This window comes from Bos indicus, chromosome 11 (assembly GCF_029378745.1).
Source record: "Bos indicus isolate NIAB-ARS_2022 breed Sahiwal x Tharparkar chromosome 11, NIAB-ARS_B.indTharparkar_mat_pri_1.0, whole genome shotgun sequence".
NCBI lineage: Eukaryota > Metazoa > Chordata > Mammalia > Artiodactyla > Bovidae > Bos > Bos indicus.
Genome location: NC_091770.1, coordinates 15,908,934 through 16,197,291, shown reverse-complemented (window position 1 = coordinate 16,197,291; position 288,358 = coordinate 15,908,934). Strand labels below are relative to the sequence as shown.

The 288,358-nt window shown below is 39.5% G+C and overlaps 2 protein-coding genes across 8 annotated transcripts; one reads left to right on the top strand and one right to left on the bottom strand.

Annotated features, from left to right (window-relative positions):
* Nucleotides 1-116,053: 116,053 nt before the first annotated feature.
* Nucleotides 116,054-131,952, top strand: FAM98A (family with sequence similarity 98 member A). The gene is made up of 8 exons (XM_019969980.2): nucleotides 116,054-116,209; nucleotides 119,493-119,641; nucleotides 121,771-121,905; nucleotides 125,414-125,598; nucleotides 126,626-126,706; nucleotides 127,242-127,358; nucleotides 129,893-130,060; nucleotides 130,151-131,952. Exons 1-8 carry the CDS (start codon nucleotides 116,157-116,159, stop codon nucleotides 130,814-130,816), a joined length of 1,554 nt encoding a protein of 517 aa, XP_019825539.1. The 5' UTR covers nucleotides 116,054-116,156; the 3' UTR covers nucleotides 130,817-131,952.
* Nucleotides 131,953-153,847: 21,895 nt separating this feature from the next.
* Nucleotides 153,848-271,414, bottom strand: RASGRP3 (RAS guanyl releasing protein 3). 7 transcript variants are annotated; one of them, XM_070798492.1, is made up of 18 exons: nucleotides 271,149-271,414; nucleotides 202,370-202,502; nucleotides 197,419-197,609; nucleotides 196,069-196,171; nucleotides 194,164-194,226; nucleotides 193,281-193,412; nucleotides 191,725-191,872; nucleotides 190,059-190,232; nucleotides 189,537-189,653; nucleotides 185,779-186,054; nucleotides 177,728-177,804; nucleotides 173,535-173,652; nucleotides 169,296-169,411; nucleotides 165,745-165,892; nucleotides 160,369-160,405; nucleotides 158,055-158,180; nucleotides 157,352-157,716; nucleotides 153,848-155,801 (listed from the first exon to the last, which is right to left on the bottom strand). In XM_070798492.1, exons 3-18 carry the CDS (start codon nucleotides 197,486-197,488, stop codon nucleotides 155,793-155,795), a joined length of 2,079 nt encoding a protein of 692 aa, XP_070654593.1. In that variant the 5' UTR covers nucleotides 197,489-197,609; nucleotides 202,370-202,502; nucleotides 271,149-271,414; the 3' UTR covers nucleotides 153,848-155,792. The 7 variants fall into 7 exon arrangements, with proteins under 7 accessions (XP_070654593.1, XP_070654595.1, XP_070654594.1 ...); XM_070798494.1 differs by lacking the exon at nucleotides 271,149-271,414 and adding an exon at nucleotides 247,308-247,326; XM_070798493.1 differs by lacking the exon at nucleotides 271,149-271,414 and adding an exon at nucleotides 236,728-238,868.
* Nucleotides 271,415-288,358: the final 16,944 nt, after the last annotated feature.

Below are 288,358 nucleotides of genomic sequence, written 5' to 3'. Positions count from 1 at the left end.
AGACTAAATTTATTGTTCATTTCTTTCTATTTTTGTTCATGCTTGCTTTTATTGTTGCTAAAATTTGTTCTAATAGTTGCATTGTCATTTCTTCTCATACTATTCCCATTCAGTCTGAGCTGATTTGTCCCAGTAATTTTTCTCTGATACAGTGTGGGTTACAGTTTGCTTTGTCCCCTCAGCTATAATTTGAGAGCTCATTTTGATCATAGACTGAGTCATAGCAGGCAGGCAGTGGGGTGAGTAAAAGACAAGAAAGAGCTCATCTGAAGCTACGAACAGTCTCTTGAAGAATACATGAGCTCAGCAGTGGGATTGCTGGATCATAAGGCAGTTCTATTTCCAGTTTTTTAAGGAATCTCCACACTGTTCTCCATAGTGGCTGTACTAGTTTGCATTCCCACCAACAGTGTAAGAGGGTTCCCTTTTCTCCACACCCTCTCCAGCATTTATTATTTGTAGACTTTTGGATCGCAGCCATTCTGACTGGTGTGAAATGGTACCTCATAGTGGTTTTGATTTGCATTTCTCTGATAATGAGTGATGTTGAGCATCTTTTCATGTGTTTGTTAGCCATCTGTATGTCTTTTTTGGAGAAATGTCTATTTAGTTCTTTGGCCCATTTTTTGATTGGGTCGTTTATTTTTCTGGAGTTGAGCTGTACGAGTTGCTTGTATATTTTTGAGATTAGTTGTTTGTCGGTTGCTTCATTTGCTATTATTTTCTCCCATTCTGAAGGCTGTCTTTTCACCTTGCTAATAGTTTCCTTTGATGTGCAGAAGCTTTTAAGGTTAATTAGGTCCCATTTGTTTATTTTTGCTTTTATTTCCAATACTGCTGGGCATACACACTGAGGAAACCAGAAGGGAAAGAGACACGTGTACCCCAATGTTCATCGCAGCACTGTTTATAATAGCCAAGACATGGAAGCAACCTAGATGTCCATCAGCGGATGAATGGATAGGAAAGCTGTGGTACATATACACAATGGAGTATTACTCAGCCATTAAAAAGAATACATTTGAATCAGTTCTAATGAGGTGGATGAAACTGGAGCCTATTGTACAGAGTGAAGTAAGCCAGAAGGAAAAACATAAATACAGTATACTAACGCATATATATGGAATTTAGAAAGATGGTAACAATAACCTGGTGTACGAGACAGCTAAAGAGACACTGATGTATAGAACAGTCTTATGGACTCTGTGGGAGAGGGAGAGGGTGGGAAGATTTGGGAGAATGGCAATGAAACATATAAAATATCATGTAGGAAACGAGTTGCCAGTCCAGGTTCGATGCATGATGCTGGATGCTTGGGGCTGGTGCACTGGGACGGCCCAGAGGGATGGTATGGGGAGGGAGGAGGGAGGAGGGTTCGGGATGGGGAGCGCATGTATACCTGTGGCGGATTCATTTTGATATTTGGCAAAACTAATACAATTATGTAAAGTTTAAAAATAAAATAAAATTGGAAGAAAAAAAAAAAAAAAAAAGAAAAGAAAAAAAAAAAAAAAGAGAAAGCAAAAAATTTTGTTATCCAGTACATACCTCATTAATATGGCAGTGATTTTTATATTCTATTAGCATGATTTTAAGCTAGTTGCTACCCACTGTACTAATTTGCAGTTAAGTGACCATGAAGAACCCTTTGAAGATCACTCCCCCCAAAAAAAAAAAAAAAAGAATACATGAGCTCTACTCTCTTGTCTTCACTCCAACTATTTGGAGAAGATTGAAGGCCATGAGCTATCCCCACTCAGCGGTAGTGAGAAGTCCTCCCATCTTAGCTGTCAACAGAGGTTGAGAGAAGTTGAAATTCTATCCACATCTGGCAGTAATGAGATGGTGTCCCCCATGAGCAGTGTTAGAGAAGTTAACTACGATAAAAGATTTTTTTAAACAAAATAAAAATGACTTAAATAGGATCTAGAGTCTTACACAATATTATCCAAAATATCTAGGTTTCAGTCAAAAATCATGCATCATACCAAGAACCAGAAAAACATCAAACAATTTAAAAGCACAATCATCAGATGCCAATCCCAAAGTGACAGAGGACTTTAAATTATCTGACAAATATTTTAAAGCAGTTGTCTTTAAAATGCCTCAACAAGCAGCTACAAAACACAGTTGAAAAGTGGGTACAAAAAAAAAAGTCTCAGCAAAGAACAGGAGATATAAAAAAGAAACAAACAAAAATTTTAAACTAAAAAAATCAATAACCAAAATAAAAAATTCAGTGAGTAGGCTCAACAGCAGACCAGAGAAGAGAAAGTAAAGAATCAGTGAACTTAAAGCCAGACAACAGAAATTACCCAATCTGAAAAACAGAGAAAATATGGGCTGAAATAAAAAAAAATGAGCAGAGGCTCAGGGATCTCTGGGACTAAAATAAAATCCAATATTTTGGTCAACAGAAGGAAAAGAGACAGAGGATCAAACTGAAAAGTATTTAAAGACAGTCTGGATGAAAAATTCCAAAATTTGACACTAAGTATATAAACCTAAATATTCAAGAGCAGCTCAGTGACTCACAAATAGGATACATCCAAAGAAATTCACAATAAGACACATGGTAGTCAAGCTTTTGAAAATTTTTTTAAAAAAGAAAAAGTTTTGGAAACAGAAAAAAATAACACCTTACCTATCAGGGAAAAACAATTCAGAGGACAGTGGATATCTTATCATGGAACTAGAAGGAAAGACAGTTTTCAAGTGCTGGAAAAAAAAAAAAAAAGAATTGCTAGAATTTATAATCTGATATCTAGCAAAAATGCATTTTAGAAATGATGGGGAAATCAAGGTATTCTCAGATAAAGGAAAACTAAGAGAATCTGTTGGGAGCAGATCTACCATAAAAGAATAGTTAAAGTTTTCTAAATAGAAAGGAAACAACTGATCAAGGAAACGAAATGTCAGGAAAGAAGAGAGAGCAAAAAAAAAAATGGTTAAAACAACTCCCTGACTCCTGAGTTTTCTAAATTATGTGCAGTGAGTGAGGCAAAAATTATAGCCCTGGCATGGTTCTAAAAGTATGTAGAAGAAATATTCCAGACAATTAATATAATAAATGGAGGAGAGTATATGGACATAAAGAGAAGTAGGTTATTTATGCTTCACTCAAGCTGATAATATGTTGACACCAGTAACCTGGATAAATTACAAACACACATATATATAAAGCAACACTTATAGTAACTACTTAAAAAGCTACACAAATAGACACAATCAAAACACTGCAGATAAATCAAGATGTAATTCTAAAAATGTTCAAGTAATCCATAGGAATGAAGGAAAAAGAAAGCACAGAAACAAAAAACAGAACAAACAAAAAATTTAAAGTAACATAGATTTAACATATGAATAATTACATTTAAGTTACCTAAATACACCAACTAAAAAAGATTGGAAAAGTGGATTTAAAACTATGAACCACTTGTATGCTGTCTAGAAGGAGTTCATATGAAATACAACGACCTAGGCAAATTGAAAATAAATGAATGGAAAAATAAAACATGCAAACATTAATCAAAAGGAAACAGAAGTAGCTGTATTAACATCAGATAATGCAGACTTCAGAACAAAGAAAATTACCAAAGACAGAGGGGTACATAATTATATGATAATAAATTGTTCAGTACTTTAAGAAAACAGCACAAAATATGTATGTACGAAACTACAGAGGTGAAAAATATTTGCAGCAAAACAGATAAAATGAACAGAGAAATCGACAATTACACACTTATAGTTGCAGTCTTCATCCTATCTCTCATAAATTGGTAGAATAACTATACAGAGATTCAGTAAAGATATAGAAGAACTCAAACACAGCATCAGCCAACATTGATAGACCACTCCACCTAACAAAAACAGAATACACATTCTTTTCAAGGAACATATACCAAGATAGATAATATTCTCATCCATAATCTCATCTCTTCCTCCAACATTCCTCCAACTCGCAGAAAGGCAACCTACCTTCTCAACCAAACTCTCTTCATTCAAACTTAGAGAGAGAGGCGATATAATGCCACAGACGTAAGAGATGCAGGTTGGATCCCTGGTTTGGGAAGATCACCTGGAGGAGGGCACCACAACTCACTCCAGTATTCTTGCTTGGAGAATCCCATGGACAGAGAAGCCTGGCAGGCTACAGTCCATAGGGTCACACAGACTCAGACATAACTGAAGCGACTTAGCATAGAAATATTCATGCATGCTAAGTCACTAACCCATGTCTCTTATGCCTCCTGCATTGGTATGTGGGTTCTTTACCACTAGTACCACCTGGGAAGCCCATAATTATAAGTGCATGCGTGTGTGTGTGTGTGTGTGTATACATATATCACACATATATGTGATATATCACACATGTATCAGCTTTAAAGACCTTCTAGTCATCAGATCCCACAGAGAGGGAGAAAGAAAAAATAAAAGAAACTCAAATATCCCCAAAAGATACAACTCCATTAACTCTAGAATTCCATGGCTTGTTCACAAGTGAAAGTCAAAGTTGCTCAGTCATGTCCGACTCTTTGCAACCCTATGGACTATATAGTCCATGGAATTCACCAGACCTTGTTCACAAAAGTAGGCTTAAAGGGAAAGTTGAATGCAAACTTTGCAAATGGCATAGACCACAGCCATCAGGATATTGCACACCCTGCAGAGGAAGGCCTCCTTAGGGTATCTTCCAAGGCTGGTACTGACCAAGCATTAAAAAAAGATCAAGTGACTAGTGTGACTTGTGTTTTTATCAGTAATTAGATTTAGTCATTTAATTTCATTGTAAGGCCTGAACCTTCCATTAAGGAAAGGGTAAATGATTCTCTTTCAAATGTGCATTAATTTTAGGACACAATTTAGAAAATTACCTCATTCAATGTACTCAAATGGCACTCAAATTGCCCAAAAGAGTTATTATATTTCCCCAAAGTGAGAGATTTATTATTTTCTAACCAGTTGTATCAAGTCCAATTAGAAGTGTAATATAACTTCTAGATAGTTACAGCAGGACAGACAAGTATTATAAAGGCCAATTGAGTAATTTATATGAAATTTTTAATATATTGGTAATACTCCATCAAGACAAGTTAAACTGCCATTTTGAAGAGTAATTTTCATTATAGAAATACAAGATATACAAGCTATACTTTTTCTTCTTTGTCACTCCCCAAAGGCTGTGTTTATGCCTGTGTATGTGTGTGTGTATGCATGTGGTATGAATGTGTATAATTGTTGGTGTCTGATGAACAGAAATTTATTAGTCAAATCCAAACTGTTCTGATGAATTATTCTTTTTTCTTATTTTTCCTCTTTCAATGCTTGTTTTCTCCATATCATCCATATGCTATGACATCAGATAGCAAATACATCAATAGACTCCTCTTCATATAAATTACTGCATAGTAAAAACATATACACAGCTGTCTTGCAAGACAAATCTAAATTGTAAAATCAAGTTTCCTCCATGATTTTACCTAAAGTATAATATGAATTTATGGGGGGTGGGTGGCGGTGGGGAACATATCCCACTGGGAGTTGGACAACAAAAATGTAAATAGCTAAGTTTAACCACGAAGGTCCCCAGTATGTGGCTATAGAATGTGAATGTTAAGAACTGCCTTCTTTCTGCCTCATGAGGGAACTGTGTAATTTAAATAGACTCATATGCATGAAGCACATCGGGTCCCTGGCGGTCAGGAGATGACATGGTTATATTATTTACAGTAACAATTACATTGTGTTTCACCCAAGAAGTTCTTTATAAATGTTAATTAGTTTTCTTAAACCCTTGTGGATAAGTCTCTTTTGCTCATTTCACAAGTTAGAATTTAGACACTAGGAAGGTAAGTGATTTTCTCGAACCATAGAGCCCCCTGGAATTACAGCAAAGAGTACCTGGCACCCATTGCTATGAGGAAGCAAACTGAAGTATCCATGGGTCATGTGAGTAGAATCACTACACAGGAACTTTAACGTATGGTTGACTCATATGCCTCTATTGGAAAAACATTCTTTTAAAATTTTATTTTTGACAGGTTGAGGATTTTACATTTTGAAAAAAGAAAGAGAACACTGATCAGTGGGATCGAAATCACAATCCCGGTTTTTAGTGAGAATGTGAACTCAGGATTTTACCTTTGTTTGTCCCTGGTTCAAGTCATGACCCAAAGGAAAGCTGCCTCCCTTCTAACCAGCCGGCACAGTGAGCTTTGTTTTAAACAGTTGGGCTCAAACATTATCTCCCTAACAAAGCATTTTGTAAAAGAAACAGACATGAAGCATGCATGTTTCTTAGCAGAATGGTTAAATATTGGCTAGCTGAAACTGTAAGAAGAAAAAAAAAGTACAGTATTTGCCCTCTGAATTTTGGGATTGTTTACAGTCAGTCGAATTCCTCAAGTTGCCACCAAGAAGTAAACTGGATGCTGTCTTTGGTTTGTTTGCTACTCTGCCTACACACTGCCTCTTACTTGTACGAGCTGTAGGCCATTGCACGGGGGGATAGGGTAGAAAGACAAAAACTGACAAAAGCAATAAAACAACAGCGGCCCTCAAACCACTTCTCTCTTGCTTTATGGTTGGTTCTTTTGTTGGTTGGTTTTTTGCACTGATTCTCTGATTTTATTTTCAGTTCCTTAGCAACACAAACTTTGTAGAACTTCAGAAGAAACTACAAAATATTATCTTAGATAACTTTTTTAAAAATGCCAAGCACTGATAAGTAGAGGATTTGGAATTAAGACAAAGAACAGGGAAATGTAGAGAGGTTTCCCCTCACATTCCTTCTTTGAGCTGCAGTATGGAAATATGGCGCTAGTGGTAAAGAATCTGCCTGCCAGTGCAGTAGATGACAGAGACGTGGGTTCGGATCCTTGGGTCAGAAAGATCCCATAGAGGAGGAAAGGGCAACCTGCTCTAGTATTCTTGCCTGGGAAATTCCATGGACAGAGGAGACTGGCGGGTTACAGTCCATGGGGTCACAAAGAGTCAGGCAAGACTGAGCATGACATACTCATTATGAACATGGGAATATGTAACATGTTGCATTCCAGGTGGTAATGGGTGTTGTTAGGGCAAAATTCTGTTAGCAGAGGACCATTTAACTGGTTATACCTACTCTGGGTCTCATCAGAAAGCACCCAACAAGTTAATTCAGATCCAAGAAGTTGCATAAAAACATGATACTTCATGAAGGTTGGATTTGTGAGAAGGACAAAAAGTAATATGAAAAAGTTGTTACAAATTCAGACTCTAAATCATCTTAGATCTTTATCATCTTGGATCTTCACATATTAGATCTTTTATCTCTTTATTGTACAACATCGAGCAAATTACCCTATGAAACCACTATCTTCATAGAAGGACTATTCATAACAGTGTTCATACATACAAATGTTCACAAACTGATGAACAGATAAGCAAAATGTGCTGTATCCATGCAATGGAAGACTACTCATCCAATAAAAAGAATGCAACAATGATACATGCTACAAAGTGGATGAGTCTTGAAGATACTATGCTAAGTGAAAGACGCCAGTCACTTCCATTTTTATACATGATTCCATTTACATGAAAAGTCCATAATAAGTAAATCCACAGAGATACAAAGCAGATTAATGGTTCCCAGGAGCCAATGAAAGAGGAGAAATGAGAGTGACTGCTTTGGAAGTAATAAAAATATTCTGAAATTAGACTGTGCACAGTCTTGTGAATACATCAAAAATCACTGAATTATACACTTTTAACAGGTGAATTTTATGGTATGTAGATTATACTACAGTTTGGGGGGGAGCCCTCTGTTTCTCATACGTTAAAAAAAGATTAATAATAGTTTCTCTTTCATAAGACTGTTGTAACAATCAAGTAAAATAATGAAAATAATGTACATTAACACAGTGACCAAATTAACAAGTGCCAAATGGTGGCTCACTGGTAAAGAACCTGCCTGCCAATGCAGGAGACACACGAGACACAGGAGACAGAATCTGCCTACAGGAGATGTGGGTTTGATCCCTGGATTGGGAAGATGCCATGAAGGAGGAAATGGCAAACCAATCCAGTATTCTTGCCTGGAAAATTCCATGAACAGCGGAGACTGGCAGGCTGCAGTCCAAGGGGTTGCAAACAGTTGGACATGACTGTTGAACTGTGGTGCTGGAGAAGACTCTTGCAAGTCCCTTGGACTGCAAGGAGATCCAACCAGTCCATTCTAAAGGAGATCAGCCCTGGCTGTTCCTTGGAGGGACTGATGCTGAAGCTGAAACTCCAGTACTTTGGTCACCTCATGTGAAGAGTTGACTCGTTGGAAAAGACCCTGATGCTGGATGGGACTGGGGACAGAAGGAGAAGGGGAAGACAGAGGATGAGATGGCTGGATGGCATTACCGACTCGATGGACATGAGTTTGAGTGAACTCTGGGAGTTGGTCATGGATAGGGAGGCCTGGCATGCTGTGATTCATGGGGTCAAAAAGAGTTGGACACGACTGAGCGAATGAACTGAACTGAACTGAGCAAATAAGTATGTATGCATGATCAAGTTAATGCTACTTATTATAAGAATTTGCTTCAACTCACCATTCATAGTCAAAATATGCTAAACTATGTAAGAAATAGGCAGTGGGTTCTCATCTAACCTCAAGATTTTCCCAACAACCTGGCAACTGACCCAAAACAGTATGGCTAGAGGAACAGTTCTGAACCAGTCTGCATCCTCTTCTGAGAATCCCAAGATTATCTTGTCCCAAAGTAGAATGATCAGATTTAATATCTAAAAATATATGAAACCCAATTAAATTTTAATTTCAGACAAACAACTAATGATATTTTTTTTAGTATAAGTATATCCCAAATGTTTTTATAGGTCATACTTACACTTTAAAATTATGTAACATTTGGGACATACTTATACTAAAAAAATTATTTGCTCTTTATCAAAAATTCAAATTTAACTGGGCATCTGACAACCTATGAGGTCTAGAATAGGTTGGAAATTCTCTTTCTGGTGTCACAGAAAGCCCTTATTTATGACACCTTAGTAAATGCCCATGTTTAAAGCCACTCACAGGGTGTTGTTCAGTCACTAAGTCATGTTCAACTCTTTGCTAGCTCATGGACTGCATCACGCCAGGCCTCCCTGTCCTTCACCATCTCCCGGAGTTTGCTCAAACTCATATCCATTGAGTCAGTGATGCCATCTATCCATGTCACCCTTTGTCGTTGCCTTCACCTCCTGCCTTCAATCTTTCCCAGGATCAGGGTCTTTTCCAATGATTTGGCTCTCCTCATCAACCACAGTACTTCGTATTTACTAACAGGTTTATACCATAACTCCAGTCCAATATGCCCTACAAAACAATGACCTAATGCCTTTAGTCCTGCAGCTCTTCCATCTCTGGGTTGTGCGTATCTGTGTGTTTGTTTTCTAAAGAGATGCAGTTTCCCAAGGAATCAGTATTGTGCGGTGGCAATAGATGAGACAGATTAAATTCTTTTAGTTGGAAAAGTTATTTCTGTTGGAAGTAGAACAACCCCATTTGTATAGATCCTTTCTGGATAATATCTACCTCCCTTCCCCAGCAACAACTGAGGAGAATTTAACACTAATATCTGTGATTTTTATAAAAACTACAAACACATACAAAATTGATGTGTGAGTGCAAAAAAATATATTTCAAGTGACCATTGTTTTCCCACCACCATTTATGAAGAGATTGTCCTTTTCCCATTGTATTAATATAGACTTGGTTCCTCTGTCATAAATTAATTGACTATATATGCATGGGTTAATGTCTGGGCCCTCTGTTCTCTTCTGTAGATCCTTATGTCTGTTTTTAGTCTATTACCATACTGTTTTAATTACTATAGCTATGTAATACATTTTGAAATCAGGGAGCATGATGCCTCCAGCTTTGTTCTTTCTCAGGATTGGATTGGCTATTCAGAGTTCTTTGTGGTTTCATTATTAACATTTTTAATAAAAAGACTGCAATATAATACAAAGTTCCTTCCACAAGGGGGGAGAAAAACTAATTCATAGAGTGTGGAAGCTGGCAAAACATTAATACATCATCTAATCCAATGCTTCTCAATCCTGGGCACACACAGCAAAATCACCGAGAGAGGCTGTTACATACTGTTAGTAAAAATGCCAGGTCCCACTCCACTATCTCTAATTTACTTAATCTGTGACAGGACCTGGGAAACAGTCTGTCTAGTCAAGGCTATGGTTTTTCCAGTAGTCATGTGTGGATGTGAGAGTTGGACTATAAAGAAAGCCAAGCGCCAAAGAATTGATGCTTTTGAACTGTGGTGTTGGAGAAGACTCTTGTGAATCCCTTGGACTGCAAGGAGATCCAAACAGTCCATCCTAAAGGAGATCAGTCCTGAGTGTTCATTGGAAGGACTGATGTTGAAGCTGAAACTCCAATACTTTGGCCACCTGATGCAAAGAGCTGACTCATTTGAAAAGACCCTGATGCTGGCAAAGATTGCGGGCAGGAGGAGAAGGGGACGACACAGGATGAGATGAATGGGTTAATGTCTGGGGCCTCTGTTCACCGACTCAATAACCTCATGCCTTAAGTCGGTGAATGTTCACCCATTCACCGACTCAATGAACATGAGTTTGAGTAAACTCCAGGAGTTGGTGATAGACGGGGAGGCTTGGTGTGCTGCGCCAGGGGGTCGCAAAGAGTCAGACACGACTGAGTGACTGAACTAAACTGAAGTGATAATAGTCTGAATAGTTTGTTTCCAAAATTCATCTGAATAAAACTTTACTATTCTTTAAAAAAAATAATAAAAAAATAAAAACTTTCTAGAGAATTCTTCTAGGGAATCCTAGGGAAGAGGATTCTTCTAGGGAATCCTAGGGAAGAGGATTCTTCTAGAAATACCCTGGTGGCTCAAATGGTAAAGAATCTGCTTGCAATGCAGAAGACCCAGGTTTGATCCCTGGGTCAGGAAAATCCTCTAGACAACAGAATGACAACTTACCCCAGTATTCTTGCCTGGAGACATCCATGGACAGAGGAGCCTGAGGGACTACAGTCCACAGATTTGCAAAAAGTTGGACATGACTGAGTCACTAACACTTTCACTTTCAGAGGATTCTTCAGCCATGATGAAGAAGCACTGATTTAAGCCAGCTCCTTATTACCTGTAAAAAGGCTTGCCTGAGACCATTTAAGATGGGCAGGACCACGAAATATCTTTCTAGTCTCCCTTGAATCTGCACTGAACCAGAACTATGGCTTCTTTTCAAAAATACTCAAAAAATTATCTTAGAAAAAATGCTATCTGTAAAGCTAAAAGAAAATAAAAAATCAAACATGAATACAAAAATGTACCCTAATAGGTAATACACTGTATCACAATAGCTATCTTTCAAATATACTCAAAGTGAGGCCAAACAATACAGAAACACAAAACATCAGTGTGGAGCAGAGAAAGGTTTATTATACAACCATGCAAGAAGACTAGAGGCTAATGCCTTAAAAACTCCCAAACTCCACCAAAGGCTTTCAGCAAGCCCTTTTAAGGGTGAGGTGGGGGAGAGGTGTGGTTAGTTGTTGCAAACTTCTTGATGTAGGATCCTTTGTTCTTGCAGTCATCCACATAGGTCAGGTCACGGTTTAGTCATGATATTCCAGTCCACAGCATCTTCAACTGGCCTTTCATGCCGGCAGAGCGGCTGCCAAATTCACAATCAGACAGAGCGTTCCCATCTCCACCTGACTGCCAGTGTACCTGTCAGTGTGCCTGCCCAAAGCAAGAAGCTGCAGGGAGGAGAGGCTGCTCCTGGTACTGCTGCAGCCTTCCCCTTCAGTCCCCCTCCTGCCCACAGTGCTCCACCAGGTTTAGCTCACCAGGGTTGGTTCAGGACTGCTTCAGTGAAGGCAGTGGGGTGGGGTGGGGTGGGGAAGGCGGCACCCTTCTCTGTGACCCAGAGAGAATGCCACTGCAGGGACCACTGCAATGCTAACGGTTGGCAGGGCTGTACCACTAAGGGAAACACACAAACAGCCACACTTCTGTCCCACCTCTACGAACTACAGAGTCAGTATGTTAATTGTAATTGCTCATTAGAGGTGTTCTATTTTTCTTGCTTCCACCATAGAGTGTGAAAATTTTCAAAGAAACCAAATGAAAAGGTGATTGCCCTGATGCAGGCTAATGTGCAATGCCTTTCACCACACAGGGATACATGCCCTGTATGATGCACTAAAAACCATTCAGCTAATGAGCTGATCCTAATTGTACTCATTTCCCAGCAACCACAATGGGCTTGTATCCTGGGAGACAAAATGCGTTTCTGGTCACTTGTTCTAATCCCAGAAATCAAGGGAAATAAGAGATTGCCACAGAGGCAGATCAGCCAGGTAATACTGTGACCAAAGAAGCATTTTCTGTAAATGGCAGGGAGGATCAAAGAGAAATAAAAGAGCTTGATCATTCTTTGCCTGCAAATACCATATTTGTAAACCCCAAAACCTGAGACTGTAAGTGTATGTTTCAGGCTACTAAATTATTTTAACCCACAGGGTATAGAAGATAAAATGTCAATAGCTAGATCCTACATTAGCTAACATCTTTAGTCAGACATAGGAAGAGATCAGTTTTATGGAAATGATGTTTCAAATAAATCAACACTGTTAAAGACAGCAGTGTTAAAGATAATGTTTAATTTTACTTTTGAGCACACAAAATTTTAAGCCTGTTAGCTCAACCATCTATGCAAATTACTCATTTAAAAAGTTATCTATATGTTTTTAAAAGGCTTTCTCATTTCCTGCATAATGTTAAAATCCAATACATTCAGCAAACATGGATTTATTGAGAACGTGATACAGCGGGGTGATGATCTGGGAAATTAATGTATGCTTTGTTTCCTTCTGTTGTAGAATCATCTGAAAGGAAAGAATCAAGCATCTGCATTCCTCAAGTCAGGCCCTTCCCACTCTTAGGAAAGGACAATAGGTTCATCTGTGGTGGATCTGAGGCCTGATGCTGTGGGCTATCTCTTACTCCCTCAAGCTCTATTGTTGAAAAAGGAGGTGGAATGAACCTTTTCTGTGTTAGAAAGATTGAAAGTGGAGAGGAAGACATTCCTCCAATGGATAACACAGAACTGGGAATAAGAACAAGGCTTGCAGATTCTGTAGTAACTTCAGGGAAGGGCCTTGGATATGTCAGGTCCATAAATGATACAGGACTGGACACAGTGAGACCAACCTGGCATGTGAAATCTCTGGCGAACTGGGCAGAGACCTGGATCTGGAGACATAAAATGGCAATGCTGGGGCCACAAATGGAACCAGCAGCCCCTTAACCATGGAAAAATGTGACCATAAGGAATAATCACCGCAGCACAACCCTGACCTGGGACCAGGATTTGCCCTAGGCAAGAATTGGGAGGCTGCAGGACCTCTTTTCAGAATGACAGAAGCCCAGAGTATGATAATATAACACAAGGTCAGAGACCTCTAAAAATGATTAACACTGGACTTTGCAGCAGTTTGGACATGTAGGGGCTAATACAAGTTCCAATAAAATCCCTCTCAAAAATAATAAAACTATTGAGTATTATGAAGAAAATTGGCATCTATTACATATGTGTAAGAAAATTTATTACCAAATAATGTGTCACTAAATTCACTTGTATGTAATACAGTTATATTTTTCAGCCATAATCTAATTCAGATTGTTCTGTGACAATTCAAGGAGAAAAATGGATGTCTCCATGGATATCATTAAAGACTCCCTTCCACATAAATCCTTACCTCTCATTGAATTAAAAAAGGATTTCCTGGGATCTTGCTAGAGACATAGAAAAGGTACTTAATTTTAATTTGAACATCCTCTCTCACTCAAAAATCTCATTTATTTATTTTTTGGATAAATGTACATGTTAAATTTCCATTGCATGCCAGACAAGTGTGTATTAAACTCTCACTGGATAGCTGGCTATACCAGATGCTGCAGATACACTGGAGAAAAAGAGAAATGTGCTTCTGTCCTTATAAAGCTTTTAGTTCAGTGAAAAACCAAGAAAACTCATCAAAAATAAAAAACAAAATTCTGTAGGTAACATAATGAGAGAAGGGCATGCTCCACAGTAGCAAACAGCAGAACATAATAAACTAGGCAGGGATGGAGATCTGGAGGAAGTGAAAAACTGAGAGCCTAAAGGTAGGAAGAATCAGCCAGGTGACCAATGCATGTGTTACAACTCCTCACCATCTTTTCAGCCACCAAAATGAAAACACTGTCTGTTTCAACATAATAAAATCCTTCAAGTCCAGATAAGCTCCTAAATCTACAGCATATTTGAACCTAGAGAATTACTCAATAGACTAAATGGGGGAGAAGTCGTCTGTGCCTCATGCAGAGCCCAAACTCTTCATTATCTACATTGCTCTCCATTTCACTTCCCTCATGAAAAACTCTCCACTTGAGCTGTGAGTCCATCCTCTCTGGCCATCCCATGGCTTCACTTCTGGAAGTATCTTATCTCCCACAGCCTTAACAATATATCCTAGTCTCTATTGGGTCATTCCATTTGACAGAACACATATCTTAATATCATACCCATCAGAGAAAAGAATAGAGAAAACCACCCTCCTTGTCCATGTACACACAACCAGCTACCATCCTACTTTACTGCTGTCTTTCACAGCAAAGCTTCTCAGGAAAGTTCTATATACTTGTCATCCCCACCCCTCACTCCCATCTCTCCTCCACCCACTCCAACCAGGCTTTCCTCCCCACCACCCTCACAGAAATAGCTCTGACCGAGATCAGCAATTACCTCCTTTTTTCCAAAACCCACTGACAACTCTCAGTTTCATCTTATTCATCCTCTCAGCCTTATTTGGTAGGGCTGTCCATATTCTCTTTGAATTTTGTTCTGCACTGGACTATACACTTTCCTTTCCTTGGTTTTCTATCTGCAATACCAGACACTCCTTCTCAGACTTGTGTTGGTTCTGCCTCCTCTACAAATCTCTGAATGTTGCCCTATCCTCAGGACTCATCTCTCAATCTTAGCTTTCTTCCTAAAATATCACATGCATTTTTGTGATCGCAAATACCATCCACACACTGGTAATTCTCACATTTCTATGTCAGATTCAGTTCTCTGTCTGTAAGTTCCAGTTTTTTAAAGTGTCCTGCCTACTTGACAGCTCCTCTGTAATGTTTGGTCAAACAAAACTCTTGATCACCAATATCCTGTAAATTTACCACCATTTCAACCAACAAGCCTTTCTCATACCAATAATGACATCATCATTCATGCAACTGACAAAGTCAAAAAAAAAATATGTATGTGTCTTCTTGACTCCTTCTCCTTCCCTCATATTGCATAACCAATTCATTGGACACTTCTAACTTTGGTTAAACATATCTCAAAAATATTTATTTTTTACTTAATAATCACTTAATAGCACTTATCCTGTGCAAGTTACTTTTAAGCACTTTACAAATACTAACTCATCCAATCTTCATGACTGTCCTATAAGGTTTGTACTCTTTTTAACCCCCCTCCAAAGATGGATATGTGTGTATGCACACTCTGTAACTGAGTCATGTCTGACTCTCTGAAACCCCATAAACATAGCCTGCCAGGCTCCTCTGTCCATGGAATTCTCCAGGCAAGAATATTAGAGTGGGTAGCCTTTCCCTTCTCCAGGGGATCTTCCCAACCCAGCTATCAAACCCAGGTCTCAGGCATTGTAGGCAGATTCTTCACTGTCTGAGCCACCAGTGAAGCTTTCCTGATGGGCTTCCCCTGTGGGCTTCCCCCGTGGGTTTCCCTGGTGGCTCAGACAGTAAAGAATCTGCCTGCAATGAAGGAAACCTGGGTTAAAACCCTGGGTCAGGAAGATCCCCTGGAAAAGAGAATGGCTACCCACTCCAGTATTCTTTTCTGGAGAATTCCATGAACAGAGGAGCCTGGCGGGCTACAGTCCATGGGGTCGCAAAGAGTTGGACATGACTGAGTGATTAACACATCTCTGTATTTATGTGCTTGTTGTCTACATACCGCAGTACTTGAATGGCATCTCCCTGAAGGCAAGGTCTATCTTATTACTTTATTTCAAGGACCTAAAAGCCTGCTCTTCCATATTATTTGTTGAGTGAATAAATCAACTAAATCTGACTGATACTCCTAGGACCCAACCATATAAGTCTACATCAAAGAAGACAGCAGATCTCAATTTCACAACATAAATCACTTCCCAGGATCATTCCAATACTGTCCCTCGTATACAAGCGGGCAGGTGGACTGGGGATCAGTCAGGGGAATGGTGGCTATTTTGTAGAAAATATAGAAATGCTATAATTTAACAAGCTAATAAGCTTATTGAGAAGTAAATACAACAATAGGTGGAACATTAATAAACAATATATAACAGTATATAATTAAGTGCTTGTGTGTGTGTGTGTGTGTGTGTGTATGTGTGTGTGAGAGAGAGCAGGAGTTCAAAGGAAAGATCAATGAGGGAAAGATCAATGAGGAAAAAAGTAGCTCTTTGGCTTATGAGTTCAAATAGCAAGTTTATAAATCAGAGAAGTCTTTCAGTGAGATGAATGAGACATTAGCGGGCTTTAAAGGATGGGAAGAACCTACATATTCAGGTGAATAAAGAAAAAAACACCAGGCTGATACAAAGGAGGAAATGAATTTAGGATCATTGTGAGTCCAGGAGAGCAGCTTGCTACTTGGGGTACAAAAGGAGTGGGAGCCTCCATGGGGACAGTGCGTTTTAGGCCTGAAGCAATAGGAAAAAGGGAAGAGATAATCATGATTAAATTGATGTTTAAAGAAAGATTAGAGTGGTAGCAACAACAGCTAAAAGCAACACATAAGTATCTGTAAGGTATATAACTCTTTACACAGAGGACTGGAGAGACAGATGATGGAGTGATAAGGATGCGATAGAGTTGGTCATGATATCTCAAAAGAGGGAACTTTTGAACCAAGCCTTAAAAGAAAAAAAATGAGAGTAGGGTGAGCCATTTCCAGTGAAAGGAATGAAATACATGTTACTTATTTCCTGGGAAATAACAGTCAGGTTAGGTCAGGATAGGAAAAGATAGGCCAAGGGGTTCTCCTGGAATAGTCAGGCTCTGTTGGCAGAAAAAGAGAGAAGGCTGAAGGTTGAAAGAAAGTTGATGGTATCTCAAAGCATATCCAGGAAGATGAGTACAAGGCAGAGAGGTCTTACAAGGGGTGAAGTGGCTGCCCATGAGTAGAAAGTGGTAAACCAAAAAGTCACTCTGCTGGTGCGATGTAAGCTCTGATTGGATGAGTAACCAGTCTCTAAGCTCAACACGTGGCATAGTAGAAGTTTAGGTAATTATTGAAAGTCAAGCAGAAGATTTTAAATTGTGTCCATGTCTTAATCCAGGGGAACCAGAGAACAGAATGTATGAAATAGTAACTGGAAAAGTAAATAGCTTTCGGGCCTAGAGTCTGCACCAATGTGTAAGCCGAGTCCAATGCATAGGAAGCTAAGAAAGGACTAGCGATGAAGTTTAGACATGAGCAATTTGAATATGTGAAGTAAGCACACATTGGGATGCTGGTTACAGCTGGAAAAAATTTCATACTGCTCCATCTTATATGACTTCAAAAGAGCCCTCTTTCAAATTCTGCTTCCCTGGTAGCTCAGTGGTAAAGACTCTGTCTGCCAGTGCAGGAGACTCAGGGATGATCCCTAGGTCAGGAAGATCCCCTGGAGAAGGAAATGGCAACCCACTCCAGTGTTCTTGCCTGGAGAATCCCATAGACGGAGGAGCCTGGTGTGCTACACTCCATGGGGTCGCAAAAGAGTTGGACATGACTTAGCAACTAAACAACAACAACAAGCTTACAGTAAGCCTCCTACATACTCCTGATCTCCTTTACCGTGCTCTACCTTTTATTTTTCCGTAACACTTATCACCTTCTAACACACTATATTATTTCATTTATTTAACTTATGATTTTTTGTGTATCTGAAATAAAATTAAGTTCTACAAGGGCAGGGATCTAAATGCCTAGAACAGTGTCTTGCATATAGTAGACTCTTAAATAAACATTAGTTGGATAAACTAATAAGAGATAAGTGGCTGGCCTAAAACAGCATGTACTACTTTAATTATAAGAGTATGTCCAGGAATTTCTCTCATGAAGATGTACACCATCACAAATTCAGCATTATTAGGTCCTAGAGAAAGGTGGAGCTAAAGAAAGGCCACCCCTATCTGCTGACCGCACTGCTCTTATATGAATAAAAAATAAAGCTCTATTTGGATAAGCCTCTGACATTTTGGAGTTTGTTATAGAAACTAGCTAATACACATTTGAACATGAAATTTTGCAGCATGAAATGAATTCATGTGCTTTAAGGAAATTTGCATTATTCATTTGACAAACATGCTGAGCTCTTACTGTGGGCCAGGAACTCTGATGGGCATAAGCAGTTCAAAGATGAGTAATGGAAAATAATCTCCCTCCAGGAAACCAAAAATTTACAATATCATGTTGGAAGTTCTGTTTTAGATGAAAGGAGAAGGGGCTATTTGAGTCCAGAGGAGAAAGCCTAATTCTGCCATGCAGAGAGGAAAAAAGGAATTGGCACATGGGATGTGATATTTGGGCTCGGTTTTGAATTATGAGTCTGATGAAGAATGAAAATATATGTATTATTTTTGTAAAATATTACTTGACAAATTTGGCTCCAAATTATTTGGCCGTACAATTTCTCCTAAAGTTTCATTAGATACAATGCATATTTACTCCAGAGGTGTGAATTCTCAAGGGGCAGAAAGGGGGTAATTTTGGTTCTGGGTATTGTTTGCAGTAAAAATTGTCTCTGCCGAGTGTGCTTCAGTTGCATGACTTGCAGTTTTGTTCTGCTGTCCCTGAAAAGCAACTCAGTAACTTGTTGGAAACAGAATAGAGCCAGTTTGGGGCTGATTCTGTTGTTACCTGTGCATATATAACTTCAATAAAAATAAAGACTGAATATGTACCATAGCTTTCTTATCCATTCTGCTGATGGACATCTAGGTTGCTTCCATGTCCTGGCTATTATAAACAGTGCTGTGATGAACATTGGGGTACACGTGTCTCTTTCCCTTCTGGTTACCTCAGTGTGTATGCCCAGCAGTGGGATTGCTGGATCATAAGGCAGTTCTATTTCCATGGTACATATACACATTGGAGTATTACTCAGCCATTAAAAAGAACTCATTTGAATCAGTTCTAATGAGATGGATGAAACTGGAGCCTATTATACAGAGTGAAGTAAGCCAGAAAGAAAAACATCAATACAGTATACTAACACATATATATGAAATTTAGAAAGATGGTTAACAACAACCCTGTATACGAGACAGCAAAAGAGACACTGATGTATAGAACAGTTTTATGGACTCTGTGGGAGAGGGAGAGGGTGGGAAGATTTGGGAGAATGGCATTGAAACATGTATACTATCATGTATGAAATGAGTCGCCAGTCCAGGTTCGATGCATGATACTGGATGCTTGGGGCTGGTGCACTGGGATGACCCAGAGGGATGGTATGGGGAGGGAGGAGGGAAGAGGGTTCAGGATGGGGAACACATGTATACCTGTGGCAGATTCATATCGATATTTGGCAAAACTAATACAATATTGTAAAGTTTAAAAATAAAATAAAATTTTAAAAAATTAATAAATAAAAGATTCAAGCATTAAAAAAAAAAAAAAAAGACTGAATAAAAACACTATTTTTAACTTAAAAACCCAGCAGGCTGAAGATGAAGGAATGATGGGTACGAGAAACAGAGAGAGAGAGATCTGTATTTATTTAGACTCGGATTTTCACATTTAAGTGACTGGGAAGATGCAGAAGTCAAAAGGAACACTTGGATTCAAAAAGAATAGCACTTATTTTTTTTTAAAAAAAAGCATATAGGCTTTCTATTTTATTCCATTGATCAATATTTCTGTCTTTGTGCCAGTACCATACTGTCTTGATAACTGTGGCTTTGTAGTAGAGCCTGAAGTCAGGTAGGTTGATTCCTCCAGTTCCATTCTTCTTTCTCAAGATCGCTTTGGCTATTCGAGGTTTTTTGTATTTCCATACAAATTGTGAAATTATTTTTTCTAGCTCTGTGAAGAATACTGTTGGTAGCTTGATAGGGATTGCGTTGAATCTATAAATTGCTTTGGGTAGTATACTCATTTTCACTATATTGATTCTTCCAATCCATGAACATGGTATATTTCTCCATCTATTAGTGTCCTCTTTGATTTCTTTCACCAGTGTTTTATAGTTTTCTATATATAGGTCTTTAGTTTCTTTAGGTAGATATATTCCTAAGTATTTTATTCTTTCCGTTGCAATGGTGAATGGAATTGTTTCCTTAATTTCTCTTTCTGTTTTCTCATTATTAGTGTATAGGAATGCAAGGGATTTCTGTGTGTTGATTTTATATCCTGCAACTTTACTGTAGTCATTGATTATTTCTAGTAATTTTCTGGTGGACTCTTTAGGGTTTTCTATGTAGAGGATCATGTCATCTGCAAATAGTGAGAGTTTTACTTCTTCTTTTCCAATTTGGATTCCTTTGATTTCTTTTTCTGCTCTGATTGCTGTGGCCAAAACTTCCAAAACTATGTTGAATAGTAATGGTGAAAGTGGGCACCCTTGTCTTGTTCCTGACTTTAGAGGAAATGCTTTCAATTTTTCACCATTGAGGATAATGTTTGCAGTGGGTTTGTCATATATAGCTTTTATTATGTTGAGGTATGTTCCTTCTATTCCTGCTTTCTGGAGAGTTTTTATCATAAATGGATGTTGAATTTTGTCAAAGGCTTTCTCTGCATCTATTGAGATAATCATATGGTTTTTATTTTTCAATTTGTTAATGTGGTGTATTACATTGACTGATTTGCGGATATTGAAGAATCCTTGCATCCCTGGGATAAAGCCCACTTGATCATGGTGTATGATCTTTTTAATGTGTTGTTGGATTCTGATTGCTAGAATTTTGTTAAGGATTTTTGCATCTATGTTCATCAGTGATATTGGCCTGTAGTTTTCTTTTTTTGTGGGATCTTTGTCAGGTTTTGGTATTAGGGTGATGGTGGCCTCATAGAATGAGTTTGGAAGTTTACCTTCCTCTGCAATTTTCTGGAAGAGTTTAAATCCACGCACATATGGACACCTTATCTTCGACAAAGGAGGCAAGAATATACAATGGATTAAAGACAATCTCTTTAACAAGTGGTGCTGGGAAATCTGGTCAACCACTTGTAAAAGAATGAAACTGGACCACTTTCTAACACCATACACAAAAATAAACTCAAAATGGATTAAAGATCTAAACGTAAGACCAGAAACTATAAAACTCCTAGAGGAGAACATAGGCAAAACACTCTCCGACATACATCACAGCAGGATCCTCTATGACCCACCTCCCAGAATATTGGAAATAAAAACAAAAATAAACAAATGGGACCTAATTAACCTTAAAAGCTTCTGCACATCAAAGGAAACTATTAGCAAGGTGAAAAGACAGCCTTCAGAATGGGAGAAAATAATAGCAAATGAAGCAACCGACAAACAACTAATCTCAAAAATATACAAGCAACTCCTACAGCTCAACTCCAGAAAAATAAACGACCCAATCAAAAAATGGGCCAAAGAACTAAATAGACATTTCTCCAAAAAAGACATACAGATGGCTAACAAACACATGAAAAGATGCTCAACATCACTCATTATCAGAGAAATGCAAATCAAAACCACTATGAGGTACCATTTCACACCAGTCAGAATGGCTGCGATCCAAAAGTCTACAAATAATAAATGCTGGAGAGGGTGTGGAGAAAAGGGAACCCTCTTACACTGTTGGTGGGAATGCAAACTAGTACAGCCACTATGGAGAAGAGTGTGGAGATTCCTTAAAAAACTGGAAATAGAACTGCCTTATGATCCAGCAACCCCACTGCTGGGCATACACACTGAGGAAACCAGAAGGGAAAGAGACACGTGTACCCCAATGTTCATCGCAGCACTGTTTATAATAGCCAAGACATGGAAGCAACCTAGATGTCCATCAGCAGATGAATGGATAAGAAAGCTGTGGTACATATACACAATGGAGTATTACTCAGCCATTAAAAAGAATACATTTGAATCAGTTCTAATGAGGTGGATGAAACTGGAGCCTATTATACAGAGTGAAGTAAGCCAGAAGGAAAAACATAAATACAGTATTCTAACGCATATATATGGAATTTAGAAAGATGGTAACAATAACCCTGTGTACGAGACAGCAAAAGAGACACTGATGTATAGAACAGTCTTATGGACTCGGTGGGAGAGGGAGAGGGTGGGAAGATTTGGGAGAATGACATTGTAACATGTAAAATATCATGCAAGAAACGAGTTGCCAGTCCAGGTTCGATCCACGATACTGGATGCTTGGGGCTGGTGCACTGGGACGACCCAGAGGGATGGTATGGGGAGGGAGGAGGGAGGAGGGTTCAGGATGGGGAACACATGTATACCTGTGGTGGATTCATTTTGATATTTGTCAAAACTAATACAATTATGTAAAGTTTAAAAATAAAATAAAATTAAAAAAAAAAAAAAAGAAGCAAAAAAAAAAAAAAAAAAAAAGCATATAGGGTTTATGGCAACAAACTACCTAGTGACAAAAATATCATAAAAAGTCACTCTCTTTGGGATAGACCTTTAAGGCTACAATATCACCTTCCTTCTGTTTCTTGAATTCCTTTAGGAATCTCTTTTTGCAAAAGCTATCCATGGTCTCTCTGAACACCTATAAGACTGAGCATTCACCGCATTCTGGGGCATTCCACTTTTATCTTGCACTTCTCTAATTGTTGACAGGAAACTCCTTTAATAAGGTCAAATCTGCATATATACACATTGGCCCCACTTCTACCCTGTGATTTTTTACTCTCTTTCCTATTGTTTGAAGATACTGCAGATCTGCCCTAAGTATACTCAGTGCCTTTGATAATGACCCAAATGCTTTCCTGTCTCTTCTCTGGACTGTTAGTTGAATCAGAAGACCAAACATTTTAGCAAAGAATCTAAATATTTAAATATAACTAAGAGTGAATTTTTATTATTGATGTCCATTTACTCCTGGCTAGTGACAAAGACTTAAATAAATGACTTCCAAAGATTCCTTCCACTCTTCTCCAACAAACACAATAAGTGCTTCCAAACACAATAAGTGCACCTTATAAGGAGTTACAAGGATGAAGCAGGCAGACAAAGTCAAAAGTGAAAAGAAGGCTCTTCCCTCTATCCCTTGCCCTCCACAGGCCCTTCTGAAGTCAGCAGTTGTCTCGGGCTAGATGTTAAACCTATTTCTAAGAGCTGAAGTTCAAATTAAAGCCAAGTATAGCAGTGTTGTTTCCATAATAATTTGAATCTTCAAGCTGGGCTAAGTGCCTTTTTGCCTCTACACTTGAAAATTACTACATTTTTCAGTTTGTTTCTGTTTGAAAGAAAATGGCTTAGGTGATTATAGAGAAGTAGCAGCTTGTCAATTCTGCACAAATTCCACATGTGATTTTTATGCTAAAATTCCAAAAGTCTCTTTAATAGATAATTTATGTTCCCCTAAGATAGTTTCATTTTTGAATAATAAAAGCCCTCAAACATCCCAGAGGCCAGAGGAAAAAAAAAAAAAATGATACCCAATGTGAGATCTAAGAGCTAATCTCTTGCCAGAGGCCTATCCATCTTACATGATCAAGAGATATTCTCCAGTAGTTCTCTGTGGGTGACTGAAAACTGTAGAAAGGGTTTATGAGACATAAACCCTTTTCCTGGACTTGAGTTCTGCCAATGTCAAAAGCAAAAGATAAGAATTCCTCAGGATCCCTCATTTGGAAAATTCCGCCTCTCTTAATATCCATTCTCTTAAATTTAATTTTCATTTATTCATTTGGCAAAGATTGATTGAGCATCTACTGTTCTGGGTGCAGGGGATACAACAGTGAACAAGGCAAAAAAGTTTACTGGAGATCACATTCTAGGGGTGGGGAGACAGCAAGGTTTGTATTCATCTTGTTCTGCTATAAAGAAAACAGGGTGGTGTCCTAGGCAGTGACTGTTGGGCTTGGGGACGATTACAGAGGGTGATCAAAAGAGCCTTTTTGGTGGAGATATTACAAGTAAAAATCCAGTGACAAGAAAATCCAGCCACACAAAAGGCCTTGGGAGAGAATAATACATGCAGAGGAAGAGCAAGTGCAAAGGCCTGGGAGAGCTGTTTTGAGCCTGATTACTCTACAAGGATGTTCTCAGGAGAATTTTTACACCTTTAGCTATAGTGGATGCAGTGCTTCATTTGAACACTTGTTCCCCCAGCAGCCAGACTGTTGCAACTGATGGTTCTTAGATGAATCTCAGGAATTGCCCACAGCATACAAGTCTCCCTCATCCCTGCGGACAGTCTATATCCAATGACTGGCCACAGAGGTATAAAGATCTGGCTCCCTCACCTTTAAGCACCAACCATCTCCTAAAGAGCATCCCATGCATTGGCTCTTTGTGATTTCATTACCTCTCAACTCTTCCCTCTGCCACTCCTGCATTCTTTACTCCCCTACAGGCATTGATGCTGAGGGCACTTGCCAATGTACCTTCCATATGCAGATCTCCACCTCACTGCTCTTTCCCTGGGAAATCCAGCTAAAGCTCTAAGTTGGTCATTTAAGGCAATTATAAATATTAAAACACTATAGCAGCCCCACAACCAAATTTAGGAATTAATTAAGATTGCCAGGGCTTCTTTAATCTGTTTATCCTTAAAGATTACACGACGTGAGATCCTAACTCCTAACTGGTCTCATGCTTTTGATATTGTTGCTCTGAAATCTGTCCCTACACTGCTGATTGATGCTTCCCAACCACAACTGTGATCATGGTGATCTGCTGAAGCCCTTCAGTGGCTCTCAGTGGTCTTCATATGTCTGAGCCCCACGATCCACAAGTCTTTTCATTACCTGCCACAAGTCTCTCCTGCCATATTGTAAAAACCTTTCAACCCACCTACTCTTACCCTGGACCCATGGCACTTTCGCTATTCCATATCCTCTTGCTTGTCTTTGAACCTGAAATTTCCTCTGCTTAGCAAATCATTATTTATGCTTTAAAGGCACCTTCTTTTACCCAGAGTTCCTAAAACCCACCTTATAGCTCTATTCTATATTATGTGCTTTTTTATTATTGCATCTATCACTGTAACATCTGCCTATTTTTGCTATCCAACTGTTCTATCATTTCCTATAGAGGTACAACTAAAGACTATGTCCTATTCAGTGCTGATCCCTCCCTGAGCATCCAACACACTGCCAGGCACTTTGTAGACACTCACAAAGGCTATCTCTTTCTAATTTAGTTTTTTTTTTTTTTTAAGGCAAAAATCACAAAACATACCTGTTACATAAATAAATGCCTTGTTAGCATCCATTCTGCAGTAATAGAATCCATCTTAGTTGAAAGGTTACCTTTCGCTGAGTCCTGAGACAGAATAGGGCAGGACTAACAAGTTACAGCGCTGAAGAATTGATGCTTTTGAACTGTGGTGTTGGAGAAGACTCTTGAGAGTCCCTTGGACTGCAAGGAGATCCAACCAGTCCATTCTAAAGGAGATCAGCCCTGGGTGTTCTGTGGAAGGACTGATGCTAAAGATGAAACTCCAGTACTTTGGCCACCTCATGCGAAGAGTTGACTCATTGGAAAAGACTCTGATGCTGGGAGGGATTGGGGGCAGGAGGAGAAGGGGACGACAGAGGATGAGACGGCTGGATGGCATCACCGACTCGATGGACGTGAGTTTGAGTGAACTCCGGGAGTTGGTGATGGACAGGGAGGCCTGGCATGCTGCGATTCATGGGGTCGCAAAGAGTCGGACACGACTGAGCGACTGAACTGAACTGAACTGAACAAGCTACAGACATGTATGATGCTGTTTGTATCACAAATGTAACCACCAGGCCCCAATCCCTGCAAGTCTCAGGCATTTAAAATCTTAAGGATCCCACAGAGCATGACATTTCCATACCTACTCAATTCAGTTATGATCTCAAGTGCTTCATTCCATGAAGGGAATTAAAACTAAAATTTTCTCAGTCTGGCAATCGACAGAGAGAAGGCTATTCTTCCAAAAACGTTGCTGGGGACAATGCATTTAAACACTGACCATTGAAAATGGTAATGATGAGCCCAAAAGAGATACAATCTTCCCCTACTGACAACTCCATTGTGCAGAAGAGAAGGAGATGAGACAGAAAAACCAGGAGGCTTCAAGATAGGACAGATGTGTTTGAATTCCAGACCTGCCTCTTAGCAGCCTATGATCTTGAGCAAGATATTTAATTTCTTGTAACTTGACTTTCTTCATCTACAAATAAAGATTACCCTCAACTCACATTATCCTTGTGCAAATTAAATACACATAAGTGTATTTAATCTCATAAGTGAGAAGATGGCTAGTCCAGGCTCTGTCTTAGCCCTGAGCCTAGCTAGTCCAGGATGGCTAGCTAGGCCAGGATGGCTAGCTAGGCTCTGACATCATTAAGGCCACAAGAACCCTTCATTGAAAACAATAACACATGTTTTCACCGAAAGCATTTCTCTTATGTCCTAAAACCCAAGCAGAGAAGATGAGAAGAAATGGATTCTTATGGATTAATAGCATCACTCTACCCTACATGAGTTTGACTTTCACTGATTTTTAATTTCTCATTTCAATCTTGTATCTATATGAACAGAAAATCAGTTTAAGAAGCTATATCAAACTACCAACCATATATACTGGGCTCTAGTACATTTGATTTCTTTTCCTAAATAAGCTGTCTGAAGAACGACAGCTTGATAGTCAAAAAGCAAATCAAACCCCCTGGAAAGTTGGTAGCTTTATAGACTTTTATATTATAGAAAATACCTAGACATATTAAAACCTTTCTGCAATTTCTTAAAAACACATTTTGATCTGACCCCCCAGCATGTTGAATTGTACAATAATGGAATTTAAAAGGGTTAGGATAGTAAACCTCTCCAATCAGCATTTTATAAAAACCAATACTACCAAAAACCTTACCTTTCCAGAACAGTATTAAAAGACAATAAATTCGATCTGATGTATGTAAAATGTCACGCTTAATTAAAAAAAAAAAATGTTATTCATTCGTTGAAAGGTATAATGCTTGAACTGGGGAAAAAATAATTGACCACCTTTTGTGTCTTTTGATATGCTAAATGATAAATCCTGTCAAGTGGACTAGAGGCTAGAGTAAATTTTTACTTAAAAAAAAAAAAAAAAAAAACACTATTAATCACTTCTTGGTGTGGCTCTGCTTGATGCAAATTATACTACTTGTCAAGACTTTTGTTTAGTCACAAATAAAAGGCTTAGTGGATAAAGGTTTGGCCTTTCACCACAGGTTTTCTGCCAAACTGTGACCTGAAATGAATGAATTGGTACCGAGTGGGGCCTCCTGACTCTGTAATTTAACGCTGACAGTACTTAGCTAAGAAGGAGGTGTTAGAATGAAAGCCCAGGGTATGGTGTTTATGTGATTTTACACAGCTGCAATAGATGGCACCTCCTTTTCCAGTCTTCTTCATTTACTACCTCTGAAAAAGGAGAAGGTGCAAGTCATAAAAAGATACTGGCTGCTTGACTCTCTGATAAATCTCTGGACAGTGAAGACCTTGGGTTTAAATTAGCTGTCAGACTTCAGCCGTCTCACTCACCAGCTTACTCCTAAGTTAGCCACAGTGCAAAGACATTATAAATGGATTTATATGTCTTGATTAATGCCTTTTTTTGTAAACAGACTTTCTGCATAGAGCCGTGCCATAGCAGATGCCCTGTTTTAAAGGTTAATCTTTACATCAATAGCATATTCAAGACATTCTGCTTTTATACAGTTGTTCTTCTTTTGTTTTGAATTTCAAATTCTCTTAGAATAAATGAGAAATAGGAACCCTAATAGCAAAATCAGAATCTATTGTTAGAAAGTCCCTGTGTAAATAAAGGATCATTCCTGCACATCCAATTATTTCAGAGAACAAAGGAAATCCTCTGCATGATTCCACACTGAAGCCTTTCCTTGTTGGCTCTTAAAAAAAGAGAAGGAAAGAAAAAAAAAAGAAATCTTGCTTTAAAAGGTAAGGCTCACACCTAAGTGACCCGTCTGTGTCTCTAGCTTTGGATAACTTGCCTGATAGACTGGTGAGTTTGTAAAAAGTAGTCTGATGTTAGATGCTGGCAAGTATCCAACTGTATAACCAAACACTAGAGGCCTATCCTTTCCCAACTGCTACCAATCTTTGTGGTGCCTGAATGTCAATTTGCTTCTACAGGAAAAAACTAGTGAGACAGGGATGCAAGAAGATAGTGCGCTAATACATTTTCCTTAATCCAAAGCTTAGTTCAGGAAGGAACTGTTGATATATTTGTCACCTCAATTATTCACAATGAATTGGAAGCAAACCTTCCTTTCAAGCGTTTATTGACATTGTCATTTAGTCAGCTTCAAAAAGTGTTTTGTTGATATAAATTAGACCTTTGTTTACTCTATTTAAGATAGGGGCAAAAATAAAACCTATGATAAAAACAACTATCCAAACACTTTTCACTATCCTAGGAAATCAGCAATCAATTTTACCTAAGATTAGTCAGTTAAATGAGTCCATTTCAGATGGGAACATAGTAAGAAAATAAGAATTAAGGGCAGGAAATAGGTTATTAATTCTAGTTTGTTTTTCAGGGTCTTTTTAAATCTATATACAGCCTATGTTTGCATAATTTGTATTTCTAGAACATCTGTTCTCTCCATGAGAATTCTCTCTTTCTCAAATGAAGACAATACAGTTCCCCAAAACTGAGAGATTGTTTGGCATTTACCACTCTTCATCTCCTGGGGTTCCCAAGTGGCTCAGTAGTAAAGAATCTACCTGCCAAGGCAGGAGATGTGGGAGACCCCAGTTCAATCCCTGGGTCAGGAAGATCCTTTGGAGGAGGAAATGGCAACCCCTCCAGTATTCTTTCCTGGAAAATCTCAAGGACAGAGGAGACTGGAGGGCTACACACAGTCCATAGGGTTGCAAAGAATCAGACATGACTGAGCATAGAGCACAGCACTCTTCAGTGACTCCAATTACTGCATATTCTTTTTCTTTTTTTGCCACTCCGCTCAGCCTATGGTATCTTAGTGCCTCAACCAGGGATTGAACCCAGGCCCTTGGCAGTGAAAAAGCAGAGTCCTACTCACTGAATCATCAGGGATTCCCATATTGCATATTCTTACTCTGCCATCTTTCTTCTTCTGTAACAGACTCCTGCTGTAATAAAGAATTTTCTCATGTAATCTGAGTGAAATCAATGGTCAGTTGATAGAAAGGTTCTCAGACATCCATCTACTACTCTCCTGTCTTTATGACTGAGGCCTCAGAAAACAAACCCTCATCCTCAATAGAAGAACCATAAGAACTAAAGCTGGCAGGAAAGAAGTGCACTAGGAGTGCTTCTTTAGGAAAACTGGGGCCAAGTGATTAAGCAAGATCCAAGAATGTGGAACAGAGGGAATACGTTTTAACTCCTGAGGAACAAAATGCCCAGCATAGGTCCCAGTCCTTTCACCAAGCTCCAACTACAATACAACTCCAGACCATGCCTGAGAAACAAAAAGAAATTCATGACACCACTAAATGAGATTTGTGAACCAAGAATCAACCAGAAGAAAAAACAGAACATTTAACAGAAAATAGCTAATACTTTTTTTGGAGAAAAATTAGGATATGACATTTGAAATAATTAATGGTTCTTTTTAATGCATCCACTTCCCCAGAGCCTTCTGTACCTGGAAAGTTGAAGTACCTGGCATCACATAAACAAGGATCACCACAGAAAGAACAATATATGCCAGAGTATCCTTTCTGTAAAATCCCAGATCCAGAGTTACAGTGATGGGATAAGCCTTGTAACTTATATGCTGGACAGGAAACTATAGGCACAAAATAGGAATAAAGGTAAGTGTCTTTAAAAGGAAAAACACATATATTTTTTAAATGCTATAGCAGGCTGAACAATGGCTCCCAAAGAAATCTAGATCCTAATCCCTGGAGACTGTGAATGCTTCTTTTTATGGCAGAAGAAACCTTAGAGGTATGATTAAGATTCTTGTGATGCAGAGATTATCCTGAATTTTCTAAGTGGGCCCTAAATATAATCACAAGTGTTCTTATGGGAGTGGAGCAGAGAGAGATTTGATGACAAAAGAGAAGGAAATGTGATGATGGAAACAAGATACTAAAGTTAAGTTATTCAAGGAAGGAATCAAGTAAAGGAATGCAGGCAGCCTCCAGAAGCTAAAACGACTGGGAAGCTCGTTCTCCCACATAGCTTACTGAGGAAACCAGCCCCGCTGACACTGACTTTTGACTGATTTCAGACTTTATGCCTCTAGAATGGTAAGAGAACAAACTTGTGCTGTTTGAAGCCACCAGGTTTGTGGCAATTGATACAGCAGAAAGGACACACTAAGACATATATGTTCTGGATTTAGCTTAATGTTAGGTAGCCAGAGACATAGGAAAATAATAATAATAAGCAAAAAAAGCAGTATAAATTCCCTAGCATTTTAAAGAACAAAGGTAAACTGCTAAACTTAAAGTATCATTTGCCCAAAGTTCATTTTGACAAATGCTTTGATTTCTGAAGGCATGTTATACTGGCTATACCTCAGTAACATTCCACCACTTTGGTACATATTCTGTTGGTGCTGCAGGGGTTAGAAACTTGGGAACTACATTTCTCAGAACCTCTTGCCACTAAGATTCCAACTGAGATGCCATGAAAAAGAAGCACTTGTGTGTGACTTGGAAGGCAGAAAGGAAGCAGAATCTACTCTTCCTCACACAGAAGTTCAGACTTCTGCAGCAATGGCATCAATAACAGTTTGCTTCTTGGGCTTACGGTCTACTGTCAGGCTTCAGATGGAATGTAGGCAGCAGCTGTCTACAATTTTCTTATTTCTGGGAAGAGCCCCACTTCCTCTTGCTCTTCTTCTGGCCTTTTGTGCAACTTAAAAAAAATTTTATTGGACTATAGTTGATTTCTCTGATTAGTTGGATCATAGAAAAAGCAAGAGAATTCTAGAAAAACATCTACTTCTGCTTCATTTGACTACCCTAAAGCCTTTGACTGTGTGGATTACAACAAACTGTGGAAAATTCTGAAAGATATGGGAATACCAGATCACCTGACCTCCCTCCTCCAAAACCTGTATGCAGGTCAAGAAACAACAGTTAGAACCAGACACGGAATAATGGACTGGTTCCAAATTCGGAAAGGAGTGTATCAAGGCTGTATACTGTCACCCTGCTTATTTAACTTATATACAGAGTACATCATGCAAAATGCCAGGCTGGATGAAGCACAAACTGGAATCAAGATTGCAAGATCAGATAAGATCAGTCACTCAGTCATGTCCAACTCTTTGCGACCCCATGAATTGCAGCACATCAGGCCTCCCTGTCCATCACCAACTCCCGGAGTTCACTCAGACTCACATCCATCGAGTCAGTGATGCCATCCAGCCATCTCATCCTCTGTCGTCCCCTTCTCCTCTTGCCCCCAATCCCTCCCAGCATCAGAGTCTTTTCCAATGAGTCAACTCTTCTCATGAGGTGGCCAAAGTACTGGAGTTTCAGCTTTAGCATCAGTCCTTCCAAAGAACACCCAGGGCTGATCTCCTTCAGAATGGACCGGTTGGATCTCCTTGCAGTCCAAGGGACTCTCAAGAGTCTTCTCCAATTCCACAATTCAAAAGCATCAATTCTTTGGCACTCAGCCTTCTTCACAGTCCAACTCTCACATCCATACATGACCACTGGAAAAACCATAGCCTTGACTAGACGAACCTTTCTTTGGCAAAGTAATGTCTCTGCTTTAGAATATGTTATCTAGGTTGGTCATAACTTTCCTTCCAAGGAGTAAGCATCTTTTAATTTCATGGCTGCAGTCACCATCTGTAGTGATTTTGGAGCCCAGAAAAATAAAGTCTGACACTGTTTCCCCTGTTTCCCCATGCTATTCTTTGGAACTCTGCATTCAGATGTTTATATCTTTCCTTTTCTCCTTTGCTTTCCAGTTCTCTTCTTTTCACAGCTATTTGTAAGGCCTCCCCAGACAGCCATTTTGCTTTTTTGCATTTCTTTTCCATGGGGATGGTCTTGATCCCTGTCTCCTATACAATGTCACAAACCTCATTCCATAGTTCATCAGGCACTCTATCTCAGATCTAGGCCCTTAAATCTATTTCTCACTTCCATTGCATAATCATAAGGGATTTGATTTAGGTCATACCTGAATGGTCTAGTGGTTTTCCTACTTTCTTCAAATTCAGTCTGAATTGGCAATAAGGAATTCATGGTCTGAACCACAGTCAGCTCCTGGTCTTATTTTTGCTGACTGTATAGAGCTCCTCCATCTTTGGCTGCAAAGAATATAATCAATCTGATTTCGGTGTTGACCACCTGGTGATGTCCATGTATAGAGTCTTCTCTTGTCTAACTCAATGAAACTAAGCCATGCCCGTGGGGCAACCCAAGATGGGCGGGTCATGGTGGAGAGATCTGACAGAATGTGGTCCACTGGAGAAGGGAATGGCAAACCACTTCATTATTCTTGCCTTGAGAACCCTATGAACAGTATGAAAAGGCAAAATGATAGGATACTGAAAGAGAAACTCCACAGGTCAGTAGGTGCCCAATATGCTACTGGAGATCAGTGGAAAAATAACTCCAGAAAGAACGAAGGGATGAAGCCACAGCAAAAAGAATACCCAGCTGTGGATGTGACTGGTGATAGAAGCAAGGTCCGATGCGGTAAAGAGCAATATTGCATAGGAACCTGGAATGTCAGGTCCATGAATCAAGGCAAATTGGAAGTGGTCAAACAAGAGATGGCAAGAGTGAATGTCGACATTCTAGGACTCGGCGAACTGAAATGGACTGGAATGGGTGAATTTAACTCAGATGACCATTATATCTACTACTGCGGGCAGGACACCCTCAGAAGAAATTGAGTAGCCATCATGGTCAACAAAAGAGTCTGAAATGCAGTACTTGGAGGCAATCTCAAAAACGACTGAATGATTTCTTCGTTTCCAAGGCAAACCATTCAATATCACAGTAATCCAAGTCTATACCCCAACCAGTAACGCTGAAGAAGCTGAAGTTGAACGGTTCCATGAAGACCTACAAGACCTTTTAGAACTAACACCCAAAAAAGATGTCCTTTTCATTATAGGGAACTGGAATGCAAAAGTAGGAAGTCAAGAAACACCTGGAGTAACAGGCAAATTTGGCCTTGGAATACGAAATGAAGCAGGGCAAAGACTAATAGTGTTTTGCCAAGAAAATGCACTGGTCATAACAAAATTGCCAGGAGAAATATCAATAACCTCAGATATGCAGATGACACCACCCCATGCCAGAAAGGGAAGAGGAACTAAAGAGCCTCTTGATGAAAGTGAAAGAGGAGAGTGAAAATTTGGCTTAAAACTCAACACTCAAAAAACTAAGATCATGGCATCCAGTCCCATCACTTCATGGCAAATACATAGGGAAACAATGGAAAGAGTGAAAGACTTTAGTTTCTTGAGCTCCAAAATCACTGAAGATGGTAACTGCAGCCATGAAATTAAAAGACACTTGCTCCTTGGAAGAAAAGTTATGACCAACCTAGCCAGAATATTAAAAATCACAGACATTACTTTGCCAACAAATGTCCGTCTAGTCAAAGCTATGGTTTTTCCAGCAGTCATGTATGAATGTGAGAGTTGGACTAAAGAAAGCTGAGTGCCGAAGAATTGATGCTTTTGAACTGTGGTGTTGGAGAAGACCCTTGAGAGTCCCTTGGAGTGCAACGAGATCCAACCTGTCAATCCTAAAGGAAATCAGTGCTGAATATTCACTGGAAGGACTGATGCACACTGAGACTCCAATACTTTGGCCAGCCGATGCGAAGAACCTGGGAAAGATTGAAGGCGGGAAGAGAAAGGGATGACAGAGGATGAGATGGTTGGATGGTATCACTAACTCAATGGACATGAGTTTGGGTAAACTCTGGGAGTCGGTGATGGACAGAGAGGCCTGGCATGCTACAGTCCATGGGGTCACAGAGTTGGACACGACTAAGCAACTGAACTCAACTCAACTCATTTATTTATTCATTATTAAGATACAAAGTGTGCTTTAAATATTTCTTTGGGGGAGGAGACACCACACTTCTACCAAATTAAGGGAAATATACCCAGAAACCTTTTATTTTTTTAAGATCTATTACGCCATGAATGGGCTTCCCTTATGGCTCAGCTGGTAAAGAATCTGCCTGCAATGTGGGAGACCTGGGTTCGATCCCTGGGTTGGGAAGATTTCCTGGAGAAGGGAAAGACTACCCACTCCAGTATTCTAGCCTGGAGAATTTCATGGACTGTATGGTCTATAGGGTCACAAAGAGTTGGACATGACTGGGCGACTTTCACTTCACTTCATGCCATGAATTCATAGGAAATGTGTTTCAGCAGTGCAGGTCTGTTCCCTTAGCCTCTCCACTGGTTCTTACAAAGTGTGCTTCCTAGGGAATTCCCTGGTGGGCCAGCGGTTAGCACTCAGAACTTTCACTGCTGAGGACCCAGGTTCAATCCCTGGTCAGAGAACTAAGATCTCACAAGCTGCACAATGTCTGCTTCTCCAGGTGGAGCAGGCTGGTGCTTCAGTTGAACCCAAGTAACTTTATCTTTCATTTCTTCTTCTGATCATTTTCCTTCACATATTTCAGGAATTCATCTCACCTCTTAAAAGTGCTTAATATGCACAATATGTACATTAATTCTCTTAACAAGAATCTTGCCCTTAATTTGTTTGTTTAGAACAATTCTGGGGACATTGTTGATTCTTCTGGTTTTGCCATGATAACATCTGTGGGGGCATTTCTTTTTAAACAGTGCCCATCCCCTTGATAATATCACCTTTCTTATGGAGTAACATGTACATGGCCAAAGGATCAACACTACGCTTTCTGAAAAACCTAGAGTAGGTCCTCTCCTCTTTGCCCTCTGTGTTGGTTATTTCAGCAAATTACTAGATGGCAGTTCTGACCAAAAGGCTAGGTGTCTTTTATTTCTTTTTCTTGCTTAATTACCCTGCCTAGAACTTCCAATCCAATGCCAAACTGAAGTGGAAGAGCAGACATTCTTGTCCTGCTTACCTTAATGAGACATTAGTCAGCATTTTGTCATTACATATGAAGTTAGCTGTGAGCTCTTCATAGCTGTCCTTTATCTGGCTAAGGAAAAACTCACCTTTAATCCTATTTTTCTAAGAGTTTTTATCATTAAAGAGTACTGGATTTTGTCAAATGGTTTTTCCCCATCTAGTGAGATGGTTAGTGGGTTTTGTTCTTTATCTATACTATAATTCATTGATTTCAGATATTAAACCAACTTTGCATTCCTGAAATAACCCCTCTTGGGCATGTTGTATAATTGGTTTTTAATACTGCTGAATTCAATTTGCTAGTATTTTGCTGAGTATTTGGGTATCTATATTCACACATGGTATCAGTCTTTGTTTTCTCTTTTTTCCTGGGTCTTTGTCCAGTTTTAGCATCAGAATAATACCAGTTTCACAAAGTGAGTTGGTAAGTATACTGGTTTCCTATAGCTTCTATTAAAAATTACCAAACCACAGGTGGCTTAAAACAACAAAAATTTATTCTCTTAAACTTCTGGAGGCCCAAAGTCCAAATACAGCTTTACTGAGGTATAATCAAGATGTTGGCAGGGCTATGCTCAGTCTGGCAACTCTCAGGGAGAATCCATTCCCCACTTCCTTCAGCTTCAAGTGGTTACCAGCATTCTTTGACTTGCGGTTGCACCATCCGAACCTCTGCCTCTATTGTCACACTGAGTCTTCTTCTCTTTAAAATTTCCCTCCCTCTTCCTCTCTTTTAGGAAGACATTTATGACTATATCTAGGGATGACCTAAATAATCTAGAATAGTCCCTCCCTTGGTGTCAGGATTCCTAACTTAATCATATTTGTAAAGAATTTTCTATAAGGTAACATTTGTAGGTTCCAGGGATCAGGACATAATTATCTGAGGACAGGGGAAGGTGGGGACCTATTTAGCCTGCCTCAGAAAAGTGTTTCTCTACTTGTACACTTTAATTTGTAAGGGAGTGCTATTCATTCCTTCTAAACATTTGGTAGAATTCACCAGAGAAGCCATATGGGCCTGAACTTTTCTCTGTGAAAAGTTTTTAAATTAAATGTATAATCTATTTGTTACAACTGTTTTCCAACTTTATACTTCTTCTTGAGTCAGTTATGTATTTTTTGTCCTTTTAGGAATCTGTCCATTTCATCTAAGTTATCTAATTTGTTGGGATATAGTCATTTATGCATTCCCTTATAATCATTTCATTTCCTTAAGGTCAGTAATGACTTCTCTTTTATTTCTGGCTTCAGTAATTCAAGTCTAATTTTTTTTTCTTGGTCAGTCTAGCTAAAGGTTGTCAATTTTCTTGATATTTATTTTTTAAAAATTCAGTTTCATTGATTTCTCTATTATGCTTCTATTCTCTACCTCATTTATTTCTAAATCTCTCATCTTTATTATAATTTCCCTTTCCAGTGCTCTTTACTTCTTCATATGGATTCCAGTTAGATTCCAAGGTCCTTTATTTGACCTAAGTGATCCCCTTAGTATTTTTGGTATGAGAGGCCTGCCGGCATCAAATTCTCTCAGTATTTATTTCATCACTTTGTATATGTCACACCACTGCCTCCAGACCTCCTTGGTTTCTTCCAAGAAATAAGCTGTTATTCATATTGAACATCTCTTGTATGTGATGAGTTGCTTCTCTACTACTTTCAGAAATCTCTCTGTGTTTGACTTTCTACACTTTGATTAGGATGTGTCTAGATGTGGATCTTGAATTTACTCCACCTGGACCTTGTTGAGCTTCTTGGATATGGAGATTAATGACTTTTATCAGTCTGGGAGGTTTTTGGACATTATTTATTTCCTCAAACATTCTTTCAGCACCTTTTTACTTCTCCTTTCCTTCTGGTACTCCCATTATGCCTTTATTGATATACTTCAGGGCCTCCCCATATCTCTGAGGCTCTATTTTTTTTTCTGTTTGTCAGACTATAAAATCTCAGTTGACCTATTAATATTTCAAAATTCTCTGATTCTTTCTTTTGCCAAGTCTAATATTGAGTTCCTCAAGCGATCTTTTTATTCCAATTATTGTACTTTTCCACTCCACATATTCTATTTAATGTTTATAATCTCTCTTTATTGATATTCTCTATTTGACAAGGCGTTACTCCCATAGTTTTATTTAATTCTATAGACAAAGTTTCCTTTAGTGCTTTAAACATATGTATAACAACTGATTTAAGGGCTGTCTAGAAATTTATTCTAATAATATCTGAGTTTCCCCAGGGTCAGCTACTGTTGAAACCTTTGTTTTACCCCTGTGTGTGGACCATACTTTCCTTTTCTTTGCATGCTTTGAAATAATATATTATAGCAAAAGCTAAATATTTTAAATAATACAGCAAGACTAAAAATCAGATCTTCTCCCCAAGGTTTTTTGTTTTTGCTGTTTGTTTAATAGGTTTCCTGGACTAATTGTATGAAATCTGTCTTGTTTGTCATGTGTGGACACTGATTAGCTTTGGATCAACTAATAATTGGACAGAGATTTTCTTAAATGTCTAGAACCAGTAAGTATCCAACATTTGCTAAGGGGCCCTATGTCAGTTATGTCTTCAATGCCAGGCAGGTAGTTTACTATACACTACCTTAGTCTTCACTTCCTGCTAGTGCAGAACTTCAGGTCAACCAGAAGTGAGAGGTAAGAGCTTTCTGAGGTTATTTCTAGACATCATGCACACAGCTTTGCATGTGAATGGCCTTCTAGATTCCCAGGAATGTCAGAGCTTTTTAAAGATCCCTGGTGACACAGACGGTAAAGAATCTGCCTGCAATGCAGGAGACCTGGGATCAATCTCTAGAGCAAGAAGATCCCCTGGAGAAGGGAATGGCTACCCACTCCAGTATTCTTGCCTGGAGAATTCCATGGATAGAGGAGTCTGGTGGCCCATGGGGTCACAAAGAGTCAGACATGACTGAAAGACTTTCACTTTTCATCTTAATAAACATCTCATTACCCAGCTTTTCCTTTTAGGTCTTTGGCCAGCTTCCTGTGTGGCCCAGATATTATCACCATATCAGGCAACTGCAATCCTAAATAATTGTCATTGATTATTTTTGATAAATCCTTCAGGAGAAAAGGCTGTAAGCATTGAGACAGTCAGACCAAATAAGACAAGCTCTGCCAAGGAAGTTTCCAGGGAATTGACAGACAAGCCAAATGATGGCAATTATCTGGGAATGGGGTTTTTAAGAATCTTCAAACCTGTTCTGTCCCTCCCAGTAACTAGTGGGCTGTTGATTTTCTTGGCTATAATGATTTCAAGGTCAGTAAAAGGGGGATAGAATAGGGCAAACCAAATACCACAAAACTCACTGCTCTTACCAAGATTTAAACATTTTCCTTGAATAAAAGGTAGTCAAATAACAGAAAGCTTTTGATTAATTTATGGAGTTCTGGAAATGTTGATTTTGATAATTGTTGTCAATGGTCTCACCTTTTTTATAGAGAAGTGGATTTTCACGGGTTCCTACTCCACTAATGTGGAAGTGATCTCCTCAGATCAGATTAGATCAGTTGCTCAGTCATGTCTGACTCTTTGCGACCCCATGAATCGCAGCACGCCAGGCCTCCCTGTCCATCACCAACTCCCAGAGTTCACTGAGACTCATGTCAATAAAATCTGGCTCTAATTTTATAGATCCAATCAGATCAGATCAGATCAGTCGCTCAGTCGTGTCTGACTCTTTGTGACCCCATGAATCGCAGCACGCCAGGCCTCCCTGTCCATCACCAACTTCCAGAGTTCACCCAGACTCACGTCCATCAAGTCAGTGATGCCATCCAGCCATCTCATCCTCTGTCGTCCCCTTCTCCTCTTGCCCCCAATCCCTCCCAGCATCATAGTCTTTTCCAATAAGTCAACTTTTTGCATAAGGTGGTCGAAGTATTGGAGTTTCAGCTTTAGCATCATTCCTTCCAAAGAAATCCCAGGGCTGATCTCCTTCAGAATGGACTGGTTGGATCTCCTTGCAGTCCAAGGGACTCTCAAGAGTCTTCTCCAACACCACAGTTCAAAAGCATCAATTCTTCGGCACTCAGCCTTCTTCACAGTCACCTAGATCATGTTATAATAAAAGACCATCTCTCACTCCTTCCTGACCTTAAGCTACTTCACTAGGCCCTCTCCTATTCTCTTTGGCTTAGGAGATACCAAGCCCTGTCATCCCTTTGTGATCTTTGGGTTTTGATTTTATTAAAGCAGGTAGGGAAAAAGCAATTCAAACAACACTTTTCTCTCTCTCTCTCTCTCTCACTTATCAGCAGTGAAAAAGTAAACACAGAGAGGAAGAGGAAAAGGAAAAGCTTAATTCAAATAGCCTTTCCTTAGCTATAGCTTTGGGACTTACTTTTAATGAAAACTTGCCCAAAAGACAGTTTCATTTACATCGCTGATTTTCTCTCATCAGCCCCAAAGTATAATTGGATCAAACTTTGCCTCTATAATTCTATATAATATACCTGACATAAAAAGTAAGCATATGCAGGGTTAAACTGGAACATACCCAAGGACCTGATGAAATTGAGGTGGGGAGTTAGAGTAGAATCCAATGACATGAAAATTGAGTACTTTATATTTTGCACTAGTTCAAAAAAAAGCTACAACAGTAAGCCTAACAGTTTGATGTTGCCTACCTTTTATCACATCCATGTCAGCACTGCTTAATTTACTGCATAATTGTATAACATTATTTTTGTAAGGCTGTATTTTACATAGTATTCTCTTAAACTTGTAAAGTATAAAGCACTGTGTCTGTGTGTGTCAGCACCACCAAGAGCTAGAAAAGAGAGCCTGTTCTGACTTCATATTATTCACTAAGACTAATTTGCCATAAGATATAGACAAACAAAGGCAGGCTGAGTTCATTTCATATCACCTTTCAAGACAGAACAAAGAAACTGGTTTTTGTTATTCAGCTGAGGAAAAATAGTATGATCATCACTAGGGAATATGAATGAAGCAAAATGATGCTATCTTAGCATCATGAATTTTTACCTAGATGAATGCACGAATATAGCTTCCAAAAGAAAACAGGTATACCACTCATAGTTAAACCTAAATACATATTAAAAAATAAAGATATTTTGGCTATACAATGTAAAACATTTCTAATGACTGCTTATGATGATGATTCATGCAGCTTTAAAATGTCCATAGACTTCTGTCTACTAAATGCATGACTCATTTGTCTTATTATGTCTTTTGCTTACTCACAATTCTATTGCAGCTGATTCTTTTTTCAAATTTCAAATCATGAACTTGTATTGAACACTGTGAAGTGCATAATACTGTGCTAGACACTCCATGGAGGAAAATACAAGGTAGACCTTTTTCATCAAGGAAACTAAATTTCAGTGTGGAGATTAGATGGTAGCAATGGGGCAAGATTATTTATCCTATGTATTAACACTTAACAATGAAATCTTAGCATGTGGACCCAAGACATTTTTAACCAAAAAAAAAAAAAAACAACTCAAACCACTATTGGCATTTTCCTGTCCTGTCTCTAAGAGTGACCTTCTGACTATAAATTATATTCATCAGAAGTTAACCCTTTCGGAGGCTACAGCTCAGGAAACCTTTATTAAAATACATAGCACCTCATTTCTGAACATAATGCTCACTCAAGCATTCTCAGTTAATACTGGAAAAGCCACTGAAGAAGAGACCCCAGACCCAAGGAGGGCGTTACCATATACATTCCTGCATATGTGCTCAGTCATGTCTGACTTTTGCAACCCCAGGGACTGGCCTGCCAGGCTCCTCTGTCCATGAGATTTTCAGGCGGAGCAGATTGCCATTTCCTTCTCCAAGGGATCTTCCAGACCCAGGGAGTGAACCCAAGTCTCCTGCATTGAGTCACCTGGGAAGCCTGCCATGTATTAATACATTACCAAGTGTAAAACAGATACCTAGTGGGAAGTTGCTGTATATCTCAGGGATGTCACCCTGTTACTGTGTGACAACCTAGAAAGATGGGATGGGGGTGGGAGGGGAGGTTCAAGAGGGAGAGGATACACATACCCTTCTAGCTGATACACACTGTTGTAAGGAAGAAACCAACACAACATTGCAAAGCTTTTATCTTCCAATTAAAAAAAAAATTTTTTTAAACCAAAGGTGAAAAAATATCCTTTGTAAAATGTTACTTGAAGGATAAACTGTTACTTATAAAATGGACTTTTTTCTTAACATCTAGGAAAGCAGAGGAAGAAAATATTTATATACAGAGAGGTAAGATCTTTAGGACAGGCCATTATTTGAATAAAGTGCATTCATATGTGAAATACAAAGCATTATATTTGCTTATTGACGTACTAGGTGAAACAATGTATGAAACAGTGTATGAATCCTGGAAAAAATGAAGGTGGAAAAGGAATGAAAAGCATCAACAAAGATTTACAGTTGAAAGGACTTTATATAGAAGTATTTAGGAGGGTACAAAAGCAGAAAGAGTGAAGGGCATTACAAAACATCCCATTTCATCCCATCTGCAGCCTCCTTTCTTCTTTGGCTTTGCTCAGGAGTAAATAGAAGCCAGACTTTCTAATCTAATCACATGCTTGGTTAAAGTCCCAATTCTTTGGAGTCACCTACTCAAATTTTAATATACACACAAATCACCTGGATATTATGTGAAAATGCATATCTTGACTCAATAGCACTGGGTTAGGGCCCCCAGGTTCTGTTGATATGCAGACGCTCACTTCAAGTAGGCAGGTGTAGGAGATTTCCTCAGTAAAGGAAGTTTTAATTATCAGCCTAGTTACTGTTGAGAATTTCCCTATTTCCCAATATCAAAATAAGAATAGCACTACATCACAAAATCATGATTTTTACCTCAATCAAAAGATGATAAAAAATATGATTTTAAAAGATGATAAAATAAATCATGTGGTATTACAGATTCATTGGTTTATTCATTCCACAAATAATTATTGAGCACCTTACTCTGTGCAACACACAGTTCTATACTCTAAGGATAAATCTAAACCAAATCAAAGTCCTATCCTCAGAATGATACTTACACTTTAGTGGGAGGAACAGGTTAAAAGCAAATAAATATACAACACAAAGCTAGATAGGGAAAATAAAATCAAGGAAAAGGAGTGGTGATAGAAGGGTAGGTGGCTTTACTTTGCCAAGAAACACCTCTTCAGTTTTTCACCCTATGAGTCTAATCAAACTTTCCTTTCTCTTTTAGAAGTACCAGTCAAACCATATCACTCTTTCCCAAATCACTGCTACTAACCTTACAATGGGCTTCCCTGGTGGCTCAGATGGCAAAGAATCTGCCTGCAATGCGGGAGACCTGGATTCGATCCCTGGGTTGGGAAGATCTCCTGGAGGAAGGCACAGCAACCCACTCCAATATTCTTGCCTGGAGAATCCCCATGGACAGAGGAGCCTGGTAGGCTATAGTCCATGAAATCACAAAGAGTCAGACAGAACTGGGCGACTAAGCACAGAACACAAACCTTCAGTTCAGTTCACAGGCTCAGTCATGTCCAACTATTTGCAACCCCATGGATCGCAGCACGCCAGGCTTCCCTGTCCATCACCATCTCCCGGAGTTTACTCAAACTCCTGTCCATCGAGTTGGTGATGCCATCTAACCATCTCATCCTCTGTCGTCCCCTTCTCTCTCACCTTCAATCTTTCCCAGCATTAGGGTCTTATCCAATGACTTAGTTCTTCACATCAGGTGGCCAAAGTATTGGAGTTTCAGCTTCAGCATCAATCCTTCCAATGAATATTCAGCACTGATTTCCTTTAGGATGGACTGGTTGGATCTCCTTGCAGTCCAAGGGACTCTCAAGAGTCTTCTCCAACTCCACAGTTCAAAAGCATCAATTTTTTTGTGCTCACCTTTCTTTATAATCCAACTCTCACATCCATACATGACTGCTAGAAAAACTAGCTTTGACTAGATGGACCTTTGTTGGCAAAGTGATGTCTCTGATTTTTAATATGCTATCTAGGTTGGTCATAGCTTTTCTTCCAAGGGGCAAGCTTCTTTTAATTTCATGGCTGCAGTCACCATCTAAAGTGATTTTGGAGCCCCCCAAAATAAAGTCAGCCTCTGTTTCCCCATCTATTTGCCAAGAAGTGATGGGACCGAATGCCATGATCTTAAGTTTTCTGAATGTTGAGTTTTAAGCCAAATTTTTCACTCTCCTCTTTCACTTTCATCAAGAGGCTCTTTACTTCTTCATTTTCTGCCATAAGAGTTGTGTCATCGGCATATCTGAAGTTATTGATATTTCTCCCAACAATCTTGATTCCAGTTTGTGCTACATCCAGCCCAGCATTTCGCATGATGTACTCTGCATATAAGTTAAACAAGCAGGGTGACAATATAAAGCCTTGACATCCTCCTTTCCCAATGTAGAACCAGTCCATTGTTCCATGTCTGGTTCTAACTGTTGCTTCTTGACCTGCATACAGATTTCTCAAGAGGCAAGTCAGGTGGTCTGGTATTGCCATCACTTGAAGAATTTTCCACAGTTTGTTGTGATCCATACAGTCAAAGGCTTTAGTGTAGTCAATAAAGCAGATGTTTTTCTGGAACTCTCTTATTTTTTCCATGATCCAACAGATGTTGGCAATTTGATCTCTGGTTCTTCTGCCTTTTCTAAATCCAGCTTGATTATATGGAAGTTCACAGTTCATGTACTGCTGAAGCCTGGCTTGGAGAATTTTGAGCATTACTTTGCTAGCGTGTGAGATGAGTGCAATTGTGTGGTAGTTTGAGCATTCTTTGGCATTGCCTTTCTTTGGGATAGGAATGAAAACTAACCTTTTCCAGTCCTGTGGCCACTGCTGAGTTTTCCAAATTTGCTGACATATTGAGTGCAACACTTTCACACCATCATCTTTTAGGATTTGAAATAGCTCAACTGGAATTCCATCATCTCCACTAGCTTTGTTCATAGTGATGCTTCCTAAGGCCCACTTGACTTCATATTCCAGGATGTCTGGCTCTAGGTGAGTGATCACACCATCGTGATTGTCTGGGTCATGAAGATTTTTTTTGTATAGTTCTTCTGTGTATTATTGCCACCTCTTAATATCTTCTGCTTCTGTTAAGTCCATACCATGTCTGTCTTTTATTGTGCCCATCTTTGCATGAAACGCTCCCTTGGTATCTCTAATTTTCTTGAAGAGAAAGACATCCCACAATATACTTTAATTCATGCTTTCTTGATATGAAAACAATATATAGAAAAATAATTCAATAACTTTCCCTGGGAGTGTTGCCCTGGGAAAAATACCAGAATCTGAGAGCTGTAAAGCTTATATCTCTATTTGTCAGAGCTAATCAAAAACTGCAAAAACGTCCATACTCTTTCCTTGCTATCTCTTAACATAGATGAGAATCCAAAATGTGACATATATCTGCAACCAAAGAACAAATAATCCTAAGGGCAAGAAGCCTTTTGTTTTATTTGCATCTGTCTAATTTGACTTATGCAGAATTGCGCACCCTCCCACAACATTTTAATAAGTATTTACACATTACCATTCCCCAAAGACTTACCTGATAAAATTCTTCCTTGGAACTAATTATATACTTCAAGATAATCTTACTCTCCATGGATACACTCTGAGACAGAAACTGCAAATCTCGATGCTTAAATGAGCTCAGAGCTCCTCCTTGTGGATTCTATCTGTGAATGCTCCTCCTTCCTAAATATTGATCAATCTCTGTGCATGTGTGCTAAGTTGCTTTGGTCATGCCCAGCTCTTTGCGACCCAATGGACCATAGCCTGCCAGGCTCCTTTGTCCATGGGATTCTCCAGGCAAGAATACTGGAGTGGGTTGCCATGCCCTCCTCCAGGGGATTTTCCTGACCCAGGGATGGAACCCACATCTTACATACAGGTGGATTCTTTACCACTGGTGTCACCTGGGAAGCCTCTCTGAACCCCACAGTATCCCCTCAATTAGCATATGTGAAAAGGTTATTAGTTAAACATACATCAAGACAGTGAACCAACAACTAGATATAATCCATTTAGTGGTATAATTTATAATACTTTAAACAGACATTTCAATTTTACACATATATGTTCCCGCGTTGGACACTCTCTTTACAAAGGTATGCCTTAGATTATTTTTCCTAGGGCTTCCTAGGTTGCTTTAGTGGTAAAGAACCTGCCTACCAATGCAGGAAATGACATGTGGGTCCAATCTCTGGGTCAGGAAAATCCCCTGGAGGAAGGTATGGCAACTCACTCCAGTAGTCTTGCCTGGAGAACCCCATGGACAGAGGAACCTGGAGGGCTATAGTCCATGGGGTCACATAGAGTTGGACACGACGGAAGTGACTGAGCACACCAGACAATGAATATGCCACATACCCTTTCCCAAGGAGGGATACAATGTTATGCTATCCTTTCAATTCTTAGAGGATTTACTAGCTTGATCTTATATGTTACACTCTGAACCAGTCAAGCCTCACCAATTGCGTGCAAAGCTGCCTCTATGTGTGTATGACCAGTACAGTAGCACAGAGACTCACACTCAGAAGGGTCCCCTGGTTGCAGCTAAGGCACTGCAATCTTTGCCTTAAAATTCTTAATAATTTCATCTTTGAATTTGTGTTTTGTAAGTGAAGTCCAATAGGACAATGGAGCATGTGCCAGGAGGCGCTGGAGACTTGGCTCACGTGTAATCCTGACTCCTGTTGCCTCCCTGGGATGTGTTCTCAGCTGCCCAACTCCTGACTTCAGTGGTGGTCTGCACCCTCCCACACAACCTTCCAGTGGGCTGGGGTATGGGTGTGGCAGGCTTTAGGGTGATGTGTAAAAGAAAGTACATACCCCCTGTCTCAGGGAGGAATATGGTGTTGGCCATCCCCTTTTTGGACTGGCAGCACCACAGTAAGCTTATTAGCAGGAGACAAGGAGAGTAAGCTTCTCACTTACTCCTTATCCAGTGATCCAGCACACCCTAGTGTGGCAGCTGCAATCACTTGGGGATCACCTATCCACTGCTGGTTAAGGTAGCAATCCCATGGGAATGGGAGACTGACTTTCCATGGAGGTCTCAGTTCAGTTCAGTTCAGTTCAGTCACTTGGTCGTGTCTGACTCTGCGACCCCATGAACCGCAGCACACCAGGCCTCCCTGTCCATCACTAACTCCCGGAGTTTACCCAAACTCATGTCCATTGAGTCGGTGATGCCATCCAACCATCTCATCCTCTGTCGTCCCCTTCTTCTCCTGCCCCCAATCCCTCCCAGCATCAGAGTCTTTTCAAATGAGTCAGCTCTTCACATCAGGTGGCCAGAATATTGTATTATATTTTATCACAAAAACTTTCAATTCTATTCCTAGTAGAAATTTTCTACCTGTTTCTTAAATGTTTCTTAATTTATTGAGGTTACCAGGATATGTGTGTTAATTGAAAAGTTAATAATTGGTCTGGTCCTTCAAACCCTGAATTGCTGAGGAGAAGTGAGTACTAAGAAACTAGGTTCCTGCCTATTTAGTTCAATTCTCAATTCTGTTCATGACACAGTTGAGAATCTACTGCTCTTCATTTTAAAAGTTTCATTTTCTGACAAATTTTTAAATCCCGAGTATTTTCTCACTTGAAACAGTTACCTTCTTAGTTCCTATAGATAAATGGAAAGGTAATCACTGATTCTAATTCTATCCAAGGTCATCCACCCTCTAGGTTATTCATTCTCTTAAACTGTACAGTCTAAAGGATGCTATGTTTTTAAGGAAGAAAAACAATGTGAAGCTTTTCCAGAATGTCCTATCTCAAGGCACAATTTAGAGTAGAATTTCTGAACATTTTTGTATTATAGACCCCTTTGGCGGCCTGGTGTAAAACTTACAAACCCTTTGTCAGATAATATTTCTAAATACATAAGGTAAAACATATAGGATTATAAAGAAAATAATTATACTAAAATATGGTAATAAAAATATTTCCAAACTATTATAGTTTATTAACATCTTAAGATCCATCAATCTAATGATCACCATACCTTTAGTGATGAACAAGAAAAAAATTTCAAGATACTAAAACTGTAATGTGATATGAAGATAACTGTTATTTCTTTTGATGTATAAAGCACAGTTTCTGACAATACTTCCATAATTTGTTATTTACACTTGTAATTAGAGAAAATGCTGACTTTTAGTTAACTGTAATTTTTCCACTCAAAATTCCTAGACCTCTATTTTCTATCCATGAACACTCAATTGGTCCATGGACCAGGTAAAGAACCTCCAAATTAGAAGAATCTAACAGCTTAAATTAAAAAAAAAAAAAAAAAGGAATATTATGTTACTTGCTGTATTTTAAGTCACTGAAAGTACATATGGGCTTCCCTGCTGGCTCCGTGGTAAAGAATCTGCCTGCCAATGCAGGAGACGTGCGGTTGATCCCTGGGTTGGGAAGATCCCCTGGAGAAGGAAATGGCAACCCACTCCAGTTTTCTTGCATGGGAAATCCCATGGACAGAGGAGCCTGGGGGTTTACAGTCTATTAGGTCACAGAGTCGAACATGACTTAGTGACTGTACAACAACAACAAAAGTACATATCCCATATTTAAATAATTGTAATGACTTTATTCAGGTATGATCTGAATGACTATCCAGGTATGACCCAAATCAAATTCCTTACAATTATACAGTGGAAGTGACAAGTAGATTCAAGGGATTAGATTTGATAGACAGATGGCCTGAAGAACTATGGATGAAGGTTCATGACACTGTACAGGAGGCAGTGATCAAAACAATCCCCAAGAAAAAGAAATGCAAAAAGGCAAAATGGTTGTCTGAGGAAGCCTTACAAATAGCTATGAAAAGAGAAGCAAAAGGCAAAGGAGAAAAGGAAAGATATACCCATTTGAATGCAGATTTCCAAAGAATAGCAAGGAGAGATAAAAAAAAGTCTTCCTCAGTGATCAATGCAAAGAAATAGAGGAAAACAATAGACTGGGAAAGACTAGAGATCTCTTCAAGAGAATTAGACACACCAAGGGGAAATTTTCATGCAAAGATGGGCACAATAAAAAACAGAAATGATATAAACCTAACAGAAGTAGAAGGTATTAAGAAGAGGTGGCAACAATACACAGAACTATACAAAAAAGATCTTCACAACCCAGATAATCACGATGGTGTGATCACTCACCTAAAGCCAGACATCCTGGAATGGGAAGTCAAGTAGGCCTTAGGAAGCATCACTATGAACAAAGCTAGTGGAGGTGATGGAATTCCAGTTGAGCTATTTCAAATCCTAAAAGATGACGCTGTGAAAGTGTTGCACTCAATATGTCAGTAAATTTGGAAAACCCAGCAGTGGCCACAGGACTGGAAAAGGTCAGTTTTCATTCCAATCCCAAAGAAAGGTAATGCCAAAGAATGTTCAAACTACCACACAATTGCACTCATCTCACACGCTAGCAAAGTAATGCTCAAAATTCTCCAAGCCAGGCTTCAACAGTACACGAACTGTGAACTTCCAGATGTTCAAGCTGGATTTAGGAAAGGCAGAGGAACCAGAGATCAAATTGCCAACAGCTGTTGGATCATCAAAAAAGCAAGAGAGTTCCAGAAAAACATCTACTTCTGCTTTATTGACTATGTCAAAGCCTTTGACTGTATGGATCACAACAAACTGGAAAATTCTTAAAGAGATGGGAATACCAGACCACCTGACCTTCCTCCTGAGAAATCTGTATGCAGGTCAAGAAGCAACAGTTAGAATTGAAGATGGAACAACAGACTGGTTCCAAATTGGGAGAGGAGTATGTCAAGGCTGTATATTGTCACCTGCTTATTTAACTTATATGCAGAGTAGATCAAGAGAAATGCTGGGCTAGAGGAAGCACAGCTGGAATCAAGACTGCTGGGAGAAATATCAATAACCTCAGATATGAAGATGATACCACCTTTATGGCAGAAAGTGAAGAAGAAGTAAAGAGACTCTTGATGAAAGTGAAAGAGGAGAGTGAAAAAGTTGGCTTAAAGCTCAACATTCAGAAAACTAAGATCATGGCATCTGGTCCCATCACTTCATGGGAAATAGATGGGGAAACAGTGGAAACAGTATCAGACTTTAGTTTTTTAGGCTCCAAAATCACTTTAGATGGTGACTGCAGCCATGAAATTAAAAGATGCTTGCCGCTTGGAAGAAAAGCTATGACCAACCTAGACAGCATATTAAAAAGCAGAGACATTACTTTGCCAACAAAGGTCCATCTAGTCAAAGCTATGGTTTTTCCAGTAGTCATGTATGGATGTGAGAGTTGGGCTATAAAGAAAGCTGAGTGCCAAAGAATTGATGCTTTTGTGTGTTTTTTTGTTTTTGTTTTTGTTTTTTTTGGCTTAAGAAAAAAGAAACAAGGCAAACCTGCAGATCTCCCTGGTCACTCCTAGCTTCTCCTCTCTCTTTCTCAGCTGCTTTCTATTTTTTTTTTTAATTTTTTATTCCTTTATTTCTCATGTGTTCCCCATCCTGAACCCTCCTCCCTCCTCCCTCCCCATACCATCCCTCTGGGTCATCCCAGTGCACCAGCCCCAAGCATCCAGCATCGTGCATTGAACCTGGACTGGCATCTCGTTTCATACATGACATTTCACGTGTTTCAATGCCATTCTCCCAAATCTTCCCACCCTCTCCCTCTCCCACAGAGTCCATAAGCCTGTTCTATACATCAGTGTCTCTTTTGCTGTCTCGTATACAGGGTTATCGTTACCATCTTTCTAAATTCCATATATATGTGTTAGTATACTGTATTGGTGTTTTTCCTTCTGGCTTACTTCACTCTGTATAATAGGCTCCAGTTTCATCCACCTCATTAGAACTGATTCAAATGTATTCTTTTTAATGGCTGAGTAATACTCCATTGTGTATATGTACCACAGCTTTCTTATCCATTCATCTGCAGATGGACATCTAGGTTGCTTCCATGTCCTGGCTATTATAAACAGTGCTGCGATGAACATAAATCAATAAAATTAGAAACGAAAATGGAGAGATCACAACAGACAACACAGAAATACAAAGGATCATAAGAGACTATTATCAACAATTATACGCCAATAAAATGGACAACGAGGAAGAAATGGACAAATTCTTAGAAAAGTACAACTTTCCAAAACTCGACCAGGAAGAAATAGAAAACCTTAACAGACCCATCACAAGCACGGAAATTGAAACTGTAATCAAAAATCTTCCAGCAAACAAAAGCCCAGGTCCAGACGGCTTCACAGCTGAATTCTACCAAAAATTTAGAGAAGAGCTAACACCTATCCTGCTCAAACTCTTCCAGAAAATTGCAGAGGAAGGTAAACTTCCAAAATCATTCTATGAGGCCACCATCACCCTAATTCCAAAACCTGACAAAGATCCCACAAAAAAAGAAAACTACAGGCCAATATCACTGATGAATATAGATGCAAAAATCCTAAACAAAATTCTAGCAATCAGAATTCAACAACACATTAAAAAGATCATACACCATGACCAAGTGGGCTTTATCCCAGGGATGCAAGGATTCTTCAATATCCGCAAATCAATCAATGTAATACACCATATTAACAAATTGAAAAACAAAAACCATATGATTATCTCAATAGATGCAGAGAAAGCCTTTGACAAAATTCAACACCCATTTATGATAAAAACTCTCCAGAAAGCAGGAATAGAAGGAACATACCTCAACATAATAAAAGCTATATATGACAAACCCACAGCAAACATTATCCTCAATGGTGAAAAATTGAAAGCATTTCCTCTAAAGGCAGGAACAAGACAAGGGTGCCCACTTTCACCATTACTATTCAACATAGTTTTGGAAGTTTTGGGCACAGCAATCAGAGCAGAAAAAGAAATAAAAGGAATCCAAATTGGAAAAGAAGAAGTAAAACTCTCACTATTTGCAGATGACATGATCCTCTACATAGAATTGATGCTTTTGAACTGTGGAGTTGGAGAAGACTCTTGAGAGTCACTTGGACTGCAAGGAGATCCAAACAGTCCATCCTAAAGAAAATCAGTCTTGAATATTCATTGGAAGGACTGATGCTGAAGCTGAAACTCCAATACTTTGGCCACCTGCTGCGAAGAGTTGACTCACTGGAAAAGACCCTGATGCTGGGAAAGATTGAGGGCAGGAGGAGAAGGGGACGACAGAAGATGAGATGGTTGGATGGCATCACTAACTCAATGGACATGAGCTTGAGTAAACTCCGGGAGTTGGTGATGGACAGGGAAGCTTGGCATGCTGTAGTCCATGGGGTTGCAGAGTCAGACACAAATGAGCAACTGAACTGAACTGAATGACTTTATTGCCAATATATTTAATTGCCAACTTTAATACAAATATAGAATTATCTTTTCCGTTCAAAGCTTTGAATTCTCCACATGTAAGTCATACTTTCATGATTTGGATAGTCAGTGTGCTATAATGATACTATAAACTCTATATGAATCAGGTTCATCTTGGATTACTTCCAAGGATACTTAGGTATCAAAACGGCTTGCTTTCAAATGGCCCAACTCCAAGGTAGATTCCAGAGCATGAACTCCAGGAAATATTACAAGGAGGCTTCCAGGTAGCTACTCCATTGCACAGTATGTAAGGTTTCTAATTGCATAATGTGTAAGGTTTAGACATTCCCCAATTAGTGGTGGATTTCCTGGCAAAACTTTGTAAACAACTAAGAGTCAATAAATTGTCATGTACAAATCAAGAAATTTTAAATACATACCAAATGCAATTTCCTTCTCATAAGAATCAAAATATTCTTCTGAAAGGAGTTCAGTTTTCAAATACAAAATACAGGATGTTGTGGTTCACAAATTTCCATGCATACACACTGCCAAAAGACTACTAAACTGATTACCTTACTCATTTACTTGCAAGGATTTACCATAAATCTTAATCGTGACAATTTACTTCCTCACTCTAGACCAAGATACACTATTAATCAAGTTGGTACAGTTTGAGTTGAAAAACAAAATATTTCAATGAAGAAAATTTCAATGTACTGTTCCAAGTATGATCACTTATGTAACACTACCATCTAGTGGTTCTCTTCTACAACACAGGAAACTAACAAATTCTGTGCTTTGATTCAGGGAAAGTTTCTTTTTAAAAAGGTATTGTTGTATGTATATTTGGTAGACTTCTTACATCCTCAACAAAAGAACCTAAGCAGACATTAATAATAAAAGTTCTATTTATTAGACCTGGGACAGCTAGTCAGTACTGGTCATTTACTCTTGCTGTTGTTCACTCTCTCAGTCAAGTCTGACTCTTTGAGAGCCTATGGACTGCAGCACACCAGGTTTCCCCGTCCTTCACTATCTCCCGGAGTTTCCCCAAGTTCACTGGTGATGCTATCCAACCATCTCATCCTCTGCTGCCCTCTTCTCCTTTTACCTTCAGTCTTTCCTAGAATCAGGGTGTTTTCCAGTGAGTCAGCTGTTCACATCAGATGGCTAAAGTACTGGACCTTCAGCTTCAGCATCAATTCTTCCAATGAGTACTCAGGGTTGATTTCCTTTAGCAATGACTAGCTTGACCTCCTTGCTGTCTAAGGGACTCTCAAGAATCTTCTCCAGTACCACAGTTCAAAAGCATCAATTCTTCAGCACTCAGCCTTCTTTTTGGTCCAACTCTCACATCTGTACATAACTACTGGAAAGACCACAGCTTTGACTATATGGACCTTTGTTGGCAAAGTGATGTCTTTGTTTGTAATATGCTGCCCAGGTTTGTCATAGCTTTCCTTCCAAGAAGCAAGTGTCTTCTAATTTCATGACTACAGTCACCATCCACAGTGATTTTAAAGCCCAAGAAGAGAAAATCTGTCACTGCTTCCACTTTTCCCCTTCTGTTTGCCATGAAGTGATGGGACTGGAAGCCATGATCTTAGTTTTCTGAATGTTGGTTTTAAGCCAGCTTTTTCACTCTCCTCTTTCATCTTCAAGAGGCTCTTTAGTTTGCTTTCTTCCATTAGAGTGGTATCATCCACATATCTGAGGTTGTTGACATTTCTCCCAGGAATCTTGATTCCAGTTTGCAACATATCCAGCCCTGCATTTTATTTACTCTAGGTTATAATTATTTGATATGACATCAGTTATAATAATTTTAAACATTTTAGCAAATAACTCATATCTCTTTCTTCAAAAATATTCACCACAGAATACAGAATAAAAATGACTCTGGTATAGGTACTACACTGAATCCATTCTAATTTGTCATTCATTTTAAAGCGAATCATTTACAAGTATATTAATAGAAAATTAATTTCTTGTGAGACACTTCACAGCTAATTGTGATATCTCTGTCAACACTGCAGTGAAGAACCACTTGTATCGTTGCATGAAAGAGTGGGGCCAGAGAAGACGGTCATGTCCCAGATCTCAGGCAAGTTCTTGGGACAGCCTCTGAATATGGGTTCTTGGCTTCACGTAGGAAAGAATTCAAGAGTGAGCCACAGTAAAGTGAAAGGAAGTTTATTTGGGGAGATTCACCCTCCATAGACAATGTGTGCCATCTTACAAGGCAGAGGTACGGAAATATCAGTTTTTATACAGGTGGGTAATTTTATAGGTTAATGAGTGGGAGGATTACTTCAACTATTTTGGGAAAGGGGTAGGGATTTCCAGGAATTGGGCCACCACTTTTTGGCCTCTTAGGGAACAGCCTCAAAACAGTCTTGGCGCCTGGGGGCGTGTCATTTAGCTTGCTGATATAATACAATGATGTAATACTGAGGCTAAAGGTCTAGTGGAAGTCAACTGTCTTCTATTTTGGAGTATGTTGGTTCTGATCAGTTTATGCAACGTCCTCACTGGCTGTCTTTCTTTCAAAGGTTGTACCCTGCCCCCTTCCCGTCTCAGTGTGGCATACAGTAGATACTGTAGATACTGTATCTACTGTGGCATACAGTAGATACTCTGATGAAAGTTATCATTTTACTTAATGTGAATCTTCAAGAATATGAGAGAGGGTGAGAGGGATGGAAGGAGTAAACAAATGACTCTGTAATCTAGTCAAATGGCTCAACATCTCCAGGAACTAGGAACCTGCTAATTTCTGAAGCAGGGCCCATTATAATTTTTTTTTATATTTTACTTACAATATTGTTAGTTTCAGGTGTACAACAAAGTGATTTGGATTGGGTTTTTTTCATTATAGGTTATTACAAGATATTAGATACAATTTCCTGTGTGTTTGTGTTGCTCAGTCATGTCTGACTCTTTGGACCCCATGGGACATAGCTCAGCAGGCTCCTCTGTCCATGGAATTCTCCAGGCAAGAAAACCAGAGTGGGTTGTCATTTCCTTCTCCAGGGAATCTTCCCAACCCCGAGATCAAACCCAGGTCTCCCACACTGCAGGCAGATTCTTTACCATCTTAGTCACCAGGAACTTATAATTTCCTGTACCATACAGTAAATCCCTGTTACTTATCTATTTTATGTACAGTAGTTAGTATCTGTTAATCCCACACTCCTAATCTGTCCCTCTCTCCCTTTCTGTCTCTACTTTGGTAACCATAAATTTTTTTTTCTATATCTGTGAGTCTATTTCTAAGAAACTTATTTCTTAAGTTGAACCAAATTTAATTTTTCCTTGAAGCTTCTTCCCACCCAATGGTGCATATTCTACTCTCTGCAGCTATACAGGACTGCTTCATTCCTGATTACATATCACAATCCTAAAAATATTTGAAGAGTTAGCACATTTTTCTCTTTAAACTAAAAACTGCCAGTTCTTTCAACTATATCTCCCATAGTATAATTTTTCAGTCTTCACACTATCTGGCTACTCTCCTCTTGCATTTATTTCCTTTCTTTGATGCCTCTTCTATACCTAGCATTCCCACTGAGCATGTTGGACTCTGTAGCCTTGACTACATTAACCTAAATAAAGAGGTAAACTGAGGCAAAATCTAATTACCAGAACTTCAGTTTATTCCAGAATAGCAGAGGAAATGCAAATCAGGAAATGTATGCTGTAGCAAGCTACAGGCAATCCCATTGAGGGTTTGGGATAGGTTGCATTTATGAGCATGGAGTGCAAAGAGGGAAAAGTCCAGAGGCCAAGGAGTAAATTCATTGATTTGTGGATGGAAAGAGATTCTTAGCAGATGTTGACTGGTTAAAACGTAAGTCTTGGGTCTTTGGGAAATCAGGTATTTATATGAAATCAGTCTCTCAGTTCTTAAAATTCCATCCTTCTGCAGGTACATGCATGAGATTATCCATTATATATCCTTCAATTCCATTTTAGATTGGGATCCTTTCACAACTACTCAATGAAAGTGGCCTTGTTTTTCTATAGGCCAAACAATTCAAGTCACTCTGTCTAATGTTATTTTCTGCTCTTTGGTCCTCTATATTGCTGCTATCACCCTAAAGTACTGATTTTCAATTTGTGTTCCTGGAAACCCTAGGGTTAGCAGAAGTATCTCAGGGCAGTTCAGTCGGAGCCAACAGCCAAGAGTGAAAAGTTCCCATATCCTCACCTTAGCTAGAGCAACTACACTTTACATTCAGCTTCTGTATGAAATTTCATTTGAAAATATGGTTTGAGGGGGGATGACTTTTAAAGTTTGAATAGTATCACCCTAGAACAGAGGAATTTAGACAAGGATGTCCACAAAATAAAAGAAATTCTGGGGGCCAAAGATCTATTCAGACAAGAACACCTTGCCCTTTGAGCTGAGCTTCTAAGCAACGTATCAACCTGAGATCAATATAACAATTGCATTCAGAGGGTGTTTCTTCTGTTGTTTTGTTTTCCCCCAGTTTAAATTGGTATATGCAAATTGCACTTCCTCAGATTCAGAATATGTGATGTTGTATTTTCATTCCTGAAGGTCAAAAGCCAGTTTCCTCTGGTCAAGAACACTTATAACTAGTGTGTGTGTGTGGGTGTGTGGGGGTGTGTGGGTATGGCTCTGTGTGCGTGTGTGTGTGTGCTCAGTTGTGTCCGCATCTTTGCCACCCCATGGACTGTAACCCACCAGGCTCTGTCCATGCAATTTTCCTGGCAAGAATACTGGAGTGGATTGCCATTTCCTACTCCAGAGGATCTTTTCTACCCAAGGATGGAACCCACGTCTCTTGCCTCTCCTGCATTGGCAGGCGTATTTTTTATGACTAGTGACACCTGGAAAGCCATCATCATTCTTCTGCCTCCCTTAATTGCTTTTCTCCCATGCATATCTTATTGAAACAACATGGTCCTCAGTTATCTAAGTTGTAAAGTGGGAGGAGTCATTTACAGCTGTTACTCTTTCCCACCAGCCCTCATATCAGTCAATGAATCAAACCAGAAAAAAAAAGAAAGAAAGAAAAATTCTTGATTTACTCTTTAAATGGCATTTGTTTTCTTGAACAATATGGGCACAATGTCATTTCATATCCTTTAGGTCGGAATTCTGTTGGCTGAGATAGCATTACAGAATCCTGGTTTTAAGAGTTATTAACAAAACATGCATTATATAACTATGCAATTGAATATGTAAATCAAATAAAGATACATATGTTTTATATCTTTTTTAGAATCACAGAACTATCAGATGCTTTACTTAAGACAGCACATGATTCTCTCCATTTCTCCTGCATCTGATATAAAGATGAGCATTCTTTATAATCAGTACCACTGGCAGAAATCTAACAAGGAAGCAGAGGAGAAGTGTATTTAGAGTTTATTTATTAAAATATAATAAGAACAAGAGCTATACATAGACCAGCTGCATATAGCAGACTATGGATCACCAGCCAAACAAAATTAAAACAATATTACAAATCTCCCATCTCTCAAAAAACATGCATAACTCAAAGCAAAACTTTGTCAATTCCTTTTCTTCTTCTTGCAAATTCTTTCATCTTCCCACTCTAACAAACTGTCTCTCCAACCAACTACCTTGGTATGGCAGGCACACATACACCTTCATTCTCTTACTCTCATCCAGTTCTTCTGAGCCTCTCTTCCTAAGATTTTTTTCCTTTTCCTCTATCTTTCTGGTCTTATCCTGCTCTACCACTTATCTCAATTCTAGATAATTTTAAAAGCCTGGATTCAGGCTGACAAAGATAAAAATCTCCTAGAGACTAAAGGGAGGGGAGAATCTGTGTGAGGGAAGACAAAATTACCTCTAGTAAGGGTTGGAGAAGACAAAGAACACTCAATAAATCTTGTTCCCACACATTCACTTATAGTCTGCAGCTGAACTGTAACATCCATACCATCTGCCCAATGACGTCTAAGTCTGGAAAGAGGCATAGGAACTAAGGCTCAGAGATGTATGTCTTCTCCATAAAAATAAACTGCCTGTATCGTATCTCTTCCACAACATGCGTAGAGCTGTAGATGCTCTAAAGAAGTCCCTCCAACATTTCCACCAACTGCCAAAATAAAGAGCAATTCCCAGACCAGGAACATGAGGAGCTTAGCAGACTTGCTACTGCTGCTGCTGCTGCTAAGTCGCTTCAGTCGTGTCCGATTCTGTGTGACCCCATAGACGGCAGCCCACCAGGCTCCCCCGTCCCTGGGATTCTCCAGGCAAGAACACTGGAGTGGGTTGCCATTTCCTTCTCCAATGCATGAAAGTGAAAAGTGAAAGTGAAGTCGCTCAGTCGTGTCTGACTCTTAGCGATCCCATGGACTGCAGCCTACGAGGCTCCTCTGTCCATGGGATTTTCCAGGCAAGAGTACTAGAGTGGGGTGCCATTGCCTTCTCCTTAGTACACCTACTCCCCAGCAAAACAAACATAAATGGTGAAAAGCATAAAAACACAACCATTTTAAAATCTGAAGTTGCTCTAGGGAAATACTGCAAATGAAGAAACATTTATTCAAAAATCTACTATATCTTGACAAGAACAGTGAGAATCTGTGGCACTTGAGCCATGACCTGCTCTCCTCCTTCATCCCCAAAGAGCATGAGGCAAGTTCCACTCTGGATAGGTGTGCCGGGCACACACAGGTCCATGTGCCCCTGGTTTCTTCACAGTCAGAGGCCATGGTACCTCCTTAAGAGGAGGATGCTGCCAGCACTCTTGGGTCCCTGCAGTAGAGGCTTACTTCTAGGTGACTACACCTGAGAGCCGAGGGCTCCCTTCCTCCAACAAACAAGGTGAAGGGGCCACTCCAAGCACAGTAGACCAGGAATACTGAGCTTCTAAGACTCCTCACCTACTCATAGAGCAGCAGTTCAATGCCAGTAGAAGCAAACCAAAAAGATCAAGCTATTGACTCACCTAGAGCACAGCTCATAAAGCAGGGGCTTCACTATGAACGATGTGGACAACTACCCTTACTCCTATCTTTGGAGCAGTGACTCGGTGATTTTTCCCAGAGGTAGAAACCACAGAGAGGTTAAAAGCTGAAAGTCAGTGTCTAAAAGTCTTTTCTCAAGGGCTCATAATTTCTTCAGAGAAGAATCCTTCACGTCCTTTCTGGGGTATATCCCCCTGGTTCTAGTATTTTTGGGTCATGAAGGGAGAAGGAGGGATGGGTGTCCCATGTTTCAGAATGCAGGTATCACATGCTCTCCATGCCATCTCAAAGAATGTCTCCAGAGACTAAACTATTCTGTGTGTGTAGGAGGTATTTGGAGCAATCTTGACAGTTTACTCACTATATGTATTTTCAACAATGCTGACTGTCTTCAGCTTTCTCCCACATCCCCACCCCGCACCTTACAGAGCCTAAATTCTCTAAATTCTGAAACTTCAAACCTTCTGTATATAGGAATTCTCCATATTCAACAGTGATGATCCTCCCAGAGAGTACGTAGACTACTAAGTCAGTTGTCACGCATTTATTAACTTTCCTAATGGTTTTCTGTTCCATTTTCTGATAGATGGAATAAACTGGCTACCCAAAAGACATTAGCATCCTGCTTCTCTACTGCTATGCTCTGTAATATGCTTAGTTGCTCAGTCGTGTCCAACTCTTTGTAACCCATGGACTATAGCTCACCAGGCTCCTCTGTCCATGGGGAGTCTCCAGGCAAGAATAGTGGAGTGGGTTGCCATGCCCTACTCCAGGGGATCTTCCCTGGAGTATCCCTGTCTTCTAGGGATAGAATCCAGGTCTCCTGCATTGCAGGCAGATTCTTTACCATCTGAGCCACCAGAGAAGCCCAAGAATACTGTAGTGGGTAGCCTATCCCTTCTCAAGGGGAACTTCCCAACCCAGGATTCAAACTGGGGTCTCCTGCATTGCAGGCGGATTCTTTACCATCTGAGCTACCAGGGAAGCCCACTTCTCTACTAGATCCTCTACCAAAGAGGTAGGACAGCTAAAATAATTACTTTCTCATATCACTTTAAGCTCAGGCTGGCTGAGGGGATCCTGTTCTCACCCATGAGACAGAAACAAAAGACACTAAACGGGGCTGCAGCAGAGTTTTCTAAGAGAAGCAGATGTAGTCCTCATCCCACTCTCCTTTCTTCCTGGGGCTGCAAGACACATCCAAAACTGCAGACAGATGCCTCATGTTAATGTATAATAGGACTTAAGAAATTATGGTGCAAACCAACAACAACAACAAAATGTAATTACTAAGAAGCCACTGGAATCAGTAAAGTTCCCAGAAATAGATACGAGTCATGAAACAGTACCAAAAATGTTCATTCACAGAAATTTTCAGGTTTCCTAGAGCAGCTCAATGAAATATGCAAGCATTTGCTTGGGGGATTTTTACTGCATTGCCCCTTCCCTCTTGGTCTTCATACTCCTCCCTTCTGGCTCTATTTTAGTGAATAATTTCCATTTAAGGCAGAAATACATATTCACAATCTCTCAGTATGTCTTTTCTTTTTCTCCAAATTTTCCTTCAGAAGCGGGAAAGGTATACCACTGTGACCCCTGAGACTGGCTCCCTGGGGACAATCCCTCTTCCTGCTCCTACATCTATTTTTGTAAAAAGACTCACTGTTCCAAAAATAGATCAACCCCTCTACCTAGCATACTGAGAAATGGATGTTTATTAAGTATTACTTGGAGAAGGCTGGAAGGTTTGTTTTACACTGAACACCTATGGGTAAAAAAAAAAAAAAAATTCACTAAAATAAAAATCATCTTTAATGATCTCTGTTTTAATCCCATCAGTCACCAACAACATGATATCCCCTCTACCCTTCCACACCATCCTCCAGTCTCCCTGCCTGCCCAGCCTTCCTATTTTATGCAGAGTAATTTATTTCCTGCCTGCTTCTCATCTTCAAATGCATCAGCTAACCTCCTAAAACAAAAATCCATTTTTAGGATACATCCTTCTTAGAAAAGACTCTGAAAGGGCTGTAAATAATAATTTTTCTCCTGCCATACTTAGGCCATAGATTTTTGTTACTGTTGTTGAATCTATTTTACTCATCCTCCCTCTGTGGTATGGTGACATTTCTCTTCTCTCTTGCACTTCCTCAACTCTTCAAAGCTCGTTTTCTTCACCACAGTTTTACTTCTTTTTCTTTTATTATTTCTATCTCTTTCACACTTTTATAACTTGCTTCTCCCCTTCTCTTGACAGAGGAGGGTGGAGAGCTGGTAAGGGAAAATGGGGTGATGGTGAAGGGAGGGTTGCTGGATGAGGGGCACGCGGGTGGTGGGCAAGGGCACTGTCTTGGGCAGGCTCCTGAGGGGCAGAATCCAAGACTGGATTTGTAGTATACAAGACATGTTGAAGGAATGTGCTCAGAAAAAACATACAAGTCTGGGAGTAAAGCTGGAAAGGAAACAGCAAGCAAGTATGGGGTCTCAGGCAAAGACTGACTTTCCCTTGATCCATGGGGAGAGAGTTCTAGAGCAGAAATCACACCCAAGAACCTTTTGTGTGAGGATCAATCATTGGCTGTGTGCTCTGGGGGTGGATGAGCTATGCAGGGCTATAGTCTGCCCGGGCAATGCTTTGGAGAAAGGAGGCCACCAGTTGTAAGAAGCCAATCTTCACAGAGCCGGGGGATGGGTAGGCACAGTAAAGGGAGTCTAGATGGGCACTGCACAGTCTACAACAGGAATTAGCATCTATTTATCAAGGAAGAACTGCCTTTCATTGATTATGTGCCAGATATTGTGCTCAAAAATATTCTTGCAAAAAAAAAAAATTCTTGTAGTGTCTCATTTAACCTTCACAATAGTATGGAGAGATAGATAACCTTTTCCTCCTTTTACAGATGAAGAAAGTAAAACTAAGAAATATCAAATAATATATGATATAAATAAATTAAAGAAAATTGGGAAAATCACTAGACCATTTAGGTATGACCTAAATCAAATCCCTTATGATTATACAATGGAAGTGACAAATAGATTCAAGGGGTTAGATCTGATACAGTGTCTGAAGAACTAGGGACGGAGATTCATGACATTGTACAGGATGCAGCGATCAAGACCATCCCCAAGAAAAAGAAATGCAAAAAGGCAAAATGGTTTTCTAAGGAGGCTTTACAAATAACTGAAAAAAGAAGAGAAGCAACAGGCAAAGAAGAAAAGGAAAGATATACTCATCTGAATGCAAAGTTCCAAAGAATAGCAAGGAGAGATAAGAAAGCCTTCCTCAGTGATCAATGCAAAGAAATAGAAGAAAAAAATTGAATGGGAAAGACTAGAGATCTCTTCAAGAAAACTACAGACACCAAGGGAAAATTTCATGCAAAGAAGGGCACAATAAAGGACAGAAACAGTATTGACCTAACAGAAGCAGAAGATATTAAGAAGAGGTGGCAAGAATACACAGAACTATACAAAAAAGATCTTAATGACGCAGATAACTACAATGGTGTGATCACTCACCGAGAGCCAGAAATCCTGGAATGCGAAGTCAAGTGGGCCTTAGGAAGCATCACTATGAACAAAGCTGCTGGAGGTGATGGAATTCCAGTTGAGCTATTTCAAATCCTAAAAGATGATGCTGTGAAAGTGCTGCACTCAATATGCCAGCACATTTGGAAAACTCAGCAGTGGCCACAGGACTGGAAAAGATCAGTTTTCATTCCAATCCCAAAGAAAGGCAATGCTAAAGAGCATTGGAAGAATGCTAAAGAATGTTCAAACTACCACACAATTGCACTCATCTCATACACTAGCAAAATAATGCTTAAAATTCTCCAAGCAAGACTTCAGCAATATGTGAACCGTGAACTTCCAGCTGTTCAAGCTGGATTTAGAAAAGACAGAAGAACCAGAGATCAAATTGCCAACATCTGTTGGATCACAGAAAAAGCAAGAGTTCCAGAAAAACATCTGCATTACTGACTATGCCAAAGCCTTTGACTGTGTGGATCACAATAAACTGTGGAAAATTCTGAAAGAGATGGGAATACCAGACCACCTGACCTGCCTCCTGAGAAATCTGTATGAAGGTCAGGAAGCAACAGTTAGAACTGGACATGGAACAATAGACCAGTTCCAAATTGGGAAAGGAGTAGGTTAAGGCTGTATATTGTCACCCCGCTTATTTATCTTATATGCAGAATACATCATGCGTAATGCCAGGCTGCATGAAGCACAAGCTAGAATAAAGATTGCTGGGAGAAATATCAATAACCTCAGATATGCAGATGACACCACCCTTATGGCAGAAAGCAAAGAAGAAGTAAATAGCCTCTTGATGAAGGTTAAAGAGGAGAGTGAAAAAGCTGACCTAAAACTCAACATTCAAAAAATGAAGATCATGGCATCCAGTTCCATCACTTCACAGCAAATATATGCGGAAACAATGGAAATAGTAACAGATTTTATTTTCTTGGGCTCCAAAATCACTGCAGATACTGACTGCAGCCATGAAATTAAAAGACGCTTGCTGCTTAGAAGAAAAGCTATGGCCAACCTAGACAGCATATTGAAAAGCAGAGACATGGGGCTCCAATTAGGCATTCGGGAATGGACATTCTCCTGTATGGGCTGTGACTCAGTTTGGACGGCAGAAGCTCCTCCCAGGAGTGCTTTGCACCTGTCGTACCCAATGGGGTCTGGGAGGGGCATCGTCTCCAAGCTATTGAGATGCAAAATTTTCCCCAGATGTCCTTACCTCTTTATAGAATTTCTGCTACTCAGCGTCAAATTGGTTGACAGAAACGCACAGTCATCTCATTTTCTTCAGAATCTGCCCACTTTGACTGGCTTACAAAGTTTTCAAGAAAACGTTTTCTTCCCAAGGAGGCAGGCAGGTGTGAGCTCAGCTGGCAGTGACTGCTTTGAATATGGCTTCCTCAGATGGCAATTGGGCAAATAATTTTTCAGAATAGTAAGTAAGACGTAAAGGATGCGGAAGTTGCCTCTGTCCAAAATGACTTTACCTGACATTGCTGATTAAAGGTGAAGTAGTTTCCAAAAAAAAAAATGAAGCAAAGAGACTGAGGGAGAAAAATCTGGAGAACAGTCAAGCCTACAGAAATCAACCCCTGAGCCTTTGGAGTGGGAGCACTGACTCCAAGACCCTAGACTATCAGAGAACTAACCCTAGGGAGTATCAAATAGTGAGAACTCACACAAAGGAAACCACTTGAATACATGCATCAACCAACAACCCTGTGCAGGATGCCTCATCTAAACAACAAACAAAACAAAACTATAAAACCAATCATCAGCAGACAGGATTACCACCTCACTCAGCCTTGCCCATCAGAGGAAAAACAAACAAACAAAAACTCAGCACAAATCTCACCCTATAAGAAGCTCACACAAACCACTGGACCAACCTTAGAAGGGCAGAAACCAAAGGGAAGAAAGAATTCAATCTTCTTCAAGGAAAGAATTCAACTTGCCTTGGAGCCTGGGAAAAGGAGACCTCAAACACAATAACTTAAAATAATAATGAAAAGGCAGAGAAACACTGTGCAAATGAAGGAACAAACTAGAAACACAGAAGTCCAAATAAATGAAAAGGAAATAGGCAAACTACCTGAAAAGGAATTCAGAATAATGATTGTAAAGATGATCAAAAACCTCGAAAACAAAATGGAGAAAATGCAAGAATCAATTAACAAAGACCTAGAAGAATTAAAGAATAAACATACAGAGACAAACAACACAATTACTGAAATTAAAAATACTCTAGAAGGAATCAGTAGCAGAATATCTGAAGCAGAATGAATCAGTGAGCTGGAAGATAAAATGGTAGAAATAACTTCTGAAGAGCAGAATAAAGTAAAAAGAATGAAAAGAACTGAGGATAGTCTCAGAGACCACTGGGACAATATCAAACACACCAACATTCGAATTATAGGGGTCCTAGAAGAAGAAGAGAAAAAGAAAGGGTATGAGAAAAATTTGGAAGAGATTGTAGTTGAAAATTTCCCCAACATGGAAAAGGAAATAGTCAATCAACTTTAAGAAGTACAAAGAGTCCCGTACAGGATAAACCCAAGGAGAAACACACCAAGATACATACTAATCAAACTAAAAAAGACTAACCACAAAGAATATTAAAAGCAGCAAGGGAGAAGCAACAAGTAACATACAAGGGAAACCCCATACACTTAACAGCTAATCTTTCAGTAGAAACTCTGCAGGCCAAAAGGGAATGGCAGGATATATTTAAAGTACTGAAAGGGAAAAATCTACAACCAAGATTACTGTACCCAGCAAGGATCTTATTCAGAATTGATGGAGAAATAAAAAGCTTCTCAGACAAGAAAAAGTTAAGAGAATTCAGTACCACCAAATCAGCTTTACAACAAATGTTAAAGGGACTATCATAGTCAAGAAATACAATAGGAGAAAAAAAGATCTACAAAATCAACACCAAACAATTAAGAAAATGGCAAGAAGAACATATATATCAATAATTACTTTAAATGGAAATGGATTAAATGCTACAACCAAAAGACACAGACTGGCTGAATGGATACAAAAACAAGACCCATATATATGCTGTCTACAAGAAACCTACTTCAGACCTCAAGACACATGTAGACTGAAAGTGAGAGGATGGAAAAATATATTCCATGCAAATAGGAAGCAAAAGAAAGCTGGAGTAGCAATCCTCATATAAGACAAAATAGACCTTAAAATAAAGAAGAGTACAAGAGATAAGGAAGGACACTACATAATGATCAAGGGATCAATCCAAGAGGAAGACATAACAATTGTAAATATCTACACATCCAACATAGGAGCACCTCAATACATAAGACAAACCCTAACAGACATAAAAGGAGAAATTGACAGTAACACAATAATAGTAGGAGACTTTAACACCCCACTCACACCAATGGACAGATCATCAAAACAGAAAATTAATAAGGAAACACAAGTCTTAAATGATACATTAGATGAGATGGATCTCATTGATATCTTCAGGACATTCCATCCAAATGCAGAGGAATACACCTTCTTCTCAAGTGCACATTGGAACATTCTCCAGGACAGACCACATCTTAGGTCACAAAACAAACCTCAGTAAATTTAAGAAAACTGAAATCATATCAAGCATCTTCTCTTACCACAATGCTATGAGACTAGATATCCATTACAAGGAAAAAAGTGTAAGAAACACAAACACATGGAGTTTAAACAACACGTTTCTAAATAACCAACAAGTTACTGAAAAAAATCAAAAGGGAAATAAAAAAATTTCTAGAAACAAATGACAATGAGAACATGACAACTCAAAACCTATGGGATGCAGCAAAAGCAGTTCTAAGAGGGAAGTTAATAGCAATACCATCCTACTTCAAGAAATAAGAAAAACATTGAATAGACAACCTAACTTTACACCTAAAACAACTGGAAAAAGAAGAACAAAAATAATTGCCAAAATTAGTAGAAGGAAAGAAATCATAAAGATCTGAGCAAAAATAAAGGAAAAAGAAATGAAAAAAACAATAGTAAAGATTAATAAAACTAAAAGCTGGTTCTTTGAGAAGATAAACAAAACTGATAAACCTTTAGCCAGACTCATCAAAAAGAGAGAGAGAGAGAGAGAGGATTCAAATCAACAAAATTTAAAATGAAAAAGGAGAGGTTACAACAGACAATGAAGAAATACAAAGGATTATAAAAGACTATTATGAACAACTATATGGCAATAAAATAGACAATCCGGAAGAAATGGACAGATTCTCAGAAAAGTTCAATCTTCCAAGACTGAACCAGGAAGAAATAGAAATTATGAACAACCCAATTACAAGCACTGAAATTAAAGCTGTGATCAAAAATCTCCCCAAAAACAAAAGCCAGGGACCAGATGGCTTCACAGGAATATTCTATCAAACATTTAGAGAAGAGCTAATGCCTATCCTTCTAAAACTCTTTCAAAAAATTGCAGAGGAAGGAACACTTCCAAACTCATTCTACAAGGCCACCATCACCCTGATACCAAAACCAGACAAAGACAACACAAAAAAAGAAAACTATAGGCCAATATCACTGTTGAACATAGATGCAAAAATCCTCAACAAAACTTTAGCAAACAGAATTCAGTAACACATCAAAAAGCTCACACAGCATGATCAAGTTGGGTTTATTCCAGGGATGCATGGATTCTTCAATATATCCAAATCAATCAATACGATATACCATATTAACAAATTGAAAGATAAAAACCATACGATCATCTCAATAGATGCAGAAAAAGCCTTTGACAAAATTTAGCACCCATTTATGATTAAATGGACAAAAAAAGGACATAGAAAGAACCTACCTCAACACAGTAAAGGCAATATATGATAAGCCTATAGCAAACATTATTCTCAATGGTGAAAAACTGAAAGCAGTCCCCCTAGATCAGGAACAAGACAAGGGTGTACACTTTTGCCACTATTATTCAAAATAGTTCTAGAAGTCCTAGCTACAGCAATCAGAGAAGAAAAAGAAATAAAAGGAATCCAGATTGGAAAATAAGAAGTAAAATTCTCACTGTTTCCAGATGAAATGATTAGTACATAGAAGACCCTAAAGACAGTATCAGAAAATTACTAGAGCTAATCAGTGAATTTAGCAAAGTTACAGGATGAAAAATCAATACATAGAAATCACTTGCATTTCTATATACTAATTAAAGGTTGTTGCTGAACCACGAAAGACGCCGGGATTCTTGGCCTCCAGAGAAGAATTCAATCTGGGGCCAGAGACGAGGCTTGATCACTCGGAGCTTTTGTGTAATAAAGTTTTATTAACGTATAAAAGAGATAGAGAAAGTTTCTGACTTAGACATCAGAAGGGGGCAGAAAGAGTACCCCCCTGCTAGTCTTTAGCTGGATGTTAAATAGCTACTAGCAGTCTGCTCAGAGAAGGCAATGGCACCCCACTTCAGTACTCTTGCCTGGAAAATCCCATGGATGGAGGAGCCTGGTAGGCTGCAGTCCATGAGGTCGTTAAGAGTCGGATACTACTGAGCAACTTCACTTTCACTTTGCACTTTCATGCATTGGAGGAGGAAATGGCAACCCACTCCAGTGTTCTTGCCTGGAGAATCCCAGGGACGGGGGAGCCTGGTGGGCTGCCGTCTATGGGGTCACACAGTCGGACACGACTGAAGTGACTTAGCAGCAGCAGCAGCAGCAGCAGCAGTCTGCTAATTAAAGAAAGGAAATGTCTCAAAACTCAGAGAATGGCACCAGGCTCCTAACCCACAGGATGCATTCTGAGATAATCTTGGCACCAGGTGAGTCATCCCAGGCCATAAAATGATTGACATCAATCTTGAAGAAAGGCAGATTTCCATATAAATATAAAGTTTCATTAACACAGATTAAGAGAACAATGTATGAGTATAACATACAGGTTTGTCAAGTTGGTTCTGAGCCTTTAGAGGGAACCAATTTGAAGACAGAGTGTGGGGTAAATGCATTGTACATTAACATAGCCTAAGACAAAAATTTCCGTAAGAAAAATGCATTGGTTAGCTCAAGGTTTGAGAAAAGTTAAGTTCAGGTGGAACCAGGTGTCATGGCAACATAGAATTTTAAAAGAAACCTCTTTTTAAATTTTTATAGAGAAGGAGAAAAAATGTAACACTAGTTTGTTTCCTCCTGCTGCTTAAGAGAGATAAAAAATGTCTGACAATTGCAGCCTATTTCCTCCATTTGGAGACCCCTGGCCTTCCTGCCTGTTACCCTTTCACTAACAATGAAAAATCAGAAAGAGAAATTAAGGAATCAATCCCATTCACCACTGAAACAAAAAGAATTCAATATCTAGGAATAAACTTACCTAACGAGACATGTATGGATGTGAGAGTTGGACTGTGAAGAAGGCTGAGCACCGAAGAATCAATGCTTTTGAACTGTGGTTTTGGAGAAGACTCTTGAGAGTCCCTTGGACTGCAAGGAGATCCAACCAGTCCATTCTGAAGGAGATCAACCCTGGGATTTCTTCGGAAGGAATGATGCTAAAGCTGAAGCTCCAGTACTTTGGCCACCTCATGCAAAGAGTTGACTCAATGGAAAAGACTCATGCTGGGAGGGATTGGGGGCAGGAGGAGAAGGGGACGACAGAGGATGAGATGGCTGGATGGCATCACTGACTCGATGGACGTGAGTCTGAGTGAACTCCAGGAGTTGGTGAGGGACAGGGAGGCCTGGCGTGCTGCGATTCATGGGGTCACAAAGAGTTGGACATGACTGAGTGACTGAACTGAACTGAAGGAGACAAAAGAACTGTACACAGAAAATTATAAGACACTAATGAAAGAAATCAAAAGACAACATAAACAGATGGAGAGACATTCCATGTTCCTGGGTAGGAAGGATCAATATTGTGGAAATGACTATACTACCAAACACAATCTACAGATTTAATGTGATCCCTATCAAATTACCAATGGCATTTTTCACAGAACTTGATCAAAAAAATTTCACAGTTCATATGGAAACACAAAAGACCCCAAATAGCCAAAGCAGTCTTGAGAAAGATGAATGGAGCTGGAGGAATCAACCTTCCTGACTTTAGATTATACTACAAAGCTACAATCATCAAGACAGTATGGCACTGGCACAAAAACAGAAGTATAGACCAATGGAACAAGATAGAAAGCCCAGAAATACACCCACACACCTATTGGTACCTTATTTTTGACAAAGGAGGCAAGAATATACAATGGGACAAAGACAGCCTCTTCAGTAAATGTTGCTGGGAAAACTGGACAGGTACATGTAAAAGAATGAAATGAGAACATTTCCTAACACCATACACAAAGATAAACTCAAAATGGATTAAAGGCCTAAATGTAAGACCAGAAACTATAAAACTCTTAGAGGAAAACACAGGCAGAACACTTGATGACATAAATCAAAGCAAGATCCTCTATGACCCACCCCCTAGATTAACGGAAATAAAAACAAAAGTAAACAAGGGGGACCTGATTAAACTTAAAAGCTTTTGCACAGCAAAGGAAACCATAAGCAAGGTGAAAAGACAATCTTCAGAATGGGAGAAAATAACAGCAAATGAAACAACTGACAAAGGATTAATTTCCAAAATATACAAGCAGCTCATACAACTCAATGCCAGAAAAACAAACAACCCAATCAAAAACTGGGGAAAGGACCTAAACAGACATTTCTCCAAAGAAGACATACAGATGGCTAACAAACACATGAAAACATGCTCAACATCACTTATTATTAGAGAAATGCAAATTAAAACTACAATGAGATATCACCTCACACAGGTCAGAATGGCCCTTATCAAAAAGTCTACAAACAATAAATGCTGGAGAGGGTGTGGAGAAAAGGGAATGCTCTTGCACTGTTGGTGGGAATGTAAAGTGATACAGCCACTAAGAAATACAGTATGCAGATTCCTGAAAAAACTAGGAATAAGACCAACATATGACCAGGTAATCCCACTCCGAGGCATATACCTTAAGGAAACCAAAAGGAAAGAGACACATGTATCCCATTTTTCATCGCAGTCCTACTTACAGTAGCTAGAACATGGAAGCAACCTAGATGTCCATCGAAAGATGAATGGATAAAGAAGTAGTGGTACATATACACAATGGAACGTTACTCAGCCATAAAAAAGAATGCATTTGAGTCAGTTCTAATGAGGTGGATGAACCTAGAACCTATTACACAAAGTGAAGTAAGGCAGAAAGAGAAAGATAAATAACTTATTCTAATGCATACATATGGAATCTAGAAAAATGGTACTGAAGAATTTATTTACAGGGCAACAATGAAGAAACAGACATAGAGAATAGACTTATGGACTTGGGGAAGCAGAGGAGAGGATAGTTGTATGGAAAGAGTAACATGGAAACTTACATTACCATATATAAAATAGATAGCCAATGGGAATTTGCTGTAGGGCTCAGGAAATTCAAACAGGGGCTCTGTATCAACCTAGAGGAGTGGGATGGGGAGAGAGATAGGAGGGATTTTCCAAAGGGAGGGGATATATGTATACCTATGACTGATTTGTGTTGAGGTTTGACAGAAAACAGCAAAATTCTGTAAAGCAATTATCCTTCAATAAAAAATAAATTAATTTTTTTTAAAAAAAGCAGAGACATAGACAAAGGTTGGTTTTTTTTTCAAAGCTATGGTTTTTCCAGTAGTCGTGTATGAATGTAAGAGTTGTACCATAAAGAAAGCTGAATGCCAAAGAGCTGATGATTTTGAACTGTGGTGTTGGAGAAGACTCTTGAGAGTCCCTTGGACTTCAAGGAGATCCAACCAGTCCATCCTAAAGGAGATCAGTCCTGGGTGTTCATTGGAAGGACTGATGCTGAAGCTGAAACTCCAACACTTTGGCCAGCTGGTGCAAAGAACTGACCCATTGGAAAAGACCTTGATCCTGGGAAAGATTGAAGCCAAAAGGAGAGGGGCCAACAGAGGATGAGATGGTTGGATGGTATCACTGACTCAATGGACATGAGTTTGAGTAAAACTCCAGGAGTTGGTGATGGACAGGGAAGCCTGGCATGCTGCAGTCCAGGGGGTCACAAAGAGTTGGATATGACTGAGTGAATGAACCAAACTGAAACATGATAAAAAAGCAGAATGTTATGTCCCAGATGAAGGGACAAGATTAAACCCCAGAAAAACAACTAAATAAAGCAGAGATAGGCAACCTTCCAGAAAAAGAATTCAGAGTAACGATAGAGAAGATGATTCAGGATCTCAGAAAAAGAATGGAGGCAAAGATTGAGAAGATCCAAGAAATATTTATCAAAGACCTAGAAGAACTAAAGAACAACAAACAGAGACGAATATAATACATTAGAAGGAATCAATAGCAGAGTAACTGAGGCAGAATAGATAAATGACCTGGAGAACTCCTGTGCCATGTGCTCTCTTAGTCACTCAGTCGTGTCCAACTCTTTGTGACCCCATGGTCTGTAGCCCATCAGGCTCCTCTGTCCATAGATATTCTCCAGAAAAGAATACTTGAGTGGGTTGCCATGCCCTCCTCCAGGGTTTATTTATAACCCAGGGATTGAACCCAGATATCCTGCATTACAGGCAGATTCTTTACAGTCTGAGCCACTGAGAAAGCCCAACCTGGAAGACAGAATGGTGGAAATCACTGCTGCAGAACAGAATGTAGAAAAAAGAGTGAAAAAAAATGAAGACAGGCTAAGAGACCTCTGGGACAAGATTAAACGCACCAACATTTGCATTATAGGGGTCCCAGAAGAAGAAGAGAGCAAGAAAGGACCTGAGAAAATATTGAAGAGATAATAGCTGAAAACTTCCCTAACATAGGACAGGAAATAGTCAACCAAGTCCAGGAAGCACAGCCTAGGATGGATAAACCCAGGAGGAATACACCGAAACACATAGTAATCAAACTGATAAAAATTAAAGACAGATAAAATATTGAAAACAACAACAAGGGGAAAATGACAAATAACATTTAAGGGAATGTTACCCATCAGGCTATCAGTTGATTTCTCAATAGAAACTCTATAAGCCAGAAGAGAATAGCATGATATATTTAAAGTGATGAAAAGGAAGAACCTACAACCAAGAATACTCTACCCACCATGACTCTCATTCAGATTTGAGGGAGAAATCAAAAGCTTTCCAGATAAGCAAAAGTTAAGAGAATTCAGCACCACTAAACCAATTTTACAACAAATGCTAAAGGAACTTCTCTAGGCAGGAAACAGAAGAGACAGAAAAGATCTACAGAAAATAAACTCAGAACAATTAAAAAATGGTAATAGGATCATACATATTGATAATTATCTTAAATGTAAATGGATTAAATGCACCAACCAAAAGACATAGACTGACTGGATGGATGAAAACGTGTATGTGTGCACTTCCACTTATTACATCACTCTGCTTGAGCCCCCCGAAAATTGTATGTAAGTATTTTATACAGTTAAGTTAATCATGTATGGCTTGCAATTGTAATTATCTTTTATTTTTTGTCTGGCTATTGATTGCAAAAACTGATAAACATCTTTTATTATTGTGGTTATATAACTATTACTCACTTAACACCACTGTATCATGATTGATCAACAGAAAAATAACAGAACTCCAAAACTAGGATTTAACTCCAAAACTAGGATTACAGAAAAACCTGTAATCACTTTTAAAATCCAGATGCATATCAGAATTAGAATTTTTTTAAAAAATACAAATGCTTAGGTATTGCTTTTTTTCTCCAGAGCTCCAGATATGTTTCTAATGAGCAGTCATGTTTAAAAACAAAGGGACTATATTATGATCTTTTACCTAGTTTGTTTCACTTTTTCAATTTCATATTCAGTACTCCCATTTCATTTAGTTTATATTTTCCAATTTCTCTTTTTTTTTTTTGATGTTCTTTGTCAAGCTTTTATCAAGTGTAGTAGAAAAGCTTGTGTATACATATATATAAACACATTATATATATATTATAAAAAATATGAATTTTTTGTGCAAAAACATTATGACATTTTGATTCCACTTGTTTGAAACTTAGTATGAATAGAATGCTAGATTTCTAACTAAAAAAATAGACATGCAACAAGCAACAAGGGCTTACTGTATAGCATAAGATACTATAGTCAATACCTTATAATAATCTATGATAGAAAATAATTTTAGAAAACAATATATGTGTATTTGTATAATTGAATCACCTTGCTGTGCACCTGAAACATTGTAAGTCAACTATACATCAATAACATATATATATATATATATTTTTTTTTTTTTAAGTGTTGGTTAGGATGTAGATAAAATTAGAATTCTCACACATAGCTAGAAGGATTGTAAAATGGTACAGCCACTTTGGAAAAGAGATCAGCAGTTCCTCAAAATATTAAACATAAAATTATATATGACCCAGCAATTTTATTCCTAGTCATACATCCAAGAGAAATGAAAACACATGTCCACACAAAAATCTGTTCACAAATGTGCTTAACAGCATTACCATAATATCCAAGGGAGTTCCCTGGTGGCCTAGTGGTTAGAATGCTGGATTTTCACTGCCACGGCCCAGGTTCAATACCTGGTCAGGGAACTGAGATCCTGCAAGCTGTGAAGGACAAAACGGGGGGGGGGGGGGGGGGGGGGGAAATAGCCAAAAAGTGGAAACAACTCAAATGTCCATCCTTATAAATGACTTAAAAAAATGTAGTAAATGAAGAACTAGTACATGCTACATCATGGATGATAGAAAAATACACGAGGTTCTAAAACAAGTATAGATGAGGGGCACGGTGGGTGTAAGTAAGGATGATTTCAGCTGCAAATGAGAGAATATCCAACTTGAGCTGGATTCAAAAACAAAGGGATTTATTGTCTTATACATCAAGGAGTCAGGAAGGAGGATAGTTCCAGGGTAGTTAAGTCAGAAACTCAGTGGCATCTTTAGGATTCCAATTATTTCCATCTTTCTGTCCCTCCATTCTCTTACTGGCCTTTGCCCTCAGGCCTGTCCCTTTATGATCACAAAGTGGCTACCACAGCTCCACACGTTATTTCCTCACCAGCAACATTCACATACTAGAAGAGAGAATATCCCTTTTGGATTCCTTCTGAAGAGTTAGATACACTTTCCCAGAAGTTTCCATCAGACCTTCCCTCATGTGCTGGTAATCAGAATTACATCACTTGGTAATTCCCAAAACAACCACTGGTAAGAACAGATTTATTACTATTGGCTTAAAGCAGTCAAGATTCAACCCCTAGATAGATCCAGGGAGAGGTCTAGCCACCCGTGATGCTAAAAAATCAGAGTGTTGTCTGGCGGGAAGAAGATAAGATATGTGGAAGCAACCAACATCTGCCATAGTGAGAAAAAAGGAAGTGATCCAGAAAAGGCAATCCCTGAGCTAAATTTTAACATGCTAGCAGAGATATGATAGATTGGGTGGACCCAGGAAGGAGTAGCTTGAAGAGCAGGCAGGGAGAGAAGGCATTCTAGGAGAAGGTGACAGAATGAACAAAAGCATAAAGACTAGCAAGAGAGTGAAAAACTATGAGCTATTCATCGAAGTATAAAATAATAAAAGATGGGGTCACGAGTCAGCAAGGAAACTAGGTTTGTCTGTCTATGAGCAAAAGTTTATGAACCTAGAAGAAACAGGTCATACTTGCCTTGAATATCTCCATTCAGTAAATGACTAAAGCTTCCTTACGAAATCAAAATAAAGAATGAAAAAAGGAAAAACTTACAAATGTAAATAGTATCTTTAAACCAATATTCCTATTTTTCCAAACCATATCTCCTGCCCTGCCTCCCTCCTTACCTCTTTTCCTTTCTTTCTCTCTCCCTCACGTCAAACACTGCCCCCTCTTTCTTCTAAGAAGCTGGGGCCACACCTTTCAGTAGCCTGTGTTCACAGGACTGCCCACTTCATGGTGTGGTTTAGGATGAAGTAGTGGCTCCTGCCATAAGATATTGCATTGTATATAACCCTATTTCCCTCTAAAACATTTTTGCTATAAAGTTTCCCAGCATGGTTCTATATTCTACTTTGACTGAGTGTTTTTGACCTGGAAAGTAGAGATGGCTTAGAAAAATTCAGAAGGGAGAAATGAGGCTGCTAAGCTAAGTTGCTTCAGTCGTGTCCGACTCTGCACAACCCCATAGACAGCAGCCCACCAGGCTCCCCCGTCCCTGGGATTCTTCAGGCAAGAACAATGGAGTGGGTTGCCAGTTCCTTCTCCAATGCATGAAAGTGAAAAGTGAAAGTGAAGTCGCTCAGTAGTGTCCAACTCTTAGTGACCCCCATGGACTGCAGCCCAACAGGCTCCTCCGTCCATGGGATTTTCCAGGCAAGAGTACTGGAGTGGGGTGCCATTGCCTTCTCCGAGAAATGAGGCTACCTGTCAGTAAAACTGAAGTCCATTCCTAATGGGTACATTTGGATTCATGGTGTTCCTATGAAAGGTAACCTGCCTGAAAATTCAATAAAATCCAACTCCCTTCCCTCTACTCTTTTGTAATGTAATAATGTGAGCCATGACTGGGATCCCACTCCTGAATCTGGGAAGGCATCTCTAACCACTGTTTCATATTCAGTCTAGGTGCGGCCTCACCATCTTCTAGGCTCAAGGCTCCATAAAGCCAAAAACATTTTCAGACTTGGTGTGAAAAGTAAAATCAATTTTCTGTCTTATATTACTCACAGTTGTGCTTAGTCACTCAGTCATGTCCAACTCTTTTTGATCCCATGGACTGTAGCCCACCAGGCTCCTCTGTCCATGGAGATTCTCCAGGCAAGAATACTGGAGTGAGTGACCATGCCCTCCTCCAGGGGGTCTTCCCAACCCAGGGATCTAACCCAGTTAGACAGTCCCATATGCAGGAATAGAAGGGATAAGGAGAGTGAAAATTAGTTATGTTGTTATATAGGCCTCCCAAGTAAAGGAATATTATTTACTAAGTGCAGACAAGAAGTGAAAGGGATTAGGACAAAGATGGCTCTTTTCTGGTTGCTATTATCAGGAATCACTGTTTTAACAATGGTGAAGATGGCTAATCTTTATGTTCAAGCCAAAAAAGTTGTTTATACCAACAGCAGGGATAAACTGAAACTAATCAACACCAGTATCCCGGGTCATTCCAGGTAACATTGCAACTGCATCGGACAAATAGGAAAGATAGATACAAAAAAATTATTTGCAAATTCCCCACAAGAGAGGTAAAAACCTATAATCATTAAAAATTTCTCATTTAATAAGGAGAGAAAGCAGATAAAAACATGTTTATAGCCCATATCTGCCAAAGAGAATTAACAACTATGCACTTTAAAACTCTCCTTTCAGTGGGGAATTAGGTGCAATAAAAGCCCAGCACATCTTGTCTCAACCATGAAATAAAATGATCATCTGCTTATCTATCATTTATTTCATACAGAGGGCTCATACCAATAAAGCTCTGATTTTATATACCTATGAAGGAAGATAAAACCCATAAAACATACTACACACTTTTATAGCTTAAAGATCTGTCTCTCAGAAAGGTGAACAAAATATTTACAAACAAGACTACCTCATTAACTTTTTTATACTGATTTTTTTCACAATACAGCAATTCCCTGGGTTTCTATAGGTCAGAGTCCAGCAATGCTTTAAGGTATCTGAGCTAGATTACTGTAGTCCGAATTTCCTTATTAGGAGGAAAATGTTCTTCACACTGTTGTCTAACACCTGCTAAGTGGAGGCAGCCCTGAGCTTACAGTACAAAAAACCTGTCAGCCCCTACCCCTACTCACTGAAGCAGGAGGAAAGAATGGGACCTGAGATCACAACTCAGGGTAGCAAACGTTTGGCAGATTCTTTTGCTGAATCTTTGAATTCTTTCAATTTGACAGAAACTTCCATAACAACACTATAATCCAGGCACTGGAGAAATATTGAGGTCTCTCAATGAGCTTACTGTCTGGGAGGGGAAAAGATGATCCTAATACAATCTGTTACAAGTAAAACAGAAGTGGGCACAAGTTGTGGTAAAGGATGTGGGCAAGGTCAACCATGCTGCAGATAGGTGGGGCTGAGGAAATTCCATGGAAGGGGTCTCAGAGGATGCTTCAGCATCATTAAAGTGATGTATTATGCTGTATTATGTTATTAAATAACATTTCATATCTGTTAATGAGGTTGTAAAATTTTTTAAATAATTAACAATGATTATGTTTTCTCATAAAAGCGTATAGGAGAGTATTATCTATAAGAAACCACACACACCTTGACCCTACTGTCATCATAGACAGGTTTCTAATTCCTTCTCCTATCCCTTCACAAGATTCCTACCCTGGATGGGGATGCAGATTAGGAAATGTTATTAGAATGATGGGGGTGGGGAGGATGCAAAGGAATAAAAGTGCCAGATTTAAAGGAGGAAAGAAGTAACTATAGCCTCCCTTTCCTGACTTCAAATTTCCCATCTGCAGCAGCCTAAGTTGGAGAAAGAAACAAGACTTAACTTTAAATCAAGATTAAACGTTTAACTATGACATGGGACTAGAAAGCATCTTTGGTTATCTGAAAATGATGAGAAAAGTTATGGGAATAGCCTTAAATTTCATCCAAGGGCAAAGAAACCACTAGACCCACAGAATAATAAAAGGAGAGTAGTAGACAAAAATAAAATTGCTTCATGATTCAACTCCAAAGCAGCACTTGTTCAATAGAAGATATATAGCTGAAGTACAAGAAAGAGATGGAGGGAAGTAAGAAGGAAAAGAAAACTAGAGGGAGAGAAGAGTGGCTTAAACCACAGAACAGAAAACTTTCCAAAAACAGAATAAAAAGGAAAATCATTTATAACACGGAAGAACCTTGATGATATTATGCTAAGTAAAATAAAACAAAAAGATAAATATTGTATGATTCTACTTATACAGTTTTAAATGTTATTTTTAAATGTAATTTTATATGTCAACTTTACTAGGCCACAGTACCCAGATATTTAAGTCAAAAAGTCTGGATGTTGCTGTGAAGGCATTTTTCAACAAGATTAAATGCATCATAATGTGAGTAGGCCTCAACTAATTCAATGAAGACTTTAAGAGGACAAGGACTGACTTCCTCCAAGGAAGAAGAAATTCTGCCTCCAGACAGACTTCAGAATCAAACTGCAACATCAGTTCTTCACTGAACCTCCCACCAGCTGACCCTACCAACCCCTACAATCATGTGAACCAGTTACTTAAAATAATCTCTCTCAATCTCACTCTCTCTTACACACACACACACACACACACAGCCCTACCGGTTATGTTTCTCTGGAAAACACTAACACAATGAGGTGCCTAGAACAGTCAAATTCATAGAGACAGAAAATATAAGTGTAGGTGCCAGGGGCTGAAGGGAGAGATGGATGAGGAGGCACTGCTTAAAGAGTACAGTGCTTCCATTTGCAAGATGAAAACAGTTCTGTGGATACAAGGTGGTGATGATGGCACAGCAATGTGATTGTACTGAACAGTACCAAACACTACATTGAAAAATGGTAAACAATTTAATATTTATTTACTTGGCTGCACCAGGTCTTAGTCGTAGCATACCAGATCATAGAGCTTCATTGTATCATACAGAATCTTTTAGTTCCAGCATGCAAAGCCTTAGTGGCAACATGTGGGATCTAGTTTCATGACCAGGGGTGGAACCCTGGGCCCCCTGCACTGGGAGCACAGAATCTTAGGCACTGGACAACCAGGGAAGTCCCAAGATGATAAATTTTATGCTATGTATATTTTACTAAGATCATGGCATCCAGTTCCATCAGTTCAGTTCAGTCTCTTAGTCGTGTCCGACTCTTTGCAAACCCATGAACCACAGCACGCCAGGCCTCCCTGTCCATCACCAACGGCCAGAGTCTAACCAAACCCATGTCCGTTGAGTCGGTGATGCCATCCAACCATCTCATCTTCTGTCGTCCCCTTCTCCTCCTGCCATCAATCTTTCCCAGCATCAGGGTCTTTTCCAATTAGTCAGTTCTTCGCATCACCTGGCCAAAGTACTGGAGTTCCAGCTTCAACATCAGTCCTTCCAATGAACACCCAGGACTGATCTGCTTTAGGACGGACTGGTTGGAACTCCTTGCAGTCCAAGGGACTCTAAAGAGTCTTCTCCAACACCACGGTTCAAAAGCATCAATTCTTTGGCACTCAGCTTTCTTTATAGTCCAACTCTCACATCCATACATGACTACTGGAAAAACCATAGCCTTGACTAGATGGACCTTTGTGGACAAAGTAATGTTTATGCTTTTTAATATGCTGTCTAGGTTGGTCATAACTTTCCTTCTAAGGAGTAAGAACTTTCCGGTTCCATCATTTCATGGCAAATAGATGGGAAAACAATGGAAAAAGTGGCAGACATTATTTTCTTTGGCTCCAAAATCACTGTGGACAGTGACTACAGCCTTGAAATTAAGACATTTGTTCCTTGGAAGAAAAACTGTGACAAACCTAGACAGTATATTAAAAAGCAGAGGCATTACTTTGCTTACAAAGGTCCATCTAGTCAAAACTATGGTTTTTCACATGCTATGCACTGATATGAGAGCTGGACCATAAAAAAGGCTTAGCACCAAAGAATTGATGCTTTTGAACTGTAGTGTTGGAGAAAACTCTTCAAAGTCCCTTGGACTATAAAGAGATCAAACCAATCAATCTTAAAAAAAATCAACCCTGAATATTCAATGGAAGGACTGATGCTAAAGTTGAAGCTTCAGTACTTTGGCCACCTGATGCAAAGAGCCAATTCATTAGAAAAGACCCTGATGCTGGCAAAGATTGAAGGCAGGAGGAGAAGGGGACGACAAGGACAAGATGGTTGGATGGCATCACTGACTCAGTGGACATGAGTTTCAGCAAACTCCAAGAGACGGTGAAGGACAGAGAAGGACCCCATGCAGTCCATGGGGTCACAAAGAGTCGGACACAACTGAACAACAACAAAAACACAATTTAAGGAAAAAACACAGATGAGAGGATGCTCATTCATGAAGAACATTAATCCAAAGACTGGAAAAGCCTACCAAGAGTCAGACTAGAGAATGAGAAAAGAGCCACAATAGAGTTATGTCACTATGAAATTCCTGAACATCAAGGTTTAAAAAAATTATAAAAGCTTTCAGGACAAAAATATTATATAAAATGTCAGTTATAAAGGCTTGGAATATAGAATGATTAAATTAGACTTCTCAAAAACAATGATGGAATCTGGAAGCAATATTTTTCAATTCTGAGGAAAACTGCCTTCAACCTTGATTATTATACTTAGCTGAAGTATTAATCAAGTACAAGAGTACATTTAAGATATTTAAGACAGGTTGAAGAATGTCCTTTACCAAAGTAAGTAAAATGAGAAAACAAACTTAGTATCCAATGAAACAGGAATTTAAAAGGGTGACAGAGAATATTATTAGAGGATGGTTGTACAACAGGCCTAGAGATAGGGACAGGAAATGAGTGGGCGCAAGGAAGGTCTCCAGAGAAAAAGAGGATCTGATGAATCATCTGATGAGCTTGTCCATATACAAAATTTTATTAAGAGAAGTTACACATATTTGTTGAAAAGATCTCTCTCTTACTCCTCCTCCTGAAACCAAGCAAGACCCTGCAGAGCCCACCAGGTACAAGAACCCCGCCATGTCCCCCATTTCTTTTTTGTAGAAAAAACCTTTAGTCTCATAGGCCTTCCCTGAGGTCCAACAAGCAGATTCAATCAGTTACTAATTAGGGAGGTGAGAGAATGTGAAATTAAAGAAAAAACAGTCAAGAAACAATAGTTCAGAGTCCTAATTCCTCCTCAGGGGATATATGTAACAATGAGTTGTTCTGCAGGCACTAAGACCCCACTCAGGTGGAAGCTGTTGACAACATACTGAGCACAAGCACAGAGACCCCAGACTGGTTGGAACCAACAGGCTGATAATTAAGATACTTGGGTACTTAAACCACTACCCTATTACCTCATCATTAACCAATCAGAAGAAAGTCAGGCACCCTGAAGCCCTCACCCCAAATTTTGCCTTTATTTTTAATTTTTTTTAATTTTATTTTATTTTTAAACTTCACAATATTGTATTGGTTTTGCCAAATATCGAAATGAATCTGCCACAGGTACACATGTGTTCCTTATCCTGAACCCTCCTCCCTCCTCCCTCCCCATACCATCCCTCTGGGTCGTCCCAGTGCACCAGCCCCAAGCATCCAGTATCGTGCATCAAACCTGGACTGGTGACTCGTTTCATATATGATATTATATGTATTTCAATGCCATTCTCCCAAATCATCCCACCCTCTCCCTCTCCCACAGAGTCCAAAAGACTGTTCTATACATCAGTGTCTCTTTTGCTGTCTCATATACAGGGTTATTGTTACCATCTTTCTAAATTCCATATATACGCGTTAGTATACTGTATTGGTGTTTTTCTTTCTGGCTTACTTCACTCTGTATAATAGCCTCCAGTTTCATCCACCTCATTAGAACTGATTCAAATGTATTCTTTTTAATGGCTGAGTAATACTCCATTGTGTATATGTACCATAGCTTTCTTATCCATTCATCTGCTGATGGACATCTAGGTTGCTTCCATGTCCTGGCTATTATAAACAGTGCTGCGATGAACATTGGGGTACACGTGTCTCTTTCAATTCTGGTTTCCTCAGTGTGTATGCCCAGCAGTGGGATTGCTGGATCATAAGGCAGTTCTATTTCCAGTTTTTTAAGGAATCTCCAAATTTTGCCTTTAAAAACCCTTCCTTGAAAGCTATCAGGGAGTTCATGACTTTTTCATCATCCGCTGCCTATTCCCCTTGATGGGTCCTACAATAAGCACTTCACAAACTGGTGTCAGTAAATTGGCTTTGCTGACAGGCAGGCAAATGGACACAATTTCAGTTCAGTAACACCTTCATCACTCTCTCTCTTCCTCTCTTTTTCCTATGTAAGTTTGTGTGTGTATATCATATACAAATGTACATAAATATATCTGTGTAAGTACTTTTATATATTTTCACGTACATTAAGAATCAAGCAAATGAGAAAGCAACAATTATTAACTTTAGGATAAACAAAAAAAGAAAAAAAAGTACAGAAAACAGAAAATAAACACAAATAGGGAAAGTGAACCATGAAATCAGGCTGAGGGAGAACAATGCTTCAAAGAGTTAAATCCTCATCTCTCATAATAGGAAATGAATAGATAATGGTCAGAAAGAATATATTAAGACACTGGCGTATTATTTTAAACCTTGAAGAAAGATACCAAAAGAAATAGGCAAAAGAGTTAAAAGTGCTTACCTCTGGGAAACTGGACTGGGGATTAGGAAGGATTAATCCAACAGGCTGATTTTTTTTTTTTTCTTAAAGTCTTTTGCTTTATTTAAATGTTAAATTCCAGTTAGAAATGCAAAATAAAATTTTTAAATTATATAAGGACCATACATCTATTAGAATGGCCAAAATCCATAATTTTCTTTCTCTACCAAGAAGGACAGAAGGTAATCATCAGATAAAACAATAAACAGCACCAGAGAAATCTGTGTAACAAACCTTGCTAAAACTAGTCTGTGTCTTCCATTAATTTCCCCATATATTTGCCTTCCCACAATTTGCCACCCTAGAAGCACAGTCATTTTCCTTTGTCTTGTCACTTCTCTAAAAATTTACTGGTCTATTGTTAAGATGCTATATACGCCCAAATTCTAACCACCCCTTAGAGTTTCTCATTTCTGAGGGCTCCCATGTGCATGCACAGTGCATATGCTAATAAACTTATTTTTCTCTTCCTAATTTATCTTCTGTCAGTTTAATTTACAGCCCCCAGCTAGAGAACCCAGGAGGGCAGAGGGGAAAAAGTTAAGTTTTTCCTCTCCTACAGCTACAAACTATATAATTCAACCAAATAACATTCTGGAAATGAATGTTATTTCTCCACAAAACTGTGGAGACTATAAAAAAGATCAGTGGTTGCCAGAGGTTAGTGGAAAGAAAAAGATGAACAGAAGGACTACAGAGGATTTTTAGGGCAGTAAAACTATTCCGTATGATACTATAATGGTGGATTTGTGTCATTATACATTTGTCCAAAACCAGAGAATGTACAATATCAAGAGTGAAGCCTAATATAAACAATGGACTTTGGGTGATAATGATGTGTTAAGACAGGCTCATCTATTGTAACAAATGTACCACTCTGGTGGGGGATGTTGATAATGAAAGAGGTTATGCATGTGTGGGGGTAGGGGGTATATGGGAAATCTCTGTACCTTCTGTTCAATTTTGCTATGAACTTAAAGCTGCTCTAAAAAATTGTGATTTTTTAAAAATGTGTATTGTAAAAAGCACGGCATGAAAAAATTATATAGGATCTAACTCTAATAGTGTCTTTACATAGGAGCACATAACCAGGTAAAGCCAATGGGGAGTCAGAACAGAGACTAGGGAGTTTGGTCCAGCCTTGAGTCAGCACTTCACCATCTGGGTACATCTTGGATACATCAATTCCCTCTCATGGGTACATATTCTTCCACTGAGGCCCTAAGAAGTCATACTAGACCCACATGTGTTTGATTAATCAGGAGTCCCACAAAAGGATACATTGGAAAAAAATAATTTGTGATCAAATAACTTTGGGAAGCACAATATAACTAAACTGTCTCTTGGAAACACTGATACACACTAACATCTTAAAGGGGGTGTGAAATCTTATTATAAAGAAAACTTTCCATTTTTTTAACCTTCTTCATAAATCTCTTGGATCATGTGTCTTCCTCACCATGTTTCCCCTTTGAACCTCTTGACAGGTCTCTAAACTATTGTTCTGTAAGAAACATAAGGAAGCACCACCTCTTCTTGTCAATTCAAGCTGCTATGGCAAAATACCATAAATTGGGTAGCTATAGACAACAGATCAGAGAAGGCAATGGCACCCCACTCCTGTACTCTTGCCTGAAAAATCCCACAGACAGAGGAGCCTGGTGGGCTGCAGTCCATGGGGTCGCGAAGAGTCGGACACGACTGAGCGACTTCCCTTTCACTTTTCACTTTCATGCATTGGAGAAGGAAATGGCAACCCACTCCAGTATTCTTGCCTGGAGAATCCCAGGGATGGGGGAGCCTGGAGGGCTGCCGTCTGTGGGGTCACACAGAGTCAGACATGACTGAAGCGACTTAGCAGCAGCAGCACACAACAGATAATTATTTCTCACAGTGTGGAGGCTAGAGACCTGAAATTAGGGTGCTGGGTTAGTCAGGTTTTAGTGAGATCCCTCTTTCAAATTGCAGACTACTATTCTCTTATTATGGTCCTCTCATGGAAGAAAGAGGGCAAGAGAGCTCTCTGGAATTCCTTTCATGAGGCCACTAATCCCATTCATAAGAGCTCTACCCCTCATGACCTAGTAACCTCTCAAAGGCTCCACGTAATAGTACCATCATGCTGCTGCTGCTGCTAAGTCACTTTAGTCGTGTCTGACTCTGTGTGACCCCATAGACGGCGGCCTACCAGGCTCCCCCGTCCCTGGGATTTTCCAGGCAAGAACACTGGAGTGGGTTGCCATTTCCGTCTCCAATGCATGAAAGTGAAAAGTGAAGGTGAAGTTGCTCAGCCATGTCTGATTTTTAGCGACCCCATGGACTGCAGCCTATAGCGGGGGTTAAAATTTCAACATATGAATTTGAAGGGGACACATTCAGTCTATTAACACTACCCTAAGATAATTTCCAAGATGAATATTCTTACATTCCTTCGTTACATAAGATTCCACAGCAATACTCATACAATGGCTCTTGGATAGATTTAAGAAAAGGTACTAATACTTAAATTATTTCTTGCCCTGACTTATTTCTTCAGTGCTGTGAAATAACTTTAAAAGAAGTCATTTAATATAAGATTATGAGTGTCATTTCAGAAATAAAATTCCCATAAAATGAATGATCATTTCAAAGCACAGCTTGGATCTACAGAATCATATTATATAAAACTTTTTTTATGTAGCATAAGTTATGTAACAGATGAAAGTCTTCTTCTCTGAAAAAATGAATAAAACACACACACAGAGGCACTGCCAAAGTGTCAGTGTTTTAACAAAGAATGGAACCAATTCAGTCATTCCTAGGCAAATAACAAATCTTCCTCTTCTGATAAAAACAAATCTTAATAAAGAAAATACAATGTATTATTCCATAGCTGTAAACTAATTGGCTTACCAATTTCTGAACAGAGTTGAAGGGAACTTTTATCTGTCAATGCCACAATGTAGAAAACACTGCTACCTAGATGCAGAGAGAGAGAGAACCTGATTAAAATGCAGTCAATAAGAAGTGTCCGTCATAGATCATAGAGTGCTGAGAGGCGCTCTTGCTTTAATGCCCTGCAAACTGTGGGAGCAGATGCTGTTATTGACTCAGGAGAGCCATCAAGGAAACATAAATATGAAATAGCAGTTATGCAAGAATGTTTAGGGGCCTTGTGGAAGCAAAGGGAGAAGGGGCTTCAAAGCATATCTACCAGGATAAGGCTTGAGAGAGAAGTCTGAATTTATAACAGTCATCAGCTATAGAAGATGCTGGAGACCTTGACATCATTAGCAACAACTCTGAGTAGATCTTTCCCCTGTGGGAAGTATTTATTGGTCAGTTTATAGTCATTATTCCCAATTCTTCCAATTAGGGTTACATGAAAAATCCAACCTGCCAGAATTAAGATTCCATAGAGCTCTGTCTCCCCCAAATCATCACCAGAATCAAGCAGGAAAAAAATATCCCTGTCCAGGTCGATTTAAAAATAAATTGCCATCTGCCACTGGCAGGAAAACTTCTTTGGCCAGAGAACAAAGAGACTATTCCAAAGCCATTGCTGAGTACCTGCTACAGCAAAGAATAAAAACCAAGTGTTCACACAGGCTCTGAGGCTTACAGTTATTAGTACAAAATACGCATATTTTCCACTTCGTTAGCGTTTGGTCAACTCATCTTTTGTTTTCTCTGGATCCACAAGCACACACTTAACTTGAAAATGATATTTTCTCTAAATTAGTTATCAGTAGAAATTAGAGTAAACCAATCTGGTAAGACATCAAGTTGATAAAAATTATCAAGCAGAAAAAAATATCATTAGATGTTGGTGACGACAAACTAAAATCCAACAAGTAGAAAAATTCAAAGCAAGAAATCACGTTTTTATCATGTGAGGCAACTGCATTTTACACTTTCAGTGCACCATGTGGGCCACCAGCCCCCTCTTCACTCCTATACTGTGAGGCACCATGGAACTGGCCAGTAAGAGAACTCAGCCAAGGTCCGCTGATAGAAGACTTTATTCCTGCTAATATGGCTGAGGTTTCATAGTAAAGGAAATCCTAAGATCACAAAGCTCCTTTGTCCAAGATCCATTGTGATTGCCTTATCAGCAAACAAACAAACAAACAAAATGTTGTCTGTCTTATCAGCAAACAAAAGATGTGGCCAACAAACCACCAACCACTGTAGCGGCCCCCCCACCCCCTCTCCTAACCCCTGGGAGGAAAGATGCGTAAGCCTCACATGACCCAAGCAGATCAGAGCGGCTTAGAGGGTAGTTCACTGGTGAGAAAAGATATTGAAACCATGTAACTCAGGCTGGGACTTGAACCCACAGTCTTTTAACTGAGATCATACACTTAGTTTAAGGACTTAATGAAGTTCAGTTTCTTGGTATTGCAGAAAGAATTCAGTGAGAGACAAAGTGATAGGTAAGAAATGGATTTATTTAGAGAGAAACACACTCCACAAACAGACTGTAGGCTATCTCAGAAGGTGAGAGTGGCCTTGAAATATGTTGTAGTTAGTTTTTATGGGTTGAGTGATTTCATAGACTAATGAGTGAGGGGATCATTCCAACTATATCAGGGAGGGGGCAGGGATTTCCAGGAATTAGGCCACCATCCACTTTTTGATCTTTGCTCATCAACTTGGGAACTGTCATGGCGCCTGCAGGTGTGTCATTTAGCTTGCGGATGTGTTACACTGAGCATGTACTAAGGCTCAAGGTCGAGTGGAAGTCTACTTATCTGCCATCCTGGACCTATTTGGTTCTAATCAGTTTATGCCCTGTCTTCAGCTATGCCATTCTTTCAAAACTTGTGCCCTTCCCGCTTCTATCCTGTTTCAATATCAAGAGCCCCAAAGTGGGATCATTGTATGGAAAACGAGTATGGGCAAATCTAGTGTGGACAAAGAATGTTGCCTGCCATTCTAGTAAACAATGAATGCTGCTTACCACCAAGCCATCAGCCACTGCAGCCACTCTGCTGGTACACCCTTAGGGAAATTTAAGATGGAGGAAAACAGGATACTGACCTTAGAAAGTTAAGATGCATATCAGAGGAATAATTTCAACTACCCCAGACTCTCGTATCTTCCCATACATAGAAAAGCACAAAAACATTAACTTGAGATGCCTGGCTTTTGTGATTTGCAGTAATCTTTTTATGTTTGATCACACGGGCTTTTATTTTGTTTTCAGCAAAAATTCCTATGTATCTTGGTTCTTCCCTTACCTCTTTGGAACAGTTCCTCAGAGTTATCTGGCAGGCTGTACCCTGGGTTATAGTCCTTAGTAAGGTCCCCCCAAGAAACACAACCCTCAAATTTTAAGTTGTGCGTTTTTGTTTTTGTTTTCAGCCAACATAGGGAACTGATTCTAGCACAGAGAAGGAATGACTGTGCAGCCCATCCATATCCACTGAGCCCCAGTGTTAGTCTGTGGAGAAAATAGCTGATAACGTCAACATAAGCCTGAAGCCTGAGCTAGGTTCCAAGCCTCAGCCTTTATAAGGATCTGGGCAAAAACAAACGGTATCAGTGAAGAAATAGACAAGAGTCCATCAGGCTATCCAAGATACTTAGCAGCAAAACTCAGTGACAGCATCTGAACAGGCAGATAATGGACTGTCAGGACTTCCCACCATGCTCTCTGCCTGACGTTAAGGAAAGACTGAAACTTTGGTCAAAGGGTCCTCGGACAATTGGGAAGGGCAAAAAAAAAAACCACAGTGGGAAATACTTGATTTCTTGACAAATAAGGCATGTGAGGATGAACAGCATGAAGTGATGTTTTTCCTGAAGCAGGTGAAACAGGTCAGATTCATTTAAGACAGATCATGAATTAATAAATTATGCATATCTAATAACATAAATTAAATAAAACTGTTCATTTCTTAACTTTATTTTTATTTGGCTGTGCCGAGTCTTAGTTGTGGCAGGCCAGATCTTCAGTCTGTAGTTGCACCATGCAAACTCTTCAGTTGCAGCATGTGGAATCTAGTTCCCTGACCAGCAATTGAACCGAGGCCCCCTGCACCGGGAGCACAGAGTCTTAGCCACTAGGGCACCCAGGTCTCTTGCATTGCAGGCGGATTCTTTACTATCTGAGCCACCAGGGAAGCCCACTAGGGCACCAGGGAAGTTTTAAACTGTATTTTTAAACAATGAAAACTAGTAGTCATACCCATTCTCCACCACATGAGGGAGGAGAAAGGGATACCAATTTGAGAAAAACATCTAATTATTTTTCCTTTTTGGAAATATAAAGATGTCAATTTCAACATTCTAACCAGGGCAAAAAAAAAAAAAAAATTAAAACAATGAATAAGAAAACTATCTGAATTTCATGTTTCTCTTTGAAGGTTATTTTCAAAGGACATGACACTGTTTTCTAAAGTCTTTGGAATCTTACAAATTCCCTTTGTTTCAATTTTGCTTGCAAGGGCAGATTTATATTAGCAGGAAACAAGTTAGCAACAATTATTATTATTCACAGAAATCTCTTTACTGAACAGAAAAGCGAGATTATGAGTCTAATGAATGTTTCCAGTGCTTTATCAAATTCGGTTATTTGACCCCTTTCAATGACACATGAAGCTCTCTCTCCCCCAGAAGCTGCAGGAAAGAAAAAACCTTTCATTCTCCTCTTTTTGGGCCTTCTTCATTAAACAGAAAGACTTGCACTCACTGGAACTGTAAGCAAAAAGCAGGCTGTAGATATTAATTTTATTCGTAGAAATGGGGTGAGAAACAAATAGTCTTAGATATAGATGAAAATGGATGGAATAAGTACGAATAGTGGATTAAAGAGAATAAAGCACTAATCTTTCATTTTACTAGGTTAGGCATTTTAAGATTATTTCTCTCTCCTAACTTCAGGCACCCCGGCCATGCTACACCAAAGGAGCCCTCTGCACATCCTTTACACCACTGTCTCTATGGCCAAATGGCTCAGTCTTTGTTCTTCAATTTTCCAATTGCAAATTCACAAAGGAGAAAAATGCTTGGCCCAACTCATCTTTTAACAGGAGGCTACAGATCTTGGGGACATTATTCTTAGGTCACGTATTCTCCCCTCACACAGTCAACTACCACTGTGACTGTAGGAAGATACAAAGTCCCATTGTTGGATTAGCAACAGCAGAGAAAATTTCAATAAAAAAGAAGGTGGAAGGACTTCCCATGCGGTCCAGTGGTTAAGACTCCATGCTTCCAATTCAGGGGCCATAGGTTCCATCCCTGGTTGGGGAACTAAGATCCTACATGTTAGGTGTCGGGGGAAAAAAAAATTCCAAAAAACGGGGAGGAAGTGAAAGGGGCAGGCAATGATCAATAACTCTTGGTTAACGATAAACTATTTTAAAGCTTCGATTAAAATATCTTAGAACTGCACTTACATACATGTTTCTTGGGCTTCTTTATGACTTTTCAAAATTAAACAAATTCTGAAGTATCGTTTTTGGTAAGAGTGAAATAAAAAAATGAAGTTTCATAAAATTCAAATGCAGAAGGAAAAGTCAAATCAATTCAAACAAATTTTGAGAACTTTATTCACTTTAGAATATGACAGTCTAAGATCTGATAGATAATATGATGATGAAACAAACCACCAAGACATTTATTGGGACAGATTTTGCTCTCAGTCTCAAGCACCAAATATCACCCAGTAATCTGTGAATAACTAGTGGTCTTTTCTAGAAGAGAGATAGGGAGGGAGGGGAGCACGAGAATAGCTCGAGCTCTAGATCAGTATGTCACATACTGGATGACAAGTAAACGTTTATCAAATGTATTAATGAACCAAAGCTTTGGTTTTCTATTACTTTAGCAAAGTGAAAGCAATTAGGTAGTTTTAATTAAGACGCTAATGCAAAGTATTTTTCTAAAGATGGGTTATAATGTAAACAGAAGAGGTGGTTTTAACTAGGCAAAGACAGGCCAAAGTACATGTTGAGCAAAGATAGGAAGTGTGGCCTTACTTGGATTTTTCTTAGTGTGAATGAATTTACCAAAGAATATTACTTCCAAGTATTTAGAAAGCATAGGCCTCAGTTCCTTAGTAGTTTCTGGGAACCCAGAGTCCACTCTCAGGACACCTCTGCATAACCAGCAAAGACAACCAGACCATCTGGGGAGCTATCTGCTCTCAAGGACAGGATCTAGGGGTCTAAGCATGTACTGTATCTCCACGCTCCTGTCTTTTTCTGTTCCTTTTGCTGTAGCTACTCCTTCTTCCCCTCTCTCCCAACTCTGTCCTCTCCCACCTTTTAACTAATGGAGAGCAAGGCAGTGAAGTGTACTTTTGGAGTCATTTGGCCACGGATCTTACTCTGACTTTCAATGCCTGTTGAGAGGTTACTCACCCTCACTATGTATTGATGTTCTCACTGGTAAAATAGGATAATTATTGTACCAATCTCAAGGCATGAGTGAGATGATATTTGTGAGGCTCTAAGAACAGTACCTGGAACATCGTGAGTCTTCAATACATTCAATAATAGTATTCTGACATTTGGAATAAAGGTCTAACATTGGTTACATAGAAAAGGTGTTTGAGCATCACATGTTCATCTTCTTGTCCTCTCAAACTGGACCCAACTTAAAAAGGCTTCAGAGGACAAAAGCCCAAACTCAATTTTACCATCTCAATTCACCTAGTGGATACTGAAAGACTGGAAGGCAAGCTTGAACTCTGCCTCTGAGAACAGGAGGCTATATGTATATCCCACCCATAAAAACACACTGCCATCTTGAAAGCCAAGTACGTATATTCTACTACCTCTTTCCGCACTGCTGCTATTTTTTCTGACTTCTCTTCACGTAGCATTTTTATAGATAAAATGTGATCCAACAAGACGCCTTATCAGTGAACACTTTTACTGATAAGTTTATTTGCTAAGAAAGTTGGCCAGGTGAGTTCTCTGTTATTCAAGAGAAACTCTTACTATAAGTGCTTAGTGATGGCACACTGTATAAATTTACAACAGTATCTCTTTAAGCTTCAGTTTCTTATTTAAAAAAAAAAGAGACCATTTTTCTTATTCAATTGCACTATTCAACAGTTTATATTAGAAAAGAGCTACAAGCTTTGTTTTACATTTCTTCAAAATAATAATAAAAACATTTACCGATGGCTTACTATATGCCAGGCTATGTGTTCTAAACACACTGCATAGAATGTGTCATTGAAGCCTCAAAACAGCACCATGAGATAGATTATATTACAGTATCCATTGTACAGATGAGAAAGCTGAGGCCCAAACCTTTCATGTAACTTTCCTAAAATCATACATTTAATAAAGGATAGAGCCAAGGAGTCTATTACTAAAACCTAGACTTTTAACTACTCTATCATAGATATAAAGAGGACAGTTAAGACCATCTTGCTTTCAGGAACTTCACATATAAGAAGGAAGAAAAGCCATATGTTGCACTGTGCTATTAATTGTGGCTTAAGAGACAGAAATATATTTAATAAAAAGCATAAAGTTGCACTTTATGATATCTAATTCCTTTATGCATTAAAGAAATATTTATTTAATGTTCACATTGTGCCAGACCCAGTTTTAAATATCCACAATGGTAGACAAGTGCTTGATACCATTAGCCAAGAAGGAAATAAAAATTAAATCACAATGAGATAAACCAAGGCCAGTTAGCAGAATGGCTAAAGTGAAAAAGACAAAAAATTACAAGGGTTGAAAATAACAAGGAAGTGAAGAAACCAGAAGTCTCACTTATTCCTGATAAGAATGTAAAAAGCTACAATCTCTTTGGAAAACTTGGTAGTTAATAACATTAAAACAACTATTCTATGATTCTGTAATACTACTCCTAAGTATGTATCCTAAAGAAATAAACTCATAGCAATAGATCTACCCACAAAGATTTGTGTAATATTTATAGCATGCTAAGTCGCTTCAGTCATGTCCGACTCTGTGCGACCCCAGAGACGGCAGCCCACCAGGCTCCCCCGTCCCTGGGATTCTCTAGGCAAGAACACTGGAGTGGGTTGCCATTTCCTTCTCTATTTATAGCACAGCAAACACAAAATATGACTTTGTGTGGATCGCAACAAACTGTGAAAAATTCTTAAAGAGATGGGAATACCAGACCACCTGATCTGCCTCCTGAGAAATCTGTATGCAGGTCAAGAAGCAACAGTTAGAACTGGACATGGAACAACAGACTGGTTCCAGATAGGAAAAGGAGTACATCAAGGCTGTATATTGTCACCCTGCTTATTTAACTTATATGCAGAGAATATCATGCAAAATGCTGGACTGGATGAAGCACAAGCTGGAATCAAGATTGCTGGGAGAAATATCAATAACCTCAGATATGCAGATGACACCACCCTTATGGCAGAAAGCGAAGAAGAACTAAAAAGCCTCATGATGCAAGTGAAAGAGGAGAGTGAAAATGTTGGCTTAAACTCAACACTCAGAAAACTATGATGGCATCTAGTCCCATCACTTCATGACAAATAGATGCGGAAACAGTGGAAACAGTGACAGACTTTATTTTTTGGGGCTCCAAAATCACTTTAGATGGTGACTGCAGTCATGAAATTAAAAGATGTTTGCTCCTTGGAAGAAAAGCTATGACCAACCTAAACATCATATTAAAAAGCAGAGACATTACTTTGCCAACAAAGGTCCATCTAGCCAAAACTATGGTTTTTCAGTAGTCATGTATGGATGTGAGAGTTGGACTATAAAGAAAGCTGAGTGCTGAAGAATTGATGCTTTTGAACTGTGGTGTTGGAGAAGACTCTTGAGAGTTCCTTGTACTACAAGGAGATCCAACCAGTCAATCCTAAAGGAAATCAGTGCTGAATATTCATTGGGAGGACAGATGCTGAAGCTGAAACTCCAATACTTTGGTCACCTGATGTGAAAAACTGACACTCTAAAAGACGTTGATTCTGGGAAAGACTGAAGGCAGGAGGAGAAGGGAATGACAGAGGATGAGGTGGTTGGATGGCATCACAGACTCTATGGACATGAGTTTGAGTGAGCTCTAGGAGTTGGTGATGGACAGGGAAGCCTGGCGTGTTGCAGTCCATGGGGTCGCAAAGAGTCAGACACAATGGAGCAACTGAACTGAAACACAAATTAAGTTATGATGTACAGATTAATGAATCTTTACAAACATCTAATAAGATCATGTTTTTTTCCCTTCTCAGTCTCTAACCCCTCAAAGTTTACTACTATCTTGACATCAAAGATGACAAATTAGTTTTGCCTGGTTTTGATCTTTCTATAAATAGACTCACACTCTACTGTACTCTTTCTTTGTCTTACTTCTGTTTTTCAATGTTTGGGATTCATCAATACTGTGAGTTAAAAAAAAAATACTGTGAGTAATCATGCTTTGCACATTCTTGCTTCTGTATAATATTCCCAAGTATGTGCTGTGCTTAGTCTCTCAGTCATGTCTGACTCTTTGAGACTCCATGGACTGTAGCTCACCAGGCTCCTCTGTCCATGGGGATTGTCCAGGCAGGAATACTGGAGTGGGTTGCCATGCCCTCTTCCAGGAGATCTTCTCGATCCAGGGATTGAACCCAGGTCTCCCACATTGCAGGAGGACTTTTTTACTGTCTGAGCCACCAGGGAAGCATTCCAATGTATAGCATTTTAGAATAACTTTACTCAGAATAAAGGGAATACCCAGATTTGTAATATACAGAGCACTGGCTGACAACAAAATGAAGGAAACCAAAATGCTGTCATGCCCGTTGATCTTCAGGGTGGTAGCACATGGAGTCATAGTTCAAATCTACCTCCCATTTGCCAAATAGACCCACCTTCTACTCATTTCCCTGGCCTCTGAGTGTAGAACAGTGATGAATATAATCACCAGCTGAAAGAATCACAAGCCTCTCTGAACTGCAGAATAAGAGTCACTATGGTGGGAAAGATACAGAAGAAATCCCTGAAAGTGCCTCCATGACCTTTATTTCCACCCTCTGGGGAGACTCTTCCTATTCATCATCTTTAGCCACACCTGACATAGGATTGGATCGAAGTCCCTCCATGAGCACTGAGCAGCTTTCCTGGGTGGTTCTTGCCCATGAAAGGTTCAGGACCTCAAATCATAGTTAAGTCTAAATCAATCACAGCTTCTTTGACCAAGTTTGCGCTTCCTTTGCCAAATTAACTCCTTTAAACAGGTCTCCCATTTTGTGATTCCTGTCAGCTCTATAGCTCTGATTTTTCTTTTTCAGGCAGAGTTCTCAGAATAGCTACATTCCTTTGCTTTCTAGCCCTCAAGACTCTCTCATGTGAATTAACTGCATGTACCTTGGTTCTAACGTTTCAGGGGGAACATCTTACATTTAATCTCTTTTTCTTGAATCACTGGAGGGATTTACTGGGCAAGCAAATTTAGGTGGATGCTTACTCTGAAATATCTTAGTTCATTCCATTGTTTTAATATGGAAAGTTTAACACTTGACACAAGATCGAATTTTAATCAGCTTTGAATGCACAGAAGCCTTTTCAGTACTGTTTTTTTCTTGTGAAGACTAAGAAGCAACTGTTTCTTCTAAGAGTAAGTCCTTGAATTTGAGGACTTTCTCTGCTCCTGATTGGCCACACAGAAATTCTTTCCTGAGTTCATCTCTTTCAAATAATACCTTACAAATGCAGCCAATAAAAACCTAAATAAGCTTCTAACATTCTGTTTTCCAATCTTATTCCATACATTTAAACTTTTTTATTTATACATCTCCAAAGTTATCGCAGGAAATAGTTTTATCAACTGATTCACTACTGCATAACATGGAGTTATGTTATCATCATCATTCTCCCTGCTTGCAAAGCTCCTCCACACCTTAGTACTGCTAAAGAAAATATACTTTGTGACACCTGTCACAATGGTAAGGTAGATTTTATCCAGGCGAACTAGTACAATCGGGGTGCTGGGGAAAAATTTACTACCCCAATGTCTCTTTGGGCTGTGGATTATTTCCGGCTGAAAACAATCAAAGGCCCAAACTACTCAGGAAGAAACTGAGACCTCCCCTCTGAACGCCTAAGAGAATGTAAACAGCAGGCCTATTTCTGCTGCTAAGCTATCACCAGAGATCTCTGCATTCTGTCACATACTGTTACGCTTTCCAAAAAATCTATTATTATATTAACAGAGTGTCTTACAATAAATTATAGCTCACAATCAAAGAAGTATTTCTACCTACGGAAAACACCCTGGATTAACAACACAAGGATTGTCAGGCAGGCTCCTGATCCCCACATGGGGCCTGCCGGTAACTCTCCTTCAAACTTCCCCATCCACGGCGCACTGAGGGCCTGGCGGGCAAGGGCAGGCCCTGTGCAGCCGCCAGGAGGGCCCGGGCCTGAGGCAGGTGATCCCACGCGAGGTGCACGTCAGGGGCTGCGGGACTCGGCGTTCAGGCTATCCCGGGATGGTCCCCGGGCCCAGGCCTCGTAGGAATAGAGTTGGCCACGAGCAGGGGCTTATGCAGGACACAAGGCGATGTCAAGGTCCACACAGCTTCAAAACAAGAGTTACCTGTTTCCCTGCAGCCTGAAGCCACGTCTCACCGGAACGCCCGAAAGTCTGCCATGCCCCCCGCAAGGCCTGATAGTCCGCTGAGGAGAAACATTCGGGAACTTGACTCCCACAAACGTTCTGTGTGTCCTCCAACAGGTCGGGCTCCAACAACCTTCTCTACTCCGTATCATGAGTACCCTGCAGCTGATGCGCAGCTCAACAAAGGCTGCTGGCAGAGCTGAGGTAGCCTGGGTTCTCACAGACCTAGAGGTTCCGGGTGCCCTGGGCAGGTGGGCGTTGACGGAACTGCGCAGGCGTGTGCCGCTCCCACACAGCTTCCAGGCTCTCTGGGTTCAGTACGAGTTCGGAAACGCAGAGGGGTAGACTTGGCCACAGTCAGGGACTTCCGGGGGAAACAAGCTGCGTTGGTGCGGTCCATCCTGCCCAAAAGGTAAACAAACAAATAACAACAAAAATGCATATACAGAAAGTTGAGGATCAGAGGAAATGGGTTCAGGTATCAATTGCTCATTACTCACGGTCTGAAGCAGGTCAGTTCACACAAACTAAAAACCCTCTTTCCTAAATAAATATTCTGCCCAGGGCACATTAGCCTAGGGAACAAGCTCAGGTTCTGAATCTCCCTTTGAAAACTCCTCAATCTAAAAGCACTCCTCGTTAGTGGAGTCGGGGAAGCAATCTGTTCCTCTCTCAGCATAACTCCTAAGCTCATTTCTGTTGGAGACGTTATTTCCATACTACCGATACTGTCACCCGTGGTTTTCCCATGTCCAAGTTCACAGTAATAAAGTGAGCAAATAGAAGAACAAATACCTTTCCTCTTCCCCAACCCTATCGTGTCTTCAGATCATTTAAAAAAAGCTTCCTTGTAGTCTAAATGTCTGTCATACCCCTATAATAGATTTTTTAATTCCTTAGAGTTCTCCTTTATCTCTCTTTTCCTACTCTAAGCTTAGGCCCACTTTTCCTTTGACCCAAATCAAAAGTCCACTTAAGTGTTATTGCCCTGTAACACGCTCAGAACCATTCTTCCCGGACAAACCCTGGTCAGTGTCTCAGATTAAATGTGTACAGAGCCATGCCCTCTGTTTAGGCTGAGATCTTTATTAAGTTTGGCTGAATTCGTGGATGTTGGTTTTTCACTGCTAAAGGATGTTGAAGGCAAGACTTCCGCTTCAGGTATTTGCTCACTGGGTCACAAACATCTTTCCATTAGGCTCACCAGACATGTCTGAATCCTTAATGAGTAACCATCTCTTAGGCTCTTGTGTTTGGACTCTCTTGTTTGTTCTTTAGTCCCAACTCTTTGTGACCCCATAAACTGTAGCACGCCAGGCTCCTCTGTCCTCCACTGTCTCTGGGAATTTGCCCAACCTCATGTCCATTAAGTCAATGATGCCATCCAACCATCTCATCCTCTGTTGTCCTCTTCTCCTTTGGCTTTCAGTCTTTCCCAGTATCAGGGTCTTTTTCCAATGAGTCAGCTTTGTGCATCAGGTGGCCAAAGTACTGGAGCTTCAGCTCCAATGAATATTCAGGACTGATTTCATTTAGAACTGACTAGTTTGATCTTCTTGCAGTCCAAAGGACTCTCAAGAGTCTTCTCCAGCACATTCTTTGGGGCTTGGCCTAACCCTCTCATCCATACATGACTACTGGAAAAACCATAGCTTTGACTATACGGATATTTGTCAGCAAACTAATGTCTCTGCTTTTTAATATTTAATATTGATATTTCTGATATCTGATAATTATTGCTATTTCTCCCAGCAATCTTAATTCCAGCTCCTGATTCATCCAGTCTGACATTTTGCAAAATGTACCCTACAGAGAAGTTAAATAAGCAGGGCAAAAAGACAATATACAGCTTTTATGTATTCCTTTCCCAATTTTGAGCCAGTCCATTGTTCATGTCCCATTCTAACTGTTGGTTTTTGACCCTCATAGAGGTTTCTCAGGAGGCAGGTAAGGTGGCCTGGTACTCCCAACCCTGTAAGAATTTTCCAGTTTCTTGTGATCCACACAAAGACTTTAGGGAAATCAATGAAGCAGATGTTTTTCTGGAATTTCCTTGCTTTCTTCATGAGCCAACAAATGCTGGCAATTTAATCTCTGGCTCCTGCCTCTTCAAAACCAGCTTATACATATGGAGGTTCTCGGTTCACATACTGCTGAAGCCTAGCTTGAAGAGTGTTAAGCATAACCTTGCTAGCATATGATAAGACCACAGTCAATCCCTGGGTTGGGAGGATCCTCTGGAGGAGGGCATGGCAATCCACTCCAGTATTCTCGCCTGGAGAATCCCCATGGACAGAGGAGCCTGGAGGGCTACAGTCCATGAGGTCGAAAAGAGTTGGACATGACTGAGCAACTACGCACAGCACAACACAGTAAGGTAGTTTGAACATTCTTTGATATTGTCCTTCTTTGGGATTGGAATGAAAACTGACCTTTTCCAGTCTTGTGGCCACTGTTGAGTTTTCCAAATTTCCTGGAAATATTGAGTGCAAACTTTAACAGCATCATCTTTTAGGATTTGAAATAGCTTAACTGGAATTCCATCACCTCCACTAGCTTTGTTGGTAGCAATGCTTCCTAAGGCTCATGTGACTTGACACTCCAGGATGTCTGGCTCTAGGTGACTGACCACATCATTGTGATTATCCAGGTCATTAAGATCTTTTTTGTATAGTTCTTTTGTGTAATCGTGTCACCCCTTCTTAATCTCTTCTACTTCTATTAGGTATTTACTGCTTCTGTCCTTTATCATGCCCATCCTTGCATGAAACATTCCCTTGATAACTGCAATTTTCTTGACAGGATATCTAGTCTTTCCCATTCTATTGTTTTCCTCTGTTTCTTTGCATTGTTCACTTAAGAAGGCCTTTTTTTTTTTAATCTCTCCTTGCTATTTTCTGGAACTCTGCATTTAGTTGAGTATATCTTTCCCTTTATCCCTTGCCTTTTGTTTCTCTTCTTTCCTCAGCGCTTTGTAAAAGTTCCTCAGACAACCACTTTGCCTTCCTGCATTTTTGTCTTTGGAATGGTTTTGGCCACTGCCTCCTATATGGTGTTATAAACTTCCATCCATAATTCTTCAGGCTCTCTGTCTACCAGATCTAATCCACTGAATCTCTTTGTCACCTCCACTGTATAGGCATAAGGGATTTGATGTAGGTCATACTTGAATGACCTAGAGGTTTTCCCTACTCTCTTCAATTTAAGCCTGAATTTTGCAACAGGGATTCATGATCTGAGTCACAGTCAGCTCCGGGTCTTCTTTTGCTGACAGAAAATTATAGAGCTTTTCCATCTTTGGGTGCAAAGAACATAATCAATCTGATTTCAGTATTGACCATCTGGTGATGTCCATGTGTAGAGTCATCGCTTGTGTTATTGGAAAAGGGTGTTTGGTATGTTCTCTTGACAAAACTCTATTAGCCTTTGCCCTGCTTCATTTTCTACTCCAAGGCCAAACTTGACTGTTATTCCAGGTATCTCTTGACTTCCTACTTTATGGATCAACCTTGTTGTGGCAGAGGGGATTGTGTAACTCAATGAAGCTATGATCCATGTCATGCAGAGCCACTCAAGACAGACAGGTCATGGTGAAGAGTTCTGACAAATCATGGTCCACTGGAGGAGGAAATGACAACCCAGTCCTGTATTCTTGCCTCAAGAACACCATGAGCTGTACGAAAAGGCAAAAAGATATGACACTGGCAGATGAACACCCCCAGGTCAGAAAGTATCCAATATGCTACTGGGGAAGAATGGAGGGCAATTACTAATAGCTCTAGAAAGAATGAAATGGCTGGGCCAAAGTGGAAATGACACTCAGTTGTGGATGTATCTGGTGGTGAAAGTCCAGTTCCAAAAAGAACAATGTTCCATAGGAATCTGGAATGTTAGTTAGGTCCATGAATCAAGGTAAATTGAACATGGTCAAACATAAGATGGCAAGAGTGAACATAGGCATAAGAATCAGTGAATTAAAGTAGACAGGACTAGGTGAATTTAATTCAGATGACCATTATATCTACTACTGTGTGAAAGAATCCCTTAGAAGAAATGGAGTAGCCCTCGTAGTCAACAAGAGAATCCAACATGCAGTACTTGGTTCAACCTCAAAAATGACAGAAAGATCTGGGTTCATTTCCAAGACAAACCATTCAACATCACAGTAATCCAATCTATGCCCCAACCACTAAAGCTGAAGAAGCTGAAGTTGACTGAAGTTCTCTGAAGACTTATGAGACCTTTCTGAACAAATACCAAAAAAATTTTCATCATAGGGGATTATAATGCGCTCAGAGGTTCTTGTACTTAGGCATAAAATGAGGGTGATCAAGCCATAAAGTGAGATACTAAACCTGGAAAAGACAGATTTCCTCATCCATTTTTTTTCAGGCTGCTTATCAGTGACGTGAAAGATCAATTTAGTGGCTCCCAACCAGCATTTTCAAGTAAAGGAAATAACCTTAAAAAAAAAATGGAAAGAAAAGAAAAAACAAACAGGGCTAGCAAAGGGTATGATTTGTTTCACTAAACTGTTTCAGCTGTATATGTGCAGCTTTCTTACTGAGAGACATCAGTCTTTTTAAACAATGTGAAAGTTGTTCTAGATCTATAATTCTTAAATTGTGGTCTCTATACCGGCAGTGTCAGCCATTACCTGGAGATTCATTAGAAATGCAAATTTTTGCACCTCATCCAAGACCTACTTTATTAGAACCTTTAGTGGTGAGGCATAACAATCTATGTTTTAAAAGACCTCCAGGTAGTTCTGATAGACACGAAAAATTGAAAACCACGTGGATCTAGATAATTTAGCCTTTCTTAATCAAAGGACTTTATTTTGGGGGGCTCCAAAATCACTGCAGATGGTGACTGCAGCCATGAAATTAAAAGACGCTTAGTCCTTGGAAGAAAAGTTATGACCAACCTAGATAGCATATTCAAAAGCAGAGAAATGACTTTGCCAACAAAGGTCCGTCTAGTCAAGGCTATGGTTTTTCCAGTGGTCGTGTATGGATGTGAGAGTTGGACTGTGAAGAAGGCTAAGCACTGAAGAATTGATGTTTTTGAACCGTGGTGTTGGAGAAGACTCTTGAGAGTCCCTTGGACTGCAAGGAGATCCAACCAGTCCATTCTGAAGGAGATCAGCCCTGGGATTTCTTTGGAAGGAATGATGCTAAAGCTGAAACTCCAGTACTTTGGCCACCTCATGCGAAGAGTTGACTCATTGGAAAAGACTCTGATGCTGGGAGGGATTGGGGGCAGGAGGAGAAGGGGACGACAGAGGATAAGATGGCTGGATGGCATCACTGACTCGATGGACGTGAGTCTGGGTGAACTCTGGGAGTTGGTGATGGACAGGAAGGCCTGGCGTGCTGCGATTCATGGGGTCGCAAAGAGTCAGACACGACTGAGCGACTGAACTGAACTGACTGAATCAAAAGAGAGATATGAGCCTTAGAGAAAATGTGACTCTTTTCTCCCAGTATGGTTATATAGATAGCTGTAATTGTAGACACAGAGGAGAGAAGCAAATTATCACAAACAATGGATGCCTTAAGGCTTTAGTGCTTAATTCTGTCTTGCAGGTGGTTGAGAAATACTGGTCTAATATCCCAAATATCTCTTGACTCAAATTTATGTGACTTTATACCTAAATTCTCCAAAACATAAAGTAATCCAACACAAAGATTTGAATATAACTGTTTCTGCTCAAAATAGAGTTTCTTCTTATCTCTATTGTTTTCTAAACAATGATCCTATTGTGATAATAAAGAAATTAAGTATGTAACTGTTATCGAGAACAGGAAAATAAGATTTGCTGCTGACACATAATGCCATATTGACAAGTTCTCCCTAGGACAGTGATTTATAGCCTTAATCCTCCTTTCACCCTGTTTTGCTCACAGCACACTCCCAATCAGTATCATTTTTAATCACAATGTTGCTATTCTCATGGGAACTCTTTTGCAGGGAGGGGAGAGCTTGAAAAGTCTCCTTGAGGATTTTAGCCTCCCCATACAATAATGGATCACAACACTAGGGACGAAAGACAAAGTTGCTAATAACAATCTAAGTCGGTAGAGAACATATCGTCCTACCAGAATAGCCTAGTTTTAAATAGGCATTGACTGAGTTCCAGGATGATCCAAGAGCTCAGAGCATAATTCATTGTTGTATATTTATTTATTCCCTGCAAAGAATCACTTTATTCTGTCAGAAGAAAGCAAAATCCAATCATGAGAAAGGGAAAATTTTCTTGTCAATCAACTAATCAACATTTTTCATGTCTATTGTGTATGCATCAGTGTGCTAAGAACTATGTAGGACGTGCATGTGCAGGACGTGAAGTTTATAGCAACTGCATAGAAATGATCAGAACATATGAAATAAGCAACATAAAAATATAACATTAATATTAACTTGTGAAGGATGAAATATGAAGCCATTTGATATGTCTTTTAAGAAAAATGGATTCTTATACCCAATCCTAGAAATGTTGATATAAAACTTATCAGAGGCAGGGCCCAGAATGACACCCAGAGCCCATTTAAGTCTTCCTGATGTTTATGATAGTTAAGCTAGGTACTTGCACCTTCCAAATCCAGAAGAGGAAAATTAATCTCAACTACTACAATCAGGGAACACCTCTGTGGCACAGTTAAGCTGAGCTCAGTTTTGAAGACAGGGTAGAATGTAAAGAAAGCAAGAGAGAAACCAGAGAACATCTTGGCACCTGCCTGAAGCAGGAATGTTAGCTGGAACAAAGTGAGGGATGCTTTGAAAAGGAGAGAATGAGAGCCTAAGGCAGTCAGAGAAGGCTTTGCCAAAACTGAGCCTAAAAGATTGGCAGGAAGAATCTGTCAAACAGAGGGGAAGGGTATTACAGGCAGAGGAATCAATTTATACAAAGTATAGAGATGTAGAAAGGCAAGGTGTGTTAAGTGAATAACAGAAGTTTCATATGACTAATGAAGGGGATCAGAATTTTGCTACTAGCTTGGCAAGTAGACAAAGGATGCCACCTGCCATAGTATCAGCAAAGGAAGGATGTTGTGGTCATCAATCACTGTGGCTGCCCCCCAGTGGTATGCCCTGAGGGGATTCGGGATGAAAAAGAACAGGATACTGTCCCTAGATAGTTAAGGAGTATATCAGAGGAATAATTTCATCAGGTCTAGACTCTTGCATCTTCCCACACATAGAAAAACACTAAATTCATTAACTGGAGATGTTTATTTTTTTCTTTAATTAACAGTGATATTTTGATGTTCTGACTACGTACCTGCTTTTTGTTGCAAAAACTCCTATGTGTCCTGGCTTCTCCCTTTCTTCTTCAGAGCAGTCCCTCAGAGCTATCTGAAAGGCTGTCTCCAGAGCAGAAGTCCTCAGCAAGTTTGCCAAATAAAACATAATTCTCAACTTCTAGGTTGTGCATTTTTTTTTTTCAGTTGACAGGCATATAGATTATTTGGAGCTGAAGTCAATTGAGAATCAACAGATGCAGAAAGAAATCTTCTTGGAGTTTGCATTAAATGACTATAAGCAGAAACTTCTAAGAAACTAGGAGTGTCATAAATCTCCACTCTGAGGGAGTTTTATGGCCATGAAGAAGAAAGTTGGCACTGAAATGAATCTACACACAAAAAACACCTTACAAAAATAATGCTGATCTTTTGTTAGTGTCCACATACATCTACCTTCCCACAATTTACCACCCCTAGAAACTCAACAAAGAGTTGCAAAGAGTCAGACACAACTTAGCAATTAAACAACAACAAGAAACTCAACTTCCCTTCCCTTTGTTTAGTTACTTCTTCACAGTGTATCAGTTCGGTTCAGTTGCTCAGTCCTGTCTGACTCTGTGACCCCATACAATGAAGCACACCAGGCTTCCCTGTCCATCACCAACTCCCGGAGCTTACTCATATTAATGTCCATCGAGTCAGTGATTCCATCCAACCATCTCATACTCTGTCTCCCCCTTCTCCTCCTGCCTTCAATCTTTCCAAACATCAGGATCTTTTCAAATGAGTCAGTTCTTCGTATCCGGAGCTTCAGCTATAGCATCAGTCCTTCCAATGAATATTCAGGACTGATTTCCTTTAGGATTGGATCTCCTTGTAGTCCAAGGAACTCTCATCTGACAAAACATGGTCCACTGGAAAAGGGAATGGCAAACCACTTCAGTATTCTTGCCTTGAGAACCCCATGAACAGTATGAAAAGGCAGAAAGATAGGAAACTGAAAGATGAACTCCCCAGGATGGTAGGTGCCCAATATGCTACTGGAGAACAGTGGAGAAATAACTCCAGAAAGAATGAAGAGATGGAGCCAAAGCAAAAACAACACCCAGTTGTGGATGTGACTGGTGATGGAACTAAAGTCCAGTGCTGTAAAGAACAATATTGCATAGGAACCTGGAATGTTAGTTCCATGAATCAAGGTAAATTGCAAGTAATTGATCAGGAGATGGAAGAGTGAACATTGACATTTTAGGGATCAGTGAATTAAAATGGACTGGAGTGGGTGAATTTAACTCAAATGACCATTATATCTACTACTGTGGGCAAGAATCCATTAGAAGAAATGGAGTAGCCCTCTTAGTCAACAAAACAGTCCAAAATGCAGTAATTGGATGCAATCTCAAAAATGACAGAATGAACTCTATTCATTTCCAAGGCAAACCATTCAATATCAAAGTAGTCACAAGGTATCACTCTTCATTAAAGTGGTATACAAACTCTGTGGGGCTTCCCTGGTGGCTCAGTGGTAAAGAATCTGCCTGCCAATGCAGGAGACTTGGGTTTGATCCCTAGTCCAGGAAGATCCCACATGCCATGGTGCAACTAAGTCCATGAACCACAAATACTTAGCCAATGCACTAGAGCCCTCAAACTGCAACTCCTGAGCCCATGAGCCACAACTACTGAAGCCTGTGTGCCCTAGAGCCCAAGCTCTGCACAAGAAAAGCCACCACAATGTGAAACTCTCGCATCACAACTAGAGAGTAACCACTGCTTGCTGAAACCAGAGAAAAGCCTGCAAAGCAATGAAGACCCAGCACAGCCAAAAATAAATAAATAAAAATTCAAAAATATTTGCCTTAGATATTAAGAAAAGAAATGTGATATATACCTGGAAGAAATGGACAGATTCTCAGAAAAGTTCAATCTTCCAAGACTGAACCAGGAAGAAATAGAAATTATGAACAACCCAATTACAAGCACTGAAATTGAAGCTGTGATCAAAAATCTCCCAAAATACAAAAGCCAAGGACCAGATGGCTTCACAGGAGAATTCTATCAAACATTTAGAGAAGAGCTAATGCCTATCATTCTAAAACTCTTTCAAAAAATTGCAGAGGAAGGAACACTTCCAAACTTCCAAACTCATTCTACAAGGCCACCATCACCCTGATACCAAAACTAGACAAAGACAACACCAAAAAAAGAAAACTACAGGTCAATATCACTGATGAAACATAGATGCAAAAATCCTCAACAAAACTTTAGCAAACAGAATTCAGCAACACATCAAAAAGCTCATACAGCATGATCAAGTTGGGTTTATTCCAGGGATGCAAGGATTCTTCAACATATGCAAATCAATCAATGTGATACACCATATTAACAAATTGAAAGGAAAAATCCATATGATCATCTCAATAGATGCAGAAAAGGCCTTTGACAAAATTTAGCACCCATTTATGATTAAAAGTCTTCAAAAAATGGACATAGAAGGAACCTACCTCAACATAGTAAAGGCCATATATGATAAGCCTACAACAAACATTATTCTCAATGATGAAAACCTGAAAGCATTCCTCCTAAGATCAGGAACAAGACAAGGGTGTCCACTTTCACCACTATTATTCAACACAGTTCTGGAAGTCCTAGCTACAGCAATCAGAGAAGAAAAAGAAATCAAAGGAATCCAGATTGGAAAAGAAGAAGTAAAGCTCTCGTTGTTGGCAGATGACATGATACTGTACATAATTACTAGAGCTAATCAGTGAATTTAGCAAAGTTGCAGTATACAAAATCAATACACATAAATCACTTGCATTTCATCAATCCCATTCACCACTGCAACAAAAAGAATTCAATATCTAGGAATAAACTTACCTAAGGAGACAAAAGAACTGTACACAGAAAATTATAAGACACTAATGAAAGAAATCAGAAGACAACATAAACAGATGGAGAGATATTCCATGTTCCTGGGTAGGAAGGATCAATATTGTGAGAATGACTATACTACCAAATGCAATCTACAGATTCAGTGTGATCCCTATCAAATTACGAGTGACATTTTTCACAGAACTAGAACAATAAATTTCATAATTCATATGGAAACACAAAAGACCCTGAATTGCCAAAGCAATCTTGAGAAAGAAGAATAGAACTGGAGGAATCAACCTTCCTGACTTGAGATTATACTATGAAGCTATAGTCATCAAGACAGTATGCTACTGGCACAAAAACAGAAATATAGACCAATGGAACAAGATAGAAAGCCCAGAAATAAACCCATATGCCTATGGGTACCTTATTTTTTACAAAGGAGGCAAGAATATACAATGGGGCAAAAACAGCCTCTTCAATAAGTGGTGCTGGGAAAACTGGACAGCTACACATAAAAGAATGAAATTAGAACACTTCCTAACACCATACACAAAGATAAACTCAAAATGGATTAAAGGCCTAAGTGTAAGACCAGAAACTATAAAACTCTTAGAGGAAAACATAGGCAGAACACTCTGTGACATAAATCACAGCAAGATCCTCTATGACCCACCTCCTAGAGTAACGAAAATAAAAACAAAAGTAAACAAGGGGGACCTGATTAAACTTAAAAACTTTTGCACAGCAAAGGAAACTATAAGCAAGGTGAAAAGACAATCTTCAGAACGGGAGAAAATAATAGCAAATGAAACAACTGACAAAGGACTAATTTCCAAAATATACAAGCAGCTCATACAACTCAATGCCAGAAAAAAAAAAAAAAAACAGCCCAATCAAAAAGTAGGAAATGGACCTAAACAGACATTTCTCCAAAGAAGACATACAGATGGCTAACAAATACATGAAATGATGCTCAACATCACTCATTATTTGAGAAATGCAAATCAAAAACACAATGAGATATCACCTCACACAGGTCAGAATGGCTCTCATCAAAAAGTCTACAAACAATAAATGCTGGAGAGGGTGTGGAGAAAAGGGAACACTCTTGCACTGTTGGCAGGAATGTAAATTGATATAGCCACTATGGAAGATGGTACAGAGATTCCTTTAAAAAACTAGGAATAAGACCACCATATAAAAAAAAAAAAAGACCACCATATAACCCAGCAATCCCACTCCTAGGTATATACCTTGAAGAAACCAAAACTGAAAAAGACACATGTATCCCATTGTTCATTGCAGCTCTATTTACAGTAGCTAGAACATGGAAGCAACCTAGATGTCCATCAACAGATAAATGGATAAAGGAGTAGGGGTATATATACACCATGGAATATTACTCAGCCATAAAAAGGAACACATTTGAGTCAGTTCTAATAAGGTGGATGAACCTAGAACCTATTATACAAAGTGAAGTAAGTCAAAAAGAGAAAGATAAATATCATATTCTAACGCATATATACGGAATCTAGAAAAATGGTACTGAAGAATTTATTTACAGGGCAACAATGGAGAAACAGACATAGAGAATAGACTTATGGACATGGGGAGGGGGAGGAGAGGGTGAGATGTATGGAAAGAGTAACATGGAAATTTACATTACTATATGTAAAGTAGATACCCAATGTGAATTTGCTGTATGGCTCTGGAAACTCAAACAGGGCCTCTGTATCAACCTAGAGGGGTGGGATGGGGAGGGAGATGGGAGGGAGGTTCAAAAGGGAAGGGATATATGTATACCTATGGCTGATTCATGTTGAGGTTTGACAGAAAACAACAAAATTCTGTAAAGCAATTGTCCTTCAGGGGTTCAGGATGGGGGACACATGTATACCCATGGCTGATTCGTGTTGATGTATGGCGAAAGCCACTACAATATTGTAAAGTAATTAGTCTCCAATTAAAATAAATTAATTAATTTAAAAATAAATAATTTTTTAAAATGTGGTATATAAACTCTGAAGTCCAACCATCTTCTTGGAGTTTTCACTTTATTTCTGTGAAGCATCATGAGCATTAATAATATCAATAAAAATTTGGATGCCTTTTCTCCTGTTAACTGTCTTGTGAGTTTAATTTGTAGGCCCCATTCATAAACCTAAGAGGGTAGAGGAGAAAATTTTCTTCCCCTATACTAGAATGGGAAGAGGAAGAAGGAGAGGCCTATCTGAGAGGGAGGGTAGGAAAAGTGGTCGACATGATTAAGAAGTAAAAGAATAAAACTGAACTTCTCAAACCCTCAGGGGAAAAAGTAAATTGCTGGATACACATGCATATGATATACTGTGTGAGTGATAGGACCCACAAAGAACAGGTAGGTTCATGTCACATATAGAAGGGGCAGCCTCTTCAACCCAAGCCAGTTGCTGCCTTGTTGGGCATGAAGGGCCTGGTGTTGCCAAGTCATCTGATTTATGTTTTCAAGAAAACCCAGAAACCCAAATTTTTAGATAGTATCCCCAAACTTTAAATAATGACTCAAAATTCTTCAAGTTATTTTTCAGGCCAAAATGCCCTACAACTATGGGGCTGATATGGATGCTAGTTTATCATTACCGAGCTAGAGTCTAATAAACTCTTACTACATCCAAATTAGACCAGTGTCTATCTGATTCACCATGTGCCTAATTCATGGGTTGGCAAAACATGGCAGCTAGGCTGAAGAGTTGTTGGGAAAGAAAAAAAAAAATCATGTTTGGAGATTTTATTCTGGAAAGACCTGTTGCACTCTCTCTCTATATATATATATATACACACATCCATATATATATATCAATATGATTTATATCTATATGTATATCTATATCTTTCTCAGTTTAATTATAAGCAAGATATTATTCTCAAACTCTATAATATTCTTCAAAAATTGCCAGGGTTTAGAAAATATACTAACATAGCCAGGGGCATGATTTTGAAAAAAAGTGTTCTTAATTAATGAACAGGCCTACTTCATTCTGTTGTGCTTCACTTTATTGCACTTCACCATTTTACAGCTTGAAGGTTTGTGGCAATCCTGCCTCGAGTAAGTCTGTGCTGTGCTGTGCTCAGTTGCTTCAGTTGCATCTGACTCTTGGCAACCCTATGGACTGTAGCCTGCCAGGCTCCTCTGTCCATGGGATTCTCCAGACAAGAGTACTGGAGTGAGTTGCTGTGCCCTCCTCCAGGGGATCTTCCCAACCCAGGAATCGAACCCATATCTCTGGGTTTTTCTGCATTGCAGACAGGTTCTTTACACACTGAGCTACTTGGGAAGCCCCTTGACCAAGTCTACCAGCCCCATTTTTCCAACAGCATTTGTTCACTTGGTGTCTCTGTGTCACACTTTGGTAATTCCTGCAGATAACAATTTTTTCATTATTATTTGTTAAGATGATCTGTGATCAGTGATCTTTGATGTTACTAGTTGTTTTGAGGCTCTAGAAACTATGCTCATATACTATGCTGCTGCTAAGTCCCTGCAGTCGTGTCCAACTCTGTGCGACCCCATAGACGGCAGCCCACCAGGCTCCCCCGTCCCTGGGATTCTCCAGGCAAGAACACTGGAGTGGGTTGCCATTTCCTTCTCCAATGCATGAAAGTGAAAAGTTAAAGTGAAGTCGCTCAGTCATGTCCGACTCAGCGATCCCATGGACTGCAGCCTTCCAGGCTCCTCCATCCATGGGATTTTCCAGGCAAGAGTACTGGAGTGGGGTGCCATCGCTAACAGTAAATGCTGTGTGTGTTCTGACTGTCCCCACTGACCAGCTGTTCCCTGTCTCTCTCCCTCCTCCAGCCTCCCTATTCTCTGAAACACAACACTAATTAAATTAGGCCAGTTAATAATCCTTCTGTTGATAATCCTTCCTTTATTATGTGGGCCTCTAAGTGTTATAATGCGGTCTCTAAATGTTCAAATGAAAGAGTCACGTATCTCCCACTTTAATCAAAAGCTTGAAATGATTAAGCTTAGTGAGGAAGGCACATCTAAAGTCACAAGAGTTCAAAATTTAGGCCATTTGTGTCAAACAGTTTGCCAAGATGTGAATGCAAAGGGAAAGTTCTTGAAGGAAATTAAAATGCTACTTTAGTGACACACTAATGATAACAAAGTGAGACGGCCTTATTGTTGATATGGAGAAAGTTTTAGTGATCTGGGTAGGTCAAATCAGCCACATTTCCTTCAATTAAAACCTGATCCAGAGCAAGGCCCTAACTTTCTTCAATTCTATGAGGAAGGTAATAAGAAAGATCGAAGTGAACTGAGGTTGGTTCGTAAGTTTAAAGGAAAAAAGTCATCTCCATGATGTTAAAGTGCAAGGTGAAGTATCAAATGCTGATGTAGAAGCTGCAGCAAGTTATCCAGGAGACCTAGGTAAGATAATTTATGAAGGTGGCTAGCAAAAGCCACAGATTTCAGTATAGAGGGAACAGTCTTCTACTGGAAGAAGATGCCATCTAAGACTTTTGCAGCTAGAGAGAATTCAATGCCTGGCTTTAAAAGTTCAGAGGTCAGGCTGACTGTCTTGTTAGTGATTAAGGAAGCTGGTGACTTTATGAAGCTAATACTTATTTATCATTCTAAAAATCTTAGGGCACTTAAGTATTTTACTAAATCTACTTTCCCTGTGCTCTATCAAAGGAATAACAAAGCCTGGATGTCAGTACGTTTGTTTACAACATGGTTTACTAAATATTTTTAGCCCATTATCAAGGTCTACAGCTCAGAAAAAAAAAAGATTCCTTTCAAAATATTACTTCTCATTGAAAATGAATTTGGTCACCCAAGAAATCTGAAGGAGATGTACAATAAGATGAATGTTGTTTTCATATCTGGAAACATGACACCCATGCTGCAGCCCGTAGATTAAGGAGTAATTTCAACTTTCAAGTCTTACTGTTGAAGAAATACATTTTGTAAGGCTGTGGTTGACTTAGCAATTCCTCTGCAGGATCTGGGCAAAGTACAGTGAAAACCTTCTGAAAAGGATTCACGCTTCTAGATGCCATGAAGAACATTTGTGATTCATGCAAGAGGTCAAAATATCAACATGCATAAGGGTTTGGAAGAAGTTTATTTCAACCCTCATGGATGACTTCAAGGTGTTCAAGACTTCTGCAGCAGAAGTACTTTCAGATGTGGTGGGAAAAGCAAGAGAACTAGAATTAGAAGTGAAGCCCAAAGATGTGACTGAATTGTTGCAATCCCATGATTAAACTATAACAGATGAGGAGTTGCTCTTTATGGATAAGCAAAGTGTTTTCTTAAAATGGAATCTACTCCTGGAAAAAACTGTGAAGATTGCTGAAATGACAACAAAGGATTTAGAATATTACATCAACTTAGTTGATAAAGCAATGACAGGGCTTGAAAGAATTGGCTTTGGTTTTGAAACAAGTTTACTGTGGGTAAAATGCTATCAAACAATTTTGCATGCTACAGAGAAATCATTTGTGAAAGATTTAATTGATATGGCAAACTTTTTTATTGTCTTATTTAAAGAAATTGCCACATGTACCCCAAACTTCAGCAACCACAACCCTGATTAGTCAACAGCCATAAACATCAAGGTAGGACTTGCCACCAGCAAAAAGGTTATGACTCACTGAATGCTCAATAATGGTTAGCATATTTTAGCAGTAAAGTATCTTTTTAAATTAAGGTATGTACATCTGCTGGATCATGGAAAAAGCAAGAGAGTTCCAGAAAAGCATCTATTTCTGCTTTATTGACTATGCCAAAGCCTTTGACTGTGTGGATCACAATCAACTGTGGAAAATTCTGAAAGAGATGGGAATACCAGACCACCTGATCTGCCTCTTGAGAAATTTGTATGCAGGTCAGGAAGCAACAGTTAGAACTGGACATGGAACAACAGACTGGTTCCAAATAGAAAAAGGAGTTCGTCGAGGCTGTATATTGTCACCCTGCTTATTTAACTTACATGCAGAGTACATCATGAGAAACGCTGGAGTGGAAGAAACACAAGCTGGAATCAAGATTGCCGGGAGAAATATCAATAACCTCAGATATGCAGATGATACCACCCTTATGGCAGAAAGTGAAGAGGAACTAAAAAGCCTCTTGATGAAAGTGAAAGAGGAGAGTGAAAAAGTTGGCTTAAAGCTCAACATTCAGAAAACGAAGATCATGGCATCCGGTCCCATCACTACATGGGAAATAGATGGGGAAACAGTGGAAACAGTGTCAGACTTTATTTTTCTGGGCTCCAAAATCACTGCAGATGGTGACTGCAGCCATGAAATTAAAAGACGCTTACTCCTTGGAAAGAAAGTTATGACCAACCTAGATAGCATATTCAAAAGCAGAGACATGACTTTGCCAACAAAGGTCCGTCTAGTCAAGGCTATGGTTTTTCCAGTGGTCATGTATGGATGTGAGAGTTGGACTGTGAAGAAGGCTGAGTGCCGAAGAATTGATGCTTTTGAACTGTGGTGTTGGAGAAGACTCTTGAGAGTCCCTTGGACTGCCAGGAGATCCAACCAGTCCATTCTGAAGGAGATCAGCCCTGGGATTTCTTTGGAAGGAATGATGCTAAAGCTGAAACTCCAGTACTTTGGCCACCTCATGCAAAGAGTTGACTCATTGGAAAAGACTCTGATGCTGGGAGGGATTGGGAGCAAGAGGAGAAGGGGACGACAGAGAATGAGATGGCTGGATGGCATCACTGACTCGATGGACTTGAGTCTGGGTGAACTCTGGGAGTTGGTGATGGACAGGGAGGCCTGGCATGCTGCGATTCATGGGGTCACAAAGAGTCGTCGGACACGACTGAGCGACTGATCTGATCTGATGTACATTTTTAAAGGCATAATGTGCACACTTAATAGACTATGGTATGGTATAAATGTAACTTTTATATGCACTGGGAAACCAAAAAATTCATGAGACTCCCTTTATTGTAATATCCACTTTATTGCTGTTGTTGGAAACCAAACCTGCAACCTCTCCAAGGCATACTTATAAGAGTATTTGAGACTCTACAAGATTAATTCTACATGCTAATATTTAGGGAAGGGGAGTACTGTTTTCAGTATGCATTCTGAAAAGGACTTTATTTATTAAATACCATATGCAAACTTTAATTTCATGAGCAACATAAGCAAATCTAGGGTTTTTCTTATTTTCTCCTGTTGGAGAGTCATTCTAAGGGCAAATTCATCAAAAATGGAAAATGCTGTAATTTTTCAACTTCTTTTAACTGAGGGGAAACAATTTTAATTTTAGGTGCCTGTTTAACCAGCTTTGAGAAACTATTCTATGACAAATCTTATATTCTAATTAGTAGCAATTTATTTGTCATTATAAAAACTACCCTTGTATGGATTTTAAAAGTAACTCTTACAAATCTCAGCCACAAATAATTTAACTACTACATAAGTCAGAACTTCACCTATAATCATCTTTAAGGTAGTGACATAAAAAGATGTTCCTCTGAAAACTAAATTCAATTTTCATTTCCATTTTCCCTGTTACATTTTTTTCCCCACAAGTATAGAATATATTTACTCTTTACAAGGATAGTTGGAAAGTTTGGACTTCAAACTACGATTATTCATCATTTCTAGTTGAACACCTTCTAAACAGAAAACTTATCTCTTAAAGATAATCTGATGGACTTTAGAAAAATCTAAAGAAAACTCTTAAATTGAACTGAGGCAAAAACCAGGGTTCCCTCCTCCCAGATCAGTTTTTTCATGTAATTCAGCTCAAATGACATCCTTAGATATCCAGGTTACAATACAAATATAAAATTTTCAAAATAAAATGCAAAAGAGTCCTGTTAGATCCTACCAAAATTACAGCAATATTTACTCTTAAAAGTATTGCAGTAAAGTCCCTTATAGATTTATTTTATGTAATATTAAAAAAAAAAAAACTTAATGTTGGCTACCCTTCATTTACTCTAACAGTTTGCATTAGATAGAGAGAAATAATATATGTAGAGGAGTCATCACTTGTTCACTCACTAATAGTATTTGTTACAACTTACACTGAAAAGTCAGTCAAGGGCTTCCCTGGTGGCTCAGTGGTAAAGAATATGCCTGCCGATGCAGGAGACACAGGCTCAATCCCTGATCCAGGAAGTCTTCATATGCTGCAAAGCAACTAAGCCCCTACACCACAACTATTGAGCCTGTGCTGGGAGCTACAACTACTGAAGCCCTGAGGGGCCCAGGAGCTACAACTACTGGAGCCCGCATACCCTAGAGCCTGTGATCTTCGAGAAGCCACAGCAATGAGAAGCCCACATACCTCTACTAAAGAGTAGCCCCTGATAACCGAAACTAGAGAAACAAGCCCACATGGCAATGAAGGCTACAGCCAAACAAACAAATAAATAAAATAATAATTATAAAAAGAAGAAAAGTGAGTCAAGAATGAAACCTTTTTCCCCTTAAACTGATTTTGCACTGAGAATTACTTTTTTTTTTAGCACCTTCAACAACCCAATGAGAATAATCATTCCATTTTTATTGTTAAGGTAATTACATATAAGATACACTATCATACATAATCTGTTTATTCAACTAGCTAGATATTCCTCCTTTCATATCCTGCTTGTAAATCCTTATTGGACTACTCAGGTAAGAACTATGGATTTAGAGATAACTCCATTTGAAAAGCCAGTTCCTTATTGGTGGTACCATTTTTGACAGACCATTAAGTTCACCTAGCCCTTAGTATCCTCATCTGTAAAATGGGAGTAATACTCATATAGACTTACTGTGCTTGCATTAATACTACGTCAAGAACACAGTGGGTACATAATAAATGTTAATTCCTTCCCTCCACTCCAGATGGTGCAAAATAAAGAATTTTAAAAATTACTGTTAAGGGTGGGAAGCATTTATCCATCAGACACGAAAACGTTTAAGAATTGCAAAATTAAATCTACTAGTACCAGTGTGAATGCCAATTTATAGTTAAATATAATTTTCCAAATATATCATCACTTTGAATACAATTTTTCTCATGTTTTTCAATAATTTCTAAGCACATACCCAACCAGTACATGCCAAGAAACAACCAACTGTGAACCGTGTCACATTCTGCCAAGTCAATAATAGTACAACAAAAAATGTGTTTACTTTTAAAACTGCGTGGATTTAAAGATATATTAGTCTACTTGAGATTGATATGGAATGAAGACCTCCTTTTACCTCCCTCCCCGCTTTAAAAGAAGATGCTTAGTGTCTGGGAAGGGCTTAAGAAGTCAAGAATGCAAAGGGAGGCAATGAAACAATTTTCTTAATCCGTGTCAAGGGAAAGTCGACCCCTCCGTAACGCTGAAATACAACTACTGCAGCCACAAGGAAATCCAGTCTTCTTCCATTCTCTCGGCACTTGGCCCGTCTACCCCTAAGCTAAGGAACTCTCTCGGAGCGCACGATGACCCACAGCTAAAGCTACAAAATGCCAGCTGGCTGCAGACATCCACTCTGGTGACTCTTTGAGACCCAGAGACTCATTCTCAGCCAGCACTCACCCAAATTTTGGGACCCCCACCCCCGACGATCCTCCCCCACCTGCCTCGCCCCATGACTCGCACATGCGTACACCAATTAGAAAAAGTTAGCGCGCTCCCCGCCTCGCCTAAGTCCCCACGCCCAGCTGCCACGCAGCCAGACTTCCTGCCCTTCTTGGGGCCGCTGGCTTCACTATTCAGCAATACGCATGTGCAAAAGGTGTCGCCTGGCCATCCTTTAGCCTGCCGGGGCAGGGCGACAGGCGGAACCAAGTTTCTTGCGCACGCTCCAGGCATGCGCAGTGCAGCGGCTGAGGCGCCAGCTGTTGACTTGGAAGTTCCGGAGAAGCAGCGCATGCGCGAGTGTACGCGTTGCCGGCGAAGAGGGGAGCCTGACGACTCGGAAATTTGAATACCACAGTAGCATGGAGTGTGACCTCATGGAGACTGACATCTTGGAGTCGTTGGAAGATCTCGGGTAAGACTGCCAGTGCACCGGTCTCCCAAACCCCACATTACAGACCTCCCAGGAACTCCTTCTCCGCCTCAGTCAGAGACACCTGCCTCTCCGCGCCGCATCCCGTGGCTCCTGGCTGTCGCCTCCTTGTAGCTCCGGGACCCCAATGCTACGTCCACTGCCTGCCCTGTCGGGTCGGGGTCCTCCAGCTACGACGCCCCTAGGCCTGCCCTGTGCGCCCTGCAGCCGAGTTACCCGCAGCGTTTGTCAGTCATGCGTGTCATTGTCTGGGTTCTGGCTCTCGCCACCACCCTCCCTGAGCTCCTTTCCTTGCTCCCTATCCTCCTGCCCTACCCCCTCACTCTGGAGGTTGCCAAAGTTGATCTTCTGTTTTCCTATTTGTCCTCCAAACTTTCTGCTCCTGTTTTGAGCCCCTAGTCCTACACCACCCCAGTTCTCTCAAAAAAAAAAAAAAAATCTCCTTTGCCCAGTCATGTCTGCATGCACCCAGGCTTCCCTCAGCCACAAGTCTGTGCGCTGTGTCCGTTCCTCCTGCCAGCTCACTTGTGCACTTAACCTTATGTCGCCACCTTCTTGGGAATCATGGGGAGTTTCCCTTGATTCTGACCCTGCTTCATTGAGCCCCATTAGCCCTTTCCCTTCGGGGCATCTTCACCCACCAAGTCTCTGTATTTGTTGTGCATTTTGTCTCTCCCCATGACGGTTACCGAACCGTAATTCATTAGTATCTAGAAGCTGGAAATAGGGCTTCTTATCTCACTGGGTCACCCAGTTCAGGGTGCTCAATTAAAACTTGAGAACTTAGAATTTCTTGGGCTAAATGTGGTTCCAGAAACAAACTGTATGATTAAATACTTGCTTAAAGATATGGTATCCCCCCAAAAAAAGGAAAGAAAGAAAAGAAAAACAGATTTAGGTAACTATATTTATAAAGTAACGTTACCAAAACCTTCCCCTAGGTTTTACCTTGCTGTGGAAAACCTTTCTTATTTAGGAATGGATACCATGAGGTTTTCCAGCATCAGCCTGTTTAAGTAACTTGTCCTGGCACGGATTTTTAGGAAAGGAAATGGTAGTGCTTATCATCTTTTTTTTTTTTTTTTTTTTGTCGACGTGAATTGTCATTGTACTTTTCCCCGGAACTTGCTCTGAATTTTCATGAATATTCTAGGCTTTAGGTGGCTTATTTCTTTGATGAGGGCCTATGGAAAAGTCACACTCGGTGAAATGGTGTCTTTTTGGTGGATCTCTCAAACTTTAAACTGCTAGATGTAAGACATGAAACCATTCAGTAAACATTTTTGAGGAACACTTCTGTTGACAGTGTTGGTCTGAGCACTTAAGGGTAGAGAGTGAGGTAGAAGAGAAGTTCACACTGAGAAAATAACGCTGTGGAGAGAACTGAGGAGAACCAGAAAAAGGAGAGGAAGTGGGGAAGGAAAACTGGAAAAGGAAACAAAGTCCTAAGCTTCCTGGAAGAACACTTAAGGAGGAGAGAGGATGGAGGTGAACCTTATTTAAATATAGTCACTCTGCATGGATAGAGGTCCCTTAACAATTAAGCGATGCCTCTTCTTCCCATTATTGTTCTTTTATTCTCTGTTAACTATGTTTTTCTTCTCTTGGGTAGTATAAAAGTCATTGTCACTATAATAACTCTAGTTAAATAAATCATGGAGATGGGTTGTAATGTAAACCGTGGGATACTCTGAAAATTTTACTATAAATTTTAACATATAACTGCCTAGTTTGGTGGCATTCAGCCATTAAAATTTAGCCTCAATTAAATGACATGTACTTTTCAAGGATTTGCTGTGAAAGATTGAGGGCAGGGGAAGTAGGTGATGGAGGATGAGATGGTTGGATGGCATCCATGGACATGAGTTTGAGCAAACACTGGGAGATAGTGAAGGACAGGGAAGCCTGGTGTGCTGTACTCCATGGGTCACAAAAAGTTGGACATGACTGAGTGAGTGAAAAACAACAACAATTAGAAATAAATGACAATCATTTATTTTTACCCTGGTACACAGTAGGAATTCAGTAATTACTTGCAGGGAAAAACTAATAAAAGTTTAAATGTGTAACAGGAAGAGAAGTTTCTAGGCCCAGTTTTTTTTATTTCACTGTCTATTAATAATTTGATTTTAAATCTAGATGCCAAACTGTACTATATATAACCTCATTTTTTTTGTGTAAGGTTTCTTTTGTCCCATTAAATATGTAAGCATATAGTTATATTTTAAAAAGAACTGAATGTTATTTCTCTGGCATTTCTGTACCTCTAAATATCGAATTACCTTGAACATATTTAATAAGTATTTATCAATATTACATTTAAAAGATAAAATAACCTTCTGAAAAATGTATATTTTAAAATGACTTTGAGAATGACAAAATACTTAATTCTAGCTATTTTCTAGATTGAGGTTCGTTGTTACTATTGTCTTTTATGAATATTTAAACATTTAATAATTTTTTAAAATTATATTTGAATCCCTTACAAAGGATTGGGATTCATTTGCACCAGTTCACCCAAACATCAACTTGCCAGCAATTATTAAATTAATCTTGGCATTTCTCTGCTACTAGTACGTCTTACTAATTTTAACTATCATTAAATATAGAAGGAGATAATAATTGGCAAGTTTTTGCTTTTAAAGACAGTCATTAAAACCTCTAATTAATTTCTGGAATATCTTCTAGAAAAGATAAGCTAAGTTTTATTTCTCAAATAGTAAACTATAGCGTGCACGTGTGCCTGTTCAATTGCTTCAGTTGTGTCGGACTCTTTGCAGCCTTATGGACTTTAGCCCACCAGGCCCCTCTGTCCATGGGTTTCTCCAGGCAAGAATATTGGAGTAGCTTGCCATGCCCTTCTCCAGGGGATCTTTCCAACCCAGGGATCAAACCCGTGTCTTCTGCACTGCAGGTGGATTCTTTACCACTGAGCACCAGGGAAGCCCAAACTATAGTATAATTTATCACTTATAATCTAGTTTTAATGCTAATTCAATTAAAGTGAGAAAGCAAACTTTTGTACAGTGACTAAATGTACAGAGGTTGACATAATTTACTAGTATATGTGAGTCTATTCAGTATTCACATATTTTGAAGGGATTAGCTTGTTTTTTTAATGGTTTATTTATATATGCAAGTTTAGAGATTGGTCATTGTAGCTTTATTAAATCATTGCTTAATTAAATAAAATGTGAATATATTACATTTATAACATATTAGATGTGGTTTTTGTTCTTCTGAAGTGTAATTTCTTACTCACCAGTTACAAGGGTCCATTGTTAGAAGATGGAGCTCTGTCTCAGGCCGTCACTGCTGGAGCCAGTTCCCCTGAGTTTACCAAACTCTGTGCTTGGTTGGTGTCTGAATTAAGAGTGCTCTGTAAACTAGAGGAAAATGTGCAAGCAACTAACAGTAAGTAAACATTTCAGTTTTAGGTGCAAATATAAAAATGAAGTTTGTATTTTGAGTGAACATTATCAGTATTACAGCTGAAATTTCAAATTCTTTATAAATGTAAAAAAAAAAAATTCATAAGGAAACACAATGCTTTTTTCCTCCCTCCATTGTTTTTATAGATAAGGTGATTCTGAGTTGAAAACCAGAATGTAGTCATACAGCTGTTTGTGGAAATTGAAAAGACCCTTTTACTGAGATACAAAAAAAATGGAGACAGAGTATATAAGAACTTTTCATTCTTTGTAAAAATTATAAGATCTTAAATTGGTGGCCAAAACTAGAAATTGGGGTATTTTTCTCTGAGGACTACCAAATTCCAGAAGTATATATAACATGTAAATACATTATAATTCTGTTATACATGAGGAGAAAAAAACACTTTATTAAGGATCTTTCTGTGTCATAGGAATGTATCAGTAGGTGCATCACAATCAGATCCATCATCGTCAGATTTATGGTGTGGAGAGCTGTTTGATATTTGCCAATTTTGTTACTGCTTTAGCACTAATTTTGATGCTGTGAAAGAATCAAAAGCTTGGGACCTGACACGCCACAACCTGGTTCCCTCCTATCATAGGTAAACCCATAATAGGAAACAAAGAAAAATGCTCACTTGCTACTCCACCCTTGTGGAAAACTATACACATAATCCCCTCCTACAGAATCCCATTTCGAAGAGCTTTACTCTTATGTATTTAGTATATTTAATGTGTATAGTTAGTTGCATTCAACTGTAATTGTTAAGGAGAGTATAGTGTAAAAGTAGTAGCAACAGCTTACACTTACTGAGCACTAGCCATATTCTAAGCACTTTACAAGTGTTAACTCTTTTAAGCCCCAGGGCAACCCTACCAGGCCGCTTTTATTCCTCCTGTTATATATCAAACAAGGAAGCACAAAGGTTAAGTCCCTTGCCTGAGGTCACACAACCAGTAAGGGATGCAGGCAGGCTGCAGCCCCCAGCAGTCAGGTTTGGGAGCCAGTGTTCTTTACATTGCCTGTTTCCCTGACATTTCAGAGACTGTGGGTGCCTTTGAAAACACTTAATACTAGATGGTAACTGTTTATAACCAGGAGCCCTGTTCAGATGAAAACATACAGAAGTCAATACAAAACAGGTAAATTATAGTGTTTTAGTTGAAGTTGAGAGGGAGTGCTTTGAGATCTCTCTTCTCCAGCTGCCTCTAACAGAGTTCTTTGAAACTCTAGAATTCACAGAACACAGCTTGCAAAACACTGATAGTGCATTCTTCCCATTTTATAGGTAAGAAAATGGAGTCAAATCAAGTGACTCTCTCAAAGTGTATATAGTTAAATTTTACCCCTTTGCAATACTGGATAGAGTACTATCAAAACAGTAAGGAAGAAGAGCATTGCTTTTTCTTGGTTCACCAAGTAAATGCTATATCTGACATGTTATGAGAATACAGAAATCCAAATCATGTTCACCGTCTTCAAATGGGAATTTTAGACACAACGGAAACAAATGGAGATTAGAACAGTAGTTAAATGGTTCACTTTGTGGTTCACAGGGAAAGAAACTCGGTGAGTGCAGCAGGCTTTGGGGAAGGTTTCATCAAGGAGCAAGACCGTTGGATTTTGATGGATATGTGGGATTTAATTGAGGAGGAGAGGATAGAGGGCCTATCATTCACAGGGAGTCACTTAAGTTAGGACATGTAGGTAGAAATGAGACTGACCATTTCCAGGATGGTGAGGAGACCAGCCTGGCACAGCTAGAAGGAAAATTTCTGGAGGTTGTAGTTAACTACTATATACAAGTAATAGGAATTACTCCTACCAATATACCAGAAAGGGCAAGCAGAGAGGCTATGAAGAATCTTTAAAGGCAAACAGAAAAAATTAGATTGGATGAGGTGGAACTTAGGAATCCATTAAAGGTAGTAACCTGATGAAAACTGTTTAAGAAAGCAAACAGGCAGTTGTGTGAGAAAGGATGGATTAGAATAGAAAGGAACTTTTGTTAGGAAAATACTATTAAATTTTTCAATTTATAGATAATTACTTTGCCAATGGGGAAAACAGTAATTTTTGTTAAATAAGATTATTTTCATTCTTAAAAGGCCCAAGTGAAGCTGAAGAATTCCAGCTTGAGGTGAGTGGGCTACTAGGGGAGATGAACTGTCCATATCTTTCACTGACATCTGGGGATGTGACCAAGCGCCTTCTCATTCAGAAGAACTGCCTCCTTTTGCTCAGTAAGTTCATGGCTACTAGAATGTAGCTATTATTTTCTGTTTATGTTTTCCATGACTAATAAAACAGTTGAAAGAAAACTTTGTTTAAAATTTCTAACCAAGAAGCTAATGGTGGGTTCATGCACTGGTAGCAGTGTCCTTTTGTAATCGCTACTCTTACAGTTTAAGTGCAGTGTGGTGCTCAGCCTGCTGTTCTTCACCTAACATGACCAAAAGTAGTGCTAAAGGGTTATCCAAGTGTGGCATCATCCAAACATCAGTGTTCTAGACCAGAAGCACACTAAAATCAACTAGGAAGATACTATGGAAATAATGAAGGTTTTTTTTTTTTTTAATTTGTGGACAGTAACCATTCTAGGCACAGTAAATGGAAAATGTAATTATTTAAAGTATTTTGTGTTGTTATTTCTTTGTGGCTGGGTAATTATTTGTGGATTTTGATTTTGTTTGTAAAGATGTCAAATTACAATGTAAGCATTTCTAGAATACTATTTGGATTGTTCCTGTACTTACTGATCAGTTGGGAAGTAAATTTTTATGAAAAGTTATTTCCTTCTATGTTATTTTTTTAAATATACTAACTACTATTTTTCTTTTCACCCTGAGAAACAGTAAGTAGACTCACAAAGTTTATTGCTTTATGTAAACTCTCCAATAAATAACCACCAGTCACTTAAACTCAGAATTTTTGTAGCATTCTGAGACACATTTAGATTAAGCTTTGGTTAAGTGAATATTATAGTTCTTATTATGACAAACACAGTTCAGAGCATCTTTCAAATGTTTGTCTTTACAACTTAACTTTGGCTTCTGAAAAATGATTCAACTCCAATTTTGAATGTTTAGTTTTTTAAAAAGCGTATGTTCATAGCCATTATATTTAGGAACTAAGGTATTCTAAAATCACTTTAACGTCCCCTTTGTCAAATGATTGTTACTAGGTGGGTATAGGGGTGGTGGATGGGTGCATATTGTTAGATATTGCTTCAGATACTGATATTGCTGGCATGTAGTTCTTATACATGCATTCATTATCCTTCAAATTGTATAATTTCAGTAACTGGCTCAGCCACAGTATACTCACTGAATCTTCCTTTGTAGCACTGCTTATCCTTACCAATACCTGATATTTGGCACTTAGAATATGTTATCTTACATAGGAAGACAACAGCTGTGTGGAAAGCTCAGTAAGGACCCTGAATTAGCTAATTCTTCCAGAGAGCTCAGAGTTTGGTCTTTCTGTTCCTGATACTTATAAAAAACCACTTGGAATATAAATATTTTATAAAAATGCCTTTAACTCTTTCCTGTTTCTTAAGCAGACTGTTCTGAACATTATTATTTTGGACTCAGGGTCATCATTATATTTTAATGTGCTGTTACCTCAAAAGCTCTTCAAGAATATACAACTGTTTGCTCCTCAACTAAATGACTAAATCAACTAAAGCTTACTCTGCTTTTGGAATTCTTCATACATACATACACACTGCTCCCTTCCTTCTCTTTATCTTTGCTTCTGCTCTTTCCTCTTTCTGAATATTCCCCGGTTTGTATCCTCTCTCATGCTAGTACGCATTTATGTACATGTACTCATTCTCTTTTCAGTCTGTATAAATATTTCTCATCTTTCCAAGTATCAGTTGTCACATCTCAGTGCTATAATTTTACTTGCTTCTTGCAGCACCCTACCTTATTGAATTGAATCTTTTAATACATTGTGTCCTAATCCTCGTTAGAATTATTAGTAAAACAGAATAGTGTATTCTCTAATAGTCTATAGTGGCTGAAAAACTCTCATGTGTCAGGTTAAGAACTGTTGTGGCTGTTCATTGGCCTTTGTGGTTGTCAGGATATTAATATTTCCCTTAGGTATAATAAGTCTGGTATCTTTGTATGCATATATTCTTTATTTCTAATTAGATTGTCAGTAGAGATAATCTTTTTTTGTTGTGTTTTATATCTTTCGTGCCTTTTCTGATATTATGAACCCACCAGTTACAGTTAATGCTTTTTGATGATAATTGTGTTGGTAAACTAATTTTGTGAATGCCTGAGCTATGTTGTCCCAAATTTAGAGACCAATTTATTAAATAATATATATGATTTTCTAGAGCAAGGGTTGGCAAGCTTTTTCTTAAAGGGCCACATAGTATATATTTTCTGCTTTGTGGGCCATAAGGTCTCTGGCAACTACTTAACTCCACTGTTGTAGCATGTAAGTGGCCATAGATGACATGTAAACGAATTTTAGAGTGTGGCAACGTTGCAGTAAAACCTTATTTACAAAAACAGTTGATTATTTTCATGGCAGTGGGGTTTTACTGTTTTGATCTTTTAACTCATGCAGTTTGCTATACAGAACATGTTAAGATTCTATCAAACCCATTTAGGATGACCTTTCCAGAAACTTAGTTATGTTTATTCTAGAATAGGATTTGGCAGCTTTTCAGAAATGGTCTGCTAAAATTATGACCCCTGTACTTCTCACATTACACCTTGGGTGTAGGAAATGAGATATTCAAGCTGATCATTCTTTTATACTTACTGTAGGGCTTAAGAGCCCAGAAAATGTCTTTTTCCAGCTCTCTTCCTAATATTGTCAGAAGGTTCTCACTTTGTCACATAACCTGAAATCCTACGATCCAAATGATTATTAAACATAAGGAATAAGATTGAATATTTTTACCTTCAACTGATTTACCTGAAGCAGATTGCAGCCCTCATTATACCTGGCTGAAGTCAACAAACAAGGGAATGATACTGATATGAAAGGACTCCGCCCAGAAATGATTAGAAAGTTTGGGGTTTTTTCTTTTCCCCCAGGGGAGGGGGTGAGAATGAGGAATGTAGGAGGAAAGGGAATGTTAAGAAGAATATAGATGAAAGAAGGTATTGTGTGACCTCCAGAAGGTTACATTAGGCTACTGGAGACCATGCATAAAAAAGGTGTTTGTAAATTTAGTACCTTCCCCCTTCTCTTGAAAGTGAAGCTTTGACTACTTAAAAATACTCTTTCACTCCAGTCTTAAACAGACTACTTGAGTGTTGGAAGGTAAGAGGGCAAGATAGTTATATCACTGGTGTGTATCAGTTGTGAGAAGTAAAATATAGATATATGTATATATATAACTTTTTTAACTGTTGCTGAAAATTAGCCACCTGCCATCTTTGCCAATTTGTTAACAGATGCCAACCCATGTTCTGGAGGTTCCTTAATAGTGAAATACAAGAATCAGATTTTAAGATGTGATCTACCTTGATCTTTTGGTTTCCAAAAAGAATTGTTTGCTTTTAAATCAGGCTTTAAACATATATTGGTTAAATACTGAATTACAGAACCAGTTTATGTGTTACATAATTTTCAGGTAAAAAATGGTTTTTCTTTCTTGTTTTTATCCATTCTTGCAGCTTTATTACATATCATTAGGTCTATAGAGTTGTGACTCCAGACTTATGACTATTAATTGTAGCTGTATCTCATTTTGAAATCTTATTTTGTTTACTTCAGCATACCTCATCTCAGAACTAGAAGCTGCCAGAATGCTCTGTGTGAATACTCTTCCAAAAAAAGCTCAAGAAGGAGGCGGTAGTGAGGTCTTTCAAGAGTTGAAAGGCATATGTATTGCTCTAGGAATGTCCAAACCTCCAGCCAATATAACTATGTTCCAATTCTTCAGCGGGATTGAAAAAAAAGTAAGACCTTTAGTACCAGATTGTAGTGTATTAAAGGCATAGTCCTACAGTTGTTTGAAATGAAGCAAGTTAATTTCTCTTAATGGGAACCTAATGTACATATTTTTAAGTGATTGTTACTAAATGAGTTTTGCATTTTAAATCCTAGATACCGTCAAGAAAAATTGGTATTTTACTATTTTTTTAAACATATTAGCATGTTTCTTTTTCAAAAAGGAACCTTTGCACCTTGATTTATAAATGAAATAAACTAGAAATAATGTAAAGAAAATTAGGACTTAAGTCCATTTAAAACTTATTTTATCATTGAACTTCGATACAATTAATTTTAAGGTCTTTATCATTAAATTTTACCACCATTCTCCCCATTGACTGGACAGAAAACAATGTAAATGTTTTGGGATTTTAATCCAGTCACTTTAAGTCTTACATGTTTCATTTGACAAATTAGTTATGGTAACTGCTAATATAATCTAGTACATGAAAATAAGTCAGAATTGTTTTTATACCACATATTTTCAACAGTTAAGAGTCTTTATATAATTGATTAGGAACAAGCAATTTCAATTAAAAAATTAATGAACAGAAGAGAATGATAATTATTATAGCAGAGTTATTCTCTATATGCATATCTGCTGGACTCTTAAGAATTGGTGTATTTGCCTTGTGGGGTAAATGGACACCATGATGCACAAATTTAGCTGAACTCTACCGGGGAGCAGCAGTGTATCCATAGTCCATATTTTTCTGTGTGTTCATTCATTCATTCAGCAAATTCATATTGAGTGCCCACTGTTGTCAGGCACTGTTCCAGGTGCAGTGAAGGACTCATACTTCCATAGACACCTGAGGAGTGGGTCAAGTGAGTGTCTTTATCGTGTGGGTCTTGTACATTTCAAAACATCTCCACCTTTGCCTCTGTCAGGAATCTTCTTTTGATGGCAGGATATGATGGGAGTTGGGAAGATGAGGAGGATGTGTTTTACTTTTAGATTTGTTTATTCATTCATTTATGTTTTTGTGTCAGTTAAAGGAAACATTAGCAAAAGTTCCACCTAATCATGTGGGAAAGCCTTTATTGAAGAAGCCAATGGGACCGGCCCACTGGGTGAGTAGTGAGCATCCTGAGTAGACTTTGTAAGGAGCCATCTACCTATCTCAGGATATTTATGTTTGTGCTTTGAAGTTATATTCTCTAATATGGTGGACATCCTTAGAATCATTTTTGTAAGTCTTAAGATTTATCCAAAATAATTTTATGTAACGTTAGAAGTACTTCTTTCATAATTTGTAAAAAATTTCACACAGCTGATTAAATTGAAGTTCAGTATGATGCATGTTTCTAATTGCCAAATGGGTTGCCTTCAAGCCAAAAGCTTCACTGGGCTGAGCTCCACACAGTGTGTTATAGGAAAACTAAATGAGAATTTTGTACTTACATATTCTTTGTTCTATTTTGAGATGACATTATTATGCCTGTCATTTCATTAGTTTATTATAACTTATTATTCTGTTTAGTATATAACCTAAATCATTTTGTGCTGATGCTGGGCATTCAGTTGTGAATGAAGCAGTTTCTCCCCTTTTGGAATAGGGGGTCAAGCAGATTTAAATTCTAACTGGTCTTTTTAATTTTGTTTCAGGAAAAGATAGAAGCAATTAACCAAGCTGTGGCCAATGAATATGAAGTTCGGAGAAAGCTGCTAATAAAACGTTTGGACGTCACCGTCCAGTCTTTTGGCTGGTCTGACAGAGCTAAGGTACACATTAAATCACTGAAAAGAGCAGAGTATTTCTGGACATGATCTTTAAACATACTTAACACAGCTTAGAGAAGGCAATGGCACCCCACTCCAGTACTCTTGCCTGGAAAATCCCATGGACAGAGGAGCCTGGTAGGCTGCAGTCCATAGGGTCGCTATGAGTCGGACACGACTGAGCGACTTCACTTTCATGCATTGGAGAAGGAAATGGCAACCCACTCCAGTGTTCTTGCCTGGAGAATCCCATGGACAGAGGAGCCTGGTGGGCTGCTGTCTATGGGGTCGCACAGAGTCGGACACGACTGAAGTGACTTAGCAGCAGCAGCAACACAGCTTAGACATAGTGCAGACTATAAGAGAAATACGTAGGAGATACACTTAGGGGTTTTTCTTTAGGGAATTACTGAGGAGCCATTCAGCAATAGTGAAAACATTTATTTTTCAATTTTTTAATATTTTTCAGCAAAGCTATATGTTGTAAACCCTACTGGAAGTATCCATTTATAAGAGAAAAGTAGAGTAGCTAAAAATTACTAAAAATAATAAAATTTTAAATTACTTGTTTATTGTACTTTAAGCTAACAGTTTAACTTGCTAATCAAATTAATTAAATTTAAAATACTGATTTTGGAGGACCAGATATTGTGACCCATTTATAGAGAATTGGAGAATCCAGTAAAACTTCATTTTCTTACAGCTTAAATAAGATAATCCAGGTAAAGGTCTTGGTCATTCCAACCAATATTTATTAAATTATCTAGTATTTTATCAGTAAGTGGTAATTAATTGGCACAATTGGTTAATCTGACCTTCTTAGAACCCTGAAATAGAACTAATTCTTGAATTTATGTGGAGATTGATCCAAAATGTTAGAAGTTCCCTTAATGGTGGATTCATTTTTAAAAGTAGATTTTTTCTGAACTTTAATTGACTGAGAAAAGGTTTTTATTTAGTTCTCCCATTATCTTCCTAATACAATAAATGTTAGTTTCACCTAAAATCTTTAAACCATAGTATAGTCCTATTTAGCTGCTAAATTGATGGGGTAGATATTTACTGAATTACAATATCTTAGTGTTGGAAAAGGGTCTTAGAGATCAGTCTTAACTCCCCTCATTTTGCAACTAAAAACAAGTGGAGACCCAAGTAAACGGAAGGTTTTGCCTGAGATCTCACAGTGAGTCAGTAGTAACACAGGGAATAAATTGTTCTTTTTTGGGCCTGTTGTTGAGGAGATAGCAGTCGTTTCTTAAAATATCTTTGATGATAACAATCATTTCACTCTTGGCATAATACTGTACTTTAAAAACAAAAACCTGCAACTTTGAGCTAGAAAAGCATGCAGTGATTGACAGATGTGCATGGACCCAAGGTATTAACACTGCAGCTCTGGGCTTAACACTGCCATTAGCGGACTCTACTTCTGGGGTTCTGATGCAGGATGTCTGAGCTTCTGTTTACTCTTTGAATTTTTGTTTCATGTAATGAAATTTGTGTATTTATATCTCACTTTGAAATTGCATTATAAAATCAGTTTTATTTGAAGCTTATATGAAACTATTTTCTCAAACTTGTTTCTATTCACCTAAAGATTGATTGAGCCCTTACTGTAGGTACAATAGTGACCACAAGGAAATGAAACACAAGACATTCAGGAAACGTTTCCCAGACAAGCTAATCTCTTTAGCCTTTTAATTATTAAAGAAAATTAAAAAAAAAAAAGTCCTTTGTCATCCCACTGTCTTCACCACGATAGCTGTTTCATTTTAGCATTATCTTCTTTACATATATAATCATAGTAAACATCTCTTTTTACACCTTTTCACATAATATAATTTAAACTTTTACCATCAATATTTGAGTACCTGCACATCACTAACAGACTGAGCAATTACGTTTTGTTCTTGTGCTGTTTTCCTGTGTATTGTAGCTGTAGCTGTTGCTTCCAAAATTTAATAGGTAAGAATTTGTTGTTGTTTCCCCGCATTTAGGTTACTTTAATTTGCATTTATTGATCTGTCTGGAAAACATGTTTTGTATTTATTGGAACTTTATTTTATCTTGTGTAAACTTGCTCTTTATATCCTTCGTTCATTCATCTTTTGTGATCTTAATGTTACAAATACATTAAACGTACTTCTACTAAATGGTTATAAAGTAGACTCTCTTTTTCTTATTTATAATAGAAATGCCTTCATTTTATCTATTTAAATATAAGGTACAGATAAAGTGAAGGCATTTGAGACCAATGGCATGGGAAACCTTTTTGTTCCACAGTCTTAAAGGGAAGCCCCTTTATCTCCATACCCCTTCTGTCCCCTTTATCATTCCTTGTTGTATCAGCAGGTCCGACAGCTATACTCTAAGATAGTTCATCACTAGATAGGAGCAGTGGTGAGTATGTAACTTTTTCTCTCATTTGGAGCCTAGTAGATACTATCATCAAACATTTGGAAAATCTTTAACTTGTTTAGTATCAGTTTCTGTGTCACGTTGAAAACCAACATTTGTCTTTGAACACTTTCTTTCAGAGTCAAACAGAAAAACTGGCGAAGGTTTACCAGCCAAAACGCTCAGTCTTATCTCCTAAAAGTACTATTTCTGTTGCCCACCTTTTGGCTGCAAGACAAGACTTGTCAAAGATCTTAAGGACGAGCAGTGGCTCTATAAGAGAAAAGACTGCCTGTGCCATCAATAAGGTGACAAGACTACCTTTTCTTTCTAACTCATTTATTTATGTTTTTAAAATAAAGTAATTTAAAATTTAAAATATCTTTCGTATCCCATAGGTGTTGATGGGCAGAGTTCCTGACAGAGGAGGTAGGCCCAACGAAATCGAACCTCCACCCCCAGAGATGCCACCATGGCAGAAGAGGCAAGATGGCCCCCAGCAACCAGCAGGAGGACGAGGAGGCGGGAGAGGGGGCTATGAACATTCCTCATACGGAGGACGAGGAGGTCATGAACAGCAAACAGGAGGCAGAGGTGGACGCGGCGGCTACGACCACGGTGGCCGCGGGGGAGGAAGAGGAAATAAGCACCAAGGAGGCTGGACAGACGGAGGGAGCGGGGGAGGGGGCGGCTACCAAGATGGCGGTTATCGAGATTCGGGTTTCCAGCCCAGCGGCTATCACGGTGGCCACAGTGGTGGCTATCAGGGCGGTGGTTATGGTGGCTTCCAGACAACTACATACACAGGAAGTGGGTACCAGGGTGGTGGATATCAGCAGGACAATAGATACCAAGATGGTGGGCATCACGGCGATCGAGGCGGGGGTCGTGGAGGGAGAGGGAGTCGTGGAGGCCGAGGCGGACGCGCTGGCCAAGGAGGAGGTTGGGGAGGAAGAGGGAGCCAGAATTATCATCAAGGGGGGCAATTTGAGCAGCACTTCCAGCATGGAGGTTACCAGTATAATCATTCTGGATTTGGACAGGGAAGACATTATACTAGTTGAGGCTACATAGAACCTTACGTTTTGCTAGAGCTCAAGTAATAGAAACTTAGTTTCAGAATCCTGAATTCAGCATTGATTTTGAATTAATGTGAGACCACCGGTGACAGGCAGATTCCTGCTTGGCATAAGCATTTGTAGGTCTTCATACAATACTGTTCCTTTGGTTTTTTTTTAATGGACTTACATAATGCCGTTTATTTGAGAAACACATACAATATCTCTCCTTTGTATGAAGAATTTCTTAAAAGGTAATTAAAACTGCCTTGAACTGACCAGTAGACTAATTCCACAGTCAGAACATGTGTATTTTTCTGAGGAAATTACTTGAACAAGTAGTTTTCATGTTTTCAATATGCAGTTTTGAAAAATGAGAATTCTTCTAGATTTTTTTAGATTTACAACTAGGAAACCTTCCTCATATTAACAATCCATTTATATGTGTTTTCCTTAAAGTATTCTAATGCCTATTTTCCAAGCACAGTTCTGCCCTGATTGGCTTTTTCTTCAGAGAGGTTATGCAACATTAGCTTCATGATAGAACTTTAAGGTCAGTTCCTATTAAATGAGCTCTTCTGCAGATAGCACATTAAGTAGCCTTATCCTTTTGACAGAATACTGTACCATATGCTCAACTCTGAAAACCTTGAACACGGCCAAAATCCATAAAGATTATAAAAGCAGACTAAGTTGTGAACCTATAGTACCTGTAGTCATTTAGTTAAGTTTAGCAATTCAAACTGACCTGCATCCATTCAAAACAAGTTCCTCTTTCAACTTTATTTTTACTTGAAATCTGCTAGAAGAAACAGCAAACTGAAATTTGTTTTATGCACGAGTTAATACCACTGGCTCAGCAGATACAAGTTGGTTTGCTTTGGGCAGGAGACTTTTTGTAATGAAAGAAATGCACTACCGAGTAAGAGGACAGACTTTTGCTTAGAGCAGGAGGCCCTTTATTATTGCTGCAGAAAACAAAAGCCTGGCTGAGTTGATGTTTGACACTCACCTTTACTGAAATCTACATGACGCTTCTTGCTGGGTTTTTGTACACGTAAATATTGTCAAGCTGTGAAAGAAAACGGCTGGAGGTGTGCTTTGTGTGAAAGGTGAGCAATAAAGTATCTGTATGTTCTCTCTTTGGTTTGAGTTTTATTTTAGACACTTTTTTTAAACTGATGAGTTTGAGCAAGCTCCAGGAGTTAGTGATGGACAGGAAGCATGGCGTGCTGCAGTCGATGGAGTCGCGAAGAATTGGACACGACTGAGCAACTGAACTGAACTGATTCTGGACGCTTGCTTCAAGCTTATGAACTAAGGCCTTTGTTCCCCAAAGATTCTAAAGTGTTTCCTTGGAACATATAGTTTGTGGTAAAAGATAAAACCTTACCCTAAGTAAGTTGAAAAAGAGCCATTTCCGAGTTTACCTTTTACTATCACTTTATAGCTGGATAATGTCACTACTCATCCCTGACCACTAGGTGTCGCTGTTGCTACACGGTCTGTCGGGCAAAGATCTTTAATGGCCCTGATGTATTAGGGGCCTTTTTTGTTTGTTTCTCCATTCTTAGAGACATTTTGAATGAAGTGAATTCAAAATATATATTTATAAGAAGAAATAGTATTTCCTTTTCCTATTGGGCCTTTTAGAGTAAAGAACTCATAACTTACCATTAAAAATATTCTGTTTGCTGTTAAGCACATTCTTTTGATTGCCTAAACCATTTTAAAAAGCCTTGATCATTTTGTTAATTTTACCTGTTTATTAGATTTTTCAACTGGAATTTACCATTCTAAAGTGTTCAGATTTGAAGATAATTTAACATACTTTTATTTATCATTAAAGATTTTAAGTTGTATCTTGAAAGTTTTAAGTGTCTCTGCTTTATGCTGTTAAATATGTTTAGTATGTATAGGAATTACCTATTAGAAACAAAATTGTCAAGGTTTGTATCTTAAAGTAGTATCTTAGAATGTATTAACGCATACCTTTGTGTTTGCTTTAATCTGTTTTCTAGCATCAGTCTCCACATTGTACTTAATGAACATGTTTCATTCTTTCGACAAATAGAATTTTGATTTATTTTTATGGTTAATAGCTTACATTTCTTATGTCATTTTTATATGATTACTTTTCATGTATGAGCATAAAAGAACACAAATGATATATTTCTTGACAATGCACTTATTCTGCTTCATATCAGAACTTTATTTTCACATTATAATCCCATAAAAGAATTGTCTTTTAGTTTCTTTTCTTTGACATATATTTTAGTGCTCTAGAAAGAGGATATTTCAAACCACTAGTCAGTTTTGTTATATTAAAGTTCTTAGGTTTATTTAGAGTGTTGATTTTACATACGTTCTTAACCTTTACTTGTAGAAAATAATGACTTACTGGTATAGGGAATGTAGGAATTTCTTGGAGAAACAATTTTTAGGAGGGAATTTTTGACGTGTGAAATCTTAAAATATATATATATTTTTTGGCCACACTGCATAGCATGCAGGACCTTAGTTCCCCAACCAGGGAAGTAACCCACCCCCTGCAGTGAAACCCTGAGCCTTAGCTGCTGGACTGCCAGGGAAGTCTCAAGATACTGTTTCTTGTTGGTGTTTTGTTTCCACCTCTACCAGGAGCTAGAACAGGATGTCAACATTTTCTGTGAAAATTACCAGAGATATGCCACTACCATTTCCATTTCTTGCTCTAGGTCCAAAGCTAGTGTCTGTTGGCTACCCCCGAAATATACCACAATGGCATATTGATTATTTTAAATTAAGAAACTGCCAACGAAAGAGGGACACTGACCCTCCTTTCTGTCTCACAGAAAGCAAGAAATGAGTCTCTCATGTGAAACATATACTCCATGCACCTAAAGATAAAAGGATACCCTACTTGTGGAAGGTAGGGAATTCAGGTTGAGAAGCCCATATAAACAACCTTGTTACTTGTTTAATTTACTACCCCAAGCCCAAACTATTTAGAGTTTTCACTAATTAAGTGCCCCAAACCTGAGTTTCTTTGACCTGTTAATTCATCACAAAAAAGATTTTTTTTTTCTTTTATCTAAAACTTGAAAGCCGCCTTCTTTGGCTGGGTTCCATTTCTGTGAGACCTCAGCATGCAGAAATTAAAATTTGTTTCTTTTTCTTCTACTAATCTGTCTTAGGTCAATTTTATTATTAGTCCGCAAGAACTCAAGGAGGGTAGAGGTGGAAATTTCTTTCTTCTCAACACATCCAACTGGAATAGAGCTAAATAAATTCATGCTGAGGGAAAGCATTTAAGTTTGTTTCTATGTACCGCTGATCTTTGAACAATGAGGGGGTTAGGGTTGCTGACGCTCTGCACTGTGCATTCAGCTGCAGATTGTATAGCACTGTATTTATTGAAAAAAATCCACGTTTAAGTGGACCTGTGCTATTCAAGGAGAAGGCAATGGCACCCCACTCCAGTACTCTTGCCTGGAAAATCCCATGGATGGAGGAGCCTAGTAGGCTGCAGTCCATGGGGTCGCTAAGAGTCGGACACGACTGAGCGACTTCACTTTCACTTTCATGCATTGGAGAAGGAAATGGCAACCCACTCCAGTGTTCTTGCACTGCTGCCATCTATGGGGTCACACAGAGTTGTACATGACTGAAGCGACTTAGCAGCAGCAGTGCTATTCAAACCTGCATACTTAGTTGTTTTTCCACTGCCCGGGTCATTTACATTCTTACACTGACTTTTTTTTTGTTGTGCTCATCCTACCATTTTGGACACTTTATTTGCCTGTGTTACACTATTTTGAAAATAGATTTTTAATGTGTGTATACTACTTAACCATCTCCCCTTTAGGTAACCTGGATGGTATTTGATTCAATTTTATCTAAAAATACATTCATCACAGGGTATCTAATATTATATAAAGCTCTTTTCCCCCTACTTGTTTCTCTCATTTTCCACTAACATGGTAGTCACTAGAAATGCTATGTGTTGCTCAGTGCTACACATCCACATTTGTATAGGTTAATGTGTTCCAAGGGTTCAGATCAGTGTTTAAGCAGGTATGTATGTCAGTGTTGAAACTCTCCTTCACCTTGGGTTTTTTGAGTCACCTGCAAAATTGTGTTGCTAAAGACGTTGCATAAACTTAACAGTTGGCGTGAGAACTTCCATAGTAAATCATTCACTGCTCACTAAATGTAAATGCAGAAGCCTAGGGTGGAAATGGAGAAAAAAAGAAATTTAACATATTTCCTAGGAATTTGAGGGAAAAGCTTAGGGGAAAAGTCTATGAAAATGACCAGTACATGTTAAGTTACTATACTTTCCTCAATAAGAGAGGCCTGCACTTCAGTAAACACTTGAATGCTGCTCTATTCAGGCACCATGTTGGGTATTTGAAGCACAAAGGTCAGAAAGTCCCTGCCTTGGAAAATGTCCAGAGGCAGAGCCAGAAATAGATGATTGTATCATAAGATAATAAAAACTGAATATTGTACCAGGGAGCTAGGCTAGCACAGTGTCAGAATTGCTCATATGAGATGGAAATTGCCTGGAGAAGTTGGGAAGGTTGCAGGGGTCAGGTTATGGAGGGCTCTATGTACTTTCCCAAGTAAACTGAACCTAATGTATGTGCCTTAGTATGCTGAGGCTTGTAGCCTGGTCAGTTTTGGATTCTATATAATAATCACTGGCTAAGAAGTAGAGAATCAATTTAAGGAGGGAGGAAAAGATTGGAATCAGGAGCTTAGAGCTTAAATTAATATAGCATAATTGAGCAAAAGCACAAATTCAGGAAATATTTAGGAAGTAAAATTATAGGATTTTTTTTTGTTTAGAGTAAGAATAAGAAATCAGTGTGACTAGTTTTTTGTGTGTGTGTGCTGTATTTTCTTTTTTTTTAATAATTTGTTCACTTTTAATTGAAGGTTCAGTAGAGACCAGTTGTGTGGTATAGAAGACCAGTCACAAGTCGAGTCACAAGTTTCACTAACGTGAAACTACAGAAAAATTTGTTTCATTCTAACTAATCTTCAATTATCAGAAATTTATTTAAACATTTCAAATGAAACAACTGGAAAATAAACCCTAACCTAAAGGAATGAGAAAGGGCTATTTGATAATCTTATTTACAATGATGATGATCTATAACAGTTTAATATCTTGTATGTGTGTGCTATATGCTTAGTCACTTCAGTTGTGTCCAACTCTTTGCAGCCCTTTGGACTGTAGCTTGCCAGGCTGCTCTGTCCATGGGATTCTCCAGGCAAGAACACTGGAGTGGGTTGCCATGCCCTTCTTCAGGGGGTCTTCCTGACCCAGGGATTGAACCTGCGTCTCTATGTCTCCTGCATTGGTAGGCAGGTTCTTGACCATTAGCACCACCTGAGAAGCCCTTAGTATCTTGTGGGGCTGCTATCAGTTAACTTCTTATCCAGTTACTGAAGTGCTTGCTATGGAAAAATAAAAGTGATTGAAAACATGTTTCCCCAGAGGTACTTTCTCTGTAACAAACTAGAGCTATGAATGTGTATCTGTATTAAAATTCGAAAGCAATGGCTGGTTGCAAGAAATACTTATCTAACGATTTCATTTAGAACACTTTAGAGGCAGGTAATCTGGATTCAGAACCTGGTACACTAGCTCTATGACCTTGAACAAGTTATTTAGTTAAACCGTACCGGGGTTCCCTAGTGGCTCAGCAGTAGAGAATCTGCCTGCCAATGCAGGAGACACAGGTTCAATTCCTGGGTCAGGAAGATCCCCTGAAGGAAATATGAGGAGGAAAGAAAGGAAGGAAATGGTAACCCACTCCAGTATTCTTGCCTGGGAAATCCTGTGGACAGAGGATTCTGGCTGGCTACAGTCCACGGGGTTGCGAAGAGTAGGACGTGACTTCACAACTGAACAACATCACCAACAAACCGTACATAATCTTCCAATCTGGAAAATCTGGATAGCAGTTCCCGCCTGCATAGGACAAGTATGTGGTTTAAGTGTGATAATCTGTGTTAAGTGCCTACCATAGTGTATGGCACGTAATAGGCATTCAGTGTTTAGCAATTATCACTACAGAGGTAATACTCCGGAACACCTTAAACAGAACCTAAGAGATTATATATCTTTTCCCTTCCTGTTTCATTTTGAAACAAATACTTCAAAGAAGTACATGGCATTCTCTCCTACAATTTCAAAACAGCCTAAAATATCCCAATTGCCTGCACATACAGAGTCTATGATGGACAGTCACTATGCATCCTTTTGCTTTTTAGGTTTTTGTTCTTTTTTTTTTTTGGTCTGACAGGAGAATTCTTTTCCAGTGTATTTAGTGTGTGTTTAGAACAGCCTTGTAACAGCATCATCAAGGAAAACCAAGGGAGTGAGTCGAAGATTAGGAGACTCATTGCTCATTGGCTCATGTTACAGAATTCTTTTTATATCTTTTTTGAGTGTTCCTTCTAGGTGAGCATCTATTTTTTTTTTTTTCATCAAAAATCAATCTAAAATAAGAAGGTAAGTGGATGTCTGTGATTTAGCATAATGTTTTTCCAAAATGGAATAAACAAGAAAACACAGTCATTGCAAGGGATATGCTGCTTGAACACATTGCTTTAGGCAAGAGAATACATTTAAAATCCTCATTTTTCACAAGTATTCTTTCCTAAAATGAGCTGAGAAAATGTTTTCCCACTTGGCAAAAATAAAAAATTCCAAAATACATCCCACATCTTCCTCTTACAAATTGACTCATCTAGAGACACTGAGTTCAGAGCAACCGAAAGAGTACTGGTTAATCATATGGATTCTTTTAAATATATAAATAGACTATTTTACATAATCTATTGAGACACACTGGATTAAAACTCACGGGAAAAATGTTAAGTGACTTTCAGGGGTCTTTATGCCTTAAATAAAATAGAACTGATTTTATCAAATCATGTCATGAGATATGTATTCTGATCACTATCAATACTCATTTCATTTTACAGAAAACAATAAACATTTAAACTTATGATAAAACTTTAAAAAGTGCAGATGACCAGAAAGGCTTAAATTGATAAACTAATTTCTGATTGATAAATGTCTTCATGTGTGTTTGAGGAATAATTCATTTCTAATGCATTGTCCTGAACCAAAGAAATTTCTGCCTGTATATTATATACCAGACCAGCCCCTATTTGAAAATATAAGCTCTGTCTTTGAGTGTATAGAACACCACCTTTAAAGTCATTTTAGCCATGGGAAAAATAAGGGTAATAGTGTGATATACTGGAAAGAGAACTATATTAGGAGCTGAAAAAAAATGGTTCTTGTCTCAGTTCTGCTAATAACTAATTCTATAATTTTTGTGTTTCATTAAGTGATTATTAAAAGCATAACTATGCATTCTTCTGTAGTCATTCTTAGGAATTTGTTGCAAAGGGACACTTGGCACTGTTCACCTTGCCTCAATGTGTTCCTGTGTGACACAGACCCTAAGGAGGGTTAGTCCATGCTCCCATGCTCAGTCACTAAGTCTTGCCTGACTTTTTGTGACCCCATGGACTGTAGCCTGCCAGGCTTCTGGGTCCATGGGATTTCCCAGCAAGAATACTGTAGTGGGTTGCCATTTCCTTCTCCAGGGGATCTTCCTGACCCTGAGATGGAAACTCAGGGTCCATCTCCTGCATTGCAGGGCAGATTCTTTACCACTGAGCCACCAGGGAAGCCCAAGGAGGGTCTGTGCCATTCTTTTATGATGATTATTTAATTTTTGAATAGGTAATAACATGGATCAAAATTTGAAATGTAGAAATCTCACTTTTCCCCTCAGCCACTGGTTCACAGACATCTAATTTGTTAGGAGTGTGTGCATTCATGTGCTCTCATTTAAACATAAAGAGATTAAATGTATTCATTCTTTCCCCTCATTTGTACACAAATGATGGCTGCAATACATACCATTTTTCACTTTGATTTTTATTGAATATTTATTTTGGAGACCATTATCACTTCATAGTTTTGTTTTAACATCTAAATGGTATTACATTATGTGGATATAGCCATTTATTTAACCGAAGCTTTATTAATGAACACTGGGTTATTTCCAGTTGTTTCCCATTCCAAACAATGCTGTTGTGAAAAACATGCTCACTTTGTATTTCCCTTATGTGCAAGTGTATCTTGAGAGGTCATGAGTAACAGCCTGGATTCTGAAGACATGCTGCTGGGATTTGAAGACTGGCTGCACCGTTTAATAGCTGTGCATCCTGGAGCCTGTGATGTAACTTCTCTGTGCCTCACGTTTCTTATCTGTAAGAGCTCAGGGTATTGAAAAGACTGAAAGAATCCCTTTCTGTAAACTACTTGAGTGAGTGCCTGACATAGAGTAAATGCTGTGTCGGTTGCTGCTGCTACTGTTATTATTATCACCATTATTTTTAGGGTAAGTTCCCAGACATGGAACTACTAAGTGAAAAAGAAAATAGAGTTCTAATTTTGAAGGGTATTGCCAAAATAGTCTTCAATCGAGATTCTACAAATTATTACCAGCAATGATGTGTGAATAGAATGTTTCTCCACATTCATGCCCAGAAAGTATTTAAAAATTTTGAATCTGATGAGTGAAAACTATTATTGCATAGTAGTAAAACAAGTTATTGCATAGTAGTTTAAAAACTTTTAAAAAGGTTATATTTCTTTTTTGTGAGGAGGGTAATATGGTTTTATGAGTCCTATGGATTTCTTTTGGTGTGACTTACCTGTTCAGTTCCTTTTCCCATTTTATTTGAAACCAGGATGTTGAATTTGTTGTATGAATTTGTAGCTCTTTATATTAAATAATCTGTGTGTTAGTGGTATGACTTGCAAATATTCTGAAACATGTTTTAAATTTATCTTTTGAAAACTTTTGCTGGGAACAGCCACTCAGACTTATTTATTTTTTACATAGCCGATTTTTATGTCTTCTCTTTTATGATTTCTGGATACGGTCATGTTTAAAAAGGCATTCACTTTCCAAGATAACAATTTAAAATAATCATTCCATAGTTTACATTCCATAGTTTACAATCATTCCATAGTTACATAGTGGTTTGATTTTTTTTCCATTTAAATCTTTTATTCATTTGGAAATTATTGTGCTAGTTTTCAGCTATTGATCCAAATTTAAGGTTGCTACCCAGTTGTCTCAAATTATTTACTGAGTAATATCTGTTTTTGAAATGTAATGAGATGGCCACTTTATTGTATACTTAATTACTGTATTATCTCTCCTGTTTCGGACTTCTTAGTCCTTTTCTATGGATTCATACCCTTTTAATAAACTGTTTTATGCTTTAATATCTGACAGGGCTAACTAGTTCTCACTATTGCTTTTTTTCATATACTTCTTAGCTATTTATGTACATATTTTTCTTCCTGTAAACTTTAAAATCAGTTTGCTAACACACAAACACAAAAATCCTCTTGGTGTTTTTTGAAGTTCACAGTAAAGAATTCAAAGGTTCACTTGAATAAAACTAAAATCTTCACGATGTTTCCTTCCTCTCCAGGAACTTGGTACCTTTCCATGCATTTCAATCTTGTTTTGTGTCTATCAAGAGCACTTTAAAGCTTAGTTTGTTTGTTTCTTATTAAGTTTATTCCTTGATATCTTAACTATTTTGTCACTTGTATATGAGGTCTTTTACTTTCTGATTACTGTCCGTATTAATGACTGTTATTTCTATTCATTTAATACCCAGTTATTGGTTTTTCTTTTTGTTTGTAGTAAGTTTCAGTTGATTCACTTTTAGTGTCTCAGTGTAGTCACTTCACAGTAATTGTTTTTGCCTACTTTAAAATATTTATACTCCTATTTCCCTTTTTATATTCTGTATTACTTAACACCTCTCAAAGGCAATGTTAGATAATAAATGATTATAGGCCTTCTTATCATCGGCAAGGCTTTACTCACAATGCTTACAATGTTTTCTAAGTATCTTCCTGGTTTGGCAGTTGAGATAAATACATTTTAATCACATTCAAAAGTTTTTATCTATTTTTTTAAATTGTTTTTTATTTTCAAGAGTTTTAAATAAAAATGGGTATTGAATTTTGTCAAATATTTAGCATTTATTAAGACGATCATATAATTTTCTCTTTAGATTTTAACCTAATCACATATTCATAGATAAAAGAATACTGAACCATTCTTAAATTCCTAGTACTAACCTGTATATTTTGCACTGTACTTAAAATAGTTCAGATTTGCCTTGATATTCATAAATGATATTATTCCAGTTTTCTTTTGATGTCAGTATTATGTTTGACTTACTTTAAAGTTTTTAGGAGTCTTCATTATGTTCTAGAACTATGTAAATTATACAGAATTAATCTATAATTTAAAAGTGTGATAACAGTTTTTAGTAGAACTATCTGAGTCTGATGATAACTTTGGACAGCAACTCTTCAATGACCCCACTATTGTTTTCTTAAGTCAGGTTTTGCAGATTGTATTTTCCTAGAAATTATCCATTTTAACTAGGTTTTCTATTTTCCCTTTGTTTTAGGTCTAAATTTAAATAGTCATTTATTTTTATTCTTTCTTGTATATTAATGTATTCATATATTTAAGACTGACTTTTCCTCTTATGGGCAGTGCTTATGTGCAACTTGTAGGAAGTATGTATAGTGTCTTCAAGATCATTTCTTATAAATTCTTCAATTTCTTCTTAAAGATTTGAAAGAGGTAACTTTTGATTTAACTTCTGGATTTTAGGGAATTTATTTTTCTAGTTTTGCCATCAAGTTCTAATTTTATAGTATTATGATAAAGTTTTATCTCTATTATTTCCAAACTTTGGAAATTTACTGATGTTTTTCCTTGTGACCTAACGTATGGTTGATTTTTGTAATTGTTTCATTGAAGAAGACAGAACTAAAGACAGTCTGTTTTTAGAGGACAGGGTTAACATGGATATGCATTAATTTTTAACCATGGTTTAGAGTACAGACTCTAGAGCCAGACTTCAGTTCAGTTGCTCAGTCGTGTCCGACTCTGCGAGCCCATGAATAGGACAGGCACGCCAGGCCTCCCTGTCCATCACCAACTCCTGGAGATCACCCAAACTCATGTGCATCGAGTTGGTGATGCCATCCAGCCATCTCATCCTCTGTCGTCCCCTTCTCCTCCTGCCCCCAATCCCTCCCAGCATCACAGTCTTTTCTAAGGAGTCAACTCTTCGCATAAAGTGGCCAAAGTACTGGAGTTTCAGCTTTAGCATCAGTCCTTCCAGTGAACACCCAGGACTCATCTCCTTTAGAATGGGCTGGTTGGATCTCCTTGCAGTCCAAGGGACTCTCAAGAGTCTTCTCCAACACCACAGTTCAAAAGCATCAATTCTTCGGTGCTCAGCTTTCTTCACAGTCCAACTTTCACATCCATATATGACCACTGGAAAAACCATAGCCTTGACTGCTGGTGCTGCTGCTAAGTCGTTTCAGTCGTGTCCGACTCTGTGCGACCCCAGAGACGGCAGGCCACCAGGCTCCCCCGTCCCTCTGGTTCCTCTGCCTTTTCTAAAACCAGCTTGAACATCTGGAAGTTCATGGTTCATGTATTGCTGAAGCCTGGCTTGGAGAATTTTGAGCATTACTTTGCTAGCGTGTGAGATGAGTGCAATTGTGTGGTAGTTTGAACATTCTTTCGCATTCCCTTTCTTTGGGATTGGAATGAAAACTGACCTTTTCCAGTCCTGTGGCCACTGCTGAGTTTTCCAAATGTGCTGGCGTATTGAGTGCAGCACTTTCACAGCATCATCTTTCAGGATTTGAAATAGCTCAACTGGAATTCCATCACCTCCACTAGCTTTGTTCGTAGTGATGCTTTCTAAGGCCCACTTAACTTCATATTCCAGGATGTCTGGCTCTAGGTGAGTGAACACACCATCATGATTATCTGGGTTGTGAAGATCTTTTTTGTACAGTTCTGTGTATTCTTGCCATCTTTTAATATCTTCTGCTTCTGTTAGGTCCATACCATTTCTGTCCTTTATCAAGCCCATCTTTGCATGAAATGTTCCCTTGGTAGCTCTAATTTTTTTGAAGAGATCTCTAGTCTTTCCCATTCTGTTGTTTTCCTCTATTTCTTTGCATTGATTGCTGAGGAAGGCTTTCTTATCTCTCCTTGCTATTCTTTGGAACTCTGCATTCAAATGGGAATATCTTTCCTTTTCTCCTTTGCTTTTCGCTTCTCTTCTTTTCTCAGCTAATTGTAAGGCCTCCTCAAACAGCCATTTTGCTTTTTTGCATTTCTTTTCCATGGGGAAGGTCTTGATCCGTCTCCTGTACAATGTCACGAACCTCTGTCCATGGTTCATCAGGCACTCTATCAGATCTAGTTCCTTAAATCTATTTCTCATTTCCACTGTGTAATCGTAAGGGATTTGATTTAGGTCATACCTGAATGGTCTAGTGGTTTTCCCTACTTTCTTCAATTTAGGTCTAAATTTGGCAATAAGCAGTTCATGATCTGAGCCACAGTCAGCTCCTGGTCTTGTTTTTGCTGACTGTGTAGAGCTTCTCCATCTTTGGCTGCAAAGAATATAATTAATCTGATTTCAGTGTTGATCATCTGGTGATGTTCATGTGTAGAGTCTTGTCTTGTGTTGTTGGAAGAGGGTGTTTGCTATGACCAGTACGTTCTCTTGGCAAAACTCTATTAGCCTTTGCCCTGCTTCATTCCATTCTCCAAGGCCAAATTTGCCTGTTACTCCAGGTGTTTCTTGACTTCCTACTTTTGCATTCCAGTCCCCTATAATGAAAAGAACATCTTTTGGGCGTGTTAGTTCTAAAAGGTCTTGTAGGTCTTCATAGAACCGTTCAACTTCAGCTTATTCAGTGTTAATGGTTGGAGCATAATCTTAGATTATCGTGATACTGAGTAGTTTGCCTTGGAAATGAACAGGGATCATTCTGTCATTTTTGAGATTGCATCCAAGTACTACATTTCGGACTCTCTTGTTGACCATGATGGCTACTCCACTTCTTCTAAGGGATTCCTGCCTGCAGTAGTAGATATAATGGTCATCTGAGTTAAATTCACCCATTCCAGTCCATTTTAGTTTGCTGATTCCTAGAATGTTGACGTTCACTCTTACCATCTCCTGTTTGACCACTTCCAATTTGCCTTGATTTATGGACCTAACATTTCAGGTTCCTATGCAATATTGCTGTTTACAGCATTGGACCTTGCTTCTATCACCAGTCACATCCACAGCTGGGTATTGTTTTTGCTTTGGCTCCATCCCTTCATTCTTTCTGGACTTATTTCTCCACTGATCTCCAGTAGCATATTGGGCACCTACCGACCTGAGGAGTTCCTCTTTCAGTATCCTATCATTTTTCCTTTTCATACTGTTCATGGGGTTCTCAAGGCAAGAATACTGAAGTGGTTTGCCATTCCCTTCTCCAGTGGACCACATTCTGTCAGACCTCTCCACCATGACCCGCCCATTTTGGGTGGGCCCACATGGCATGGCTTGGTTTCGTTGAGTTAGACAAGGCTGTGGTCCGTGTGATTAGATTGACTAGTTTTCTGTGATTATGGTTTCAGTGTGTCTGCCCTCTGATGCCCTCTCGCAACACCTACTGTCTTACTTGGGTTTCTCTTACCTTGGATGTGGGGTATCTCTTCACGGCTGCTCCAGCAAACCGCAGCCACTGCTCCTTACCTTGGATGAGGGGTATCTCCTCACGGCTGCCCCTCCTGACCTTGAACGTGGAGTAGCTCCTCTCGGCCCTCCCCCACGCAGCCGCAGCTCCTTGGACGTGGGGTTGCTCCTCTAGGAGCCAGACTAACAGTATCCAAATCCCAGATTTTTTATTGGACTCTTTGGCAAGTTACTTAATTTCTCTATGTCTCAGTTTCCTCATTTGTAAAGTAGCTATAATGATAATATCTACTTCTTAGGGTTGTACAAGAATTAAATGGATTAACATATGCAAAGCATTTAGGGTAGTGTCTAGAATCAAATAAGCAGCATATATGTATTAGCTGTTTTAATTATTTAGATTTACTTCATTAATTTTTAGAATTTTTCTGGAACAGCACTCTCCAAATGAAATATAACACAATTCACATATGCAATTTTTATGGTAGCTATGTTAAGAAATTTTTTTGAATGGTAAAATTATTCTTAATAATACTTTAACACATTACATCAAAATATTATATTGTAACATATAATCAATATACAGAATTTCTTAGTGAAATTTTACCTTCTTTGTTGTGCACTTAGAAGTCTGACAGATTTTGTACTAATAGCACATCTTACTTTGGACTTTGCATATTTCAAGTGCTCAACAACCACACGTGGTGGGTGGCTACTGTACTAGATGGCACAAGTCCAGCGATGTATGTTTTCTGTACTTGGTCCTTTATATATCATGTGCTAAGTCAGGTGAAAGTGAATCTCTTATGCCATTAGTATATTTCTGTGTATTTCTCCTTGAATCACCTTTAGTTCCTAGTCTATAAATGCTGATGTTCTGTAATTTGGTGCAAAAATACTTAATCATTAAATTTTCACTGTGAATTGTATCCTTTAGCATAAAAATCAGCCTGCCTTTGTCTCCTTTTGTGCCTTTTGCTTTGAATTTTGTGTTATATTTATGACCAGCGTTTAAAAACTTTTTTTCAACCATCTGAATCACTTATAAGAAGTCTCTTGAGGACATCAGAGAATTGGATTTTTCTTTGTTATCAGTCTGAGAATCTTTTTAAAAATATAGTTGAGTGTAGTCCATTTATATTTACATGACAGATATATTTGAACTTAGTTCTGTCTTATTTTAGATTCTGTTTTCTATTTTTACAACTTTTAAATGTCATAGAGGTTCTCTTTGGTTTTTGTATTTATTCTAATATTTAGACAGATTAGAGTGTTGTTCCAGTGTTTACCTTTACAACTACGTAGAATTGTGTTCACCTTCTATGTCTTTAGAAAGAATTACTAAGAAAGCTCACCCCTTACCTGGAAATAAAGAATGGCTGTGTTGTCCTTTGGATGTCATTTTAGAGCAGTGTCTTAACAAGCCTGCTTAAGGGTTAGCTGACTTCCTAGAGCAGCAATTCTCAAGTGCAGTACTCAACTAACAGCATCAGCACCAGCATCACCAGGGAACTCAGAAATACAAGTTCTCAGTTTCCACCCTCAGTTCAGTTCAGTCGCTCAGTCGTGTCCGACTCTTTTTGACCCCATGAATCGCAGCACGCCAGGCCTCCCTGTCCATCACCAACTCCCAGAATTCACTCAGACTTACGTCCATCGAGTCAGTGATGCCATCCAGCCATCTCATCCTCTGTCGTCCCCTTCTCCTCCTACCCCTAATTCCCCCCAGCATCACAGTCTTTTCTAATGAGTCAACTCTTTGCATAAGGTGGCCAAAGTACTGGAGTTTCAGCTTTAGCATCATTCCTTCCAAAGAAATCCCAGGGCTGATCTCCTTCAGAATGGACTGGTTGGATCTCCTTGCAGTCCAAGGGACTCTCAAGAGTCTTCTCCAACACCACAGTTCAAAAGCATCAATTCTTCGGCTCTCAGCTTTCTTCACAGTCCAATCCTCACATCCATACATGACCACTGGAAAAACCATAGCCTTGACTAGATGGACCTTTGCTGGCAAAGTAATGTCTCTGCTTTTCAATATGCTGTCTAGGTTGGTCATAACTTTTCTTCCAGGGAGTTAAGTGTTTTTTAATTTCATGGCTGCAGTCACCATCTGCAGTGATTTTGGAACCCAAAAAAATAAAGTCTGACACTGTTTCCACTGTTTCCCCATGAAGTGATGGGACCAGATGCCATGATCTTCGTTTTCTGAATGTTGAGCTTTAAGCCAACTTTTTCACTCTCCTCTTTCACTTTCATCAAGAGGCTTTTTAGTCCTCTTCACTTTCTGCCATAAGGGTGCTGTCATCTGCATATCTGAGGTTTTTGATATTTCTCCCAACAAAGTAATTAGCCTCCAATTAAAAAAAATGAAACTCTATGCATGGAGTCTGTTAATCTGTGCGTGAGCAAGACCTCCACATGAGTCTGATGCCTGTGCAGTGGTTCTCAGACAAGAGCAGTTTTGTCCCAAAGAAGACATTTGGAACTGTCTGGAGGCATTTTTTGGTTGTCACAAGTGGGGAAGACAGAGTGCTACAAGCATCTCGTGACATATACTACAATGCACAGGACAGCCTCCACCCCATCCCAACAAAATATTAACTGGACCCAAGCTTCCACAGCACAGAGGTTGAGAAACTCTTCGAAGAGAATATAACTTTGTTTGATAATACTATTTATTATGGATTAGGGCCCAGGTGTTTACTTGGAGAAGAAAATCATTTGCATCTTATTAAGTTATCTGATAGAAGTACAAATTCTGAACAGTAAAGAAAATAACCCCAAAGTTATGGTGTAATCACCAAGTAGAATATTTTGTATAACAAAACACCATAAAACTTAGTTGCTTAAAACAATAAGCTTTTATTATTATCATGGTTTCTGGGATCAGGAATTCATTAAGTGGCTTTAGTTCTTAGCTTTTAACAGTGTTGTTTGTTTGTTTTTGTAGTGAGAGGTCTCACATTTAACTATCCCTTTTTTCCCCTCTAGTAAGCCCTGGGTTTTTGTTTTGTTTCAACTGTTTTTAATTGTGGGTGTGTAATCCAAAATTTCAGGAAGTTCCCTTTGGGACAAAGCCAGGATAATATCCAGGCCAGGTGAAATGTCTTATCATCCTAGGTTTTGCATGTAACTTCATTTAGCAAAGGTTAATTGGGAGGGATTGGCAATTGTATTTTCTTTTTTTCCATGACAAAGTTCACTATCTTAGAATTCAGTTCAGTTCAGTTGCTCAGTTGTGTTGGACTCTTGTGACCCCATGGACTATACAGTCCCTGGAATTTTAATTTGTATATTGTATAATTACATATAACATTTTTATATTTTATATAATTTATAATATTTATTTATAGTATATATGTTACAAATAATATTATATAATATAGAATATAAATATATATACACAGTCTCTTTATATAATAGACAGGTCATGTCTTACAAATGTTTCATCTGTGTGCTCCTTCTCTACTGCTTCTCAGAACCAGACCAGATCCAGGAAGTTCCTGCTGGTATTGCTGCTTCTGTTTTAAAAGGAATCTCCCCCTACATGCTGAGAGGGATATTTATTCCTGCCTGCTAGTCGCTCCTTTGTCTATATTTTAGCTGCTGAATCCCTCTCTACTACAGCAGCTTCTCTTCATGTTCTCCTACAAGCCTCTCTGATCAACCTCTGATGCTTTTTGTTATCTTTCCTCGATTGGGCCTAAGATTTCAGATCTCTTCTAGTTTCTCTGCAAATGGAGCTTGCTTTTTTGTTTTTATTCTAACTGTTGCTTTTCTAATGAATTCTGGTAAGAAAAGTAGTAAGGATTTCTTTGTTTTACAACTTTTAAAATTACAAATCTTCAAAAAAAGCTTTAAAAATAATACAGTGACTGTATCTGTTTATCATATCAGCATTTATTGATTGATAAACTTATGCTTTGGTCTTCCTCTCCTAAGAAGCAAAGGTAGGTAAACTTAGACCTGCCCAGCAATTAATGTTCCACTATTTTATCCTATTTGAAATGACTCAGATAGTCAATGAATTCTCTTCATTTAGTTTAAAGTTACAAAAATCTGGAGAGACTATTTTAGTTAGACATTCCCAAAACATAATATTCCTAAAGATTATTGAAAACTCTTACCTCACTTACCTCTATTTACTTAAAAGCTTTGTCATATCGTTTATTTTTCTTGCTGACAAATTTTGTAACAGGAATAATAAGGTCTTATTTGATTTCTAGTAAACATATGTACAATAAAAGTATTATACCTAAATTCATAACTGTAAAACCATATCTGTATTAATCAAACCAGAAAGCTTAAGGTAACTTTAATGATTGCATATGTGCTCAGTCAACTCTTACAACCCCATGGACTGTAGCTCTCCAGGCTCCTCTGCCTTTGGGATTTTCCAGGCAAGAATATTGGAATGGGTTGCCATTTCATCCTTCAGGGGATCTTCCCAACCCAGGGATCAAATCCATGTCTTCTGAATTGGCAAGCAGATTCTTTACCACTGAACCACCTGGGAAGCCCAAGATAACTTTAATACCAGATATACCAGATATTCGGAGAAGGCAATGGCACCCCACTCCAGTACTCTTGCCTGGCAAATCCCATGGACGGAGGAGCCTGGTAGGCTGCAGTCCACAGGGTTGCTAGGAGTCGGACACGACTGAGTGACTTCACTTTCACTTTTCACTTTCATGCATTGGAGAAGGAAATGGCAACCCACTCCAGTGTTCTTGCCTGGAGAATCCCAGGGACAGGGGAGCCTGGTGGGCTGCCATCTATGGGGTCACACAGGTCGGACACGACTGAAGCAACTTAGCGTATACCAGATATTAATTCAATACTGAGTATTTATGAACCTAAAATGTATTCTGGCCAATGTCTTATGTGTTTGAGTATTTATGTAAGTGCTTAATTCCCTTTAAACTAATTAAATAGAGCTCTTTTACAGATTAATTTTGGCAGTGCCACATACCTATTATACACATACAAACACACAAACACAGGGACCTCAAAGCTCCCATTCCAAATATTCAGTCATGAATCAGGTACAGCAATACAAAGCCCATCAGTTACAAAAGAGATTGTATTCAAATTGGGTTTCTGGCAGATGTGAGAAATCAAGCTAACCTTTCTAGATGGCAATACCCTTTTATAATAATATTTATGGAAAAGACACTTCTATTCATAGATTTTGGTGATTTTAGGAGCCAACTGGAACCTTTCTCTTCTTCTTGGGGATGTCCCACTCTTGGACAAGAACAGACAGGTTTTTTTCCTTTTTTTTTTTTTTCCCTGATCCTTTCCTCCATTTGACATCAGTAAAAGTCTTAAATATCACAAAATTTCTTTGGCTGTAAATGGAGAACAATACCAAACAAAATGAAAAACCCAAAGAACAAACACAAAATCCTAAATAAACCCTCAAGTTTGGTCTTGGGGTTTTACAAATACCACAACACAGTAGACCATAAATGACATAATTAATACAAGAAAGGTTACAGTACTTGGGGCACAGGGCCCCAAGATAACCCTGCCTAAACCCCTTGTGAAGATCCCAACAGGTACTATGGCCACACATTGTTACAATAAAATATTATCATCCTCCCACCCATGCATTTATCTTATTCAAAATAAGCCTCAGAAGACTTGCTTTAGGGATAGTTGAAATTAGTTGATCATTTAAAATTCTCCATTTTTAAAGACAGGAAATTCATGACAAGCAAAATACAAAATATACACACAAATGCATCCAAAGATACAAATGAACCAGTTCATAAATCAGGTAAAAGTCCAACCACTTTTGCCTCTCTCCAAAAGGGTACCATGGAGAAGGCGATGGCACCCCACTCCAGTACTCTTGCCTGGAAAATCCCATGGACGGAGGAGCCTGGTAGGCTGCAGTCCATGGGGTTTCGAAGAGTCGGACACGGCTGAGCGACTTCACTTTCACTTTTCACTTTCATGCATTGGAGAAGGAAATGGCAACCCACTCCAGTGTTCTTGCCTGGAGAATCCCAGGGACGGGGGAGCCTGGTGGGCTGCCGTCTATGGGGTCACACAGAGTCGGACATGACTGAAGTGACTTAGCAGCAGCAGCAAAAGGGTACCCTATTCAAATACAAAATAAATTGACTCTTCCAGGGAAAAAGCCCTAGAGAGGAAATAAAGGCCCAACTATTCACACCAGGATGACTTACCATACTGTATGGATCCCATTGGCTCCCAAATGTTGATTCCTTGCTCTGACTGCCAAACACTGGGGCAGCGGGTGCTGCCTCAGGGAAATTCAAAGGCAAGATCCTCAGGACGAGGGACCCCAGCACCTGCTAAGGCCTTACCTGAAAATTCCCCAACCAGGGCTGGCTAGCCATGAGCAACAAGGATTTTGACTGACTACAACAAAATTTGTAGTAACTTGTACCAAGTCCAAGTTTGTACTGCCTGCTGCATGACAGGCCAATAAATCAAAAGAGAAGTTTTTGGAGCAAGGAGTGGTGGCTTTATTCAGAAAGCCAGTAGTCTGAGAAAATGGTGGACTCATGTCCCAAAGAACCATCTTGCCTGAGTTAGAATTCAGGCTTCTTTTAAACTAAAAGGAGGACAAGTAAGGTCAAACATTTCCTGGTTCCTGTCAGCCTCCTAAAGGGATGTTAATTTCTTCCTGCCTGTAGTCATTCACAGGCAGGCCTGGTCAGGTTGTTTCCTGTGAGCTAAACAAAGGTATTTTAGCTTAATACTCATTACCTGGGAGGCAAGTTTCCCAGAGATGCACCATTATATATAATTTAAGCTTATAGGCAACATCCCTTTAGTGATTAGCTTCTAATAGAATACAAAGGTTCTTCCCTATTACATAACACTCTACCTAATATAACAATTGTTAACATCCTGCCACATTTGCTTTATCACTCTACAGAAAATGCTTTCCTTTTTACTGAACCATTTCAAAGTAGATTGCAGATATTGATACTTCATCCCTAACTACTTCAGTAGGTATCTCCTAAAAATAGGCATTCTCCTGCTGCTGCTGCTGCTAAGTCGCTTCAGTAGTGTCTGACTCTGTGCAACCCCATAGACAGCAGCCCACCAGGCTCTCCCGTCCCTGGGATTCTCCAGGCAAGAACACTGGAGTGGGTTGCCATTTCCTTCTCCAATGCATGAAAGTGAAATGTGAAAGTGAAGTCACTCAGTTGTGTCCGACTCCTAGCAACCCCAAGGACTGCAGCCTACCAGGCTACTCCATCCATGGGATTTTCCAGGCAAGAGGACTGGAGTGGGTTGCCATTTCCTTCTCTGAGACATTCTCCTACATAACCACAAAATCTCAGACTGGAGTGAATTAATAACATTCATTCCCTACGTCATTTAATTCCCCAAATTTAAATATTTAAATATTTAATTGCCCTCCCCAAAATGTCTGCTTTATTTATTTTTTGGTCCAGAATCCAATCAAGGTTTACAACACCTCAATTTGTTGCTGGGTTTTGGTTGAGCCATAACTGCTCCGTCCCTCTTTCTACTTTTTTTTTAAAGCCATTTTATTTTTGAAGCATTAGGGTCCACTGCTTTATAGAATGCCCCATGTGATGCTTTCCTTATGCTATTTTGTGTAAACTGCAAGTCACTTAGATTCTGAATAGATGTGAATTCCAACGTGGTTGCCATTAACCTCTTAAAAAGAGAATAAATATTTTTGTTCAAGGTCTGAGTACTCTCTAAACTTCAGCAAGCAAGCTTTGGATGAAGCACGGAGGAAGCAGTTTTCTGATGAACCTTAAATTCAAGTAGTTTCCTATCATTACCACCTTCAGTAGTTATGGAATACATTGCGGATGTCAAATAAATGGAATACTTTTTACTTAAAAAGTTGTTTTATTTTCCTTTTGTATCCCTGTAGTAAAATAAATTCTTTCAAAAGGTCAACCTCTTAAGCACCTTTATACTTTGATCTTTTTCTCTAAGCTTATTTACATTTTACCCATTTGGTTTCATAATCTCATCTATCTATTTTCAAACAGAGTGAGAATAACCAGTGTTAGAAAACAGAACAGAGCTGGCCCTATACACACACAGTGCCAGGAATAAAAAATAAAACCCTGTGAATATTTGTTTAATTCTTTGACACAAAATTTAGTTAAAAGTTGGATTTAGAGCCTCCAAAGAACAGAGTCATGTAAGTATGTAGTCTAAAGACAAGTTTAGAAAAGAACCCTATTTGACTATAAAATAATATTCTTATAAGGTCTTTACAAAGTACTTTTACATGTATTATTAGACTTGATCTTTAAAACTCTGTAAGGTAGAAGGCTTTCCCCGTGGCTTAGGGGTAAAGAATCCACCTGCACTGCAGGAAACAAGGGTTTGATCCCTGGGTCAGGAAGATCCCCTGGAGGATGAAATGGCAACCCACTCCAGTATTCTTGCCTGGAAAATCCCATGGACAGAGGAGCCTAGAGGCTACAGTCCATGGGGTCACAGAGTTGGACATGACTGAGCAACTGAACACACACACACAGGTAGTTGTACTTCAACACAAGTAGTTGAAGAAGGTAGTGAAATCTCTCCTTTTCAAACGTGAAAACTGAGGCTCAAAGATATGTACATAACTTGCCCAGGATCTCATGATTACAACTGGCAGAGATGGGATTTAAATCTGGCTGTGGATTGCATGCCAAAGGTGTGCTGTGGGAATCTCATTTGACTGAATTTACCTCCTCTGTCAAAAATCCAGATATTTATCTTCAGGGTGCTTAAGCTTCCTGCCATCAATAACATTTTGGCACTTCCTTCTGTAGGTGTCCTGCCTTCATTGTCAAATAACAAACTTCTTTGATTTTTGGAAAGACTTTGTTACCATGGAAATCTGGGGACATTATTACTTCAGGAAACAGTCACTCCACATAAAGTGTTCAAAATATCAATTAGGATCACTCTTGTTTAGACAGATCTGGAAAAGCATCAATCCAGTTTGTACATCTTTCAATGAAGACTCAATTGCCATATCTAATATTTCCTTTGTGTGTGTTTGCTCAAGCATGTCCCACTCTTTGTGACCCTTTGGACTGTAGCCCTCCAGGCTCCTCTGTCCATGGGATTTTTCAGCAAGAATACTGGAGTGAGTTGCCATTTCCTCCTTCAAGGAATCTTCCTGACCCAGGGATCAAACCTGTGTCTCCTATGTCTCCTGCATTGCAGGTAGATTCTTTACCTGCTAAGCCATCAGGGAAGCCCACTGGTATCTAATAATACTCACTGGTTTTGTTTTTGTTTTTGCCACATGGCTTGAGTGGTCTCAGTTCCCAACCAGGGATTAAACCTGGGCCATGGAAGCAGTGAAAGCACTGAACCCTAACCACTAGCCATGTATATATATAAACACACATATACAAAATAATTTATATACATATATACACACAAATATGCTTGTTTTATTATTTTTTTTGGTTTGTTTTTACTCCAGTTTCATTTATATCTTTGTAACAGGAAGGCTGATCATATAAAACTTTCTGTATATTTGAAATCTCAAAAATAACACAAACTAAATGGCAAGTGAAATAACTGCTTTGAGATGAAAAATAAGTCTTAATATTCCTTAACAAGACATACACACAAGAAAGTTTTCTTGTACTTAAATTGCCATTTTCTGTTATTAATTTTGATAACATGTATTTCATTGCATTTATGAATAGGAATAGAGAGTGCATATACATAGAACCAATGCTGAGAATGGCTGTTTGCTTTCTGAGGTGCTTGCAAATGGTGAGTTCTTATATTTTCTAGCTCAATCATGACCCCTCACCTAATAACTTTATTTAATTTGCATTATTTTTGCAAACTGATCTCTGGATCTGTTTGGCCTGATTAAGTCAGTTCTAGCAAATTTGAAACAGTATTTTAGAGAGTCACTTTGCCTTAACACGCACAGACTCTCATCTCCAAGGGGAGAGATGAAGGGTTGCTCCACTTTGTGCATCTAACACAGGACCTGCCCAGAGCAGGTCCTCAACAAGTGCTTCCTGAACAGAACTGTCCTCATTTACCTAATGGAAAGTGAGAAGAAAGGCATTTCTTTATTGAAGCAACTGCCCCCAAAGAAACTCAGTCTTACATGGATTGCTTCCAGATGCAGACCAGTGCGCCTCTGTGGATCCAGTTTCTGACTGGTCACTTGGTAGCAGCTCATTCTCCTCACCCCTAGGCTCAAACCCACCTCTATTTTTCAATATCTTGAACCAAGCGCTTTCTCCTAATTCATCATGTAAGAAACAGACCCGTGTCTAGTAACGCTGAGTCAAGGAAGATATTCAAAACCCTGATACTTTAAAAGTTTAAATGAAATGTTAATCAGAGGCAGTTTGTGGTGATTTGCTTTCTATGTCTCTCTCTCTCTCTTTTTTTTAACCATGGATGGCAATTTCTTAGGAAGAACATGCCAGCTCTCTTTCACAACCAAATTTTTTTTCTTTTTCAACAAACGGAAGTCTTAAAACTATTTTGAGGTTTTAAAAATTGCTGGTTGAGTTTTAAAAATATTTCAGTATGTGGTTGGAGGGATGGTTTGTTTTTCTCCTTAATTTTATTCCCTAAAACTTGAATTTATTTTTTAAATTGCTACTGACACTTAATTAATAGCAGTCTTAGGAAAGATGGCTAAACCTAGTCAGATGGGACAAGCATTTAGTGAATTTTTCCCCATGGCAATTATAAATATTAGGAGAGTTTTCATGGATGTATCTATCATGGCTACCTAGTGATGCAGAATTGGTAAGACATATGATTATAAAAGTGTGGTTTGTTGCACTTTGTACAGTAAGAACAATGTAAACAGCTTCTCCTTGCAACAGATCATTATTAGAAGAACCACTACATTCCAAGCCTAGAAGAGCTTCCTTGTCTCTCAAGAAAATGTTAAGTCCTGGTCCCATCCAAAAAGCACCCAAAAAGACCATTAAATTGACTCCTCGTTAAACACCCCCCTCAGAAGTTTATAAAAACACTGAAGTAACATTCTCACAGAAAAGTAGTCTGAGTTTAGAGAATGAATATCAAGTACGTGCCCAAAAGCTTCCATTTCACCCGTATATAAATGGCTCTAGAGAAAGGAGAGGAAATCACCAACGACATAACACATCTCTCTGTGGCACCTCACTAGGAGCAGGGGAGGAGGAAATAAATAGTTCATAGGGTAAATCCTCTGGCCCATAGTTTAGTCACAGATCCCACAGCGTCACAAGCCAGTGAATGTCCAGGGATCTTTTCAGATAACTTCCTGAGCGTTGGAGTGTTCTTCAGAGTTTCTTATCTTGCTCCTTCCAAATGCCAACACAATTGCCTTCAGTGTCCTCAGCTGAAGTCAGCCATCCTGCAACATGAATCAGAGCCTGCTGTACCAAGGGATCTCTCTTGGTAAAATAAAACTATCCCCAGAAAGCAATTTATCAGATAATTTTGAGGGAACATCACAAATGACCAGTATTTTGTGCTCTCAAGATTTAGAGAGAATTAAAAGATCATGTAGTCCACCCAGCACATGGTGTAAATGTTCTTAAATTAGATTGTAGTGGTGGTTGTGCAACTCTGTGAATATACGAAAACCCACTGAATTATATACTTTAGATGGGGAAATGTTATAATATCTCAATAAAGCTGCTTTAAAAGTTATTGTTATAAGAGGGAAACAATGGCTCAGCAGGAACTTACAATAAACTTCGTATGACTGACTACCACGTGCAGTATCCTTACTGTCTTCAATGAGGAAGGAATTTTAGTTAAAGGTCATTGACATTTTTCTCATCATAGATAACTATGGAGACTGTGCTGAGATCTGAGGACAAGTGGAATGTGGAGGTCCAATCATGAGAATAAAGAGCATCGGCTTGATCCAGTAGGATCTCTGCCTAACCTAATATTCTGTTTATGATTCAGTAGGGAGGCAATGGCTGCCTTCCATGACATTGCTTTAAAGGTTACGAATATGACACCAATTTCCTCAAATCTTTTTCTTAATACACTATAGACTATTGACTAATAAATTTATCTAAGTCCATCTTGAAACAATTTATATTTTCAGCTTATTGTAACATATTCCATATGCGTCCCAATTTGCTTTGGATGATTTGAGCATCATTTTTGTGTGGAGGCAAAGACTCTTACAGAATCCTGAAGCCCCCCACCTCTGATATTCACCGCCCTCTGCCCCATGATGCTGTCAAAAGCCTTTTTTTTCTTTTTTTTTAAGTAGGGGCAAGAGTTTCCAATTCTCCTCCGTCTGCAAACTTTTTTGCTTCCACTGCCTTCTCTGAGTGTGCGCCCTGATTCTAGTTGGAAAACTAAGCTGGTGGGTATAGTGAACTGATATATTGGATACACACAAGGGTCCCTGGACATCACATCAGTACACAGACAGGAAAGTCTTTACTGAGTTTTAGAACCCATTCAGTTCAGGTGTGTGTGTCTGTAGTTTTTTTTTGTTTTTTTTTAAGATTTGTTTTTTTTGATGCAGACCATTTTCAAAGCCTATGTTGAATTTGTTATAGTATTGTTTCCATTATGTTTGTTTTTTGGCCAAGAGGCATGTGGGATCTTACCTCCCTGACCAGGGATCAAACCCACATTCCCTGCATTGGAAGGTGAAATTCTAACCACTGGACCACCAGGAAGTCCCTTGGTTCAGTTTTATACATGATGAAACTGAGGTCCAAGGAGAAGAGACCATTTGTCCAGAGTCACATAATTAGCCAATAGCAAGACTAAAAGTGATATGTCTTTAAAAAAGCAAAAGTGATATATCTTAATTCCCAACCACTCTGCTTTCAAAACTACCAGGGTGCCTTGTGGATTCACTATAACGCTCATCTCAGTCCCTTTCTGCTTCCCTCTTCTGATTTTGTTTGTGGTTTGACCAGCACTGACCTCACCATCCTGTTTGGTCTCATCCATGTCTGCTTCATCCTGGTCAGGTTCGAACGTGGTGCCTCGGTCAACAACATCCACACCAGCCTGCACCCTGGGCTTCTCATTTTCCCACTTGGCAAAACCTTTGTCCTTTGCTGCTTTGTCGTGGAACTTGGACCTCATTTTCGGGAAGGTGTGGGACCCTGAGTCCCCCCAGCCAGCCTCTGACCACACAGGCTCGGTCTGGGTGGCCTGGCTGGTGGTGGCCCGCTGCAGCCTCACAGAGATCTTGCCAGAGGAGCCTGTGACCAGTGTGATGGCTCTGCTGTCCAGGTCTCGGTGTCCAGCAGTGACACCAGGGAACTCAAACACCTCATCCTGCACTGGAAGGGGAAAGCTTACTGTGATTATCGTGATTATTTGACATCTGACTGCTTCATAGCAAACGGTCAAAGTGGTTGCAGACAACAGGAGTCCGAAGGGCAAGGTCCTAGAGGAACAGATCAGAGGCGGAGTGAAACTGGCCTCAGTTATTGAGACCTGAAAGCAGAGACAGCGTGCAGGGTTCAAGGGTTTTTAGCCACTGCTGCTCATCCTGAAGAAGACCTTTGTGTTTATAATAATGGCTCTGACCAGTTTTAGATCTAAAACCCAACCAAGGTGCAGGATTGGAAGGTGAGCAGAGAGAAATCACAATAGGAAAGAAAGTAGAGGACATTACCTGGGGGCAACGAGGGACTTCCAGGCAGTGACCCATGACTGCTGCCCAAGGAGGGTGCCCGGGCAAACCTCCTGCAGGCCAGAACCAGGAGGTCTTTGCACTGTTTATGACAGTTGGCTCCACAATCTGAAACAACCCAAAGCATCACAGGTGATTAGTGTGAACCTCATGTGTTGGGTGCAGACCAGGTTTCCAGGGTGGTCTTTGGGCTGTCAGGACTCCCCTCCCCCACCCTTGTTTCTGTGTTTAATCTCAGATCCACAGGGTGTGTCTTGGGGCAGTAAAAGGGCCAGCAGGACTCTCTTCCCTTCCTGGGGTTCCCAAAGTTCTCTCTTTTATTTGTTCTGTTGTTTCTTCTACACAGTTCATTAAAGTACCAGGGAGCAACAAGCAGGGGCAGCCTGAGGGGAGGAGTTGCCTTTGTCCTCAAACTAGTTGTAAATTACATGGGACTGGGGTTCTTCTCCAGACCAAGATCTGTCCCCATAAATGCACTCCCTGAGCCAGAACGTGGGTGAGAAGCCTCAGCGTCCACTCTCTCCCAGGACCTACTGCTGCCTCTCATTATTAATAGCAAGGCATCCCTCCATTCAGGATTTGTCTGCATTTTCTATTCTTCTTCATGTCCCCAAACCTTTTCCAGAGCAAGTGATTTCATCCTTCACTTCCTTTCTTGGCACAGAAACAGAAAACAAGGTGAGCTTATGCTCAATAAACATGTTTCACTGGCTGTGGCTTGGAAATGGCATGCAGTGACCCTGTGATTGTCCCATGAGATGCTTTAGTTAAGAAAGTAGATGTTAATTGCTCCTTGGGGTAGAAAATTTTGGCCACTTTGGAAGATAACAGCACAATTATTTCCTAGGATGAGAGTTCTACATTCCTCTTAGAATCACAGGACAGACGATCATTTTAAAGGGTATATTTCTCTCTCACCACCAAAAAGGAGCTTTCTCATTATTTTCAAAACCGTTTCCCTCTAAATCAGTGGTCCCAAAACTTTTCGGCACCAGGGACCAATTTCTTCATGGAAGACAGTGTTTCCACAGACCAGGGGTAGGAAAGGTGGTTTGAGGGTGATTCAAGCACATTACATATACCATGCATTTTATTTGTAACCTAATGCTGCCACTGATCTGATAGCAGGTACTGGTCTGCAGCCTGGAGACTGGGGACTCCAGTCCTAAGTGGTCCAGTTTCAAATGGTTTTGTAATGACATCATGGAAAGATCAAATTGTAATGACGTTTGGTCTGTTTTAATTAGACTTTTCACTCTACATATCTTTAAGAGAAAATACTATATGAACAGAGATCTTAGGGTTTAATTGGTTTTCATCTTCATAAAATTGTATGTGTGTTTGTCTGTCTGTCTGTCTAGGACATAAGGGGGAGAAACCAATATCTTTGCTGCTTGAAATCAAGGAACAATTCAAGTTAGACTAAGACAACTGATTCAGAAAACTAAAGGGATTTTTTTTTTCCCCTGAGCACTAAAGGGTGACTCCCATAGAGGTTTAAGGAAGCTCCCTACTCTTTGTAAGATGAAAGCCAAATACTGAAAGACAGTTAGAGAAAAAAAGGCATCACAGGGAACATTATTAATCTGAAGGCATTCTGTGATTACAACATTTTCCTCTGTGGTTTTATTATATTTTTCAAGAGCATTATCAGATTCTTAAAAGAACCAGTATGAACAGTCTGCATAATACATATTACATAATATGTAATAATCTTTTATCTACAAGTAGCAACAAAAGTATCTATAATTTGCATTTATTAAATATATATTTATGCAATTGCTATAAATTTCAATTAAATGGGGGGAGTATATGAACAAATTGATTGAAAAGGGCAAAAGTGTCTCCTCTTCTCTCATCGTCATCTGTGATTTAGTAGAGACAGGACTAGCTATGTGAGAGTCGAAAGAGATGTATATGTATTACAGAAATAAGCATGGGTTCTTTTTTTTTCCCTTGAAGGACAAAGTTCTTATATACAGTATTTCCACTGGCTTGCTCTCCTCAGAATTCCCACCTTGAATGTGTGCTAATGATAAGCAGGACATCTTAGAGATAGGGGTTAGATGTGTGTGGGATGATAAGTATAGTTTGCTTGGGATAAAATTCCAGCCTGGGCTCTTGGAAATGAACTGTCAGGGAGGCCTTTCCTGGGCACATTAACTCTTCAGTTGCCAGTAGCCCCAAAGCCTCTGGTTCTCCAAGATGCGGAAAGCTTTAAAGTTTCCATCAGACAATTATGACTTCTGCCCCAAAAGTCACATTTAAAAATTTTAACAAAATAACATTTACATACCTTTGCATTTGTATCCTTGCTTGATTATGCCCCAGAGCTGTAACAAAAAGACAAAGGAATGTCAGGGAATCTGACAAGGCCACAGAGAAGGAAGTCCTGGGAAGCGCGATGACTGGTGGAGCACAAACAGGATGTAGCTGCTCCTGACACCCTTCCTGTCTGACTGGAGGACCCTCTCCCAGCCCACTCCAGCTGGAGCAATAACAGGAGTTTGGCTTCCGTTTTCTTTCTGGGAGCCAAACGGGAGCTGGGATGGGAAGCTGATACTGGTGAATTTATTGGACTCTGTTGTAATGCGCTCTCAGCAAAATTGACAGAAAGATTTTGTCCCTCTGCCTTTGGAAGCCCTAGATCCCTCTGCTTTCCTTTTTTTTTTTTTTTAAATTAGGGTATAGTTAGTTTACAACTCATAGTTATGCTTGTTTCTGCTGTACAGCAAAGTGAATCAGCTATATAATATATATACATATATCCCCTCCCTCTTGAGCCTTCCTCCTATCCCCACTCCTCATACCATCCAACTAGGTCACCACAAAGCACCGAACTGAGGTCCCTGCGCTGTTCAGTAGGTCCCCACTAGCTGTATGTCTCACACATGGCCGTGCACACACATCTATTCCCAACCTTCCAATTCACACTGCTTTGGCGCCCCCTACAGGAAATTAAGGGTTTCCCGGGTAACTCAGCTGGTAAAAAAATCCACCTACAATTCGGGAGACCCCGGTTTGATTCCTGGGTGGGGAAGCTCCCCTGACAAAGGGATAGGCTACCCACTTCAGCATTCTTGGGATTCCCTGGTGGCTCAGGCGGTAAAGAATCCACCTGCAATGGGGAGGCCTGGGTTCTATCCTTGGGATGGGAAGATCCCCCAGGGGAGAGCATGACAGCCCACTCCAGTATTGTTGCCCGGAGAATTCCCATAGACAGAGGAGCCTGGTGGGCTACAGTCCACAGGGTTACAAAGAGTGGGATGCGACTGAACGACTAGGCACAGCAAAGCACACAGCACAGGAAATTAAGCAACCCAAGCAAACCATCCTACTAAAGCATTTGAATTTTGCTTGGTTATTTTCTGAGAAGCATTTCTGCCTTGATGAAACACAAAAGAGGAAAAGCTCTTGCATCTGTTCATGTCATTATTCTCTCCATGTGCCCAGTGTTTGGTCTGTGCCAGGGCTGTGCCAACCCAGGTAGAAGTAGGATGTAGGAAGTGACAAGGGAGTCTGCCCAGGCAGCTGAGGATTATCATCGTGGTGACAGTGTCCTCACAAGCCTCTGCCTCGCTGTAACCTCCGTGAAGAAGGGCACTTCCCACATTCTTTCTCAGGCCTCCTGCAGCACTTGCATATGGGAACCAGGGACTTCAGGAGCAGGGAACATGGATGAATTAAACGGGCTTAGCCCTAAAGTTGGAGAAACTCCGTTCATAACCTCTTCATGGTTAGGCTGAGTGACTGATATCTACCTAATAAAATCATTTTGATAGAAACAGAGATGGTAGGGGCTATTGACACTGACGGGGGTGTTGTGCACAATGTGTTATAGGAGAACAATGCCCTGAGTGTGAGCATCATGGTCCTAGGAGAACAGTAAGTGGCTGCTGATTCAAGGCGGTAGGAAGGTTGCTCCTTAGTCTCTTTCTGACAAGGAAATCCCACCAGTGGACAGTGATTCCTTTGGGCCTTAAAAGTAATTTGTTCCTTCAGAAAATGTTACAAATGTCTCTTGGGACAGGGTAACATTTTGCCCCGGAGACAGGAAGGATTATTAAGACAACTAACTGGAAGCAAGGCCTCAGGTGTCTCAGATGACTGGAAGAGGGATGGGGAGGTGTCACTGCAGAAAAGGAAGTGGGTAGGTAAGCCAATCACATCTGTCAGAGCTGTAAGGATCTTTATGATAATCAAGTTTTCTTCCCTTTTATAAAAGGTGAGTGTCATGATGCAGGAAGTCAAATAATTTGCAAGGTCCCACATCTGGGAAACTTTGTGGGTATGAGAAAATGTTTCCTCACAGAGCCCTTGGTCTTTGTAATAAAAATAACAGTGATAGCATTGAGTGAACTCTTGCTATGTAAAAGGCAGTTTCACAAAGTAAGTGAGTAATGAGTAAGCTATGGGTAGCAATTCATTTAATGCTCACAATATCCCTGTGTTTAGTCGCTTGTCGTGTCTGACTCTGCCACCCCATGGACTGTAGCCTGGCAGGCTCCTCTGTCCATTGGGATCTGCCAGGCAAGAACACTGGAGTGGGTTGCCATGCCCTCCTCCAGATCCTTATGAGATAGGTAATGATAATTTTCTCATTTTTATAGATGAGGAGACTGAGCTATAGAGAGGTGAAGTCACTTGACAAGATCTCATAGCTAATCAGTAGGGAAAGAAGAAGGTGAAGAATGTGTCACTTGAGGAAAGACAGGATGCCATGGATCCTGGCTGTTTTGCACTGATCTAGGACAAGAGAGGATAAGGTTTAAGAAGCATTTGATTATCTGGCTATGATCAAATAGCCAGCTATGTTATTAGCACAGCTGCACAAACTGCCAAACTGCTGAAAAGGATAAAGTCAAGCATGAGACCCATGAGGAGGGTAAGTCAGAGCATTGCTTGCTAATGCTTTTTTTTTTTTTTTTTTTTTTTGCTAATGCTTACTTAAGAACCAGGAGACAACACGAGGCAGAAAGAGGCTCTGGGTCAGCATACAAGCCAAGGACAGGAGAGGATACTTCCCATAGCCCTTTGACTGTGAGATCTCAGGCTCTTGCAGGAGTGATTGTTTGTGGTGGAAGGAGCACTGGACTGAGCATCAGGAGACCTGAATGTGAGTCATGATTCTGCTGCTCATGATCCATGTGACTTTAGGGAAGTCACTTAACTTCTCCGGAGTTCAAAGTAAGGGAATTAGCAAAACTCTTTCAGCTTTGGGATTCTAATTCTAAAATCAGTGTATTTCAAGCAGTGTCTGTTTGCCTTCCTTACCCTCAAAATGGAATTTATTTCAAAAGTATGTGGTACAGGCACTAAAAAATATTTCCTTCTATTTCCCCATAATTCCCTTCAATGCCCATCTAGAACATGGTATTTTATAAATCCCTTTGAAAACCAATGAGGTTTTTTGTTGTTGTTGCTTAATATGCCTGTGTAAAGGTCAACTCATATTGTAGCAATGAAATTCAGTGTATTTTGGAAAGTAAAAATGGCTATAAAAACTGTAAATGATTTCATTTCAATTAAACTCCAAAAGTATTAAGGCACACTAAAAAACAAAAGAGAAGGATTTACTTTGAGCTCTGTGGCATGCAACGTCTGATATTTAATCATCACAACAACACGACAGGTAAGTCTTAACCCTCTCTTACAAAGAGGAAAGTAGAGACTCCGAGATGATCAATAACTTGGTCAAGGACATAGAGTTAAGGGCAGAATTGAGATTCAGAGTTCTGGACGCCAAGTCCAGAGCATTCTACCTGATCATGGCTGCTTCTAAAAACTAGTGCAGCAAATGCACTGTGATGAGTTGAGGAGGGGAGTGTGGAAGCTCTGGGAATCCTACCTTGTTGCTTCTACAGAATCTGTGCCTCCATGGAAGGGAGAGACGCCCAGAAGCACTGGGGAGCAGAGATAAGACCTCGAGATTTGATAAGCACCTACCAACTCTCATAGCATGCCAGGGTCAGAAGCCTCAACTTGACTTTTGGCTGAGCCGGGCCCTGGCCAAAGAAATTCCCTGGGCCTCCCTCTGCAGTAGAGAGTTGCACACAGCTCCATCCCACTCGAGCATTTTTCAGGTCTAGACACAGGCAAAAGTCCCTCTCAGAAGAGAGAAACATGAAAAAGGAGACGTATTTGTTTGATGATCAAGTGATCAGGTGACACAATCCCAGTGCTGTAGCCGGTAGGAGAACCTCTCTTTCCCTGGGGTGGGCGGAGAGAGCTGTTAGGCTGCCCTTGCCCCTTGACCGCAGCAGCTGCTATGATCACATGGGGCCATCTTTGATGTAACCACTGCCTCTAATTTATCCATTCTCAGAGGGATGCTTGAATAGAAACTCCTGCCTTCGGCTCCTCAAAGCCAGTTATTCCAGAATGAAAGGGAGGGACTCCCCTGGTGGTCCAGTGGTAAAGACTGCCTTGCAATGCAGGGGATGAGGTTTCAATCCCTGATCAAGAAGCTAAGATCCCACAAGACTCAGGGCAACTAAGCCTGCTCACTGCAACCACTGAGCCCACGCGGTACCACTAGAGAGAAGCCCACGTGTGGCGTGAAGTACTTGCCTGCTTCAGCTAAGATCTGACACAGACAAAAAGCAAATAAATATTAAACTATTTTTTAAAAAGAATGAAAGGGAAAAATATAATTTAGTGGGAGCTTATATGATATCAGCTATGAATTTCGTATGGGTCCACAGCAGGACACGAAGCTAACAAAACTGAGTTGGCGCCTGAACAAATGCCACTCACCTGGCTGCTGGGCTACCCTCGTGTAGGTACCACATTTTCCATCTTTTATTACTAGGGTATCAACTAGAAGATGTTCAGAGCTCAAGGGTCTTTGATGAATACCAAGGCCAAACCTGATCTTAATTGCCAAAGAATCATCAAATGTGGGAAATGATGTATACAACCTTCCTTTATTGCAGTGGTGTAGGTAAACCAGAATACCTGCATTTGAATCCCAGATCTAGTCATTATTGGCTGTGAAATCTGGGGAGAATTGGGCTATCCACCCTGGACCTCCCTCCCTTCACACACAAGTGGGGAGAGTGAAATGCCCACCTCGTGGGCTAGTTATGAGGATCAATTACACTAATGTCTCTAAATAGTTTATTCCTGTCAAATGCCAAGTAAATATTATTTATTATTATAACCACCTTATCTTTGAAAAGATTTCTTTCCTTTCTGAGCTATGAATTATTGAGCCATGTCATGATAGATTTCTAGTGATTGACACCATATAAAACAAGAACTGGGAGGAGCTGGCTTAAGAAATACCCCCACTTAGTTGTACCCACTTAGTGATGAATGCCAGGACTCACTGGGCAGAAACTTTCCCTGGCAGGTATGAACAGTCAAACTGCTCTCTCAAGTTAATAGGCCTCACCAACCTTCCCTGTCTTTGCCAGCCCTGAATTCCTAGAAAGAGTGTAGCTAAACCTGCTGCTGCTGCTGCTAAGTCACGTCAGTCATGTCCGACTCTGTGTGACCCCATAGACGGCTGCGGATCTTGCTTTTAGTCGAATGTTTCATTTCAGGGAGCCATCGTGGTTTACATGATCTAAGACAGACCATGAACTCTGACAGTGGACCATTTTCCCACATTCTCAGAATACTGCACAAATCACTACATACAAGGGAAAACACTGAAAAACAGACTTACAAATCCTGCACAGTGTTCACAGAAGGTTGGCTTGAGATAGGTCATCTCCTGAAAATTATGGACAAATCCTGGTCCCATTTTACAGTGTAGCTGGGACTTAGCTCTCAGGAAGTAAGCCATCATCTCATCCTTACTGATTAGGCCATCCCTGCGAAGAGAACCAAGAACAGAGGGCTCTTTAAACATACCGCTCAGTAGTTGCCACACTTAAATCACTCGCCTCCCAAACCTTTGTACCAAAGCAGGTGGGAATATTCACTATCCTGTTCACATGTTCACATCCAAAAGGAGAGGACCTCAAAGGACAGCTTTCAGTCCCAAAGGCTTTCTTAGTAAGCAGAGCATGTGTGTGTGTATGTATCGTGGGGAGGAGGGTGACTTGTGCACTGTAGCACAGAAAGTCTTCTTCATTACCAACAAGCTTCCAGAAGGACATCTCCTTCCTAGCCTTTGCCTCATAAGAGGGTTTGCAAGAATCAGGTTGCTGGAGAAAGGAATAAAACCATGATAACTGGACCCACCATTCTCAGATTTTTCCACCTGATGTTGTCCAGATCACTACCATTGGTAACCTTTTCATTCATGTCTTATTGGCACACAGACCACGAGAGTGATTCTCCCAGATCTTCTTCACATAGAACCTCTGGTTCCACCTATCACTGCACACCCTGACTCCTTGTTTACCGGAAGACCCCATCAAATTCATTGACATAGGTAAACTTCATGTTGCCTTTTGGCTACATCAGCGTGTGTTGAAGATCACACCCTTCTGTGCTGATTCAGAATTCCTTTATCTCTCATCTGTCCTTTCTTGGGGTCATTTTCCCACCTCCACCTCCCCACCAACCCCGCTCTCCGACTCTCCAGGACACCACTCCTTCTAAGTGCTGCTCCATCTTGCCAGCCACTCATTCTTCTGTATACAAATACACTCAGGACGTCTCCTCCTTAAAAAGCGCTTTCCTTACTCCTGCCTCCAGTCCAACACTTGTCTTTTCTCTCTTACTCCTGAAGTTGTCCTCTTACTCCTGAAGTTTTTCGGAGGAGTATTCAGTAGGCATTTTTTCCACTTCCTTCAGTTACTCTTTTCCTCCACATAATCAGGTTTCTAATTCACCATTCTACTGAAGCTGTCACAGTAACATCCTCAGTGGCCTTTTCTCATTCCTTGAACTTGCTGACCTCCTGGCAGCACGTCACATGGGGACAGGATTCCCCCTTTTTGACATCCCTTCTCCACGCTCCCCGGTGATTCCATGTAGCCATGGCTCCCTTCTGCCTCTTCTGCTCCTCCTTCTCTAGCTCTTCTGAAGGATCCATGTCTTTCAGCTTCTGCACGTGGGGAGAGGAGTCCCTGAAGCCACATTCCCAGGCCCCATGCTCATGTTCCTCTAAGTTTTCCTATCAGAGGGACTTCCCTGATGGTCCAGTGGTTAAGACTCTGTGCTGCCTCTGCAGAGGGTGTGGATTCGATCCCTGGTCTGAGAACTAGATCCCACATGCTGTGCAGTGGGGCCAAAAGATAAAAAAATTTTTTTTAATTAAAATAATAAACTTTCCCATCAGAATGTGCTCACACTCCTGGGACTCCAGCTCACACCACCGCACTGAAGACCTGACAATCTATGTCTCCTGCCCTGACTGTTCTCTTTAATCCTGGTGCCATATCTTCAACAACATGATAGAATCTTCTCCTGGATGGTCCACTTTCCTCTCAAAATCAACATATCTAAGCATGTCTGGCAATAAATCATGTAGGGATACTTTAAACCTTCATTTTTAGGGAAGATTATTATATTTTTAGGAAAAACTATATGTATTTACTGGGACAGACTCAGTTCCATCTAAAGAATGGCAGAGCAAGAAAATGAAGACTGGAAAGTGATTTTAAGTTCATATTCTACATACATGTTACTGACAGAAACAAACAGAGAAGAAGTATGTAGTTAGCAGATAATTTAAAGTTGATTTAATAAGAGAAGTTTATGTTTCTAATAATTTATTTTAAAAGTATATAAGTATTTTTAAAGTATTTCTCTGATCTAGTTATACAGTGAAGATAGATTAAGGTTTTAAGATGTTGATGATAAATTGCCAAGGCTTTCCTTATGCTGAATTATTTACAGGTTTGACTTTTTAAAAATTTCTCACTACAACACAAATATTAGAGGATTTTAATATGATATAATTTGGATACTTGACCAATATAAAATCCAGTATTTCATTACAGATGATTTTTAAACTAGGAATTAATCTCACATAATTAAAAATGAAGTGATAAAACTATTAATGTCAGAGTTTCTTGCCAATTAAAAAAAATTTAATGATCCGGGTTTTAGCCTCTAAATTTACTTAATCTCTCACAAATTGTTTGAAGCTAAACAGAAACATTTTTTTTCCTTTGTTTCTCAAGACAGCATTTGAGCTAGCAAAGAAATAAACAAAGCATGGATACTTTCTGGCTATCCATACCTGTCATCTGCAGCTGAACACCATACGTAATCTAAAAAAAAAATCTTACTTACTTGATCATTTTTAAGATTACTCCCTGGTCCAGTGATAATGAAGACTCTACTATACTAGACCTAACTATCAGTCAGTTCAGTTCAGTTGCTCAGTTGTGTCCGACTCTTTGCAACCCCATGAATCGCAGCACGCCAGGCCTCCCTGTCCATCGCCAACTCCCGGAGTTCACCCAAACTCATGTCCATCGAGTCGGTGATGCCATCCAGCCAATCTCATCCTCTGTCGTCCCCTTCTCCTGTCCCCAATCCCTCCCAGCATCAGAATCTTTTCCAATGAGTCAACTCTTCGCATGAGGTGGCCAAAGTACTGGAATTTCAGCTTTAGCATCATTCCTTCCAATGAATACTCAGGACTGATCTCCTTTAGGATGGACTGGTTGGACCTCCTTGCAGTCCAAGGGACTCTCAAGAGTCTTCTCCAACACCACAGTTCAAAAGCATCAATTCTTCAGTGCTCAGCTTTCTTCACAGTCCAACTCTCACATCCATACATGACCACTGGAAAAACCATAGCCTTGACTAGATGGACCTTTGTTGGCAAAGTAATGTCTCTGCTTTTGAATATGCTATCTAGATTGGTCATAACTTTCCTTCCAAGGAGTAAGCATCTTTTAATTTCATGGCTGCAATCACCATCTGCAGTGATTTTGGAGCCCCAAAAAATAAAGTCTGACACTGTTTCCACTGTTTCCCCATCTAGTCTCTATTCTTTTATTGATGGAGGTTTTGGGGTTGAGGATAGTTCATCTGCTAAGTAGTAGCAGTAATACATGAAATGGAAAGCTGGGCTAATTTGCAAATGAACTTCTACTTAACACTAACGATGTGATCTGCTTTGTGATTCCATCCAACCAGTTATGTTCATGGACACCAAGAAAAAATCAGCAAAAAGTTAGACACATCTCATCAAATCACTAGGATTGACGCTTTCAGGATATAAATTAGAGATAGACTTCTCTGCTCTCCTTTGATAGTAATTTTCTGCTTCAGGACAGCTACGTTATAATATAACAAAATTAAACTTACTGGTCTTTGTCCAGCACACAAAAGGAATCCAAGAAGGGAAAATTGGCAGCTATACTTTCAAAGTCTTCTTGGGAGATATACCCATCATGGTCATGGTCGTAGTTCCTAAACACAGACTGCAAAGGAAAGACAAATATTTATTGAATGACTATTTATGAGGCAGCCTCTGAACTTGTTATTGGGAAAGCATAATTAGCATATTACTTTTTCTATCAATGAGCTTGAAATCTAGTAGGAGATAACAAAATTGAGAAGCCTTTATGGTATTATGAGGTAAGTGCAATGCTGAAGATAAAGGCAGAATGCTATGAAGGGAGGTGGGAAGGAAATTTTAAAATATTTCCTGAAGAAAGCAAGGTCTAAATCGAGCCCTTTGGGTTGAGTAGGAGTGAGGCTGGTAAATATACAAATACCAACACCATGACAATAGAATGTGAAACTTGAAATGTTAAATTATCTCAAAAATCAAAGTATACATATGTAATGCAATTCCAATAAAAATCCCAGTGGGAATTTGTTTTAAATGAACAAATTAATTCTAAAGTTCCGATAGAAGTAACATGTTGAAAATAGCCTAAAATTATTAAAGATGAGGAGTAATGACCTCAGGCAAGGGAAACAAAAGCAAAAACAAACAACTGGTACTATATCAAACTAAAAAGCTTTCGCACAGGGAAGGAAACGTCAACAAAATGAAAAGGCCACCTACTGAATAGGAGAAGGTTACAAGATGCAAATGATACATCTTAAAAGGGGATAATATTCAAAACATACAAAGAACTGACCAAAAAAAAATTTTTTTTAAGGCAGAGGACCTGAATAGACATTTTTCTAAAGAAGATTTACAGATGGTCAACAGACATATGAAAAAATGCTCAATATCACTCATCGCTCGTCTCAGGGAAATGCAAATAAAAACCACAATGAGATACCACCTCACACCTGTCAGAATGGCTATTATCAAAAAGACAACAAACAACAACTGTTGTTGAGGATGTGGAGAAAAGGGAGCCCTCGTGTGCTGTTTGGGTGGGATTATAAAATGGTGTAGCCCCTATGAAAACAGTAAGGAGGTCCCTCAAAAAATTAAAACTAGAACTATCATACAATCCATCAATTCCTTTTTGTGTATTTTTTCCAAAGAAAACAAAAATATTTGTTTTTGAAAAGACATATACACCCCTGTGTTCATTCCAGCATTATTTACAATAACCAAGATATGGAAGCAACCTAAGAGTCTATTGACAGATGAATGAATAAGGAAGATGTGATATATGAATAAACTGGAATAGATTCAGCCATAAAAAATGGATGTAACCTTGCCTTTATTTGACAACATGGAAAGACTTTAGAATATTATGGTAAGTGGAATAAGTCAGGCTGCTGCTGCTGCTGCTAAGTCGCTTCAGTCGTGTCCGACTCTGTGCGACCCCAGAGATGGCAGCCCACCAGGATCCCCCATCCCTGGGATTCTCCAGGCAAGAACACTGGAGTGGGTTGCCATTTCCTTCTCCAATGCATGAAAGTGAAAAGTGAAAGTGAAGTCATTCAGTCATGTCCGACCTTCAGCGACCCCATGGATTGCAGCCTTCCAGGCTCCTCCTTCCATGGGATTTTCCAGGCAAGAGTACTGGAGTGGGGTGCCATTGCCTTCTCTGGAATAAGTCAGGCAGAGAAAGTCAAATATCATATGATTTCACTTATATGTAGGATTCAAAAAACAAATGAACAAAATAAAACAGAAACAGACTCATAGATACAGAGAACAAACAGGTGGTTGCCAGAGGTGAGGGGAGTGGGAGGATGGAAGAATAGGCAAGAGAAATTAAGAGGTGAAAACTTCCAGTTGCAAATGACATGGGATGGAAAGCACAGCTTGGGGAATACAGTCAATAATACTTTAATATCATTGTATTGTGACAGTTGGTAACCAGACTTATTATGGTGATCATTTTATAATGTGTAGAAATGTCAAATACCTAGAACACCTAGAAGGTTAATTATACTTCAAATAAAAAAACGAGGAGTCATGAGAGACAGTGTACCTTATCAGAAATCAAAGCTACATTAGCCAAAACAACATGGTATTATAACTTAGTAGAGACAGTACAGTCTAGAAACAGATTTATATATATATGTAAGAATTCAGAATTCTCAAAAAAGTTTGCTCAAAGATATGCATATATGCGTGTGTGTGTGTGTGTGTGTATGGAGGGAGTGGAATAAAGTCATACAAGATCATCTACAAGTTATCAGTGATTATCCCTAGGCAGAAGAAATACCAAGACCTGAAGGTAAAACTTTCTACTTTCTATGTTTTATGTAATGCATTAATATTCACAATGTTTCTGCCTTTTTTTTTTTTTTTTGGCCTCACCACATGGCTTATGAGATCTTAATTCCCCAACCAGACACTGAACCAGGGGCCAGTGAGAGTGCTGAGTCCTAACCACTGGACTTCCAATAGAATCCCCCTGGCTTTCCTTATAATCAGAGAAAAATAAAAAAGAATTTTCTATTGCCCTCTTAAGATTTAAAAAAAAAATTTGTGAGTTCTCCCTGCAAACACATGTATGCAAATACTTGACTTCGAGTCTAGCTGCAATGAATCTCTCTCTCTTTCCCTTGTGGTGTCTATTATATTTTATCTGTATTGCCTTAGGTTGCAGGCTGCTTCAGGAGTATTTTGGGAAGTAGGCAATGTATAAATGAACAAATTACTTCATTAAAATATGACTGGCACTCATTCTAAGTTTATTCATAGATAACTGAACTTTTTTGTAAGTTTCACTTTCAATACTTATTCAAATCAAAAATGCTTAAAATTTAACTATTATGGAGTGCTTACAATTTATCATTTAATACCCATATTTATACTGAGAGTATAAGATTTTTTGTGAAATAAAACTCATTATGGAAATTCAAGTAAAACCCAGTCGTTTATTTGGTTAAATTAGTGGTACTCAGCCTATCAAAACCGGGTCAACCTTCCCCCATGAAATTGGAATTAGAGAAAAGAGATAAAGTACTAAGGGGCAAAATAGACTCCACATGTGCAGCAAAGAAGGCCTGTCTGCAGAGAACGGCGTGAACATTCAGAGAAAAGCAGACATAAGAGTAGGAGAAAGAATACCTCTTATTTCCTGATTCTAGACTTTCCTGAGCCACAATTCCATATCCCTGGATCCTTTGCCGACTTTCCCTGGCTCCAAGTAGGGTCTGTCACTATCACATCATCATATGGTCCCCACTGGACCTTATGGCTTTCTCATCATCTTCCCTCACCCTTTCCTTCCTTTCTGCCACATATGCTCCATGAAACTTTTCTATCAGCACCTCATGGTTTTGTGGATGAGCCAAGACGTAGAACATTCTTTTTCTGTAAACATTCTTTCCCAGCAAAGAGTACATTACATACCAAAGACTTGTTTCTACTGCACCTGAGGAGATACTGATGCTCGAAGGTAGATGTATAATCAATAATCACAGTTTCTAGTGCCTGAGTAAGGTGCTTTCCTTCTTTCCCACATTGGTGCATCTACTGTTTTTTTACATGGAAAACTCTGACATCATCTTGCCCTTTATTAAGTGATGTTTCTGACCTAAATGGTATTGTGCTGCTGTGTCACAGACCTCCAAACATACAAAGCTGAAGAAACTATTGAACTTGCAGGATTTTCCTCCTAGCCTCAGGTAACCAATTTATCAAGCATTTTATTCTGATCCACGTGGGTTATTTCTTGCTTGTTTTTTGACTACATTGGGTCTTCACTGTGGCACACGGGCTTAGAAGTTGCAGCTCATGGGCTTAACTGCCCTGCGGCCTGTGGGATATTGGTGCCCCCAGCAGGGATCAAACCTGCATCCCCTGCATTGGAAGCGGATTCTTAACTGCTGGACCACCAGGCAAGTACCCCCATGTGGATTTTTAATGAGTAGTTTCTAACCTTCAAACAGTCCTTTGGGTTGCAGGGGCAATGACAAATGTGTCAAATGCCTGGGGAAGACAGGAGTTCTAAGTAGCTGTGAACATTTGGACAAGTGAGAACCCACAGAAAGAAAGGGGAAAGGGGGCCTTCCTGGAAGATTTTTCCCCAGAAGCCATGGCCAGGCAGAGCTAAGTGTCTGTTGAATTTTTCCTACCTGCAGGAGGGCTGTTTTAATGGACTCCAGCTGATACCTAGGCTGGTACCAGAGAACATTCTGGAAAGAGAAAGGGGCCTCCTAGTGCTCACTTACCTCAACTAACTTCCTTATGTGCTTGTTGATGACTGTAGGATCTGGCTTCGGCATCACTCCTGAGGCCCACTCCAGGGGTACCACAGGCTTGGTGGGCGTCGTAGGGGAGGTAGGCTGCCAATAGAAAACATACACATTAAAAAATTTTTTTTATTTATTTTTTAAATTGGAGTATGATTGCTTTACAGTGTTGTGTTAGTTTCTGCTGGACAACAACGTGAATCAGCTGTATGTGTACATATATCCCCTCCTTCTTGTGGCTCCTCCCACCTTCCACCTCCGGGCCACCCCTCTAGGTCATCACAGAGGAGCAAGCTAAATTTCCTGTGCTAGACAGCAGCTTCCCACTAGCTATCTATTTTACACACGGAAAACACACACATTTTTCAACTTTATCTGGGACTTTGAAATTTGGACCAGGGACACTGAGAAAGACATGTGAGTTTTGCATGTTCACATCAGTAGAAAATTATATTTGTGTAGCACTTAAATGTTTTTAAAACAAACATCAATGAAAATGTTGTTAATGGAATATTTTTTCGGTAGAATCTAATCTGTAACCAAATACATATTTGGATAGTGCGTTTTGGTTAGCAGGAGCCTAGATTGCATTTTTATAGGTGGGAAAAAACATTACTCATCCTGCTTATCCAAAAATCCTATCCAAGTTCCCTAAATAATACGAAAACACTGGTAAACATCTCTATAACACGCCATACAGGTTTTTTTGTATAATAGAATGCCTATGAAACACCAGTTATCTAATTCTTTAATACTCAGTGCTAGTGATAAATTAGGTGTGTGCAGCAAGCAGGCAGCGGTGCACAGCCAAGTTTATGTCATCTTGCCAGCATCTCTCTCAATATGCTTAATCACTTCTTGATGGTTTGAATAATCGCTAGCTCCCTTGAGCCCTCTTGAGTGCAACTTGTTTTCTCCACAGTATGTTCCTACGTTCTTGCAAGCTATTTTCACTTAAGAATGTGAGAAGATGGTGGCAATAATGCATAACACGTTTATACGGCACAAGCACAAAGCACAGTCCTATCAGGAGACCAGCCAAGAGCACTGTGCATGTTGTGTTCTCTCCCTTGGACTCTCACACAATGAAATATTTTTTCTGGTGCCTACCTACACACATGTATTAGCAGATTTTTTTTTTTTAATTGGACACTGAGTTTGGAATAAAATTTTTGCAAGGGGAGCTGAGGTGTAACTACATGGATTTATGCCTCTACTAATGTTGTGAGGTGGGTGTTTCTGATATCCCGTGGGCTACAAATAAAACAAAAAATATCTGCCATCCGCATATGGTCACCCTTTCACAGTCTCTCTCGCTCTCTCTCTCTCTCACACACACACACACACACACTCTCCCATCTCGGCTCTTTCGCTCAAGTCTTTCATCTTGTTGATATGACAAAGGACTAAACCCTTGGTTCCCTTGGTACTTGGTAAAGTACCCCCATCTCCTCAAAACACTATCATAAGCTCAGAGGGATACCAGAAGATATTTCAAACTTCCAAAGGAAATATAGCTATACTCAATATTTGTCAGACTCCACACAAACTACAAAGGTCACCCATTAAATCATGCTATGTTTTCAAGCAGGTACTAAGTCATTAGAATATCAATATTTATACATATTTAGTTGTCTGGACCTAACTATTCTGTAAGTAGAAATGCTAGGTATTTCTTTGACCTCGAGGTAGCATGAAAAAACTGAGACATGAAGTAAAACACAAAAAACAGGGAGGCACAAAGGATGCCCCTGTGAACAGAGAAAGGCCGAGAAGCTCTGAGACTAAGTAGGTGGGGCCGGCCGGCTCTAGCTGTCAGCACGCTAAAGCCACAGGCTCTCAGTAATAATCCTGACTCGAAATTGTTCTCTAGTTCCCAACAGGCGTCAAACACTGAATACCAATAGGACGACATTCCACTTAGAGAAGAGACAGAAAGGGATTGGGAAATGCGTTTTCATAGAGTTTTCATTTTAGCAGGCTCCCTGGTGGCTCAGTGGTAAAGAACACGCCTGCCAGTGCAGGAGACACGGGTCCGATCCCTGGGTCAGGAAGATTCCCCTGGAGAAGGAAATGGCAACCCGCTCCAGTATACTTGCCTGGAGAATCCTAAGGACAGAAGAGCCTGGTGGGCTACAGCCCACGGGGTCACAAAAGAGTTGGACACGACTGAGCGACTAAACAACAACAGGATTTTAGCACTTTGAAAGGTTTTCAAAAGCTTCTGCTTTGATAAGAGCTAAAAAGACTCTTTTGGGACTTCCCTGGTGGTCCTGTGGCTAAGACTTCATGTTTTCAATGTTGGGGCCCAGGTTGGATTCCTGGTCAGGGAATTATATCACATGTGCTGCAACTAAAGATCCCATCTGCTACCTGGTGCAATCAAATAAATACTTTTTAAAGATTTTTTTTTTAATATTGTATGGAAATATCTCCTAAAATTGGCAAAACTTGAGACTGAAAATAAAGTAAATCTAAAGGGCACAAATCAGGCATGTATGCCAACATGATCATTCCTACCCTGTTTCTGAACAAGAGATGGTGAGGAAATGATGGGAAGCATCATAGGAAAAAGCACAGGTGATGAAGCCAGACAGTCCTGAGAGGAATCCAAATTCTCCTGCTTACTGGCTGTGTCAAAGATTCCTAGGCTCACTAGACTCTGTTTGCTTAACAGAGTCAATGAGATAACATACATATTATGACCTGCCAGGCATTCAACAGCCAACAGGCAGCAATTAAGATGTCTGGTTACAGCTAAAGGAAGGTGTCGCGAGGCAGCAATGCTGTGTGTATGTACAGGACAGCTTCATCACACCAGAGCTATGGAATGAAAGAGAAGCTTACGAATTCCCTTTTTTCAATAACATTACTTTACTTTCTTGCTTGTTTTTGTGCTCAGTTGTGTCTGACTCTTTGTGACCCCATGGACTGTAGCCTGCCAGTCTCCCCTGTCCATGGGATTTCCCAGGCAAGAACACTGGAGTGGGTTGTCATTTCTCATTCTAGGGGGTCTTCCCCACCTAGGGATCAAACCTTTGTCTTCTGCATTGGCAGGCAGATTCTTTACCACTGCAGCATCTGGGAAGTCCACCTTTCTTTTGAGTTCTCTTTATCATGCTAATTTTGAAGAGTCTAGCCCTAACCCCTCCCTTTGTCGGTGCTGTATCTTCCCATAAGGCTGCGTTCTGCAGTGTCCTCAGAAGATGAGCCTCTTGGGACTGGCAGGGAGGGGAACATAGTGATGGAAACACCACTCATTATTTTAAGAACAGAAGCTACTAGGTCAACTGACTCAGACTCAAGTTTATTCTCTCTCACCTGGCCTTCACTGTGAACAGCATTCAGTCATTCTGCCTCTTTCAAGTCAATGGTTCAGAATTGTAGTGGGTATTAATAGATGGACAGACTTAGAGCCTAGAGTTGCTGGCAACACACTACAGAACTCATGGAGGTAATGAATGAGACATTTGTAAGAAAACTGATCTCAGGATATATATATAAGAAACAGACAGAAATTTTTTCTTCATCATGCAAACCTCATCCTTATTGTAAATTTCATATTCATCCTGATATTTTTCTTCCTGGTGTAAAACATATCTGAGCTACAGTCTACTTGCTAAAAGTAATGAGCAGTGTACACTCAGTAATGCAATTTCTTCAATTCATTGTATAATGTTTCTTTACTAAGAGTCAACTATCAATTAAGTGAGGTGGTATCCAAATAAGATATTGAAATTCTGAGTTGGGTCAATCATTAGTAGAGAAATCTGTGAATTATGATTAGGGTATTTAACACTTATTAAATCTAATTTTATGTTGAATAGGCTTTAAAAAAAGCCTGGAAGGGTCAGAATGATCTTTAACATTAAGATGAGTTATTGTTACCACTTCTTATTTTTTAGCCCCATATGTAGGTAGTTCTCAGAGGGAACATGGAAGATCAAGAATAAAACAGAGTAATTGGAAATGATGTTCTTCTTTGTTAGCCTGTGAAGTGAAGAGAGAATTATCTGTCAGGGCTAAGCTGTTCCACTGGTAAAATGAGAATACAGATTTTTTTTTTAATTCCTCAATCTTTAAACCACATAGCACTATTGTAATGGGCAATTATTGTAAATGACAAATAATGGTGTTTGTCACTAATCCTCAGAGAAAAAGCAATACCTACCGATTTAGAATTTCTAGGCTCCAGAACCAGTGATAGTTTGTAAATATCATCTTCTGTGTGATAGAGGTCCAGAGAAAGCTACAACAAATTAGAAGGGATAAATCAGAATGCTGAATTATTTATTTACTTATTTACATTGCTGAAATTTCTTCAAACCAAATGCTTGGGGTCAACATAGTGAGCTGAATGTAGAACATTAAAAAGACAGCATTGCAGAGGTGGAAAATGAAATTTCAAAAAGAAAAAAGTTAAACTTAGTGTGGTCCTCAGCATATAAGAACCATTGACTCAATTTCTCAATAATTATTGAGCAGCTCCTAAGAACCAAGCTCCTAAGACCCAGAGATCAGGAATTCTTGATATTATAGAATAGGACAAGTGCATAAAATAAGACTTGAAAATGGAATCAGTGCTGTCTTAGGGGTTTGATTAGAGAACTGTAGAAATAAAGGAGCAATTAAGAGGTTTCTATTTTTTCCGAGCATTGTGCTAGGTTCTGGTGATACAAAATGGTATAAAGCTATTTCTGCCCTCAAGGGCCTGACACTTTATTTGAATAAATAGGACCTGAACACAAAAAGATATATTCATATCAACAAAAGGTAACACAAGCTAAATGCGAGGAAGCTGTCCCACAGTAAGTGCTGTAGGAAATTTTCATGGAGCAGCGTGTATAAGCATGGCAGAGAGGTTTTGGAGACCTCACTTCAGATCTAAGCCTGTCTCTGGTTAACTCTGTGACCTTGAGCCAGTTATTTTCTCTCTGACATTCAGTTTCCACTTCTGTAAAATGGGAACGATCACAAAAATCCCTTATCTAATTGCATTATTATCATGATCAAATGAAATACTGCATGTAAAGGACTTCACACAGGGCCTGGTACACAGTGAAATCTCAGGAAATGGAATCTGATGTTGTTGCTGTCATTGTTATTGTTACAGGTACTAAAACTACTCTTATTACTGTGTGGAGGGATCACTGAAGACTGAAAAGACCAGAATGGATTCACAGAGGAATTTGTACACTGGGACCTTCCTGGGAAGACTTAGAAAAATACAGAGAGAAAACACAGGGTGATCAAGGATGACAACATACACTAAGACTGAAGAATATGGATAAAATGTATAAAACCTTAAAGCGAATGGTCTCCTTCTCCTAAAACAGAATTCATAAGACTTAAATAAGCCTGGATAATTGCCATACATGCCCTTCACTGGGAAGATGAATCCTACCATGGCATCATCAGGGAAGAGAACCATGTGCCCTGTCCTTCTCTGTCCATTTAAGCATGAAAATTTTCCTCTAATGTATTTCATCTGAAAATAAGAGCTTGGGGACTTCCCTGGTAGTCCAGTGGTTAAGAATCCACATTCCAAGGTAGGGGATGCAGGTTCGATCTTTGGTTGGGGAACTAAGCCCACATGCTGTGGGGTAACTAAGCCCACACACCACAACTGTGAGTCTACCCGGGCTGAGAAGACGCACACCACAGAGAAAGATCCCGCAGGTGCCACAGCTAAGACCTGACACAGCCAAAAAGTGAAATAGTTTTCTACTTAGGAAAAAATTCAAACATTAAAAACTCAATTTAAAAAAGGCTTAGATAAATTAGACAAAGGCTTAATATGTACAGGTATGGAATGAGAGGGAAGAGAAAGAAGAAGGAAGCAAGAGAAAACTCAGAGGCAAAGGATATCTTTGAAGAATTTATCTTTCTGTTTCATCTCATTTAAAAAAATGAAGAAGCTGGCATTATAAAACAGCATTCTTGCATCGTTCACTGAACAAATATTTATTGGCCACCTAATATATGGTGAGGACCATTCCAGTCACTATTCTGCCTACTAAACATAATATTTAAGTTAAGAATTCCACACATCTGATCATGTATTGCTTTACCTAGACTTTGTCATCTAAAGGTTTTTCCAAGCATAATAAAATTGACAATTGACTTTACTACAAAATTACCCTAGTATTATTTCAGATCAGGAAAATCCTGCTCACAAAGAATGCACACTGTATTCACCTTCCCCTGAAGACCGGTCACTTCTACCTTTGGGGCCCTGACTTTTTGCTGGAGAGGAACTAGCCCATGTCACAAACAAATGCTTTTAGGAGCCAGCCTACTATGTAACTGAGTGAAAGAAGATGTGTGAAAGGGAGATTTTGATAGAGACATTGGTACAATGGAGTATTTGGCAACAGAATTTTGCAATGTGATTAACTTGGGGATCTTTCCTCTTAGCCCAACAATAAGAAAAATTTGTGCTGATAAGTGGAATTTGACACTGGATCTCTGGGTTAGGGAAGCAAGGGGGCGGGTGTGAACTCTGATGAATGGGAGACAGCCACTATTCAGCTAAGGCAAATTGTCATCAGTCTGACAAGTGCCACATCTTCCAATTTATCAAAAGAAGTCACAAATCTGGACTGTTATATGAAATACTCCCATTTTAAGCACTGGGATCTAATAATTAAAAAATTTTTATGATTCCTTGTGGGTCAAATAAAGCACATCTGCCATGAAAAGTTGCTGACCATTTTGTAAATTCCATAATAGAAGACTCTGCTGATTTCCAAGCCTCATGGAAGCAAAGAGCATACCTGTCTTTTCTATCCCCATAATCCCTGTCTTGGTTTGCTACCTTGCATTGTGAATGCTACCTAGAAAACTGAGTGACTTCTTCCTTCTGAATTACTCGATATCAGGAGTTAACCCAGGCTTTAATGAGTATGTTCCTGTCCTCCTGACTCCTCCTCTAATGATGGCACTGGCATCTGTGGGAGAAGAGAAGATGGCAGTGCAAGAACATCCAACCAAAAACCTAAATATGCCACACACCAAGTAGGGGAGATGCTCTCTCAAAAGATACAGAACATCCGTGGGGATTTTCTTGTGTCAAATGAACAGATACCTGACTCCATGATGGAAATGTTTTGGTCTTCTTCCATTTGGAAACCAAATGGAAGGTTTGCTTTCCATTTGTTAGTGGCAGTATAAACCTAAGTGAGTCATTAACCTTCTCTTTAAAAAAAAATTTTTTTTTTTACTGGAGTATAGCTGATTAATAATGTTGTGTTCGTTTTAGCCTTTAGAGTCTGTCTCAATCTGTAAAATGGGAATCAATAATAGTTCCCTCCCAGGATTGTTGGGAAGATTAAACGAGCTAGTATGTGTCCACTGCAGTTTGTTTTAGAGGGTCACACAGAAATGAACTACAGGGTTTGGCTTCCAATCAATATAGCAGCCAAATGCCACAGTGTTCAACCATGAATACAGAGCTGCCACCTGGGTCAGTCCTGCCAGCTCTCTGCTTTCCCAGTCACAATCTTACATGCTTTCTTGGATCTCCTCTGGGTGTTACGGCCCTGTTCTACTTCCTAATAATAGAGGCAGCTTGTCAATGGGATTTCAAAAATCTTTATTTGTGTCTAACATTTTAAGTTTGGTTGTTTCTGAAAAATGTTTTGAGTCACTGTTTCAGGTTGTTGCTTTTACATCCAAGCCTATCAGTAGAGATGGCTGTGGATTTAGTCTGCATCTTAGGACTGACATTGCCTCGACTGGAGAATTGTAAAACAACACATACTTGATCATCAAATTATCTCCATTCACAATTTTTACAATTCTGCCTCTTCCTCTCCCTCCTCCTCCTCCTCCTCTTCTTCTCCTCTTCTTCTTCTTCGATTGTAAAAATACAGGGGCTTTCCAGTTATTTGCATATACTCAGAATGGTAAACGTAACTGATAGATCTAAAAATACTATGAAAAAGAACAGACTATTTCATGTACCGTGAAACAAGAAACCTCAGTCTGAAAGCTCCTGGTTACATGAATTAGGATCATAATGGAAAGGGTCTTCTCCAGATCTTCCCTCAAACAGGGAATAACCCAAATCACAGCAGTTTGGTGGCATGGTCGCCTTTCTTTCATGTGTGCCCAGTGCTGTTCGCGGGGCTAAGGTTACAATAAAAAAAATGGCAAACAGAGCTCCTGCTCACATAGATTTTGTTTTGTAATTAACTTGTTCTTACATGCTTCCCCCATAGCTCAGTTAGTAAAGAATCCACCTGCAATGCAGGAGACCCTGGTTCGATTCCTGGGTCAGGAAGATCCCCTGGAGAAGGGATAGGCTACCCACTCCAGTATTCTTGGGCTTCCATTGTGGCTCAGCTGATAAAGAATCTGTCTACATTGGGAAAATGGCATTGAAACATGTATAATATCATACGTGAAATGAATCACCAGTCCAGGTTCAATGCATGATAGAGGATGCTCGGGGCTGGTGCACTAGGATGACCCAGAGGGATGGTATGGGGAGGAAAGGTGGGAGGGAGTTTCAGGATGGAGAACATGTGTACAGCCATGGAAGATTCATGTTGATGTATGGCAAAACCAATACAATATTGTAAAGTAATTAGCCTCCAATTAAAATAAATAAACTTATATTAAAAAAAAAAAAAGAACCTGTCTGCAATGCAGGAGACCCAGGTTCGATCCCTGGGTTGGAAAGACCCCCTGAAGAAGGGAAAGGCTACCCACTCCAGTATTCTGGCCTGAAGAATTCCATGGACTGTATAGTCCATGGGGTCATAAAGAGTTGGATATGACTGACACCTAAGAAAAGAGAGATTATTTAATTTTCAAAGATGCAAAATAATACAAATATCAGCAATATTCCCACATTACTGAGTAAATGTCCATCAGAGCGTGAGAGAGAGAAACATCCAAACTGGGGATTCAGAAGTTGGTTATATGCAAGCTTTTTTGTCCTTTATGACTCTCAGCTTCTGCATTTCTAAAACAGGAAGGAGCAGGGGTGATGTTATGCCCTCTGACCTGCCCAGGCTACATCACAGGGCATGTGTGAGAATCTACTGAGGCAATATATGTGAAAAGTGCTGTGAAAACTTGAATCAATTACTACAGCAAGTTCAAGCATTGCTATGCATAGAGCGGGCAAATACATAGGAATTGTTAACGAACTTAAAAGTTCTTATTTTCCTTTTTTTGGAGCTCTCAACTGATATCAGCTTCCTCACCAGGGGCCATATTTAGAAGCAGTCACTTCAGGCAGAAACTTGACCTAGGGTCTTGGAGCAGAAAGAATCACCCCTTCAATGCTGTGCCTAAGAATGACCTCACATGCATTTGGGCAGCTGCCGTCAATCATATGGTTCTCATTCCAACATGTATGTGGTTCATGAAATGTCCACTGGGCTCCAGTGAACATGTCCTGGGATCCTCCTCCACCCTGATTCTGAGGAGATTAATCTGCCTATGGCCAGGAAGAATGAACGCACTGAACTTCCTCCTTGGCTGTGGGGAGAGAGTAAGGCTCTTGGCTGTAAGTAGGAACTGACTTGATGATTGTGCTCATCTCTGGAAATCTGCTATCTTGATGTGTGCTGGGCTGGGACCATGGGATTGGGCTGACACTTGGTTCCTTAGTCTCAAGGCTTCACCATTCCTTACATCTAGAACCACAGAAGTTCAGAACTGGGTGAGACCTCACAAATGAGCACAAAACTCTTTAGGAAAACAATCCAAAGTCAGTTAGTAAGGAGACAAAGCTAAAAAACTGCAGAGGCAAGGTTAACAGCTAAATCTCCCATCAGAGATTCTGGCCCGGATACTACACTCTACTACCACTGCTATGACTAAATATGATGCCTGCTGCTGCTGCTGCTAAGTCGCTTCAGTCGTGCCCAACTTTGTGCAACCCCAGAGACGGCAGCCCACCAGGCTGTCCCGTCCCTGGGACTCTCCAGGCAAGAACACTGGAGTGGGTTGCCATTTCCTTCTCCAATGAATGAAAGTGAAAAGTGAAAGAAAAGTCGCTCAGTCGTGTCCGACTCTGATGCCTGCTGCTGCTGCTGCTAAGTCGCTTCAGTCGTGTCCGACTTTGTGCAACCCCATAGACTGCAGCCTACCAGGCTCCTCCATCCATGGGATTTTCCAGGCAAGAGTACTGGAGTGGGTTGCCATTGCCTTCTCCAGAAATATGATGCCTGGTGGCTTCTAAATTTTCCTTCAATTTCTGAGACAGAGAGATAGCTAGAGATTGAGGTTTTTTTCCTTTTTCTTTCCTTCTCAGCAAAAACCCAATTATTTCTTAGCTTTTACCTCTGGAATTCAGATTTTTCCATCAGCATCCCAAAATTTAATTCAAAACCCTTTAAGATTTCTCTGTCATGATGTTGCTTGCTGCATTTACAATTAAAAATTATTTCCCCTACTCTATCGTTGTCTTTTTTCCAGATGAGAAGCTGCCCAGGTGTAGGCACCTGCTATGTGAAGCTATCCTCCACTGAGGATAGGGAGACAGTCTGAACACAGACACTTGAAACCTCGGCTACACCCTGAGACTGGTCTGCAGACATCACCTGTGTGTGTGGGTTTACACAGTCTGATTGGGGCTACAACTCTGGTCACTTATTCATAGAAACAGATTTACATGGCAAATGATTAATAAATGCAGGTGCCTGGATGATTGTGAGATGCCCCCCACACCCAGTGAGAATGTCTGTGTGTTTATTATTTGTCACACAATCTGAACCCCAAGAGATTTGTGTTTCTATGTGTTGGCCACTTCTGCTTTATACAAAGAAGGCAGTTGCCATTATTGCCTACACCTAGGGGGTCAACTCTTTGGTAGACAATTCTGTGTTCTAGGAACAGTGGGTGAGAAGGTCTAGGAACCACACTCTTATTCCAATGCAGCAGCCCTAGAGGATTTAGCCCTTCAGAGCTTCAGAGGGATTGTTGTTTTCATTTCCTATGGCCGTTGCAAGGAAGTAGTTAATTCAGTATTGAAGCCAAGTTTCAAATGTTACAGTGTCATAAACCCAAACAAGGAAGTTACTCCTCCACTTGTTTCAGCTAAGCTGAGAGAATTTGCTTATGCCTCTTTTCCCCCCTTACAAAGAAGCAGCCAATGGGAAATATTCTCTTCTACACACCTGTGTATCTAAAAGTGCTAGGACCTAGAGACCAGCTAACTGTGTGTGCCACTAATACTAATAAAATGATGAGAAATGGGTTACTTTCTTCCAACCGACATCATTCCTAATTATAGCGTTCAGTTCATCTGTTGAGCCCCTACGTATGCCAGGTACTATGGAAGGTGCTGGGGACACGCTATGCATAAGGCAAGTAGACAGAAAAAAAAACCAAATCTAATGTCAAGTGTTACCTCCTATAGATAAGAAAGTACAAAGTGCAAGGGCACACAGGTGACAGATGCATTACTGCTTTGGAGGGAAACAGAATGCTCCCTGAGAGCATCTAAATAAAGAGAGGCATTTAAATTTAAGCTAGTCATCGGGTGCCAGGGGGAGGTGGGCGGTGGGATGGAGGGCTAAGGAAAGGATTTTCCAAGAAAATGCAATGGCCAGAAAGTAGAAGGCAGCAATTACTGGTGGAAAGTGTAAGCCCCATACTCCTCAAAGGCAGGTGTGATGTGGGATCGGGTGATCAGAAATGAGGAGAGACTAAGAGTCAGAGAGCAAGTCCTGAAGGGCCTCCAGGGCCAGATTGGGAGGTGCCTCTGGGGGTTTGGGGAGGTTGGTGGGAGTGGGGGTAGGGAGATCTCGGAGGAGGTTCCTGTTTTACTCCAGGCTTCAGCTACAGCTATGCGGTGAGGATCCAGAGAAGCCAGTGAGCTTCTCTTGAACCTCACCTCCCAGGGGATGTGTGTGATGCAGGATTAGATTAGTGTGATTCAGGATTGTGAGGCCCTGAGGACAGAGCTGGAGGGCCTCTCTAAGAACTCCAGAAACCAGAGCTGCGGGGGCAGAGACTGGGATCCTCAAAGCAAACGGAATTTTCTTCGCTTGGAGATCATATTTAAAAGTTTGAACTTACGCAGGTTACAGGTGTGGCTTCCCCACCCTTCCTCCTTTGAGATTTCTTTCCAACCACTGACCCCACATCCCACCCCTCCCCTGCCCTCATTGTGAACTGCTGGCGGGAATCTTCCTGCATCCCCTGGGAGGTGAGGTTCAAGCTCCAGTCTATTGGAGCACAAGCTCCAGCCCGTTGAACTCACCGTAAGCAAGTTGATCAAATCCAGGTTGGGTTCCAAGTGGTGAGAGGCATTCTGCAGGGACACCAGTTCACTCAGGGTAACGGAGAGCTGGTGCATTTTCACAATGTTCACTTTGTTCTCCTCTGTCCAGTCTGGGAAAATGACATGGACCGCTATCAAGTCTTTCAAGTGGACGCCAAGGATTGGGATTTTGAAGCCGTCGCAGTCTGCAAAAGCCTTGCGGTAATTACAGTAATTGCCATTGGAGGAGACCAGCTCCATCATTTCATTCCAGTTCTGAGAACAGATGGAAAAGTAGATTTTCAAACAGCCTTCCTTTCTGCCCACCCCCAGGCCCAACAGTGTGTGGCTAGGAAATTCCTCTGCTACCAAGAGAAGTATTGATTGCACCAACATTGATGCAGGGAGATACTAACCAGGAAAAAGAAAGTTAGAAAACCTGACTATGAATTGGACAGCCTGTTCCATTCTGCTACAAAACAGAAATAGCCCACACCTCTGCCTACCTACTAGGGATATTGAGATGTTAAACTGAATCATTATATAAGTATTTAATAATTCATGGAAATATTATAATCCAAAAAATAAGCATATATTATATTTAACATATGCAGTATATTAGAATTTCCTAGTTCCAAGAAAGTTGCATTCAAGATATAACTTGAAGGGCACAGGACAGGGGCAGGAACAGTCATATTGATGTGTGAGATAGCTGTGGTTTTGGACTCTGCCGCTAAGAAGGTGACCTTAAGCAAGTCACTTCACTTTTAGGGACATTAGGTTTCTTTTTCTGTAAGAAAGAGGAGTTTGAATAAATAATTTTTCAATATACACTGGTGGTTCCAAGCCTCTATGAGCCTCCATTGAATTATCTTTTTTTTTCCATTTTTTTCCGTTGAATTCTTATTTTCACATTTAAAATATGTTTTGCTCTCTACTGGAAATTCAGTACTAATCTAAAGGGAAATGAAACACATAATGAGCCCCATTATACTTGAAATGAGTACAGTGTTTGAGGTCAGTCAGCAGCGCTCCTGTGGCTTAAATTCTCCTGTTCATATGAACAAGTTATTGTTGGTTGTCTAACAGCAACCAGACCTTCCTTACAGACCCTAGCTTTGACTAGTGTACTCTTTCCCATGTGTCTCGGATGGAGCTGTTTCCATGCCCAAGTCCAAGCATAGGTTCTGATCTACCATGATCATAATTTCATCCCTCTGGTTTATGATTGGTTCAGGAATAAGAGTTAAGCCAATCAACATGTTGCATTCCACTGGATACTGTCATTGGCCCAGGGGTGGGCATGTGATTTGAGAGGGTCCAATCTGCCTAAAAAAGAAGGTCTTTATTCCAGGGGGACAAAGCTAGAGAGAAGTTTTCCCTATGTCCAACTTTCATAAACAAAAGAGCAAAATTTTTCCATTGTTGCAGACAACCCAGTCAGGAGGGAAATCAGTCTGATGAAAAACAAAAACAAAAACCTCACACTCAGAGGAATCCAGAGCAGTTGAGCCAGAGTTCTGGTCAGCCCGTGCATGGGCTTGGCCCTGCCTCTGGGCTTTCCAGGTATGTGACACAATCCATTTCCTTATTATTTAGGCAATTCCAAGATTTTTATTCTAAGTTATAGCTGAAAGTGTCCTCACTGATACAGCAAAGTACACTTTTACAGGGAAATCTTTTGATAAGGATGAAATGTTCTTTTTCGCTCAATAAGGAAAAATTTAATTGCAGTCTGGAAAAAGTTCAGTTTGGGAAACAATCATTGCTTTAAATTATTTTTGTTCCTGGAAACTCAGCTATAAATCTGGAGGCTTTCTATCCAAAAGATTTCTTTCTGTCCCCTCCCTCTTCTTTTGTATCTTCCACCGTGTTGAATCCAGTTCTATGAAGAGAGCCAGTGTTTAATGACTTCATTTGAGGAGCGGATAATAGGAATGATATCTGTCTTATTTGCCTTGTATTTGCCTTGTATTTCACAATACCTATCAAATAGTAAGCACCAAATACCTATTTATTGAATATTTACAACTACAATATGTTCAGTTCAGCTGAGTTCAGTCGCTCAGTTGTCTCTGACTCTCTGCGACCCCATGAATCACAGCACGCCAGGCCTCCCTGTCCATTTCCATCTCCCAGAGTTCACTCAAACTCACATCCATTGAGTCAGTGATGCCATCCAGCCATCTCATCCTCTGCCATCCCCTTTTCCTCCTGCCCCCAATCCTACCCAGCATCAGAGTCTTTTCCAATGAGTCAATTCTTCGCATAAGGTGGCCATAGTACGGGAGTTTCATTCCTTCCAAAGAACACCCAGGGCTGATCTCCTTTAGAATGGACTGGTTGGATCTCCTTGCAGTACAAGGGACTCTCAAGAGTCTTCTCCAACACCACAGTTCAAAACCATCAATTCTTCGGCGCTCAGCTTTCTTCACAGTCCAACTCTCACGTCCATACATGACCACAGAAAAAACCATAGGGTTGACTAGCCGGACGTTTGTTGGCAAAGCAATGTCTCTGCTTTTGAATATGCTATCTAGGTTGGTTATAACTTTTCTTAAAGGAGTAAGTGTCTTTTAATTTCATGGCCGCAGTCACCATCTGTAGTGATTTTGGAGCTCAAAAAAATAAAGTCTAACACTGTTTCCACTGTTTCCCCATCTATTTCCCATGAACTGATGAGACCAGATGCCATGATCTTCGTTTTCTGAATGTTGAGCTTTAAGCCAACTTTTTCACTCTCCTCTTTCACTTTCATCAATAGGCTTTTGAGTTCCTCTTCACTTTCTGCCATAAGGGTGGTGTCATCTGCATATTTGAGGTTATTGACATTTCTCCCAGCAATCTTGATTCCAGCTTGTGCTTCCCCCAGCCCAGTGTTTCTCATGATGTACTCTGCATATAAGTTAAATAAGCAGGGTGACAATATACAGCCTTGACGTACTCCTTTTCCTATTTGGAACCAGTCTGTTGTTCCATGTCCAGTTCTAACTGTTGCTTCCTGACCTGCATACAGATTTCTCAAGAGGCAGGTCAGGTGGTCTGGTATTCCCATCTCTTTCAGAATTTTCCACCGTTGATTGTGATCCACACAGTCAAAGGCTTTGGCATAGTCAATAAAGCAGAAATAGATGTTTTCCTGGAACTCTCTTGCTTTTTCCATGATCCAGTGGATGTTGGCAATTTGATCTCTGGTTCCTCTGCCTTTTCTAAAACCATCTTGACCATCTGGATGTTCATGGTTCACGTATTGCTGAAGCCTGGCTTGGAGAATTTTGAGCATTACCTTACTAGCGTGTGAGATGAGCGTAATTGTGTGGTAGTTTGAACATTCTTTGGCATTGCCTTTCTTTGGGATTGGAATGAAAACTGACCTTTTCCAGTCCTGTGGCCACTGCTAAGTTTTCCAAATTTGCTGGCATATTGAGTGCAGCACTTTCACAGCATCATCTTTCAAGATTTGAAATAGCTCAACTGGAATTCCATCATCTCCACTAGCTTTGTTCGTAGTGATGCTTCCTAAGGCCCACTTGACTTCACATTCCAGGATGTCTAGAATATGTTAATGGGGCTTAAAAGCATTTGTACTGAACACTTGCTGCCACTTCTATTCTGTTTTTCCAGGAGGTATGGCCAAAACCTCCTATTGTCTAAGAAGAAAACTTTCCCCTTCTGAGTGACATTTGTTAGGATCATCCTACCTCTAAACAATTTCTAAGCAAACTTTTTACTTGGGATTATGATCTGGTTCACTGTACCTTTGTAACTTCTGAAGAAAGATGAGAATGGGTCTCTTTGAGCCGGGAAATGGAACTATGACTAAGGCCTCCCACCACTGCCATCAGGGTGTTAAAATTTTTGAGCTGAAGGAGTTTCTGCAATAAAAAAAATGTTAACTTCAATACTTTGTAACAATTTTTGAATTATTCTCACCTTTTGGCAGTACAGATGAAGTCATGTACAATTTTAATAATAAGGATGTAGGAAAAACAATATCAATTCAAAATGAAATACAAACGAAAGTCTAGAAAAATGTACTAGAAACACTAGAAAAATATACCAATCCTCTCACAGAAAATAGCTACATTAAATACTTCCAAGTGTTGCCAATTAAAAGCAATCTTCTTGCATGAGAGAAGTATATTTGTTCATTAGACATTTAGTAGTTTAATTACCTTCTACATTGTGAATTTCAAATTTCTTCAATGACATTTCTCAACCAAGTGAATGAATATCTAGAATGCTTTAAGAATCCCAGTCTAATTAACAGACATACATACCTTGGCAACATTGATAAACTTTGTGATGACTTCTGCTCTCTGCTGAGGAGTTGGTTTGCTAAGAACCATCAACTGGACCCACTTAGAGATTCCATTAAATAAAGCAATAGATCTCTCCAAGGTTGGGTTATTCTCCAGGCAGCCATGGATGACATAGCTTTGGTAATCAGTGAACTAGTAAAGCAAGAATCAGAGACTCTGAGTTATAATGGAGTCTTTGAAAAATCATAAATTAGAATGTTTCATGGAAGAGGTGAGACACTGTTTCACAACAACATCACTATTTCTTTCATTTCACACTTACATGGCATCTTACACATATGAATATACTATGAATAATGACTATATCTGTACCTTTAACATGCTGTTTCACTGCATTTCACTCTCCCATACACAGACACACAATTATTACACACCATAGTGTTGGTGAGGAGAGCAAGGGACAAGACTCAAAGTCACATTCCAGTGAGTCCAAAATTTGCTGGATCTTAAGATCCACATGGGGCATTTGCTAAAACACTGGTTTCAGGAAACCTGTTAGACCTAAAGGATCACTGTTCCAGAGGAATAATCTAAGAATCTCCATTTTTCACCCCTACTGGTGATTCCAATGGTTGGGCAAGTTTGAGATACAATGGCATGCATTAAAGAAGAGGAAATGAACATAACGATCATAATTTCAAGTCAGAATAAGCTTGCAAAATTGTTCTCAAGAAAAGAAGAGAAAAAAAAAATAGTAACTGAAGTAAGGCCACTCTTTTGCAAAACAGATACATTTTCTTGAAGTCAGCATGGGAGTCATCAGATATTAATATTAATACACAAGAGCCTCCTATCATATAAACAGAGCACGAGGTTTCCTCTCATGGCCTGCCTGTGGGGTCTCAAAAGGTCCTCTCCAAGCAGGATTACTTAGTGAAAAGAATCAGTCTTTCAGAAATCCATACTTCTGACCTCATGTTTTTCTTTGCAAGCAATAATGTAATTCATTCTTTGGCATCTTGGAAAAGGAGTGACATGCCCAAAAGTTGGTGAGACAAAGACAAAAGCTACTTGTGAACAATTGTGGAAATAGTATAACAAATGGAAAGTGAGTGAGTCGGTGGCTAGGAAAAGACCACAGTCGAAAGGAAGAAAGGGGTCATAGAGAAGGAATTCTATCAAGACAAAGAAAGAAAGAAAAATTTAATCCAAGATCTCCATCCCTGAGAAAGAAACAGCCTAATGTTAAGATTCTTCAGAAAGCTTACAGTTCCTAATTTCAACCTATACCCATAATTAGGCATTTATACAAATCCCAACCTAAATAAATATTTCTTCCCCCCCAAATGAAGGGCCCAGCCAAATGTGTTCACTTGGGAGACATCAATGGAGCTAAATAAACCTTGAATGGTTAAATCTCCACCAAGTATTTAGAAAATCATGCTTTAATCCTATGAAAGGAGACATTGAAAATAGCGACAGAAATATAGCTCCTGAGCCATAAAAGAAAGACAGGATAATATTTATCTTTGGTTAAAAGGGATTGTTCCTGTGAATTAAGGGCACTTTTCCAGAGGAGCACAGTGACAGAGGCTGCCAACAGTTCAGAGTATGAAAATGCAGCTCTTGGGAAAGTTGGCATGGAGGTTGTTATCCTTGGAAGAATAAATGTCCAGTTTCTTACTGAGATCCTTCTAAAAGATTTATGCTCCAGAAAAGTGAGGTGCTCGGCCAATTCAATGGGCTCCAGATGGTCGAACAGCAGACAGGCTTTTCCCTTCTTGGATACTTTTTTTCTCTGTGTGACTCTTCTCATCCAGTCATAGGAAGGACTATGAAAGAAAAGCAAGTCTGGTCAATGTGCTGAAAGCCCATTGCACTCAGTGGAAGTTATTAACCTACTGACTCTCTAACTCTTGGCCTGCTTCCAGGGGCTTGTGCAAAATACACACCCTGCCCTTCATGTTTGAAGAGAAACCCACTGACCCATTGCCAATAGAACATAATCTTCAAGTTGTTTCTCCAGACAGGGTTGGTTTGCATGGATTCATCCAGAATCTCTTACTTGGTCTTTCTTGTGAGCAGTAAGGTCTGAATCATGAGGGATTTTGTCAATATATAGTTGGGATGGAAACCACCAAAATCCATATGGTCAGCAACATATGGATTATCTGAAAAGCTTGTTATAAAAACAGAGGCCTGGACCTCACTACCAGACATTCTGACTTACTAGGAATGAATAATCTGAATAATCTATTTTTTAACATCAACATTTATCAAACGCTTGATGTCCCAGGCACCACTATAATCACAGGTATTAACTCATTAAATCTTCACAACTCCATCAGGTAATACTATTATTACTTCCATTTTAAAGATGAGAAAAAATAGGCACAAAGAAGTTAAAAATTTATCCAAGCTCACATAGCTAGTAAGTAGAGGAGTTGGGATGAATAATCTATATTTTTAACAACACCCTTAATAATCCCAGGACCATTCACCATGGATCACTCTTGAAGAAGTATTTTAGGAAAGAAGACTAGAGTATGAATGCCTAGGACACAAAAGTATATATATTTTCAATATGGATAATAATACTTAAAACCCTAAAATAGCTTTATCTATAAAGTTAGCTAGTAATATAAAATGCTAGCCTAATTAGCACCAAGTTCCTAATTACTGAGCTGATCAGTTCATGGCACAGCTATGGTCCACATTTGCACAGCCTCAGGCCGACATGAGAAGCACCATGGTACAGAGCATCTCGAAATTGAATGAGCATATGTATCACTTGGGAATCTTACTAAAATGCAGTTTCCAATTCTGCAGCTTTAGGGTGGGGCATGAGATTCTATGTCTCTATTGAGCCCCCGCCCCCAGCTAATGCCGGAGCTGCTGATCCACAGAACACAGTGGCAAGGGCATAGGAGACTAGATTCAGTAACCAAGTACTGAGCATCTGTTAGGTGTCAAACACTTTCACATATTATCACATGTACCTCTTGGGTGCTCATTATAACCCCATGAGAAAGGTACAATTTCTACTTCACAAACACAGAAATTGAAGCTTGGAGAGCTAAACTGTGGCCAACGGGACTGTGCTCTTCGCAGCAAAGCTTTCCTCAAAGAAGCACACCTTGGTTCTGAACAGGTATGGATGGAGGTCAAGTGGGATCATCACTACTCCCTCCCCCAAAAAGCAGACTCATCATATTTGAAAGAAGCTTGCACCATTCTTACATGCTGGATATGTCGATGAGACTGGTGTGTTTCTCGTATCCCAGTTGACTAGCTACTTCCCGGAATTCCTCAGTCATACGGATCAAACCGAGGTCCAAATTAAACTCTGCAGGAAATTTCACAATCCAGTACCTAAAAGACATCAAGTATGTTTGACAACCAGAAGATTTCAAGCTAGATCTCTGTGGAAACTATGGTGTCATTTTACAGATTACATTTAACAATGTTTCAAGACCATACCTCAAATTAGCAATCTCTTATCCCCCATCTATCAGGTTGAGTCTTGCTCTTTCCTGCTTCAATCAAGGACCCAAGTCCACCACTCCTACTTTGAGAGTCTCTTTCTCTCTAGAGCCACAGCTGAGAAGAAACCCTTTTCCCAACTCATGGCAAGTAGGTGGGAATGTGTACAGTGAGGGAGTAGAAAAAAAAATGAATGCACTCTTTCTCGGAGCTGCTTTCATCCCCTAAACACACTGACCAGTGCTTAATTGTCCAAAAGAAAGATAAATTCTATGTCCCCAGCAACAGAAAGTGAAAGTGAAGTCGTGTTGGACTCTTTGCGACCCTATGGACTGTAGCCTACCAGGCTTTTCCGTCCATCGGAGTTTCCAGGCAAGAGTACTGGAGTGGGTTGCCATTTCCTTCTCCAGAAGATCTTTCCGACCCAGGGATCGAACCCTGGTCTCCCGCATTGTAGGCAGACGCTTTCCTGTCTGAGCCACCAGGGAAGCCGCCAGCAACAGAGGAGAGCCATTTTTAATGAAATCAACAAAAGGGGGACTTGAGTCCATTTTACTGTCAGATTAGGTCTGTAGTTTGGGGAAAAGAAAACTGTCAATAATTCCAGAACCAGAAACAAGACAATTAAGTTTGTAAGTACCTCATGAAGTAGCAGATCTTTAATCGAAATTCATCACAGCTTTCTCCACTGGCATTTCGATAGGTACACTAGTTAAGGGAAAAAATCCTTGGACGTTGTTTCCTTTGCACAGATCTGTGGCTGTTTAATCAATTTAGATGAATTCCTAAGAAGAGGACTATACTATTAGGGTGACATGGATGTTCAAGTGGGGAGAAAAGTGGGTTCTGATGACATCAGTGCTAAATTACTAGCACCATATATTATTGCTCTGAGATGTATTTTTTTGGTCTGGAAGAGAAGCCACTTATACAGTGAATTTTACCTTCCTGAGCACTTACCAAATGATGACTGTCAACTGTAATGACAAATGTACTACTAACTATAGATAATTTAAAATGAATAGTACATAGAAGCACCATTTTAGCCAAAAAGATTTTATATGTAGGATTAATGGAATATGTAAGTACTCTAATTTCTTTAGTATTTGAAAATGTTATCATTTTGGGGTATAGTAATATACACATCTTGCTGTTATTTAGTCTCAAGTCTATTTATTCATACTTTTTAGCTAATATTTACTGAGTTCATGCTATATGCCAAGTACCATGGATATGCAGCGAGCAGGGAATCCAAAGAGAGGGAAAATCTAGAGAAATGTGAATTCACAGGTGGTTTCAACTCCCATACAATCTGCACTTTCAGATATTAAGCTTTACTGTGTCTAAATACCCCTTTCTATTTGTGTTTCATATGGCAGTGGACATAATGATGATGAGAATACTGTCTGTGGGCACATTTTGTGGAAAGTGTTTGGACCCTAAGGAGGGAATGGGGCCAGACTAACGTAGTTCCCTCCATCCTTCTCTACATACCACCTTTCAATAGCAGGACCCGTGGAACCCTGGGACCACAAGGTACTAAGATATTGTTCATTTCCAGGGACCTCTGTTCAGGGTGAATGTTCCCTTCTCGTCTCTAACACCTACTCCCTGTCTGAGGTTGGGGGGATGGTTGATGATGGAGTGAAGAAGTAGAAAGTGGAGGAAACTTGAAGGAAGCAAATGGAAGCCAGCTAGCCCTAATTACACTCAATGGCCCCACTCCCTCTCAGGCTCTCACTGATCTGCCCTGCAAGGCTTCTCACTCATCTGCAGGACCCCTGGGCTTGCAGCAGGCAGACTACAGGAACCTACGTTAGCAATTATATAATAAACATTAGATCTCAGGGACTAAAACCTCCTTATAAGTATGTGACTATTTCGTAGCCATTTTTCAGTCATTTGGCTTTTAACCACCTTTTAGGATTGTACCATGCACAAAAGTGGTGGATTGCTAAAAGTCCTTATTATAGAATGGGGTTTCTAACTATGGTTATTTCCTTTGCCTTTATATCAGAAGAAAATCTAAAATTAATGTCAATCAACAGATTATAATAAACCTGCTAGAATGTTCCTTGTGTCTCACCAGCAAGGGACGATGTGAAAATTTAGGTGGTGTTTATGCCTGAGCCAGGTCATATTATTCTGGCTGGCATTTCCATATGTCTAAACTGTATCCTCTAGGTCTACCATTCTGCCTTCCTAAGAGGAATAAAGTAACTCTTGAGTCAGTGTTAAATATTCTTTCATTATACTAATAGCAGAAATGTTAAAGACAAGTTAGAAACATTCAGGCTACAGCTCCTGTTTCATTTCATATCAAGTGGTTATTTTCAAGTAGAGCCAAAACATTCAGATGGATAATCAGCTATTTGGTCAATCATCTGAATGTTTTGTCTAGACATCTATATATATTCACAAAACAGCTGGATAACTGACTGAAGACTGTTTATTCATCTTAATTTACTGGCTTTGGCTAGACACTTCATCTAAGTACAGAACTTGATTTATGATTGTAAAAATTACACAGTAGTTAAAAAGATATATGCAGAGAAGTTTTTCTGCCAATTCAGTGGAAGACAAATACCATCGGTGCATGAGTAGAACTATTCTTGGCAAATAACTATTATTCAGCTCTCCATTGTCATCTGTTAAAAAATAAAAGAAGATTAAGAGGTGAGGAGACAATAGCACATACTACTTTTCTCTTTGTCTAATATCAGCAGAGAAACATTAGTGTCAAAAAGTTCTTGTAGACCCAATTATCATTTTCCTCCTACTTCTGGTATTTCCTTGCAAATTAAGTGGGTAGGTCTCATCCTTCCTCTGGTGTACAGTTGCCAGGTTTCACATATAAAAATACAGGAGATTTAGTTAAATTTGAATTAAGGCAAACCACAAAGAATTTTTTAGTACAAGTATGTCCCATGCCCTATTTACGACATACTTATACTAAAAATGTGTCTCATCTGCAATTCAGATTTAACTGATCATCCTGTATTTTATCTGACAACCCTACTCTGTCTGGTTTAACTCTTCCTAAAACAATCAATTCAACAAACAACTTCTTTGTGATTCTATTTGTAAAAAGAATAATCCAAAATGCTATGGTAGTTAGACAACATGAAAAGCATATAGCTGTAAAGTCTACAACTTTGGAGGAGATATAAGACTTATAGACAAACATAGAAAGTAGGATGTTGTGCTATTCACACATGTCTAAGCCAAAGGACCAAGAAAGGATCACAGCAGCATGTATCATGTCCATGAAAAAATCAGAAAGGGCTATGGTGAGTGGAGGAAGCAGTCAGCATTCCTGACTGGGGAGTAGAGGAATGATACTATGAAGATTTGAGATGACACCTTAAATGAGGCCTGAAGCAGAATTTCAATGAAGGAGTATGATAAAGGCATAAAGGCAGAAAGATGCAGGGAATGTTCCAGAAATATTAAGTGAACAGTATGTCTGGGTATTAGCTGTGGACAGTAAAAGGAAGGAAATGCATGGGGCAATGATACTGGGGAGACAAACTGGGGTTAATAAAAAGGCCTTAAATAACAAGGTGCGTGAGTGTGTGCTAAGTCGCTTCTGTCGTGTCCAACTCTGTGTGATCCCATGGACTGTAGCCCGCCAGGCTCCTCTGTCCGTGGGATTCTCCCAGCAAGAATACTGGAGTGGGCTGCTATGCCCTTCTCCAGGGGATCTTCCCAACCCAGGGATCGAACCTGCGACTCTTACGTCTCCGCACTGGCAGGCGGGTTCTTTACAATTAGCGCCACCTGGGCAGTCCCAAATACCAACGTATGGAGATTGACTTCTGTTCCACAGCAACACTTGCAACTGAACTGGGGGAGGTAGAGTAGCAAGATGTACAAAAGGGAGAAAGGCTCCTACCAAACATCTCAATGCAAGTGCTCAGCAGCTCATCTAATGTCGCTGCTTTCCCAAGTCCACTTGACCCCATGGTTATGCGCCGCCGTCAAAAAACTAGGGGCATTTTCAACGTCATGCAGATCATCTCCATAACTATGCAAGTGGGTGATGTTTGTGCTTAGAGGTGGTCTCTGTCCTAAAGTCTCAGGGCTCTAAAAAACAAGAAGAAAAAATATCAGACTAGAGTTCTGCCAGACTAGTTAACATATCTTTAACTAGAGTTAAAGCATGGCTTTCCTACCTGAAAAGATAATGACTTCCATTTACTCTGTATTTCTGCAAGAAAATTATCAAAGTGATAAGAGATTGTGTGAATCACCATGATGGCAAAATGCCTGCGAAACTATTCCTTAGCATGTATGATGCTCTGAGACCATGGGAATGTGTGTGTGTGTTAGTCACTCAGTTGTGTCCGACTCTTTGTAACCCCATGAGCTGTAGCCCGCCAGGCTCCCTTGTCCATGAAATTCTCCAGGCAAGAATACTGGAGTGAGTTGCCATTTCCTTCTCCAGACCATGGGAATGTTCCCTATCAAATAACATCTTGTTTTTCAGTTGAAAAGAATTTACAACATTTTACAATTTCTTTATTTTCTTAAGTGATAAAGACACTCAGGAGCATATTATCATAAACATTCAGTTCAGTTCAGTCGCTCAGTTGTGTCCGACTCTTTGCAACCCCATGAACTGCAGCATGCCAGGCTTCCCAACTGCTGGACTCTACCCAAACCCATGTCCATTGAGTTGGTGATGCCATCCAACCATCTCATCCTCTATCGTCCCCTTCTCTTGCCCTCAATCTTTCCCAGCATCAGGGTCTTTTCCAATGAGTCAGCTCTTCGCATCAGGTGGCCAAATTATTGGAGCTTCAGCTTCAACATCAGTCCTTCCAGTGAACACCCAGGATTGATCTCCTTTAGAATAGGCTGGTTGGATTTCCTTGCAGTCCAAGGGACTCTCAAGAGTCTTCTCCAACACCACAATTCAAAAGCATCAGTTCTTCTGCACTCAGCTTTCTTTATAGTCCAACTCTCACATCCATACATGATTATTGGAAAAACCATAGCCTTGACTAGACGGACCTTTGTTGACAAAGTAATGTCTCTGCTTTTTAATATGCTATCTAGGTTGGTCATAACTTTCCTTCCAAGGAGTAAGCATCTTTTAATTTCATGGCTGAAATCACCATCTGCAGTGATTTTGGAGCCCAGAAAAATACAGTCATCCACTGTTTCCCCATCTATTTTCCATGAAGTGATGGGCCCAGATGCCATGATCTTCGTTTTCTGAATGTTGAGCTTTAAGCCAACTTTTTCACTCTCCACTTTCACTTTAGTTCCTCTTCACTTTCTGCCATAAGGGTGGTGTCATCTGCATATTTGAGGTTATTGATATTTCTCCCAGCAATCTTGATTCCAGCTTGTGCTTCCTCCAGCCCAGCATTTCTCATGATGTACTCTGCATATAAGTTAAATAAGCAGGGTGACAATACACAGCCTTGACATACACCTCTTCCTGTTTGGAACCAGTCTTGTTCCATGTCCAGTTCTAACTGTTGCTTCCTGATCTGCAAACAGGTTTCTCAAGAGGCAGGTCAGGTGGTCTGGTATTCCCATCTCCTTCAGAATTTTCCACAGTTTATCATGATCCACATAGTCAATGGCTTTGGCATAGTCAATAAAGCAGAAATAGATGTTTTTCTGGAACTCTGTTGCTTTTTTGATGATCCAGCGGATGTTGGCAATTTGATCTCTGGTTCCTCTGCCTTTTCTAAAACCAGCTTGAACATCTGGAAGTTCATGGTTCACGTATTGCTGATTACTTGGATTAATTTTATTACAAGTATATGGAAGTGAAAGTGGCTCAGTCATGTCTGACTCTTTGTGACCCCATGGACTATAAACTCCATGGAGTTCTCTAGGCCAGAATACTGGAGTGGGTAGTCTTTCCCTTCTCCAGGGAATCTTTCCAACCCAGGGATCAGACCCAGGTCTCCTGCATTGCAGGTAGATTCTTTACCAGCTGAGCCACAAGGGAAGCCCAAGAATACTGGAGTGGGTAGCCTATCCCTTCTCCAGAGGATCTTCTCAACCCAGGAATCAAACCAGGATCTCCTGCATTGCAGGTGGATTCTTTACCAACTGAACTATCAGGGAAGGCCCTACAAGTATATATAGAGAGATAAACTTTAAAGCGCAAATATATTAATGAGGATTATGTAAATGTGATCATGTAAATGTTGAACAACTGGTAAAAAAATATTATTTGCATAACTTTTCTAATAGTATTAAAAATATTAACAATAATCTATTGAACATCCACATTATGTACCAGGTTTTATATCAGATGTTTTGCATATATTATCCAACTTGACCTTCACAGCAATACTGTAAGGTAGTAATTATGATTTCCAGTATAGACACAAGGTCATGGGGTTCACAGAAATTTGGCAGTTGGTCTAAAGCCATACAATTATTAAGGCCTTGAATCAGAACTCCATTATAAAAGTTTTTGGTTTCCCTTTTTCCCTTGTATTGCTCTCCCAAGTGCGGACATCATGAGCTGTCATAATTTTGCCCCCTAATCTAGTGTGAAAAACAGCACTTCACACCGTCTCAAAAAGACAATATAAACCAGGTTATTTGTCACAGAGGTAGAAGGAAACGTGGGCCTGAAAGCTGTCCATTTTATAGCAACGGCATGGGGAAAGTGGGATTAGAAACAACCTCTCCGAGATGCTTATACCAAAAGTGTCCCTGTAGGAAACACAACGTCATTTTATTTTACAGAGCAAGTCCTTGATGCCAGCTCCATACAAGGCTTAGAGAAATGGAGACATCATCATGATGTAAGACAGTTATCCACTTTGAACCGTTTAGCAGGTAAATGTGGCCATTCGGACTGCATCTCTTGAACTGTTTAAAGTCAATGTCTCTTTTACTCTCAAAGTTTATTTATTCCTTTGTAGTCATGGAGCACCTGACAATTGCTAGGCACTAGGCAAGGCATTGAGGCTGCCAAGATGAACTCATCATCACCTCATCCCTGCCTTCAGTGGGCCCAGTCAATTTCAGAAGGCAAACACATGAATGCAAAGAAAAGAAAAAAAAAAAAAGCCTAAGGTCCACACGTGCGGCTGCATTAGTTCAACGATGCCACTGAAGACTGACATCTGAGTCTATTCACCAGCTAAATAAATCCAGTGGAAACACAGTCTTGAGCTAAAGGTACCACTCTTAGAGCATCAAAAGAAGAATTATTTCACGTGTCATAAAAATAACAGAAACACTGGATCAATGCTGAGCCACTTTGATACTCAAAGGGTTTGTGAAATGGGATTGTTAAAGTAGTGCGGAACCAACTCTTACATCTCTTAACAAAGTAACCTTATCAGTAAGACCCTTCCCGAACACCATAATTTAACACAACACCCTCTCTCCATGCCCACCTCCCAATTGGCATGCCCTATCTCTCTTCCCGGATTTATTTTTCTTCATAATATGTATCCCCATTTAAGATGCTATATATTTTACTTGTTCATCTGCACTTAAATCTTTCTAGCACTACATACATAAGCTCCATGAGTACAGGAATTTTTGTGTTAGCTCTCTGGTATTTTCCCCAGTTCCTAAGATTTTGCCTCTCAAAAAAAGAATTTGCTGAATTAATGAATGAGTAAATGGATGGATAAAGAAAGAGTAAAATAAAAATGATAAAATGCTGGTTTTTGAATATGTGTATATTTGGAAGAGTGGATACCATAAAATTTTAAGAGGTTGTTTTTTAGTTTGTTTTAGTACTAAAAGCTACTAAACTGTAGCTAGTTTAGTAGCAGCTTTTAGTAAACATTACTGGAACAGATGTTTTCTAGATTTTCTGCAGCTTTCTAGATATGATAGTACCTGCCTATACTCCATCGATAATAAGAACTTGGTACCTCTTCCAGGACATTTTGCAGCAGAATTTTTCTGATTTTCTTAATGCAAATTCTGTCAACCCCACAAAAAGTCAACGATAATAAGAACTTGGTACTCTTCCAGGACATTTTGCGGCAGAATTTTTCTGATTTTCTTAATGCAAATTCTGTCAACCCCATGAAAAGTCAACACTGGACAATTGACAAGTTTGATTACCTTCTTATATCAGTTCAGTTCAGTCACTCAGTCGTGTCCGACTCTTTGCGACCCCATGAACTGCAGCACGCCAGGCCTCCCTGTCCATTACCAGCTGCTGGAGTCTACCCAAACCCATGTCCATTGAGTCGGTGATGCCATCCAACCATCTCATCCTCTATCATCCCCTTCTCCTCCTGCCCTCAATAAACAGGCTTTTTTTTTTTTTTAATCTTGTTAATGCTTGCTAATGAAGAGTAAATGTATTACTTAGAACCAAACAACCTAGATTAATTAAACTAATTCTGAGGTCAAAACCAAAATTATTCAGCTAGTATGGGGAAGGTATTGACTTTCCCCAGAGGGTTAGAAGTAATCTGGCACCAAAGACCTGTCACCATATTTGGAGTTATATTTGTGATCTGCAAAGAATCAGTACATGAGAGCCAGATGGACAAGGCTCTCCAGTTACAATCTGTTTCTGCAATCAGGAGATGTATCTGTGTCCCTGTTTAGAATTCTATCACCTGCATATGTACCTGAGATCTCATTTCATTTGTGTGGATATTATTGTGTCTACAACTGTTTGTTCAAAAGTAAAGTTTCTTTATTACAAAGGCAATATGCATTCATCACTTAAAATAGGACAGTAATGAAAAAGGAAAGAAAAATCATTATCTACAATTTCATCATCCAAAGAACTCTTGTTAATACCATGGCATGTTTCTTTTGGTTTTTCCTCTCATAATTATTTTGGCAAGTTTCTTACATAATCTACAATAGTTTAAAGAAATACTTACCTATTGGTCTTACACAGATAGATATCCAGACCTGAAAGAATATTAAGGGCAGTTTTCATCACTGGCAAATGCATTGAGGATGCAGTCTGCTGAATTGGTTTATCCAACACAAATAATAAGTACTTTGAAGAACCTGATAAAAGAACAGAAATAAATCCCCAGAGTTAAATAATAGGAGCCCCAAATAATCCATTGCATTAAAGCATTTCCAAAACCCTTCAGTTATAAGTGGGTTTGAGATTTTTGTCTAAACATCACCCACAAAATTAATTAAAAAGACAATACATTTGAAGTAGTTATTTGGTGCCATGATATTTTTAACATCAAATTGTTTTTTAAAAATAAAATAAATTCCAGCCAATTAAAAGCTACAAGTATGGAGGACTTCCCTGGTGGTCCAATGGTTAAGAATCCACCTTCCAAGCAGGGGATGTGGGTTCAACCCCTGGTCAAGGAACTAAGATTCCTCATGCCGTGAGGCAACTAAGCCCCTGAGGGAACTGGAAAGAAGCCCTCACAACAATGCAGATCCAGCGTGCTGCAACTAAGACCTTATGCAGCCCAAAAAACCTGCAAGTGTGACAAAACCAAAATTTATACACAACATACAACATTATTTTAGTCCAAATATACATCTATGGGTAGATTACTCATTAAGAATTTCCAAACATTGACTTTTGAATGTTAGTATATCTCTGAAACAATTTGTTATGGTGATCATGAAACTGATTCTAAATCACTCCTGACAGTCTTAGTGAGAATGTCAATGTTATTTTATTCCATGTTGTTTAGTCTTCTGATGGCTTTGGACTTGCTTTCGTGTTGATAGGTACTCTCTGGCTTCAGTGAAAATTATTGGTCCCCAGCATAAACATTTTTCACAGGTTTGAAAAGGACACAGTAAGTCAAAATTTCCCCAGAGCTTGAATTCTTTCTAAGAGAGAAAGTCTCACCTCAAAAGAACAATAGACTTCTGTTGGGTGTGATTTCCAAAGGCCATGATGCCTTCACACAGCAAAAGACTTTCATTAATGTGACTTGTGAAGACCCAAAAAATCCTTGTGAGGTGGCTTAGGACAATAAGAATGATGCTCTCAATGTTAGAGATTGTGCAAAGGAGCCAACTCCATGCAACTATACATGGACAGATCTTAAGAGTCCCAGACTCTTGACTCAGAGCATTTAGTTTTCCAAAATCGTGTTTCAATATCAGATAGACAAACGGGGAGAATTTTACTACTGTGAGTAAAATGCCATTACCATTCTGAGTGAAATGCCATTAATGCTAATTACTAGACTGTGTCAAACTTTATTTTGGGGGGCTCCAAAATCGCTGCAGATGGTGACTGCAGCCATGAAATTAAAAGACGCTTACTCCTTGGAAGGAAAGTTATGACCAACCTAGATAGCATATTCAAAAGCAGAGACATTACTTTGCCAACAAAGCTTCGTCTAGTCAAGGCTATGGTTTTTCCTGTGATCATGTATGGATGTGAGAGTTGGACTGTGAAGAAGGCTGAGAGCCGAAGAATTGATGCTTTTGAACTGTGGTGTTGGAGAAGACTCTTGAGAGTCCCTTGGACTGCAAGGAGATCCAACCAGTCCATTCTGAAGGAGATCAGCCCTGGGATTTATTTGGAAGGAATGATGCTAAAGCTGAAACTCCAGTACTTTGGCCACCTCATGCAGAGAGTTGATTCATTGGAAAAGACTCTGATGCTAGGAGGGATTGGGGGCAGGAGTAGAAGGGGACGACAGAGGATGAGATGGCTGGATGGCATCACTGTCTCGATGGACACGAGTCTGGGTGAACTCCGGGAGTTGGTGATGGACAGGGAGGCCTGGCGTGCTGCGATTCATGGGGTCACAAAGAGTCGGACACAACTGAGTGACTAAACTGATTGAACTGACTGACTAGACTGTTTGAGTCAGAAGGTAACATAAAAGGCACGCACCGTCAATCTTGCAAAAAACTGGGTGCTCGGGAAGGTGTCTCCCTTTGTACACAGTTCCTCTTCCCTTCCCATATTTAAAAGCATTTAAGTTGAGGACTTAAGGTGAAGTATTATTGAAGATCAATGTGTAGAAGTACAGGAAGAGATGTTAATTTAGAGAAAGAAGAAGGAAATAGGAGAAAAAAAATTCTGTGACACTAGGGCATCCAGCGGCAGGTGGCCTCATCAGCAATGGAATCGAATTCCTGAAAGCGCTGAAGCCAAAGTAAGGTAATGACTGTCATAGATGTTGTAGACTAAACTCCCAGACAGCGTCTAGGAAACATGCCAGAATAACAGCAAAGGTTGATTGCCTGTAGCTCTAGGATTGCAGAATTTATAAGGTGAAATATTACATCTAGTAAGTATTCAAGGAATAGTGTTGAAATTATATTGGCCATATTAGAACTTCCAAAGATAGTTTTGTCTATAGCACTATCTCTGTTGCAAGAAAAGACAAATAAAATCTCTTGAAAGATTCTTCCTTCCTAATGGCAGATATGGTCTTAATATATAAGTAACCATAAGTATGTTCCCACACTCATATGACCTTCATATGGAGACAAGGGGATTGCTCCAAAAGCCTAAATCCTTTGCTAAAATGAGCAGTAGTTATTACAAACTTTCACACTTTAAGTTTTAACAACTAAGGTGTCACAGCATTTGTAATTCTGGCAACACTCAAGCTTAATCTTCCTTTGTCTACAGAGACATGAAATTTTAAAAGTACTGTGATTATATTCACTGAGACTCCACAGTAGAATCAAGATTATTGAGTTCAATAAGAGAAATGACAAAACTATGAAAGATAGTTAATTTATTTGACAAATATTGTAAGTAAGTGTTAAGTGTTAGTCACTCAGTTGTGTCCAACTCTTTGCAACCCCATGGACTATAAGCCCACCAGGTTTCTCTGTCCATGGAATTCTCTAGGCAAGAATACTGGAGTGGATAGGGGATTTTCCAGGGGATGTTCCTGACCCAGGGATTAAACCTGGGGCTCTTGCATTGCAGGCAGATTCTTTACCATCTGAGCCACCAGGGAAGTCATGACAAATATTGGGTTGGCTCAAAAGTTCATTTAGGTTTTTCTGTAAGATTGTACAGAAAAACCCAAATGAATTTTGTGGCTAACCCTATACTTATTGAGTATCTACTGGACACCAGATACCAAGCAAGGTACACTTGAGTGGCTGGTAGAAAAATTTGGAGACAAGCAGAGAGAAGGATAAATTGACGAACAAGACAAACATAATTCTTGCTCTTCAGTTCAGTTGCTCAGTCATGTCCTATTCTTTGCAACCCCATGAACCGCAGCACACCAGGCCTCCCTGTCCACCACCAACTCCCAGAGTTCACCCAAACCCATGTCCATCGAGTCGGTGAGGCCATCCAACCATCTCATCCTCTGTCATCCCCTTCTCCTCCTGCCCTCAATCTTTCCCAGCATCAGGGTCTTTTCAAATTCTTGCTCTTATACTCCAGCAAAGAATTAAATAAGAAATTAAAGTATCCTGTGAAGGGCTGGAGCACTAAGACAGTCTAGGAGTCAGACGAGTTTTAGCCAGGCCAAGTGTGGGTAGGATGATAGCAATTAAGAAAAGTTAAAAGATATTTAGAATGACTGATGTATTGAATGGGGCAAGAGATGAGCCTAAAAAGGTCAGTAGCAATAGCTCATGAACTGTATTGTTAGCTATATTAAGGAGTTTGGGCTTTATCAGAAAGGTAATGAGAATCCATTGTTTTAAAAGTAAGTAGGAGAATGGTATGATCAAATTTGGATTTTTTTTAAAGATTCTTCCAGCTGCAATATGGAGGAGAAATTAGTAAAGACTACACTAATGACCAGTTCATAGTCAGTTATAACTATCTATGCAAGAGATATAGGTTATCTAAAACAATGTGTGGCAGTGAAAATGCAGAGACGTGATTGGTCACAGAGCATATTCTGAAGGTAGATCCACCAAGATTTGCTGATCTGTTGGCTATGGGGAATGCGGAGAAAGGAGGAATCAGGGATAATTTCCAGATTTCCAGCTAGACATCTGGTTGGGTTACAGGCCATTTCCCTGAGACTGAGAAACTAAGGAACGGGGGAAGGAGTAGGAAGTTCATGGAGAGGGCAGCAAACAATGAATGCATTTTTGAATGTGTGGAGTTAGAGATGTCTGAGACATCTTAAGGGGAATGTTGAGTTAGCTTCTGGATATCTGTTACATGTTTAAGTGCTAAGCATCAGTGGAAAGGGAAATTTAAGGGGCAAGAGAAAAAGAACTTATATAACAAGGTCTTTGGAAAGACAACAGTGATGGGCTGTGCCCAGGTGGAGGGATTTACCTTGGATAAAGCAGAAGGTTGCCTCTTTCAATGTAAAGGCATGGAAGAGGAAAAAACAGGTACAGATACAGGTGTATGTGTCCTTTTGATAGCAGGAAGTCAAGGAAGTTCCTGTCTAGTGACTTCTATTTACTCTAAAAGAAGGAGACAAGGTCATCCGCTAGCAGGTCTGATGGAAGCAGATCTGAGGTTTACCCAGAGGAGAAAAGAAGCAAAAGATACTGTATAAGATCAGAAGAAAGAAACCAGAAGTATTGGGATAATTTCCATCAAGAATAAAAGGCTGATTTTCTCTTCGTCTGGAGTTTGTTTTGAGAGGAAGTTTAGTGTTCCTTGTTCCTTGGGTGACATTACTCACTCATTTCTTCTGTATGGAGCAGGCAATTCTGGGTTTCTACTGTTATCATCTAGTCACATAAGTTTCTATAAGTATGAACCTCAGAGCTAAAGCGTGGTTGGCATTTTCTGGATGGTTTCCATATTGAGGGCATGGGGCTCCCGTCTCACCCAGCTTTGCTTACAACAGGGAAGATGGAGACAGATACTATTGGAAAGGAAACTATAATAAAGAAATAATTTACCTACCACACTTTGACTTGCTTCAGGAAATTTCATTCTGGCAACTTCAACCTCAGCACTCATTCCCATGTTCTCTACCTTTCTAGTCAAGATTTCTCTGTCTCGGACCCACCATGCACAATCTCCAATGGTTTCATTATCTGTTACTTTTTAAAAGGTCATATGTCACAAGACACATTACTGTTGCTCACTATTCAGATTGAGCATTCTTTGGTTATTTCTGTGTTGGTCTTGTTTTAATTTTCTTTTTCATTTCTTTCCATGTCAGCTCTGAGTTCTTGGAACTTATCTTTCTACTTTATTTCCTCCAGTCAGTTACTTTTGCTCGAGTGCTCTGTTAAAGTCTCATTGCCAGCATGGTCAGGGTTGATTCTATCATAAAGCAACTTAGAAAGTATGATAGTATGAACTTAGAAAATGAACATAGTGCTAATGGCAAAGTTAAAGCATTTCAAATGGGCCATAGTGATGACCCATAGAAGAAAGTATCCCACATTTACAGATAGTGGATCAATATTTCCAAATTCTATTTAAGACTGACCGGAAGCAATAGCCATGAATAATATTGAATCTCTCAGATATAAAAGCGAGTTTTTTCATTTTTGACTTAGATAGGTTTATTTAATGTCACAATGAGATTTTCCTGAGTTTTAAATTTTTATTTGTTTTGCTTGTTTATTTTTTTCCTGCAAAGAGCTTTTACTAAATTAATTGAGCATTAATAATAAATGTTGTCCTGGATTCTAGAAAGCAAAATAATAATAACTTATACAAATACTACTTGTTGGAGAGTATAATGTGACAGACATAATGTTGGGGAAATTACCTATATTAGGTTTAAATCTTATAACACCCTGAAAGCTAGGTATCATTATAACCATTTCATAGAGGAGGAAATTGAGGCTTGGAGAGGTGAAATTATTTGTCCATATCATATTATTAGTTAAGTGGCAGAGCTAAGTCCATGTGACTCCAAAAATTTATATTCTTTTCACTATCCAGACAAATGTTAGCTGTTGCTAATGCTTGCCTATTAGATCCATTTTTAGGCATTATCTAGAACAAATGTTTACTGTTCCCTTTGCTTAGCTTCTAAGCATTCTGTCGCTGGCACTATTGTCTGAAAATGAATAACAATCATTATTACAGCAAGCTCGACAATTTAGGGACTCACTGGTACCAAACACCGAACAGAAGTCAATAACCGTCTCAGAGCTCATCTCACAAGACCTCATAGCATTTTTCTGTGACACTTAAGTATTGGCAAAAAGGTTGCATTTTATTTATTTTTTCTTGGTTAACAGTATTTAGTACTGACAACCACACTGACATATTTGCAGTTCAATGAGAAATTAAAGTCTTGAAGAAGTTCTAGCAATAAATGCCATGGAAGAGAACTCAAACCAGGGCTCTGTGACACCCTAGAGGGGTGGGATAGGGTGGTAAGTGGGAGGGGATATATGTAAACCTATGGCTAATTCATGTTGATGTCTGTCAGAAATCAGCATAATGTTGTAAAGCAATTATCCTTCAATAAAAAAATTTTAAAAATGCAGTAAACTCTAAAGTCCAAACCAAGGGGGTATTTTCCTTGCATTTGGCTGTAGACAAACATGGAAGAGTATTAACATATACACATATTAGGCATTTGCAGTCAGATATTTTCTAGATGGACATGTTCACCCACACAGAAAGGTTATGGCAACTCCAGTATTCAGATTGTAAATATCCCCCAAATAAGACCCAGAAATAGGAGATGCTTAGCTCAGAAGTTAACACTTTAAACTTTGGGAAAATAGGGTTTTTTCTTTAAAGATCAACACTTTCTTCTCCTGAAGATGCCAATAATATATTCATACCAATCCTGTCTGTGGCACTAGTTCTTTGGAAAGATGTGGTTCCAAATGCCGTGAAATAAAGTCATATTCCCTTACCCTTTGATTGCTCATTTACCTTAGAGTGAGTGTATGATGATGATGATGCAGGAGGAGGAGGAAGAGGAAATCATCTTTTTGAGTACTACAATCCAGTCACTGTGCTGAGCACTTTACCCAATGAATTCTCGAAGGCCAGGCCCCACCACAGAAATCCAGCAATAAATAAAATGCAGCAAAAAAACAAAAGTTGACTCTGAGAAAACACCCTGATGCTGGGAAAGATTGAAGGCAAAAGGAGAAGGGGGCAACAGAGGATGAGATGGTTAGATGGCATCACTGACTCAGTGGACATGAATTTGAGCAAACTCCAGGAGATAGTAGAGGACAGAGGAGCCTGGCGTGCTACAGCCCATGGGGTGGCAAAGAGTTGGACATGTGGCTGAACAACAACAACAGCACTTTGTTATTTGTTACCAAAAGAAAATGCAAGGAGGCCTTGTGGGGTGAGCTCTGAGCTAGTTATTAACTTCCATTTAGTACTTAGTGCCAACACTAACATCCTCATACCTGTGAACCCACCATGAGCAGGAGGACATTCTCAGTAACTGGCATGGGGGTTAAGTAAAACTCAGGTATCTTCCCACTGGGATTCAGCTGACAGTCTCAGGGAACAGAATCTATACAAAAGAGGCTCCAAAGGAATGAAAACATTACACAGACCACCACTGAGAAGCAAGAGAATATGAACAGAAGACACAGCCTGGAGGACAAAATCTCTCTCTTACCTATCACCACTTGGGGCTGGGAGTGGAAGCTGCCTGTCTCTGAAGGGACTGGGAGAGGATTTCAAAACCTGAGTTCTAAGTTGTTACAAAGGAATGCAGCAAGAAGATAACACAATGAAATATTGCCTTCAAATTGTCTCCATGCTTTCAGAGAAAGGCATGTGTTTGATTGAGCAAAAAGGCCAGTGATTACTACTTACCTATGAAATGTTCAGCACTGTGCTATGAGCTGAAGGTATAAAGAGCTGTTCATAAAGACCCACATCCCTGTAAGGGAGACCCATTATAAACTGGTTATTATAAAACAGTGTTAAGTCCAGTATCAGAGACATATGCCCAAGACATTATAGGAGCCTAGGAATTGGACAAATTTAACCAAAGAGATTCAGGAAGGCTTCCTCAAAGAGAGGACCCTGGAGAATACTGAGTTTATGGATCACAAAACGAAAACAGAAAATACCAGCAAAATTCACTGGTGTCAGATAGCAAAGTGGCTAGGATTATGAGCATGATTTTAGAACTGGGCAGGAGATGGATATTACCAATCTGCTATCAAAACTTAGCATCATATGAAAAACGAATAAGAACACACGGAAGACAGTATTTGGAATAAGAGCTGTTAAGGGTGAAATGATTGGAGCTGGGCAGGTATGAGTTGAATTTTGAAGATTTAAAAAACATATAAGTAATGAATGTACCACAAAAAGATAGGGACTGTACAATGTTTGATCATTATCATTATTTATTTAATTTTATTACTTGCACTAATAAGCTTTAAAAACTAGATTTCTTACATTATTTTGATGCTAATTTTGTTTACAGAGATACAGACCTACTTGAAGATGTAGTCTTAATTTCTCCTTTTCAAGTGAACTGTACAGTGTTCTCATACAAGTGAAATATTCTTCTAACACTTCGGTGGTGGTGGTTTAGTCGCTAAGTCGAGTCCGACTCTTGCGACCCCATGGACTGTAGCCTGCCAGGCTCCTCTGTCCATGGCATTCTACAGGCAAGAATACTGGAGTGGGTTGCCATTTAGTTTATATTTATGTTTTAATTAAGTTTTATTGGAGTATGGTTGCTTTACAATATTGTGTTAGTTTCTACTGTACAGCAAAGTGAATGAGCTCTACGTATATAAGTGAAAACATCTTGCACTTGCTCAGAAACTCATATGCTTATAGCATTCTTTTTTTAGTGTTATGAAAACTTTACTTCTATTTTTTATTTTTTTAATTATCAATGATTATAATTGTACAATATTAAGAAGTATAGAACAAAATACAATTATTAGAGGACAATTGCTTTAGTGTTGGCCTCTGCCATACATCAGTATGAATCAGCCACAGGTATACATATATCCCGTCCTTCCTGAACCCCCTCCCATCTCCTTCCCATTCCATCCCTCTAGGTTGTCACTGGGTTGAGCTCCTTGTTTTACACAGCAAATTCTCACTTGCTATCTATTTTATGTATGGTAATGTATATGTTTCTATGCTCTTCTCTTAATTTGTCCCACTCTCTCCAAGTCTCAGTTTGAAATTATTCCTGAATCAAGGATTTGGAGATACACTTTTTATTGGAACCAATTAAAAGTAAACTATTGTAACCTCCCCAAAATGCTTTTTTTTAAATTATTTCTGTATTCTCAATCAAATATACACAGCTTGAAGCCCATAATTAGAAGGCACCACTTAATGATTCTATTTCAGATTTTTCTCCTACAGCAAATGTTTCTTTCTGTCAAAGAAAAACAAATCTCAAGAGGTGGTGATATCTCTTCCTCCCATCTAAGACATTAACTAATTTCACCTTACTCCTGAAAAGAGATTGCAGTACATACCAACAAAAGAGAAAACATAAGTGAACAGTAAATTTCAGTCCTATCTTCAGTCCCACTTAATTTCTCTAAGGTTCACTTTCACCATCCCTAACATGAGAGAAATAACATTACCCTGCCTTCCCCGTCAGACCAAAAATTACCTTCATTTATAAAGATTTTAAGGGCATTAAACACAACAGGAAAAAAAAAAGGAAGTCCTAAAATTATGAAATGTTCTGAGCTATATTTGAAAAGTTGTTATTCAGAATTTAGAATATATTTCCACCTTAGAACAATACTATAAATGGATTACTAGTAGATTTACACATGGAGGACAAGGAGATTGGTGGGGATCTGTTAAAAATACTAAAAAGAACTTTAGGAATTCTCAGGAAGTTTAGAGGTCGACAGCACTGGTTCCCTATCAGAATCGAACCTGGGTCTGTTGCATTGCAGGCAGATTCTTTACCAACTGAGCAACAAGGGAAACTCCATGTGCCAAATCAACCTTCAGAAATTGTGTAACTTCTGGAAACATGAAAGTAATAAATATATTTAGTTAGACAAAGGGGAAAGAAAGAGAGAGGGAGAGGAAGATAGCTTTTTACAAAGTCACTGTTAAAGAGTTAGAAGAAGCAAAGAAATGGGAGTAAGGATTTTGTTGGCACAGTTATAAAACAAGGGAGGAACTGATGAACTGGAGCTAAATCGTTAGCAGTTTATGTAAACATGAAATGTCTTTCCCGGCCTCAAACAAAGAACACAAGCTTTCCAGTGGCCATCTCTCCTCTTTCCCCACCCTCCACAGCCAAGTAGAATTTGCTGGCTTGATTTCATCCCCTCTTCAGCCAGTCAAAATCAATTCTCCCTCCACTCCCCACCCCCACACCTCTCCAAAAACACTCTGGTAGAGAAGTCAGTGCGTTCCGTCACAAGTTATAGCAAGGCTCAGCTACCATGGGTTACCTCCTGACCACTGCTGCTGCTGCTGCTGCTAAGTCGCTTCAGTCATGTCCGACTCCGTGCGACCCATAGACGGCAGCCCACCAGGCTTCCTGTCCCTGGGATTCTCCAGGCAAGAACACTGGAGTGGGTTGCCATTTCCTTCTCCAATGCATGAAAGGAAAAGTGAAAGTAAAGTCGCTCAGTCATGTCTGACCCTCAGCGACCCCATGGACTGCAACCTACCAGGCTCCTCCATCCATGGAATTTTCCAGGCAAGAGTAATGGAGTGGGTTGCCATTGCCTTCTCCACCTCTTGACCACACTCACCCTGAAATTCTCCCCTTGGATGATTTTCCTGCCATCTCTTCTTCCCTGATTTCCCTCCTATGCCTCTGGTCACACCTTCCCAGTCTGCAGTGCAGGATCTTGTACTGCTGGGGGTTTGCAGTCTCCATGACTTTCCATTTTGCCTCAAACTCTCCATGTAAACTCATCCACAATCACAAGACTCAGCCAGCACCTCTGCGTCACTGACTCCAGATGTGGTGTACAGCACAGCAGCAGTCCCCATCTTTTTCGCAGCAGGGACCAGTTTCATGGAAGACAACTTTTCCACAGATGTGGTGGTGGGAGGGGTGGTTTGGGGATTATTCAAGCACATTGCATGTATTGTGTACATTATTTCTATTATTATTACATCACTCTACCTCCGGCCATCAGGTATCAGATCCCAGAGGTTGAGGACTACTGCTATAGAGGACAGAGTGGACTCTGGAGAGAGGCACGCTTGAGATAACATCTAGGCTCTGCTCCTTATTAATGAGTGACTCTGGGAGAGTTCTACTTAACTTCAGGGTAAGTTTGCATTTCTTACCATCATACGTTGCTAGTGGAAATGTAATATGAAGCAGCCACTTTGGAAAACAGTTTCACAGTTCCACAAAAGCATAAACATAGAGTTACCATATAGTTGAGAAGATTCACTCCTAGGTATATACCCAAGAGAATTGAAAATGTATGTCTACAAAGAACTTGTACACAAATATTCATAGAAGTAATATTCACAATAGCCCCAAAGTAAAAACAACCCAAATGTCCGTGAACTGGTGAATGGAAAAACAAAATGAGGTGTATCTATACAATGGAACATTATTTAGCCATAGCAAGAAATGAAGTACCGATACATGTTATAAGGATAAACCTCCTAAATAAAATGCTAAGTAAAAGAAGCCAGACACTAAAGGCCATATATTGTAAATTCCACTTGTATGAAATGTCCAGAATAGGCAAATCTAGCAGGTAGAGACAGAAGGTAAACCATTAATAGCAGTGGCCAGGGGTTGAGGGAAAGGAGGAGGAGGGAGTGACTGAGAAGACTTCAGGGTTCCGTTTTGGGGGTGATTAAAATGTTCTGGAATATTCTAAATTCCTTGTGAATATACTAAAAATGCACTTTTAAAAGGTATATTCTAGAAAATAGATTCAGCTAGTGGGAAGCTGCTATCTAGCACAGGTAGCTCAGCTCGGTGCTGTGTGATGACCTAGAGAGGTGGGGTGGGGGGCTGGGAGGGAGCCTCAAGAGGGAGGGGATGTATGTATACACATAGCTGATTTACTTCCTTATATACCAGAAACGAACACGACATTGTAAAACAATTATACTTCAATAAAAACACAAAAAGGTAGATTCTAATGGTATGTGAATTATACCAATTAATTTTTAATTACTTAAAAATATGTCCTCTTCAGGTTCCTAAACTGCTATATTTCCTGTATTTCCTTCCTTGATTTATAGCTCAACCTTTCTTCCAGTATTCGATGCCAGAAACTTGGGATTCACCCTAGATTGCCTAGTGCCTTTTTTCATCATCCTTCCACATCCAAGTCTGATCATGTACCTCCAGACACTTTCTCATATACCTCCACTTGCCTTCCTCTCCACTGCCACTCCTGGGTGCGAGCTGTCATTACCTTTCCCTTGGTCCAGGGAATGCTTACTCATCAGGCTTCTAGATCAACTCTTATCTCCTGTTTCCCTCTTCTTTCTACTGGTGCCAAATCAATCTTTCCGAATTGTCAGATTGATGACATAACTCCCCTATTCAAAATTCTTTCACCATTCCCTACCTACTCAATAAAAAGTCTTTGCCTGGCATACAAAGCCTTTCATGAATGGCCCTCACTCTGTCCACCTGTTCCCTCACTCTTCTTTCCTCACCTCCACTTTACCTTTTGTTGTAAAATGAACTTCTTTTTCCTAATGCCCATGTGAAAGGGACTGAATGTTTGAATCCCCCAGCAAATTCATATATTGAAACCGTAATCCTCAAAGTGATGGTATTTGGAGATGGGGTTGTTGGGAGGTAATTAACTCATGAGTGTGGTTTGTTATTTAAGCCTCACAGTCTATGATATGGTTTAACAGCAGCTTGAACTAAAACATCAAGCTTTGCACATACTGTTTTTTCTTAGAATGGCTCTCCCCCTCCAAGTATGTCTGCATGGCAATCACAAACTCACTTTTCAAATGCCTATTTGAATTCTCCTCCTCCCTCCCAACTCTTCCAGGCAGACTATGGCACCCAACATACTGACTTCCTTTAGGCTTTGTATGATTTATGTTACTCTGTAGTTCTGTCTCCCCAGTAATTTCTTAAGAATTAGGCTCTGTCATCTTGTCTTTCTAGCCCCAAACACAGAAGTATGTCTGATAACATATATGGTTATCTTTCTCTGCTATCATAGTCTTCCAACATGGTCTCTAAACTTCAAATTTGTTTCTTCTCCAGTTTTCTTCTCTAATCTTACTTTTGTCTCAAGCTTTTTCTTTGGACTATTGAATGAATTTACTTCTTTTATATTAGCATGCCCATAATGAAATTTCAAGACATGCTTCCAGATTTGTAGTAGTATAGATTAATGTTAGAGAGAATAAAAATACACCAAATACTTCTTCCAGTCACTTTCTCATCTACTTCATAAATACTTACTTCTGTGCCAGTGTGATTAACACCATGGCAGAGGTACAAGTATATATCAGGTACAGAGACCATAGGGTCTAAAGAGGGGATACATATGAACAAAAATTATGATGCAGGGCATTATGAAAGAGTCATGAGAGAAGTAAAAACAAGTTCTGACTCACAGAAATTGTGCCTTAAAGCATAAGTGAGGTTTCACTGATCAGAGAAAAGAACACTGTTTGCAGAGAAAAGGACATTGAAAAAAACAGATAGGCGTGGAAAGAGCAGGAATGCCAACAGAATGGTGAGGTCTTAAAACTGGAGTTAGAGTCCCTACGTGTTTATTTACTCACTCAACAAACATGGAGAGAGGGAGAGAGAATACCATGTTCTCAGGATCAGAACTAAAAGCGTGTGTGATGGTCCATGTGAAATAATCTAATGTAGCCTTTTTCTGGATGTCTGTGTAGGCTTCACACGTGTCCATGCATGCTCAGTCATGTCTGACTCTTTGTGACATTATGGACTGTAGCCTGCCAGGCTCCTCTGTCCAAGGGGATTCTCCAGACAAAAATATTGGAGTGGATTGCCATACCCTCCTCCAGGGGATCTTCCCAACCCAGGGATCAAACCTATGACTCCTACATCTCCTGAATTGGTTGGTGGGTTTTTCACCACTATCGCCACCTGGGAATCCCCACAAAGACATACACATGCCCCAAAGAGTCCAGGAGAGTTTAGTAGACACACATAGAAATGCCAGCAATATTTTGCGTGTACCAAAGAGTCATGAACGGGACCCAGGTCTTCACATTGCATTCATTCTTCTGCAGAATGGAAATAAATGTTGGATTACTAATGTCCTTAAAACCAATTCTTGAGAGTGGCTATTACACAAAAACATGTCCACCCAAAGTTTTGCTGATGGATCTACTTGTCACAAGAAGGGTGTTGAAGAGCTGAAATAGTAAGTGAAACCAAGCGGGGAGCTAAAATTAGAATGAGAACCTCATCGGCTTCTGTGGTAATTTGTGGGGATTTCACAAGTCCGCGTGTTCACATAGTTTTATGCACTTGTTAATCTTTATCTCACCACAATATCTCATACTCAGTGACTTTTTTCAACACTTGCTTCTTATTACTAGTCCAGGAAACTGGACATGTATTTATTTATTTATTTTAGACACTCTTTAACTATTAATCACATAAAACCTGAAGGTATTCACCAAGAACTTAGGCAAAAAGATACTTTCTCCCTACTAAATGCAACATAAATTATTTATAGAATTTTTAAAACAGAAAAATACAGAAGAAAATGGTTAAATCTCTCATTAACTTACCACTTCATAATAATGTAGTAACACTTGGTTTGGGAAATAAAGGCAAAAACCCATCATTGACTGGGGGACAATACTGAAATGTCTGAGGCAGTATCTCACTGAAAAATCAAAGAATACTCAAGACCCAAAATGTATTATTTTCATGCATCTAAAACAATGAGGAAGCCCAGATTTTATAAAAAGTGTCTTTGTTTTTAGGTATTATAGTTTCTTTCCAAATATCTAATTTTGACTTTGGATAAGAAGAAATTTTTAATTCAATAATGTGTTGTCTACAGAGTGCCAAACATCTGATTTATAAAGACTAAACTATTCCTTTTGTCATCTAGATGTATCTAAATCTCCATATTTTGTGGAAGAAACTGAGTCTTTCCAAAAGTTTTTTAGTTTTTTTTTTAACTGAGAATCATACTAGCATCAAAGTGACTGAACAAGTGCCATGTGTGATATCAGCAATATCTCATATAGATGTGCCTGCAGGTCCTAACAGAAAATCATCCTTTCTGTAATAACTCTGGTTGTGATGCTATGACAATTAAATATGATAGTATAGTGGCCATATACACATTATAAATATTGTTCTCAAATGCCCCCCTTTTTTTTAACATTTACTTATTTGGCTGCACCAGATCTTAGTTCAGCACATGGGATCTTCCATCTTCATTGTGGCCTGTGGGATCTAATTCCCTGACCAGGGATCGAACCCAGGCCCTCCGCATTGGGAGTGCAGAGTCTTAGCCACTGGACCAGCAGAGAAGTCCCTCAAATGCCCTTCTCTTTTGCATTTTTCTCATTACCTGTAAAAAATCTACTTAAAGACGTGTAAATAATAAACCACAGTGTTAGGCTTTTTTCCTCCAAAGTGAAGATGGTGTGTGCTAACAAGTTCTTACTCACTCAGCATCAGCAGGTTGTAGAACAGTGACCTCCTACAGAGACCTAACTTGAAGGTGTAGTCTTGTTAGGCTTCCTCACAAAGGATTGGCTCTCACAAAGTTGCAAATATTTTGAATTAGTTGCAAAAATGTACAAGTCCAGACTTCCACTTTAAAAATCCAATTTTCTCAATTCTTATGGAAAAATCAGCTCTGCTGGTTTTAGGGCTGCATTCCCACCAGGCAACATGTAGCTGGAGCTGAGGAATAAAGTTCCCTAAAGTCCCCACTACCCTCTACCATCTCCCCAGACTGAGGCCAAGTGTCATGGCCATTTTTCATCCCACTATATTAAGACATTTAAGAGGAAAGTGAAATACCACTTGTCCCAGACAGAAATAATTCTTTTTATCCCTCATCCACTTCACTCATTCTGGTCCCTTCTTGGCCCTGCACACATTTGCCTTTGCAAGTCCCCATCTCAGGCTCACGAGGCTGCTCACTGACATCACAGATGCTAAGAAGGACTCTTTAGAATGTTCCTATTCGTGGACTGGACAAGGAAGAATCACAAGACAGCTCCTATGCCTTCTGGCCTATTTCCATCCAGAAAGTAAGTTCAGATTGCAAGACAGTCCTTGCCCAAACAAGAAAAGTTTAGGGATTTCTACAGCATTTGTCAAGGCTGGTCAGGCTAATAAAATCTTCTTTATTTTCACTTATAATGTGCTTAAAATATCTAGATTACCTCTAACTTTTGCAATTTCCTCAGATTTCTGCGTTTTTCTTTCTTTCTTTTGTTTATGGCCATGCCATGAGGCAGGGGATCTTTGCTCTCTGACCAGGGACCAAACTCATGCCCCCTGCATTGGAAACACAGGGTCTTAACCACTGGAATGCCAGGGAAGTCCTGTCAGACTTCTGTGCTTTTCTTTTACCAAAAAGTTTTCAAAATCAACAAAACAGATGTACACTATTGATTCCCAAAGAGCATGGGAACTTGGTGCCAATGCCTCTCAACACTTTACTTTGTAGATTCTGGAACGATTACAGGAAAATAGAATGTATACAGGGCTATCTACACAAAAATTATGTATCTACTCATGCTTAGAGGCAAATGCATTTTCAGATTCCATGCACTATGGCAAGTATCTAGTTTCACTCTCTCCCACTTCCTCTCTCCGTTGCTTTGGATTTGTTGACTATAACCAGGAACAGCTTATTCCTCCCTGTCAGATCTGAGTAACTCACAGGTCACTGTAGACCTTTCAGATAATTTCCTGTGGATAATTTCCAAGATCATTTCCAGTCCTTAGATAATGAATCACTTGGATAACTTGTGATGATACAAGCTGAGCTGGTATTCTTCCTTTGTTGTTTATGATTCTAAACAGAGAAACCAGCAACCAGGCGCGGGTTATTTACTAGTCAGTGCAGCTGCAAGGATTGACCTCTAAACACCTGATTTCCTCATCTTGCTCATTCAAGTCTTCTGAGAGAGGTTTTTGTTTTTTGTTTTTTTTTTGGTCTATTCAAAGAAACTCTCTAGTTCTAATAGAGAAATAGACTGTGGTGCAGAAAGACAGAGGCATGTTTTTCCACTTTTCAAGGGAACCTCTTATTTATCAGGTTAATGACCTCACTTTATAAAGGAGAAGCCCAGGGTCAAAAAGATGGCATAATTCGCCCAAGTTTTAACAGTGAGATAATGAGAGAAAGGAAAATACACCATCATAGCAGAGCTTCCATAGAATCCAGACTCATAGTGAGTCGGGTTCTCTGGGACATAAAAAGTACATGTGTCAGAGGCTGTTTTATACTAATGCATCTGCCTAAGAAAGTGTGAGTTTTCTGATAAGAAGCAGCTCTTTGCCATGTCGATGTGAAGAAATGAATCAGCATGGATGTTGCTGTGAGTTGTGGAATTTCTGCTCACCATTCTGATTTCACGGTAATTTGACACTTGAACTTTGCAAAAAACTATTCCAACGTAATCATCTCCCTTTGTGAAAAACAGTTTTTCTATTCAGGGGTCTAAAATGATGTGGGGGTTTGGAAGGAAGCTAAAATCCCCAGTTGGTGGCTACTGGACATCAGAAGCAGTTCTGGGTACCTTTGAGATCAGGTGTAAAGATGTGTAGTGAAATTGAAATTGAGAAGGTGGAGTCTTGGAACTCAAAATTCATCTTGGAACAAACAGCTGGCTCTCTGGCTCTGATGCCTTGATCCTGAACACTGTCCAGTCATTCACTCTTATCACATGGAACCCCATATATTTTCTTGGTTACCTTTGGTCACTCAAATTTTGGCTTCTCTCTCGTTTTAATTGTTATTTATTTTAGTTGTGCTGGGTCTTCATTGCTGTATGCAGGCTATCTCTAGTTGCAGAGCGGGGATTACTCTTCACTGCCATGCGGGGGCTTCTCATTTCAGTGGCTTCAGCAGTAGCATCTTGTAACTCTAGAGCGTAGGCTCAGTAGTTGTGGAACACAGGCTTAGTTGCTCAGCAGTATCTGGACCTTCCCAGACCAGGTAATTGAACCCATGTCCCCTGTATTAGCAGGTGGATTCTGAACCACAGGACTACCACGGAAGTCTCCCACATTGCCATCAGTTTGTTCCTGGCTCAGGAGATCCCAAACTTAACTCTGGGGAAAAAGATTTCTACTTTACAAAATGGGATTGTTGTATTCAGGAGGATACCTGCCTCATGAAATGTTTGAAAGAAATTCAAGGAGGCCGCTGGGCTAAGATGGACAACATGCCCAGGGAAATGAAGGAGAGCTTACAGAAAAGGCCCACGCCCAGCATGAGCTTGTCATTCTTCTGCATGGCCTTCGGACTTTGTTCTGTAGTGTGGACTCATGAAGCCCAGGGCACAAAGACAGCCAGGCAAGGTGCTGCCAGCTTATCTTGTCCCTGTGCATCCAGGCTTCTTCCATACACTCCAAAGGGCGGTTCTTCCCCACACAGAAAGTGAGCTCCCTAGGGAGTCCCCTTCCCCCAGCCCACTCCTTCATGGACCAGTGACTATAGACATTTTGAGGGGAAAACCAGTTTCTACCATAGAGACTTGTCTTAGTTTGCTTGTACTGCTATGACAGATATCACAGACTAGGTGGCTTAAACAGAAAGGTCTCAGTGCAGTGGTTAAGACTCCATGCTTCCACTGCCAGGGGCACCGGTTCAACCTCTGGCTGGGGAAATAAGACTCTACAAGCTGTGTGGTATGACCAAAGGGTGGGGGGGAAGGAAATTTCTCATGGTTCTAGAAGCTAGGAAATCCAAGATCAAGATGCTGCCAGTCCAATTCCTGGTGAGACTCCCTTCCTGACTTGCAACCTTCTGCTATGTCCTCACATGGTAGACAGAGGACCTTTTTCTTATAAGGGTAGAGCCCTATTGGATCAGGCCCCCATGCTTATTACCTCATTCAACCTTAATTACCTTCTTCTAGGCTCTATCACCAAATATACTTACAATGAGAGTTAGAGCTTTAACGTGTGAATTTGGGGTGGACACACATTCAGTCCATTCTTGGCTCTTAACCAAGAATCAGAGATCTATAAAAACTTCTGGCATCATATGTAGAATTTTGTGTTTGTGTCCATGAGCTTTTAAAGGGGCTTTTGATCAATATAAGTTTAAGAACCACTGCTCAAACACACAGAGACTGATTGCCCGGAGGATTTCAGAAGACACAGGAAAATCAATATTCCCTGAGGATCCACCATCTAATGCCATTTTTTATATCTTAAAACAGATAAAGTTGTCCAATGGAAAAGGAGAGAAAACACAAAATCACTCCTTGATTCTCACCACCAGCTTTTTAGAGTCACAAAACTTTGAGGTATATTAGCAGAAATTTTCACATTCTCCTAAGAGTCCACAAGCAACCTTAGGCTTAGAATCCAGTTTAAAAACATATGGTTTCCTTTTTTGCAGAGGCATCTATGCCCCACTAAGGTTGAGAAATACCACCTCTACTCCTCTCTGTGAAGCTGCTTCCTTCACCACTTCGTTCACTTCTGTTACCTTTCAGTACCTTGGTCAGACGCCATCAGCCAGGGAAGTGGGGGTGGGCTCTGCGCTGGGGGTCCACCTGCCTCATAGAACACTCCCCACAGGGCAGGGCAGCAGAAAAGAGGGCTCTAAGGCTGCATACACTATGATATAATTCCAGCCACTTCACAAAAACACTATCAAATGGTGTCCTTTCAAATGGGGCATATAACAATTTAGACCGATGACATTTTGTTGGCTCACAAACCACAAGAGTTCAGACATTAGTGGAGTGCAGTTCTCAGGCTAAAGAAATAGATAGCAATGTAACCTCTGCACCATCTTAAATGGGGCTTTGTACATGTTTAATATCTTTCTTCAAAGGAGATTAAAGGGCAATAATCTAACTTTGCCTTATAAAACAATTCTGTAAAAATCGAGTTAATAGTGCTATTTCTGTATTATAACTAAATAAATTAGAATACAAATAAATTAAGTAAATGTTAATCTATCCATTAATCAACACACATTTATTAAATATCTTCAGTTTTTTTTTTCTCCCCTCCTCCCCACACTGAAATTTAAATGTTGTCTTTTAATCGAATTAAAAGTATGGTTCTAACTGCACAAGGACCCGATTCTTGTTTGTTTAGGTTCAATATCCAAATTCTGAGTTCTTTATTGCCTCAACAAATATCAACTGAATACACACCTCTACCTTCCAGACATTATGCCAGGCCCTGGGTATCCAGTGATGAATGAAATGGACCAGATCTTTGACCAGTGGAGCGTACTGTTTACCGAGGGAAACCAACCACACACAGGTAGACAGACAAGTTGATACATCACGAATTGTCAGCTTGTGTTGTGAACCTCTCAGCTTGGCTTTTCCTGAACCTTATTCTGAAGGGCTAGTCATTTCGTATCTCATTTTTGCCCTGGTGTTGATACAGTGGTATTTTATTAAGAGTATTAGACTGGCATTATTTTGGCCTTTGTTTTATTCCTATGTTAATCATTTTCAGTTTCATTTTATTTTTGCTTCTTATCATAAGCTGTTTAAATTCTTTTTGGAGGATATCAGAGGATAAACATTTATGAACAAAGGCATTTTTTTCAATACGTGAATAAAGAATTCTATTTTATGAGAACAGCTTGCTTCCTTTCCCATTGTCCCAGTACTGATTCCCCTTGAATAATCTCAGAATGACTCTACATAGAATGCATTGCTTGTATTACAGTTTTTACTTATAAATCATTTACTCTGTTGCCTTGTTACTCTGCAGAGTTGTTTCAGGCAGAGAGTGATGCTCAATGTGAAACTATTAGAAGTGATTTTTTTTTCCTCCTACCATCTCTGTCAGTTACTGGAAAATAGCTTATGCTTCTGGGGATCATTTTTTTTTTTCATTCAAATCCAATTAACATTTACTAAGAGGCAGGTGTTCTTGCCAAGTCAATACTCGACAGTGCCTCAAAGGCTGTTCTGTGGGAGGGTGTGTCTGCTCCATATGGCAACAACTTTTGAGGATCAAGAGGTTCTCAAAGAGTTTTCATTTTTATAAATAACCCAAGAACAATCAGCCATGAATTTTGTTAATCCTTCTTGAATCACAGCCTTTCCTTCTGGCAAAACAAGTGTATAAGTTTAATATCTCTTGTGTAAAATACAATTCTGCATAAACAAACACTGAATTCCAGTTAGTGATATGTATGATAAAGTGTTGAGGAGTGGAGCGAACTGCTGCTGTCTACAATTATACTGAAAAGGAAAGATGGACCAATAAATGAATAGAGGAATGAATATTTGGGAGATATGTGAAAAAGCAAACTTAGGAAATTATTAATGGTAAAACTGAATTGGCAGGGGAAGATCCCCTGGAGAAGGGAATGGCAACCCTCTCAAGTATTCTTGCCTTGAGAATTCCATGGACAGAGGAGCCTGGCGGGCTACAGTTCATGGGGTTGCAAAGAGTCGGACACGACTGAACGACTAACACACTCACATGGATGTTCACTATACCATTTTTTCAACTTTTTTTGTTTGAACATTGTCATCATAAAGTATGAAAAATTTTCTCCATTATTTTATACTTTATTTTGTATTTTTTACAGTCAACTAATTTTTTAATTGAAGAAAAAGGGGATAATATATTGGTATATAATATTATATTAATGTATATTATGTTACAAGTATACAATGTAGTAATTCATAATTTTAAAGGTTATACTCCACTAATAATTATTAAAAATATTGGCTATATTCCCCATGTTGTACAATATATCCCTATAGCTTATTTTATACATGATTGATTGTACCTCTTAATCCTGTATCCCTGTATTGTCCCTCCCCTCTTCCCTCTCCCCATTGGTAATGACTAGTTAGTTTTCTATATCTCTGAGTCTGCTCCTTCTTTTTTATATTCATTAGTTTGTTGTGTTTTTTAGATTCCACATATAAGTGATATCATACAGTATTTGTCTTCATCTGTCTGACTTATTTCACTTAGCATAAGGCCCTCCAAGTCCATCTGTGTGGCTGCGAAAATTTTTCCTCCTTAAGGCTGAGTAATATTCCATTTATATATATGCCCGGAGAATCCCATGGGCAGAGGAGCGTGGCAGGCTACCGTCCGTGGGGTTGTAAGAGTCGGACACGACTTAGTGACTAAACCACCACCATCACGTATAGATACGTACACACACACACACACACACATGTACCACATTTTCTCTATCCTTCATCTGTTGATGGACACTTAGGTTGGTTCCAAATCTTCTTGGCAATTGTAAATAATGCTGCTATGAATATTAAGGTGCACTTATCTTTTTGATTTAGTGTTTTTGCTTTTCTTTGGATATATACCCAGGAGTAGAAATACTGGATCATATGGTAGTTCTATTTTTAATCTGTTAAGAAACTTCCATACTGCTTTACACAGCAGCTGTACTAATTTACATTTCCACTAATAGTTTTTTGTGTTTTCATACAAATTTTTATATTATTTGTTCTAGTTCTATAAAAAATGCCATTGGTATGTTGATAGGGATTGAACTGAATCTGTATATTGCCATGAGTAATATGGTCATTTTAACAATATTCATGATTCTAATCCAGGAACACTATATATCTTTCCATCTGTTTGTGTCATCTTCAATTTCTTTCATCAGTGTCTTAGAGTTTTCCAAACACAGGGCTTTTACCTCCTTAGGTAGATTTATTCCTAGGTATTTTATTTTTTTGATGTGATGGTAAATGGAATTCTTTAATTTCACTTTCTTATTATATAGAAATGCAACAGATTTCTGTATATTAATTTTGTATTCTGCAACTTTACCAAATTCACTGATGAGCTCTAGTAGCTTTCTGGTGCCATCTTTAAATTTTCTACATATGATATCATGTCATCTGCAAACAGTGACAGTTTTACTTCTTCCTTTCCAGTTTGGATTCCTTTCATTGCTTTTTCTTGTCTGAATGCTATGTATGTCTAAGATTTCCAACACTATGTTGAATAAAAGTGGCTAGAGTGGACATCCTTGTTTCTGACCTTAGAAGAAATGCTTTTAGCTTTTCAGTGCTGAGTATGATGTTAGCTGTGGGTGTGTTACAGATGTTTGTTTAGACGGCCTTCCTTGAGGTATGTTTCTTCTATGCCCACTTTCTGGAGAATTTCTATCACAAATGAATGGTGACTTTTGCCAAAAGTGTTTTCTGCATTTTTTGAGATGATCATATGCTTTTCATTCTTCAGTTTGTTAATGTGGTATATCATATTGATTGACTTGCAGATATTGAAAAACCTTTGCATCTCTGTGATAATCCCACTTGTTTGTTGAATATTTTGTTAAGGATTTTTGCACCCGTGATCATCAGTTACATTGGCCTCTAACTTTCTCTTTTTGTGATAGTTTTGTCTGGTTTTTGTATCATAGTGATGCTGGCCTCATAGAATGAGTTTGAAAGTACCCTTTCCTCAACAATTTTTTGGAATGGTTTGAGAGGGATAGATGTTAACTCCTCTCTAAATGTTTGGCAGAACTCACCTGTGAAGTTGTCTGGTCCTAAACTTTTGTTTTTTGGGTACTTCCATTATTTTAAACTGACATCTTTCAAACTTTTAGTGTTTGGGGATTTGGTGAATAAGTCACATCCATTAGCCTTTATGATTTTATAACTATTAATCATAGATAAACTGAAGAGGTGTCAGTTATCAGTCTGTCTAAGTGACTCCTTTCTCCCCTGGAGCATTTTACATGCTATTCTCTTGTTTTCTAATTTTTGCTAATGACTCTCTTAAGGTGAAGCAATCAAAATTACTCCAAATATTCCAAGTCTCAAAGCTTTGTTTTAGAGTAATAGGAAAACATTTTTGTATTTGTTTTCAATAGTCTCCAGTGAATGAAGAATCAGTCTAAACGGCTTTTCATGGAATGCCTAAACTGTATCAGTTATTGGCATATTCATATGTTGATCATTGTTAGTTTGTCAGTAAGTCATGTCCTACGCTTTGCAACCCCATGAACTGCAGCATGCCAGGTTTCTCTGTCCTCCACTATCTCCTGGAGTTTACTCAGACTCATGTCCATTGAGTTGGTGATGCAATCAAACCAGCTCACCCTCTGCCACCCCCTTCTTTTGCTTTCAGTCTATCCCATCATCAGGGGCTTTTCCAATGAGTTGGCTCTTTGCATCAGGTGGCTAAAGTATTGGAGCTTTAGTAACAGTCCTTCCAATGAATATTCAGGATTGATTTCCTTTATATCCAGCACTACAATTTGAAGTTGTCCATTCTTTGGCACTCAGCCTTTTCTGTGGACCAACTCTCACATCTCTCATATGCCGATTGCGTGTGTGCGTGTGCTCAGTCATGTCTGACTCTTTGCGACCCCATGGACTGTAGCCTGCCATGGGATTTTCTCAGCAAGAGTACTGGAGTGGATTGCCATTTCCTCCTCCAGGGGATCTTCCTGACCTAGGGATCAATCCATTGTCTCCGGTGTCTCCTGCACTAAGTTCAAAATCTCCAGGTTCACACAAGTTTAACACAAGTTTAAATTTCCTCAGGGATTTTCCTGGCAGTCAGGTGGTTAAGATATGATTCCTAGTCTGGGAATGAATATCCCAGATACCATGTGGCCAAAAAAAACTTTTTTTCTCAATTCCCTCCCCTCCTTCACCCCCATATCCAATTGCTCTCAGGAACTATCAACTTTATTTTTTAAACATTCTGAAAATTCTTCCATGTCACCATTAGTTTAATTCACACTTATCTCTGGAGCCTTTTATTGGTCTTTGGCATTTTTTTCCTCTTTAACCTGTCTTCCTCATTGCCTCTCCGATTTTCTTTCTAGAATACAAATATATTTGTATCACTGCTTTATTGACAAGCTTCAATTTTGTTAATTAGTTTATATGTATTGATGATACTGTGGATTTTTCAAAAGAGAACTTATCTATTATAAATATAAACTAAAATATTTACAGGTAGAATGATGAGATGTCTGGTATTTGCTTCAAAACTAAGAAGGAGTGAACATGAGTAGGGATATATATCAAACAAGATTGGCCATTGAAAATTGTTAAAGTCAAATAATGAACACATGGAGGTTCACCATATAATTTTGCCTACTTTTGTGTATGTTGGAAATTTTCTATAATAAAAATACTTTTTAACTTTAAATTCTCCTCAAAACTATCTGAATGCTTCAGAAGGGCACACATTACCCTTGACCATCTGGAACTACCTTATCTCTGAGCCTTGAATCCAGTTCCTCTTCCAACACATACCCTATGATTCAGCTCTACCAAGTTACATGTTATTCCTGGAAATATTGGAAATATAACTGGAAATTGGAAGTATAACTCCTGAAAAGAGTCTTTCAAAATACAGTGTCTTTTTTTCTTTTTGAACAATGACTACTTATCCTTTTATATCCTCTTCAAAAGTCACCAACCCTAAGGAACCTTCCCTGACTTAATCTGATATAGTCATCTCCTTTTCCCAGATTTCTATTGAACTCTGTGAAAACCTCTTTTCTAGAACAAATATTTGTGTGATGTAAGATGTTTGGTGTAATAATTTTTTTTAAATATCAATCTGTTTTACTAGGTGGTAATATTCTGTAGGGTAAAGTCTATGCCATTATTTATGTTTGTATAATATGCAGTGCAAAGCATATGTGTAAAAATACTTGCCAAATGAATCACAGGAAAACATACTTTGATTTTTCTTTTACTTTTGTTATCCAAATGTGGATTCTGACTTTCACATAAGAGGTCCCATAAACTAGAATGTACTTAGTCATGTTTTGATAACTTCTAGTTGAGTGAAATTTCCAAATATGAGGATTACAACTCTACACAATCTTTCAAATGTCTTAGCCTCTCTTCCACAAGCTTGATGTGCAAGAATACTTCAAATAGTTGCAGGATTTTATGCATGACACATTTCTTGGTCATCCTTGTAGCTAAAAAGATAGTGACTCAATTCTTACATAATAACTACATCAGTGGCTTATGTCCATCAAAGTTCTTTCAGCCTCCAAAGAGAATTTGAAATTAGTATTTCTTCTAAAGCTTAGAGAATTACAATAGAGTGAGATAGTATGTGTTTCACTGATTCTGCTTCAAGTTCTGCTTGGCCCTTCTCTCTATTTGTAATCATGGCCCCAAGAAACAATTTATAGAGTGAATATGAATGCCCCTCTTGGTGCCAATATTATGTCATTTCTTGTAAAAACCAAATACCTTGTAAAGCAGAGTCTCACTGCTGGTTAATTAGCTAGGTCCTGTGGTCATGATCTATTTTATACCTGTCATCATCCAAGATTATACAATGATTTTTGAGTGCTACCAGAGGCTTAGCTCTGCAGGGGCACCCTGCCCAAGATACAGAGCACCACAGCGGAGGGAACACCTCAACAACGGAAACAGGATGAGTGCAGAACGCAAGCTTGAATCCAGATTACTAGGATGTTTCTTTGTCCTGCAGCATGTTTCTAATGGAAATAGTTATGCATTGGGCACAACCAAAACTGTGGAACCTGGACCCTCCAGAATGGACGCCTTTTCCATAGTGAACATTGGTTTTTAACATAAACATCGTGATATAGACAGTATGATAGATTAGAAAAAGGCATGCACTTTGCTTCTATGAGGACCGGGGCCTCCAGCTTTACTGCTCACCACCTCATGGCCTTGCACAAGGTCCTCAGCCTCCCTGAAATTTAGTTTTCTCTTCTGTAAGTGTCAGCAGTACTATCTACCTCTGGGTGTTGTGAAAATAAACACCAGGTTCTTTCTTCTGTAACAGATTCAGTTTAAATGCCTACTACAGAGGAAAATAGGAAGGGACAGATTCATCTTAGAATCAGAGTGACGTGATTGGAAAGAGACTACAGAGAAATCTCGAGCAGCACCATTCAGATTGAGCCCTATCCTTGCCATAAGAAAATAATGATCTCTAAAATATTCTGTCAGCTCACAGGATTTTGAATGGCAGTGGTTCCATGCATAAACGAAATTCTTTCTACTTCTAAAAAGCAGAACTGTAAGTGGAGCAGAATCCAAAGTGTAGTCAAATTGAACTCATGGTATGAGTTTTCCAGAACCAAATAAGGAAATTATACTCGGTTCTTCTATTTTAAAGCTGCTTTAAACTGTTGTGTAGTCTGTGAGCTTCAGAAATCTACAGTAACTCGAGATTTGAGAACATTCATTCTTCCAAGTCACAGGCAAGTTTTTACAGTGTAGCTGGAAAATAACATTCATTTTTCCTAGCTCCTTGATCCTAGGTCTAAAGAGTTCTAAGAAACCAGGACATCAGTTCCTAAAAAGGAATCCTTAAAGTGGAATCTTCTGAAAGTGAAGTTAAGCAAAAGACTCCACAGAAACTTGGTTCAGTACATTTTTAATTGCTGGATGAAAATAAGAATATTACTTTCTCAAAACAAATCATTTGTTTTTTCTCAAAAACAAATCAGAAAAACAGTCCCTTTTTCTTTTTTATTTAAAAAAATATGGAGTCTGATCCCATGGCCAATTCATGGACCTTTTGCCTGAGTTCTTCTCCTTCCTTTTAGCCTGCTCATCAACCGCTAAAGTCTCTACCACAAATACCTCAAGAAGGGAAAAAAGAGAACCAATTAAAATCACTTAGATGCATTCAAATGCAGTTATTTGTCTGCGACTTTGGCAGCAATTAAGCATCAGTAAAATGGTGACTAAAATGAAATTCTGTAATTAACTGTGAACTTAGTTTTTTCCCTTACTAGTTCTCGATCGAAGATTGTACCTGCAAAATTATACAAAATCCTTCAACTAAAAAAAATAAAGATTATACCTGGAACACATTCAAAGACGAAACTCTGAGTATACTTATGATACTAAAGAAAACCAATGTTCTAATGATCTATGCAGGGGTCTTGGAACATTTTGTGAGGTAGGGACAGGTTCACCCAAACCAGCACCAAGTGCGGCAAAGACAGGGCAGCAGTTGGCATATAGAGAAGTCTTCAGAAAATAAAATGACCAATTTGACCATGTAGAAACATAGAATATGCTGGGAATAACTGCAGCTACATACGTCATTTATATATTGAGTTGAATATTCTAAGTTCACCACTTACAATAGGAGCATTAAGGTTTATTAATATATATAAGGTTTATTAATATCAATATATTACTTCAGAGTCCATAGACTGTAACCCAAGAATGTAAGCCTTTAAATCAACTTTTTCATCTTTTTCTTTTCTTGAAAACAAAATTTCCCCTTTCCTCCTCTGGAAAGGTGCAGAAAATTCTGAGTATTACACCATAGTTATCAATGAAAAATATCCTTGAATCAGTTTATGAATTAAATGTTTTTCAGGATGTTTTATTTGAGGAAGGCTATTTTTCACACCCATAATTTTAAAAAGCTACTATGGAAAGAAACGACATAATAGCTGTTATTGTCAAAAAGCTGTTCACTTGTTTTCCCCATTCTCTGCCTTTAAGCTCAAGTCATCAAAATGCAGAGCTGTGCTGTAAAGTCACACCCCATACACTGTCATTTTTAGGACCTTGAGAACATACTGATTATACAATGAACTGGATTGCTATCACAGAAAATTAACTAGTAGTGAGGATTCTCAATGAGTCTAACAAGCTAAGACTCTCTCAGTTGTGGGCAGAAGGAAATGATCACAGGGACACTGTGCCTGGTGGTCAGAGTACATCTTTTTCTCATGATAATAAAGGTACTATATAACCAGGTAGAACTTCCAAGAAAGCTGATATTTTGTTGGGTAAGGGGAGTGCCTAGCGGACATCAGACTATGCTTTTTAATCTAAAAAACAAGAGCCCTCCTAAAAGCTGAATATTACATCATGCCATAGTTGATACGACTCTACCTTAACCACATTGGGTCTGCAGGGTAGGAAAATGACCACCAAGTCCCTTTAAAAAATACGACCAAAACAAACACTATTGTGTCTGTAACTAAGCTGATCCTGTTGCCGAAGCCAAATATCGAAAGGCTTTGGAAACATCATCATTGACATGTGTTAAATGGCACATAGGGAATCAGTCATCCATTTACCTTCCACCCATGAGAATACAACACAAACTATATTCCTATGATTATAAAGAACAACGGGTATTATTCAGAGTCAGAAGACTGGGGACTTAGTTGAGCTTGGTCACTTACTGGTACCATGACCATGGACAAGTCACTCACTTTCTCTCATTCTCGGTTTCCTCACTGTAATCAGTGGTGATGGTGCCCGCCCATCGCCCCCTTTCATAGGATTGTGGCAAAGTGCAAGAAAAGTGTCTAATGCTGGAAGATTTCCATAAAAATCCAGGAGTTTGCCTTCTCAATACAGCAGAGCCGCTCAACGAAGATGCAAACACAGGAAATCCACAGAACACCAAACTCCAGAGGCATATACACTACTGTGATCGTTTTAAAGCAGCAAAAATCCCAGACTTTCAAATCCATAAAAACAAAGTGAATGTGACCAACAAACAGCTAAACAACTCCAGGGGGGGCAAATGAGCAACCAATAAAAACAGAAATGGCATCCAAGGGAGTTAACTCTTTGGGAAGAGTTTCTTTGGAACACAAGCTGGCAAAAAAAGAGAGACAGAAAGAGAAATACATGAAATAAGCACTGCATCACCAAATTGGTTTCTGTATAAAAGATCCCAGGAAAATAATCACTTCATTTTGTTTCAAAGCAGGTCTCTGGAGTGTGACTTGCAGATTCTGCTGCACCTCTAAGTTCATCTCAGGAGTCCCCATGTGGCACCCACCAGACCACACTGATTGTTAAGAACTAGAGGTGACTTCCAGTGGCTCTGGGTTAGCAGATTGTATTGCTGACTGCTCTTGAATTGGCCCGTAGGTTTAGAAGGATCAGGCAGGTGAGAAGTAGGTGAAAAATGTCTCTTCTTGTTATAAATAGTTTGGTCTTCAAAAGATATAATCTTGTGATAACCACCTTGAAAAAAACATTGACAACTTTCTCAAAGACACGCCTGAGTGGTCTGCTTACTTCGCTTTCCTCCTGCTTAACCAAAAGACCCTTCTGCTCCTCACTCAGTGCTCTTTCTCATCGCCAGCCCTCATTTTGAGATTGAACCACATGGAAGGGTATGGAGAATTACATTTTCAGAAGTGTTTGAGAAGTAGGTTTTTCTCAGGGCTGTCTCTGGTTGATGACCCAGGAAAGCCACAGGTTCATGGGCCACAAGTGAGAAGGTCAGTCTTTAGAAATGGGGCAGGTGGGCGGAGAAGTGTGCACTCCGTGGCAAATGGTGGTGCAAGGGAGCATTCTAATCAGCAGAGACAAGCACCTCTCTCCTCTCCCCCACCCTCCAAATGGAGCAAAGAGAGGGAAGAACTGCATTGCTTCTGGTCCTGAACAGCCTTCTAGTCCTGAACTCTCTGAACAACCCGCTTTCCAGGTTGAGCCGCACAATGAACAGGGCTGACATTAGTGTTATCACCACTAAGCTGGCTGTTTGGGGTGGGGCAGGGGTGGAGTGGCTGTCCCCCAAAGGAAAGGAGTGACAGGAAAAACGGAGGAAAAGGCCAGCAAGGGCAGCCGGAGCAGTGCATTCCTGGGTAATAATAAAGCTCTCAATGGCTGTTCTGACCAATGCACGGCCAGCAGGGAACCACTCATGGAGAAAAACACACTGCCAGTCAGCGCTGCTACACTGCCTGTGCTTGGATTGTCACAAAGGGAAGCCTCACCCTTCCTGCCATGGAGAGTTCGCAAAGGCCATAACGCACATTGTGTGTCTAATCGTGTTGTGCTGAAATAGTCTCATTTGCATTTCATGAGGTTTAAGCTTCAGTGTGTGAGATTAGCAGATGAGCTGCCCTTTTTTTTGTTTGTTTAATGTGTGCAGGTTCTGGAGCCAGATCTTGGTATCACTTCTGCCTGCGTCATGTATCTCCAAGTGACTACAGTCTCTGAACTTCAGTTTCTCTATCTACAAAACTGGAATAATTATATAAAGCACATAGACTTACTGTGAGGATTATATGAACATAAACACAGTTGCTCACCACAATATTTGGTACAGCAAGTACACAATAAATTTATGTTATAACTTTTGTGCTGTGTGTGCTAACCTCAGTTGGGTTCGACTCTTTGCGACCCCATGTACCGTAGCCCACCAGGCTCCTCTGTGCATGGGATTCTCCAGGCAAGAATACTGGAGTGGGTTGCCATGTCCTCCTCCAGGAGATCTTCCCAACCTAGGAATCTAACCCACATCTCTTACATCTCCTGCATTGGTAGGCGGGATCTTTACCACTAGTACCACCAGGGAAGCCCTATAATTATTAGTGCTAATATTAGGATGGTAGTGATAGCAGAAGCCTTGACATCTTTTCAAGCTCTGCCCCTGACTAGTTCTGGAACCTAGATAAATGTGCTACAATTTCCTCATCTTTGAAATGAAGGCATTAAATTGCACATTCTATGATTCCTATCCAAGAATTAAAAGCTTTGGTTCTGAGAGAGCAGTATTGACACATATTCACTGCTGCTGCTGCCGCTAAGTCGCTTCAGTCGTGTCCGACTCTGTGCGACCCCATAGACGGCAGCCCACCAGGCTCCTCTATCCCTGGGATTCTCCAGGCAAGAACACTGGAGTGGGTTGCTAAAATAGCTAGCTAGTGGGAAGCTGCTGTCTAGCATAAAGAACTCAGCTTGGTGCTCTGTGATGACCTGGAGAGGTGGGATGGGGAGGTGGGAGGGGAAATATATATACATATGACTCACATTGTTGTAGCAGAAACTATCACAACATTGGAAAGGAATTATGCTCCGATTAAAAACTAACTAAATAAATACACAGAGACACACAAAACTTTGGTTCTATGGACATACTGTCTTCATGCAAAATAATTATTTCTATTATTCTGATATTACTATTTTGAAAGTCAAGATATCATTGGTTTATAAAATAATCTGTAGGCTTTCAAAAATTCAGCACTCATAATCCAAAGAATAATCAGACTGCCATTTAGACACCCCCCACTTTTGAGGTCAGAGAAGGCAATAGCACCCCACTCCAGTAATCTCGCCTGGAGAATCTCACGCACAGAGGAGCCTGGTGGGCTGCAATCCATGGGGTCGCTAAGAGTGGACACGACTGAATGACTTCACTTTCACTTTTCACTTTCATGCATTGGAGAAGGAAGTGGCAACCCACTCCAGTGTTCTTGCCTGAGAATCCCAGGGACTGGGAGCCTGGTGGGCTGCCGTCTATGGGGTCGCACAGAGTCGGACACGACTGAAGCGACTCAGCAGCTGCAGCACTTTTAAGGTGGATGGCTCTATAACTCTGACTTCACCTGAGTATTGCTTTCTACTGTCAGTCTTCAGAAAAAGGGAACTACCCCAGAAACAAACTCCCTAGAGAATGGCTCCTTGGGCAGCCAGTGCCCCACAGTCAGACAGAACTCACTGGGCCATGTGGCACATGCCAACCCAAGGACCTCACACCACTGGCATACAGAGGAACAAAGAGTTGGAAACATTGTTTTCTTACTGGACACTCTAGATTTTGTGAATCCTTCTACATTTTGAAAGAAATAAAGGGGGAGATCTCCCAAAACCAGACTAGCCAGGCGTCTGAATCTGCTTCCACCCCAGGTCTTTGGCTGATGTGGCAACTCAAGGCCAAACGCACTGAGGGAAGCTTGGGCAGAATCAGCGTGTCATTTTCGATCCATTCTCCAAGTATGAGGAGGGTGTGGGTGGCTGAGGGAGAACTTGAGCCTATATGACAATCTGCCAGTCATTTAGGGAAAGAAGCACACTTTGGGGTGGCCTGGGTTTCTCACAAGCAAAACTGACTATTTGGTCAGAATTCAAATCAAAACACCACTGTGTGCAGCCCCGCGCCCACCCCCCTTAATGTCCAGGCAATCCAGAAAAGGGAACTTGTTTGGTTACGTGCCCCCATGGGTCTGATTCAGAGACCCGGCACTTCGAGAGGTTTTGCCTTCTCCCGTTCTCCTTTCCCTTTCTTAATCACTGTCTGGGGACAACAACGCAAGGACAAGTCGCCTAAACGGAAGCTTTGTTTCAGGACTGCGCCTGCTTCGCTGCCCTGCCGAAACCAAGCCCCATTACTGCCAAATGAACCAGAGAAAGAACAAGCCCTCTGGGTGTTGGATGCCAGGCCCCCTAGAGTTGGTAATTAGCTTCAGAAAACACTTTTGTAATCTGGGTTGTAAACAAGGAAGAACGGCTGTTTACATCAAAAACACAGGAATTCCCTTATCCAAAATAAGGAAGACTAGGGACGACTAGAAATTTGAGCTGTAAAGTGATAGAAGTGAGTTAGAAAAGCTGTAATGAAGATGAAAAGAATTATAAAATTTATCTTTCCATGAATTAGAAAGCATGTCTGAAATCGAAATATGATTTCTAATCTGAGTCTTATTTTGTTAGCTTTCTGTTTTGCAGATTTTTATACAGTTACATGAGACAGTCTTCAAAATTGACTTAGAGCAGTCCAGTTGCACATACAATTGATTCACAAGCTATTTCTCAAACAATATTTTCAATGCTAAGACTCAAGCGTCAGTGGTAAAAACTGATGAAAATCAAATCTAGTCATCAACTCATCACATCAATAGTCTCTACTTCAGAAACTGAATCTTGGCTTTGAAACTAAACGTCATATACCATTAAAATTCCAAATACCAGGAAATAAACTTGCTATTTCCTAGAAAGGAATCAAGCCATATGCCTCACTAATCCTTAAAGTTAGAAAACAAGGCTGCTGAAAAGAATACTTGCTTTAAAAAAAAGACTAGTAAAAACACAAATGGCTATTAGCAACAGGTAGAAATAAAATGTCTCCTTTAGTGCCAGAGGGAAACCAAAATTAAAAATTGTCAGTGGCTTGCAAAACATGTGTGCACCTGCACACACACAGGAGCGTGCACACACAAACACACACACATACACACACACACACGCACGCACACTCACACACAGAAGAAAGTTCTCCAGTTACTTACTAGGATGGTTGGTCGCGTATTCACATCAGCGCCCTGCCTGCTCAGCTGCCAAGTGCCAGAGCAGTCGGCGAGCAGCTGTTTCCTTCAAGCTGCGGCTGTGTCTTAACCAGTCACATGCACCTCCTGATAAATACCGCTACGTGCCAGGAGGTCAGAAACCGAAGATCATTATTCTCCTAATTCGCAAACCGTCTCATAACCCGTGCACTGGCTCAGCCAGTGCATTAGCATGTAGAGCAGCACATTCCATCATTTGTTTTCTTTTGTGACAAAACACGAACAGCTGATAACTCACCCTGGAGAGCAGGTCACTGCAGTGGAAAGTTGATGTTTGTGATGGGAAGGAGGTGGCAGGGGGTAGGCTGGCAGTCTGTCTGCTCTCTTACCTCCCTCAGGTTTTCAATGGGACACTTGAACAGCAAGAGGAAGGGACCCCAGCAGTACAGCTGGTGGCAGCTGCTCTTCTTTCCAGTGTCCCTAGTCTACATCCATCCGCTGCTCCATCTTGGTTTTATTTTCTCAGCATCCCAGGCTCCAGTTTGTTGGAAGAGCCACAAACTGAGAGGACTCTTCTGGGGAGGACAGACTAGCAGTCTAAGAAAGCTTAGGCTTAATTTCAAAGGACAGGGCTGCTATGCCCCATGATGCTGAGGGGAGATGTGTGGAGGCTTAATGAGGAATAGCAAATGCAGCTTTATCTAAAGAGCGAATGGAAATGATTTCAGGCACTTGAGACCAAACTTCCGCATAGTTATCTATTGGATTGTGTCAACATTTGGTGGCACTGTTGAGATTATCAGCGAGGGAATGAGAGTGGAAACAGAAGTAATCATAGAAATTCACAAAGCACTTTGCAGATGTGCCGCTGCCCTCTTTGGTATGCCAGGAAATGGGACCAGCCTGCTGTTTCCTGTGTTGCTCACAAAAGTGGCAAACCATCCTGAGTGCTTTGCTGAATTCATATTTCTCACCTGTGCTGATTTTCCCACCACCGCATCCCCCTTCTTCTTTGCCCGTCTCTGCAAAGAAAGCCTTTAAGCTATCTGACTTTGGACAGAATCTGACCTTGGGCATCTGACCCAAGCTGTGGTAAGAGTGACACTTACCCAAATCTGTGCCCGAGGAGAGTAGAGGGGAGATATGACAGAGATTCAGCCCTTTTGGCAAACTGAACATCCAAAAAAGATTTTTAAAAGGTTAAAATGCCCCAGGGGATTTCTGAACCATAATGAGCCTGTTAAACTGTCAACCTTGATTTTTAATAAATAAGATCTTAATAGAAGAGCCTGTGTGGGCCATTTTTCAAATCTGGATTTTGTCTTATAATTATTTACAATGTTAATCAAACCAGAAATTTCCCTCTGTACAGAAGATAAAATGTTTTTCCAGAAAATCAGAAAAGGATGAAAAAAAACCATCAGTTTTGCCATTCTTTCAGAGGATTCATTTGTTAGCAACATGTGAGAGTCCAAAGTACAAATGAAAATTTTTAAAGCTTCAAAATGTATCTTTAAGGGTTCAAAGTTTTTAACAGAAATAAGACATCAGAATACAATGTGCTAAAATACATGTTAGCTTCATAAGCAGTTTTTCCTGTATTCATATGACCATCATTAACCCAAAACAGAAAAGGAGGCCTATTGAAGGTGTGAAATATTACTTTGATTTATTTTTACTTTATAATTATAGAAACTTTTGTGACCTGATGGCATCCATCAGTTACTTTACTTGTAACTGACTTGTTAATTGTTCTGGTGATCTATTGCATATCACATGGTCAATGAAAGAGAGAAACCCTTCAATAACCAATAGAAAAAACAGTCTCAGGAAAGGCAAACACAAACAACATTGTAAAGCAGCTATACTCCAGAAAAACAAAAGAAGGAAATACTTTTCTCCTTCTGTTGGCAGAGAGGAACAAAAGGGATGGACCCTGAATCACAGCCTTGAAGCAAACCGTCGATGCAGACCACGACCAGGAACACGCCTTCCCAATAGGGTCCAGGGCTGTGATGGAAGGTTCTCCAATGACACCTTTCAGCCTCGCAAAGAAATGGGGAGATCCCACCTCCATGCCCATACTGTCTACAGGTACTAATCATTTCCTTCAATTCAAAGAGAGGTGCCCTCCTCCTATTAGAGGCCATCTACCTACCGGATTTGGGTCTCACTGGGCAACTCCCACCTGTTTAGGATGCTTTCACCAACAACTTTACCTTCTCACCCTCCTCATTATCTAAATATGCTCATGGTTTTCTGTGTCCTAAAAACAATCCTTTTTGATCCTTCGCTTCTTTAACTCCTGCTCTAACCCATTCATTCCCTTCGTGACTAAACTTCTGGAGAAATACTTGTCTGGTCTTGCATCCCATTTTAAGTCTCAACCTGCTTACAGTCTGGCTTCTTCCATCAATTTCACTGAAATGATTTTTTTTTTTTTTTTTAGGGAAAGCAGGCTCAGTTCAGTTCAGTTGCTCAGTCGTGTCCAACTCTTTGCGACCCCATGAATCACAGCATGCCAGGCCTCTCTGTCCATCACCAACTCCCGGAGTCCACTCAAACTCATGTCCATTGAGTCGGGCCGTCCAGCCATCTCATTCTCTGTCGTCCCCTTCTCCTCCTACCCCCAATCCCTCCCAGCATCAGGGTCTTTTCCAATGAGTCAACTCTTCGCATGAGGTGGCCAAAGTATTGGAGTTTCAGCTTTAGCATCAGTCCTTCCAATGAACACCCAGGACTGATCTCCTTTAGGATGCACTGGTTGGATCTCCTTTATTTTGGGGGGCTCCAAAATCACTGCAGATGGTGATTGCAGCCATGAAATTAAAAGACGCTTACTCCTTGGAAGGAAAGTTATGACCAACCTAGATAGCATGTTGAAAAGCCGAGATATTACTTTGCCAACAAAGGTCCATCTTGTCAAGGCTATGGTTTTTCCAGTGGTCATGTATGGATGTGAGAGTTGGACTGAGAAGAAAGCTGAGCGCTGAAGAATTGATGCTTTTGACTGTGGTGTTGGAGAAGACTCTTGAGAGTCCCTTGGAAAGCAGGCTAGATTTATTCAAAAACTATAAAAGCTTATAATATGAATCAAACAAAATTAGTTGTTAAAAGTGACTAATATGTATCAAAATTCTGACCAAATCAAGACAATCCAAAGCACAGAAAGATTATATAGCCCAAGAAAAAAAAGCTATAAATAGGAATGTCGATAGAGAAACTACATAAATATACAAATCTACAGTTTTAATGTAACAACAACAAGTCATTAGGTACATGTGTCAGCTATCTTTCTCCAACATTAAAATAGCACGTTTCACTTTTAGTAAAAACATACATAACACATAAAATCTTCCCCCAAGTCACCAAAGACCAAAGTTATTGGCTTCACTTGTATTTTACTCAACTTCTCAGCTTTACTAGACCCAACTCACCAAACACTCCTTAAAATTTTCTCTTGTGACTTCTGTAAAATTTACTCTTGCCTCCTTCAGCCTCCTATGTGGACTTTTCTTCTACTTGCCCCTTAAATGTGAAAATCCCCTCTTTCTTCCTGTTTTCTTACATCTTGCATGTGTCTTCATTGATTACCAGTTTCCTAATTAGTTGCATTGCCTTCAAAAGCCCGTCTCTACCTTCAATCTATTTATTTTTTTTACACTAAAATCTTCTCAGGGGCCATGGTGGTGGCTTTGGTACCTTTATATTACCAGAACCTGTGACTGGGCTTGAATTTTTCTCTTGCATTTTCCACTGCTGTTTCATTTCTTACTCTGTGTTATAGTTAGGTCTTCATGTGTCTATGTTGCATGCAAACTTCAACTACCTTAGAGAAAGCGTATAACTTACTCATTTTATATCCTGCAATGCCTAGTACAATGTCTGATATATAGGAGATATGTGGCTGTAACCATGCTGAATAAATAAATGAATGATTGAAGAGAAGGGTCATCTGTCTGCCTATTCCTTTAAGAAAAGATAATTTTTCAAGTTTGTAAAAATGGATTTTATATTAGTTCATCAAACCATCCTAAGCAATTCCCTCCCAAAAGAAATTATTTTCTCCACATTCTTTGACAGCACTGTAGTAAAACTATAAAACAATTACAAAGCCAGAAAAGAGCCAAGCTCTTGGAAAGATTTATAATTTGTCTTTAAAAAAATCATTGATTGGGAAAGAAGAAAAAAACAATTATAGAATGCTTAGAAATTTCAGTAATGAGAACACCACATATCAAACAGCATGTACAAAGCAAAAGAGTTAATCAGAGACAAGCTGACTTAAGAAGAAGTTAAAAAACAATAGATCAATAATCATGGGAAAATGCAAAAGGTATTAAGAAATTGTTCCAAGAAAACTTTTTGGTCCAAATTACTCATACAATCAAGTTCTCTTGTGGCTTGAAGCCATAGATAATTCCCAGGCTTTACAAAATGTTCAAGTGGACAAAAATAACAGAAAGCTAACATAATACCCTTGATTTAAAAATAAACAAACAAACTGATAGAACATAATAAAGGAAATCACAGACTAAGTTCCTGTATAAACACAGTTAACCCTTGAGATGAAAAAAGCCTCAAAATTAAGGAATGCATTAGCATAGTAACATAAATAAGTCAACAGAAAAAATTTTGATTTAGCACAGTAATCTTAACAAGTCTTTTGATAAAACTAAATATCAATTTTTTTTAATTAATAGAATAGGAGAATTTTTCTTAGCACAATAAAGATTGTGTATCCCAAACCAAACACAGGCATCATACCTCAAGGTGTAATACTGGAAGTATAAACATTAAAACCAGAAACAAACAAGAAAAGAAGGCCTATTATCACTACCATCATTTATTTTAGCATAGTATTCTGGACCAGGTAAGTAAAAGAAACTAAAAAAAGAATTATGAAAGAGCAGGAGACAAAATTATCTAACCTGTACATGTTATAATCATTTACTCAAAAGAATCAGCTTTTTAAAAAGCTTTTAAATAATTGGAAATGTCAATGAGGTAAACAGTTAAAAAACAAATTCACAAAATAAAAGAATTTTCTATAAAACAGCCAAAAACTGTTGGGAAACATAAAGGAGAAAAAAAAGCTTAATAGTAGCAACAAAGTATCTAGAAATGACAAAAAAAGTGAATAACTTATATTTTAAAATTTATAAAACTATATTGAGAAAATATCTCAATAAATAATGTTATATGATTTTCTTGGAACAGAAGATTCAACATTGTCAAATGTCAATTTTTCCCTATTTAATTTATAAATATAATTAATTATTGGTTAAAATCTCAAAGAGATTTTTCAAACAGCTTAAAAAAGAACTCCTGAAGTTTATTTGAAAGAATGAAATACAGAATGGTAAAGAAATTTTTAGAAAACAACAAAGAGGTGTGTCCTGGATATTAAATAGGCTAACAAGAAAAAATCAGGAATTTAACAGTTTGATACTGATGCCAAAGGAGGCAGAGCAATGGAACAGAGCAGAAAGCCCAGAACTATAAATACACATACTATAATAAAATGTTTATCTGTTAAATATGGTGTTTAAACCCAGCGGGGAAAAATTATTCTGGTTGAATTAACTGGTTGAATAGTTAATTATTAGGAAAAATAAAGATGTAATTATTACCTCACATCATACACAAAGTAAATGCCCAGTGGACCAAAGAGTGAAATATGAGAATAAAACCACACACTTGGAGAAAATGATGTAATTGTTTTTATAATCTTAAAAATCATTTAAATCATGGTTAAATATGTTTATTGAAAAAATTATTCTATAATCAGAAAAGCAGAAATTATAAAGAAAAAAATTTACTATTTAAATGAATAAAATGTAAAATTTGTATATGTCAGAAATAACCCCACCATAACCAAAATTAAATCAGAAACGACAAAATGAGATTAAAAAATGAAACCTGTATGTTAAAGGGTTAAGAGCCTTAACATATGAATAACACTTATAGTTAACAACAAGGCAAAGGATACTATAAATGGTCCACAAGGGAAGAAATATAAATGACCAACACACATCGGAAAAATATTGTTTCCTAAAAATGCATATAAGCTAAACAATAATAGGATACCCTTTATTTTCTAAAACCTTGACAAAGATGGATTATTGATACTTTCCAATGTTGGCAGGAGGTTTGGAAAACAGCACCTTCATTCTCTACTGGCAAGAATATAAATTGCTACAACATTTGAGGAAGATAATTTTGTGATATGTAGCAAAAGCTTTTTAAAATATGTATACTTTATAATTCTTCAGTTTGTGTTTACAGATATAGCCCCAAAATATAGATATTCATATATAAGGGTGTTTTTCACAACATTGTTTCTACTAGTGAAAACTCTGAAACAATCTATGTGCCAAAAGCAGTAGAATAAATTGTAACACATTCATAAGATGTAGCACTATGGAGTCATTATAAAATAATGTTGAAATATGTTAATGTAGAAAACTATTTGGTATAGATTAAGTGAAAAACACAAATTACAAAACAATTTATTCAGTGTGACTCCATTTTTCTAAGAAAATATGTGAGCATGTAGAAAATTGAAAATTTGACACCAAATTTTTAACAGCAGTTATCTTTGGGAGTTCAGGTCACATCCAGTTTCCCCTCCCCCCCCCCCTTCTTTATGTTTATCAGCTCTTTTCTAGTGTTTTCATGATAAATATGTAGCAGTTGTTCATTTTCAAATGAGATCTTTTTTATATAAGAAAAAGTATACTAGTCATATTTTAATTTAGAAGTATTTTAATCATCCACATGAAGAAGAGAAAGCCTTTGATGAGAAACATGATTAAGAAGAAAAGACCCAGAGCAGGAAAGCCTCACCATCCGTTAACAAAGCCAGCCACTTCCTCCCAACTAAGTCTTGACTCTCTAAACTGGTGCTCCTGGATGTAATAACTGACAGCAAGTCACTGGAAGTGGTGGACCTACCTACCAGGTTCAAAGGCTGAAGGAAGAGGAGGGAAACATGGCCTGGCTTGAGCACCTTGGATTCAGTTTCTCAGAGACATCCTGATGGGCCTTTGTGCCTATTAGAGGCATTCCCACAAGCAGAAATTCCCAAATGGTATCCATCCCATGCACACATGATCAGGGAGCATGAACCACCATTGCCGCCCCTTACTCCCCTCAGCCCTGCCAGCTCCCCCCCATCTATCTGCTTGGTGCCAGGCTCCATACAAGCCGCTCCAAGCTGGTGACACACCACCTGCTGGTCAACTTGAGGTACCACTGCTATGCTGCATCCTCTGCTGCTAAGTCGCTTCAGTCATGTCCGACTCTGTGCGACACCATAGAAGGCAGCCCACCAGGCTCCACCGTCCCTGGGATTCTCCAGGCAAGAACACTGGAGTGGGTTGCCATTTCCTTCCCCAATGCATGAAAGTGAAAAGTGATAGTGAAGTCGCTCAGTCGTGTTTAACTTTCAGCGACCCCATGGACTGCAGCCTTCCAGGCTCCTCCATCCATGGGATTTTCCAGGCAAGAGTACTGGAGTGGGGTGCCACTGCTTTCTCCGATGCTGCATCCTCACCCCCACCTTATTTTCAGGGAGCCTCATATGCAATGTTACTCTTGTATTTCTTGGGTTCAGTAAATTCTACCTGGTCACTGCTTTCTCAGATACATATACTTTGGGAGCCTTTTCTCTCCTTTTTTTCCTTCCACCATTTGTCTAAGAATCTTAGACAAATGGGGATCTTCCTTCACCTTCTTGTTCTTCCCTTTTTTTCCCCTTTTTTCACCATGTGTGAGCCAAAATAAATACATAATCACAATCAGTTGTAAGAACCACGCAAGCTACATGCCAGTTACAGAAAGAAATTGTAAAGAATCAGAGTAGAGTTTTTAACCACCAAAGCCCTTGAACTAAGTAAACCATTGTCAATAAATGAGAAAATAAAATGTCTTGTGTTCAATGCACATTGCATTTAGGGATTCATCAAAGTATGTGACAAAAATCTCTACCTTCAAGGTTTATAACACCTCCAGGAGAAAAGTGGAACATGTAGAAAGCCATACGTAAGCAATAACAACAAATATTTATCACAACAATCAGCATCTATTAATATGATGTACTATATTAATATATTGTTAATAGTTTATAACCAGTTATCACCTGCTTAAAATGCTCCTTTAATTCTCACAGCAATGCTCTATAGAGATACTATTATCCCCAGAGGACCTTTAACAAGATTAACTAGCCTCCCCACAGCTAGGAAGCAGCAAAGAAAGAGACATTTTGAATGCGACTGTCTGACTCCGAACCCTGCACATTTAACCCCACAAAATGATTTGGCAGTCAGAACTTTTCAGAGACTTGCTTGTTCTTTTCTAGCTCACCCTGCTTATCCTCGAGCATAATAGCCAAGTAAACTGCATGGCACTTTAAGATCTAATCTCTGGCATCACAACAGTAGTCTGCTACTCTTGTCCATTGCAAACATGTTCTATTTCAGCCAACGATAGTGGTTCATGGTCGTGAGGTGGTCTGGTAGACTGAGTGGCATTTATAACATTGCTTCTAGGACTTCCCAGCGGCTAAGATTCCATGCTGCCAGCACAGGGGGCCCGAGTTCAACCCCTGGTCGGGGAACTAGATCCCACATGTTGCAGTGAAGACCCAGAGTGCCACAGCTAAGACCTGGCACAGCCAAATAAGTAAAAGAAATATTTTTAAAAACCATTGTTTCTGTGCATAATACTTCTCTGGGTTAAAAATATCTTGGGTTTCCAATAACTGATTTACAAGTGAGCCTTTGGAACACAGCCATTCATAAACTGGAGACAGGCTGTAGAAAAATGAAGAGGAGAATGAATAAGGACAGTCTCCAGCAGAGGAGGCCTCAGCAGAAGGTGCCCTCAAACCCCATCCTCTGTGCCCCCCTTTTACATACCATCCCAGGAGGAACTCCCAAATTTCTGTACAAATCAATCCAGATTAAAATAGCCTTCCCCTTTCAGTATCTCTTTTTCCTGCCAATCTCGTCTCTCTTTTCCCTCTTTTTTATAAAATTTCATTTACTTTTTAAAAACACATTACATATTAGTAGAGTTACATTTACTCAATCTAATTTGTTTAAATTTATCTTAATGGCAACATTTTCCCCTCCATTTAAGCTTCTCAGATCTCTTAATGTAGCTTCTTAGACCATGTTAGCTAAAGCTATATTCTGTTTAAAAAAAAAAAAACAGGAAGGAAAATTAGGTATTCATGGCACAAAACACCTTACTTAGCACAACTGCTTATACAATAACTTCCCCCACTAAGAGTCTTCTTTCAAAACCCTGACTTGACAGCAAATTTTATCAATCTTTGAAGATCTCATCACTATATACCACAGATTAATGATAATATTAACTTTAAATCTTCTAAAATGCCACTGCAGTTTCCAGAATTCTTTTAGTTCTTGAAAAAAGTTGCTCAGAGTAAAAAATAAGCAAATAAATAAATAAATATAGATAAAATCCCCAAGGCTGTCTCTATGCATTTGCCTGAGACTCATTTGGTACGTAGAAAATAATAGAAGGGCAGTTTTCACATTTATGGTTTCCTTCCTATCTGTGTCAGCATCATTGTTATATCAAAGTATAAAACACAGAGCTGATTCAGGGATAAATGAGGCAAAGAAAATATTCAAATTTATTTTTTTTCTTGTTATGTGATAGTCAAATGCACGAAGTGGGGCACAATTTGATCTTCCTAGGAATCACAGGAAAAGCATAGTTAGAAACTCCAAATCCTCTTATTCTTATATGCAAACTCTAGGACCCCTCGGACCCACTTCTGCCTATTCTCTCATCGTTGTTTTGCTCTTGCTGGACTCCTGTAAGTCTGCTAAGCTGTCCTGGGTTCACATCACAGCCCACTGGCCTGGGCTGGAATATGATGGTCAGTGAACACTTTCGGAATGAATGAAAGAATTTATTTTTACACCATGGTTATACTATACATTAACCATACTATTTTGATACCAAATCCATTTGCTCAAAATTATACATAATTCTAACCAGTGTCAATGTTTTACTCAAATCACTTCTGCTCTTTACTTTACCATATTACCCAAACCCAGCTGGCTGACTACAAGTCCTATTTTCCAGTCTTTAGTGCCAAACTACTTGCTCAAGCTTTAATCCAACCATCACCACCTGAGGGTTCTAAATCTGTGAGGCCTGAGCTTCTAACCTCATTTCCATTTATCATACACATGATCAAATATCGCCATGGTTTACTTGCACTATCTTTGCTGAAACTTTCAACTGCATCTCAGGCTTACTTACACCCTTTGTGTGTAGAATGCCTTTGGATAAGATATTCCTTTCTGTGACTTCCTGGAAAAACAAAAAGGCAACCACAAGAGCGGGAACCTGCTGCGGAATGAGGATCTAACATTCTTGCTATAGGATTTTCTTATTTGCAGATCACAGGGGGTCAACTAAGAAAGCCCTTTTAGAAGCACATTAAAAAGTGGTAGGAATGGTTCCAGTTTTCCTTCATATTTTAATTAAATAAGGAGTGTTTGTTCTCAGGGCTTTTCTTGGTGATTGCCATTCTTATTAGTGAAAGGCAATAGATCCATTTATGTTGTGGTAAACTCTCAAACTGAGAGGCAAGTACAGGGGAAGGGTCAGAGCTGAGAGGCGGGTGCTGCTTCAATAGAACCATAGGAAGTAAGAAAGTCAGCCAAAGCGTCTTGGCTTATGGAAATAAACACGTGGTAGTGAGCAATCAATGCAGGAGAGCATAGGTTAAAATAGCTGAAAACAGCAACCTAAGTGGTGAGGCTTCAGGAGGTATCTGAATACTTATAAACCCTTTTTAAAAATATATATTCTAATGGTCAGGAAAATTACCTTATCACTTGGAAGAATGCTCTTGTTTCCTTTTACACTGTAAGAGAAACAGATGCCTGTGTGAATTTTTTAACTTACAAAATACTTAAACTTAAAAAGCAATAATGCTCATCATAGATAAATACAGAGATATATGTAAGGGAAATACTACCAAAAAAAAAAAATAAAATATGTTATTGTAGAACTCCTCTCTCTCACTGACATGACACACAGCAATGAGAAATGCATCTCATGCATACATACACACATAGGGCTCTATTTTTCCATTAAAAAATAATCTAATTTGATTTCCCCCCATCACAGTGTATCATGGTTACATATACTGGCTTCACTACCAGTAACACCGATTTATTTTCTTAATAGTTTTGTACTCCTTCATACTGTAGTTATCTAGTTTATTCACCTTATTGCTGAACACTAAAGATGCTCCTAGTGTTTGTCTCTATAAACAGTGCTGCACTTAACATTCTAGCACATGTCTTAGTTTCTGGTGCTTTTATTTCCAAAGTGTAGATCTCCAAAACTGGAATCATTGGGATTTCAAAGTGTTTCATTTTACTCTGAACTCTCATTTATTTCCCCAAGACTAAACTGAAAGCAACGCAAGGGTCAAGGCCTTTAAAAGACTGATAAATGTAAACTTAGAGGATCAAGATTATTCATTTGCAGAATCCTGTCCTACCAGGCATATTAACTAAATCATTTGTGTTGAATATTTTGCTTGGTTTTCATGTACAATAATAACATTTTTTTTAAAACCAAAGCATATTAAGCCAAATCACTAAAATTGGCCAAAGTTAAGAGTTTAGAATCTATTTCTCTCGCTTCCCTGGATAGCTTAGCTGGTAAAGAATCTGCCTGCAATGCAGTTGAGTTCAGTTCAGTCATTCAGTCTTGTTCAACTCTTTGAGACCCCATGGACTGCAGCACGCCACGCTTCCCTGTCCATCACCAACTCTAGGAGCTCACTCAAACTCATGCCCATTGTGTAGGTGATGCCATCCAACCATCTCATCCTCTGTCATCCCCTTCTCCTCCTGCCTTCAATCTTTCCCATTATCAGGGTCTTTTCCAATGAGTCAGTTCTTTGCATCAGGTGGTCAAAGTATTGGAGTGCAAAGCAGAAGACCCCAGTTTGATCCCTTGGTTGGAAGGATCCCTTGGAGAAGGAAAAGGTTACCCATTCCTGTATTCTTGGGCTTCCCTGGTGGCTCAGTTGGTAAAGAATCTGCCTACAATGTGAGAGACCTGGGTTCAATCCCTGGGTTGGGAAGATCCCCTAGAGAAGGGAACACTTCATTTCAACCCTTATTATCTGCATACACCAAAAATTCCATGAACTCTAGAGCCCATTCAAGTTGCAGAATCTCTTGCTGATTGATTTTTTTTTTTTAATGTATGAGCAAAAATGAACTGATATGTTAGGAAGAACAAAAATGTTAATGTTGGACTAGAAATTAGTGCTGGGTGAAAAAGGATCAGGAGCGCCCTCACTTACCTCTATCTTATTTTCTGGACTGTGGCCTTAGTAACTGAAGGGCCAGCTCTTCCACATGCCATCTCAGTGAAGGAGGGATGGGGCCCACAATCTAAATATAACAGTAGGAGCACCCCAGGTCTACAACTACACTCTTCCTGGCATTAGATGTTTATCACAAACCACCTCTTCTAAATTATATAGTTTCACCATGTCATTTGGTTTGGGATTTTGGAGTGAAAGTTTGGACTATGTTAGTCTGTATTTTAACAGCATATATATTCCACCTGACCATTAACTAATATGGCTATACCAGCCAACACAATTTAAGATACCAGCAACTGAGCATAGAGTTCCTTGCCCAAAGGAAAGGAAAAAAAAAAAAAAGTTCTATTCAACATGAATTAAAGGGAAATTGTTCACATTACCAAAGCATTCTTTGTTTTAGAAAGCCACTCATTGCAGGATTACAAGAAATGTGTGTGCCCTGGTTCATTAAAAATGGCATTCGACCAACCAAAATTCAACTCATATTATTCAAGAACATATTTGTTAAGTAAAATAAACATGAGTCCAATTTTGGACCCAACTTACTGGCCTAGATGGTCTGTGTCCTTTCCTTCAGAACAAAAAAGGAGGCAAGCAATTCCTAGCTGCCTGTGAAAGACAGGTTATTTCACAACCCCTCCAGGGGTGCTTAAAAGTAACCTGCTAAAAATAGCCCCGCAACTCTGACATTAGTGTCCTCAGCAGAGGGGCCAAGTGAAACTCTAAGTTGCCTGAAATATGTCCCCTGCAATCTAATTCCATAGGACTACTATTAGCTGAAAATCCCCAGTTTTCCTCCTGACAATTCCAACATTAATATGTTTTTTTTCTTTTTTAGCCATTTTCCAAACTAGGAGGAGAGGCAGTACAGTGAGTGGTGAGGATTTTGGCATGTTGGAGAACTGGAAAATCAGGATTCTCATTCCCTAATCAGTCACTCACTAGCTGAATAAGTCACTTAACCCTTCAAGTACAGGCACCCCCTGATTTATGATGGCTTGACTTGCAAATTTTTGACTTTATGGTGTTGTGAAAGCTATACACATTCAGTAGAAATCATACTTTGAATTCTGAGTTTTGACCTTATGGCAGAAAGCGAAGAGGAACTAAACAGCCTCTTGATGAAGGTGAAAAAGGAGAGTGAAAAAGCTGGCTTAAAACTCAACATTCAGAAAACTAAGATCATGGCATCCGGTTCCATCACTTCTTGGCAAGTACGTGGGGAAAAAGTGGAAACAGTGTCAGATTTCATTTTCTTGAGCTCCAAAATTACTGCAGATGGTGACTGCAGCCATGAAATTAAAAGACGCTTGCTCCTTGGAAGAAAAGCTATGACCAACCTAGAGAGCATATTAAAAAGCAGAGACATTACTTTGCTGATACAGGTCCACATAGTTAAAGCTATGGTTTTTCCAGTAGTCATGTATGGATATGAGAGTTGGACCATAAAGAAAGCTGAGTGCTGAAGAATTAATGCTTTTGAACTGTGGTATTGGAGAAGACTCTTGAGAGTTCCTTGGACTGCAAGATCAAACCACTCAATCCTAAAGGAAAGCAACCCTGAATATTCATTGGAAGGACTGATGCTGAAGCTGAAGCTCCAATCCTTTGGCCACCTGATGCAAAGAGCCGACTCATTGGAAAAGACTCTGATGCTGGGAAAGATTGAGGGCAGGAGAAGGGGGTGACAAAGGTTGAGATAGTTGGATGGCATCATCGACTCAATGGACACGAGTTTGAGACAACTCTGGGAGATAATGAAGGGCAGGGAAGCCTGGTGTACTGCAGTTCATGGGTCGCAAAGAGTTGGATATGACTTAGCGACTGAACAATAGGCTAGCAGTATGCACTCTGATCCTCTCTAGTGATGCTGAGCTGCTCTGGCGAGCTGCAACTCCCAGTCAGCTGAGTGATCACAAGAGGAAATAACCCATATACTTAATACCATTCTGAACTTCTACAACCATTCATTTTTCACTTTCCGTACACTATTCAATCAACTACATGAAATACTCAACACTTGGGTATAAAATAGGCTTTGTGTTAAATGATTTTGCCTGACTATAGGTTAATGTAAGTGGTCTCAGCACGTTTAAGTTAGGCTAGGCTAAACTATGATGTTCAGTAGGTGCAGTGTATTAAATCTATTTTCTACTTGTGATATTCTCAGTTTATATTGGGCTAATTGGGACATAACCCCATTGTAAGCAGAGGAAGACCTGTGTAAGATTCCTCAATTGTAAAAAGGAAATGATAATACCCAACTCAAAGGGTGGCTATGTGGGTTGGAAATAATGCATTGCACTTCAGAGTTTTATCCTATAAAAATATACATATACACAATGGAGTATTACTCAGCCATTAAAAAGAATACATTTGAATCAGTTCTAATGAGGTGGATGAAACTGGAGCCTATTATACAGAGTCAAGTAAGCCAGAAAGAAAAACACCAATACAGTATACTGATGCATATATATGGAATTTAGAAAGATGGTAACGACAACCCTGTATGTGAGACAGCAAAAGAGACACAGATATATAGAACAGTCTTTTGGACTCTGTGGTGGGGGGGATGATTTGGGAGAATGGCATTAAAACATGTATAATATCATATAAGAAATGAATCGCCAGTCCAGGTTCGATGCAGGATACAGGAAGCTTGGGGCTGGTGCACTGGGATGACCCAGAGGGATGGTATGGGGAGGGAGGTGGGAAGGGGGTTCAGGATGGGGAACACGTGTACAACCGTGGCAGATGCATGTTGATGTACGGCAAAACCAATACAATATCGTAAAGTAAAAAAATATATAATAAAATAATTAAAAAATGAAAAAAATAAATTTAAAAATTCAATAAATGCACAAGGATAGACATATTGTGTTAGTCACTCTGTCATGTCCAACTCTTTGCGAGCCCATGGACTATAGCTTGGCTTCTCTGTCCATAAAATTCTCCAGGCAAGAATACTGGAGTGGATTGCCATTCCCTCCTCCAGAGGAACTCCCCAACCCACGGAAGGAACCCTGGTCTCCTGCCTTGCAGGCAGATTCTTTACTGTTTGAGCCACGGGGAAGTCTCTTGTTGTCTCTAGACATAAGACAAGTTTAATACAACACCTGCAATAACAACAATAAAAGGGAAACAACCAAAACCAAGGGGTTGTTGCTGTTTAGTCACTCAGTCACGTCTGACTCTTTGTGACCGCACGGACAGTAGCACACCAGGCTTTCCTGTCCTTCACCATCTCCTGGAGCTTGCTCAACCTCATGTCCATTGAGTCGGTGATGATTGATCAAAATAATCACAATACATTAATTCAGTGCTGAATAAATCATGCAGCCATGAGAAGAATGGATGGGAAGATGCCTTCGATCTAATAAATGACAAAAACAAGCTGCATAAAAACAGCATGCATAAATTATTGTTTTAAGCCAAAAAAATCTCCATAATGTATTTATGTTTTCAACTGCATAGAAAATATCTACAGTAACAACCAGCAATAAACATGTAACTACTCTGAAGAAAAAAAGAGAATTACAAGCTTTCCTCTTTTATACTATTCATTTGATATTGAGTACATTCACTTATACTAAACCTGCATTTTTTTATAATTAAAAAGTAATGGCAATAAAGAAATGATATAGTGGAACTATATGTAACTTTGTTCCATATATTCCAAGTCTTCTGTTAATGTGCTATAATATTTCATAATTTTAAAAAGTTTTTTTTAATGAAAAAGAAGGAAAAATAATGAGAAATAATTAACGTAAAGAATTTAGCAGAATGCCTAGTGGGCTTAGATGAATAGTGATTATCTTAGTTCCCTCTGCTCAGAAGTGACAGAACTCCTTAAGTAAAACAAGTGTACATGCAACCAGGTATGTTCGTGTGTGAACTCGATCAGTGTTTTATTTTCAAGTGGATGACTATTATCTTTATTGTGGTGATACATATCATGGATATATACACGTCAAGACATCAAATTGTATATTTTTATTATGTGCCATTTATTATATATCCATTATACCTCAACGAAATTGGTTTTTTATATTGGGCTAAAATTTTCAACTGTAATAACATGAGAGATGGGAGCATGAGAGCATAATTACAGGCTTCTAAGATTTTTATGACATTCAGAAGATATCCTAATGTTATTCAGAAGATGTTATGATGTTAATATGAAGATATTAACATCAGGCTTTGCTCAATCAAATATGTTTTAAAATTTTCAGTATAACTACTAAAAGAAAAGAAATAAACAACATAACGCTCAAAACACTAGAGGGAGAAACTGGAATACAGAAAACTTGAAAAATCCAAAAGAAAGCAGGAAAGGAAAAGAAGGGTAAACAGAAAATTTAAAATACCTAAAGAACCACAGTGTTGTCTGAATTCACCATGAAAATGCAAAGACTATCATTAAATAACAAAAGATGGACCCATTTTTAATCCATTCAGTTCCCCAGGTGTCAGATATGTGTGTGTAACCAGTGTGTGTGTGTTTCAGTTCAGTTCAGTTCAGTTCAGTCACTCAGTCATTTGTGTCCAACTCTTTGCGACCCCATGGACTGCAGCACGCCAGGCCTCCCTGTCCATCACCAACTCCAGGAGCTTGCTCAAACTCACGTCCATCGAGTCGGTGATGCGATCCAACCATCTCATCCTCTGTTGTCCCCTTCTCCGCCTGCCTTCAATCTTTCCCAGCATCAGGGTCTTTTCCAGTGAGTCAATTCTTCGCATCAGGTAGCCAAAGTACTGGAGTTTCAGCTTCAGCATCAGTCCTCCCAATGAATATTCAGGACTGAGTTTACACACACAGATAAGAGGATCAGACAATGCTCCCCAACTCAAATTCTTTTAACTATTTTTCTGAAGCCTTAAAAGTGATTGAATGAAAGTTCTTTATACTAAAAATAACAAAGGGAACTGAAAAAACTAGATCAGGAGGAAAGAGCATGAGTGAAGTGGAAGGGAGACAAGAACTGGCAAAGAGAAATACACTTCCCTGCTCTTACCTCGTGAAAATGGTAAATGAAATGCATGTGAGGTTGTTACCCAGCTGGTCTGCAGCAAAAGTGCCACCCTCCCTACTTAAAGCAAGGTGCTCAGTGCAGGTGGGGCTCACATCTGGGACTGAAGGTAAAGAAGTGGCCTTCCTCGTGTGGTGGAGCTGGGACTCTGCAGAGGAGTGTGAACCAAACTTAACCAGGCCAGAAGGGACAGCTCATCCACCCTTTCACGGAATCTTTGAAACTGGGTTTTAATTAATGTTATCTGGAAAACAGATGGAAAATTCTCCCCAGAAGTTAATTCTTTAGTCTTGTTCCAAAATGAGGCCATGTGGCTCCTTCAAGCTGTGTGCGTTTGGCTGTACTCTCCCAGCCTCTGTTGATTTTACACTAGTTGGGGTTGACGCGCAGGGGAATTGTGGGTCAGACGATAGGAGACTGTGGACAGTCTTGCAGTTTATTGCCGGTACACAGCATCTCCAAATGTGCTTCCCTGCTCAGTCATCTAGGAGTTTGTGATGTTGGGCTGATCGCTGTGATGCTAAAAAATAAACTGCTCAAGACTAAGAATCAAAAGACAGGATTTCTCATACCAGCTCTGCCTTCATCTAGTTAAGGTATAGTAAGTGAGTCCAACACATTTACCATGATGAGTCCCCCTTAATTATCAAGAAAGTGGGAATAGCAATATCTGTCTCACAGATTTTTCTTGGAAGCAAAGAAAGCAAAGGAAATAAATATAGAGAAAAAGTACTTTGAAAACCCATAATGTATTGTAGAAATGTAAAATATACTCATTTCTCACTACTTAAAAATTTTAAGCTGTGGTCCTTTCCTTACATGACATCACCTCCTACAGAGGAGGCTGAGAAGTTTTAGTCGTCATCTAGGAGAAGGCAATGGCACCCCACTCCAGTACTGTTGCCTGGAAAATCCCATGGACGGAGGAGCCTTGTAGGCTGCAGTCCATCGGGTCGATAAGAGTCGGACACGACTGAGTGACTTCACTTTCACTTTCCACTTTCATGCCTTGGAGAAGGAAATGGCAACCCACTCCAGTGTTCTTGCCTGGAGAATCCCATGGACGGAGACGCCTGGTAGGCCGCAGTCCATGGGGTCGCACAGAGTCCGACACGACTGAAGCGACTTAGCAGCAGCAGCAGCAGGACACTGTCTCTCTAATATGCCCATTCTCTGTCACCCTCTTCAACAACAAGCCCACCTGGCCCTCTGACCTTTGGAACTTCCTTGATCCTTGAGCAAGGTTCACTGGTCCAGGGATGGGCATGTGATCCTAAGTGGGCCAGTCATAGCACCTCTCTCACTTTGGCCAAATTGGAGTGTTTCAGGGGTAAGCACCTGATTCAGGCAGATGATTCCCTAACCTAATGGGTCCCTTCCCCATATTTTTCAGACATGGAGCCAGAACATTCTTTTTCTTTGGCCAAGTCTTAAGATATAAAACCCAGAACCTATTAGCAATCATATTTTCTGCTTTGACTACTGTGTTCGGGAGTCAAGTGGGAGAAGAGGGCTGGGTTTCAACTTTTAAATAATTCTCTGGTTGTAACTAGAATGTGTCTACCTGCAGCTGGACCTCATCCCAAGACCAGGGTCCCGCAATCTAAACACCTATGTTTTATCCTCTTGAGAGAGTAAATCTTTGGTATCATGGTACTGTGTAAAGCAGGGGAGAGGACCTGGGAATGTAACTGTTTCCTAGGAAGATTTTCAACCAGTCTCCCTCCCTTTAGTCTCACCTTCACCTACAGTTTTAACAGAACTTGGTGCCACTAATTCTCAAGTCTTCGAAGAGTTCTCCAGTATAAATTCCTTGGAGAAGGAAATGGCAACCCACTCCAGTATTGTTGCCTGGGAAATCCCATGGACAGAGGAGCCTGGTAGGTTACAGTCCATAGGGTTGCAAGAGTTGAACATAACTTAGCAACTAAAACCACCACCACAACCAGGGCAAACTGGGTTGATTTTCTGGTTTCCACTATTGAATTAGTCACCATCTACTTTCCAGCTTCCGAAATATTGTCATAGTGTATTTCTGACTTTAAGAAACCCAAATCCTTTGATCTTGTCTTAATAGGCTCTCAGAAGGAAGCAGAGGTAAGTAAAAGTATATGCTAAACCCACCTTTACCTGAAGGCTCAAGGTCTTTTCAATGTCCTTGTCACTCTTTATAATATTCTTAACCCTCTTTGATGTCTCTCTGGCTCTGGGGCCCCTGTACTGCTATGCTTACCCCAGGCTCTCTACTTTGGCCACATCTTCCTAGTCGTGTGCCCCATATTTCAAAACTACTCCACTTTCCATACCGATTTTCCTTTCCTTAGTTACAGGATTATATCAGAGAAAGAAAAGCATAGATAACCCAACTTTATACCAAGGTATCGGGGATGAGCTTGTCTTCACTGGAATAGTTACGGTTTTGAAAAAATAACTTGCATTGATTTGGATGTGTGTGATTCCAAAACTCGTGTATTTTCACCATAAATTTTTTTAAAGTAAATCTCCCCCCCAAAATAAGATCAATTCTAACCATTCTTAAAACTTTTATTTCAGTGTGTATTTGCAGTCACCTGCCAATGGTCCCCAATAATCCTCACGTGCCCTCTGTAGTCCTTGTTGACACTGTCTCAGGGCTGGCCCTGCATAACTACTAGAATACAAGAGCCATAGTGGAGTGTAATCCCCAAGGCAAGGTCATAAAAAGCATTTCGGCTTTCATCTTAGTCAAGGATTTCTCACTCAGAAGTCAGATGCCAGGTCATGAAGATATTCAAGCAGTCCACAGAGAAATCCCACAGGAGAGGACCTGGGGGTCCCAGCCAACAGTAAATACCAACTTTTCAGCCATGGGGATGACCAGCCTCAAAAGTAGGTCTTCAAGTTCCCATCAGGTCTTTGGATATCTGGAGCCTCATCTGATGCCTGATTGCAACCCACCCTTAAGGCACTTGGTCAGGGAGTGACTTGTTACACAGAGACAGGCAACTAATAAATATCTTAACTGTGTTTTATAAAATTTATAACAGGCAGAGTAATGCTCAAAGTTCTTCAAGCCAAGCTTCAACAGTACATGAACCGTGAACTTCCAGATGTTCAAGCTGAATTTAGAAAATGTAGAGGACCCAGAGATCAAATTGCCAACATCCGCTGGATCAAAAGAAAGAGAGTTCCAGAAAAATATCTACTTCTGCTTCATTGACTATGCCAAAGCCTTTGACTGCGGATCACAATAAACTGTGGAAAGGTCCTCAAGAGATGGGAATACCAGACCACCTGACCTGCCTCCTGAGAAATCTGTATGCAGGTCAGAAAGCATCAGTTAGAACTGGACATGGAACAACAGACTGGTTCCAAATTGGGAAAGGCTGTATATTGTCACCCTACTTATTTAACTTATATGCAGAGTACATCATGAGAAATGGTGGGCTGGATGAAGCACAAGCTGGAATCAAGATTGCTGGGAGAAATATCAATAAACTCAGATTTGCAGATGACACCACACTTATGGCAGAAAGCAAAGAAGAACTAAAAAGCCTCTTGATGAAGGTGAAAGAGTAGAATGAAAAAGCTGGCTTAAAACTCAACAGTTAGAAAACTAAGATCATGGCATCCGGTCCCATCACTTCATGGCAAATAGATGGGGAAACAGTGGAAAGAGTGAGACTTTATTTTGGGGGGTTTCAAAGTCACTGCAGATGGTGACTGCAGCCATGAAATTAAAAGATGCTTGCTCCTTCGAAGGAAAGTTATGACCAACCTAGACAGCATATTAAAGAGCAGAGACATTATTTGCCAACAAAAGTCCATCTAGTCAAAGCTATGGTTTTTCCAGTGGTCATGTATGGATGTGAGAGGTGGACCATAAAGAAAGCTGAGCACCAAAGAATTGATGCTTTTGAACTGTGGTGTTGGAGAAGACTCTTGAGAGTCCCTTGGACTGCAAGGAGATCCAACCAGTCCATCCTAAAGGAAATCAGTCCTGGATATTCATTGGAAGGACTGATGCTGAAGCTGAAACTCCAATACTTTGGCCACCTGATGCAAAGAACTGATTCATTTGAAAAGACCCTGAAGCTGGAAAAGATTGAAGGCGGGAGGAGAAGGGGACAACAGAGGATGAGATGATTGGATGGCATCACTGACTCAATAGACACTAGTTTGAGTAAGTTCCGGGAGTTGGTGATGGACAGGGAAGCCTGGCTTACTGCAGTCCCTGGGGTCGTAAAGAGTCAGACACAACTAAGTGATTGCACTGAACTGATAGCTTTTTAGTCTGCCTCTTTAAGTATTTTAAGTATTTCTAACATCATTCAATATTCTTAAAGATTCCAATGTCATCAAATATTCCTCTAAAATATGACTTTTCCCATGGCTGCACAATGTTCCATCTTACCAACAATACAATAGTCTAATATGTCTTTTTTTCTTTTTGAGACTGAAACCACACAAGCTTTATTCAATGACCAGAGAATGGAGAAGCAGGAACCTAGTTCACAAATCAACTTCTTCTATAATATATTACATCTTAAAAGCAGATATTTGGAAAACAATGTCTCAGCCCTAAAGAATGAATGCCTAGAGATGGTAAAATATATATATTTGGTTGGAGAAAAATATATATGTATGAGTGGAAATTCTATTACTATATACTTTGTTAATATTTTTATTCTTTCACCAAACATAAAATTCATATATTGGTGTGTAATCCCTTATAGCAGGTACTCCTGCTATAAGGTAAAAATGATTGACAGAATTTAGGATCTCAGATCATACCTGGACAGCACTTGACATGTGTCTCAACACCCACCTTAGCACCAAGTGCAGAGCAATCGTGTTCTATCTGGTGTATATATAACTGAGGAAATACACCTGCTCTCTATCATATGGAAACTTGTGTCTTAATGAATCTCACATTGCAAATGATAATGTTATGTTAACTCACAACAAATGATACAAGTATTACTTAAGCAGTCACTATTACACATAGTATCTGGTTCCCAGAGGGTATTAATAAAAAATAGCTTTATTGAGACATAATTCACATACCATACAACTCACTGATTTCAGTATATTGCATTGTTATTATTTTTAAATAGTGGCAAGATATATGGAACAAAAAACTGCTACTCTGACCCTAACCACTTTTAAGCTTACAGTTCAGTAGGATTTGTCACACTCACAATGTCGTGCAACCACCACCATTATTTCCACAAATATTTTAGCACCCTGATTAGAAACTCTATAACCATTAAGGAATAATTCTCCACTCATTCCTGTCCCGAGCCTCCAACAACCTCTTTCTGTCTCTATGATTGGCCTATTCAAGATTTTATTTTTTTTTCAAGATTTTAACCTAAGTGAAATTATATGATATTTCTCCTTTTGTGTCTGGATTATTTCACTTAGTATATTTTTTTTCAACATACATCCATGTTGTAGTATATACCAGAACTTGATTCCTTCCTATGGCTGAAGAATATTCCATCAAACATTTATACCATTATATGTTTATCCATTCATCTGTTGGTGGACTCTTGAGTTGTTTCCACTCTTTGGCTACTGTGAATTGTGCTTCTCGGAACACTGACCTACTCCAGAGGGAGTTTTAGAAAAGGAAAAACAAAACATGGCTCATACCTCAAGGAATTCATAATTAGCTTGAAGAGAGAACAAATTCCTGGAAAGTTAACTATAAAGTCAAATAATAGCTGAATAAGCGAAAGAAATACCAGTAAACATCATGTGATTAAATATATTAGACAATAGACCGTGTGTTACAGTATTTTGAAAGTGGGCAAGGTCACAGAAGACTGGTAATAGTTTTATCAAAGCGAGCGATTCTGTGCAGCGTCTGGAAACAGACACTTTGGATTGAGAGAAAGGAGAGGGGTGGCATAACCCTAACTGGCCAGGTCAGCACAGGAAAGTCTACAGAGAGGGAAAACACATGGCAATTTCACGGAAAATTAGGAGACACATTGGTTAGGGCCTGAGAGAGAGAGAGGTCAGAAAAAAGTCAAGAGCCCTGTTACACCTCAATGCCAGGGGTGTAACAGCTTTGGAGCATACCAGCTCAAGCCCCTTTTTACTGAAAACTGCCCCCATCCGCAGGATTAGTCTAGTGACCTCCACTCCCAAGGCCATAAATGACTAGAGAAGGGATTGACACCTGAGGCAAGTATAGGCCAGTCGGATCATCAGATTTTTTTACAAGAGAGTCTGGAATTTAGAACTACCAGTGCTTGAACATTCAAAGGACATTCACACAGATGGACATCCTCTTTCTCCCTGTGCTTGGTGAGACAGGGAAAGCTGGAAAGAGAGAGAGAGGGAGTCAGAGAGAGAGAGACAGAGGGAGAGAAAAGCAGAACCTCCCAGAAGGACTGGAAGTTTGGAACCGTCAAGCTCTCCTGTCAGGTCCCAGGCCCCTGATCAGCTGGTTTCTGGGTGGAGGCCCCTGGCAGCCTCAGCTTATTTCTTGTGCTTCTGTGAGGTATATTTTTTTCTTACAACCAATGTAGCTTACGTTCATTGTAACTTGGCTAAGATCCCAGGCAGTGTGTTGTCCTCTGCCAAGTGTTCACCTAAGCTACTCCATGGTATTGCTGCCTTGGCATCCATTTTGTTTGGCTAAAGAGGCCCGCAGGGTGCCTTAAATTCACACTAGCCCCCCACGCAAGGGTGTGCCCTAGAAGACAGCCAAAAGAGCCACAGGCAAATGTAACTTCCTGGTAAGTGTGAAAGTCGCTCAGTCGTGTCCGACTCTTTTTTGACCCCATGGGCTATATAGTCCATGGAATTCTCCAAGCCAGAATACTGGAGTGGGTAGCCTTTCCCTTCTCCAGGGGATCTTCCCAACCCAAGGATTGAACCCAGGTCTCCTGCATTTCAGGTGGATTCTTTACCAGCTGAGCCACAAGAGAAGCCCAAGAATACTGGAGTGGATTGCCTATCCCTTCTCCAGCGGATCTTCCCAAGCCAGGAATCGAACCAGGGTCTCCTGCATTGCAGGTGGATTCTTTACCAACTGAGCTATCAAGGAAGCCCATATGACTTCCCCAATAACCCCTGTGACCAACAGTCTCCCCAACCTCCAAGAGCCTTCCCCCGTGTCACTAAGTTAAGACACCCCGTGGAACTTACCAAAATCCTGCCTTTGGGGTTTGGACTGAGCTTAGCTCAGGAACCTCAAAGCAGTCCACCCACGGACTCCACCTTAATAAAAGCTTGTGCCCTAGGTCATGAGCCTGCTCCCTTCCTTGACCCCTCCCTTCAGGCCTGCCATGTACATCTTGACGATAAACCTATTTCAGTTTCTCTTATAGTCTTGTGTTTTGCTTACCATCCTACACCTGGGGTTCTACTTAACAACTGTTAATTCAATAAAGTCACAACAACCCCCAAGACAGATTACAGTCAGTCAGTTATGCTGTATCTGTGGGTTCAAAAAAACTTTTTCAGAAGGCTCCAAAAAGCAAAACTTGAATTTGCCACAAACCAACAACTACTTCCCCAGCACACCCACTGTATTAGGTATTACAAGATCTGGAGGTGTTGATTTAAAGTAGAGGATGTTTACATTAAATGCAAACTCTATGCCATTTTACATAAAGGACTTGAGGTACCTCAGAGGGGTCTTGCAACCAATCCCCTGTGGATAGGAGACTCTGAGGAAAGGAAGTCAGCTCAAATGAGTCCCCCCACCCACTTTTTTAAAATATTTTTTTTGATGTGGAGCATTTTTAAAGTCTTTATTGAATTAGTTATAATATTGCTCTGTTGCTTATGTTTCGGTTTCTTGGCCCCTAGGCATGTGAGATCTTAGCTCCCCGACCAGGAATCAAGCCTGCACCCCGCGTCGGAAGGCGAAGCCTTAACCGCTGGACTGCCAGGGCAGTCCCCTGGAGTGAGCCCTTGAATAAGGGGAAAGGCGCAAACACAGAAGCAGTGGTGACGGGAAGGGAGGAACGGGGTAGTCTCAACTCACCTGTACGTCCCTGAATTCTCTTGCTGGTTTGTGAGCTCAATCAGTGGCCCCACTCGCCCCAGGCTTCTTGATTTCGCCTAAAGGCCAGTTAATACCTGACCTTGCACCTGCTTCTCATTTACTAGTGAAGAGCAAAAGCAATGGCTGTCCTACAGAATCCAACAGTTAATGGCGCTCACCAAGATACAAAACCCTGGCTTGGAAAGTACGCTCTACACGCAAAGGTCAGTTGCACAGGCCTCCACCCCTCCTTTTCCCCTTCTGGAAGCTGCAGAGGAAAATTCACAGAATGATCCAAATCCTGGTTCCCCTGTGCCCTGCCTTCCTGCCCCCACCACCCCCCGCAAGCAGAACCGAGCCAGTTTGGCGAACGCTCTTTCTCATGTGGCCCCGTGTTCTCTTTCACCACAACCTTTCTCTCACCTTCGTCTCTTCTACCTCTCTGCCAAATGCGACTTAGGAAAATCACGCCCTATATGGGAATCGAAAAAGCTCCTAATTGTGGCTACACCCTGAAGAGAGGTACTTGGTCCTAAGGATGGAAAAAAAAAAAAAAAAAAACAGGCAAATCCAAAGTTAAGAAGTTAAAATTAGACACAGAAATGAAAAGGTCTTCTCCACCTAGGACTAACGCAGATAACAAGGCTGTTCCCGTAGGAAAGAATTCCATCTATTTCCTCATTCTTCTCTAGTGAAGCTTCTGTCCCACTGACAATGACAAACAAAATAAATACAATTTATCTTTTATGCTTGTCCTGGTACCTGACAGAACACCCGGCACTTTCTAGATTCTCCGTAAGTGCTTTTGCTTTGAGTAGATGGAGATTGTAAATTGATTTGATATACTATTTTTCTGTTTGCATGCTAAGTTGCTTTAGTCATGCCCGACTCTTTGCAACCCTACTGACTGTAGCCCACCAGGTTCCTCTGTCCATGGGATTCTCCAGGCAAGAACACTGGAGTGGGCTGCCATGTCCTTCTCCAGCAGGTCTTCCTGACCCAGGGATCAAACCTACATCTCTTATGTCTCCTGCATCGACAGGCGGGTTCTTTACCACTAGTGCCACCTGGAAAGCCCTGTTTGGGTTAATTATTAATATATTATTAATGTATTAATATAATTATCAACATAGTGCTGTATGGTATAATGTACTAATGTAAAACAAAATGTTACTAATTATATTTCATTGTAAATGCATTGGAGTAATAATGCACATTTATAATAAATTATAATTAAAGCAAAATAATTTAATGTAGTACATTCTAAATACATTGTAATGATTTCACTGTAAGCATATGATATTTTAGGTGCACATACCAATCACTCTTTATAACTTTGTTTCTTTAGGAAAAATGGAAAGTCAATTCAGGGAACCAAGAACATTCTTAAAAAACATGCTTTTGAAACACTTCTGATTTATATATCATGCAATGGATGGTTACTATTTATATTTTAAATGTCTTTAACCTTTATCATGATTTTAGAATTTTCTGATTGTTTTAAATCTAGCTCCATAACCAAACCTTCATGGAATAAGCAATGAACCTAAAATATGATTGTTTCAGTTGACTGTGACTCCTTGCCAGGACTTCAGAAGGCCTTGTTTCCAGGTCTCTGATGTTGGCGGGGCCTTAAGAAACTACAATGTCTTTTAGTTTTATCCACTTCCATCAGTTCTATTTTTGCATCTCCATACTTAGCACACAGAGCTATCTTTATCACTCCAGCTGACTGGCATGAGAGTCCCCAGGGCATAGTAGCTATACAAGATTATTTAAGCATACTTCCTCCCCTTCAAATAGGACAATGCAGAATGCATAAAAGACATCAGAAATGGTCACAATGGTAGAAGTCTGTGTATGTGTGCGTATGAGAACTGCTAAAGATTTCTTTCTTTGTACTGTTGTACACATTATTAATATCTATAATGATTTCTAGAAGTTTAAGCTGTGTAATGTCATCTGTTCGCATGCCTAAATTCACTTGGAAACATCATGATAAAATAAAGTTCCTTATAATCACATAATCCAGATTTCAAAGTCTGAGAGTTTTTTAAAACCTCTCACCCTTATTCTCAATTGAGGAATCCATAGTTACGCAGCATTCCAGCTGATGCAACAAGCAGTTGGATTGTTCTAAGAGGACAAAACTCAGAAACTGTCAATCCTTTGCTTGCTTTTCAGTTATTCAGTTTTAGCTGATACATGTAAGATTGGCCTAATGAGTGCATCAGAGTGGAGAAGACCATGAGTCCCGAACAGATAGCGGAATCTCACAGTCCAAAATTCACATGCCATTTATGAAGCCATGGAAGCTCTGCTGTTGAGATTTGCACTGCCCACTACATACAGTAGCCACAGGGCACCTGAAGCCACTGAGCACATGAAATAAGGCCCATCTGAACCGAGAGTGGTGGCAAGCATGAAATACACCCTGGATTTCACAGACTTAGTAGCAAAGAAGAAGAAGGTAAGATGTCTCGTTACTAATCTTTTATATTGATTGCAAGTCAAAATGATAATGTTTTGGATATAATGGGTTCAACAAACGAGATTCCTAAAATTAATTTTGACCTGACTATGTAAGTTCTTAATGTGGCCACTAGAAAATATAAACTGACACACGTGGCCCACACTTGTGGCTCACTTTATATTTCTAGTGGACAGTGTTTGGTCTAGAGGCTTCCTCATTAAGTCACATGGCCAATAATTGGCCTTTCAGACTGGAGGTCAGAGTTGCTGCAGAATTTTACTCCAAATCAGAGTAATCAGAGGAGAACAGTAAAGGAGTAAAGGTTAAAGCAGCTCCTTCGTGTTTAGTTTTTACATCCAAACATTTAATAATACCCAGCAGGACAGTTAAGTCATGTCTAGCTACAGGAGCCACTGGTTGAGAGAAATGTCACTGCGGTGTATGTAATACCTGCCTTACTTAAGCTCTTTCCCAGTTGATAACACATCCATTTTCATCTCAGTCACTGTTAATCGTACTCATTTCACAGCACGGAAACAAGACAGTGAATCATGAATTCATTTGTTTTGACTTTTTGTTGTTTCCCTCACCATTGCTGCTAAAACAAAGACAAGCGATCTTTTCACAGAAAATAGAAACATGAATTTGATTTTCTAAATTTTACTGGAAAATAAAGCTTTTCAGACCCTGTGTATGGGCAACAGGGGGCTGGTTATTATTGTAGCAGTACTATAACCGGACACATGGTGCACACTGAGAAGTTCACACTGATCCTGAACATCAACATAGATAAAAAAATTCAGTCCCAAATCCCTGACGTGCAATTACCAGTTTACTGAATTTAAAACACATTGGGGGTTATTGCTGCCAGCAAAGAGTTGTGTAACTGCTACTAAAAACAATAATGATTTCAGAAGTAGGTTGAAAACAAAACAATAATATCTTTATAATGTTCTGAAATTGTTGCACGAATAGAACTAAGACGGGCTTCATTGCATTTCCCAGTCTGATTTGCTGACCGTCTTGTCTGCCCATAATTGTTTTCTGCCATTCATTTCCTCCAATTGTCAATTATTGCTAAAACAATTATGAAAAAAAAAACCAAGTGTCTGTCTGTGTTTCCTGTTGCCAGTGAATACAGTGAAGTCATAGACCAGACTAGTGCATCATAATCTTTTCCATTACAATGAATTATGCTGTCACAAACAGGATACAGCTCCTTACTGGGCAGAGAAGCCTAAATGGGGCTGAATTAGCACAAACCTGATTGTCAGTCATGAAAGCAAGAAATTAGAGCATCGGGACTTAGTTCTCCACTGTTTCAAAACATATTGGTTTTCATACCTGATTATAAAAGTAGTGCGTGCTTATCCCAGAGAGAAAGCAGAAAATAAAAATCACCATTACCCCCACTGACCAGAGATTCTTACTGCTAACAGTTTAGTATATAGATTTTTAGTTCTTAATTCTTTTTCATATATACATTTGTAATTTGTAAGAAAATGGGATCATGCCACGAATATAACATTTTTGTCTTTTCTTTTTTCATATATACATTTACTACAAACAGTTACTGTTGCCATTAAATATTTTAATGTAATTTAATGGCTATTTGTAATTCCATATTGTGGACTATTATTTGTCAATTCCCTAACTTTGTATATTTTCCAAAACTTTTCTGTTTCAAGTAGACAAACTTTCTTTTACATACATTTTTGTCTCAATATATGAATATTTCCTTAGGATACATTCCTAAAAGATAGACTATATTTTAAGAGAAAATATATGGTGTATTTTTAAATAAACATTTAGAATAATAAGTCTAGGAAATTTTCTTAACAATCAAGGCACAATTGCGTATTAAAAATTTCATAACCAAACTTGATGGTGGCTCAGATGGTAAAGAATCTGCCTGCAATGCAGGAGACCCTGGTTGGATCCCCGGGTTGGGAAGATCCTCTGGAAAAGGGGATGGCGACCCACTCCAGTATTCTGGCCTGGAGAATGTCATGGACAGAGGAGCCCCGCAGGTTACAGTCAATGGAGTCTCAAAGAGTCAGACACGGCTGAGAGACTTTCAGCTTTTACTTTCCTAACAGGATAAATAAGTGAAATACCTTTAATGATTACCAAGTTTAATAAATCCAGAACGGGATACCCTTCAAGCCAGCCATCTGGAACCGTGTAAGTATACTCTATGAAGTCCATTTCCAGAATCTCTTAGCACAACTAGACTCCAAACCTTTTAGGAGCCCACAGATGTTTCTGCTGACTCTGACTTGGTTTCCTAAGGAACTAAGGTTCCCAGCGGAGAAGGCAATGACACCCCACCCCTACTCTTGCCTGGCAAATCCCACGGACGGAGGAGCCTTGTAGGCTGCAGTCCATGGGGTCGCAAAGAGTCGGACACGACTGAGCGACTTCACTTTCACTTTTCACTTTCATGCATTGGAGAAGGAAATGGCGACCCACTCCAGTGTTCTTGCCTGGAGAATCCCAGGGACGGGGGAGCCTGGTGGGCTGCCGTCTATGGGGTCGCACACAGTAGGACACGACTGAATCGACTTAGCAGCAGTAGCAGCAGCACATTCCCAGACCGGAGCTAAGCGTTGTAACCTGGTTCTGCCACTAGAGGGCAGCCAGAGACAGGGAGAGGAGTTTAACACCCTTGGTCCTGTTTTCTCTTCATGGTAATTTTTATTTCACCAAATAACCGAGGAACAATCTAAAAACAAGGCGCTGAAGGGAAAAACAATTTGCGTAATAAATATACAAATAAATAAATGGGAAGTTTTCTGTGTATAAACTATTCCCTTTTCCTCAGAGAGATTAAAAGGTGCAGAATTCTGAGGGCTACCACAGTGAGGTACAAAGACCAGGCATCTAGTTGGTCCGTGTTGATGTGTGGCAGGGGCCACCACAGTGTTGTGAAATGACTGTCCTCCAATTAAAATAAATAAATAAATTTAAAAAATAAGATTTGGGTTACAGCATGAACAACTGTGCCTTTAGATCTTTGTAGACGGAGGAAGTGAATCCACAGAAGATACTCAACATTCTCCATGGGAATGAGCGGGAACATGGCTTTGGGCATATGGACACCTGGGTTCCATTTTCTGTCTCTAACAAGGCAATCGTGGACAAGTCACTTAACCTCTCTGAGCCTCAGTGTTCTCATTTGTACAATGTGGCTGGCAGTGGAATCTGCTCATAGGTAGTTGTGAGCATTAAATAGAGAATGGATATTAAAAAAAAAAAAAAAGCTTGGCATAAAGAAAATCTCCATCAGTGTTGGCTTTATCAATCTTTCCAGGCTTTACCTTTCTCCTAAGCTATTTCCCATTTCCAGTGTTTCTACCTGATTATCTATTTCTACCTGATTATCCCATCATTGCCTCAAATTTAATATGTCTGAGACCAAAATCCTTGCCTCCCTCACCAATTCCCTGACCTGCTGCTATCTCTGACTATTTCTCTGAATGGACTCTAAATTAAACATAATATCCTTTCTAACACTTCCTCTCCTCCCAGATCCATACCCAATTAGTTTACAAGACACGTGGATTTGTTCTCTAACGTGTCTTCATCTGACTGGTTTCTTTCTCTCTTTTGTCACCAACACCCAGAACTCGGTGAGCTGTTCTCTCTGCCCCAGCAGGTCCTGCCTTGAATGACCAGATCTTATTGATGTCATTTCCCATTTCAAAACCCTCAGTGTCTCCTCAGTGTCTTCAAATTAGATTCTAAATTCCTTAGTCTAGCGTTATTGTCCCACCGCAGTCTGACCTCAATCTCCTCCAGACACTTTTCACTTTTTCCATATGTGCATTGCTTCTGCTTCTATCAAGCTGCTTGACACAGAGTTCCCTGGTAGGGTGACCAGATTTGGAAATAAAAAACACAGGACTCCCAGTTAAATGTGAACCAGATCTACAACAAATATATTTTGTATATCTCAATCAACAGACCTCATGCACATACTCTTACTAGGAAAAGTATATGTCGTTTATCTGAAATTCACATTTCAGTGGGAATCCTGTATTTCATTTGGCAACCCAAGTACTCTCCTATCCCTTCCCATGCACACGGTTCCATTCTTATCTTGGAGGCTTTTATCTCTAGCCATACCCATCAGATCTGCCCTTCAAGTCTGAGCTCAATTTCTTCCCTCCAAGAAGCCTGCCAGGATCAGAACTTGTAATCATCCACATCATTCATTTGGTTCCATATATAGGATGCCTTGTGTTCTGTATAATTCCAACTCTCCACATTAATGTTGAGTTTATCAAAGGTAGAGATTATAAGTAGAAGAACTTAATAAATATGCTTTGGTGGTGTTACTGCTGATCTGTAATATAGGATGTGAAGGGATAAGAGTATAGGAGAAAAAGAACCTCCAGAGGTCACTGATCTGGATTTAAGGTGCTCATAGACCCATGAAAATCAATTTGCAGCTCCCCTTGCTCCCACAGCATCAGGCCAGGTGGGTATGGCTGCCTGGCGTGGGACGCTTCTCCCCATGTCCTCCTTCAATACATCCTACAAGTTGTGGATTACAAATTGTAGGTTTTGTGAAATCTATATTTCTTTAAACTGCACTCTACCGCTTCAGCAATCTGATGTCATTTATATTTCAATGAGTGTCAAGTGGCGGCTGTACTGTGTAACCTGTAAGCACATAGTAGTTGTAGGAGTTATGCTGGAAGCCAAGAAGTAAATGCTTTTAATTAATAGAGAAGCTAAAAAAGTTGCTTTTGTTTTTTTTTATTTTTTTTATTTTTCAAAATTAGCTAACTCTAGTAATATACTATGGGCTTCCCTGGTGGCTCAGCAGTAAAGAATCTGCCCGCAGTGCAGGAGATGCGAGTTCAATCCCCGGGTAGGGAAGATTCCCTGGAGAAGAAAATGGCAACCCGCTCCAGTATTCTTGTCCGGGAAATCCCAGGAACAGAGTTTTGTAGATTACAGTCCATGTGGTCGCAGTGGGACATGACAGTGAGTAAACAACAACAACAATAATGTACTATAATCTCAGGAACTTGAGAATACATCTAGAAAATTGTAAAACTATTAAGCGATTCTCAAGAAATCTATTTTAAATAACTGGCACTTCATGGATACATTTATAAGCATCTATGGGCATCCAGAAACTAATGACCAAAAACAGAACTTTTAAAATTGGAAAAGATACATATTCTTAGAATAAAATACATAGCTCATAGTTTTATTATTTAAGCCTTCAACAGTGTTTATAACAATTTTATTCTCATAATGTAAACATACGAATACAACAAATGAGAATGCTGTTTTGAAATTGCAAGAGGAAAAAGTTCAACATACACAGAGAAATCAGAATCACTGTAAGCAGTGTGTCTCTCACTAGACCCACATGGAATGGCAATTAATTAGGTTACCTTAGACTTTATTTTGCGGAAATAATAAAATGGATTCAGTACTGAATTCAGGACTTTGCAGAATTAGAGAGTCCTGGAAACAAGGGCTAAGAGTTTGTTCTGTTTCTTCAGACTCATCATATTTGTCCAGATTAATTTTATTTCCCTCTATTTTTTACTACCTAGCTTTAACTAAGAAATATTGCTCTTTCTACTCAAGGATATTATACTTTGCTATTTCCATGGAATGAATTATAATTTTCTAATCAGAAGAAAATAACCCTTAAATTCTTCCAGGAAGGAGAACAGGCAATAAAATCCACATCGAGACAGAACTCAGCCTTGGCCTCCTGCATTAGTCTCAATCTGGCTGGCTCAGCTTTTCTGGCTTCCAGTTTTGCTATCTTCTTAAGACAGATTCTAAACATACCAATCTCAAACGGGGATAAACCAAAATAACAGCAACACATTTCCTTCTGCTTTTCCTTTTCAATAAACCACCAGAACCTTATTCCTTTGTTTGACATCATAGAAACATTAATCAAGTTTTTCCAGGACACAAATGTGAATATAATCAGTGGCGGATGCAAATACAGTGGATCATCTAAACAAACGTACTTGTGTGATGGCAAAAAAATGTTAAAAGAGTTGGAATGTCCCTAGGAGCTTTCCAAGTTTTTGTGGGCGGCATCAGCTGCTCTTGGATATAATCCATTCCCTTTTGACCTTTCGACTTCCAAACCCAGGAACAATTTTTCAGGTCACTCAGAAAATATATGTTGAATGAATATTTTGAAATAATAATTTAAATGTAAGTAATTATTGTGAACAGTCTCTATCACTGGAGCTGTTAAGTGCTGGTTTGTTTTATGCTTCTAGAGGGTTTTCCTTAGTGTGAAAATTCATGTTTAGGAAAAGCTTTGCATTAAAAAATTCAATCTTCGCTGAATGTTATACAAAATTTAAATTTTAGTTAAAATAACTTTTCTAAAATAGACCACTTTTCTTGAGGGCCTCTCTGTTCAATGTATTCTAAAACCAGTATTGATTCAAAAATTGGTATGTGGAATATTAATAGGTACTTTGAAAAGGATAGAAAAACAGACAAATATCAAGAAATGATTTTTCAAAAATGACCTTCAGTGAAGTTATTTATACTATTTAATCCTCTGGTGACAAAGAAACCAAAGAAAACTTAGTGGAGACAAAACTATTTTAAAGAAACAACTATTTAAAAATATTATTGTTAAAAACTGAAGATGTCACAACTAAGGCTGAAAGAAATTTCCCCATTTCTTCAGCGATAAAAGCAAAGCTCATGAGCTCGTCAAGAGACTCTGCCCTCAAATTATACACACCATCCAGGGCTAATCTCCACAGCACCTGATGTGTATGCAGACACAACAGCAGACTGTCTTGAAAAGAACGCTTACCTTAAATCGCAGGCACGGAATCATTTCCAGCTCATCCTCTCCGGTCTGCTTCACCAACCCCTCACCAGTTCCTCTTTCACGTGTCTAAACACCTAGAGATTTCTGTTCTCTCTTCTAAAATGCTGCCTTCATCTCCATTGCCCAAATCCAATGCAAACGTGGGGAGAGAAAAAAATTCTAATTTGCAAGCTGTTTATGTCTCACGACAACAGCGAAGCCGCTAAGCTTTGAGCTCAATGAATTAAAGGTTGTTTGGCTAAATGGCAGGCACACTTCCTCCTATTCTTTCTGGACTTAGTTTTCCTGCCTCCAGCGGTGCTTTTTCCTTTCCTGGGCTATAAATAGGCTGGTGGTAAGAGTCCAGAGGAAAGAAGAAGGCAGGAAATACATTTGATTTCACAAAGCAGTCTTGGGTGGGGGTGTGTGTGTGTGTGTTTCTTTCAAGTGAGCATCAATAAACAATTTAAGGAAAATTCAGCTTTGGTGCGTTGCACTGTAGTGAACATTTTCTTTGATTTCCTATAACCTCCGTTTAGCTGTCAGCTGTCATTTTCCATAAGCAGGGCTTGGGTTTGGAGATGTATTATTTTCTATACAGACCATAAAAAAATCTACATCTAAGCCTTCATTTTTCAAAAGATTGTCCGAAAAAAAAAAAAAATCAAATTTCCTGGGGGAAAGGAGGAAAAGGGCAGACAAGGAGAGTTACCATAGTTGTTTCTTTATGTTCAAAAGGAGGTGACGCAGCACTTTTCAAAGCAAGATTCAACCAAAGGCGAACAAGAAAAGCAGATACTTTTGCTTGAATGCAAGTATGAAGTCGAATTTAAAAACCAATCAGCTTTTGCACAAAATTAATAGATTGCCCACAGTCTTGCTACTCAAAGTTGTTTAACTTCTGCCACAATTCAATGCAACACAAAGTAAAATAAAGATTAGATGTCATTTTTTACATGTCAGATTGGCAGATCAAAATTTTGGATATTCAATACCATTGAAGTGTGGAGAAATAAGCATCCATATAATAGTAGATGGAAGTATAAACTGGCATAAACTATTTGATAGAGGGCAGTTCCCAGCTTCTTTCAAAATGTTAAGTGCACATACTCTAACAAGATATTAAACATGCTTGATTCTTCAAAGTGGGTGTGGAGATCTGGAAAGAAGGAACAGTTTAATTTCTGATATACATATTTTGTGCTTTTTTTTTAACGTTTATACTGTGTATACCATGCTTTAAAACTTATTAAGGGATAGAGTTTTTAAAACTGCTATTATTTAAATAATAGGTAGTAACATAGGATTCATACGATTCTATTATCTATCATTGGTCAATGATTATACACTTAACACCTCAACAAGCTTCTCTTTATGTTGGTTTCCGCTGGTAACACTTGGAGAAGCAGTGGCACTTTGTGATCAAAGTCTCTGTGGCTGGGCCTAGCAATCCGTGTTTTAACTCCAGATAATTCTCATGCTCACTAAAGGATAAGAAGCATCAGTCTACAGAATTATTTTGTTTATTAATATCCCACCCTCTTAAAAGAATTTGAGATTACAGCTTGGTGACTAGAGTTAATAATGTGCTGTGCTTAGTCACGCAGTCATGTCTGACTCTTTGTGACCTCATGGACTGTAGCCTGCCAGGCTCCTCTGTTCATGGAGATTCTCAGGCAAGAATACTGGAGTGGGTTGCCATGCCCTCCGCCAGGGGATCTTCCCAACCCAAGGACAGAATCCAGGTCTTCCGCATTGCAGGCAGATTCTTTACCTTCTGAGCCACCAGGGAAGCCCAAGAATACTAGAGTGGGTTGCCTATTCCTTCTTCGGGGGAACTTCCCATCCCAGGAATCAAACTGGGGTCTCCTGCATTGCAGGCAGATTCTTTAGCAACTGAGCTATCAGGGTTAATACCATATTGCATATGTGAAAGTTGCTAAGAGAGTAAATCTTTAAAGTCCTCATCACAAGAAGGAAAATTTTCTGTAATTATGAATGTTGGCAGATTGTTAACTAGACTGATTGTGGCGATTATTTCCCAATACACACAAATATCAAACCAGTATGTAGTATACCTGAAACTAATATAATGTTAAATATCAATTATACCTCAATTAAAATAAGACATGAATACAAATAAAAAGATTTGAGGCAAATGATTTTGTTTTATGGAAAAATAAGGGTAACTTTAAACACCATACCAGTGACCCCGATGAAGAATACCACAAGAGTTTTTACACATAAAGGTTAAAAAGTCAAATCGATTTCCCAATTAATTTCGAGGAGCTACCTGAAGCAGGGCAAAAGCAGTGGAAAGAGCAAACTGATGGTATTTAAGGGAGAGACAAAACCTCTGTCTCATTGTGGCTAGCCATAGTTAATATGGACGAATTCAAAGCAGACTTTACTAACATGGATGTTTGAAAATATGGATGTTAACAAAACAAAGAAAATATGACAAAAGTAAATGAAAAGCCTCTGAATGCAAACAAAATATTCCACTCCCTGTTTTTGCTTAGTGATTAGATTATGGTTTTCTAATGCAAAGCCCTATCCATGAGAAACAATAGGTTGAACAATGAGCTCAGCCAGAACTGATGAGGGAAAAGCAAGAGTATCTGCATCCCAGGCACAGATGGAGAGGAAAAGGTTTCTTTTAAAAAAAGAGAGAGAGAGACAGAAAGGAGTGAATGACCTCGTTGAGGTAGCAGAAAGGAAGAAGGAAGTCCATGCTGGTCAGGATATGACAGCCGTAGTGTACTGAAGTGGCTGAAAGGTGCATGCGTTGACACTGGCAGGAACATGGCAAGCGGGGAATAAGTTTCTGGGAGCAAACCGTTCTCCATGTGAGAATGAACTCTTCTAAGGAGCTCCAAGTACACTCACCAGGCTTTCATTTTTCACTGGAAACCTCCCTTCTCTTTTTGTGGGGAAATATTTTACTTCTCAAGAAGAACAGCTTCACAGAGCTCCCCAAATAGCCTGTCTATGGGAATGAAGCATTAAAACATTTATGGAAACAGAAAAGCTCTGTACTCTTAATCTAAAATTAGCAGTAGACTCTCTTAACAGGCATTAGGGGAGAAAGTCAAAGACCTCATGAGGAAAAGTAATATGCCAGTTTCTTCTGGTTTTGCCAGTGGAGGAAAATACATTTTTTTATTGCAGTCATCTACAAAGAATTTCAATGTATACATGTAAAGGAAACCCAAACAAAAGTCCTCAGGGAAGATGTGAAAAAAGCCTACATATTATTTCTCAAATGACCCAATGCGTTGCATGGATCTGAGTCTCGATGCCTTGTAGGTATTTTCTAAAGTATTCTATCTTTGTTCACAAAGTACAAAAGTTCTAGGTGCTATCAAATTGTGGGGAACTGTGTTCCTTTGACTTGAATTGTTGTATTAAACTAATAAAAAATATATCAGAGCTGCTGGAATGAATAGTCCAAAGAACATAAGTAAAGGATGGGTTTATACATTTTAGCAGGAATATTGAAAAGATGGTGGAAAGTCAGGAAGGAGTTCTACATTATGAAAATAAAATATAAAAGTTAACAACTCTTTGAAGGAATTATAAGATTTAGGGGGATACACGTGAACCTTTTCCATTAACCTCTGTAAATTGTGTTCGTCAGCTGTTTATTTTTACTTAATCTAACAATGTTAAATTTACCTTGCAAAATTACAGTAATCCTGGCACAAATGAAACCATTCACAATATTTCCAAGCGGAAGTGCAGCTTTGGTTAAAAATTCATTGGGGAAATCTAAACCAGACTTCCCTCACTGAATTTGACTTTGCACTTGATTGGTCTTCTGTCAGTTCACCATACATCTAAGATGAAACAAGTCTAGTTTCCACAGAAAGATGATTTTAAAATAAAGGATCTTGAACCTCTCCAGTAATGAATGCCTAGACTTTACAGTTTTGTCAAGGCTAAGATCTGATATCATAATAGCTAAAGGGAATTCTCATTGGTGGTGTGGTAAAAGTTTTTTCTGTTAATTTAAAATATGGACACTTTCATTTTATGGTTTCTGTCAGTTGTGTGTTTGTGAAGCTAATCACTGACGGAATCAGGATGAACAAAACCATCACTGGGAGGAACATATGCAGACAAGAATGCAGATCATTGTAGGCACAGTGCGCAGCACACTTCTGAAGACAGAAGGAGGTTATCATGGGATCCAAGAGATTTGGTGCCCAAATATCGCATTTTCGTGCAACATTTGGAAAGAAGAAGGGAAGGAAGTAGGAGATAGAACATGGCAGTGAAATTGATTTATCCCTCCAAGGTACAATTTATTACTTTGGCAGACACTCTGGTCTAAGGAAGGTCAAGTGGTAGGTTGGTGGCTGATTTAATAGTTTATACAGGTTCCTTGCTTACACAATAGATTCGTCTGAATTCACAAGACAGTCAATGTTACTCCATAATTCCCTGAACCATATAATTACGCAAATAATGAAAAAACTGCATTTATATTGATGTTGTCAAGGTAAACACAGTCACAAGTTTTAGAATCCTAACATAAATTGCAGGTGCAAATTCACCCCAATTAGATGAAGCAAGTTAAAATAACTGAGTCTTCTGGTTGTATACGGTTATGACCCATAGACTCTCCCTCACTGGCTCTGAAGAAGCAAGCTGCCACATTGTGAGTGCCTCTAGAGGGCACCACATGGCAAGGTAGTCTCCCGCCAACAACCAGCTACAGAGGCCTTCAGTCTAAGAGCATGCAAAGGACTGGAGGCTGCCAACAACCAGAGCAGCTGCAAACAGCCCCTTCCCCCAGAATCAAGCCTCAGATGAGACCAAAGCTTCCGCTGATAACTTGATTGGATCCTTGTAAGACTCTGAATCAGTGGACCAGGCTAAACCATACCTGACCAGGCAAACGATAGGAGATCTATTACCAGGATGGTTTACAGTCATGTGTGAGGTTATCACATACACATAACCATGTATATCATGTCATCTTTGCTGCATTCTATTAGTTCTGCCTTTACTCAGGGGAAGGGGATAAAAGGGTGTGAATCCCCAGAGGCTGAGGATCACGGGGGCTGCCCTAGTCTGTCTGCCACAATGGATACCCAACCTAGAAAGAAGAAGTAAGTAGACATAATACCAGGTGGATTTCCAAAGGATAGTGAGCACAGTATCATCCACAGACAGAACGGACGAAACAATTTCTTTTTCTTTTTCTTTGACTTCATTGTGGAGCATGGGCTGCCCTGGTGGTGGGCTCAGTAGTTGCAGTTCATGGGCATAGTTGCCACAGGGCATGTGGGATCTTAGTTCTTCAGCCAAGGATCAAACCCGCTTCCCCTGCATTGGAAGGTAGATTCTTAACCACTAGACCAGCAGGGATGGAGAAGGCAATGGCAACCCACTCCAGTACTCTTGCCTGGAAAATCCCACAGTGGAGGAGCCTGGTGGGCAGCCACCTATGGGGTCGCACAGAGTCGGACATGACTGAAGCGACTTAGCAGCAGCAGCAGCAGACCAGCAGGGAAGTCCTGACAAAACAATTTCTTAATTTTTCCTCCCTCAAAGCGGTGAGAAATACATTGCCTCAAGAGAGAAGCGTGTTATCTCTCCACCATTATACACTATTCAGCAATTCAGTAACCTAATTAATTTCCTGCTCCATCTCTGCTGTTTGCTGTGTTAGTTGCTCAGTTGTATCTGACTTTTTGCAACACCATGAGTTGTATCCTCTGTCCATGGAATTCTCCAGGCAAGAATACTGGAGTGGGTTGCCATTCGTTTCTCTGGGGAAGCTTCCCAACCCAGGGATCAAAGCCGGGTCTCCTGCATTGCAAGTATATTCTTTACCATCTGAGCCAGCAGAGAAGCCATGCTCCATCTCTGAGGTCCTTTCAGTTCTAAGCTTCTATGACTTTGGACCTGTCCTTTCAAGCCTCTTAAGACATTTTGGAATGCCACAAGTCCTGGTTGCATCCATACAAGGTGTTTGGTGACCATTGTGTTACTACTGTTGACTTACGGGGGAGAAAGAGCATACATAATAGATTAGTCCATTAGAAAAGTTTAAAGATAGATCAGTTGGGGTGTTACTCAGTTCAATTCAGTTCAGTCACTCAGTTGTGTCCGACTCTTTGCGACCCCATGAATCACAGGACACTAGTCCATCACCAACTCCCGAAGTTCACTCAAACTCACATCCATCAAGTCGGTGATGCCATCCAGCCATCTCATCGTCTGTCGTCCCCTTCTCCTCCTGCCCCCAATCCCTTCCAGCATCAGAGTCTTTTCCAATGAGTCAGCTCTTCGCATGAGGTGGCCAAAGTACTTAAGTTTCAGCTTTAGCATCATTCCTTCCAAAGAACACCCAGGGCTGATCTCCTTTAGAATGCACTGGTTTGATCTCCTTGCAGACCAAGGAACTCTCAAGAGTCTTCTCCAACACCACAGTTCAAAAGCATCAATTCTTCGGCGCTCAGCCTTCTTCACAGTCCAACTCTCACATCCATACATGACCACTGGAAAAAACCATAGCCTTGACTAGATGGACCTTTGTTGGCAAAGTAATGTCTCTGCTTTTCAATATGCTATCTAGGTTGATCATAACTTTCCTTCCAAGGAGTAAGCGTCTTTTAATTTCATGGCTGCAGTCACCATCTGCAGTGATTTTGGAGCCCAAAAAGATAAAGTCTGACACTGTTTCCACTGTTTCCCCATTTATTTTCCATGAAGAGATGGGACCAGAAGCCATGATCTTCATTTTCTGAATGTTGAGCTTTAAGCCAACTTTTTCACTCTCCACTTCACTTTCATCAAGAGGCTTTTTAGTTCCTCTTCACTTTCTGCCATAAGGGTGGTGTCATCTGCATATCTGAGGTTATTGATATTTCTCCCGGCAATCTTGATTCCAGCTTGTGCTTCTTCCAGCCCAGAGTTTCTCATGATGTACTCTGCATAGAAGTTAAATAAGCAGGGTGACAGTATACAGCCTTGAGGTACTCCTTTTTTCCTATTTGGAACCAGTCTGTTGTTCCATGTCCAGTTCTAACTGTTGCCTCCTGACCTGCATATAGGTTTCTCAAGAGGCAGGTCAGATGGTCTGGTATTCCCATCTCTTGAAGAATTTTCCACAGTTTATTGCGATCCACACAGTTAAAGGCTATCTGATCTAATTTTTGATTTTCCATTTGGATGTTTATATTTCTAAAGCATGATGTCATTCTAAAAACACATGAAGATAAAACTATCAGGCAATTCTCTTTGTACAGGCAAATTTGGGGCTAAAAGTGTGTTCTCTCTGGGGAACAACTACATTTCAAATTACATCCCAGTAATACTGAGTGAATGATGCACCTCATGCAAAGAGTTGACTCATTGGAAAAGACTCTGATCCTGGGAGGGATTGGGGGCAGGAGGAGAAGGGGACGACAGAGGATGAGATGGCTGGATGGCATCACCGACTGGATGGACGTGAGTCTGAGTGAACTCCGGGAGTTGGTGATGGACAAGGAGGCCTGGCGTGCTACAATTCATGGGGTTGCAAAGAGTCAGACACGACTGAGCGACTGAACTGAACTGAATACTGAGTGTATCAAAAAATTGCTTTGGCAATATAAATTCACAGACCTTAGTAGGGGTTAGAGGGATCCTTTATAGACGTTTATCTAACCACCCATCTAATGGGCAAAAATCCTCTAGAATATGAAGAAGAAATTATCTTATTAATTTCTAAGTGAAAAGACTACCATTGTACATACTTGTGATAGCATAAATGTAAATGGCTATTAAAAATAAAATTATGAATTTAATCTGAATGAGGCAACTCTGAATTGCTTTGCTTACTAGATAAATGAAACTTTTCCTTCAGCAAAACATTAAATTCTAAAACATACAGTATTAAAAAGTATCTTCACAGTTATTCTTGTGTGGACAGACTACACAATGAAATGAACATTATAAATGTTCTCTAATACTTCATTGAGAACGCATTGAAAGTTGTAAGTCAGGTTGAAACTAGGAATGCTTCATTTCCACCTAGAGGCTGAAGAGGGATAAAAAGTTCAAAAAAGGAAATGACTTTTTAGAGCTGTATGAGATCAGAGGCTCTGAGAGTCTGGATTTCAAAACACTAAACACTAAAACCACATTTTTGGAGACAGCTTCACATTATAGCTCCTTATTATTATATATGGCTTGCTCAAATACATATTAATGCATAATTAATTCTGAAATAAGCCACATGCTCCAGATTGTATTTTATTTGGACAAGTCCAGCAAAATGCTTCTTTTTTTTTTAAAACTGTATTTTTTCAACCACATGTAAGTCCCTACTGAGTACAAAGCTCTGAGCTTGCCCACAGAAGAAAAAAATTAAGCATTTGGTCTTTGCCTTAAAAGCAGCATACCTTCTAAAGCAGAATTTCTCAAACTGTGATACAGTGACAGCCTATTTCAACATAACATAGAGTTTATTTAACATGCAGATTTCTGGGCCTCAGAGGATTTCTAATTCTATAGGTCTAGAGTAAGCCATAGAATACACATATATAATAAGTCTATAAATTTCAGAACCCATGATCCAGGGGTCAAAACATACATTTTTAACTAAAACGAGAGAGTGACCCAAAGGGTCAGGTTATATAATTACTGTGTGAATTCTGATTACAGTTGTAGCCAACATCAAGGTTCTGTATTGGAATACATGCTACAGCATAAAATTCCCCTAAAACCAGTTCTAATTTGTGCCTGAAGGTGAAAGTGTTAGTCACTCAGCCGTGTCTGACTCTTTGCCACGCTATGGACTGCAGCCTACCAGGCTCCTCTGTACACTGAATTCTTCAGGCAACATACTGGAATGGGTTGCTGTTTCCTCCTCTGGGGGATGTTCCCCATCCAGGGATAGAACCCTGGTCTCCTGCATTGCAGGCAGGTTCTTTACCATCTGAGCCACCAGGGAAGCCCAATGTGTGCCTAATGGTAGCAAATTGAATTGGTATTTCCCAGAAAAAGTAAAGATGGAGAGACCATTTGTTTTTTTCTGGGTGATAAAAAAAATTTCTTTTCTGCATTTTTTTATTGCAGTAAAAAACACCTAATATAAAATTTACAGACTTCACAATTTTTAAGTGTAAAGTTCAGAAGTGTTAAATATATTCACATTGTCGTGAAACAGATCTCCAGAAAATTTTTATCTTGTAAAACTGAAACCCTACACCCTTAAAACAACAACTCCCCCTTTCTGCTTTCCTTCAAGCCTTGGCAACCATCATGCTACTTTCTAAAATGAAGTCGCCATTGTTAAAACATGATCCCATGACGGTGTCAGGTTTGAGGAAAATACAGCAAGTAGAGTTGAATCCAAACACCAAAATCAGGAATGAGATTTTTCAAATGAGATCACAAAGCAGAAGGAAGGAGCAAAGCAAAGACAGATGGATGTAGAAGCAGAGGCATTTTTCAGAACTGAGTGGATACAGTTTGGCCTTCTGGCTATGGGTGTTGGGTGCAAGAGACATGTGCTCTCTGAAGCCAGATACGAACTGGAAGTCACTGTCAGATACCAGATAATCCTCCTACATCTTTGGTGAACAAATGGGCTATGATGAAGGTAGCTGAGAAGAAGGTCAGAGGATGAAGACTAGGGATTATAAAGGATATTTGCCACTTCCAAAATTTGCTGCAGACTTGAGAGATGAGCAGATCTGTGATAAAACTTACTGGGATAGTTTACTAGGATTGGAGTGGTTGAGGCAGGCCCTGGAGCACTGTGGGTCTTGCTTTCTTGGCACAGGTGTCAGTAGAATTAAATGTCAAAGGCACTAGTCTAAATACAGAGCCATTAACAGTTATAAAGGGCCATGGTTAATGGATTGAGCAGACCATGATAATCCAACAGGGTGGGGCTTCCCAGGTGGCGCTAGGGGTAAAAAACACACCTGCTGATGCAGCAGATGTAAGAAATGCTGGTTCGATCCCTGCGGTGAGAAGATCCCCTAGAGAAGGAAACAGCAACCCACTCCAGTATTCTTGCCTGGGAAATTCCGCGAATAGAGGAGCCTGGTGGGCTACAGTCCATGGGATCACAAAGAGCTGGACATGGCTGAAGCGACTTAGCATGCATGCATTCAAGAGGGTTGGGAGATGCCCTGAGGGAAGTCAAGAACTTATATGCAGGTGTCCTCCAAGGCATTAAGGTAACCAATCTGGAGGACTAGACACCTCTTCTACTGTGTATGCTGGGGTGGCTCTGAAACTCATCTGAGCCCTGCTCCGGGAAAGGAAGCATGGAAAAAGCAGAGAGATCCTACACTTTGAAGCCAGACACACCTGGCCTCAAATTCTACTTCTGCTTACCATCTGGAGGACCTTTAAACCAAATATCAATTTCCCTATCCATACTCAAATTCTAACAATAACTTCCTACTGGGCATGGACATGAGTCAAATGCCATATAACATGAAGATGCTCTCCTGGTGCAGAGGCGCATTTTTCTCCTCTCAGTGATGAAAGCCTCTTGCTAAAAATTGGGTGTGGTAAGGATCTTAAGGCTGAGAAGGAAAAAGAAAGTCTGGGAAGTATATGGAAGCCTGAGAGGTCTGTGACTTTGGCTAAAGGTTATTGGGCTCCCTAAACTATGGCCTGGACTTCATAGCAGAGTGGTGGCCCAAGTCATGGAAACAAAGGGTGTCTTAAGAAGGCCATTAAGCTCCCAGGACATTCATTAGCCTCCATACCCAAAGTCATTCCAAATGAGCATACCATCTAAGTAAAAATAGAATTCCTGGTATACAAAAGCAGTTAAATGACAGACTCCCTAGCTCCCCCTCCCAGCTCAATTGCTACTCCCAAATCATATATGAAAAATTTGATGCTATTAGGTGTCTCTGATTTTACTATGGCTTAAACCTGGAGGTGGGCACTGATTGTTCTGATCTGTGTGGGTGTTGGCTGGCCAGTCTCATTTTCCCAGTAACAGATGTGTGCTGCTCAGACCAGTACCCGTATGTAATGTGACATGCCCTTGAGCAATTCATGAACAGCTCTGTGCTCACCTGAATATTCATTGGAAGGATTGATGCCGAAGCTCCAATACTTTGGCCACCTGATGCAAGGAGCTGTCTCATTGGAAGAGACCCTGATGCTAGGAAAGATTGACAGCAAGAGGAGAAGGGGGTGACAGAGGATGCAATAGTTGGATGGCATCACTGACTCGATGGACATGAATTTGAGCAAACTCAGGGAGATAGTGAAGGACAGGGAAGCCTGGCATACTACAGTCCCTGGGGTCGCAGAGTCAGACAGGACTTAGTGACCGAACAACAATGTGCCCACCAGTAGGTGGCAGCAGAGAGCAGTGACCACAACCAGCTATTGTGGCTCACAGTCGGCAGTTGGAGCTGTGCAGGCTGAATATGGAAGCTAACTCTTCTGGTAGCAATCCCCATTTGTCTACAGTTGGGGTTGATGAATTCCAAAGGCAGCTTGCAAAACGATTCCTAATGTATGTTGTCTGTGGTCATAGAGTGAGACACACCTGAAAAAGAGGGCAGTTTTTGCCTGTTTCTTTCTGGCCCACCATGTCTACTGCAAGGACCAGAATTGCCTTGAGACAAAAGCTGTGAGAGCACATACTCAATGTGCCTTCGGAATTACTATCTGCACATTGCATAGTACTAATCCTAGTGGCTATCTTAGCTCTAGACTGGTCCATTTCATGGAATCTCAACATCTCCACATGGGTATTCCTGGGCATCTCAAACTCATCATGTTAAGATTGGATTCCATTTCTTTTCCATTTATTTTTTTTTTCATAGGAAGTAGGTGAGAAGCACTAGCTTCCTTCAAAGCAGCTCCTGAAACCAGAAATCTGGTGTCATCCTAGAATTTTTCCCTTTTCCTCTGTCTTACTGGCTTCAAACTGCTTAGAGAATCTATGTGGAATATCAGTGAATTAAAGAAGCTTTGTTGCCTAATTGGAAAAAAAAATTAGTAAAAGGCAAATCTGGGAAAGACTTTTATAATATTCAAATGTCTCTCTTAGAAGGGAATTGTGAGCAAACGGAGGGTGGAGATGGTGATTGGGAAGATGGAGAGAGAGTTCTGAAAACTGTAGCTCCGAACTGCAGGAGTTTGAGAACAAAAATTCGAAGAGTTGTTTGACTCCAGTTGCCTGATTTTGAAATGCAGAAGTCCTCTGACAGGAAACCCTGTGTAGAAAATACAGACTACACCATCCTGCCATTGTCAGCCCCAGGGGCTGAGCAACTGGAGCAGAAGGAAGTTGCTTTTTTTGGTATTGTTTTATTTTTGTCTTAAAGAAATATCCTTCTTAATACGCATATGAAAATCTTGAAAGCTTACAAGAGATGGCAACCATACTGGATGATAGAATCAGAATCTCAAAAGATCTTGATAGGCTAAAGTAAAAGGACAAATGACAGGAAGTGGAATGAGTAGGCACAAAGGTAAAATTCTACATCGATGTTAAAAAACCCAGTTGCACATGTTCAGAAAGGGGAGACATGGCTTAACAGGAGCCCGTAGTTTTCAAACTTGCTGTTGATGTTATGTTAGTCAGGGTATGCTAATGACTATAATTTTAATTCCCAGGACTCAGTGGTTCTAAGATATCCTATGGAGGAAAAAGTGGCAAAGGGATGATAGTCCTGGTTCAGTCAATTGATTGCTTCTAGCAGGTTTCCAGACATTCCAATAACGTCTGCCCAGTAAGGGGAGTTTCAGCTAATATCTCCTTTTAACTAAGTTAACCCTCATATTGGAAAAATGGCTTTAAAAATATTTCTTCAAAAAAGAAACAGGTAATAGAAAGATAACAACAAAATGAACTTAAAGAAAATGGCAGAGCGAACCTTTCTACTTTTAGTACAAATCAGCTGCATTATGGTTTAAAAAAAAAAAAAAAAAAGTAACGTTTGTAATTAGAATAGTCCCATGGCTCAGGGGTGAAGAATCAGTGCAGGAGACATGGGTTCAATCCCTGGGTCAAGAAGTTCTCCTAGAGGAGGGTATAGCAACCCACTCCAGTATTCTTGCCTGGAAAATCCCATGGACAGAGGAGCCTGGTGGGCTACAGTTCAAAGGGTTGGACAGCAAAGAGATGGACATGACTGAGTGACTGAGCAGATATAAGAAGGAATCCCTCCAAATCTAAAGTTTTCAAGAAAACCACTTGAAATATGGATATACACCCACTTATATTAATGGACTTCTCCATTAATGGTAGTTGGTTAGCATATTATGTCCTGAGATATTAACTAGTAATACTATGAATTCCAGTGATTAGCCATTTAAAAGCTAAGCATTCAGAACAGGAAGACAAACTTCAGTTTTTCAGAGATACTTAAAGTTTTACGGAACAAACCTGGTTCTTGACAAATCCCATGAAACCTACTAATAATTGCTTAGAAGCCTTTCTTGAGGTCTTTCAATATACAATTAACGAACAAAAGTCACAAATCATCGGCATCTCTAGTTCTTCTTGCCACAGTAAAAACTGTTTGAAATAATTATAAAACAAAAGACCAACAAACTCAAAAGCATTTCTTTGTCAGCACATTTTTAGGGAAGTCACAGAAACATTGCCGAACATACGAAGAAACAAATATTAGAACAGATTGGCCATGCATTTGGGTGATAGTACAAATGTTTGTAACATGTCTCCACTTATGGTGCTTGTTAGAGTCTATTTCAATAGTTACATTGCCAAAGAACTTCTTTTTTTGGTGAGGCACTTAAAATATAGTACTGAAAAATCCTATCGCTATCCTAGTGATAAATGATTTCATAAATAAAAAAAAAGATTTTATGGGAAACCAACTGAAGTGTAGCCACTGAATTCAGAAGAATGAAAGGTATTCCTGCCGAGGAATAAAATAAGGATTTTAGGAAACCTTGACAAGGATGTTCATCTCTGTGGTGTTCTTCCCTTATGGAGCTAAGGTAGTGAAGAAATTGAGGCTAGAAGTGCCCATGATACTACTTGATGCCACTGATGTGATTAGTTTGCTTGAAAACCTTTCAACAGTAGAACTTTACAAGATTGTGAGGAGAGAGGCAGTCTATTGAGATTGAAAATCCATTTTCTTCTCCTGCCTGATAACACTTCCTTCTCTTCCCTTCTACAGGCATGTTTCCCAAGAACATTGCCCAGTTCAATTCCCGTGTGATGGGTCTGCTTCCTGGGAAACTTAACCTGCAGTAGTGGCAGGGGTGGTCCAAGAAAATAGATGCTCATGAGGGATTCTGAAGTTGCCAGCCATCTCGAAGTGAGGACCCTGATCATCAGAAGGAGGAGGGCTGCTCTACATAATGCAACAGAGAAGAAGGTGATGGTACTGTTGATCCATAAGCGGTGCCTCTTGACATTCCTTTGTTCATCTTGATGATAAATGGATAAGCACAGCAGTCATACATCAGAAAGGTGTGGAGATCAGGAGCACAGAGGCCTCAAATCTGAAGATCTGAGTCATGCCAACAGGGAAACCATCTACTCAGCAAAGGCAGTGGCTGAGAACGAGGCAATCTAGAATGGGTAGTATGTGATGAATATGAGTTGTGGTCCCAAGTGCTTGGGCTCCAACTGCTTATAGCCAGGGCTATAATTTATCCCTAACTGCCTGTCTATTTCCCCTAGGAAAAGAGATACAATAGAATCTTGGAAGAACTCTTCTCAGAATTTATATGAAGTGGATCTGAGTAGTGCAAATGGTGAGCCATAGTGAAAGATCTGATCTGCCACTCTGTCCACTAAAGACTGAAGTACATTCCTCCAGCTACTGATGGCACCATTGGTTGACAGTCATCAGAAATTATCATAAGCTGGAGAGTTCTGCCTTGCACAAATTTCCACGCTTCTTTCCTCAGGGCAGCTCAAATCTGATAACTGATCAATGTATAGTATAAAGACCCAAATCCCTCACCTTATCCCAGGAGAACATTAAAGGGCATCAAGCTTCAGGATCCCTAAAGGCTTGGCCTAGTCTTTGCTGAGATTACATCACAGTGCAAGTTCTTCTCATGTCCAATTCTGTTTCCTTCTCTTCCTTTCCATGATGTCCATCCTGAGAGTGAAATTCACTCAGTCGTGTCTGACTGTTTGTGACCCCATGGACTATACAGTCCATGGAATTCTCCAGGACAGAATATTGAAGTGTAGCCATTCCTTTCTCCAGGGGATCTTCCCAATCCAGGGATTGAACCCAGGTCTCCCATGTAGCAGGCAGATTCTTTACTAGCTGATCCACAAAGGAAGCCCAATCCTAAGAGTGCTCCCTATAAAAATTTCTCCACACTAATATCCAACCCAGAGTTTGCTTCCTAAGAAATCCACCCTATTACAAAAACATCATCGGGACAGCTCATAGAACTTGAATATGGACTCTTGATTAGATAATGGGATTGTACCAGTGTTAAATTTCCCGATTTTTAAAAATGGTTTTAATTGTTTTTTAATTGTTGTTCTTCAATACCTAAATCGTGTCCAACTCTTTGCAACCCCATGGACTGCAGCAAGCCAGGCTTCCTGGTCCTTCACTGTCTCCCGCAGTTTGCTCAAATTCATGTCCATTGAGTCAGTGATGCCATCTGACCATTTCATCCTGTCACCCCGCTTTGTCCTCAATCTTTCCCAGCATCAGGGTCTTTTCCACTAAGTTGGCTCTTTGCATCAGGTGTCCAAGGTTTTAGAGCTTCCGCATTAGTCCTTCCATTTCCTTTAGGACTGACTGGTTTGATCTCCTTCCTGTCCAAGGGACTCTCAAGAGTTTGATCATAATATATTGTGTTTATATAAGAGAATGTTTTTGTTCTTAGGAAATACACTGGCAAAACTAGGAATGAAGGCACATGATATATGTGACTTAATCTCAAATGATTAAAAGAAATTGTGCATGGAGAGGTGGAGGATCAGAGAAAAAGAAGAAAATAGGACAAATGGAAATATTTGGAAAACCTGGGTAAAAACTATGGAGCTTAATTATAGACTTCTTCCAATTTTTCTGAAAATTTGAATTTATATCAAAATTTAAAAATACCAAAATAAAATGACCAGACCTAATACCATTCCAAGAGATTCAGAATCCCTTGGGTACTATTATATTTCCAGTACTCAGCCCCAGTCTGTAGGTATTCAACAAATATTTGAGTAAATGAATGAGTCAATAGGTAAACTTGTAGGTTAAGATAATGAATTCAATTTTGGATATGGAGACTTTTGGGTGCCCATGAGTCCGATTTTGAAAGTCTGCTCTAGGGACTGTATAACTTTTTGTTCAATTCTGAAGGTAACCAGTAAAAAGATAACTCCTGTGTTCTTTTTTGAGGCCATTTTTCTCGATAGCATTTAGAAGTTTGAAGTCCCCATGACACCTCGTATAAGCAATATCTCATCACTTTTTAGATAATTTGATATTTTAAATGAGACTGGATATTGACTTTAAATAATGGAGAAATTGCCTGACTTTTGTTGGCATCCAGATTTCTTTATCCCATTTTGACCATAATACACATAATTATCTTTCCTTTTTCTATTTTTAAATTTTTGAACTTTAGCCTAGTAAGTCACAAGCATATCACATTAAGGTGTTCTGGTAAAAGTTAACTCTAAAAGCAAGGCATTTTTAAGTGGACAAGAAGGACGAGCCAATGAGTAGAAGGGAAAGAAAGAAGAAGGGTGGGCGTGCGGGGTGGGGGGCATCCAAGAATTGTTACTGCCATCCAGTGGTGATGCTCTCAGACAAAGAATGTTCAAAGTCCATCGTTAATCCCTGTTTTCCACTGCAAAGACCCAAATACCATTCATTCAAGCTTAGCGACTAAACTGCAATGCTAACCTGCCATGAAATTTGTATTATGTTTTCCTGATTTTAAAGTAATAAGTTCAGTTTGTCTTCTTGTGGTCCTTAAGAATTCATAAGCTTCCATAGCAACCAGTTTACTCTGAGAGTGTGCTCAATGTGCAGAGAATCTGGCCCATTAGAGACCTTGCCTTGGTAACACCCCAATCACCTGCTCTGTTCTCCCTAGCTCACTCCGTTTACACACCATTACAGAGAGTGAACGTCACTGATTCACTTTTCAGTCCCTACTGGACATTTCCAAGTCATCTTTTTATCTGTGCTCTTTTAATTGTGACCTCCTACATTGACTATTTTTTTAATGTTTACTTATTTGGCTGCGTTGAGTCTTAGTTGCAGCACGTG

What these genes read in the sequence shown, in the direction of transcription:
- FAM98A (XM_019969980.2), top strand. Translation starts at nt 116,157, where the DNA reads ATGGAGTGTGACCTCATGGAGACTGACATCTTGGAGTCGTTGGAAGAT. An exon ending in CAATGGGACCGGCCCACTGG is followed by an intron (nt 126,707 to 127,241) that starts GTGAGTAGTGAG and finishes ATTTTGTTTCAG; the next exon opens with GAAAAGATAGAAGCAATTAA. An exon ending in CTGCCTGTGCCATCAATAAG is followed by an intron (nt 130,061 to 130,150) that starts GTGACAAGACTA and finishes CGTATCCCATAG; the next exon opens with GTGTTGATGGGCAGAGTTCC.
- RASGRP3 (XM_070798492.1), bottom strand. Translation starts at nt 197,488, where the DNA reads ATGGGGTCAAGTGGACTTGGGAAAGCAGCGACATTAGATGAGCTGCTG. An exon ending in AATCTTTTAGAAGGATCTCA is followed by an intron (nt 190,233 to 191,724) that starts GTAAGAAACTGG and finishes TTGCTTTACTAG; the next exon opens with TTCACTGATTACCAAAGCTA. An exon ending in GAGCCTAGAAATTCTAAATC is followed by an intron (nt 173,653 to 177,727) that starts GGTAGGTATTGC and finishes TGTTTTCTATTG; the next exon opens with GCAGCCTACCTCCCCTACGA.